Below are 219,924 nucleotides of genomic sequence, written 5' to 3' on the forward strand. Positions count from 1 at the left end.
ATGGTGTAAGCTTAGAAAGGCTGTCTAGACCTGCACCAGATTTATCACAGGGGCTCAGGCTGGATGATAAATATACAGTCGTGGCCAAAAGTTTTGAGAATGACACAAATATTAGTTTTCACAAAGTTTGCTGCTAAACTGCTTTTAGATCTTTGTTTCAGTTGTTTCTGTGATGTAGTGAAATATAATTACACGCACTTCATACGTTTCAAAGGCTTTTATCGACAATTACATGACATTTATGCAAAGAGTCAGTATTTGCAGTGTTGGCCCTTCTTTTTCAGGACCTCTGCAATTCGAGTGGGCATGCTCTCAATCAACTTCTGGGCCAATTCCTGACTGATAGCAACCCATTCTTTCATAATTACTTCTTGGAGTTTGTCAGAATTAGTGGGTTTTTGTTTGTCCACCCGCCTCTAGAGGATTGACCACAAGTTCTCAATGGGATTAAGATCTGGGGAGTTTCCAGGCCATGGACCCAAAATGTCAACGTTTTGGTCCCCGAGCCACTTAGTTATCACTTTTGCCTTATGGCACGGTGCTCCATCGTGCTGGAAAATGCATTGTTCTACACCAAACTGTTGTTGGATTGTTGGAAGAAGTTGCTGTTGGAGGGTGTTTTGGTACCATTCTTTATTCATGGCTGTGTTTTTGGGCAAAATTGTGAGTGAGCCCACTCCCTTGGATGAGAAGCAACCCCACACATGAATGGTCTCAGGATGCTTTACTGTTGGCATGACACAGGACTGATGGTAGCGCTCACCTTTTCTTCTCCGGACAAGCCTTTTTCCAGATGCCCCAAACAATCGGAAAGAGGCTTCATCGGAGAATATGACTTTGCCCCAGTCCTCAGCAGTCCATTCACCATACTTTCTGCAGAAGATCAATCTGTCCCTGATGGGTTTTTTTGTAGAGAAGTGGCTTCTTTGCTGCCCTTCTTGACACCAGGTGTCACTACCAGAGCTTTGGGACGTTCTCACAGCTCTGTTTCTCCACCCCTGTGATGATGTCACTACTAGAGCTGGGAGGAGTTTTCTGTTTCCTTCCTCCCAGCTGTTTCTCCTCCTTTTGATTTCCCTGCCTTTATATTCCCCCTCCTCCTATTGTAGGTGTGGATTATATTTCTCATTTGGGTTGTAGCTCTTGCTTGAGTATCTTCCCTTGTATGCTATCCTTTCACTGGACCTGTGTTCTGCTGCAGCAAGTACTCCGGATATTGCCAGCCTGTCTTTGGATCCGTCTTCACTGCGGCTGCAGCCCTTCAGCTAAGTGTGCAGACATTGCTGTGTATCTGTGTGTTTTCTGACTGGATCCGAGGCGACCACGGTTCCCTCCATATACTGAGCAGGGCACCGGTGGCCGTGCCCCTTCCACTATTGTAGGGGTTACAGTGGTCATCAGTCTTAGGTACGCGGGCATGCCTCCTTCCACCATTTGGATCCGGGCATGGGCTTAGCAGCATAGGGAGAGCTTTTGAGGGTCTGACAGGGGTCACCCTTTATCCTCCCTAGTTTGGGTCCGGTCAGTAGCTCTATTTTCTGTGCATGCTCTTGTTGCTCACATACAGCCGTGACACCAGGCCATCTTCCAAAAGTCTTCGCCTCACTGTGCGTGCAGATGTGCTCACACCTGCCTGCTGCCATTCCTGAGCAAGCTCTGCACTGGTGGCACTCCGATCCCACAGCTGAATCCTCTTTAGGAGATGATCCTGGCGCTTGCTGGACTTTCTTGGACGCCCTGAAGCCTTCTTAACAAGAATTGAACCTCTTTCCTTGAAGTTCTTGATGATCCTATAAATTGTTGATTGAGGTGCAATCTTAGTAGCCACAATATCCTTGCCTATGAAGCCATTTTTATGCAACGCAATGATGGCTGCACGCGTTTCTTTGCAGGTCACCATGGTTAACAATGGAAGAACAATGATTTCAAGCATCACCCTCCTTTTAACATGTCAAGTCTGCCATTTTAACCCAATCAGCCTGACATAATGATCTCCAGCCTTGTGCTCGTCAACATTCTCACCTGAGTTAACAAGACGATTACTGAAATGATCTCAGCAGGTCCTTTAATGACAGCAATGAAATGCAGTGGAAAGTTTTTTTTGGGATTAAGTTAATTTTCATGGCAAAGAAGGACTATGCAATTCATCTGATCACTCTTCATAACATTATGGAGTATATGCAAATTGCTATTATAAAAACTTAAGCAGCAACTTTTCCAATTTCCAATATTTATGTCATTCTCAAAACTTTTGGCCACGACTGTAGTGCATAGATAGGCACTTATGTCTAGCTCTATACAAACTATTATTTGGCTTACTTTGAGACAGAATTTTATGCCAGAATTGTGGTGCAAAATCGCAAATCTTATGCCCCACCCCCTTTCCCACTCAGCTCGCCTCTTCCTGCTAAGCCCCACTCCTTATCAACCATGTCAGAAATAGTGTAGAAACCCTAGTTTCACCAATGTGTGCCACTTTTTAGACAGAATCTAGGCAAAGACACACTGGTAAATCTGGCACATTGTTCTTGTGCCGTTAACACTCTCAGTACTACTTATGCTTATTATCATAAAGTTGGGTTCTCAGATCTCCAACCCTAGTATAATTCCAGCAGGTCACATGCTAACTAAAATACAAAGCGAATCTTTACTAATGTCTCCCGACATGTTTCACTGGCTAAACAGCATCATCAAGCAAACTGGGTAAATAATGTTAGCTACTGTACGTCACAGTGTTAAGAAACCACCATATCACACGACTTCTAGGTTATCTTTCCTGAAGAGTATACTTAAATGGACGGTTACGATCACCATTGGTGTAGATTTGGAATAGTTTGATGCATATGTTGGTGTAATTTATGGTATTAGAAAGGAAAAGTGGTTGACGAAGCACCCACCTGCCACAAGATTGACAGGGCCAAACATTCAGTCTAGCCCTAATAATTTCCTGTCTGCGCTGCTGCTCCGATTAGCAGAGCAAGGCCACAGGCTCCTCAGGGCAATGTGAGCACTATCAACAAATGTATTCGTATCCAAATTGAATATTACGACCAATTTAGTTAGAATCAGTTCGGATGTGGATTTCAATAAATTCACTGTCACGGCCACGGTTTTGGCCGTGACTCCTTGGGAGCCGCATACAGTTGCCCGCGGTTTGGGTTGTTGTTTCAACCACAGCTTGAGGCTTGATGTTGTTTGCCTCAAGTGCGGTTGCAGCGGACAACAGGTATGTGTGCGGTCCCTTTGGAGTTTGTGTGCGTGTATGTATGCACTGTCGTTTGTCTGTGTGCACTCTGTGTAGTGTGTGGCGTGCACGGACACCTTTCCTGCACTATGGTTGCCCGTGGCAACGTTTGTCGTTGTGTACATGTGGTGGCAGTGTCCCGGCCTTGGGGCTGACTCCCAGGACACGGTTGCCACCCATGTCGTTGCCTGCGGCAACAACCACAGTGTGTTTGTTGTGTTGGACACTTTCCCTTTAAGTTGGTGTTTTCCCTTTCTTGTGGTGCTGGAAGGGTTAACTCCCTTCCCAGTGTGTGTGATGTCACTGGGTGTGTCTGACCGTAGGGTGTGGCCTCTTAGGCCTATAAAGCCTCTCACTTTGGCATGGCTCAGTAGGTTGCTTCAGTCATGCTTTGCTGTTGCAGCCTCCCGTGATTTCCATCTTCTTGTAAGGGCCACCCTTCCGGTCATAAGTTCTAATACCGTGATGTGTTGTTGATGTCTTGTGCCTTTGGTTTTTGTGCAGCTATGGATGTCCTGGTCCCTGTGTGTCTTCATGTGTGTGCTGTTTACCTTTGTCTGTGTGGACAGCCTTTCCTTAGCACGGGTTCCAGTCAGCAAGGCTGAGACAGGTTTGTGTGGAACTGTTTGGTTCACCTGTCTTAGTCCTGTTTATGTACCCCCTTCTTCATGCTGCTTGGCCAGTGAGACTCCTGCTCCTCCGTGTCTAGGAGGAGTGGGTTGTCTTACCCTCCGACCGGTCCCTGGGCTAAGGAGCAGGGTAAGTCAGGGATCCGAGGTTCCTGCGCATGGGTCCTCCTACCATCAAGGTCGGCCCGTGCAGGTAGGAGACTGGGTCAGCGTTAGGGATGCAACAGGAGGTGACCTGCTCCCTGATTCTGTGTTCCTGGCGAGTAGCGACTGGACATCTTCCTTCACCGCACGGCTGAGGATTTCCCCCATCCTCAGCCGTGACATTCACTCATCTTTAGTAAGTATGTATCTTGTGGATGTTGTACTACAATAACTCAAATATCAAATATATAAATGAATATCCTGAACAATCAGTACAGTATTATAATTAAAAAAAATAGATTAAGCAAGGACATTGGTATCTAACTATCTTTCTACACTGTCAGATACACAGTATAAGGGGCATAGCTAAAGGCTCATGGCCCCTGGTGCAAGAGTTCAGCTTGGGCCTAACCCCCCCCCCCCCCCCCTTCACTCAGCGCTGGTGCGCCTAGCTTTTCCGCTGCCCAAGGCAAATATTGAAATGAGAGCTGCTTTCTCTGTTCTGTTCACCTGCTCGCCGTAGCATTTGCAGAGATGAGCAGATTAACAGAGCAGAGAAGGCAGCACTCATACAAAAAAAAAAAAAGTGGACAACCCCTTTAAAGACATGCTTGGAAAACATTACATACAGCGCTACAGAACATACAGGGTAATACAGCGCCACATATGTACCTCTTACATCCAGTGACTTCTCTTCTCTGATGTAGACATTCTCTTTCCTCTTCTTCTCCTGTCAGACCAGACCGTCATGGTGACTTCTTTCAGCCGCGCCTCGTCTCTGCAGAGTTTAACAAACAGACATCTTACTTTCCTACTTTTCCATCCTCCTCCTCACCCTCTCAACACCCCATACTGCCACCCCTAATACTGTGTCCACTGTGCTCCCCAATACTTTCCTGCAGAAACAGTCCCCCTGAAAATACTCGTACCACGCAATTGCGTCAGTACAAAAACACCCCTTTATATTGTGCGCTAGTACAAAAAAATCCCTCCTTCCTTTCAGATCAGACCCCCATATAAAACCCTAAATGACATCCCCCCATCTCAGACCAAACCCCCTTTAGACCTCTATGTCAGACCCCATATAAGACCCCAGTTTTAGACCTCAGATCAGACCCCCATTAGACCTCCATGTAAGACCCCGACCCAATATCAGACTTTAGATAAGACCCCCATTAGACCTCCAGACCCCCATATAAGACCCCATATCAGACCTCCAGACCCCCATATCAGACCTCTAGACCCCCATTAGACCTCCAGACTCCCACTAGACCTCCAAACCCACATATCTGACCCCCATTAGACTTCCAGACCCTCAATCAGACCTCTAGACCCCCAGTCAGACCCCCATTAGACCTCTAGACCCCCAGTCAGACCCCCAGTCAGACCCTTATTAGACCTCTAGACCCCCAATCAGACGCCCATTAGACCTCCAGACCCCCAATCAGACGCCCATTAGACCTCTAGACCCCCAATTTGACCTCTAGACCCCAATCAGACTTCTCCAGACCCCCTGTCAGACCTCCAGACCCCCCATTAGACCACTTCAGACCCACAGACAGACCTCCAGACCCCCAGTCAGACCTGCAGACCCCCCTATTAGACCACTTCAGACCCACCCAGTCAGACCTCCAGACCCACCCAGTCAGACCTCCAGACCCGCCATAGACCACTCCAGACCCCCATTAGACCTCTCCAGAGCCCCAGTGAGACTTCTCCAGACCCCCATTAGACCTCCATATCAGACCTCAGATCAGACTGTAAAATAATAAAGTAACTTGCCTCTTCTGCCGCCACTCTCCTTGTCCTGGCTGTCTTGTCAACTCAGGGCCCGCGCTGCAGTCACCTGACCTCCTGCAGCGTCAGGTCAGAGTGCACTCTGTACATCCTGACGCTGCAGGCAGCCAGGACACAGCAGAGCGGGCCCTGAGAAGAGCGAGCAGGAGAGGTAAGTACTGGACAGCGCTCACAGCGCTTCTCTCCCTCTCCTTCTGCAGACTAGTGAGCGCTTCCATTATGGAAGCGCTCGTTAGTATTCCCTTTATAAGATGCACTGCATCTTATAAACAGAAAAGTACAGAACCTCTGGGCCCCCCTGGCTTAGAGGCCTGGTCGCAAACCCCTATAGTTACACCAGTGAGTACTATTATTTAACTATAAGCTTTCCTTGTAATTGGAATAGATACATAGTTACACTGTTAATATGGTTGAAAAAAAACATATGATATGTCCAAGTTCAACCAAGTGATAGGTGGTGTAGGAAGGCGCAAGGGACCGTCGTTGATGGAGGGTATGTGTCACCGAGGTTCCTGGCCTCGGTGGAGTAAAAGCCAGTTTTCATGTGTCAGAAGTAGTTGCTGTTTGACACCTTGCTATTTAGTATAGCTGTAATAGCTGATCCGGGACGGCTCTTACTGGGAGTAGTCAAAGTGCTGGGTGGATGACTACTCCCCACGATCCAGGCCGGGTCTTGACTGGCCTATATAAAAAACCCAGCCAACAGTGTCAGCTGGTGGTAATTACCTCTCTCTCTGACAGAGGAGCTCTGGCAAGCGTTGGATTGGGATCTAAGCCGTGTGCTAGGCTGGAGGACTGAGTTTGAGAGGTTTGCTCTGTCCTGAGCAATGCCGATCGGGTGTGAACTAACACCTAGGATAACAGGTGACTGTTTTGCTGTATGAATTGTCTAGGTGTGAACGAACACCAAAATTGCAAATGTTTTGTTGCCATAAGTGTGAATAAAACACTGAAGTTTATGAGTTACAAACAGGTATTTGCCTCTATACTGCGTCCGCTTGTCCTGTCTACCAGAACGAATCCCCACAGTGGTGATAAATACTCATGATTCATCCAAAGTAATATAAAATGTACCAATATATGGGATTATGCCTTCATTATAATAAATATATAGCAAATAACAAGCTCTCTAGGAATAAAGCAATACAGTGGTCAATTATGTAATATAAAGGTTTTAATTATTTAGAAGAAAAAAATGTATATTTCATAATTGACCTCTGTTTTACTCTAATGCCTAGAGAGGCGGTTATTCGGTACAGTATATAGTGCTATAGCTCTCTTCATCATTATTTAGGGTTTTAGTAAGCCACTTAATTTAGCTTAATTTATTTTTTAAATTACAATACTGTATTGATTAGTAAAAATATACACTATGTGGTACTTGTTCAGGACACGCAAATCTATATTTGATATTTACATGAGAAGACACTATGATACTTGAGTTATTGAATTACAACATCTTCAAGATACACACTTACAACAGAGCAAGAAACAGCAAGTTTCTTGAAATTCACCTGCCAAGACAGCATTAGTAACAACCTGTTGAGTAACAGACTGCACTGTAAGATTTGTTATACAGATGCTTGCCGGTGGTGTTACATACATAGTAGTTTCGGAAGAAGTAATGTCTTGTTCTGAATCAGAAGTCCATAAATTATCCCTTACACACATATGGTAGTATAAGATACTTAAAAGTAATCTCTACAGCAACCCGCCCCTTCACAGGGACCTGCATAGTGGTTCACCACCTTAACAGTGACCTCTACAGCTCCTCGCCCTCTTAACATTGACCTCCATAGTACCCTGCCACCTTAATTGTGACCTCTACAGCACCCCACCCCCCTTAACATTGACCTCCACTGTACCCCACCCCCTTAACACTGACCTACATAGTGGCCCGCACCCTTTACAATGACCCTTCACAGCAGCCTGCACCCTTAACAATGACCTTCTACAGTGCACTGCACAGGGCTTCTCACTTTTAACAGTGACCCCCCCCCCCCACCACTCCCCCTTAATATAAGACCTTCACAGCATCCTGTCCCCTTAAAATGTGACATCCATAGCACCTCGCCTTTTAACAATGAATAAAAATTATAGAAAACTGGTATAACTGTGTACGTCAAAACTGAAGGATCTGCAAATTTTTATTGGATAATAAGGGTCATGTGACTGTGTAAATGGCAGTTAGACTGTGAGTGAAGCTGTGAGTTCCTATTGGCTAATATATTTTTGGGGAATATCTCATGAACGGTGTGTTCTAGAGAGCTGAGACCCAGTCTAAAACCTTCCCAGACACCTGATGTACCTATGTGCCAATTGTGGTGCAGATCGGTTACCTATGTGCCAATTGTGGTGCAGATCGGTCCAGTCATTTGGCCGTGCATAAAGAACAGACAACAGAAAGACAGAAATTAATTTTTATATATATATGAGATAAGAGATAACTAATGTTAAGCGAATCAAAACATCCGAAGTGAAATTCGATCTGAAGGTTAGGAAAAATTTGATTCGTAACTAATCCAAACTTCCTCACGCTTTGTGGTACCAAATCGTTTTTTTACTAAAATGGTAGCTACAAGTGTTACAAAGTGAAAGTAAGAAGCCCGGGAATGCGAGATCACCCATAATGGCGTTCAGACAGCCAATCAGCAGCTAGCCAGCCCCTGTGATGTCACAGCCCTTTAAAAGCCTCATCCTGCGCTGTCTCCACAATTTCACTGCGAGATGAGCTTAGGGAAAGATGTGGCAAATGCTAGGGGTAGTGTTGCTAAAAGCTTTTAATTGTGGAATATTGGATAGGGAGATTGCATGGACAGTGTAGGGAGATCATAGGGAGAATTTTTACACACTGTAGGGAGAGCATAGGGAGACTGCAGAGACAGTGCAAGGACTGTAATCTGAAGCTGAATGGATCCATAGGAGACAGCGCAGTTTGCATTAATCCATTGATTTTCAATCTGGGGTGAATAAGCTGTCTAGTTCTACTGTTATTGGGGTGTTCACCTTGTTTAATAGATAAGCAATTCAATTACGCCTTGATTATCAAACTGGGGTGAATAACCTGTCTTGTTTTACTGTTAGAGGTGTGTCCACCTTATTTATTACATAAGCAATTCTACTAGGCCTTGATTCTGAAACTGGGATGAATAAGCTGTCTTGTTCTACTGTTAGAGGGTTGTCTGCCTTGTTTATTACATAAGCAATTCTATTACGCCTTGATTCTCAAATTGGGGTGAATAACCTGTCTACTTCTACTGTTAGTGAGGTGTCCATATTATTTAATAGATAAGCAATTCTATTACGCCTTGATTCTCAAATTGGTGTGAATAACCTGTCTTGTTCTACTGTTATTGGGGTGTCCACAAGGGACCAGCCTGCTGGAAATGTTTGGATCCATAACTGTCTGAGGCTACCTGATTCCCGCTGGCTCCTTTAACTATAAGGGGGACCAGGGGAGATCTGTCCACAACCCGGCAAACATGCAGAGAATCTGCAAGATGAAAACCGATGTGTCAGATGGAATTCCAGCAGCGCCTGGCAATGATGGATCTGTCGAACGCAAATGTGAAAAAGGCATTATCTATACACAGAAGTGATATCATTACAGGCATGATTAGAATGAGTGAGGTTCATCTCTTCTTTCCTTGTACAATGACCTCTGTACAGGTCACAGAGCATGCCTAGGAAACTCTCCCATATAAGTCAATGACTATTGTGTCTATGGAGTATGAGGCTGCCGTAAATCAATTTTTTAATGCTTTGTAAATGCTGTTAACAACAGCTCAGGCAAGTGTCACGTGAAGTACGGGGAAGGAAAGACAACTAAAGGGAACCACAACTAAACAACAACAGACTAGACCCCAAACCTAGGGAACAAAGAGGTCACCTCCTAGCAATCCCTGATACTCTCCCTAAGCTGCTAACAACATGTGCAAATCTCAAAGGTAGAAATGCACATGCGCAGGAACCTGAGACTGCTGAAACACTGCACCAAACCCTCAGCTTAGGGAACAGGGAAAGAGGCAACCGACTCCTTCCAAACTGAAGGAGGTAGTGTCTCTCTGAGGCCTAGTCAGAACAGACACACCAAGAAAAGGGAAAAGGACTTAGCTTGAGATGTAACTGGAACAGGAGAACCACCACACAAGCAGAGCACTCCACAGAAGAACTATCAGCCGCAGGGAAACAAGTGAGAGGCGGAACATATAAAGAGCCACCTAACTGATAATGAGCAGCATCTGTGAAGGGGTGGAAACCTGTCAGCAACAATGAAAACAAGAGAGATCTGTCAGATGGACTCCTGAGTCTTCCGTCTATCTGAACTTCTAAGATCTCTCTCAGGGCTGGCGGTGACAGCAAGATGGCAGCCCCCATAATCATGTTCAGAAAATAAAAACCGATTAGAAAAGAAGGATGTGTAACTATCTGGCTTTACCTGGCAGAACATTTTGGTGACATATTTCCTTTAAGGTCAAACTGGTGTAAAGTAGAACTGGCTTAGTTGCCCATAGCAATCAATAAGATTCCACCTTTCATTTTCCGAAGGAGCTGTGAAAAATGAAAGGTGGAATCTGATTGGTTGCTATGGGCAACTAAGCCAGTTCTACTTTACACCAATTTGATAAATCTCCCCCAGTATGCCCAAATCCAAGGTCCTCAACATATCCCTTTCTTGAGAGGAAACACAGTCTCCTGTCTCCTCATTTGATTGGTCGAAACCGACACTAAAATATTTATGGTTTCATATAACTCTAGATGCTCTATTCTTTCAAGTACTCCTTCAACAGGGCCTCCTTCCAACTACGGACCAGGTGAAGGCGATTCTGAACACATTTTATCATGTATTGATCCATGCTCCAAAGGCCATATTAAAACATACTGACTATAACAAACCTCTTACCTGGTTCGAGACAATTATTCAGCTAGCCAGACACCTAAAAGCTTCTCTCTATAATATACCTGTATAATACACTCCTTTCCAATTCGCTTCCTTAATCCGAGGAATTATCCTATATTAACGCCTGGGAAATGGACCTTTAGACAACCTTTTCAACAGGGCAATTTAAATTATTTTTAATATACCAAAAGGAGAAAAACAGAACTGGATCGCAGATCCACATGCTATGCCTTGATCTATAACTGCTTCTCAGCAAAATTAACCTCGCTTCTCAGCGCAATATTAAGTGTACTGCCCCCCATGCTATACTAGAGGCATAGGTGTACATTTTGATCAAAAGACATAAGCCCACTCACCGCGTCAAGGTTGCCTCTTTGAGTGGGACCTACTCTAAATTTGGCACGGCAACTGCGCAGCGACCACCAACACAGTGGCGCCGACCCGGAAGGCGGACGGACTCAGTAGCCAAACAGTACCCCTGCTGCTTAACAATGCCTAACCGAGCACTCGGCCCCCCAACCCACCAGAACTTAAGAAATGAAGTGTCACCATAAAGATTAGTTTTACTGAATAACTCAGTAGTTATACAAATTGTTTATTTACATGCAATTACAAAAGTATTCAGATCCAGCTGCTGGTTTGAAAACTGTACAATATTTTTCGTGGGACAACGCCTTTCATGTAGATGGTCGTGAGTTTGAATCCCGGTAGAAACATTTCAAAAGTAGAGGCTAAATAAAACTTAAATACACAGGGTGTTCCCCACAGTAAAAATATTGATTTTATTGGAAAAAAAATGGAGCAAAATGTAGAATATGATCAAATAACACCTGTGTTAATCCACGCCAACCTTTTTAACTTGTGTAAACTTGGCCGGTATTTTTTGTTGGGAAAGGTGGCAACCCTAACTTTAATACAGGGAGTGCAGAATTATTAGGCAAGTTGTATTTTTGAGGATTATTTTATTATTGAACAACAACCATGTTCTCAATGAACCCAAAAAACTCATTAATATCAAAGCTGAATATTTTTGGAAGTAGTTTTTAGTTTGTTTTTAGTTTTAGCTATTTTAGGGGGATATCTGTGTGTGCAGGTGACTATTACTGTGCATAATTATTAGGCAACTTAACAAAAAACAAATATATACCCATTTCAATTATTTATTTTTACCAGTGAAACCAATATAACATCTCAACATTCACAAATATACATTTCTGACATTCAAAAACAAAACAAAAACAAATCAGTGTGCAATATAGCCACCTTTCTTTGCAAGGACACTCAAAAGCCTGCCATCCATGGATCCTGTCAGTGTTTTGATCTGTTCACCATCAACATTGCGTGCAGCAGCAACCCCAGCCTCCCAGACACTGTTCAGAGAGGTGTACTGTTTTCCCTCCTTGTAAATCTCACATTTGATGATGGACCACAGGTTCTCCAATGGGGTTCAGATCAGGTGAACAAGGAGGCCATGTCATTAGATTTTCTTCTTTTATACCCTTTCTTGCCAGCCACGCTGTGGAGTACTTGGACGCGTGTGATGGAGCATTGTCCTGCATGAAAATCATGTTTTTCTTGAAGGATGCAGACTTCTTCCTGTACCACTGCTTGAAGAAGGTGTCTTCCAGAAACTGGCAGTAGGACTGGGAGTTGAGCTTGACTCCATCCTCAACCCGAAAAGGCCCCACAAGCTCATCTTTGATGATACCAGCCCAAACCAGTACTCCACCTCCACCTTGCTGGCGTCTGAGTCGGACTGGAGCTCTCTGCCCTTTACCAATCCAGCCACGGGCCCATCCATCTGGCCCATCAAGACTCACTCTCATTTCATCAGTCCATAAAACCTTAGAAAAATCAGTCTTCAGATATTTCTTGGCCCAGTCTTGACGTTTCAGCTTGTGTGTCTTGTTCAGTGGTGGTCGTCTTTCAGACTTTCTTACCTTGGCCATGTCTCTGAGTATTGCACACCTTGTGATTTTGGGCACTCCAGTGATGTTGCAGCTCTGAAATATGGCCAAACTGGTGGCAAGTGGCATCTTGGCAGCTGCATGCTTGACTTTTCTCAGTTCATGGGCAGTTATTTTGCGCCTTGGTTTTTTCACACGCTTCTTGCGACCCTGTTGACTATTTTGAATGAAACGCTTGATTGTTCGATGATCACGCTTCAGAAGCTTTGCAATTTTAAGAGTGCTGCATCCCTCTGCAAGATATCTCACTATTTTTGACTTTTCTGAGCCTGTCAAGTCCTTCTTTTGACCCATTTTGCCAAAGGAAAGGAAGTTGCCTAATAATTATGCACACCTAATATAGGGTGTTGATGTCATTAGACCACACCCCTTCTCATTACAGAGATACACATCACCTAATATGCTTAATTGGTAGTAGGCTTTCGAGCCTATACAGCTTGGAGTAAGACAACATGCATAAAGAGGATGATGTGGTCAGAATACTCATTTGCCTAATAATTCTGCACTCCCTGTATTTGCTAAACTTTTTCTTTAACTTTTTCTTAGGTCTCCAAGTGAACCACAATTTTCAATCATCAGATCGCAACTTAGGCTACTTTCACACTAGCGTTTTTACTGGATCCGGCATGGTTCCCTAAAAACGCTTCCATTACTGATAATACAAACATCTGCATCTGTTATGACTGGATCCAGTTGTATTATCTTTAACATACCCAAGACGGATCCAGCATAAACTCCACTGAAAGTCAAATGAAGACGGATGCGTTTTCTATTGTGGCAGAGAAAACGTCTTACTCCGCATCACAGGACGGAAAGCAAACTACAACATGTTGCAGTTTGCCCTCCGGTCTGGGAACGCAACTAAACAGAACGGAATGCATTTTGGAGCATTCCGTTCTGTTCAGTTCAGTTTTGTCCCCATTGACAATGAATGGGGACAAAACTGAAGCTTTTTTTTCCGGTATTGAGCCCCTATGACGGTAGTGTGAAAGTAGCCTTATACAGAATAATGTAAATTGCTCCATTATTCTGTATAGAAATCACTGTATCACAGTTCAGTGCTGCCACCTAATGGCCTGAACTGGGATATACAAATAATGAGCCTGGAAGCCTAGTACAGGTTGTGGCTCATTATTAGAACAAGGCGCTTTCCCCATTCTCCACTCGGGGAAAGTGGGCCTGAACAGGAAGCCCACGCTTCTGGTTTTTAACATTCTCAGATGCTGTGGTGACATTTGACCACGGCTACTGAGTGGTTAAATGTCCAGGTCAGTATTATCGCAGATTGTAAACATTGGCTTTAAGTGCCTGCTGTATAAAACAGCAGGCACCTGGTTGCTATGGAACCCGCTCCAGAGCGGGCACCATCTTTAACTGCCTCAGGACCGCACGGATGCGTCCTGGCGGCAGTCGATTCATTCCTCCTGGACGCGAGATTTCCTGTGAACGCGCGCACACAGGCACGCGCGTTCATAGGATCGGAAGGTAAGCGAGTGGATCTGCAGCCTGCCAGCGGCGATCGTTCGCTGGCAGGCTGTAGATGCGATTTTTTTTAACCCCTAACAGGTATATCTGACGCTGTTTTGATAACAGCGTCTAATATACCTGCTACCTGGTCCTCTGGTGGTCCCTTTTGCTTGGATCGACCACCAGAGGACACAGGCAGCTCTGTAATAAGTAGCACCAAGCACCACACTACACTACCCCCCCGTCACTTATTATCCCCTTATGAACCCCTGATCACCCCATATAGACTCCCTGATCACCCCACTGTCATTGATCACCCCCCTGTAAGGCTCCATTCAGATGTCCATACAGTGAGGAACAGAAGTATTTGAACACCCTACTATTTTGCAAGTTCTCCCACTTAGAAATCAAGGAGGGGTCTGAAATTTAAATTGTAGGTGTGTTCCCACTCTGAGAGACAGAATAAAATAAAAAAAATCAGGAAATCACATTGTATGATTTTTAAAGAATTTATTTGTCTTGCACTGCTGAACATAAGTATTTAAACACCTGAGAAAATCAGTGTTAATATTTGGTACAGAAGCCTTTGTTTGCAATTACAGAGGTCAAACGTTTCCTGTAGTTCTTGACCAGGTTTGCACACACTGCAACAGGGATTTTGGCCCACTCCTCCACACAGATCTCCTCTAGATCTGTCAGGTTTCGGGGTTGTCGCTGAGCAACACAGAGTTTCTATTGAATTTAGGTCTGGAGACTGGCTAGGCCACTCCAGAACCTTGATATGCTTCCTATGGAGCCACATCTTGGTTATCCTGGCTGTGTGCTTCGGGTCGTTGTCATGTTGGAAGACCCAGCCACGACCCATCTTCAATGCTCTGACTGAGGAAAGGAGGTTGTTGCTCAAAATTTCCCAATAAATGGCCCCATTCATCCTCTCCTTAATACAGTGCAGTCGTCCTGTCCCCTTCGCAGAAAAGCACCCCCAAAGGATGATGTTATCACGTCCATGCTTCACAGTAGGGATGGTGTTCTTGGGATGCAACTCATCCTTCTTTTTCCTCCAAACACGACGAGTGAAGTTTAGACCAAAAAGTTCTACTTTGGTCTCATCTGACCACATGACTTTCTCCCATGCCTCCTCTGGATCATCCAGATGGTCACTGGCAAACTTCAGACGGGCCTGGACATGTGATGACTTGAGCAGGGAACCTTCCGTGCAATGCATGATTTGAAACCATGACGGCGTAGTGTTCTACCGACAGTAACCTTTGAAACTGTGGTCCCAGCTCTCTTCATGTCATTGACCAGCTCCTCCCTTGGAGTTCTGGGCTGATTCCTCACCTTTCTTTTCATCAGTGATACCCCACAAGGTGAGATCTTGCATGGAGCCCCAGTCCGAGGGAGACTGACAGTCGTCTTTAGCCTCTTCCATTTTCTAACAATTGCTCCAACAGTTGATCTATTTTCACCAAGCTGCTTTGGAATTGCACCGTAGCCCTTTCCAGCTTTGTGGAGGTCCACAATTTTGTCTCTGGTATCTTTTGACAGCTCTTTGGTCTTGCCCATGGTAGTAGTTGGCGTCTGACTGACTGTGGGGTGGACAGGTGTCTTTAAAGAGCTCAGACAGGTGCTACTAAGTTAGATTAATGAGTGGAGTAGAGGTGGACTTTTTAAAGGCACAGTAACAGGTCTTTGAGAGCCAGAATTCTTGCTGTTTCTCAGGTGTTCAAATACTTATGTTCAGCAGTGCAAGACAAATACATTCTTTAAAAATCATACAATGTGATTTCTAGATTTTTCTTTTTAAATCCTGTCTCTCAGAGTGGGAATGCACCTACAATGTGAATTTCAGACCCCTCCATGATTTCTAAGTGGGAGAACTTGCAAAATTGCAGGGTGTTCAAATACTTCTGTTCCTCACTGTATGTATTTTACGGATCCACGGATACATGGATCGGATCCGCAAACACATATGGACGTCTGAATGGAGCCTTACAGGGGGGTGATCAATGACAGGGGGGTGATCACCCCATATAGACTCCCTGATCACCCCCCTGTCATTGATAACCCCCCTGTCATTGATCACCCCCCTGTAAGGCTCCATTCAGACGTCCATATGTTTTTTACGGATCCACGGATACATGGATCGGATCCGCAAAACACATACGGAAGTCTGAATGGAGCCTTACAGGGGGGTGATCAATGACAGGGGGGTGATCAGGGAGTCTATATGGGGTGATCACCCCCCTGTAAGGCTCCATTCAGACGTCCGTATGTGTTTTACGGATCCACGCATCCATGGATCGGATCTGCATAACACATACGGACGTCTGAATGGAGCCTTACAGGGGGGTGATCAATGACAGGGGGGTGATCAACCCATATAGAACCCTGATCACCCCCTGTCATTGATCACCCCCCTGTCATTGATCACCCCCCCTGTAAGGCTCCATTCTGACGTCCGTATGTGTTTTGCGGATCCACGCATCCATGGATCGGATCCGCAAAACACATACGGACGTCTGAATGGAGCCTTACAGGGGGGTGATCAATGACAGGGTGGTGATCACCCCATATAGACTCCCTGATCCCCCCTTGTCATTGATCACCCCCTGTCATTGATCACCCCCCTGTAAGGCTCCATTCAGACGTCCGTATGTGTTTTGCGGATCCACGCATCCGTGGATCGGATCCGCAAAACACATACGGACGTCTGAATGGAGCCTTACAGGGGGGTGATCAATGACAGGGGGGTGATCACCCCATATAGACTCCCTGATCACCCCCTGTCATTGATCACCCCCCTGTCATTGATCACCCCCCTGTAAGGCTCCATTCAGACGTCCGTATGTGTTTTGCGGATCCACGCATCCATGGATCGGATCCGCAAAACACATACGGACGTCTGAATGGAGCCTTACAGGGGAGTGATCAATGACAGGGTAGTGATCACCCCATATAGACTCCCTGATCACCCCCCTGTCATTGATCACCCCCCTGTCATTGATCACCCACCTGTAAGGCTCTATTCAGACATTTTTTGGGCACAAGTTAGCGGAAATTTCTTTATTTTTTTATATATTTTTTTGTTTGTTTTTTCTTACAAAGTCTCATATTCCACTAACTTGTGTCAAAAAATAAAATCTCACATGAACTCACCATACCCCTCACGGAATCCAAATGCGTAAAAAAATGTTGACATTTATATTCCAGACTTCTTCTCACGCTTTAGGGCCCCTAAAATGCCAGGGCAGTATAAATACCCCACATGTGACCCCATTTTGGAAAGAAGACACCCCAAGGTATTCCATGAGGGGCATATTGAGTCCATGAAAGATTGAAATTTTTGTCCCCCGCTTACTTTGCCAAAAAAAATAAAAATTATATGACCTCGCCATGCCCCTCATTGAATACCTTGGGGTGTCTTCTTTCCAAAATGGGGACACATGTGGGGCATTTATACTGCCCTGGCATTTTAGGGGCCCTAAAGCGTGAGAAGAAGTCTGGGATCCAAATGTCTAAAAATGCCCTCCTAAAAGGAATTTAGGCCCCTTTGCGCATCTAGGCTGCAAATAAGTGTCACACATGTGGTATCGCCGTACTCAGGAGAAGTTGGGCAATGTGTTTTGGGGTGTCATTTTACATATACCCATGCTGGGTGGGATAAATATCTTGGTCAAATGCCAACTTTGTATAAAAAAAATGGGAAAAGTTGTCTTTTGCCGATATTTTTCTCTCACCCAGCATGGGTATATGTAAAATGACACCCCAAAACACATTGCCCAACTTCTCCTGAGTACGGCGATGCCACATGTGTGACACTTTTTTGCAGCCTAGGTGGGCAAAGGGGCCCACATTCCAAAGAGCACCTTTAGGGGCATTTTTTACAGATTTTGATTTCAAACTACTTCTCACGCATTAGGGCCCCTAAAATGCCAGGGCAGTATAACTACCCCACAAGTGACCCCATTTTAGAAAGAAGACACCCCAATTTATTCCGTAAGGGGCATGGCGAGTTCCTCGAATTTTTTATTTTTTGTCACAAGTTAGCGGAAAATGATGACTTCTTTTTTTTTTCTTTCAAAGTCTCATATTCCACTAACTTGTGACAAAAAATAAAAACTTCCATGAACTCACTATGCCCATCACGAAATACGTTGGGGTGTCTTCTTTCCAAAATGGGGTCACTTGTGGGGTAGTTATACTGCCCTGGCATTTTAGGGGCCCAAATGCGTGCAAAGTAGTTTGAAATCAAAATCTGTAAAAAATGGCCGGTGAAATCCGAAAGGTGCCCTTTGGAATGTGGGCTCCTTTGCCCACCTAGGCTGCAAAAAAGTGTTACAAATGTGGTATGGCCGTACTCGGGAGAAGTTGGGGAATGTGTTTTGGGGTGTCATTTTACATATACCCATGCTGGGTGAGAGAAATATCTTGGCAAAAGACATCTTTTCCCATTTTTTTTATACAAAGTTGGCATTTGACCAAGATATTTATCTCACCCAGCATGGGTATATGTAAAATGACACCCCAAAACACATTCCCCAACTTCTCCTGAGTACGGCGATACCACATGTGTGACACTTTTTTGCAGCCTAGGTGGGCAAAGGGGCCCACATTCCAAAGAGCACCTTTCGGATTTCACCGACTATTTTTTACAGATTTTGATTTCAAACTACTTTGCACGCATTTGGGCCCCTAAAATGCCAGGGCAGTATAACTACCCCACAAGTGACCCCATTTTGGAAAGAAGACACCCGAAGGTATTTCATGATGGGCATAGTGAGTTCATGGAAGTTTTTATTTTTTGGCACAAGTTAGTGGAATATGAGACTTTGTAAGGAAAAAATAAAAAAATAAATTCATCATTTTCCGCTAACTTGTGACAAAAAATAAAAAGTTCTATGAACTCACTATGCCCATCAGTGAATACCTTAGGGCAGGGGTCCTCAAACTTTTTAAACAGGGGGCCAGTTCACTGTCCCTCAGACCGTTGGAGGGCCGGACTATAGTTTAAAGGGGTATTCCCATCTTGGACAATGGGGGCATATAGTTAGGTGCGGGTCCCACCGCTGGGACCCGCACCTATATAGAGAACGGTGCCTCGAAAGTGAATGGGAGCGTACCACGCATGCACTGCCCATGCTCCCATTCATTTCCTCCTTCACTTTCGGGGCTCCGTTCTCTATATAGGTGCGGGTCCCAGCGGTGGGACCCGCACCTATAGGACAATGGGTGCATATCCTAGCGATATGCCCCCATTGTCCAAGATGGGAAAACCCCTTTAACTATGAACAAATTTCTATGCACACTGTACATATCTTATTTTGAAGTGAAAAAACATTTTTCCCTACCCCTGAACGTCTCCTTCTCCTTTCTTCTTCTCCGGACTTCCTGTGACGCAGCTGCACATGAGGTTCACAGGTCTGGAAGGAGGTGCGCCTGCGCGGCAAGACGAATAGAACCAGTGGCGGATCCAGAGCTCCCCAATACTATACTGCAGAAACAGATAATACCACTGATAATATTAGTGCCACACAGAGCCCCCCATATAAGATACCCCTTCTTTGTGCCCTCAGTAAATGTCCCCATAGTGCTCCCCAATAATGTGCCAGTAAGAGGTGCCCCCATAGATGCCCCCCAATCATGTGCTAGTGAAAAGTGCCTCTCCCCACCACTCATGTACCAGTAATTAGTGCTACTCTCCTCCCCCCCCACTCATGTGCCAGTCTCCTCTATGCTGCCACCCCCCCATGTGCCAGTAAAAAGTGCCAATTCTTCCCCCACCCATCATGTGCCAGTCTCCTCTCTGCTGCCACCCCCCATGTGCCAGTAATAAGTGCCAATTCTCCCCCTCATCATGTGCCATTCTCCGCTCTGCTGCCACCCCCCCCATGTGCCAGTAATAAGTGCCAATTCTCCCCCCCCCCATCATGTGCCAGTCTTCTCTCTGCTGCCACCCCCCATGTGCCAGTAATAAGTGCCAATTCCCCCCCAACATGTGCCAGTCTCCTCTCTGCTGCCACCCCCTCATGTGCCAGTAATAAGTGCCAATTCTTCCCCCATCATGTGCCAGTCTCCTCTCTGCTGCCATCCCCCCCATTTGCCAGTAATAAGTGCCAATTGCTGCCCCCCCAATGTGCCAGTAATAAGTGCCAATTGCTGCCCCCCCATGTGCCAGTAATAACTGCCAATTGCTGCCCCCCCCCATGTGCCAGTAATAAGTGCCAATTCCCCCCCCCCCCCCCCCCATCATGTGCCAGTCTCCTCTCTGCTGCCACCCCCACCATGTGCCAGTAATAAGTGCCAATTCTCCCCCCATCATGTGCCAGTCTCCTCTCTGCTGCCATCCCCCCCATTTGCCAGTAATAAGTGCCAATTGCTGCCCCCCATGTGCCAGTAATAAGTGCCAATTCTCCCCCCATCATGTGCCAGTCTCCTCTCTGCTGCCATCCCCCCCCATTTGCCAGTAATAAGTGCCAATTGCTGCCCCCCATGTGCCAGTAATAAGTGCCAATTGCTGCCCCCCCCCCCCCCATGTGCCAGTAATAGGTGCCAATTGCTGCCCCCCCTCCATGTGCCAGTAATAAGTGTGGCAGAAAAATTGGCCAATTTAATAAAATTAAAAAAACACTCATACTTACCATCTGCGATGCGATGCAGGCCTCTTCTGGCCTGTGTCCCGCTCTGTACTGCTCAAGCAGCGCGATGACGTCATCGCGCCGCCTGCACTGGCCTCTGATAGGCTGCGGGCCTTGTGCCGGCAGCCTATCAGAGGAAGGGAAAGGGACACGCCTCTCCCTCCCCTGCCACAGCACAGCGATCTGTATCGCTGTCTTGAGGACAGCGATGCAGATCACTATGGAGATGAGCGCAATGGAAGCGCAGCGCTCATCTCCTGCTGTGCCCTGCCAGAATTGCTGAAACGGCCAAAACACCCGGCGGGCCGGATCAGTGTCCTCGGAGGGCCGCATGTGGCCCGCGGGCCGTAGTTTGAGGACCCCTGCCTTAGGGTGTCTACTTTCCTAAATGGGGTCATTTGTGGGGTTTTTCTACTGTCTGGGCATTGTAGAACCTCAGGAAACATGACAGGTGCTCAGAAAGTCAGAGCTGCTTCAAAAAGCGGAAATTCACATTTTTGTACCATAGTTTGTAAACGCTATAGCTTTTACCCAAACCATTTTTTTTTATCAAAGACATGTAGAACAATAAATTTAGAGAAAAATTTATATATGGATGTCGTTTTTTTTAAAAAAAATTTACAACTGAAAGTGAAATTTTTTTTATTTATTTTTTTTAAATCTGTAGATTTCGATTAATAACAAAAAAAGTTAAAATGTCAGCAGCAATGAAATACCACCAAATGAAAGCTCTATTAGTGAGAAGAAAAGGAGGTAAAATTCATTTGGGTGGTAAGTTGCATGACCGAGCAATAATTGGTAAAAGTAGTGTAGTGCAGAAATGTAAAAAGTGGCCTGGTCATTAAGGGTGTTTAAGCTAGGGGGGCTGAAGTGGTTAAAGACCCGAGATGTGCCGTACATTTATTGAGGATGTCAGAAAGGGGTTAATGGTCACATGACAAAATGTGTATAAGGACAGAGCTTTCTCTCTGCACGGACACTGGAGCTCGTGGAGGTACTTTGGGAGAGAGGGGTAGTGTATGCCTGCAAGTGGCCATATGAGGGAGGGTCAGTGATGTTCAGTGCAGTCCTGGGGTACAGGCTGTATGACCACCCGCTCCATTGCTATTGCTTTTTGTGAGGGAGGGGAACTCATTCCTGTGAGGGGAGGGGACATGTGGCGTATTCTGGGGCCATGAGTGTGCAGATCTGTGTGTGTGTGGGGCTTTAGGGCGTGTAAATCTGTGAGCGAGGGGCCGGAATCGACAGAATGTAACTGTGTTGTTTGTACATTGTTACAAGATTTGGGGCCCCACTTTTGATTTTGCCGAGGGCCATATTTTGTCTTAATTATGAAGATTAGAGAGCTAAAGATAGACAGGAGAAAGACAAGCTGATAACTTGTATATTCTACAATATTATCATGATTTCCAAGACCCATGCACAGACAAGACGCCATATACATCAAATACTATAGGGGGCAGGATGGTGAGAACCATGCTAGAAAGAAGACAGAGGCAGGAAAGGCAAAGCGATACCACAAACATAGCAAAGTTCTAGCAGTTGTCACGAAAAGTGTCTGTCTCAAAGAGCTGGTCACACAATTCATGAAAAGAAGACTCCAACAATACCGCTATCTCTGAAAATCTTTACTTTTTACACACTATTAGGAAAGGGAGCCTTTGGTACAGTTCTGTTTGCAAGAACATGCTGCCACTGAAGTAGCCAACAAGGGGATACATGCGGAGTATGAGTACAGCCTTGCAAAGCAGAATTTACTCCATCTTTCTCATGAGAAACACTATTTAGTCCACGCTGTCTTCCAGATTAAGAGCTATGTCTATTATGTGATGGATCTGGTCACCTGGGAGAAACTTTTTTATTTTATTGAGAAAAACTTTTTCAATTTTCCCATATCAAGATTCATAACAACAAAAGTAATTTGCAGTCTGCAGTCTCTTCTTAAGAGAAGGCATTATACACTGCAACCTGGGGTCAAACAACATTCTATTGACCACAGAGGGCCAGAGAGTTGATTTTGGCATTCCTATAACAGATTTTTATGAGCACACTGATGCAGAAGAACACCAGGATTTGCTGCCCCAGAAATGGTCCTTGGAGTATGGAAGAGTGGTTGACTTTTTTGGTTCTGGGCATGAGTTTGTACCATATATCCACAAGACAGTACCCTTTAGTGGTACAACAATGGTACAGATTGAGATTGCTGACAACATTGACTCTTTAATAGCCAGACTTCTTAATCCAAAACCAGTGCAGCTTTTAATATGTTTTTTTTTTTGCATAAACCAGTATAGTCAGCTATGCTTCAACTGAAATATACATACCTTTTCTTAACTATAATGATGTGGAAAACAGGATACTGGGATACTAATATCAGGCTCTAAAGACCTAAATGTTACTTACACTTATGCCATATGGTATAAAGTCTAAACTTTGTACTGCATGGTCGGAAATGGATCATCCTACCAACATTGTGTAGTTCACAGACTGGTTAGCTAAACTGTTTTTAAAATGGTCACCCAGAAAGTAAAATCAGGACATACTGCTGGATAAGCCACACCAGCAAGTTCACAACATTTAAAGAAATATACTATATTTCTTTAGATGTTGTGAACTTGCTGGTGTGGCTTATCCAGCAGTATGTCCTGATTTTACTTTCTGGGAGACATTGTGCCTCTTTGTTGCCATCCTGTCCTTACTGCAGAAAAAAAACCTGATCCAACAGTTAGGTGTCAAACGACCATTAGAAACATCATGATAGCCCCTGATATTATAGCCATCCTGCCTAAGGATTTGTTTCTTTCTTGTTTTGTTATGGCATCCTGATCCTTCCACCTTCTCCATGATAGGCTATAAACTTCCGTATAGCTCTATACCATTCCTTTAACTTGCGGCCCTGTTCTGACTACCATCAATCGACTTAAAAAAAAAAAGTGTCAGATACCCTTAAGATAGGAGAGCAGGATATACCTTTGCTTAGATTCATTTATTACTGAATATACCATCCAGTGTGTTAATATGTAATATAGACTTAATATTTGTTCCTGGATGCATCTATTATCACCTGCTGTATCTGAATGGAGTCTTGAAGCACGGTGTACTTGGTGGTCATTTTTTAGTCCTCTAAACGGAAAGGATAGGCCAAGTTTAAAAGAACTAACAGATGGTAAGAATAAAATGATATACTGATATATAGAATAAAATAATATAATGATATACTGATACTTATCTATGACACAGTCAGCCTATTCTTTTATATATATATATATATATATATATATATATATATATATATATATATATATATCTATCACCCTTTATAGGCGTGAGCAAATCAATGAGTCCAACAATCAGACCTGTATCAGTAATATCTGAATGCACATCTTGAGCTGATAGAGGTCTGCATCTCCTTTCATTTGACAGCATTCTATTGATTCCCATCTTTCCTAAACACTAGACCACTTTTTATATAGGATTTTCTTTGTGTATTTTTCGGTCACCTCTCCTATGGGCATTTTGGAAACAAAATATTCTACAAAAAGACCACGAGGATCATCCAGAAGGTGCCACATAATTCTACCTAAGGACTCTCACAAGCGACTATCCATCACACTCTCCTGTTATAAGCTGACATGACTGCTAACTCTTGGATATGACTAGATCGAGCTGTACAGTACCATCTTCCTTTTATGGCTGTCTATCACCGCTATAAAATCTTATTTTTTTACAAGTTTACAATGACTGATATTTAGAGGTTTGGTCACCGATGTGAGAGCATTTATCCATTGTGAAAAAATACTGTATAAAGTCATAGGGGGTAATTTATTAAGACCGGCGTGCTGGTGGTGGCTGCGCCTAAGTTATGTAGAGGAGCCAGCCTCCACATAACTTCGGCGTATCCACTGCCTGTCTAAATGTAAGACAGCTCCCTTGCTAGCGTATATTTAGACAATTTTCTATGGCTAAAACAGGCGTAGAAAATGATAAATGAGGCGGGCCTGCTGGCCTACCCCCTGCAAGTTCTCTACACCCTTGTCTGGAGATAGTTGGAAAGTTGGGTATGGTAAAACAGGTTTCATGCCAGCAAGATTTACTACATTATATATTTGGAGTTGTCCTGGAGAGCCCTTTAAGCTTTGAAAAAAAAAAAATAATCACTGAAAATAATGCACTAACACAATAGATTATCTGGGGAGTAGCATTTTTGTGCACTTTTGCTCCACCTATCCTACAGGTGACCTTGATTAGGTGGTACATATAGCTGTGCGTGCTACACCTCTCATTGGTTGCTTGGTGCACACAGAGGTAATAAGAAGCAGCGCACTATATGTGCAGGGTCTGCTCTCCTAAATGTAGATGCCCAATGGCATAGGTAGGTTTGGAGTAGGACCTGCCTGACTGAGACCACCTTGGCACTGGTAGACAGGTACAGATTTGTTTTGATTAAAAAACATTGGCTGAGAGTCTTAGATTTGATCATATCAGAGTGAGAGCGTAGTCCAAATATGTTTGCATCTACACTGCGTGCAGAATTATTAGGCAAATAAGTATTTTGACCACATCATCCTCTTTATGCATGTTGTCTTACTCCAAGCTGTATAGGCTCGAAAGCCTACTACCAATTAAGCATATTAGGTGATGTGCATCTCTGTAATGAGAAGGGGTGTGGTCTAATGACATCAACACCCTATATTAGGTGTGCATAATTATTAGGCAACTTCCTTTCCTTTGGCAAAATGGGTCAAAAGAAGGACTTGACAGGCTCAGAAAAGTCAAAAATAGTGAGATATCTTGCAGAGGGATGCAGCACTCTTAAAATTGCAAAGCTTCTGAAGCGTGATCATCGAACAATCAAGCGTTTCATTCAAAATAGTCAACAGGGTCGCAAGAAGCGTGTGGAAAAACCAAGGCGCAAAATAACTGCCCATGAACTGAGAAAAGTCAAGCATGCAGCTGCCAAGATGCCACTTGCCACCAGTTTGGCCATATTTCAGATCTGCAACATCACTGGAGTGCCCAAAATCACAAGGTGTGCAATACTCAGAGACATGGCCAAGGTAAGAAAGGCTGAAAGACGACCACCACTGAACAAGACACACAAGCTGAAACGTCAAGACTGGGCCAAGAAATATCTCAAGACTGATTTTTCTAAGGTTTTATGGACTGATGAAATGAGAGTGAGTCTTGATGGGCCAGATGGATGGGCCTGTGGCTGGATTGGTAAAGGGCAGAGAGCTCCAGTCCGACTCAGACGCCAGCAAGGTGGAGGTGGAGTACTGGTTTGGGCTGGTATCATCAAAGATGAGCTTGTGGGGCCTTTTCGGGTTGAGGATGGAGTCAAGCTCAACTCCCAGTCCTACTGCCAGTTTCTGGAAGACACCTTCTTCAAGCAGTGGTACAGGAAGAAGTCTGCATCCTTCAAGAAAAACATGATTTTCATGCAGGACAATGCTCCATCACACGTGTCCAAGTACTCCACAGCGTGGCTGGCAAGAAAGGGTATAAAAGAAGAAAATCTAATGACATGGCCTCCTTGTTCACCTGATCTGAACCCCATTGAGAACCTGTGGTCCATCATCAAATGTGAGATTTACAAGGAGGGAAAACAGTACACCTCTCTGAACAGTGTCTGGGAGGCTGTGGTTGCTGCTGCACGCAATGTTGATGGTGAACAGATCAAAACACTGACAGAATCCATGGATGGCAGGCTTTTGAGTGTCCTTGCAAAGAAAGGTGGCTATATTGGTCACTGATTTGTTTTTGTTTTGTTTTTGAATGTCAGAAATGTATATTTGTGAATGTTGAGATGTTATATTGGTTTCACTGGTAAAAATAAATAATTTAAATGGGTATATATTTGTTTTTTGTTAAGTTGCCTAATAATTATGCACAGTAATAGTCACCTGCACACACAGATATCCCCCTAAAATAGCTAAAACTAAAAACAAACTAAAAACTACTTCCAAAAATATTCAGCTTTGATATTAATGAGTTTTTTGGGTTCATTGAGAACATGGTTGTTGTTCAATAATAAAATTAATCCTCAAAAATACAACTTGCCTAATAATTCTGCACTCCCTGTATGTGTTAGTGCATTATTTTCTGTGATTTTTCCTTTATAAATGTAGCCATACATATCTGCAAACATATTTATCACATCATGCAGGATGTTTTGTATCTTTTTATGTGATTTTTAATTAGTTTGTAGTTTACTTTTGAAGGAGTGGCACCTTCATGTGTGAATGCGCTTTTATTTTATCTTGGCAGTAGCATTTTTGTGCACTTTTGACCAGTTTATCCCACTAGCGACCTTGATTAGGTGGAACATATAGGTGTGGTCTTCCTATTTATCACGTCTGATATGGCAGGTAAAAGACGTGCGGCGCAGAGGGGAGGGAAGAGGAGTACCCTTCCACTAGGAAGAGGGAGAAGTGGTGACCCCTAGCTAACCTGGCACTGGCACCTGGCTGCCCTGACATCCCTAGACGGGATGCTAACCTGTAGGCCGATCACGTGCCTCGTCCCTGGCTTTCCCTGAAATAAGCCCTAGGTAGTGAATAGGGCGGTGGGAGCACTAGTCCTCACGACTGACACTTAGGGCAGTGCTTCTCAATTATTTTCTGTCATGCCCCCCCTAGGAAGAAGAGAACATTTCGCGCCCCCCGCGCGACTGTAAATAGTATCATTTGTCTATAAAATTGTTATAAGTACTGCTACTGGGGCTCCCTCTCTCCAGCCGTAGAGTTGCTAGGCAACCGACGCCGTGTGGGACGCCGCTTGTGGATGACGGACACTTATGGGGGGATCTGTGGATGACGGACACTTATGGGGGGATCTGTGGATAACGGACACTTATGGGGGGATCTGTGGATGACGGACACTTATGGGGGGATCTGTGGATGACGGACACTTATGGGGGGGATCTGTGGATGACGGACACTTATGGGGGATCTGTGGATGACGGACACACACTTATGCGGGGATCTGTGGATGACGGACACTTATGGGGGGATCTGTGGATGACGGACACTTATGGGGGGATCTGTGGATGACGGACACTTATGGTGGGATCTGTGGATGACGGACACTTATGGGGGGATCTGTGGCTGGCACTGTTACAGGGGGATCTGTGGCTGGCACTGTTATATATGTACCATCCACAGACCCCCCACCCCATAACAGTGCCATCCACAGTGCCCCCCCCAGCCCATAACAGTGCCATCCACAGACCCCCACCCCTTAACTGTGCCATCCACAGATTCCGTGTGCCCGCTGCCACCGTTTAAAGTTATTAAACATGCCCCCCTCACTCCTAATAGTACCGTATATCCGAATTTCTTCTGTATAATGCCGGCAGGCGGGCCGGGCGGCCGGCGCGTCCCTCAGTGACATCACTTGTCTGCGCCGCCTGCTTCATTCATAAAGCAGGCGGCACAGGCACGTGACATCACTGAGGGACGCGCCGGCCGCCTGGCCCGCCTGCCGGCATTATACAGAAGAAATTCGGATATACGGTACTATTAGGAGTGAGGGGGGCATGTTTAATAACTTTTAATTCAATAATACATTTTATATTAGTATACCGGAGGGAGCGGTGGGGCGGGGCTATAGTACAGTGACCGCACCGCCCCACCGCTATTGCCGGCCCCCAGCTCCTCTTCCCAGTCCCTCCCCCGGCCCCCGCTCCGTACATCGCGTCCAGCGCCTGCGCCGGCCTCTGATCAGAGGAAGGGCTCATCTCCCTGCCGCATATTACACTGCGAGCTGTCGGCCGCCCGGCGCCCCTGTTGCTATGACGCCCTGTGCGGCCGCACAGCCCGCACACCCCAAAGGCCGGCCCTGAACGAGCCCCCCTTTACGGAGCCTGGCGCCCCCCCCTGGGGGGCGCGCCCCACTATTTGAGAAGCACTGACTTAGGGTAACAACAGGGAAAGGACAAACAACACAAATACAATAAACAATCCCCGAAGGGAGACAACAGCAACAGGAGAGAACCAGAGATCCGACAGCACCAGTTCCAAAAGCTCCACAGCTTGTCCCAACTCCACCTTAGGTCAGAATATAAGATCTGGAAAGAGGGTCTATATCTGTCACCAAGGAAAGCAGAAAGGGAGAATATATAGTAGCTAGGAGTGGCTGACAGAGAACACCTGAAAGGAAAAGCTACAGATTCCTAAATGGGACAAAAAGGATCACAAACCTAAGCAGGAAAACTTGGACCAGAATCTATTCTCACCACTAGGTCATGGAGCAATCTCTTGAGAAAAGGAGCACGTAGCCACCCACTGCGACCTTCTGACTCCAGGCACAACAGGGTCAGCGATAGGTCGTGACATTGGATGCTTGGTGCACACAGAGGTGACAAGAAGCAGCACACTATATGTGCAGGATCTGCTCTCCTGAATGTAGATGCCCAACACATAGATAAGTTTACAGTAGGACCTACCTGACTGAGACCACCTTGGCACTGGTAGGCGGGCACAGATGTGTTTTGATTAAAATATATTGTCTGACAGTCTCAGATTTTATCATAACAGAATGAGGGCTTAGTGTAAATATAATGTTTGCATCTATTGTGCATTTTCTGTGATTTTTTTTCTTCATAAATGTAGCAATGCACATCCACATATCCAATTATCATATCATGCAGAGTGTTTTTATCTTTATCTTTTACTGTGATTTTTGTTTAGTTTGTAGTATTCACTTGAAGGAGTGGCACCTTCAAGTGTAAATGCGCTTCTATTTTATCTTGCATTTTTGTGCATTTTGCCCCGCCTATCCCACAGACGACCTTGATTAGGTGGTACATATAGCTGTGCAAGCTCTTCCTCTCATTGGTTGCTTGACTATACACAGAGGTAACAAGAAGCAGCACCCTATATGTGCAGGGTCTGCTATATGTACCACCTAATCAAGGTCGCCTGTGGGATAGGCAAAAGTGCCAAAAAAAAAGTGCCCAAAAAAATGCTATTCCCAAGATAAAATAGAAGTGCATTCACGCTTGAAGGTGCCACTCCTTCAAGTGTTTACTACAAACTAAACAAAAATCACAGAAAAAGATAAAAAAAAACATCCTGGCACAGATTGCTATTGGTGTACTGTCTTGTCCAGCCTCCAGTGCACTGTCAGAGAGGGTATTCAGAGAAGCAGGTGATGTTATCACACCCAAGCGGACGAAATTGTCCTGCACAAGTATCCAAAAGATTACCTTTGTCAAAATGAATTAAAGGGAATCTGTCACCTGGTATGTTGAATAAATTATATGACGTAGCAGAGGGGGCGGCGCTATTCAGCTCGGCTGTGGGAGGAAATTTATTTATGAAATTTATTTATGAGGAGGTGTGCTGGACTTGAAATTAAGGCGGGCTGGGTACTGCAGGGGGGCGTTAGTGGGCTCTAGAGGAGGGTTCATTAGCAAAACCAAAAAATTGCTTTTTTATCTAAATGGCAACATGAAAAAAAAGAAAGAAGACCCTTGCTGGAAAGAAGGTAGTTTATTGAACATTGCAATGGTAACAGCTTAATATGCTCAAACCAGGTGACAGATTCCCTTTAAGCTTATAGAACCATGATGATCACACATCTCCGGCTACTTAGCACTGGACCAATAATGCAACTACTGCTGTCTGCCTGTTTATCATGCTCCTTACTGTTCTACAGCTGCTGCTGCAGCTGCTACTCCTCCTGGTGCAACTACCACTACCCCTAAACTGCTGCACATCTCTAGCTTGTCCATGAGGTTCTGCACTGCACTGCTGTGACTGCTCCCAAAAAAGGGAGAATTTTTGGGCTCTTGTTCAAAAAAAGCACTGCCTTTTCCAATAATACCATGTGTGTATAAACACTGACATGCATCTGCCTCCAATAATGGACAATTTTTGTAATGGTTTTTAATTTTATAAAAGCATAACATATCTGATGGCGCAGTCTGTTTTTAAACAGGCTGGTAATACCGTTAAGCATGCATTTACCCATAGCTATATATGTCACTGTGACACTATTTACTATTTCTTTTAATACATTTTTAAAAGTTTTTAAGGTTTTAAAAGGGGGGGGGAATAAAATAAATAAATAGACAAATATAAGAAAAGATATGAGTCCTAGGGGACCTCACAGTGTCATACACCAATTTTCAGGCCTATTGGAGCACTTTTTTGGGTACAATTGATTCAGATAAATTCCTTAGAATCGGAGTAGAAACAAATTTTTAAAAAATTCGCTCATCTCTACTTCTGACATATCTGTTATAGTAATTGTCACTTCAAAAAAACTTTTGATATGTCAAAGAGACATCTCATGATTTTTGATAGCTGGGGTCCAGGTGCTAAGGACAATGTCTATAATGCAGAAGGAGGACACTCAGCTGAGCGTTGTCTCTCATTACTAGCTGAAGACAGCTTTTTATTGAGCTTTATCTTGCAAGGAGAGAGACACTGCTTGGCTGAGCACTTATTTCTCCTTCTTTTAGCGATCAACCACTTACATGTCATTACATTTCAAAAGCTTTTTGAAATGACAGTTAAACTTTAAGGGTATGTTCACATGGCGGATTTTGACATACGGTAGTTAAAATCTTCCACATATTCCGCAGTAGAAACAACCATAGTTGTTCACTGTGTATGGCGTTCGTGGCTTAGTTCAACTGAATGGAGCTAAACCACAAGCAGATGCCTGCCTCTGCTTCAAGTAGCATCCGTCCAGGACATGTTTTCACTTTAAGGCCTTGTCCACATCTCCGTGTCAGTGACACGTCCGTGAAAAAAAGGGTATGTGTTTCATCCTTGAAGATGCCCGTGTATGATCCGTGGTTTGTCCGTGTGTCCGTTTTTGCCATCCGTGTGTCATCCGTAATTTACTGACGCTGCTCAGCTAAAAATGAATTTCCAAAGAATCTCCTATCTGTCTTCAGTGAAAAACGGACGCACCACGGATGCCATGGACCACGGATGTCCATGATTTTCATGGACCTATAGACGTCTATTGATATGCTTGGTCCGCATCACGGATCAATGTAGTGCATGTCTCCGTTATTTTTTTTTACTGACCTATTTAAATCAATGGGTACGTGTGCTGTCCATGAAAATTGCGGACAGCACACGTCAGTGAAAACGGAAATGTGGACGAAGGCCTAACCGCTGGCTGTGCAAACTGCGGTGCTGCCTCCCACTGAAAACAATAGCAGGCAGACACCATACGGCAGCCATCAGATGAAGGACTGTTCAGTCACTAAACTATACCTTTCGATGATGTGATAATGAACATTCACATGTATGCACAGAAAACTAACCGATTTAGTGGAGAGGAAAACCGCCTCTTTTATTACATCTGTTACTCCTATTCATTGTTGTTCTTTTGCGACACTCAATGATAGAGATCAGTTACGAATAGCTTAAAGGGCTTTTGCCATCACAGATAATGGGGGCATATTCTAGTGATTGTCTGATAGGTGTGCAGCCGCCCTCCATTCATTTCTATGGGGCCGCCGAAAAATATTTCCGTCGGCCCCATAAAAATGATTGGGAGCGGGGGCCGCGCATGCACGGTGCGCTCCCATTCGCTTGTATAGGAACAGCGGGCAGCAGCGCTTGGTGGTAGCTGGACCCATAGTCAATGGAGAACATAGTCAATGGGTGGTAGTCAATGGAGAACATTCAAAACAAGGTCATGTTACCAGTGGGGTTCCACAGGGATCTGTACTGGGACCGATTTTGTTTAATATCTTCATAAGTGATATTGCAAAAGGCCTCGCTGGTAAGGTTTGTCTTTTTGCTGATGACACAAAGATAGGTAACAGGGTTGATGTTCCTGGAGGGAAACGCCAAATGGAAAAGGATTTAGGAAAACTAGAAGAATGGTCAGAACTCTGGCAACTGAAATTTAATGTGGATAAGTGCAAAATAATGCACCTGGGGCGTAAAAACCCAAGGGCAGAATATAGAATATTTGACACAGTCCTGACCTCAGTATCTGAGGAAAGGGATTTAGGAGTAATTATTTCAGAAGACTTAAAGGTGGGAAGACAATGTAATAGAGCAGCACGAAATGCCAGCAGAATGCTTGGATGTATAGGGAGAGGTATAAGCAGTAGAAAGAGTAAAGTGCTTATGCCGCTGTACAGAACACTGGTGAGACCTCACTTGGAGTATTGTGCGCAGTACTGGAGGCCATATCTCCAGAAGGATATAGATACTCTAGAGAGAGTTCAGAGAAGAGCTACTAAACTAGTACATGGATTGCAGGATAAAACTTACCAGGAAAGGTTAAAGGACCTTAATATGTATAGCTTGGAAGAAAGAAGAGACAGAGGGGATATGATAGAAACTTTTAAATACATAAAGGGAATCAACTCGGTAAAGGAAGAGAGCATATTTAAAAGAAGAAAAACTACCACAAGAGGACACAGTTTTAAATTAGAGGGGCAAAGGTTTAAAAGTAATATAAAGGAAGTATTACTTTACTGAGAGAGTAGTGGATGCATGGAATAGCCTTCCTGCAGAAGTGGTATCTGCAAATACAGTGAAGGGGTTTAAGCATGCATGGGATAGGCATAAGGCCATCCTTCATATAAGATAGGGCCGGGGGCTATCCATAGTATTCAGTATATTGGGCAGACTAGATGGGCCAAATGGTTCTTATCTGCCGACACATTCTATGTTTCTATGTTTCTATGACCCCGGGAAACCCGGGGTCCTCCAGGCATTACTCTCCCCGCTCCGTTTTCCTAGCGATATGCTCCCATTGTCTGTGATGGCAATACCCCTTTAAGAGTAGGAGAGAGACAAAAACCAAACAGGGCCTATAGGGAGATAAGTTAACACAAGAATCAATATTTTAGGTATGTTCAATGGAAAGAAATGACAATCCTTAATATGACAAGTCCTCAGGAATGTCCTTCATTCACAATACCTAATTGTCTAGCATGTCAAGCATAGCAAGCCAGAGCCTGCTAGGAATGTGACAGCCTATGGGAGGGATAATCCAAAGGAAGATCACTGCTAGCACAGAATATGCATTCTAATTCTATATACTTTACAACATCATACGTGTTTCAAACAGAAATATAGAAATAAATGTGGGAATGGATAATAATGTGTAGAGGCTTTGGCAATTTTCAGATTATATAGCATAGTAAGGACTTTTTGCTATACAATATTAATATGAGACAGTTAAGATAAAATCTTGACTTGATTTATCCTTGTCTGGGAGGGGGGTTTCCACATTGCGGCTGCAAGGTTTTACGGAAAACACAACACTTAAAATTCATGTGCTTCACCTTTACCTGCTGAGAAAATGCTGCAATACTCAGTAAACCGGAGTGCTTTTGCCACTCAACCATGCGGCACACTACGTGGCGATCCATCCTAACAGAGACATGGGCGGACATTTATCAAAACTGGTGTAAAGGAAAACTGGCTAAGTTGCCCATAGCAACCAATCAGATTCTACCTTTCATTTTACAGCGCTTCACCACTTTTGATAAATCTCTCCCATAATTTTATATTAAGGAATTTACAAAAGAAAAGAAAATGCATGTGACAAATAGCAGTAGTGTGGACTACTCATTAGCAGTTTACAAAATTCCAGAATATTTGGGAAATATTAAAAAAAATTTGACAAATACCACCACTCAAGGTAGGAATGGAGATTTAGACTGTTGCATACATAATTGTATCCAATTATATTTTATTTCTGAACACCAGTGGTTTCCCACCCAGAGGCTAAGGGGGTCACATTTGGCTCAGAACTGCTCAGATCGTGCAGAGCATAGTCTGTGCAGTGGTGACCATCTTAGCTGTGCGATATCCTGGCCGCAAACATTCAGTAGGCGAAACAGCTGCTGGAAGGCCCTGGCACCTTAATTCCCCATCCAGACCCAGGTGAACAGAGCCGGGGGTTAAGGGCAAAGTTGGGGTGAACGCTTCCTTATTGTGCTTCTTCATTACGCTACCCCACCATTGTTAAAGCAGGCGACGAATGGGACATTAGTAGGGAGGATGTATAGAAGGTGACAGTGCTGTCCAGATATCAGAGATCACTTGAGATCAATGGACGCAAGGAAACTACTGGGTTGAAAAGCTTAGAGGATCAGTCCTTAACATGCACTCATGTAATTGCCTAGTGCAGTGGTTCTTAACCTTGTTGGAGGTACTGAACCCCACCAGTTTCATATGCGCATTCACCGAACCCTTCTTAATTGGAAAAATTAAATATGATTTTTTCAAATTCAAAACATAGGTATATATTTATACATAGGTGCACAAAGTGAATAAAACCATTAAAGAACAAAACCATTAAGAACAAAGAACAAAACCATTAAAACATGATTTTCACACAAAAATAAAAACATAATAATGAATAATTACTGCAAATCAGTGTGACTTCTGCTGTTGTCTTTCAGACACCAGGTCAGAAATGCGCGGCTTTACCTTTGCAAGTGCCATTCTCATGTCATTTTCGCAACAAAGTCTGTTCCTTTTATTCGTTTTTATGTCCAGCATCCTTGAAAAGGATTGCTCGCAAAGATATGTTGTAACAAACGGTATGAAAAACTCCAGAGCTTTCTTAGCAATAACAGGGTACGTTACCATTTGTTGACACCAAAACGTTGAGAGCGTTGTTGTTCTGAAGAGTTGCTGTTGAACCTGGCTCTGCTGAAGTTCATCGAGGTATTCATCATTGACATCTGTTGTCTCAACACTAAATGTGAACGGCTGTCTCACCCATGCTGGATATGACTCTCTTGTAGGGAAGTATCCATCAAGAGACGTTGCAAGCTCATCTAAGTGCGTGGCAATTGCTTGCTTCAGTTCCGTGGGTACAGAAATGTCTCCGATTCCAGATACATCTTCGATCTTACACAGTCGTCTAGCAGGGGAAAGTTTGCGAAGTTATCGTTCTCTATTCGTCGTTTCCATAACGGTAGCTTTTTTTGAAAAGCCTTCAGGTTTTCTTCCGCTTCGATGATGTTGACTCCACCGCCCTGCATCTGTTGATTGAGATGATTTAGAGCTGCAAAGATATCAGTCATGTACGCTAAAATGAGAATGAACTCAGAATCTTTGAAGCAATCTGCATGACAATGTTGGTGCTCTTGCAAAAACGGGGCAAATTCCACACGCACGGCAAAAACACGATTCAACACCTGTCCCCGGGATAACCACCGAACGTTGGAATGGTACAGAAGTACCTCAAATTCAGATCCCATTTCTTTACACAGCTCCCTGAAGATGCGGTGCCTCAGAGCACTATTTCGCACATAGTTCACACATTCCACTACAATTTTTAATACTTCTGCCAGTTTTGGAGGCAAGGTTTTTGTTGCCAATGCATGCCTATGCAGAATACAATGCGTAACAATGATGTGTGGTGCATCGGCTTTCACTAGTGCTCCAAAACCAGACTTTCTTCCCAGCATGGCTGGAGCTCCATCCGAACAAACTGCAGAAACCATATCCCACGAAAGATTGTTGTCTTTGAAGAAGTCATCCACAAGTTTCTTCACATCGGCTGCCTTAGTTGTTGTTGTAAGAGGCTTACAAAATAAAAACTCTTCCTTTATCACGTCGTCTTTCACATAGCGCACGAATACTGCAAGCTGGTTTAGATTGGAGACGTCTGTGGTCTCGTCGAGTTGAAGGCTGAATTTTGCCGTGCTTGAAATCAGATCTGCAACTATTTGAGCCAAGATGTCTTTGCTCATGTCCTCTATTCTGTCGCTGATGGTGTCATTTGAAAGAGGAATTTGGGATAACTTAACCACTTGCCGCAACTGTAACGCCGAAAGGCGTCATCGCGGCGGCTCCCCCAGGCTACGCTAACGCCGATTGGCGTCATCTCGCGTGAGCCGAGATTTCCTGTGAACGCGCGCACACAGGCGCGCGCGCTCACAGGAACGGAAGGTAAGAGAGTGGATCTCCAGCCTGCCAGCGGCGATCGTTCGCTGGCAGGCTGGAGATGTGTTTTTTTTAACCCCTAACAGGTATATTAGATGCTGTTTTGATAACAGCGTCTAATATACCTGCTACCTGGTCCTCTGGTGGTCCCCTTTGTTTGGATCGACCACCAGAGGACACAGGTAGCTCAGTAATATGTTGCACCAAGCACCACTACACTACACCCCCCCCCCTGTCACTTATTAACCCCTAATTCACCCTTGATCACCCCTGATCACCCCATATAGACTCCCTGATCACCCCCCTGTCATTGATTACCCCCCTGTCATTGATCACCCCCCTGTAAAGCTCCATTCAGATGTCCGCATGATTTTTACGGATCCACTGATAGATGGATCGGATCCGCAAAACGCATACGGACGTCTGAATGGAGCCTTACAGGGGCATGATCAATGACTGTGGTGATCACCCCATATAGACTCCCTGATCACCCCCCTGTCATTGATCACCCCCCTGTAAAGCTCCATTCAGATGTCCGCATGATTTTTACGGATCCACTGATAGATGGATCGGATCCGCAAAACGCATACGGACGTCTGAATGGAGCCTTACAGGGGCGTGATCAATGACTGTGGTGATCACCCCATATAGACTCCCTGATCACCCCCCTGTCATTGATTACCCCCCTGTCATTGATCACCCCCCTGTAAAGCTCCATTCAGACGTCTGCTTGATTTTTACGGATCCACTGATAGATGGATCGGATCCGCAAAACACATACAGGCGTCTCCCTGGAGCCTTCCAGGGGGGGTGATCACCCCATATAGACTCCCTGATCACCCCCCTGTCATTGATCACCCCCCCTGTCATTGATCACCCCCCCTGTCAGGCTGCATTCAGATGTCCGTATGATTTTTACGGATCCACGGATACATGGATCGGATCCGCAAAACACATACGGACATCTGAATGGAGCCTTATAGGGGGGGTGATCAATGACAGGGGGGTGATCACCCCATATAGACTCCCTGATCACCCCCCTGTCATTGATCACCCCCCTGTCATTGATCACCCCTCTGTCCTTACATTTTCACCCCTCTGTCCATACAGACATTTTTTTGGCCCAAGTTAGCGGAAATTATTATTTTTTTCTTACAAAGTCTCATATTCCACTAACTTGTGTCAAAAAACTAAATCTCACATGAACTCACCATACCCCTCACGGAATCCAAATGCGTAAAAATTTTTAGACATTTATATTCCAGACTTCTTCTCATGCTTTAGGGCCCCTAGAATGCCAGGGCAGTATAAATACCCCACATGTGACCCCATTTCGGAAAGAAGACACCCCCAGGTATTCCGTGAGGGGCATATTGAGTCCATGAAAGATTGAAATTTTTGTCCCAAGTTAGCGGAAAGGGAGACTTTGTGAGAAAAAAATAAATAAAATCAATTTCCGCTAACTTGTGCCAAAAAGAAAAATTTCTATGAACTCGCCATGCCCCTCATTGAATACCTTGGGGTGTCTTCTTTCCAAAATGGGGTCACATGTGGGGTATTTATACTGCCCTGGCATTTTAGGGGCCCTAAAGCGTGAGAAGAAGTCTGGGATCCAAATGTCTAAAAATGCCCTCATAAAAGGAATGTGGGCCCCTTTGCGCATCTAGGCTGCAAAAAAGTGTCACACATCTGGTATCGCCGTACTCAGGAGAAGTTGGCCAATGTGTTTTGGGGTGTCTTTTTACACATGCCCATGCTGGGTAAGATAAATATCTCTGTCAAATGACAACTTTGTATAAAAAAATGGGAAAAGTTGTCTTTTAGAGAGATATTTCTCTCACCCAGCATGGGTATATGTAAAATTACACCCCAAAACACATTGCCCAACTTCTTCTGAGTACGGCGATACCACATGTGTGACACTTTTTTGCAGCCTAGGTGGGCAAAGGGGCCCACATTCCAAAGAGCACCTTTAGGATTTCACAGGGCATTTTTTACACATTTTGATTTCAAACTACTTCTCACGCATTAGGGCCCCTAAAATGCGAGGGCAGTATAAATACCCCACAAGTGACCCCATTTTGGAAAGAAGACACCCCAAGGTATTTCGTGATGGGCATAGAGAGTTCATGGAAGTTTTTATTTTATGTCACAAGTTAGTGGAATATGAGACTTTGTAAGAAAAAAAAAATAATAAAAATCATCATTTTCCGCTAACTTGTGACAAAAAATAAAAAATTCTAGGAACTCGCCATGCCCCTCACGGAATACCACGGGGTGTCTTCTTTCCAAAATGGGGTCACTTGTGGGGTATTTATACTGCCCTGGCATTCTAGGGGCCCAAATGTGTGGTAAGAAGTTTGAAATCAAAATGTGTAAAAAATGACCAGTGAAATCCGAAAGGTGCTCTTTGGAATATGGGCCCCTTTGCCCACCTAGGCTGCAAAAAAGTGTCACACATGTGGTATTGCCGTACTCAGGAGAAGTTGGGCAATGTGTTTAGGGGTGTCTTTTTACACATACCCATGCTGGGTAAGAGAAATATCTTGGCAAAAGACAACTTTTCCCATTTTTTTATACAAAGTTGGCATTTGACCAAGATATTTCTCTCACCCAGCATGGGTATATATAAAATGACACCCCAAAACACATTCCCCAACTTCTCCTGAGTACGGCGATACCACATGTGTGTCACTTTTTTGCAGCCTAGGTGGGCAAAGGGGCCCACATTCCAAAGAGCACCTTTCGGATTTCACCGGTCATTTTTTACACATTTTGATTTCAAACTACTTACCACACATTTGGGCCCCTAGAATGCCAGGGCAGTATAACTACCCCACAAGTGACCCCATTTTGGAAAGAAGACACCCCAAGGTATTCGCTGATGGGCATAGTGAGTTCATAGAAGTTTTTATTTTTTGTCACAAGTTAGTGGAATATGAGACTTTGTAAGAAAAAAATAAAATAAAATAAAAAATCATCATTTTCCACTAACTTGTGACAAAAAATAAAAAGTTCTATGAACTCACTATGCCCATCAGCAAATACCTTAGGGTGTCTACTTTCCGAAATGGGGTCATTTGTGGGGTGTTTGTACTGTCTGGGCATTGTAGGACCTCAGGAAACATGACAGGTGCTCAGAAAGTCAGAGCTGCTTCAAAAAGCGGAAATTCACATTTTTGTACCATAGTTTGTAAATGCTATAACTTTTACCCAAACCATTTTTTTTTTACCCAAACATTTTTTTTTTATCAAAGACATGTAGAACAATTAATTTAGAGAAAAATTTATATATGGATGTCGTTTTTTTTGCAAAATTTTGCAACTGAAAGTGAAAAATGTCATTTTTTTACAAAAAAATCGTTAAATTTCGAATAAATAACAAAAAAAGTAAAAATGTCAGCAGCAATGAAATACCACCAAATGAAAGCTCTATTAGTGAGAAGAAAAGGAGGTAAAATTCATTTGGGTGGTAAGTTGCATGACCGAGCAATAAACCGCTAAAGTTGTGGAGTGCCGATTTGTAAAAAAGGGCCTGGTCTTTAGGGGGGTATAAACCTGTGGTCCTTAAGTGGTTAACTTCAGCCGCTTTTCCCAGCATGATATTCGCCATCTTCAACACAGCTGGTTTTATGAGTGTTTCACCAATGGTGTGGGGTTCGTCCTGCTTTGCGATCAGGTAAGCAACTTCGTACGATGCTATGAGGATCGGTTTGTTGATGGGTACAAAGCCGAGAACAGGCAGACTAGCCTTTTATTCGAATCTGGCTCTCCTCACCTTGAATTCAGCGAGCGTTGTGTTCTTGTATTTTCCATCTCCATGCAGCTTAAGGAAGTGTTTTCTTAGTTTTGCCGGTGCTAGACTAGAATTGCTCAACTTGGCATTGCAAATCATACAGTTAGGACGCTGACTCCCACCACGTTCCGTTATACATGTGAATCCATATTGTACATATTCGTCCGACCACTTTCTTTTTTTGCTCGACATAGTTAGTATGAAGGGATAGGCCAAGCGATGTTGCGTGATCACCTGCAGCCAATGATGGACAAGCGGGGCGAGTCGGGTGTGTGTCTTGACCTCCAGGGCCGGACTGGGGATACAAAGCAGCCCTGGAAAAAAAATCTATGTCAGCCCCATAAGTCACTGCGCCTAATATACTACTGCCCCCCCCCCCCCTCTCCACTATCTAATACACTGCTGCCCCCTCCCCACCACCCCCAATACACTGCTGAACACCCTCCCACCCCCCTAATACACTGCTTATCCCCTCCCACCCCCTAATAAACTGCTGACCCCCCTCCCAACCTCCTAATACACTACTGACCCCCAGCCTCCCAGCCACCCCAATACACTGCTGACCCCCAGTCCCTCAATACACTGCTGACCCCCTCCCAAAACAATCCCAGCCCCCCTAATACAATGATGACCCCCTTCCCAGCCCCCCTAATTCACTGCTGACCCCCCTCCTAGCCACCCCAATACACTGCTGACCCCCATCCTTGCCACCCCAATACACTGCTGACCCCCACCCTCCCAGCCCCCCCAATACACTGCTGGCCCCTCCAATACAATGCTGACCCCTTAAATACAATACACAATAGGTCCTCCAAGCCCCTTTACTCTTACCTGTAGTACAACAGGTCAGCTTAGCTCAGTGATGCCGGTGTCTGTGTGCAGGAGGGACAGGATGCCGCCGCCGCCACCATGCTGTGCAGTCACTAGATCCGCCGCCACGCAGCCGCCGGATATGACGTCATGTCGTCATATGCCGCTCACATCCGGCGGCTGGCGGAAGCAAAATCATTGCGCTCGCTCGGCTCTTCTGATCATGAGCCGCAGCGGGCGCAAAAGGAGTCTGAGTAACAGGAAATAAATATTTTCCTGTCTTGTGGCAGCCACCTATCAAAGCGACCGAACCCGCGAGACTGACTCACCGAACCCCTGGGGTTCGATCGAACCCAGGTTAAGAACCACTGGCCTAGTGTATATTGCTTATTCTTAAAACAGAACGGCAGAGACCTGTGCTGCATGACCATATTAGCTCCTCTGCTTCAATACTGATCATTATTATGTACAGTAACTTCACCCTGGTCCATGGACTGCAATTTGCTGCTCAGCACCCAGAAATCACATAATCCTAACAAGGTTTCAGACCAAGGAGACACTGCTCAGACATCTCCCCACAAGATGGTGGCTACACACAACACTTCAGCATCTACAGATCTTGATCCCCGGGAGAGGCATGAATATAACAACTTAAAGGTGATCTAAAGCCAGAATCCAAACCAACAAAATGTAACATGATCTCCTTGTATCTTTGTTATTTTTTCTAGTTTTGTCAGATATCACAATTGCAGACGATGAAAAATAAACTAGAAAAGCAGTGCATTGTTCTCTCAGACTGCAGCCATGTCTACTACCCCCTCCTTCTCCTCTTATGCTAGTAAATGTATGGCAGAAAGTGTAGGAGAAGCAGGCTGGGTTTAGTGTGGATAACTTTTGTCTACATAACGAGTGTAGCTATTTTGTTGCCAGGAATCTCCTATTTAGTAATACTACAAATAGATTTGGTTGCAATGTGGAACTGTAATAGATTGCAGAATACTAAATCTACCAAGATAAATACCTCCCCATTCCTAAATAGTGCCATAGCAAGGCATAGCAAAGCTGTAATAGACTGCAGAATACTAATGCTTGTTTCGCACTGACAGCAGGCTGTTCTGGCATAGAATGCCAGGAATGGACAGGACAAAAACCACTGTGTGCAGTGGTATTTGTCCGGCGAATTCTCTGCATATTTGCCGGATTGCATCCAGATCACCGTCGGACCCCATTATAGTTAATGGGGCCAGACAGCATTCCGGTAATGTCACATCTGGCAAGTTGCTCCTAGCTGTAACCGCCTGCCGGATTGGCAAACTCAAATATGAAACAAGCTAAAATCTACCAAGATAAATCCACTATTCCTAAATAGGTCCATAGCAAGCCAGATTTGCCTTTTAGGATCCAGAAAAAAATGGGTTACCACCATGAAGAACTGTAATAGGCAGCAGAAAATTAAATCTACTGTACCAATAAAAATCCCCTCTCCACTCAAATATATACAAATACAATGATTTGTAGCAACAATGCATGTTCTGATGAAAACCGTCCCCAAAAATCTATGAGATCTTTCTCTCTAGCGATAGTTGTTATTACTCAAGAGTGTAATGCTGTGTTCAAATAACATTCTTGTCCTATGTTTAACATATACACATGATAGATAAATTAAACGGCTGCTTAAGACTGATATCATACAGTGCCATCCGCTGATGCTAGAAAAATGTACTGTTGTCAGGCAATGCTGGAGATAAGGAGTCTGGATGATTGAGCTTTTTTTAAAAGAAGGACAGAACTGCAACTCCTAGCTGTCCAGACTGTTATTATGGGGTCGACAAGCCCTCCTCCAAGTACATAGTGATCTCATACTCTCAGCATTAATTAATCCTAGGTGCATTAGGTATTAATGCTGGACTGTGGTATTTGGTTCTGTTGGGGCGGTATTTTGTGCTGCACTACAGTATTGCTAGCCCCTCCTACTTATGTTGGCCCAGCCTTCTGTCAATATGGCTCCGTCTACAGCATGGGGCCACTTTTATTTATTTTTTCTTTTTTTCAGGGTCACTTTAAGTTCCCAGTCCGCCTCCTATTAGAGGACATTACTGGGGGTCAGTATAAGGAATAGAACTACAACTCCAAGTATTTGACAACTTATAGAGGGAAACACTAACCTCTCATAGACATACAGCACAGGAGTTCGGCCCACATGGTGACATCACTCAGGTCCTTACAAGTTCTTCACCTGTTGTCTGCACTGCTGAGCAATTATCCCCATCATTCTGCACTGAATACCCCATAATGACAGCGTGAAAACAGAATGTTCAAAATCTTTACTCAGTACTTAGCTGAAGCACCTTTGGCAGCGATTAAAGCTAGTGTTCAGTGAAGAGAACCATTTGAAGCAGAATTCGGTACAAAGGTTATGAAAACTTAAATTCGCAACAAATCCGAATTTCCTCGTGCTTCATGGTAATGAATCAGTTTTTCCTAAAATAATGGCTACACGTGTTACAAAGTGAAAGTAAGATCACCCATAATGCCATGCAGCCAGCCAATCCGCAGATTGCCATCCCCTGTGATGTCACAGCCCCATAAAACCCTTATCCCGTGCAGTCTCCGCCATTGTCCTGTGAGCTGAGACGTGAGACATGGCAAGAGCTCATGCGCTAGTGACAGTGTTGCTGAAAACAATTAATAGAAGAATACTGGAGAGGGAGAGTGCAGGGAGACTTATTCTGCATCAGTTTTATTTATTTATGCCTACACTTACTTATTCCTACATCCGCCATAAATGTAATCGAATACCAATAAAATGGAAGCCTTTATTATTCCAGTGCCAGTGTGCCAACCAATACCATCCAGTCTGCACACCTTAGGGGGGCCATGTCTTAATGATCGTCTTTTACTGGCTTTACTTCTTTCAAATCATCCTTCAAAGTCTCCATGTCCTAGAAAAGTCAGCAATATGCAGAGAGAGGAGGAGCTGGATATTCCTGATGACATATTCTCATCGATATTAGATGATATAGAAAAGGAGGATAAACATATGGCAGAAGGGCTACCGCCACTAGAGCAGGAGAGCGCTGGGGTTGGAGAAGTGGATATGCCAGAGCTGATTAATATTCAGTGTTTAGTGTCAAATAACCTGCAGGAGGCTGCAGGCAAGAACATCAATAATATGCATATTGTCCCCCTAGCCAAACCCCATGCCAGCAACAGCCCCTGTTTAAAGGTGCTGCGCGACTATTAACAATGAAGATCGACTATACCAGTGGTGGGCAAACTTTTTTGTCAACTGAGCCAAATATCACCAAAACCACGATTGAAATTTCTTTCGAGAGCCACATTTTTAAAACCTAAAATATTGCGTCAACAGTACCAGTGAGGACTATTAGGGCTCATGCACACAACCGTGTGCCCGCCGTTGCCATATTGCAGGCCGCATACGGCGGGTCCGCAATACACGGGCACTGGCCGTGTGCAGTCCGCATCAAGGACCCATTCACTTCAATGGGTCCAGGATCCGGGATATGAGTGCTACAGAGTGCTTCCGTGGTGCTTCTGGCTGTGCCTTCGCACCGCAAAAAAGTAGCGCATGCACTACTTTTTTGCGGTGCGGAGGCACAGCCAGAAGCACCACGGAAGCACACTGTAGCACTCATATCCCGGATCCTGGACCCATTGAAGTGAATGGGTCCATGATGCGGGCTGCACACGGTCGTGTGCAGCCCGCATCATTGACCCATTCACTTCAGCATGCGCTACTTTTTTGCTGTGCGGGCAGTCGGATGCGGATCGCGAACCCCATTCAAGTGAATGGGTCCGCGATCCTCATGCAGCTGCCCCATGGTCTGTGTCCGTGCATTGCGGACCGCTATTTGCGGTCCGCAGCACAGGCACGGCGCCCTAACATTCGTGGGCATGAGCCCAGAGTGTGTTTTTACATACTTTTATATGTACTTTCTTTTATTTGGATCTTGATTATTATTTCATTTTATTTTTATAATTTTTTACTTTTATTAAACTTGTCTGCAGATGTGGATGTAATGTGGATGACGCACTTATGGGGGATATCTGTGGATGACGCACTTATGGGGGATATCTGTGGATGACGCACTTATGGGGGATATCTGTGGAGGGCACTTATGGGGGATATCTGTGGAGGGCACTTATGGGGGATATCTGTGGTAACACGTGTTACAAAGTGAAAGTAAGATCACCCATAATGCCATGCAGCCAGCCAATCCGCAGATTGCCATCCCCTATGATGTCACAGCCCCATAAAACCCTTATCCCGTGCAGTCTCCGCCATTGTCCTGTGAGCTGAGACGTGAGACATGGCAAGAGCTCATGCGCTAGTGACAGTGTTGCTGAAAACAATTAATAGAAGAATACTGGAGAGGGAGAGTGCAGGGAGACTTATTCTGCATCAGTTTTATTTATTTATGCCTACACTTACTTATTCCACATCAGCCATAAATGTAATCGAATACCAATAAAATGGAAGCCTTTATTATTCCAGTGCCAGTGTGCCAACTGATCCTCATGCAGCTGCCCCATGGTCTGTGTCCGTGCATTGCGGACCGCTATGGTTTCATCAGACCAGAGAATCTTGTTTCTTACAGTCAGAGAGTTCTTTAGCTACTTTTTGTTGCAAACTCCAGACAGGCTTTTATGTGTATTTTTCATTAAGGAGAGGCTTCTTCCTGGCAACTATGCCAAAATGCATAGATTGGGGAAGCTCTGTAGTGATATTTGACCTTTTCTGGAAGTTTTTCCCATCTACACAAAGGATGTTTGGAGCCAGAATACACAAAGGATCATTCGGCTAGAATGACCATTGGGTTCTTGGTCACCTTTCTTACCAAGGCTCTTCTTCCCCAATTACTTAGTTTGGTAAGGTGGACAGCTCTTTTGAAGAGTCATGGTTGTTCCAAACTGTTACTATTTAAGAAGCATAAAGGCCACTGCCTTAAATGGAAACTCCAGATTTGTCCCTCCACACAATCATGTCTCTGGGCTTTTTTTTTCTGCTCTGAAATGCATTGTCCAATCAACTGATTTTACCACAGGTAGACTCCAATCAAGATGTAGAAACATCTCAAAGATGATCAAGAGAAATGGGGGGTCCCAAGAGCTAAATTTCAAGGGCCATAGCAAAGAGTCTGAATACTTATACAGGGAGTGCAGAATTATTAGGCAAGTTGTATTTTTGAGGATTAATTTTATTATTGAACAACAACCATGTTCTCAATGAACCCAAAAAACTCATTAATATCAAAGCTGAATATTTTTGGAAGTAGTTTTTAGTTTGTTTTTTGTTTTAGCTATTTTAGAGGGATATCTGTGTGTGCAGGTGACTATTACTGTGCATAATTATTAGGCAACTTAACAAAAAACAAATATATACCCATTTCAATTATTTATTTTTACCAGTGAAACCAATATAACATCTCAACATTCACAAATATACATTTCTGACATTCAAAAACAAAACAAAAACAAATCAGTGACCAATATAGCCACCTTTCTTTGCAAGGACACTCAAAAGCCTGCCATCCATGGATTCTGTCAGTGTTTTGATCTGTTCACCATCAACATTGCGTGCAGCAGCAACCACAGCCTCCCAGACACTGTTCAGAGAGGTGTACTGTTTTCCCTCCTTGTAAATCTCACATTTGATGATGGACCACAGGTTCTCAATGGGGTTCAGATCAGGTGAACAAGGAGGCCATGTCATTAGATTTTCTTCTTTTATACCCTTTCTTGCCAGCCACGCTGTGGAGTACTTGGACGCGTGTGATGGAGCATTGTCCTGCATGAAAATCATGTTTTTCTTGAAGGATGCAGACTTCTTTCTGTACCACTGCTTGAAGAAGGTGTCTTCCAGAAACTGGCAGTAGGACTGGGAGTTGAGCTTGACTCCATCCTCAACCCGAAAAGGCCCCACAAGCTCATCTTTGATGATACCAGCCCAAACCAGTACTCCACCTCCACCTTGCTGGCGTCTGAGTCGGACTGGAGCTCTCTGCCCTTTACCAATCCAGCCACGGGCCCATCCATCTGGCCCATCAAGACTCACTCTCATTTCATCAGTCCATAAAACCTTAGAAAAATCAGTCTTGAGATATTTCTTGGCCCAGTCTTGACGTTTCAGCTTGTGTGTCTTGTTCAGTGGTGGTCGTCTTTCAGCCTTTCTTACCTTGGCCATGTCTCTGAGTATTGCACACCTTGTGCTTTTGGGCACTCCAGTGATGTTGCAGCTCTGAAATATGCCCAAACTGGTGGCAAGTGGCATCTTGGCAGCTGCACGCTTGACTTTTCTCAGTTCATGGGCAGTTATTTTGCGCCTTGGTTTTTCCACACGCTTCTTGCGACCCTGTTGACTATTTTGAATGAAACGCTTGATTGTTCGATGATCACGCTTCAGAAGCTTTGCAATTTTAAGAGTGCTGCATCCCTCTGCAAGATATCTCACTATTTTTGACTTTTCTGAGCCTGTCAAGTCCTTCTTTTGACCCATTTTGCCAAAGGAAAGGAAGTTGCCTAATAATTATGCACACCTGATATAGGGTGTTGATGTCATTAGACCACACCCCTTCTCATTACAGAGATGCACATCACCTAATATGCTTAATTGGTAGTAGGCTTTCGAGCCTATACAGCTTGGAGTAAGACAACATGCATAAAGAGGATGATGTGGTCAAAATACTCATTTGCCTAATAATTCTGCACGCAGTGTACTCATGCAAAATTTGAGTTTTTACTTTTTAATACATTTGCAAAAACTTCTAAAATTCTGTTTTCACTTTCTCATTGTGGGGTTTTGAGTGCAAATTGATGCAGACTTTTTTGTTTTTGTTTTAGCACAATATAACAAAATGTAAAAAAAGAGTGAAGACTTTCTGAATGCACTGTAAAATGTGGTACCCCACGTATCCCCTACAACTGCTAGCTCTGCACACCCTAAAGCTATGCACTGACTAGTTAAAATATAACATACACATTGACACATTCAAAGATTCAGTGCTAATTTGGATGGCATAATCCCTATTTTATTTGGTGTATAATTTAGACACCCCCATGACCAGCCTTGCATGAAAGTTTGATGATCTCTGCCTTTATACTGTTATGAAGAGATGCATGATTTCTGCTTTATACCTACTGTCTTGCATGCGCTCCGTGCTCTTCAATGTTTACCTGAATGCTGTCTGCCAATGGCATGCAGGTAAGGGTACTTTCACACTAGCATTATTCTTTTCCGGCATTAAGATCCGTCCTAGGAGCTCAATACCAGAAAAGAACTGATCAGTTTTATCCTAATGCATTCTGAATGGAGAGCAATCCGTTCAGGATGCATCAGGATGTCTTCAGTTGAGTCTTTTTGCCTTTGCAGCCCCTTCAAATAGCTGATTGGCAGGGGTCAGACCCACACCAATCTGATACTGATGATATATGTCTGGTGGAAATTAGACTACTCCTTTAACCACCTCCGGACCGCCTAACGCACGGATGCGTCCGGAAGGTGGTTGATTCATTCCTCCTGGACGCATCCGTGCGTCATCTCGCGAGACGCGAGATTTCGGTCAGAGCCGGCCCGCGCATGCGCATCGCGGGCCGGCAAAAGTTAAAGTACAAGTTCGTCACCAGCCTGCCAGCAACGATCATTGGCTGGCAGGCTGGCGATTTTCAAAAAAACGAATCACAAGCCGTATAACAGATCATATTAGTAAATATGATCTGTTATATGGCTTGTCTGCTCCTCTGCTGGTCCTTTTCGTCGGTTGGATCCAGCAGAGGAGCAGAGATCACAGTGAGTAGCACCAACAGTACACTTTAGCCCCAGATCACCCCCCTGCACCCCAATTAACCCTTTGATCACCCCTTTGATCGCCCCTGTCAATCACTAGTGAAAGGAAAAAAGTGATCAGTGTAAACTGTCACTTTTTTTTTCCACTGGTATTGACTGTTAGGTTTTAGGGATAGTTTAGGCCCCTTGGTTAGGTAGTTTAGGGATCAGTTAGCGCCCAGCCCACCGCACCGCAGTCACTTATTCGCTGTTTAGCGTATCGCTAATCAGCATTTGTACTTTTATAGTATCTGTAAGTGAGCAAAACTGATCACGGTCAGATCTATAATTGTATTAGTGTCACCTTAGCTCGCCCTCTACCCAAAACGCAGTGTTTGCCCGATCAGGCCTGATCGGTCGCCCACACGTGCGTTCACCCACGCCCGCCCCGCCGCAGTGACAAAAAATATATATTTTTTGATCACTGCACATTCACTTTACACGCGCTGCGGCGATAAAAAAATCAGTTTTGATATTTTTTATCAACCGCAGCGGCCTCCGGTACTTCGCTAGCCTCCCCTTTGTAAGACAGGCTTGCTTTTTTTCTTGGGTAGTCTCAGGGAATACCCTTAAATTTAGTAGTCCAAATGTCAAACAGGGGGTATTCTTCTGAAGAGGCCTACAGGATTCTGACCCAGTCGGATGAGGAGTGGGAACCCTCATCTGACGAATCTAGCGGGTCAGAATATGAACCTGTAGAAAGCAGTGGCTCTCTGACTCAAAGTTCGGACGAGGAGGTGGAGGTCCCTGATAGAACCAGGCGTACCCGGCCCCGTGTCGCTAGACCACAGGTTGCGCAGGATCCGCTTCAAGAGCAGCAGAGTGGGGCTGGCGCTGCCGGATCACGTGGTGAGGCATACACCAGCAGCGCAGCCCTTCCTGGACCTAGTACCAGCACTGCCGTACAACATGGTGAAGTAGCGAGCACCAGAAGGGCAGTTGAAGATGGTACGGTGGAACGTGCAGTAGTTACCCCGTCGCAGCCACCGCACAGACAGGCCCGTAGAGCCCCTAGAATCCCTGAGGTGCTGGCAAATCCTGATTGGCAGTCACCAACTTCAGCCGCACCAGTAGTTCCCCCTTTCACCGCCCAGTCTGGAGTTCGGGTTGAGACGGCTCAGATCGGTTCGGCCCTGGGATTTTTTGAGCTGTTCTTGACTGCGGAGCTCTTAGACTTAGTTGTGGCAGAAACAAATCGGTATGCCACACAATTTATAACCGCCAACCCGGGAAGCTTTTATGCCCAGCCTTTCCGGTGGAAACCAGTCCAAGTTTCCGACCTTAATTTTTTCTGGGGCTTCTCCTCAACATGGGTCTAACTAAAAAGCATGAATTGCGGTCATATTGGTCCACGAACCCGATTCATCACATGCCCATGTTCTCTGCTGCTATGTCCAGGACACGATTTGAGACCATCCTGCGCTTCCTGCATTTTAGCGACAACACCACCTCCCGTCCCAGAGGCCACCCAGCTTTTGACCGGCTCCACAAAATTCGGCCCCTCATAGACCATTTCAACCAGAAATTTGCAGATTTGTATACCCCAGAGCAAAACATCTGCATAGACGAGTCCCTAATACATTTTACCGGGCGCCTTGGCTTCAAACAATACATCCCAAGCAAGCGTGCCCGGTATGGGGTCAAATTGTATAAGCTCTGTGAAAGGGCCACAGGCTATACCCACAAATTTCGTGTCTATGAGGGAAAAGATCAGACCCTGGAGCCGGTCGGTTGCCCTGACTACCTGGGGAGCAGTGGGAAGACAGTCTGGGACTTGGTGTCACCCTTATTCGGCAAGGGGTAACATCTTTATGTGGACAATTTCTACACAAGTGTGGCCCTCTTTAGGCATTTGTTTCTAGAACAGATTTGCGCCTGTGGCACCGTGCGACCTAGTCGCCGGGGCTTCCCCCAACGGCTCGTTACCACCCGTCTTGCAAGGGGGGAGAGGGCTGCCTTGTGAAACGAAGAACTGCTCGCGGTGAAATGGAGAGACAAGCGTGACGTTTACATGCTCTCCTCCATTCACGCAGACACGTCAATCCAAATTGAGCGAGCAACCCGTGTCATTGAAAAGCCCCTCTCAGTCCACGACTATAATGCGCTCATGGGAGGGGTGGACTTCAATGACCAGATGTTGTCTCCGTATTTAGTTTCCCGCAGAACCAGACGCTGGTATAAGAAGGTGTCTGTATATTTGATTCAATTGGCTCTGTACAGTAAGGCTGGGAGTACACGATCCTTCCTCAAATTTCAGGAAGAGATCATCGAGAACCTCCTGTATCCAGAAGGTTCCGTGGCCCCCAGGGGAGCACCCAGGAATTTTCTTTAGGGGGGGTCCGAAAGGCAAAAAAATGCGGCATGTGTAGTGCGCTATGCTAATTGAATTTTTCAAAGCCCCCTTTATATTTAAAAATGCAGGGAAAGGGTGTAGTGTGTTGTGCTGATTCTTTTACTTGGCGATTCTAAAAGGCCTGCAGGAAAACAACAATGCCCTGCCCATTATTAAAAGCCCCTCCTACATATAATAGGCCACTCCCAACAAACACTGTACAGCTGACATTCTATAGTTGCGGCCTGTCTCTACACATCATACGGAGAGGGGAGGGTCTGTCCTGGCTGCACTGCCTGCTTATATAATAAGCTACAGCCAGGAAGCTCCTCCGCTCTCCTCCCTCCCCTGATCCTGCTCAAGGCCTGTGGTTCCCCCCACCATCTGCCACCCGCCCGTGGCCTGCTGCCCCCCTTGACCGTCCTCACCCAGCTCTGAATCCTCCTTCTGCAAATGGCAGGGGGAGGAGCCGGAACATCTCCTCTCCTACATAGCACCACATACCTCTTACATCCAGTGATGTCACCTTTGTTGTAGACGTTCTCTTTCCTCATCTTCTCCATTCAGACCAGACCGCCATGATGATTTTTCAGCCATCTCCCATCTCTGCAGAGATTAACAAACAGACATTAGTTTCCCACATTTCCATCATCTTCACATCTTCTGAACACCCTTTCCTGCCACCCCCAATACTGTGCCCGCTGTGCCCCCAATACTATACTACAGAAACCTGGAAACCTGGAAATACTAATACCACACAGATAGTGCCCCCCTCAACAATTATTGGCACACAGTGCTCTAAAAAAATAACTGCGCCCAGACACTAATAGTATAAAGATAATGTCCCCCAAAAATTATTGTGCTAAGCTGATACTGTGGCAGGGTGCCCCCCAAAGTAACAGGGCTCCCCAAAATAGAAATAATTCTCTGCCAGAGCACACTTAGTAGTAATAATGCCCCTATAGTGCCCATACTAGTAATCATGTTCCGCATAGCCCCCCAGTATTAGCAAAGCTCCGCATAATACCTCCTAGTACTAATAATTCTCCCTACAATATGACAGTACATGAAATACCCCCGCTTAGTGCCCGCTGTTGAGCTAATGTCCCCATAATGTATGCCAGTATAAAATACCCCTATATAGTGCCCCAGTAAATTCCCTCATAGTGCTCCTCTCCCTTCCCCATAGTGTCCCCCATAATATGCCAGTAAAAAATGCCCCTTCTAAGTGCCACCATATGCCCCAATAGTGCTCCACTCCCCCATAGTGCCGCTCTCCCCTATAGTGCCTACCATAATGTGCCAGTAAAAAAATGCCCCCTTAGTGACACCAGATGCCATAATGCCCCCATAATGTGCCAATAAGAATAAAGGCCCCTTTAGAGCCCCCACTTCCCCTTAGTGCCCCCAAATAATGCCCCTATAGTGCAACCAGATGCCCCATAGTGCCATTCTCCCCTATAGTGCCCCCATAATATGTCAATTTAAAAAAAGCCCCTTTAGACCCCCCAGATGCCCCCATAGTGCTCCTCTCCCCCATGGTGCCGCCCCATAAAGTTCCACCATATGCCCCAATAGTGCTCCACTCCTCCATAGTGCCGCCCTCCCCTATAGTGCCTCCCATAATGTGCCAGTGAAAAATGCCCCCTTAGTGCCACCAGATGCCATAATGCCCCCATGTGCCAATAAAAAAAGGCCCCTTTAGTACCCCCACTTCCCCATAGTGCCCCCAAATAATGCCCCTATAGTGCCACCAGATGCCCCATAGTGCCGTTCTCCCCTGTAGTGCCCCCCATAATGTGTAAAAAAAAAAAGCCCCTTTAGAGCCCCCATAGTGCTCCTCTCCCGCATGGTGCCCCCCAAATAATGCCCCTATAGTGCCACCAGATGCCCCCTTGTGCCGTTCTCCCCATAATGTGTAAAAAAAAAGCCCCTTTAGAGCCCCCATAGTGCTCCTCTCCCCCATGGTCCCCCCCCCCCCCCATAATGTGCCAGTAAGAAGTGCCACTTAAAAAAAAAAAAGAGTACCACCAGATGCCCCGTAGTGCCGTTCTCCCCTTTAGTGCCCCCATAGTGCCAGCTCCCCCCCTCCAAAAAAAACAAAACAACAAAAATAAAATAAAAAATACACTGATACTTACCTCCATCAGCAGCGATGCGATGCAGGCTCTTCCGGCCTGTGTCCCTGCTGTGTGCTGCCCGGCTCAGGCGCGTGATGATGACGTCATCTCGCCTGAGCCGGCCTCTGATAGGCTGCAGGCATTAGTGCCTGCGGCCTATCAGAAGAACAGGGGAGGGACACGCCTCTCCCTCCCCTGCCGCAGCACAGCACAGGCATCTGTATCGCTGTCCTAAGGACGGCGATACAGATGGATTAGATATGGAGATGAGCGCTTCCACAATGGAAGCGCTCATCTCCTAGTACTCCCACTGCCCCCCCACCACCGCCGCGGCCGCAATTACATCCAGGGCCGCGCCGCCTGTGGTGATCGGCGGTGCGGCCCTGAAGGATTAAAAAAAAAAAAATTCGGTTGGTTGTTCTAGGGGGGGTCCAGACCCGCTGGACCCCCCCTGTAGGTGCGCCACTGGTGGCCCCATCCACCAGTGTAGTTAGCCGTCTACACGAGCGACATTTCCCCAATGTCGTTGCCAGTACCTCAACCCAACCGTCACCCCGAAAAAGATGTTGTGTCTGTAGCAGGAGTGGAATAAGGCGTGACACCCGCTATTTCTGTCCTGACTGTCCTGACCACCCTGCCCTATGCTTAGGAGAGTGTTTCCGGAAGTACCACACACAGGTACACCTAGCATAGGGATCACATCTCACCAGGACAGGCACACAGGGCTATTAGGGCCCATTCACTCACAGCTGCTGCAAACGTCTCCTTTCACATGGGACAAAGTGCATAACGCACTTCTCCACATCTTTGGGCGATTTGCGCTTTGCACATTGACCCATGGGGAAGGAGAGGTTTGTTCTATAAAGGTAAAAAAAAACAAAAAAAAAACACCAGTAAGCAAAAAGGTTAATGTTCAGTTCAAAAAGTTAAAGTTTATATGTTCTCTTCCAAAGTTAATAAAATTATTGTGTTGCGGCCTGTTTTTTTTTTTTTTTTACCTTCCAGGTGGACCAACCGATCGACTAGCTGCAGCACTGATGTGCATTCGGACAGAAGCATTGCGCTGCTGTCAGATTACACACAAGTCGGTGTATGCGGCGCTGCAAGACGAGATTTCTCCTCTGCAGTAAAAGATACGCTTGCCGAGGCATATGAGCTGAGGAGGTGGCGGTGTTCCTATGCTTTGGCAAACACTTTGTATATAAAAATAAATAAATAAATACCGGCAATGATTTATTCATCCACATCGATTGATGTGAATGGAGAAATCGGGTTTGCCAGGGCATACGAGCTAAGTGGGTATGGATGTTGGGCGGAGCTCCTATGTCCTGGCAGACGCCTTTCCCCTCCTTTTTTTTTTTGGCAGAGATTTTTTCATCCACATTGATCGATGCGAATGAAGAAATCTGTGCCGTTCATTTTTTTCTTTCAGCCCAGAGGCTGAACGGAAAAAAAAAATCTCATTACCTGTATGCTCAATATAAGGAGAATAGCAGAAACTCCTAATGCTGGCCATACATGTAATGATTGCGGAGACCCTCAAATGCCAGGGCAGTACAAACACCCCACAACTGACCCCATTTTGGAAAGAAGACACCCCAAGGTATTCGCTGAGGGGCATATTGAGTCCATGAAAGATTTAAATTTTTGTCCCAAGTTAGCGGAAAGTGAGACTTAAAAAAAAAATAAAAATCAATTTCCGCTAACTTATGCCAAAAAAAATTTTTCTATGAACTCGCCAGGCCCCTCATTGAATACCTTGGGGTGTCTTCTTTCCAAAATGGGGTCACATGTGGGGTATTTATACTGCCCTAGCTCTTTAGGGGCCCTAAAGCGTGAGAAGAAGTCTGGGATCCAAATGTCTAAAAATACCCTCCTAAAAGGAATTTGGGCACCTTTGCGCATCTAGGCTGCAAAAAAGTGTCACACATGTGGTATCTCCGTACTCAGGAGAAGTTGGAGAATGTGTTTTGGGGTGTCATTTTACATATACCCATGCTGGGTGAGATAAATATCTTGGTCAAATGCCAACTTTGTATAAAAAAAATGGGAAAAGTTGTCTTTTGCCAAGATATTTCTCTCACCCAGCATGGGTATATGTAAAATGACACCCCAAAACATTGCCCAACTTCTGCTGAATACGGAGATACCACATGTGTGACACTTTTTTGCAGCCTAGGTGGGCAAAGGGGCCCACATTCCAAAGAGCACTACACATATTAGGTATCGCCGCGTCCGTAACGACCTGATCTAAAAAACGGTCATGTTACTTTCCCCGCACGGTGAACGCCATAAAAATAAAAAAATAAAAACTATGAGAAAATTAAAATTTTGCCCACCTTACTTCCCAAAAAAGGTAATAAAAGTGATCAAAAAAGTCGCATGTACGCCAAAATAGTACCAATCAAACCGTCATCTCATCCCGCAAAAATCATACCCTACCCAAGATAATCGCCCAAAAACTGAAAAAACTATGGCTCTTAGACTATGGAAACATTAAAACATGATTTTTTTTGTTTCAATAATGAAATCATTGTGTAAAACTTAAATAAATTTAAAAAAAGTATACATATTAGGTATCGACGCGTCTGTATCGACCGGCTCTATAAAAATATCACATGACCTAACCCCTCAGATGACCACCGTAAAAAAATAAAAATAAAAACAATGTAAAAAAAGCCATTTTTTGTCATCTTATGTCACAAAAAGTGTAATAGCAAGCAATCAAAAAGTCATATGCACCCCAAAATAGTGCCAATCAAACCGTCATCTCATCCCACAAAAAATGAGACCCTACTTAAGATAATCGCCCAAAAACTGAAAAAACTATGGCTCTTAGACTATAGAGACACTAAAACATTTTATTTGTTTTAAAAATGAAATCATTGTGTAAAACTTACATAAATAAAAAAAATTGTATACATATTAGGTATCGCCACGTCCGTGACAACCTGCTCTATAAAATTACCACATGATCTAACCTGTCAGATGAATGTTGTAAATAACAAAAAATAAAAACGTGCCAAAAAATCTATTTCTTGTTACCTTGCCGCACAAAAAAGTGTAATATAGAGCAACCAAAAATCATATGTACCCTAAACTAGTACCAACAAAACTGCCACCCTATCCCGTAGTTTCTAAAATGGGGTCACTTTTATGGAGTTTCTACTCTAGGGTTGCATCAGGGGGGCTTCAAATGGGACATGGTGTCAAAAAAACCAGTCCAGCAAAATCTGCCTTCCAAAAACCGTATGGCATTCCTTTCCTTCTGCACCCTGCCGCGTGCCCGTACAGCGGTTTACGACCACATATGGGGTGTTTCTGTAAACTACAGAATCAGGGCCATAAATAATGAGTTTTGTTTGGCTGTTAACCCTTGCTTTGTAACTGTAAAAAAAATATTAAAATGGAAAATCTGCCAAAAAAGTGAAATTTTGAAATTGTATCTCTATTTTCCATAAAATCTTGTGCAACACCTAAAGGGTTAACAAAGTTTGTAAAATCAGTTTTGAATACCTTGAGGGGTGTAGTTTCTTAGATGGGGTCACTTTTATGGAGTTTCTACTCTAGGGGTGCATCAGGGGGGCTTCAAATGGGACATGGTGTAAAAAAACCAGTCCAGCAAAATCTGGCTTCCAAAAACCATACGGCGCACCTTTCCCTCTACGCCCTACTGTGTGCTCGTACAGTAGTTTACGGCCACATATGGGGTGTTTCTGTAAACGGCAGAGTCAGGGCAATAAAGATACAGTCTTGTTTGGCTGTTAACCCTTGCTTTGTTAGTGGAAAAAATGGGTTAAAATGGAAAATTAGGCAAAAAAATGAAATTTTCTAATTTTATCCCCATTTGCCAATAACTCTTGTGCAACACCTAAAGGGTTAACGAAGTTTGTAAAATCTGTTTTGAATACCTTAAGGGGTGTAGTTTATAGAATGGGGTCATTTTTGGGCGGTTTCTATTATGTAAGCCTCACAAAGTGACTTCAGACCTGTAGTGGACCCTAAAAATTGGGTTTTTGTAAATTTCAGAAAAATTTCAAGAATTGCTTCTAAACTTCTAAGCCTTGCAACATCCCCAAAAAATAATATATCATTCCCAAAATGCTACAAACATGAAGTAGACATATGGGGAATGTAAAGTCATCACAATTTTTGGGGGTATTACTATGTATTACAGAAGTAGAGAAACTGAAACTTTGAAATTTGCTAATTTTTCAAAAATTTTGGTAAATATGGTATTTTTTTATGCAAAAAAATTAACTTTTTTGACCCAATTTTAGCAGTGTCATGAAGTACAATATGTGACGAAAAAACAATCTCAGAACGGCCTGGATAAGTCAAAGGGTTTTAAAGTTATCAGCACTTAAAGTGACACTGGTCAGATTTGCAAAAAATGGCCAAGTCCTTAAGGTGAAATAGGGCTGAGTCCTTAAGGGGTTAAAGAGGACCTTTCACCGATCCTGACATTGTGAACTAAGTATCATGACATATACAGCGGCGCCCAGGGATCTCACTGCACTTACTATTATCCCTGGGCGCCGCTCCGTTCTCCCGTTATGTCCTCCGGTATGTTCGGGGACTTGGTTATAGTAGGCGGAGTCTGCCCTTGCTCTGCTGGGCGTCTCCTTCTCCTGGCCAATCGCATCGCAGAGCTAACAGCCTGGGAGAAAAAAACTCCCAGGCTGTGAGCTCTGCGTTGCGATTGGCCAGCGCTACAGCCTAGGAGAAGGAGACGCCCAGAAGAACAAGGGCAGACTCCGCCTACTATAACCAAGTCCCCGAACATACCGGAGGACATAACGGGAGAACGGAGCGGCGCCCAGGGATAATAGTAAGTGCAGTGAGATCCCTGGGCGCCGCTGTATATGTCATGATACTTAGTTCACAATGTCAGGATCGGTGAAAGGTCCTCTTTAAGGTCCCAAACAAGGCCATCCAAATTATATAGCTTGTATTGTTTTATGTGTGAATTCTTTTTATATATTTGCTCATTTTTATTTACACGCTTTTATTTTTTTTCTTCTGATAGATTTCTGGCAACAGGAGAAAGTTTGATGTCCCTCCATTATCAGTTTCGTCTCAGAATATTCACAGTTTCCTTGATTGTTAAGGATACGTGCCGTGCTTTGTGGGAGCAGTTGCATGCGGAATGTATTCCATATCCAAGTAGGCAACAGTGGATCAAAATTTCAGAAAATTTTTGGGAGGTGTGCCAGTTTCTTGGGGCAGTAGACGGGAAACATATACGTATTATCAAGCTCCAAGGCACTGGTTCTGAGTACTTTAACTACAAAAAATATTTATCAATTATATTGATGGTCATCGCTGATGCCCAGTACCGTTTTGTGGCCATCGATGTTGGGGTTATGGCCGAACCAATGATTCCATAGTCTTGGGGCGAAAGCTATACAATAGACAATTTGATTTTCCACCACCTCAACCTCTACCAGGTACTGATGGTCCCCCCATGCCCTTTGTGTTGGTTGGTGATGAGGCGTTTCAGATGTGTGGCAATCTAATTAAACCTTATTCCAGCGGCGGATTAAACCGGAGCAAACGCGTATTTAACTACCGCCTGACTAGGGCTCAAAGAATGGGGGAATGCACATTCGGTATTCTGGTGGCTAAATGGCGGATATTCACCAAACCCATTTGACTGAAAATAGAAACTGTCGATGATGTAGTAAAGGCATGTGTGGTGTTACACAAGTACCTCCTCATAAAAGAACTGCTACATGTCGAGCAGATCCCTGAAGACAGCGAGTTGGCCAGTATTGAAAGTTTTGGACCGCGAACCACTGTAGCAGTTTCCAGGATGAGAGACTGCTTTCCTGAATATTTCTGCTCCGATGCAGGAAGAGTGGACTGGCAGGACCAAATGTTTTAAATTATTTGTGTTATTTTGTCATGAAAAATGAATGTAATTTAAATATATTCTTTAAGCAGTTTGGCTGAGTGGTTATGTGGGTAGGTGATTATAGTAGTGTGTATTGATTTTTAAAACCTGTTTGTAAAATTAGTTTGTTTCTTAAACTTTTTTTTAAAACCATACATTGAGTCTTGTTGCATATATTGATCTCCCAAAACTGGAGGAGCGACAAATACTTGTGTCGCTCTGCCAGCACTGGGAGATTATGTCAGGCCTCTCTTCTACACACTGCTGCTTGTCAATATACTCTCGCCACGCTGAAAGAGCGACAAGTACTTGTGTCGCTCTGCCAGCGCTGGGAGATTATGTCAGGCCTCTCTTTGACACACTACTCCTTGTCAACATAATCTCCCCACGCTGAAGGAGCGACAAATACTTGTGTCGCTCTACCAGCGCTGGGAGATTAAATCAGGCCTCTCTTCTACACACTGCTCCTTGTCAACATACTCTCCCGATGCTGGAAGAGCGACAAATACTTGTGTCGCTCTGCCAGCGCTGAGAGATTATGTCTGGCCTCTCTTCTACACACTACTCTTTGTCAATATAATCTCCCAACGCTGGAGGAGCGATAAATACTTGTGTCTCTCTGCCAGCGCTGGGAGATTATGTCAGGCCTCTCTTCTACACACTACTCCTTGTCAACATAATCTCCCCACGCTGGAAGAGTGGCAAATACTTGTGTCGCTCCGCAAACGTAGGCAGAATATGTGAGCACTAGAGCCCTCCATCTCCCTAAGCTGGTGGAGCGACAAATACTTGTTTCACTGCATTTTGGATCCACAACTTTAAAAACCCATTGCAAAAACAAAACAAAAACAAATACATTTTCAAAAACTAATAAAATTTATTAAGAATAAATACAAATACAAAACGTATTTAAAGTTCCCTATAAACAGGCCTTGGAACTAGAAGAGTGGGGGGTGGAGGGCAGTGCACGGTTTAGGACCCCTCTGTCCTGTTGGTCTTCTGCGACTGTGGACAAAGAAGTGCATGTTGTGGGAAGTAAAACAGAGGGAGTATTTAAGGTAGAGGATTGGGCAGGAGATGGAGTTTCCCAAGCTAGGGTAGAGGGAGTGGTGAAAGACGTTGGAGGATAGTAATGAGGAGGAGAGGGAGAAAAATGGTGAGAAAATAGCTCAGGGGTTTGGGACTGGAATGGGGTATGGGAAATGGGATGGGGCGGCTGGGAAGGGGGATGGGGAGGTTGGGAAGGGGCGGCTGGAAAGGGAGATAGGTGTGGGGTGGGGGATAGGGCTGGGGCGGGGAAGGGATGTGGGGCGGTGTTGCACTTGCCACAAGACGCACTCCACTTCTCTGTTGGCCTCAAACAATTGGTCGGGCGTGAACTGTTCCATCATTGGGAGTAACAATATCAAATTGTGATGCACCGGACTCATTTGCGACGTCAACACCACCCCCCTCCTGAAGACGCCGCAAATTATCCTCCAAAGTGGCAACTCTATTTGTGAATCCCATCAAGGACTGGTAAAAGAGTCTTATTAGATCCTCGTAGTTCGTCTGACGGCTCCTACCTGTCCTCTGGCGACACATGACCAGTTGCTTGAGCTGGACAAGAGGGACCTGCAGTGGCCGGCTCATCAGGGACCGCCTCCTGGGGAACTTCGGGCGCCTGAATACTGCTTGATGTTCTGTAAAGCAAAGAAAAAAAACACAATTAGCAATTGTATTTCAGTGGAGAACCTCTGGATAGAGGTGAGCAAAGCGACTTCTGATGCTACATAGGAAGTTGCATTTCCAAAAAAATTTCATACAAATTGTGTACATAGATAGAGCCCATAAATTCTATTAGTGTACAGAGAATTCTTTTTGTGAAAGCAACTTCAGATGTATAATCTGAATCACACTTCGCTCATCTCTACTCCACAAAATACTATGGGGGTGTCCAAGACAGAGTGCCAAATGACAGTCTGCCTGGGCCATACACATAGATTGAATAACATAATTTAGAATCTCTATAAACATAATATCTTACCTTAGCAACTCTAGCGTTCTTCGTAGGAACCACAAGGCGGCATTATAGCGATATGCCCGCCTTGAGGTTCCTCCCGAACCACTCAGGCACCGGAGTTCCTCGTTATAGTCTTTCTTGTAATGGTCCCTGATGGACCGCCACCAAACCATGATTGTTGACCCTAGAACAAAAACAAAACAAAATAAAGGTTAGTCTTTAACCCCTTCCCGACATGTGACGTACTATTACGTCATGGAAGTTGGTGACTTCCCGCATTTTGACGTAATAGTACGTCATGGTGATCGGGCGGGCATCAGAGCAGTGCGCCCGATCACTGCAGGGGTCCGGCAATCCCTGATAGCTGGGCCCCTGCTGTATTCGCCGACATCATGGATGCTGGCAACCTGCAAATCTTAAAATCTTAAAAGAAAATTTCCAAAACCCAATTTTTAAGGACCAGTTCAGGTCTGAAGTCACTTTGTGGGGCTTACATAATAGAAACCACCCAAAAATGACCCCATTTTAGAAACTACACCCCTTAAGGTTTTCAAAACTGATTTTACAAACCTTTTTTAACCCTTTAGGTGTTCCACAAGAATTAAAGGAAAATGGAGAGGAAATTTCTAAATTTTACTTTTTTGGCAGATTTTCCATTTTAATCCATTTTTTCTTTAACACATCGAGGGTTAACAGCCAAACAAATACTCAATATATACTCAATATATATTAACCTGATTCTGCGGTTTACGTAAACACCCCATATGTGGTCGTAAACTGATGTAAGGGCACTCAGCAGGGCGCATTTTTGAAAAACAAATTGTTTTTGTGTCTCCATTTTCTAAACGCCATATTATTTTATTTTTCTGCCGATCGTCTTGAGCAGGGGCTAATTTTTTTTCAGGAACAGTTGATGTTTTTATTGGTACCATTTTTGGGTACATATGATTTTTTGATCATTCATTATTACACTTTATGGGGAAAGGTGACCAAAAAATTTACTGTTTTAGCACAGTTTTTATTTATTTTTACAGCGTTCGCCTGTAAAAATAGAGCAGGTCATTATGGACGTGGCAATACCTAATATGTATACTTTTTCTTATTTATTTAAGTTTTTCACAATAATAGCATTTTTTAAATAAAAAAATTATGTTTTAGTGTCTCCATAGTCTAAGAGCCATAAGTTTTTAATTTTTTGACCGATTGTCTTAGGTAGGGTCTCATTTTTTGCAGGATGAGGTGACAGTTTCATAGGTACTATTTTGGGGGGGCCTTTTTGATCACTTGGTGTTGCAATTTTTGTGATGTAAGGTGACAAAAAATAGCTTTTTTTTTGCACTGTTTTTATTTTTATTTTTTTACGGTGTTCATCTGAGGGGTTAGGTCATGTGATATTTTAATAGCGCAGGTTCTTACGGACGCGACGATACCTAATATGTATACTTTTTTTATTTATTTAAGTTTTACACAATTATAAAAACAAACAAACATGTTTTAGTGTCTCCATAGTCTGAGAGCCATATTTTTTGGGCGATTGTCTCATGTAGGGGCTCATTTTTTGCGGGATGAGGTGACAGTTTGACTGGTATCATTTTGTGGAACATAAGATCTTTGATGACTTTTAATACCATTTTTTGGGAAGTGAGGTGGGCAAAATTTAAATTTCATCATAGTTTTTCTTTTTCTTTTTTTTATGGCGTTCACCATGCGGGAAAAGTAACATGACCCTTTCATAGATCAGGTCATTACGGACGTGGTGATATCAAGCATGTGTAGTGTATTTTATTTTTGGAATTTTTAATCAGTGATAAATGTGCGGCTATAAGAAGAAATTAATTTTTTTTTTTTATTTTTTTTTTTTGACCCAGACCCACTTGGTTCTTGAAGATCCAGTGGGTCTGAAGCCTCTATAATACACTGCAGTACACTATATCGCGCTCGCTCCTGTACAGACTAGCCAATCAGAACGATCGCTGGACGGGACCGCCCTCACTGGTCCCGGGCTGATTAGCTGAGATCTCTGGCTGTGTGCAACAGCCGGGGTCTCAGCGCTGTCACCATGTCTGCAGACATGGTGACAGTTTATTGCCATGACGTGTATACTCGTCTTGGAGCGCCAAATAGCAGTGCTCCATGACGAGTATACACGTCAAATAGCACTAAGGGGTTAATTGATCTAGCCACAACAACAATGAAAGTAAACCACTTCTGAGCAATAAAACATACGTGTATGCTATCTATAATTGAAATACTGTCTACTTACGGCACTGATCCCGTTGCCTGTCTCTGAGGTCCTCCCAATTAGGCACAATTGCCTCACATATTTCATGCCAGAGGAGCCGGGTTGCTTGGTGGTCTGCGTGACGGCGGTCCGTGTGGTCCCACAACGGTGAACGCTCCTGCACCATCTGGATGAGGAGGTCATTGTCGATAAAAAAAAATGCTGACTTCCTCCTCATCCCTTCTGGTGGAAATTCAGGAACCCTAAAAAAAAAAATCTAAATTTTTTTTATATAATGTTTGAAACCTTTTAAATTTAAAAGACTTTGATTCAAAATACTCACACGACCCCGACCGCCACGTGCCTCCCGACTTCCTCTGGCAGAGGCTCGACGACCTCTCTGAGAGGCAATAGGACGAGATGGCTGTAAAATACAAAAAAAAAAATTATAATTTAAGAACATACAATAACATGTATTTTTGAGAAAAAAAATTATTAAACACGTTTGCTGTCCTCCATCCCCAATTTCCTCCTCTGTAGACCTTTCTTGGCCGGGAGGCATCTCCACCACAGACGATGACTGAGAAAAAATAAAATAAATAATTAGAATAATGACACAATATTACAGTTGGGAATGCTATCCAACTTGACATACCGTATCATGTCGGTGACGTTGGCGAGGAGGAGAGCTCCCGTCCTCACTTGAAGTAGATATGCCTATAAAAAAAATTATATTTGAACTTTACACAAGACAATAGACTCGCGTAAATATTAATTACTTTCCATTTAAGAAAATTCAATGAAGGTGGGCTGTCTGCAAGGCGGGAGGGCTGTCTGCCAGGTGGGCGGGCTGTCAGCCAGGTGTTTTTTTTTATTTATTTATTTATAAAAGGCGTGGTAGTCATATTCTTGTACGCATGACTACTACTCCTGGCATCCCCTATGTACTTATACTACCTGCAGTCCCTATGCAAAAGTACATAGGGACTGCAGGTAGTATAAGTAAATAGGCGATGCTAGTAATACTAGTAGTAGTACCTAGTGAAGGGGTATAAGTAACTCCATTTTGTCTGTTTTAAGAATGTGTATTACGATTACATCTAGTTTATGTACAGTTTCAAGTTCCCCCTTTTGTGGAATTTGAGGATATTCCTGTCCTTGGACAGTTTCTAGGAGATCCTTACATTCCTTAGTTTAAATAGTCACATTTTTTAAGGTCATCCTGGTTCAATACATACTAGCCCATATGTGTCTATACCTGATTGGTTAAATGCTGTTACTATGAGTCATCTATTATGTTACTGCAGAGCTCATGTGTATTCATGCTATAGGTTAAAACAAATGCTAACATATGATTGGATGTAAAGGAAGTTCAACCTCCCCTTTATTAAGCATTTACATGCTGTTAATAAACAGAGTAATTTTTGTCCTCCATCTGATCCGAGGGCACTGGCCACGTCTCGACCCAAGTAAGTTGAACCATCTATTTATGATTTCGGTAGGTTGCTGTGTCAGGGACACAGGCAAAAGCTCAGGGAGCTAAAGATGATTATAAGAGACTCTGGGAGTCCATATCACTAGAGATAAATATAGTGCACTATAAAGAAATCCTGTTCAGGGAACAGAAGGTTACAAGCTTGGATTAACTCTTTTTATATATATATATATATATATATATATATATAGTATAAGTATCTTAGAAGTGATAAGATTATCTGTTTGTGTGAGATGTTGACCGGGTGGTAAGTGTACGGTCACATCCCACTGTAAAATCATTCTGTTTCCATCACTGCCAACATGTAAACTTTATGTTGCACGGTCTAGTCCCAAAAATTGCTTCCTAGTTAACCCATGGGTAGACAATTTGGCAGGATGTGATATTAATGGAGAATTGACAGTTAAAATGTGAAAGTGTGGCCCCGGACAGCAGGTTGCCCGGCTGGCAACAGGGGTAAAAAATCTGGTGAGTGAGAAAACAGAGCAGTGTCAGGAAGTTAATTGATGGCACTAGCAAGAAAAAAAAGTGCCCCTGTCTCTGCAATCAGAAAGGGCTTGTGTTAAATGTTCAGAAATGAACTGGTTAAGTTTTGTTACCCTAATGATATGTGTGTGTTTAAATAGGGACGATCCATAGCCCTAGCATTAGAAATTAGAGCAGTAAAAGATGGTCAGTTAATGGATAAGTATTGTTTGGTGCAGTATCTGTAAAAGTTTGAGGAATATTGTAAGTTGAACGTTCTGTGATGGACGGATTCACTTCCCCTGCTTTAAACAAAGAAACATTCTTGAGATAATAGACACAAGGCAAAGGAAATGGGGGAAGCGAATTATATAGAGTAAGTGACGATGTGTGCAACACTAACCTAAGACCACATGGCATATAAGATGATTTGGGTTTAACAAAATTACTGTATGATTATAACATGTATATTGTCTTCTTATAAGAGTTGATTAATCACAGAGTGAAGACCAGAAGACATTGGAAAACACAGTACAACAGTGACAGACCATTAGCAATTCTCGGTGTGGTGTGGCTATCTGTTTCCCGGAAAGCTGTGTTTGTCTGTGCTGCAGGTTTTGGAATGCAACAAAGAAAGCTGTGTGACTGGGTTGGAAGATACATGATTCAGTGGAATGTGAATGGGTGTGGCTTTGAGTTGTAGTGGAGTTGAAAATGTGTGAAGACTGAGGGATGTTTTTAGCAGAGCTGTGTGTGCAATTCAGTTTTTATGTATGAGGGCGTGGTTATGAGCTGTTTGTGAAAATGAGTACATGAAAATGTGAATGCATATGGAGTACAGTATTTGTTTTCATATAATATGCGCATTGAGAATTTTATTTTATTTTTATTGGAAGTTTTTGGTTTTTATTGGTGCCAACAGCATTGATCAAGCTGTAAAAAAATTTTTTAAATTGAAGTCAATGAAAAGTTTTTATGGGCCCTTTGTGTGTTCATGTCTGTATTGTCAGATCTGTTTGTTTCAATGCTTGAAGTTATGTGTTACATGTTAAGTGTTGTGCTTAACATCAGACCTCTGTCCTTATGGGCAGCTGGGACACTAATGACGGGCAGAAGGAGGACCACAGAGTCCGACTAAAAGGGGTGGACTTAGATGACAGAGTGGGAGGAAGGAGAATCTGAGCCTTCTATGTGAATTAATGGGGTTTTGACAAAACCGTTCAAAACTGTCTCACTACCACTCGAGACCATGGACAGGGAATACATCACAGATCATGTATTTAGCATTATACTAGATTGCCCAGTCAGCTTGTTAGGGAGAGATTTGTTCATTAAGCTTGATTTGCAAGTATCAGCAAAGAATCAGGGCATAAGAGTACACTCAGATCTCATTCCAATCTCTACACCAGTGCCACTGATTCTTGCAAACATACAGGACCACCCAGAACTTAACAACATTAACCCTGCATTATGGTCTTCAAATGAATATGACACAGGATTCATAGATTGCACACCTTACAAAGCTACTGTGAAACCAGGTGTCATCTCAGTATATCAGAAACAATACCCGCTGTCAAAAGAGAAACTTGATGGACTTAGACCAATGATAGAAGAATTCCTACAAAAGGGAATCCTGGAAGAGGTGATTTCACCCTACAGCACGCCCGTGAATCCAGTGACGAAGGCAGATGGTACTACCCGCTTTGTACAGGATTTAAGGGCCATCAACAACATCATTGTGCCTATAGCCCCTGTTGTACCTGATGTCACTTAATTATTATCTGCCATTCCAGCAGACGCTGTTTGGTTCAGTGTGATAGATCTGAAAAATGCATTCCTTTCTATCCCAGTTGATAAGATAACTAGACTACTTTTTGCTTTTTCCTTTGAGGGACGTTAACTGACCTGGTGCAGAATGCCCCAGGGATATGCTGATTCACCTGTAGTGTACAACATAGTCCTCCAAGCCACGTTAAAACCATGGTCCCCCCCCCAAGGTTCTGTGCTGTTGCAATATGTCGATGATTTGTTACTGTGTAGCATGTCAGCGGAGGCCAGCATTCAGGATGGTTTATCGCTGTTATAATGATTGTCAGGATGTGGTCACAAAGTGGCACTTAAGAAAATGCAATGGTGTGAAATGTAGGTTGAATACTTGGGCTTTGTCCTCACAAAAGGTGAAAGGAGAATCAGCATAGAAATAGTCCAGTCTATTGCGGGTCTGGTCACCCTGCACACCAAGAAAGAAATGTTATCTTTCCTTGGTATGATAAACTACTGTAGACAATGAATTCCTGATTGCTCCTCTTATGACAATGTTTTGAGGCAAGCCACTCTGGACGAAAATACAGATTTGATTAAATGGTCTTCTGAAATGTACAATGCATTTGATTATCTGAAATGTTCACTCATGTCGAGTCCAGGGTTGGGCCTCCCTGACTATAATATGCCCTTCCACATGTTTGCATGCCAAAATTGTAAAACCATGGCAGGTGTACTGACACAAGAAAACGGAGGCAAGTTGCGTCCTTGTGTATTTTTCTCAAAGGTAAAGCCCATCCCTGTTCAAGGGATGCCGGCATGTCTGTGTTCTCTTGCAGCCTGTGCTATGATGGTCGAGTTGGCAACTCCTTTCACAATGTGACATTACACCATTTTGCACACTACTCATGATCTTGTAGGCCTACTCAAGGGCATCCACACTCAACACAGCAGGCAGCTGAGTTCATTGCACTCACTAAAGCATGTATTCTACATGCTAACAGACCTGTCACCATCTATACTGAGAGTAGGTACGCACATGGGGTAGTGTGGGACCATGGTATGATTTGGCAGAGGAGAGGATTCACGGCAGCAGATGGTAAGGATCATGTCTCACAGGGCAATGCGCTGGCAGATAAGGTGGCGAAACGAGTGGCCAAATGCAACCCCACAGGTCCGTGTAACCATTGGTAGATGCCATGTCTGGCACCTCCAACCCCTGAGATGTCGCAAATGCTTACTGATGTTCAAAGGTATGCCACTGAACAGGAACAGCAAGACTGGTGTTATCCAATATTGCAGAAAAATCCTTAGTCTGCAAAGAGGGGCAGCCATGCATTCCCCAACACAGTGCTTCCATCTTAATAGCACATTTCCACGGAGTAGGACATAACAGCATTGGGATACTCATGGGAGGCCTTTCCCCACCCCCTGGGCCCAATGATAGTGCAGGGAGGAGACCTTGATTTAATAAGGGAAGACTATGTCACCAAATTGATACAGGTACTTAACAAAACTGAGGAAAACGTTGCTTGTAAGTCTCCCTCTTTTCCACAGGAACCCACCCACCCATACAGGGTGGGGGATGAGGTGGTGGTCGAAACACTGAAGAAAGGAAGAGCTCAAGGTGATTTCGTATATGGCCCACCTACTACCGTGTTTGCAGTAACCAGAACAGAGTAGACAGCCTTGGCCTTGAAGAAGGATAAGAGGTACTAACGGGGGCAGACAGCCTTGACCTCCAACGAGGCCCAGAGGTACTAACGGAGGCAGACAGCCTTGACCTCGAAGAAGATACAGAAGGGGTACTAACGGAGGCAGACAGCCTTGACCCCCAGTCGGGAAATTCCTCGAGATGGCTAAGATGCAGTGCCTTGATAATTGCAATTTTGTGTCTCCTACTCACTGTCCCACAGCTGTGGAACAGACAGACATACCTGAGAACGGAATGCAGGGGGGAAGACGAAGGAGAACTTATGGCTGAACCTGGCCAAAACTCTGAACTTAACTAATTTCTGTCTCCGAACCACTTTATCCGCAGCTAACATTTTGGAGACATGTCTGGTAGCAGTCCCCACCCCAGTAGATGTATGGACGGGGCTCCTACGTTCCCAATGGAATGACACTGATTTGCAGGATCATGATGTTAAATATGGACATGTAAATCCTTATCATGCTTGTTATAACTGTTCTACATATGAGACTCTGCTCATAATATGATAGAAATACTTACAGGTCTTGTTACAGCAGCAGAAATATGTTATAAGTTCACCTGTGCTTAGGAACTATTGCCCCCCCCCCTGCATACAAGCAAAAATGCAGAACAAGACTAAGCCAAATATTTGCGACAGAAATCTAAGCAGCTGTTAAAAGATAGTATCAGGAAAGAATATGCAATGTAACATTACAAAAACAGTACCATCCCTAGACAAACATGTACCTCTACCAACAGGATGGGTATTGGCCTGTGGAAATACTAGTTACACATACATACCAGCCAATATTACAGAGGGACCCTGTACAATAGCTAGGTTGACATTAGCAATGATACCACTATTCCCAGCAATGCAGACACGACACACGAGAGACACTTCCCTACAGCTACCAGAAAATTGTGACTATAATGTGAATCTCCTCTCTAGATTAGAATACATGAGTTTAGGGATGTCTTTGATAGAGGTACCAGGGTTGGCCATATATAACCACAGGACAATATCAAAACTTGCCTGTTTTATGGTAAAACAGATAAATGTCACTAGTGCAATTCTGCAAGATATGCTGCTGGATATACAATCATATAAAAAAGCTATCTTGCAGAATAGGGCAACTATTGACTATTTATTGCTTCAACATGGTATAGGATGCTCAGCGTTCGCAGGGATGTGTTGTTTCAATTTATCAGATCACTCCCGTGGAATAAAAGATAAAATAGGCCAACTAGAAGAGATGATAAAACATATAAAACAAAATGTTGACCAAGGATGGTGGGACTGGCTTTTTGGCTGGATACCTGACTATGGTCAAATAAGGTATGTCTTAGGAGTGGCACTCGCCGTGGTCGCTGCAATAGTGTGTCTCTGCTGTTGTCTACAGTGTGTGGCCTCCCTTCTTGCCATATGTCAAAAAATGGCCGAAAGAGGGGTACACTCAACATTCCTCTATACTCCGGTAGAGGTAGAAGAGGTAAACACAACCTCAACAAAGCCTGAGGATTATACTCCTGAAGGGTATATGGAATATCTAAAGGCTTACAAGCAAACTAAGGGAGAACAGAGAAAGAACCATATAGTATAAGATATATAAGGTTCTAAGAGGGGATTGAAGGGGTATAAGTAACTCCATTTTGTCTGTTTTAAGAATGTGTATTACGATTACATCTAGTTTATGTACAGTTTCAAGTTCCCCCTTTTGTGGAATTTGAGGAATTTCCTGTCCTTGGACAGTTTCTAGGAGATCCTTACATTCCTTAGTTTAAATAGTCACACCTTATAAGGTCATCCTGGTTCAATACATACTAGCCCATATGTGTCTATACCTGATTGGTTAAATGCTGTTACTATGAGTCATCTATTATGTTAATGCAGAGCTCATGTGTATTCATGCTATAGGTTAAAACAAATGCTAACATATGATTGGATGTAAAGGAAGTTCAACCCCCCTTTTATTAAGCATTTACATGCTGTTAATAAACAGAGTGAATTGGAACAAGACACGTGTTTGGTGTTAAATCTGATTCATCCTCCTGGCGTCAGAAAATACTTAATTCAAGCTTACCACCGAAAGTCTGGTGTCAGGGACACCATAGGCAAAGAGTCCAAATTGCCTAACACCTAGGACTACTACTCCTAGCATCCAATATGTACTTATACTACCTGCAGTCCCCATGCCAAAGTACATAGGGACTGCAGGTGGTATAAGTACATATTGGATGCTAGGAGTAGTAGTCCTAGGTAATACTACTAGCATCCAATATGTACCTATACTACCTGCAGTCCATATGCAAAAGTACATAGGGACTGCAGGTAGTATAAGTAAATAGGCGATGCTAGTAGTAGTAGTAGTAGTAGTACCTAGGACTATTACTCCTAGCATCCACTATGTACTTATACTACCTGCAGTCCCTATGCAAAAATACATAGGGACTGCAGGTAATATAAGTACATAGGGGATGCTAGGAGTAGTAGTCCGGAATTTTGGCAGGAGAAAAAAAACGCAGCATGCTACGATATTTTCTCCGGCCAAATGCCGTAAAGGGACGGAATGGAAGACATCCTGATACATACTGAACGGATTGCTTTCCATTCAGAATGCATTAGGGCAAACTGATGCGTTTTTGTTCCAGTATTGAGACCCTCTGATGGAACTCAATACCGGAAAACGTTAATGCTAGTGTGAAAGTACGCTAGAGGAATCCACATGTTTGTAGGAGAAAAAAGTGTTGGTGAAACGCGTTGGATAAGTGGGGGAGCCCCATGCAGACATCGGGTGTTTTATTTTTGTTTTTCCAACATTCACTACCTTGTGACTTGTGGTACTGGATTTTATGTGCAGCTTATTGGGAGGTCGCTGTACATTTGATGTGTTTTGATGGTTAGATTACTCCACTTGGATGTGATACTACTGTATTACAATATTTTTTTTCCCCCAGTATCTACATATATAAACTTGCCCTAGTCTGCATCTGAGTTAGTCCCCTACTATTGTGGTTGTTTTTACCTATTTTTCCTTCTAAAATCATGTGGCTTCCTCTAATTTTAATGTGTTGACGTTTTAATTTAATTCAATAAAGGAAATATATTTTTATTTCTTTGGTGTACTAATTTTGACAGCTATACATGTAATTCCTCATATGTTCTCATATTTACCACAGTGTGAGTAAAAATAGAAAATCTTTTGGTCACGTTTCATCTAAGTTACTAATTTGCATGGCAAAAAGCTAATGGTGAAATACTGTAGTAACAGAGAAGATAAATGATTTTACCAGGGTAACGCTGCCCTCAGCTGTCTTTTAGGGGATTGCACACAGGCAGGTTCCCATATACTGTACAGAAACTTATCAGTGTTTTTTCTTTTCTTTTTTTTTACAGCATTTGTTTTATCATGGGGGCATAAGCTCCACTTTTATTAATATGACCTTATTAATTGTAACGGTTATTATTATAACTATTATTAATATAACTGATATTTTTACAATACAAAATTAATAATAAATAAGAAAATAACAACAGTTATAAAATAGCAAACTACAGTGAAACATCAAACAGCTTTCACTGCAGGGCTTTCACTGACCATATGCATACCGCACACACTGTGAAACTACAAGGATAGAGCACTCCACTAGCCTTATATAATAAAAATAAAAAAATCTTTGGAGAACAAATAGGGTTTATTTATTTTACATTTTTAAACAATATAAATACAAGTTATATTTCAATACAGTGTGATTTAAGCACACTGGCTCTGGTCAAAAGTCTATAGTTTTATATGATACTTTACATCCCCAACACACTATAGGGCAGTGGTGGCGAACCTATGGCATGGGTGCCAGAAGTGGCACTCAGAGCCCTCTCTGTGGGCACCCATACCCTGGAAAAAGTCTATGGTGTACCAATATGTCTTAGACTTCTCCTGACATTCATCAGCGCAGGGAGCGCTATGAACAGCACAGGCAGCGCACTGAATGTAGGGAGCTATTATAGCTAAATTATAAAGTACATAGAAAATATACTACACTGGTATTCAGGTTAAATTGCTGTGTTGGCGCTTTGCAATAAATAAGTTGGTTTTGCGTTGACGTATGGAAGCAGTAGGTTTAAAGAGCACACCAAATGCTTCAAATAACTTCTTTATCAACTTCAACTTTTCTTCATATATAATACCGCTGCCTCCGCAGCAGATAGTCCATGTACATAACACGTGTTGAAAAGATATCACAAAATGGCGGTATGATTAAGATGGCGGTTCAACTGTTCAATCTTGTCATTCAACATAAAATGGTGGATATATTTCTCTCTTGAGTATCTGTACTCTCACTTTAAGTTATTTAAGAACTTTATGATGTATCTGAGAGGTATATCTGAGGTCTAACTAATAGTTCTGCTTGCTCAACTTGGTTTGCAGTTTGCAATATGCAACTGCTTATGATCTGGTATAAGCAGTTCGTATGCAATTTGGATGGAATCTGGTTTGTATGCTTGCAATTTGTAGCTTGCAATTTGTATTTGCAATTGGTGGAACTGTAAGTAAACACATACACTCACCTAAAGAATTATTAGGAACACCATACTAATACGGTGTTGGACCCCCTTTTGCCTTCAGAACTGCCTTAATTCTACGTGGCATTGATTCAACAAGGTGCTGATAGCATTCTTTAGAAATGTTGGCCCATATTGATAGGATAGCATCTTGCAGTTGATGGAGATTTGAGGGATGCACATCCAGGGCACAAAGCTCCCGTTCCACCACATCCCAAAGATGCTCTATTGGGTTGAGATCTGGTGACTGTGGGGGCCATTTTAGTACAGTGAACTCATTGTCATGTTCAAGAAACCAATTTGAAATGATTCGAGCTTTGTGACATGGTGCATTATCCTGCTGGAAGTAGCCATCAGAGGATGAATACATGTACTCATTCTGTTTACGCCAAATTCGGACTCTACCATTTGAATGTCTCAACAGAAATCAAGACTCATCAGACCAGGCAACATTTTTCCAGTCTTCAACAGTCCAATTTTGGTGAGCTCGTGCAAATTGTAGCCTCTTTTTCCTATTTGTAGTGGAGATGAGTGGTACCCGGTGGGGTCTTCTGCTGTTGTAGCCCATCCGCCTCAAGGTTGTGCGTGTTGTGGCTTCACAAATGCTTTGCTGCATACCTCGGTTGTAACGAGTGGGTATTTCAGTCAACGTTGCTCTTCTATCAGCTTGAATCAGTTGGCCCATTCTCCTCTGACCTCTAGCATCCACAAAGCATTTTTGCCCACAGGACTGCCGCATACTGGATGTTTTTCCCTTTTCACACCATTCTTTGTAAACCCTAGAAATCCCAGTAACTGAGCAGATTGTGAAATACTCAGACCGGCCCGTCTGGCACCAACAACCATGCCACACTCAAAATTGCTTAAATCACCTTTCTTTCCCATTCTGACATTCAGTTTGGAGTTCAGGAGATTGTCTTGACCAGGACCACACCCCTAGATGCATTGAAGCAACTGCCATGTGATTGGTTGACTAGATAATTGCATTAATGAGAAATAGAACAGGTGTTCCTAATAATTCTTTAGGTGAGTGTATATTGAAGAGAATAGGGCCCAATACTGACCCCTGAGGTACCCCACTAGTGACAGTGACCCAATCTGAGTGTGTACCGTTAATAACCACCCTCTGTTTTCTATCATTGAGCCAGTTACTTACCCACATACAGACGTTTTCTCCCAGTCCGAGCATTCTCATTTTATATACTAACCTTTTATGTGGTACAGTGTCAAATGCTTTGGAGAAGTCCAGATATACGACATCCATTGATTCAACCGCTGTCAAGTATAGAACTTACCTCCTCATAGAAACTGATTGAATTAGTTTGGCATGACCGATCCCTCACGAAGCCATGCTAATATGGCGTTATTTGCTTATTTCCGTTGAGATGCTCTAAGATACAGTAGCATCTCTCAGAAAACCTTCAAACAGTTTACCCACAACAGATGTTAAACTTACCGGCCTATAGTTTCCAGCAGGCCTGTGGAGTTGGGGTCGAGGAGTCGGAGGCAACTTTGGGTACCTGGAGTCGGAGTCGGCAAAAAATGAACCGACTCCGACTCCTACTAGATTTAAATTGGAATAAAAAAATAAAAAAAGGAAGTTTAAATGTCCCAATTCACAAAAAGTTATAATTAATTACCGTATTTTTCGCCCTATAAGACGCACCTGCCGATAAGACGCACCTAGGTTTTTGAGGAGGAAAATAAGAAAAAAAATATTTTTAACCAAAATGTGTGCTTTTGGTGGGTTTTGAACTAATGGTGGTCTGTGGATGATACTATTATTGGGGAATCTGTGGATGGCACTGTTATGGGGGCATCTGTGGATGGCACTGTTATGGGGGCATCTGTGGATGGCACTGTTATGGGGGCATCTGTGGATGGCACTGTTATGGGGGCATCTGTGGATGGCACTGTTATGGGGGCATCTGTGGATGGTACTATTATGGGGGCATCTTTGGATGGCACTGTTATGGGGGCATCTGTGGATGGCACTGTTATGGGGGCATCTGTGGATGGTACTGTTATGGGGGCATCTGTGGATGCCACTGTTATGGGGGCATATGTGGATGGCACTGTTATGGGTGATAATTGTGGGGGCATCTGTGGATTGCACTGGTATGGGGGCATCTGTGGATGACACATATATAGCATCTTATCTTATGTGTCATCCACAGATCCCCCCCATAACAGTGTCCCTGTGTAGTGAATGGGGGCCGGCATCTGTTTCTGTAATGGCAGCGGGGCCCAATGCCTGCTTCATTCATAAAGTGGGCGGAGCAGGCGCGTGACGTAGTGAGCTACGCTACGAGCGCCCACCCGGCCTCCTGACTGCCAAGAAGTTAGTAGTAAGTAGTACAGCGCTAGATTTAAGATGATTGGAATACTTTAACAATACCCACAAGTTAGATATGATTACCGTATACTACAGTGAGCAGGGCTCGGTGTAGTAGAATACAGTGACTACACTGGGCCCCGCTGCCATTACAGAAACAGATGCCAGCCCCCAGCCCCTCCTCCGTCTCGGCCTATTCACCGGACGGTCGCAGCATTCGCCACATAAGACGCACTGCTATTTTTCCCCCACTTTTGCGAAAAATACCGTACTTCTTTACTGTAAGAATAAAGGCCAATGCATGCAGTGCGTCACGTTACCGCGAAACGAACACGTTAAGTGACCAATAGTGACAAATACTTATACTTTCCATTGTGTTGTGTTCCGCTGTTACAGGGAACGCAACGCCCATGGTTAACCTAGCCTCTTACTGATAACTGATTAAGTAAATATGTTTTTTGCAGGACTAGAGACACTTGTATAAGTGACGGAAATGGATAGTCAGTAGTTCAAGACTGAAGCTGTAAACCATTTGAAAAACTGCTGTCATTCAACTAAGGCTATAAAAACTTGTAAACTCAGATTGTTAGCTTAAACTTTAAACATGACTATGGGATTCTACTAGGGAAATCATGTTTTAAAATAAATCCCCCTTCCTGGATCCTCCCACTGCCCTATCTTCAGCAGAAGATCAGCACACAAAGGAGAAGGCAGCAGCTTCCTAGCCAGTAGTTCTGTGGTAATGACATGTATGTTGCCTTTCTTTCCTTCAAGGACTGTATAAAATACATTTGCATATTAAATACAGAGGAGTCGGAGTCGGGGAGTCGGAAGTACCAAAAACGGAGGAGTCAGAGTTGCAGTCGGAGCATTTATCTACCGATTCCACAGCCCTGGTTTCCAGGCTCTGTTTTTGGACCCTTTTTGAATATTGGCCCCACATTTGCCATGCGCCAATCCTGTGGGACATTCCCTGTCAGTATAGAGTCCGCAAATATCAGAAATAATGGTCTGGCTATGACATTACTTAATTCCCTTAGGATACGGGGGTGTATGCCATCCGGTCCTGGCGATTTGTCTATTTTAATCTTTTTAAGTCGCTGATGTACTTCTTCCTGGGTCAGACAGGACACTTTTAATGGGGAATTTATTTTTACATTCTGCATGTCATCTAACAGTTTATTTTCCTCAGTGAATACATTGGAGAAAAAAATATTTAACAGCTTTGCTTTCTCCTCGTCGCTCTCTGCGACTTCACCCTCATTACTCTTTAAAGGACCGACACCTTCAGATTTATACTTTTTAACATTTATATAATTGAAGAACATTTTAGGGCAATTAATCTCTCGGTCTCTAGTTTGGTTGCTTTTATTCGTTTTTTACATGTTCTATTTTTTTCCTTATAGTTTTTCAGTGCTTCCGTGCCACCCTCCTGTTTTAGTGACTTATATGCTTTCTTTTTGTCATTTATTGCCTTCTTTATAGTTCTATTTATCCCCATTGGTTTCTTTTTGTTCCTTAACCTTTTATTCCCATACGCTATGTACCTCTCACAATGAGATTTTAGGATGCTTTTAAAGATATCAGATTTTGTGGCTGTATTTTGAAGTTTGGTATTGTGACGGTATCATCTGTGTCACCGTCTAGTATTCCCTTCTTCCCATGAAATAGCACAGCCAAATAATCCACAGAGCAATAAATCGCTATTATCGCTAGTATCGCCAGTATCACTGGTATCGCCAGTATCGCTGGTATCGCCAAATAAGTCCATACATGAGCCAAAGCTGAATGCTGGAACAAGACTTTACTGGAAGCAACTCCAGGCATTCAAAACTACACTTTCTTGAATGCCCTGCTCCCATGCAAGGGAGACACCCACAACAAATATACATTAACCAATAACACAAAGGTTACAACCCACATAAAATCCTCCCCTCTGCCTGTGATATAATTATGGTACACAATGGTTAACATAATTATCACAGGCAGGAAAAATACAGTTTTTACCCACATGTTGTAACTTTAAAAATATACATCCAATCTTTATACAAATACATATTCACAATCAATCCATTCAGGGGAACAACATATTAAAAAATGGCACGAATCAGACCAGGGGTTCAAAAGTTAGTAAAAGTCTCTTTGGCCTGGCTGTACTCATGGCTTTTCTGCCTAAAACCGGTTCTACACAGTCTTTTGTCCTGGAGACAATTGAGAAGTGATCCACTTATCTCCCAAGAACAGAGGCAAGACTTCATAAGCCACATGGTATCAAAAGACAGCAAAATACATGAAACTATATAACTATGCAGCTATTGCATAAAACAGGTACATTCAACATGGGACCATAATCACATGGTAAGAGGCTGGCAAGTAGTCCTCTCCAAGTACTCGTGGCAAACTCAAAAGAGGGGAGTTTGTCACAGGTATTTTTGTTCCTCCCTGTAGAAACGCTCTTTTGAATGATAATTGGAAGGTTATTACTTTATGGTCACTATTTCACAGGTGTCCCCCAACCTGCACATCTGTTGTTCTGTCAGGCCTATTGTCACCGCCAGCTCTCTGAGAAGGTCTGGCAGACGTTCCTCTGTACCTCTTGCATGATGTTTTTTGCTTGTAGTTTCCGTTTTGTCCTACCTGCCAGGGTGGCGCTAGATAGCAAGAACATTGTTTGTGAGATTTTTGTAGATAGTGGAGCAGTTGTCAATCTCATTGATCAATTTGCTATAACACATGGTTTCCAGGTATGGTTTCCAGGATATACCTGTTTTTGCTATTGATTCCGCTCCACTTTCTAGAAAATCATTAAAGGGCATAGTTCACAATATCCGTTTGACTGTGGGTGATGCTCATGTTGAGGATATGTCATGTTTCATCCTAAGCGGATTACCTACTCCTCTAGTGTTGGGGCTACCCTGGCTCACTAAACATAACCCCACCATTGATTGGCAAGCAAGGCAAATAAATGGTTGGAGTGACTTTTGCAGAGAGTATTGCCTCACGGCGTCTCTTTCAGAGGTTTCTACAAAGACTGTACCATCTTTTCTCTCTGAATTTTCAGACTGTTTTCCGAGAGTGGTGTCCAGGAGCTGCCCCCTCACCGGGAGTACGATTGCCCTATTAATCTCATCCCAGGCGCCAAGCTGCCAAAATCACGTTTATACAATCTCTCCCAACCTGAAAGAGTCGCTATGCGTACTTATATCTCTGAGAGCCTGAGAAAGGGACACATCCGACCCTCAAAGTCACCTGTTGCCGCTGGTTTTTTTTTTGTTAAGAAAAAAGATGGTTCTTTAAGACCTTGTCTGGATTTCAGGGAGCTGAACTGTATCACAATTTGTGACCCATATCCACTTCCTCTGATCCCGGACCTGTTTAACCAGATTGTTGGGGCTAAAGTTTTTTCTAAGTTGGACTTAAGAGGGGCATACAACCTAGTCAGGGTCAGGGAAGGCGACGAATGGCCTTCAATACCCCTGAGGGTCATTTCGAGAATTTGGTTATGCCCTTTGGTTTGATGAATGCTCCGGCCGTCTTCCAACATTTTGTGAATAGCATTTTTATCATTTAATGGGGAAATTTGTACTGGTGTATCTAGATGACATTTAGATTTTTTCTCCTGATTTCAAAACTCATAGGGACCATCTACGCCAGGTCTTGCTCATTCTGCGGGAGAATAAATTGTACGCTAAACTGGAAAAATGTGTGTTTGGTTATGCCCTTTGGTTTGATGAATGCTCCGGCCGTCTTCCAACATTTTGGGAATAGCATTTTTTATCATTTAATGGGGAAATTTGTACTGGTGTATCTAGATGACATTTTGATTTTTTCTTCTGATTTCAAAACTCATAGGGACAACCTACGCCAGGACTTGCTCATTCTACGGGAGAATAAATTGTACGCTAAACTGGAAAAATGTGTGTTTGCGGTTCCGGAGATTCAATTTCTTGGTTTTCTTCTCTCTGCTTCTGGTTTTCGCATGGACCATGAGAAGGTCAGCGCTGTGCTTGATTGGGAGCTTCCTGAGATTCAGAAGGCGCTGATGCGGTTTTTGGGTTTTGCCAATTATTACAGAAAGTTCATTTTGAATTATTCCTCTGTTGTTAAGCCACTCACTGATATGACAAAAAAGGGGGTAGATTTTTCCTCCTGGTCGGTAGATGCGTCTAGGGCCTTTTCTAGTATCAAAGAGAGTTTTGCTTTCGCTCCCATTTTGGTACAACCTGATGTCTCTCTACCTTTTATTGTTGAAGTGGACGCTTCAGAGGTGGGTGTGGGTGCGGTCTTATCTCAGGGTCCCTCTCCTGCCAAATGGCGACCGTGTGCCTTTTTCTCAAGGAAACTCTCCTCCACAGAGAGAAATTATGATGTGGGAGATAGGGAGTTGTTGGCCATCAAATTAGCTTTTGAGGAATGGCGCCATTGGCTAGAGGGAGCCAGACACTCTATTACCGTGTTTACCGACCATAAGAATCTGGCCTACTTGGAATCAGCCAAGATTCTGAACCCGAGACAGGCTAGATGGTCTTTATTCTTTTCTAGGTTTAATTTTGTTGTCACGTTCCGCCCTGAGGTTAAAAATGTGAAGGCGGATGCACTGTCACGTCGTTTTCCGGGAGGGGGGAACTTTGAAGACCCGGGTCCCATTTTGGCTGAAGGGGTGGTCGTCTCTGCTCTTTATCCTGATTTGGAGGCAGAGGTTCAGGCAGCCCAGGCAGAGGCTCCTGATCTTTGTCTTCCTGGGAAGTAGTTTGTGCCTCTCGCTTTACGACACAAGGTTTTTAAGGAGAACCACGATACTGTCCTTGCTGGGCACCCGGGGAGTAGAGCCACAGTGGATCTCATTGCTCGGAGATTTTGGTGGCCGGCTCTTCGCAAGACGGTTGAGGGTTTTGTGGCAGCCTGTGAGACCTGCGCTCGTGCCAAGGTCCCTCATTCACGACCATCGGGTTCTCTCCTCCCGTTACCCATTCCTTCCCGTACTTGGACGCATCTGTCCATGGACTTCATTACGGACCTGCCTCGTTCCTCGGGGAAGACTGTGATTCTGGTGGTGGTGGACCGTTTTAGCAAAATGGCGCATTTCATTCCCTTTCCTGGGTTACCCAATGCTAAGACGCTGGCACAAGCATTTGTTGATCACCTTGTCAAATTGCATGGCATTCCTTCAGACATCGTTTCTGATAGGGGCACGCAATTTGTTTCCAGATTCTGGAAGGCCTTCTGTTCTCGCTTGGGGGTTCGGTTGTCGTTCTCTTCTGCTTTTCACCCGCAGTCGAATGGTCAGACCGAACGCGTCAATCAGAATATGGAGACATATCTGCGCTGTTTTGTGGCAGAGAAACAGGAGGATTGGTGTTCTTTTTTGTCCCTTGCTGAGTTTGCTTTAAATAACCGTCACCAGGAGTCCTCTGATAAGTCACCATTTTTTGGTGCATATGGGTTTCATCCGCAGTTTGGGACATTCTCTGGAGAGGGGTCTTCTGGTTTACCTGATGAGGAGAGACACGGACGTCTGAATGGAGCCTTACAGGGGGGGTGATCACCCCATATAGACTCCCTGATCACCCCCCTGTAAGGCTCCATTCAGACGTCCGTATGTGTTTTGCGGATCCGATCCGTGGATCCGCAAAACACATACGGACCTCTGAATGGAGCCTTACAGGGGGTGATCAATGACAGGGGGGTGATCAGGGAGTCTATATGGGGTGATCACCACCCTGTCATTGATCACCCCCCTGTAAGGTTCCATTCAGACGTCCGTATGTGTTTTGCGGATCCGCGGTGTCCATGTTTTGCAGATCCACAAAACACATACGGACGTCTGAATAGAGCCTTACAGGCGGGTGATCAATGACAGGGGGGTGATCACCCCATATAGACTCCCTGATCACCCCCCTGTCATTGATCACCCCCTGTAAGGCTCCATTCAGAGGTCCGTATGTGTTTTGCGGATCCACGGATCGGATCCGCAAAACACATACGGACGTCTGAATGGAGCCTTACAGGGGGGTGATCAGGGAGTCTATATGGGGTGATCACCCCCCCTGTAAGGCTCCATTCAGACGTCCGTGTGTGTTTTGCGGATCCGATCCGTAAAACACATACGGACGTCTGAATGGAGCCTTACAGGGGGGTGATCAATGACAGGGGGGTGATCAGGGAGTCTATATGGGGTGATCACCCCCCTGTAAGGCTTCATTCAGATGTCCGTATGTGTTTTGCGGATCCGATCCATAAAACACATACGGACGTCTGAATGGAGCCTTACAGGGGGGTGATCAATGACAGGGGGGTGATCAGGGAGTCTATATGGGGTGATCACCCCCCTGTCATTGAACACCCCCCTGTAAGGCTCCATTCAGACGTCCGTATGTATTTTGCGTTTCCGATCCATAAAACACATACGAACGTCTGAATGGAGCCTTACAGAAAAAGGCACACGGTCGCCATTTGGCAGGAGAGGGACCCTGAGATAAGACCGCACCCACACCCACCTCTGAAGCGTCCACTTCAACAATAAAAGGTAGAGAGACATCAGGTTGTACCAAAATGGGAGCGAAAGCAAAACTCTCTTTGATACTAGAAAAGGCCCTAGACGCATCTACCGACCAGGAGGAAAAATCTACCCCCTTTTTTGTCATATCAGTGAGTGGCTTAACAACAGAGGAATAATTCAAAATGAACTTTCTGTAATAATTGGCAAAACCCAAAAACCGATCCGTGGACCATGACCGCTGGATCTTCTCCAGCCCCTCCCAGTAATCTGTCAACCCGATCCGCAATGTGTCGGCAGCACACTGTTCGGCGATCACGGTCTTTGTGACAGATTGCCCTATCTGTTCCCCTAATAATGGAGTCTCCCACTACCAGCACCTGTCTGGCCTGCCCTGCTCTCCTGGTTTCCTGCTTACTGGAGCTGACATTTCACTGACTGGCAGAGGAAGTGTCCGGCTACAGCAGTGCTGTCCCTGGACTGACATCCCCCTCATCTGTCAAACGTGCAAACTTGTTAGGGTGTGTCAGATCAGGGCTAACCTCCTGGCACTCTTCCCTCTACCACTCTTTCTGTTACCCAGCTAGCTACCTCACTTTCCTCAGTCTTCTCTCTGTCACCCTCCCCCTCATCTACCCCAAAGAGTGCTTGCTCGGCGAGAAGCAAACTCTTTTGCAAATTGTCAATGCCTCTCAGTGTTGCAACTTGCCCGTTTAGAGACTCGATTTGCGATTCCAAACGGTAATTTTCTCACATCTTGAACAAAGATATACACCCTCGAACGGCTGTTCCAGGACTGCATACATCATGCAAGATGTGCAATGGACTGCGTTGTCAATTGTGCAACACATACTAAATAGGGATTACAACAGTAAAAAAGTAAAATAGTAAATATGATTTAGAATCAGACCCTGTCTGCTGTAGTTGAAGGACTACCTAGAATTAAGCCAACAACAGACAAGGAAATTATATCCAACCTTAGTTTCCTGCTCCTTGTCTTAAAGGGATTCTGTCACCAAGTTTTGGGCTATAGAGCCGCGGACATGCACGGCTAGATCGCCGTTAGCATGTCTGCATACCTGTCCTATAGGGCTGTGTGCTTTTATTTGCTTTAATAAAGGATTTTAGAGATATGTAAATTAGTCTTGTAGGTGCCCAAGGGGCTATACGAACCTTCCTGGTGCCCAGCCACGCCCGCCTGTGAAGGAGCCCAGCACCGCCTATGTCCTCCGAATTTCCTCCTTTCATCGATAGATTGCCGTAATCTCGCGCATGCGCAGTGCTGGTATAGTGTTCCTTCCCTGTGCTGGCATCAGCCTCAGTGAAAGAAAAAATAAATAAAAGCACACAGCCCTATTGGACAGGTATATTGCGAACATGCTAGCGGCGATCTAGCCGTGCATGTCCGCAGCTCTATAGCCCAAAACTTGGTGACAGAATCCCTTTAAACTCCTTTTCTTTAACTCCACTTAATAAGAAGCCCACTCAGTAGAGCAAGCCTCAGGAAGAGCAAGCTCTGCAGAGTTCAATTTATAGCACCTGGTTGCCCAGGGCACTCCCCTTAATCAAGCAGAAAAAAAAAAAATGGGTTTAAATGGCAATACACAGCAGAGAAAAAAAGAAGTTTTAAATGGCAGTACTAAAATGCAAAAACTTAACTTTCAAGGATCTCTGCTTCAAACCACACTCAGCCACCTGCGATCACTCCCACAAAATCACACTCAGCACCAGAACTCCTTTTCTTTAACTCCACTTAATAAGAAGCCCACTAAGTAGAGCAAGCCTCAGGATAAAACTGATCAGTTTTTTCCGGTATTGAGCCCCTAGGATGGAAAAGAATAACGCTAGTGTGAAAGTACCCCTAGCCAAGTCACCGTGCAATTACACACAGTGACCGGTTTTCTTTGCACCATACATGTACAGCGTGATTTGGAGACTCACTTTCCTCTGATCTGTACAGGTATGGCACGTGTTGGGAAGGGGTTAAAATAGTTTGGGCTCTGGCTATGCTGGGTGTTTTTCTTAGTCTCTTTTTGCACTGCATCTTTAGTGTCTGTCAGGGTCCTCATAAATAAGGCTTTAGCAGATGCCACTGAAAGGCATTTGTCACCCATGTTAAAAATATACACTGTGTGATATGTATTTTTAGCTAGATGCCTCAATATAAAATAGCGCGGTCTCATACAGTATTAAAAAACAAAACATAACAAAAAAAAAAACGTATCCCTGACAGACACTGGCAAAGTACACACTGAATGGGGTCATATGGGTAAGGGAAAGGTCCCGGAGCATATACGGTAGTAAATGTGCACTTCAGATGCAGGGTGAAAAGACCCTTACGCCATCTTTGTAAAGTTCGGTGGCAGTCTTCACTGCCATGACCCGTCACTGTCCGTGGCCCTCCACAGGCTTTGTGAATAACCAATTTTCAGAAAACAAGAGCCCAGGCACTAAAAGTCTCTTTTAGGATTCTTGCACACGACCGTATGGCTTTATCAGTATTTTGCGGTCTGCAAAAAATACGAATGACGTCCGTGTGCATTCCGTATTTTGCGGAACGAAACAGCTGGCCCCTGATAGAACAGTACTATACTTGTCCGTTATGTGGACAATAATACGACATGTTCTATCTTTGAACGGAATGGAAATGGAAGGCATACGGAGTACCTTCTCTTTTTTTTGCGGATCCATTGAAATGAATGGTTCCGTATATGGAACGCAAAAAATGGAACAAAAAAAAAAAACGTTTGTGTGCAAGAGGCCTTAGGCTACATTCACATGAACGTTGTGTTTTACAGATCCGCAAAACACGGATACAATAGCCGCCGCTATCATAGAAAATGCCTATTCTTGTCCGCAATTGCGGACAATAATAGGACATGTTCTATTCTTTGGGGGCGGGGCCTCGGCACGGAACAGTGGATGCAGACAGCACACAGTGTAGTGTAGAAATGAATGGGTCTGCATCCATTCCGCATAGTTGCAGAATGGATGCGGACTCATTCATATGGTCGTGTGAATGTAGCCTAAGGCCTCATGCACACGACCGTTGTTGTGTTCTGTTCCGCAAAATGGGGTTCCGTTGTTCCGTGTGTCTTCCTTTATTTTAGGAGGATCACCAGAGATGAAGGAAAGTAAAATAAAATCTAAGGGCTCTTTCACACTTGCGTTCTTTTCTTCCGGCATAGAGTTCCGTCGTCGGGGCTCTATGCCGGAAGAATCCTGATCAGGATTATCCCAATGCATTCTGAATGGAGAGAAATCCGTTCAGGATGCATCAGGATGCCTTCAGTTCCGTAACGGAACGTTTTTTGGCCGGAGAAAATACCGCAGCATGCTGCGCTTTTTGCTCCGGCCAAAAATCCTGAACACTTGCCGCAAGGCCGGATCCGGAATTAATGCCCATTGAAAGGCATTAATCCGGATCCGGCCTTAAGCTAAACGTCGTTTCGGCGCATTACCAGATCCGACGTTTAGCTTTTTCTCAATGGTTACCATGGCTTCCAGGACGCTAAAGTCCTGGTTGCCATGGTAAAGTGTAGTGGGGAGCAGTATACTTACCGTCCGTGCGGCTCCCGGGGCGCTTCAGAGTGACGTCAGGGCGCCCCACGCTCATGGATGATGTGTCGCATGGATCACGTCATCCATGCGCATGGGGCGCTCTGACGTCATTCTGGAGCACCCCGGAAGCCGCACGGACGGTAAGTATACTGCTCCCCCCTACTACTATGGCAACCAGGACTTTAATAGCGTCCTGGGTGCCATAGTAACACTGAACGCATTTTGAAGACGGATCCGTCTTCAAATGCTTTCAGTTCACTTGCGGTGTTACGGATCCGGCGGGCACTTCCGACAAATGGAGTGCACGACGGATCCGGACAACGCAAGTGTGAAAGAGCACTAAGACAGGTTTGCCATGCAAATGATAGGAAAAAAACAGACGCGGATGACAATCTTGTGTGCCTCCGTGTTTTTTAGCGGTCCCATTGACTTGAGTGTGTGAGTTTTTAGCGGTCCCATTGACTTGACGGTCGTGTGCATGAGGCCTTAGGGTAGGTTCACACACAATTATCTCTACACGGATTTTGTCGTGGACGCCACGACTGCTCCGAAAATGCTTACAAATCCACACAGCGCATTATTTTTTCCCACTTGTGGTTTTATAAACTGTGCCACAGAAAAAAAGACGTCACATCCATTCTTGATGCGGAGTCTGTATCCAGAGTTCCCATTGAAATGGACAGGATAAAAAAAAAAAAAAAGAATCCTAAAAAAAACACATCTGGCCAATTCACACCTAGTTTTGGTTCGTTTCTGCCTCAAAACAGCCTCCAATTCAAGGGAAGAAAAGCAGCAGCATGCCTGATCTTGGAGCAGAGTGTGCGCTGAATCTCCCATAATGGGAAGCGTCAAAAACCGCTCCGTACGTGCCTTTTTTTTGGAGTGGCTCTGTACCAAAAACCACTAGCTGAAAAAGCAATTTTAGATTGAAAACAAAAAACGTACTGTGAAAAAACACCCGCTCAATTATATAGGTGGATTTTCAAAAACAAGCCCTATCCGCATCAGGTTTTTTCAGTTCGAAAAAAAAATTCGAGGGAACATACACCCTTGATGGCCCTCATTTTGGGGTATGTGTATGGTTTTGAGGGGGCATCACTGTTTTAGCGGACCCTTTAGTACACTGAATCTCCCTGTGACAATATGGCAGGTACACCGTTTATCGGGGGCGGGACACACAAGAGGTCTGTCTCCAGGCTTGTGAGGTAGCGAGCGCTGAGAAACACTGCTGTCTACACCCTCTCCCGCCCGCGTACGGCCATCGCTATTGGCTGCTGGTTGCTGCCCAGTGTCCCCGCCCCCGCACTGAGGGAAGTGTGTATGCGCGGCTGCTATTGGCTGCGCCCGCTGTCACTGATAGCTTAGAGTGGGCGGTGCTTGTGTGGGAGTCGTTTCCTAAACTTCCATGTTATTATGTGACAGAGGAGCGGAGGAGGTCCGTGTGCACGGGGACAGGTAAGCCGCAGCGACCACCGCAACACACACTGCTGTCCGCTGCGGTTTTCGCATTGCCGCCCCACTGGCATGATATCCAGCCGTGACTCGCCCAGTGACTGGCACTGACAAGCCAGCAATGGCTGATTATTTGGGCAGGGAGCTGTGCCAGGGCTGGTCGTCGTTTCTCTCACAGTCTAGTGTATTTGAGTGGGGCTAACACTGCTCAGGCCTGCTCACTGGCCATTGAGTGCAGCTTCTCCACGGCTGTGAGAAGGGATTGTGTGTGGTAATCTGTGATCAGGGCTGGAGTTCCTATAAATCTGCTCCTTGGCAGGGGTCGGGGTGACAGAGTTCACATTTGTGTCTGGATCTCAAGCCATGATCAGAAGTCCTGATATGTTGGAAAAGAGCACACAAAGAAATGATTCCCCCCTCCCCCTACATATCAAAATGTTGTCCCCATAATTCAGTAACCACAAAGATGCATTTTCAACACCGCCGTGCTACTTGTTACCCGACAACTAAAGGTTACTGGTGGTCTAGGGATTAATAGGTTTGCTGAAGGTGAAGATAAGCCTGGTGGTCTAGGGTAGCGAAGGAGCGTCTCTAGTTTGGCGTAAAAGCTTCGGGTTATCTAAGAATTCCGTTATGGATTCTGCTACCACGGACCATAAGTTATGGTCCGTAGTAGCAGAATCCATAACTGTTTTCTTAGATAACCTGAACCTTGTATGGGTACTTTCACACTCGCGGCAGAGGATTCCGGCAGGCAGTTCCGTCGCCAGAACTGCCTTCCCGGATCCGGCAATCCAGACACAAGCGAATCCAGTATTTCTTTTTTTCACAGACTTAAAGGTCTGCGCATGCGCGGACCAGAAGAACGGATCCGTCAATGCGGCAATTTTAATGCCGGATGCGGCACTATTACATTTCAATGGAAATGAATGCCGAATCCGGCATTCCAGCAAGTGTTCAGGTATTTTGGACGGAGACAAAACTGCAGCATGCTGCGGTACTTTCTCCGTCCAAAAAACGTACAGTGACTGAACTGAAGACATCCTGATGCATCTTGACCGGATTGCTCTCCAATCAGAATGCATTAGGATAAAACTGATCAGTTCTTTTCCGGTATTGAGCCCCTGTGACGGAACTCAATACCGGAAGACAAAAACGCTAGTGTGAAAGTACCCTATGCTGAACTTAAACAGAAGTTCGCTCAGTACTAGTCGTCTCATCCATGTCTATATGCCTCATCAGGGTTGAGCTAGGGATGTCATGGAGTGGGTTCCCTTCTCTATTGATCAGAGCGGAGACCTTCTAAGAACGAATGGCTGCCACTGACAGACTCTGTCATGCCATGTATTACATTGTTGTACCCTTCACCAGTGTCCCATCCAAATCAATAAGTGCCAATACTTTATTTCTTTATTCCCCCCCCTTGGTAATGTCGGCTGATGGCAGGGGGTTTCAAGAGTTGGACCTGACCTGTTAAGCTTATTGTCAGGAACTCCCAATAGAAGTGAATGGAGGTCCACTCTCGTTCACTTTGGAGGCACTGGTTTAGAGGTAGGTGTTGGTCGCACCTCTGGAATCTATCAGACATTGTTGGCGTGGCACATCCTAGAAATATGGCACCAATGTGTGAGGTGACACAACCCTTTTAAGTAATCTCTGGGCGATCCTTCAGCTCTGACTCCTTATTACTTACTAGATAGCAAAGTACAAAGTTGCCCCTGATTGGCGGGGGTCCGACACCCGGGACCCCCGCCGATCAGCTGTTTGAGAAGGCAGCGGCACTCCAGCAGCGCCGCGGCCTTCTCACTGTTTTACCTAGGCCCAGTGACGTCACGACTAGTATCAACTAGCGTGGGCGGGGCTAAGCTCCATTCAAGTGAAAAGAGCTTAGCCCTGCCCATGCTAGTTGGTACTAGTCATGACGTCACTGGGCCAGCGGTAAACAGTGAGAAGGCCGCGGCCCTCCTGGAGCGCCGCTGCCTTTTCAAACAGCTGATCGGCGGGGGTCCCGGTTGTTGGATCCCCGCCGATCAGATGCTGATGATCTATCCAGAGGATAGATCATCAGTTAAAACAAAGTGCAGAACCCCTTTAAGATTTCTCCTCACTGGAACTAAGGGGCCATGGCCAACCCCTGAAAACCAACCCCATAGCATTACCCCTCCTCTACCAAACGTTACAGCTGGCACAACTCAGTCAGGCAGGTAACGTTCTCCTGGAATTCGCCAAACTTCATAGAGAAGTGTTATTCGGAATTCCACGGAACACGTTTCCACTTCTCCAGATTCCAGTGGTGGCGTGCTTTACACCACTCTATTCAGTGCTTGGCATTGTGCTTGCGTTAAGACTTGCATGATGATTCTCAGCCCTGGAAATCCATGCCATGAAGCTCCCGACTCAGTTATCTACTGATATTAAACAAAATCCTTCACCAGTTTTATACTGCCCTAATAGCTCCAGCATATGCCGATGAGGAGTTATTGGCTTATGCTGGAGCTGTTCAGTAGAACATTCTAGCAATATGGCTGTGTCAGTCAAAGAAAGTGACCCAGCGTTCTGCTAATAGGATCTGTCACTAGTTTATTCTGCCCTTTGTTATGACACCATAAAAATGGTGACAAATCCCCTTTAACGCCGGAGAAGGTTTGGACTTTGAGTCAGCAGAGTGTTGGTGACTTATGTGCCATGCATCTCAGCACTCCGTGACCCCGTTCTGTAACTTTACATGGTCTCCACTTTGTGGCTGAGTTGCTGTGGTTCCTAAACTCTTCCACTTTGTAATAACAGCTTTGACAGTTGATCATGTTTTATCTTGGAGGGAAAAAATTTTATGAGATGACTTGTGGCATCCTGTTACAGTACCATGCTTCAATTTAATAAGCTCTTTCTTGTTTGTAAAGGCAGACTGCATGGCTAAGCGAGTGCTGGATTTTATACACCTGTGGCAATTGGACTGAATGAAACACATTCACTGATTAAGAGGTGTGTCCCAATACTTTTCTATATAAATTGTGTGTGTGATATATGTATTTTTCGCCAAAGTGGAGAAGGAAATGTCAGTGCATCTTATGGGTTGCACACTAATGAACGCTTCCATTATGCAAGCGCTCATTAAAGGGACCCTGTCATCACCTTTATGCTGTCCATACTAACGGCAGAATAAAGTAGAGACAGGTGAGTTGATTTCAGCGGTCTGTCATTTATAAGTTAAAAGTAAGTGGTTGCCGAGAACCAACATCACAATCATTGCAGACTGGGCCTGGAGAAGAGTCACGGCCACCTGAGAAGAGTCATGGTGGTTATTCATGAATTCCTGCCCACCTGCTGATGACTGACAGTCTTCTACCTAGTTGTCTCTCTATATCTCTAGGAGAGAACTGCCAATCATCAGCAGATGGATGAGAGAGCAGGAGATTAGGAATAACCATGACTCTTCTCAGGTAGATTTGACTCTTTTCAAGGCCTGGGCTGTAATGATTATGATGCTGGTTCTCAGCAACCACTTACTTTTAGCTCATTAGTAGAGATGAGCGAACTTCTGTTTTAAGTTCGGCGTCTAAAGTTCGGCTTCCGGTTAGCGGAGGATCCCGATATGGATTCCGAATTCCGTTGTGGTCTGTGGTAGCGGAATCAATAATGGTCATTATTGATTCCGCTACCACGGACCACAACGGAATTCGGAATCCATATCGGGATCCTCCGCTAACCGGAAGCCGAACTTTAGACGCCGAACTTAAAACAGAAGTTCGCTCATCTCTACTCATTAGTTACACACCACTGAAATCAGCATTTCTGTCACTATTCTATGCTGCCCTCAGTGAGGTCATATTAAAGTTGATGACAGGTTCCCTTTAATACAGTTTTATAAAGGAAAAACAGTCTATTAATTCATTTTTTTTCTTATTAGATTACTATTGATTATTTTTTACGATTAATCGAGAATACTCGATTTCTAAAATAATCGTTTACTGCAGCCCTAGGTCTGAGCTGAGGTCTGATTAGCATGGGGGTCTGATTGGCGGTCTCATTAACATTGGGGTCTGAGCTGAGGTCTGATTGGGGGTCTTGTTAACATTGAAGGGGGGGGTCTGATCTGAGGTCTGATTAACATTGGGGGTTTGATTGGGGCTCTAGGCTGAGGTCTAATAAAAAATATTTTTTTATTTCCTCTTCTAAAACTATTTTTAATTTACTGGTGTGCATGTAGTTATATCCAAGTGTAGGTGCTAGATTTTATACACCTGTGGCAATTGGACTGAATGACCCACCTGCATTCAATGATTAGGAGGTGTGTCTCAATACTTCTATCCCTATAAGCGCACATTTATTAAGACCAGTGTATTAGACGCCGGTCTTAATAAAGCCCTATCGCTGGCGGTGGATCGCCGAAGCTCTGGCCTCTTCATAACTTCGGCGTATCCAGCACCGCTTCTAAATATTAGACAGATTCCGAGCTGTCTTACATTTAGACCTTTTTCTACGCCTGAAACAGGCGTAGAAAATGGTAAATGAGAGAGGCCTGCCAGCCCTTCCCCGCCCACCCCATGCCCACTTTTAAATAGACCTGGGGTCAGCGGGGAGAAGTCACAGATTGCGCTGCAGCGGTTAGTTAAGCCACAATCTGCGCCTGAAATACACCTAATTTAGGTCTATTTCAGCCGGATAAATGACCGTGACCAAGAACCCAATGGTTACTCTGGCTAGAGGAAATCAGGTGCTGCCCTGTACCATCCCTACAGTGAAGCATGGTGGTGGCAGCATTATGCTGTGGGAGTGTTTTTCAGCAGCCGGGACGGGGAGGTTGGTCAAGGTAAAGGGCTCATGTACACGACAGTATTTTGCGTTCAGTATACTGGCCGTTTTTTTAGTTCAGTATGCGGTACATATACGGAACCATTCAGTTCAATGGTTCAGCAAAAAAAACTGAAGTGTCTCTGTGTGCATTCCGTTTCAGTATTTCCGTACCGTGAAAAGATAGAACATGTCCTATTCTTGTCCGCAAATCATGGTGCTTGGCTCCATTCAAGTCAATAGGTCCGCAAAAAAAACTGAAAACATATGGAAATGCATCCGTATGTCTTCCGTATCCATTCAGTTTTTGCTAAACCATCTATTGAAAATGTTATGCCCAGCCCAATTTTTTCTATGTAATTACTGTATACTGTATGTGGCATATGGAAAAACAGAAAGAAAACGTAAACACAACAGAAACAAAAAACGGAACAACGGATCCGCAAAACACTGAAAAAGCCATACGGTCGTGTGCATGAGCCCTAAGGGAAAGCTGAACGGAGAAAAATACAGATATAAAATGAAAACCTGATCCAGAGTGCTTTGGACCTCACATTGGTCTGAAGGTTTACCTTCCAACAAGACAATAACCCTAACCACACGGCCAAGACAACACAGGAGTGTCTTAGGGACAACTCAGCAAATGTCCTTGAGTGGCCACCTAGAGTCCTGATTTGAACCCAATAAAACCTCTCTGAAAAGACCTGAAAATGACTGTCCACCAACGGTCCCTATCCAACCTGACAGAGCTTGAGAGGATCTACAGAGAATGGCAGAAACTCCCCAAATCTTGGTGTGCATTCTTTGGCATCATACCAATGAAGACTGGAGGCTGTAATTGCTGCCAAAGGTGCTTCAACTAAATACCGATATTATCGGCCGATATTCAGGATTTTGACAGTTATCGGTATCGGCATCTATTTTGCCGATATACCGATAACATATGGGGAACACAGAACACGCTGCTGTCAGCGCTCTCCGTGTTCCCTCAGCAGCACAGGGGAGAAGGAAGCAGTGTCTCCCTCCCCCTGTGCTGCTGCTGCCGCCAATGAGAAGAGAGAAGACGAGGGGAGGGGCTGTGGCCACTGCGCCACCAATGATGATAAGTCTTTCATTAATTCATATACAGGAGGCGGGAGCTGACTGCAGAATCACATAGCCGGCTCCCGACCTCTATGAGCGGTAGCTGCGATCTGCGGTAGTTAACCCCTTAGGTGCCGCGGATCGCGGGTACCGCTCATAGAGGTCGGGAGCCGGCTATGTGATTCTGCAGCCAGCTCCCGCCTCCTGTATATGAATTGAGAGATTTCTCTTCATTGGTGGCGCATTGCGCCCCCCAGTATTAATCATTGGTGGCGCAGTGCGCCCCCCACCCCAGTATTAAAAACGTTGGTGGCAGTGGCCACAGGATCCCCTCTCCCCTGCTCCTCCGATCGGAGCCCCAGCTGTGTAATCCTGGGGCTCTGATCGGTTACCATGGCAGCCAGGACGCTACTGAAGCCCTGGCTGCCATGGTAAGCTCCATGCTGCTGTGTGCACAAAGCACAGTGCAGCAGGGACAGTGTGAGCTCCTATTCACCCTGATAGAGCTCTATCAGGGTGAATAGGACAAAGGCTCTAGTCCCTAAGGGGGCTAAAAGTTAGTAAAAAAAAACCCCACAAAAATATTAAGTATAAATGAAAAAGAAAGATTTACAAAAAAAATTAAATACACGTTAACAATAAACATATTAATTTTCAGCAGATTTGTGTAGGAAATTTTTATTTTTTTTTCAAAAATGAAAATTCCCAGAATATCGGTATAAATTATCGGCTATCGGCCTGAAAGTTCACAAATTATCGGTATCGGCCCTAAAAAATCAATATCGGTCGATCCCTACTTAGGTTAATACAAGATTTTAGTTTTTCCTTTTTTAATAAATTAGCAACAATTTCAAACATTCTGATTTCACTTTCTCATTATGGAGTATTGAGGGCAGATTGATGGGGGAAAACTAGAATTTTATCATCATTTTAGCCAGGGTGGATTTGATTTAAATCACTAGTCAGTAAGGCTTCATTTAAATCATAGTTTTCTACATAAAGACTAATTCTTGCTGGTATAACTTATAATATGCAAGTAGATGAAGATTTTTAGAATAACAGCTTTTCATATTAGTTTGATTAGGTTGATTCTGTATTCATAGGTTTGTAGAAGTTAGGATTAAGGTCTTTTTCTCAACTCTGTTCATGTTATAACATTTTTAACATATACAGCCTTATTCTACATAATTAAAAAAACGAATCTTTATTTCATGATGAACCTTTGTATGGTAATATATTTTCCTCAAAAAGCATTTTTTATAAAAATAAATCCATTTTTTTTTTGTTTTGTTTTTTAATAAAAAAAAAAAAAACATTGATTTTAGCTATACATTGTATGTCCGATGTGTATTTAAATGGGCCCAATACGGTATAAAATTAGGTGTGCACTGGAAATACTAGTCTGATATTATAGTAATGCACACTGCATAGGGATACCGCCTGGGAAACAGGGAAAAGAGGGTTGTCCCCAGGATAGAGGATAAGTGTCTGATCATCAGAACGGGGGCTCGTATTCCCCTGTTTGAATGGAATGGCTGACATGTATGTGTGCTGCCGCTTTATTCAACTTTATGGGGCCACCAGAGATAGCCAAACACTTGTACTTGGCTATCTCCAGCAGCCCCATAGTTTTGAATGGAATGGCAGCATGCATATGTGTCTACTGTTCCATTCAAACTGGTGAATACAGCACTCTGTTCTAGTGATCCGGGGGTCCCAGAGGGCAGACCTCCGTTGATAATACTTTTTATTTTATTTTTTTCCTAGCCTGTGAATAGGTCATCAATATTTAATTCCTGGGATACTCTTTTAAATCTATATCTATCCAGGACAGTAACTAGAGATCCATTATCTATCCAAGGACATAAAAACAGAGCAGTAACCGGAAATAAGCTTTGTATTGTGTAATGTAAAAGCTAAACTGAAAATGCTTCATGGCTAGATTACAGCCCGTAGGTAATTTTTCTTCTTGCGCCTCTTCTGGGGATTTCCATGTAGAAGAGCAGACTCAGGGGTGTAAAGTCGGTAAGCCAAAGCTCTGACTCCGACTCCTGCATTTTACCACACTCTGGCTCCTTCATAAATGGCCAATAATTTAGTAATACATTTCCTGTAGTAAGATGGTAATATCAGGCTTTTTCTTACTATCATGTAAGTAAACAGGCTACTTAGATGGAACTTAAAGGGGTTGTCCAAGTTATATTTATTGATGACCTATCCTCAGGATTAGGTCATCAATATCAGATCGGCTGGGGTCTGACACCCGGCTCGCGCCGTGCCAGCGCCTCCTCCTGTTCATTGTTTACCTGCTCGCCGTTGCATCTGCAGCAGTAAGCAGGTATAATTACACCCAAGCCGTCCTATTCATTTCAATGGGACGGATCGCTTCTATACACTTGTATGCAACGGCGCGCAGGTAAACAATGAACAGGAGGCGCGCGCCTTCTCTTCAAACAGTTGATCGGCGGGGGTGCCGGGTGATCTGATATTGATGACCTATCCTGAGGATAGGTCATCAATAAATATAACTTGGACAACCTCTTTAAACCATATTTATTGGAATAAAATGTCACCTATTCCTGACCTATTGTAAATATGTAATGCATTATGCATGTAATAACTGGAACACTGATGCCCTTAATTGTTATAACAAATCTATGTGTATTGGCTACCATGTGTCCAATTTCCGGTCCACATCTTGTTTACTTCCTCCCTGGAATGGGCATGTTCACCTGATCCGCTGTAGTCAATGACTGGCTTCAACGGTGATGTGTCATTTTTATGTAAAAAGTAAAAAAAATATATATATATTTAAAAATATAAAAAAATTTAAATTGCCCACTTTCCCAAATTTACATATAAAAATAAACAAACATAACCGGTATCGCCACATCCAAAAATGTCTGAACATTCTAAATATTATCCTGTGTGGTAAACACGGTAAAATGCAGGCATTCACCACAGAAGCACACAATTCACCAATACACAATTTATTGGTCACTTTCCCGACAAAAATTTGATCACAGTGATCAAAAAATCATATCATACATACCCCAAAAATGTTACCGATTTAAAAACTAAAGTTTATTTTGCAAACAAAATCCGTCATACAGCTCTATAGACTGAAATTGAAAGAGAGTTCTGTCAGAAAATGACGATGCAAAGAAAATTTTTATTTTTTCAAAGGTTCTTATTTTTTTAAAGTAGTAAAACGAAATAAAAAATTTGCAATATTGGTATCGTTGTAGTTGTATTGACCCACAGAATAAGGATGTCATGTCATTTTTAGCGCACAGTGAAGACCAAAATATTAAAACCCAAAAAACATTGGTGAAATTTTTTAATATTTTTTTCAATCTCACCCTACGAAGAATTATTTTTCCAATACAAGACATTAGGAATGTCCCGATACCAGTATCGGTATTGGGGCCGATACCGGACATTTGCACGAGTACTTGTACTGATGCAAATGTCGCCGATACCTCATGGCCCAGATCTGCGGTGGCGTGACCTTATCTTCTCTTCGGGTGGTGGCGCTGCTCCCAGCCGATCAGCGTGGGGACGGCAGTGTGTCCCAGCTGATCGGCTTGGAGGCGGGACTTCTGTGCGGCAGTGTTTCTAGTCCCATGCTGTTGCCTAGCACTGGGAGGAAGTTAAAGGGAGTCTTTCACCGAATATGACCTTTACAGACCACTCAGATCAGGTTCTCCATTACTTTCCCCAGATTACTATGGTACCTTTCATATTGCAGTCCATCGCCGATTTGCTCCAAAAAACACTTTTATACCATATGGTAATTAGGTTCTGAAAGTGCCCATGGGCGGTGTTCATGCGGCCGGTGCCCAGGCCCCTCCGCGCTTTGCTTATCAAACCCCTCCTCTTTCACCCCTCTGGTCCGCCCTTGTTTAATCTGATTACCTCCTCCTCTCCGTCTGAAATCCCGTGCCTCCGCCGGCTGGATCGGGTTGCGCAGGCTGGCGCATGCGCATTGAAAGTCCCTGTTCCTCTGCCCATAATGGGCAATGCAGTGCGCACGTGCCGGGAATGTGTGGAGCGGCTAGGACGCTGGATTTCAGACAGAGAGGAGGAGGTAATCAGATTAAACAAGGGCGGGCCAGAGGGGTGAAAGAGGAGGGGTTTGGTAAGCAAAGCGCCCCTGGGCACCTTCAGAACCTAATTACCATATGGTATAAAAGTATTTTTTGGAGCAAATCGGCGATGGACTGCAATATGAAAGGTACCATAGTAATCTGGGGGAAAGTAATGGAGAACCTGATCTAAGTGGTCTGTAATGGTCATATTCGGTGAAAGACTCCCTTTAAAGCCACTTCCTCCCAGTACTCTGGAGCATCTGCATGGGAAGGATTGCAGGAGGCCAGGTGGGTATGGTGGTGCATGAAATGGAGGAGAAATTCAGTTAATTTCCCTCCATTTCATTTTAAAACAGACATAAAGTGAATAATAATAAAAAGGTGTGTGGGGGAAAATAGGCATATAATAGTGATCCCAAACCAGTGTGCCTCCAGCTGTTGAAAAACGACACCTCCCAGCATGCCCGCACAGCCAAAGGCAGTTATTTGATTTATGCCTTTGTAGAACTATTGTGAGTTCAGTATTAAAGAAGCACTCTCGCAACTTTTTTTTATTCTCATACCTATTAGCAAGATGCATAATGTAAATTACAGTGAAAGTGATATATTAACTAGTGACTGTATTTGTGAGTTATCCCCTCCCTTCTGGTCCTCAGCTGTGTCATGTGACCAACACTCTGAGACAGCATTTTATATGTGCACAGGAAGTCAGTTTCTCTATTCATTGCTATGCGAGTCTTATATGACACAGCTAAAGACCGGAAGGGAGGGGTTAACTCATTGCCTTCATTATAATTTACATAATCTACCTTTCTAATGGGCAAGAGAATAAAAATTTTAGTAGGAGTGTTTCTTTAATATTACAACTAACAAATATTATGTTTATACATGGAGAGAGAGAGAGCATTCTGCCATTTATATGATGTGAATAGCCAACTTTAAGGCTCCATTCACACGTCCGCAAATGGGTCCGCATCCGTTCCGCAATTTTGCGGAACGGGTGCGGACCCATTCATTTTCTATGGGGACGGAATGGATGCGGACAGCACACAGTGTGCTGTCAGCATCCGCATTTGCGGAGCGCGGCCCCGATCTTCAGGTCCGCAGCTCCGCAAAAGATAGAACATGTCCTATTCTTGTCCGCAGCTTGTGGACAAGAATAGGCATTTCTATAGGGGTGCCGGGCGGGTGTGTTGCGGATCCGCAATTTACGGGTCCGCAACACACCACTGACGTGTGAATGGGGCCTAAAGGGGTTATATTTGGAATGGAATGGTCCTAAGGGGATTTGGAAGTTAAGATGTAAGAGAATTGGAGAATTTTTGTCCATATTAAAGCCTTTCACCCTACCATATGGCTATTTCAGTGTTTTGCGGTCCGTTTTTCACGGATCCATTGTTCAGTTTTTTGGGTTTCCGTTGAGTTTCCGTTTTTCCGTTCCATTTTTCCATATGGCATATACAGTATACAGTAATTACATTTCAATAGATGGTTCCGAAAAAACGGAACGGATACGGAAGACATACGGATGCATTTCCGTATGTGTTCAGTTTTTTTTTTGCGGACCCATTGACTTGAATGGAGCCACGGAACGTGATTTGCGGGCAATAATAGGACATGTTCTATCTTTCAACGGAACGGAAATACAGAAACGGAATGCATACGGAGTACATTCAGTTTTTTTTTTTAAGAAATGTTGAAATGAATGGTTCCGTATACGGAACGCAAAAAACGGCCCGCAAAACGGGAAAAAAAAATGGTAGTATGAAAGAGGCCTAAGGGAGATGACCACACGGAGAGGGGGAGTTGGGGGGGACTGGGAGATTTAATAAAGGTTTATTTGATGCAGTGTTATTGACGTGCTGATTTGGATAAAGTATGATTGATTTAAATGTATTGATATCCTATTGTCATATAATGTATGGTTAATATGAATAATTGGCTGTATGTATAACCTTTAATAAAAATGATCTGATTCAAAAAAACTTGGCCACCCTAAGTATCAAAAATCCAGAGTGCCCTAGACAATAGCCAAAACCATGAAGTATTTCTATTAGGCTCCATTCACACATCCGCAATTCCATTCCGCATTTTGCGGAACGGAATTGCGGACCCATACATTTCTATGGGGCCGCACGACGTGGGGCCCCGATCCGGAATTGCGGACCCGCACTTCCGGGTCCGCAATTCCGATCCTGAAAAAAAAATAGAACATGTCCTATTCTTGTCCGCAATAGCGGACAAGAATAGGCATATTCTCTTAGTGCCGGCAATGTGCGGTCCGCAAATTGCGGAACGCACATTGCTGCTGTCCGTGTTTTGTGGATCCGCAAAACACACATGGATGTGTGAATAGACCCTTCGGCTGGGTTCACACGGGCATTGCGGGAAAAAGTGCGGGTGCGTTGCGGGAACATGCACGATTTTTCTGCGCGAGTGCAAAACATTGTAATGCGTTTTGCACGCGCGTGAGAAAAATCAGCATGTTTGGTACCCGAACTTCTTCACAGAAGTTCGGGTTTGGGATCGGGGTTGTGTAGATTGTATTATTTTCCCTTATAACATGGTTATAAGGGAAAATAATAGCATTCTTAATACAGAATGCATAGTACAATAGCACTGGAGGGGTTAAAAATAAAATAAAAAATAATTTAACTCCCCTTAATCCACTTGCTCGCGCAGCCGGCATCTCTTCTGTCTTCTTCTTTGCTGTGTACAGGAAAAGGACCTGTGGTGACGTCACTCCGGTCATCACATGGTCCATCACATGATCTTTTACCATGGTGATGGATCATGTGATGGACCATGTGATGACCGGAGTGACGTCACCACAGGTCCTTTTCCTGTACACAGCAAAGAAGAAGACAGAAGAGTTGCCGGCTGCGCGAGCAAGTGGATTAAGGTGAGTTAAATTATTTTTTATTTTATTTTTTTAACCCTTCCAGCGCTATTGTACTATGCATTCTGTATTAAGAATGCTATTATTTTCCCTTATAACCATGTGAACCGTGTGAACTCAGCCTTAGGGATCGACCGATATTGATTTCTTTTTTTAGAGCCGATACCGATATTCTGTGAACTTTCAGGCCGATAGTCGATAATTTATATCGATATTCTGTGAATTTTCATTTTTGAAAAAATAAATAATCCTACACAAATCTTCTGAAAATGAATGTTTATTGTTAACGTCTTATTTTTTTTTTTTGTAAATCTTTCTTTTTTATTTATACTTAATATATATTTTTTTTGTTTATTTTTTTTTTACTAACTTTTAGCCCCCTTAGGGACTAGAACCCTTGTCCTATTCACCCTGATAGATCTCTTTCAGGGTGAATAGGACTTCACACTCTCCCTTCTGCCCTGTGCATAGTGTACACATCAGCAAGGGAGCTGGCTGTCATGGTAACCGATCTGAGCCCCAGGCTTACACTGCTGGGGCTCCGACCGGAACTGCCACTGATTAGGAGGGGAGAGGGGACCCTGTGGCCACTACCACCAATGATTAATATTGGGGGGGCTTGGGTGGGGGGGGCGCACTGCGCCACCAATGTCTTTAATACTGGGGTTGGGGGGAGAGGGGGCGCACTGCGCCACCAATGAAGATAACTCTCTCATTAATTCATATACAGGAGGCGGGAGCTGGCTGCAGAATTACATAGCCCGCTCCCTACCTCTATGAGCGGTAGCTGCGATCTGCGGCAGTTAACCCCTCAGGTGCAGCACCTGAGGGGTTAACTACCGCAGATCGCAGCTACTTTTCATAGAGGTCGGGAGCCGGCTATGTGATTCTGCAGCCAGCTCCCGCTTCCTGTATAGGAATTAATGAGAGAGTTATCTTCATTGGTGACGCAGTGGCCACAGCCCCTCCCCTTCTCTTGTCCTCCCTCCTCTCATTGGTGGCAGCGACAGCAGCAGCACAGGGGGAGGGAGATGCTGCTTCCTTCTCCCCTGTGCTGCGGAGGGAACGCGGAGAGCGCTGTCAGCAGCGTGATCCTTGTTCCCCATACGTTATCGGTATATCGGCAAAATAGATGCCGATAACGTTCAAAATCCTGAATATCTGCCAATAATATCGGTAAAACCGATAATCGGTCGATCCCTAATTTCTATCATGTGACATGCACTGGCTATCTATCATTTTTCTAACCTGTTCACCATGATGCACCTCCCTGGAAGAGCTCCTCTGACCAGCTGTGTGGGAGGAGCAGCTGTAAAGTGAAAGTAAAAATCCCAGCATGCATTGCAGCAAGCATGTTCAGAGGAGCAGTCACATGACATCCCTGCCCACCTGTGTTGACATAGAGACAAGAGCCCCTCAGCTAATATCAATAACTTAATCATCAGTGAATAACTGCTGTACAGACATAGCAATAGGAAGCAGGGCTGGCCTTAGGTGTTCAGGAGGGAGGGTGCCCTATTCATAAACTTGCTGTACGGCCTAGTCATTTCTAGTTGCACCATTGGATTTAAGCCATGAATATAGGGGGAGATTTATCATTTCCCCTGTTTCTGAAAAGTGGTATTAAAAAGTTGCAAACTATGTGTTTGCAAATTTTCAACTGTGCCTTTAAAATAAAAAAAAGGGGTCGTGACCAGTCGCCCCAACAAATTAATGTTTATTTTCGCCAGTTTTCTGACTCAAATTAAGCCAGAAAGCCACGGCAGCTCTGAGCTGTGATAGATTTCTGTTTAGGTGCATGGACTGCCAGAGGAGGGGGGCTGTTGAGCGGGGGGGGACAGATCCTTGTTCTGATGAATAAATTTGTACAAATCGATCTGCTCACATAGAGAGGAGCCCCCTGTCTAGCGTTAGCAAGGTCTGGCAGGCTGTTCCCCTGCGGAATCCGTGCTAACGCTAGCCCGCAAGTGCCACCGTAAGTCCGCTATGGCCACATTCACTGATGCCCAGCACGCTGCGTTTTTTGTCCGACCCCCCCCCCTCGGCATGTTTGCCATGCTGTGGCCGCATCTCCGACCTGTCCCCATTAAAGTGAATGGGGCCAGAGCGGACTTCCGACGGCACTTGTGGGCTACTGTTAGCACGGATCATTGTGTACAGGGGGTCATGGATCTCTATATGCAGTGGTGGGGGTCACATATCACCATATACAGAGTGCAGGAAGGAGAGAGCACACATTTATAGATGGTGAGACCAGTGACTGCTGCTGATATCACTGACCTCAGCCATACTGACAGCTCACAAGGGGTTAAAGCTCCTGAACTACTGTTCTGGCTGTAATATCATGTCTGTGATAAGAACACAGAGCAGAGGGGCCATAAACAGGACAGACACTGGGACTGCCCACAGTTTGTGGTCCACAGCACTTCCCTGGCTCTGCTTATATCCTCACTACCCAGATATAGACTGGGAATCTGAAACTTGTATATCTCATAAAGGAAACAGATTCTTGAAAATAACCAAAGACAATTACCTCTCCCAACTGGTTCAGGACCCGACTAGAGGGACGGCCATACTGGACTTAGTATTAACCAATAGGCCTGACAGAACAACAGACATGCAGGTTGGGGGACACCTGGGAAATAGTGACCATAAAGTAATAACCTTCCAATTATCATTCAAAAGAGTGTTTCTACAGGGAGGAACAAAAATACCAAACTTCAAAAAAGCTAAATTTAGCCAACTAAGAGAGGCCATAGTCCTAACTAACTGGGACAAAGTCCTCAAAAAAAAAAATACAGCCACAAAATGGGATATCTTTAAAAGCATCCTAAAATCTCATTGTGAGAGGTACATACCGTATGGGAGTAAAAGGTTAAGGAACAAAAAGAAACCAATGTGGATAAACAGAACTGTAAAGAAAGCAATAAATGACAAAAAGAAAGCATACAAATCACTAAAACAGGAGGGTAGCACTGAAAAACTATAAGGAAAAAAATAGAACATGTAAAAAAACAAATAAAAGCGGCCAAACTAGAGACCGAGAGATTAATTGCCAAAGAGAGTAAAACTAACCCTAAAATGTTCTTCAATTATATAAATGTTAAAAAGTATAAATCTGAAGGTGTCTGCCCTTTAAAGAGTAATGAGGGGGGAGTCGCAGAGAGCGACGAGGAGAAAGCAAAGCTGTTAAATATTTTTTTTTCCAATGTATTCACTGAGGAAAATAAACTGTCAGATGACATGCACAATGTAAAAATAAATTCCCCATTAAAAGTGTCCTGTCTGACCCAGGAAGAAGTACAACAGCGACTTAAAAAGATTAAAATAGACAAATCGCCAGGACCGGATGGCATACACCCCCGTATCCTAAGGGAATTAAGTAATGTCATAGCCAGACCCTTATTTCTCATATTTGCGGACTCTATACTGACAGGGAATGTCCCACAGGATTGGCGCATGGCAAATGTGGTGCCAATATTCAAAAAGGGTCCAAAAACAGAGCCTGGAAACTATAGGCCGGTAAGTTTAACATCTGCTGTGGGTAAACTGTTTGAAGGTTTTCTAAGAGATGCTATCTTAGAGCATCTCAACGGAAATAAGCAAATAATGCCATATCAGCATGGCTTCGTGAGGGATAGGTCATGGCAAACTAATTTAATCAGTTTCTATGAGGAGGTAAGTTCTAGACTTGACAGCGGCGAATCAATGGATGTCGTATATCTGGACTTCTCCAAAGCATTTGACACTGTACCACATAAAAGGTTAGTATATAAAATGAGAATGCTCGGACTGGGAGAAAACGTCTGTATGTGGGTAAGTAACTGGCTCAATGATAGAAAACAGAGGGTGGTTATTAACGGTACACACTCAGATTGGGTCACTGTCACTAGTGGAGTACCTCAGGGGTCAGTATTGGGCCCTATTCTCTTCAATATATTTATTAATGATCTTGTAGAAGGCTTGCATAGTAAAGTATCAATTTTCGCAGATGACACTAAACTGTGTAAAGTAATTTACACTGATGAGGACAGTATACTACTACAGAGGGATCTGGATAGATTGCAGGCTTGGGCAGATAAGTGGCAGATGAGGTTTAACACTGACAAATGTAAAGTTCTGCACATGGGAAGGAATAATGCAAGTCACCCGTACATACTAAATGGTAAAACACTCGGTAACACTGACATGGAAAAGGATCTAGGAATTTTAATAAACATCAAACTAAGCTGCAAAAACCAGTGTTAGGCAGCTGCTGCCAAGGCCAATAAGATAATGGGTTGCATCATAAGGGGCATAGATGCCTGTTGTAAGAACATAGTCCTACCACTTTTCAAATCGCTAGTTAGACCACACATGGAGTACTGTGTACAGTTCTGGGCTCCTGTAAAGAAGGCAGACATAGCAGAGCTGGAGAGGGTCCAGAGGAGGGCAACTAAAGTAATAACTGGAATGGGGCAACTACAGTACCCTGAAAGATTATCAAAATTAGGGTTATTCACTTTAGAAAAAAGACGACTGAGGGGAGATCTAATGACTATGTATAAATATATCAGGGATCAGTACAGAGATCTCTCCCATCATCTATTTATCCCCAGGACTGTGACTGTGACGAGGGGACATCCTCTGCGTCTGGAGGAAAGAAGGGTTGTACACAAACATAGAAAAGGATTCTTTACAGTAAGAGCAGTGAGACTATGGAACTCTCTGCCTGAGGAGGTGGCGATGGTGAGTACAATAAAGGAATTCAAGAGGTGCCTGGATGTATTTCTGGAGCATAATAATATTACAGGCTATAGCTACTAGAGAGGGGTCGTTGATCCAGGGAGTTATTCTGATTGCCTGATTGGAGTCGGGAAGGAATTTTCTATTCCCCTAAAGTGAGGAAAATTGGCTTCTACCTCACAGTTTTTTTTTGCCTTCCTCTGGATCAACTTGTAGGATAACAGGCCGAACTGGATGGACAAATGTCTTTTTTTCGGCCCTTATGTGCTATGTTACATGTTGGCAGGATCAAGGGCTGCAGTAAATTATTATTTTAGAAATCGAGTATTCTAATGATTTAATTTTTACGATTAAGCGAGTAACCTTATAAGAAAAAATGAATTAATAGACTGTTTACCTTTATAAAAACTCATCAGATTCCCTGCCATCAGTCCCCAACACCCTTTGTTCCCCCCTGTGCGATCAGCCCTAGTGCATCAGTTCCCCCCCCCCCCGTTCCATCAGCTCCACTATCCTCCTGTGCCATCAGCTCCGTTCCCCCCCAGTGTCACGGCCTTTGGTGTGCGCCGTGACACGGTTGCCGTGCATGCTGTAGCCAGTGGCAACGTATTGTGGTTGCAGCATGTACGTGCCTCCTCCTTTCTCCTGGGGCCTTCCCTGTCTGGTGCCGGAGGGGTTAATTATCTAGCTGGTGGGGATTTAGATGTGTCCTGGGTGTGGCCACGAGTTTTATATTGCCTGTCGCCTGTTGGCTGGGGTCAGTTTTCCTCCAGCCTTGCTTTGTGATGGAGCTGTGCTCCTGCCCGGCCTCTACCATCTGCCCAGGGCTTGAAGGCCACCTTGTGGAGCATCAAGGTCACCATGATGTCTCCCCTCTGTTCGCGTTGTTCGCCTTCCCTTCACTACCCTTGCATATGTTTGGTGGTGTTTATGTATAGGTGGTTGTTGTCTTGTCTAGTGGTTGTTATACAGTCAGGTCCATAAATATTGGGACATCGACACAATTCTAACATTTTTGGCTCTATACACCACCACAATGGATTTGAAATGAAACGAACAAGATGTGCTTTAGGCCTCATGCACACGACCGTTGTGTGCACCCGTGGCCGTTGTGCCGTTTTCCGTTTTTTTTCGCGGACCCATTGACTTTCAATGGGTCCGTGGAAAAATCGGAAAATGCACCGTTTTGCAGCCGCATCCGTGATCCGTGTTTCCTGGCCGTGAAAAAAATATGACCTGTCCTATTTTTTTCACGGCCAACGGTTCACGGACCCATTCAAGTCAATGGGTCCGTGAAAGAACACGGATGCACACAAGATTGGCATCCGTGTCCGTGATCCGTGGCCGTAGGTTAGTTTTTATACAGACGGATCCGAAGATCCGTCTGCATAAAAGCTTTTTCAAAGCTGAGTTTTCACTTCGTGAAAACTCAGAACCGACAGTATATTCTAACACAGAAGCGTTCCCATGGTGATGGGGACGCTTCTAGTTAGAATACACTACAAACTGTGTACAAGACTGCCCCCTGCTGCCTGGCAGCACCCGATCTCTTACAGGGGGCCGTGATCAGCACAATTAACCCCTTCAGGTGCGGCACCTGAAGGGGTTAATTGTGCTGATCACGGCCCCCTGTAAGAGATCAGGGCTGCCAGGCAGCAGGGGACAGACCCTCCCCCCCTCCCCAGTTTGAATATCATTGGTGGCCAGTGCGGGCCCCCCCCCCCCCCCCTCTATTGTAATAATAGGTTGGTGGCCAACAGTGTGCGCCCCCCCCCCCCTCCCTCCCTCTATTGTAATAATTCGTTGGTGGCACAGTGTGCGCCCCCCATCGGCCCCCCCTCCCTCTATAGCATTAACAACATTGGTGGCCAGTGTGCGGCCTCCCATCTCCCCCCCCCCCCTTCCCCCATCATTGGTGGCAGCGGAGTTCCGATCGGAGTCCCAATTTAATCGCTGGGGCTCCGATCGGTAACCATGGCAACCAGGACGCTACTACAGTCCTGGTTGCCATGGTTACTTAGCAATAGTACAATAGTAGAAGATTCATACTTACCTGCTGCTGCGATGTTCGTGTCCGGCCGGGAGCTCCACCTACTGGTAAGTGACAGGTCTGTGCGGCGCATTGCTAAATGAACCGTCACTTACCAGTAGGAGGAGCTCCCGGCCTGACACGAACATCGCAGCTCCCAGGTAAGTATGAATCTTTTACTATTGTACTATTGCTAGTAACCCACTGCCACCAATGATCGGGGGGGAGATGGGAGGCCGCACACTGGCCACCAATGTTGTTAATGCTATAGAGGGGGGGGGGGGCGCACACTGTGCCACCAACGATTTATTACAATAGAGGGAGGAAGGGGGGGGCGCACACTGTGCCACCAACGAATTATTACAATGGAAGGGGGGGGGGGCGCCGCACTGGCCACCAATGATATTCAAACTGGGGAGGGGTGGGGGGGGGTCTGCCCCCTGCTGCCTGGCAGCCCTGATCTCTTACAGGGGGATATGATAGTACAATTAACCCCTTCAGGTGCGGCACCTGAGGGGTTAATTGTGCTGATCACGGCCCCCTGTAAGAGATCGGATGCTGCTAGGCAGCAGGGGGCGCCTCTGTGTTAGAGTATACTGTCGGAAATGAGGTTTCACGATCTAACTCATATCGGACAGTATATTCTAACATAGAGGTGTTCCCATGGTGATGGGGACGCTTCAAGTTAAAATATACCATCGGATTGGAGAAAACTCCGATCCGATGGTATAAAAGGGACTCCAGACTTTACATTGAAAGTCAATGGGGACGGATCCGTTTGAAATGGCACTATATTGTGTCAACGTCAAACGGATCCGTCCCCATTGACTTGCATTGTAATTCAGGACGGATCCGTTTGGCTCCGCACGGCCAGGCGGACACCAAAACGACTTTTTTTTTCCATGTCCGTGGATCCTCCAAAAATCAAGGAAGACCCACGGACGAAAAAACGGTCACGGATCACGGGAAAACGGAACCCCGTTTTGCGGACCGCAAAAAAATATGGTCGTGTGCATGAGGCCTTAACTGCAGACTGTCAGCTTTAATTTGAGGGTATTTACATCCAAATCAGGTGAACGGTGTAGGAATTACAACAGTTTGCATATGTGTCTCATTTATCATGCAGCCTGAGCCATTTGATAAGTCTGGTGCAAGTCTGGTGCAGGTCTAAACAGTTGGTGTGTATGGTGAAACATGGTGTGTATGTGAGAGAGCTGTCGGCCAAGCAAGCTTCATAAATGGGGAGAGTCCATGTATTTGTGGAAAGGTGGGTGATACAGACTGGCTGCCGGTGTGGTGGGTCGGAACGGTGTATAGCGTGAGATACTATTGGATTGGGTCATAAGACCTGTGGTTGGCCAAGACATGTGAAGTTTGTCAAAACCAATTTTAATCACTGGTATCCACAACTGTTCCTCTTCCTTATGGCAACAACACAAGCTGCGTCTCCAGATATGGTGAAGCATAACTAACACATTCTTTGTTGGGATTTCCCTCTCAGCCACCAATCGCCTCACATGGCACGTAGTTGGCTGGCCAACTTAATTAAACTTTGGCAAGGGAAATGTGTAAGCCAGCCATTAGGTTATCTCTGTTCTGTTAATATAGGTTGCTCCATATTCTGACTAATACAAGGGAGTAGCTGCATATATATGTATCCTGTACCAGTGCATAGGGCCCCGCACTACTGGATTGCGCTAATGTTAGCTGTAGAGAAATGCTTTGTGATGAACTCTCAGCAAATTAAAGAGAGAGAGGGGCCAACACACTGGTTAAGGCCTCTTTCACACTACCGTTTTCTTTTTCCGTTTTGCGGGGCGTTTTTTGTTTTCCGTATACGGAACCATTAATTTCAATGGTTTCGCAAAAAAAATGGAATGTACTCCGTATGCATTCCGTTTCCGTATTTCCTTTTTTCATTCCATTGAAAGATAGAACATGTCCTATTATTGCCAGCAAATAACGTTCCGTGGCTCCACTCAAGTCAATGGGTTCCTAAAAAAAAAAACTGAACACATACGGAAATGCATCCGTATGTCTTTTGTATCTATTCCGTTTTTGCGGAACCATCTATTGAAAATGTTATGCCCAGCCCAATTTTTTCTATGTAATTACTGTAAACTGTATATGCCATACGGAAGAACGGAAACACAACGGAAACAAAAAAACGGAACAACGGATCAGTGAAAAACGGACCACAAAACACTGAAATAGCCATACGGTAGTGTGAAAGAGGCCTAACGAGCACTCTTCTGCCAAGGTCCACCCCAACCTGACTGTATCATCTCACATTTATTAGACCGATATTCATACTTAGACCTTTTAACACGGTCTAAAGATGGAGAAAGGACAATGCTCATTCCCGATAGTCCCATGTACAGCTTCTCTGCTGAATTGGCACTTGTCACTGGGCAGATCTGTCCATGTAAAGGTCCTAAGAAAGAGTAGCATTGCTTCCTGTGGGCCTGATCTGTCCTATGAATTGGGTCCTTCATCTGAATTACTGGCTTGTGCTATTACATTTCCGTATGGTGAGCAGAAGTGTCCCCGGCAGTAGCAGTTGAACCCTGGGGATTCCAGAGAAGTAGGAGTTGTCTTCTTGGGACAACTCTGTTAAATCCAAGCACTGAATGGGAACTTCACCTACAGTAATAAGTGTGCACTCGCTCTTCTCCGCCACTGTAGCCATACCACAAACTACAGTTTACAAGAAAAGCAAAGCGGTTGTGTGATATTTTTTTTTCCTCCTTAATATATCCAGCCTACAGATATAATAGCTGCAAGTACTGGTCAATAAAAAAGGTTTTGGACCATGGGGCCTAGAAGTGAGACGGAGGAACGGAATTATCCGAAAAGGACATTGAGTAAAGTGATCAGGATATCTGACAAGCTGCTTCTGAAATTCAGAATGAAAAGCCTAGTAATCGGCCATTAATTTCAGTGAGCACAATGGAATAGACTTTCTCAGCTTGGCCACCAACATCTTTGATAACAGCTATTCTATTTGCTGAGGTTTCCAGGAAGTTTTCCCTGGTCTTCTAAGGCCTCATGCACACAACTGTACAGGGTGGGCCATTTATATGGATACACCTTAATAAAATGGGAATGGTTGGTGATATTAACTTCCTGTTTGTGGCACATTAGTATATGTGAGGGGGGAAACTTTTCAAGATGGGTGGTGACCATGGCGGCCATTTTGAAGTCGGCCATTTTGAATCCAACTTTTGTTTTTTCAATAGGAAAAGGGTCATGTGACACATCAAACTTAATGGGAATTTCACACGAAAAACAATGGTGTGTTTGGTTTTAACGTAACTTTATTCTTTCATGAGTTATTTACAAGTTTCTCTTTGTTTACAGCCATTGACATGTCGCCGAGGTTAACACGTGAGGAGCTGATAGAAATTGTGTTGATGTCTGGTGAACGCAGTAACCGGGTCATTGCAGCAGATTTCAATGCAAGACACCCTACGAGACCACCCATCTCCCATGCTACAGTTAGCAAACTGCTTGCTAAGTTTCGTGAAACTGGTTCAGTGTTGGATTTGCCAAAATGTGGATGCATGAAATCTGTCTCTAATGAAGAAACATCAGTGGCTGTCCTAGCTTCATTCAGCAAGAGCCCACAGCGTAGCACTCGCCGCATGTCACTGGAGAGTGGCATTAGTCGAACATCCCTTCGGCGGATATTAGCTACTCACAAATGGCACCCTTACAAACTCCAGCTACTGCAGCATCTCAACGAGGATGACCCAGATCGGCGCACTGAATTTGCAGAATGGGCAAAACAAAAATTGGAACAGGACCCTCAGTTTACGCAGAAGATTTTGTTCAGTGATGAGGCAAACTTTTATGTGAATGGTGAAGTTAACAAACAAAACCACCACTATTGGTCTGACACTAACCCACATTGGATAGATCCCTCCAAGACTGTTGGAACAAAAAAATTGATGGTATGGTGTGGTATATGGGGTACAAAGATAGTGGGGCCATTCTTCATCAATGGAAACCTCAAGGCCACTGGATATGCGAAATTGCTACATGATGATGTGTTTCCCTCTTTATGCACTGAAGCTGGCACGTTCCCTGAGTTTTTCCAGCAAGATGGTGCACCACCACATTATGGGTGTCAGGTCCGAGCATTCCTAGATGAACAGTTTCCTGGAAAGTGGATTGGTCGTCGTGGGTCAGTTGAATGGCCCCCAAGGTCTCCCGATCTGACCCCCTTAGACTTTTATCTTTGGGGTCATCTGAAGGCAATTGTCTATGCTGTGAAGATACGAGATGTGCAGCACCTGAAACTACGGATACTAGAAGCCTGTGCTAGCATTTCTCCTGCGGTGTTGCTATCAGTGTGTGAAGAGTGGGAGAAGAGGGTTGCATTGACAATCCAACACAATGGGCAGCACATTGAACACATTTTATAAGTGGTCAGAAACTTGTAAATAAGTCATGAAAGAATAAAGTTACGTTAAAACCAAGCACACCATTGTTTTTCTTGTGAAATTCCCAATAGGTTTGATGTGTCACATGACCCTCTTCCTATTGAAAAAACAAAAGTTGGATTCAAAATGGCCGCCATGGTCACCACCCATCTTGAAAAGTTTCCCCCCTCATATATACTAATTTGCCACAAACAGGAAGTTAATATCACCAACCATTCCCATTTTATTAAGGTGTATCCATATAAATGGCCCACCCTGTATTTTTAGTCCGTGTCGATCCAAATTTTTTGCGGTTCACACACGGACCTATTCATTTCTATATGTCCGCAAAAGAAAACAACACATTCATGTGGATGGGCCACATGGTGGTGCTACTGCCATATGGGGCATCCGTTAGCTCAGCAGACCCCCCCCCCTACCCCTAGCAGTGAGAGCCTGGTCTCGGGAGGGGCACTTCCAGATTATTTTCTGTCCGCCGCCACAAAACAATGGTGCTTAAAGAACAGACTACACAGTGTAGAGGTATACTGTATATTGTGGGGCACAGTGTATGCTATATGTGTATAACATAAACATATTTTATATGAAAACTTACAATTACTTGGCTTGGTCCTTGGAGATCTCGGACACCACTTCACCACTTTGGCTGGGGGGCTCGGCGGAGCTGATGTGTTTTATCCTAATGAGAAAGATTTCATAATAAGGGTTTGGAGAAAGGGCAGAGGGATAGCAGAGCAGGGAGAGGCTGGTGCTGCTACTAGGGGGTCATACCATGGGGGAGTAATAAAGCCCACCATAATGCCCCCCCAGTAGAAATAATTCTCCTTATAATGTGACAGTGCAAAAAATACCCCCTTGTAATGCCCCCAGTTGAGCTAATGTCCCCATAATGCCCCCATAATGTCCCACTATAAAATACCCCTATATAGTGCCCCCAGTAAATTCCCCCATAGTGCTCCTCTCCCCCCTTCCTGCTAGTGCCCCCCATAATGTACCAGTATAAAATGCCCCATATATAGTGCCCCAGTAGATTCCCTCAGTGTCCGGCCTCTGATAGGCTGCCGGCCTAGTGTCCCCCATAATGTGCCAGTAAGTGTCCCCCATAATGCCCCTCAATAATGTGCCAGTAAGTGTCCCCATAGATGCCCCCCCATGTGCCAGTATCAAGTGCCTCTCTCCTCCCCCCCCACATGTCCCAGTATCATAGTGCCATCTCCCCTCCCAAAAAGTCCCAGTATCAAGTGCCTCTCCCCCCCATGTGCCAGTATCATAGTGCCAAACCCACCAATGTGCCAGTATCAAGTGCCAACCCCCCCAAGTGCCAGTATCAAGTGCCTCTCTCCTTCCCACCCCCCATGTGCCAGTATCATAGTGTCAAAACCCCCCATGTGCCAGTATCAAGTGCCTCTCCCCCCCCCCCCATGTCCCAGTATCATAGTGCCATCTCCCCCCCAAAAAAAGTGGCAGTATCAAGTGCCTCTCCCCCCCCATGTGCCAGTATCATAGTGCCAACCCCCCCAAGTGCCAGTATCAAGTGCCTCCCCCCCCCCCATGTCCCAGTATCATAGTGCCATCTTCCCCCCCCCCCCAATGTGCCAGTATCATAGTATCAAACCCCCCCATGTGCCAGTATCAGGTGCCAACCCCCCTCCCCCCCCCCCCCACATGTGCCAGTATCAGGTGCCTCCCCATGTGCCAGTATCATAGTGCCAACCCCCCTCCCCCCATGTGCCAGTATCAAGTGCCTCCCGCTCCCCCCATGGCAGTAACAGTCGGGTATTATTTAAAAAAAACAAAACATTTATACTTACCTCCATATCAGCGATGCGATGCAGCCTCTTCCTGTGTCCCGCCCTGTATGTCCATATATGGAGTCAGTGCTTGTGTATTCTAATTTAGCCTGTATTTCAGAAAAGTTTCTGCTGGGATTTGAACCCACGACCTTCTGTATCAGAGGCAAAGCACTTACCCACACAGCCATAAGAGCTGCATTGCCACTGACTGAAAAAATATGAGACTTCTACTGTTATAGATGGCTAAGTGTACATCTATACACTTGACAGCTGCCCTAACACACCCAGCACTGCTATATCTCTATATGACAGCTGTCCCAGCACACTCAGCTCTGCTATATCTCTAGATATGATAGCAGCCCCAGCACACCCAGCTCTGCTACATCTAATACACATGACAGCTGCACCAGCACACTCAGCTCTACTATATCTCTATATATGACAACTGCCCCAGCACACCCAGCTCTGCTACATCTATACATCTCTAAGTATTGCTATACAGTAGATAGATATATAGAGATATAGAGCTGAGTGTGCTGGGGCAGCTGTCATGTGTATAGATGTAGCAGAGCTGGGTTTGCTGGGGCAGTTGTCATATATAGAGATATAGTAGAGCTGAGTGTGCTGATGCAGCTGTCGTGTATTAGATGTAGCAGTGCTGGGTGTGCTGGGGCAGCTATCCTATATAGAGATATAGCAGAGCTGAGTGTGCTGGGACAGCTGTCATATAGAGATATAGCAGTGCTGGGTGTGTTGGGGCAGCTGTCATGTGTATAGATGTACACTTAGCCAGCTATAACAGTAGAAGTCTCATATTTTTTCAGTCAGTGGCAATGCAGCTCTTATGGCTGTGTGGGTAAATGCTTTGCCTCCGATACAGAAGGTTGTGGGGTTTTTTTTGTTTTGTTTTTTACAGTGGGTCCTGTGAAAGTTGTAGGATGCACATGGATCGCATCCTTATTTTGCAGACTGTGCAGGAGGCCTAAAGAGAGTTTGTCTGGTGGGACAAGTGACTGGTCCAGTCATAATACGTAATAGAAGATCATTCCTGGTAAATGGAGTTTGCCAGATGTGTTGAGCTGGATTTTGTCAATGATCACATCTAAGTTACATTGCTTCATGCAGGAGCGATCAGCGACAACATTGTGTGAGCTAGGAGGTAAGTATATCTTGGGAGGCCTTAATCTCATTACTGACATGGCGCATACTTAACAACAGTCCCGATTTTGCTTGGATAGTCCCATCCAAAGGTGTTTTTTTGGGAAGTATGTTTTCAGCTGCTTGAAGAACCTGATTTTGACTTTAATATTGGTAAGCGTTGATGTAGGGGCAACTTTTGCTGGTTTATGAGAGTGGAGGGATTTGGGTGAGACTTCTGAAGTGAGGTGAGGGTGTTTCTGTGGTCACTGTGTGAGGGGTCTTTCCTGACTAATATTTGATGAGGGATCCTGTTTTGACTGGTAAGAGCTGGTGATTTGAGGTGAAACCTTGCTCTGACTAAAGCCTGCCACTCACGCGAGAGAATGATTGATTGACTCCATTTCGGCCGATCAGTCGTTTGTGGGAACGTTCAAAGGAACAGTCCCACCAGCAACATGCCAGAGTGACCAGCCTGGCCAACCAGGGAATCAGTACGGTACTTGGTAAGTTTACGTGAGGGCTGCAGTACTACCTGTGCTTTTACAACCGGGCATATGGGTGGGAGAGTGGGTACACAATGTTTAGGGTACAATAAACTGCTGCATGCCCCACTGGGACCATGAGTGATGACAATGTCTGGAATGTGCTGTGGAATATGTTGGCACTATATACACTAGAAATAAGTAAAGAATATATTTTAAAAACGAGGATTAGAACTGGAATGCCTTTTGTAACAATTGTGGTAGATGTGTAGCAAAAAATTGCATGTGATGTGTAAGGCCAAGTTCACACATTCCTGGCTACTCTATGTACCTGATCCTACAGTGTGTCGTTGCTAGCTCTAAGATCTGGCTTGCTCACACCCACATGTTAAGCAGGCAAGTGAAGGGTCCCAATGCTGTATGCTTCTGGTTAGCAGGATGACTGTGGCCCTCCTTATGGTCACACCTTCATGTGTCATTTTATTGCTTATAATAAAGCGGCTGTTTCATGGTTACTTTATTATACCAGGCCACACAAGGTGCAGAGCAAACAAGGGAGTGTAATGCAAAACCTTATATCAAAAGTTTCTTGAACGCGGATACCCAAAGAAAGTTTTACATAAGGCCTATAGGAAAGCAAAGGAAATAGATAGAAACAACCTTCTAATGGACCGTAAAACAACAAGCACAGGAAAAACTGTGCGTTGCATAGGCACATATGATATAAAACATCAAGAGGTAAGTAAAATCCTCAGTAAATAGTGGAACATCCTAAGATTGGATCAGGACATTGAAAGTGTAATAACAAAATATCCTTCAATAACATATCGAAGAGGACAAAATCTCAGAGAACAACTAGTTCATAGCCACTATCAGGGGAATTCTTCAGCAGAAGGCAAAACCACATGGCTAACTACCAAAGGGTCCTACCCCTGTGGCAATTGCCAATTCTGCAGCAAAATGCAAGCCTGTAAAGAATTCGTCAATCCGGTAGATCATAAAAAATACAAAATTGACCACTACATCAATTGTAAAACAACAGGGGTTGTGTATGCGATCCAATGCAGCTGCCCCAAAATTTATGTAGGAAAAACAGTACAAGAGCTCCGGAGACGAATATCAAAACATTTTAGCGATATCAATTTAAAAACAGATACCACTCTATCAAGACATGTAACAGCAGAACACTATGGAAAAAGTGACAGTCTAAAAATATGGGGGATAACTAAAATTAAATCTGGCCCCAGACAAGGGGATATAGACAGAAAACTACAGCAGGAAGAAACCCGCTGGATATATAGGCTCAAAAGCCTTTCACCTTTAGGCCTGAATGAAGGTTTCACCTATGCGTCATTCCTGTAATAATCCAACAGCCAAGATATTACGATAAATAAAACTAAAAAATACACTATTGTCCCAAAAGACCTTCTAGAAGTTTTTAAAAACAGAGAAACGGCAAAACACTAGAGAGAAAACAAAACAAAAATAAAACTATTAAATTATGAGAAATATATATATATTATATTACCTCTCAATGATCCAGCAATGTCAATCCATCTATAAGAAAAAACATGAAAAGAAATACAAATAAGCTTACATGGACAATAAGATGAGTCAGTATAAGTAAACTTCAAAAATCCGATAATATGATATAATAAGAAAAGTGATACAAAAATCTTTTCTAAAAATTCAAAAAATAAAATACAAAATAAATAGTAGTGCAGTACAACATAGGTGCAGAATCTACCATAAAGATATGCTAACATTTAGAACAGCAAGTGCCGGCCAGTAAATCAATCATCTGAAAATAAGCTATTGACACTATAGAATATATGTAAGACACCTAAAAGATCGTATCTGACAAAAAATCCTAAGTGCAGAGACATGCGCAGGAGAAGAAAACATCATGAGAACTCCACAGGTCAGATACCGGAAGAGTGGTCAGCCAAAAAGTTCTAAGTGTCAAGACATGCGCGAGATTATGGGAACATCGCGCGACCTATGACGCTACTGCAAACTAAACAACAACCAATGGAATTAAGCGTCACAATTATACATCAAAAAAGAGACAAATCCGTTGGCTTCCGAGTTACTGACGTCACCAAACCGGAGGTAATAAATATAACTAATTTTGCCGAACTCAGTGCAGACTGCCCGATCCCCTGAAGACGCCATGTATATGGCGAAACATGTCGGGAGGCAGTAACCAGATTTTAGATCACAGTCGACCCTAATATAGCGTGCTTGCTACTGAGTAGCTGTGAGGCAGGACAAAGAATAAACGCGCCGACAGCACTGACAAAATAGACAAGGTGAATAGGGCTATGAAGGCAAATAGACCTCAGCCAGTGTAGCGCATTTACAGCCGGCAGCCACAAAGTAGCACAAATGTAGCAATATCAGCTAGTGAGCTGAGAAGAAAATAGCAGGCAGCGAAATTGCCTATGAGCTAATACCTGACTCCACGAGTTTGCTACTGAGTAGCTGCAAGATAGGATAACAAATACATGCGCCACTAGCAGCGATCGGAGAGATAAGGCGATTGAGGCTATGAACATAAATAGACCTCAGCCAGCGTAGCGCACTCACGGCCGTTAGCTACAAAGTAGCAGTAAATCTAGTAACAACAGCTATTAAGCTGAGAAGAAACTAGCAGGCAGCGAAGCTACCAATGTGCTATTATTAAAACTCCAAGAGTTTATATACAGAGACAGTAAGGCATCCATAGAAGACTGCCACTCAAATACAAATAGAGAATATCAAACGAACAAACATAAGTAAAGCACACTACTGGTCGACTGATGAAAGTTTTAAAACATAGTAGGTTAGGACTAAAAATTTATTCACTAGTTCTTTTGTGTTTTTTTAAAAAAGATCACTAATAAAAGTTAAATTTTAATTAAGCAAGCCGAGAATGCACTTGTCAAGAGCAGGCAACCAATAGTCATCTGACTAAATGTAAATAATGCACATGGTGCTCCCAGTATGGACATGGCACACTTGAATTGAAAGAATAATGCGGAACTGTGCTTCTCTGCTTCCAGACCTCGACCAATCTAATAGACATTCCCTATCCATTTGTTCTAAAAGATAAACCCCTTTAAAGGGCTTCTGTCACCCCACTAAACCGTTTTTTTTTTTTGTTTAATAATAATCCCTACACTGCGATCTCTGCATACATAAGTAAAATAATAATTTTCGTTCAGTAGAATTTGATAAAACGCTATTTTTAAAATATATGTAAATTACCTTGCTACCAGCAAGTAGGGCGGCTACTTGCTGGTAGCAGCTGCATCCTCCGATCCTAATGACGCCTCCTCCGCATTGTGATTGACAGGGCAAGGGAACGGAATCGTTCTCTGCTGGCCCTGCCTGTTTTCATTCAATATCTGGCGCCTGAGCCGCGGCCGTACCTATCTTCAATCTGCGCAGACGCACTGAGAGGCGGCCACTCACTCGGCAGCTCCATCCTCAATGCGCCTGCGCCGATGACGTCACATCTACACCCGGCGCAGGCGCATTGAGGAGGATGGCGTCATTAGGATCGGAGGATGCGGCTGCTACCAGCAATTAGCCGCCCTATTATGAAAATAGCGTTTTATCAAATTCTACTGAACGAAAATTATTATTTTACTTATGTATGCAGAGATCGCAGTGTAGGGATTATTATTAAACAAAAAAAAAAAACGGTTTAGTGGGCTGACAGAAGCCCTTTAAGAGTAGAAGGGCTCACCATGAAGCTTTTATGATTTGCCAGTCGTGGTTTGAGGTCCAGCCAGTGAAGCCTCCAGTAATGAGGGGGATCTTGTTCCTCGTTACTATATTACTGCTATAGCCCTATCTAAGGGTGAAAGAAGGCACACAGATGTTGCCTGTTTCAGATTCTGTACTTTTATGATTTATGTATTTTCTGTATGATAATGGTCAGTCTGTAAGGATCATATCTGTTCTTATATCCTGTAAATGTGACAGAGAGGTTGACGCTGGAGGCCTAGCAGGGATGTCACCTCCCTATCATGTGCTCCTGTAGTAGATGTCCTCTTTCCCAGTAACACATTTTGTTTTATGTTTTCAGGTACCCGCAGCTTTGACTAGCCATGTTGTGTTGGGGGCACTCTATTTTTGGACAACTTGGATTTTATCATGATTTTTTAACTATAACCCCCGAACCCAAAAGATCTCCCTTCCCCCTGTCTAATTTCATCAAGCAAGTGGCCTGTGGAGAGAATCATTCTGTGTTCCTACTAGAAGATGGGCGAGTGTATAGCTGTGGATGCAATAGCGCAGGGCAGCTTGGTCATGATCACGACGATTACACACCAGGTATTAGTAGTTTGTAGTTTTATTCTCTTATGGGACACCATAAGGACACTGTTACTGGATACACAGAGGCAGGGAAAACTTTGAGTTCTGAAGGTTTTCTCTCCTACGTTATTACATGTATTATCAGATATTGTGTTTGTATCTTTTCTCAGGATATGTGAGCGCTTTGGCAGACGAGCATATAATTCATGTAGCATGTGGACAGGCACATAGTGTTGCAATCAGTAGCGAAGGTCATCTCTTCTCATGGGGTGCTGGGACTGAAGGACAACTCGGTCATTCCACAACAGGGGACCTTTATGTTCCATTTCCAAGGTATGAAGCGTCCGATACATATCCCATCTCACACTAATTGGGCTTGTGCTTCCAGTCCAATACCATAGGCAGAAAGGCCATCATGCCACCAAGGACAGCATCTCCTTTCCCTTGTGCCATTAACATGAAGGCTTTCAAAGCATTTCCTATATGTTTTCTCCTCTGCATTGTTTAAGTGTAACAGTATATTTTTTTTTGTAGTTGAAAGTGACAAGGAAATTTTTATTTTTATTTTTCTAATAATTTAGGTTGCATTCATATAACTGTATGCATTTTGCAGTCTGTAAAACTCATATCTGCAAAAAATACGGATGACGTCCGTGTTACATCTGTTATTTTTTTTATTTTATTTTTTCGGACAATGTATTGTAACATTTTAACTGCCTATTCTTGTGTGCAAAACGACCAACGACCCTTTCACTTTTCACATTTTGGTATGTTGCGGCCTTTTGCTAAAATAAAAAAGTTTTTTCCCCATCGTTCTGCACTCAGTACTGCATAATGAAAAAGTGTATGCGTATTTCAGGCGCAGATTGCGGTGCAACAGTTAATCTGCGACTTCTCCCTGCTCATGCCAGGTCTAAAAAAAAAAAGTGGGTGTGGAGTGGGAAGGGAACGGGCTGGCAGGTCCGTCTCATTTACAGTTTTCTACGCCTTTTTCAGGCATAGAAAAAGGTCTAAATCTAAGGCTGAGTTCACATCAGCGTTCAGCCTTTCCGTTCTCCTACTCAGTTATAGGAGCAGGAAAACAGAAAGAACGAATTCGGCACATAACTGAGCCGAACGGAGCTTTCCGTTTGTGAGATCCGTCATGGGCTCTCACAAGCGGTCCAAAACGGATCAGTTTTGCCCAAATTCATTCTGAATGGATAAGGATCCGCTCAGAATGCATCAGTTTGCCTCCGATCAGTCTCCATTCTGCCTGCATTTTGGTGTCCGCCTGACGATGTGGAGGAAAACTGATCCGTCCTGGCACACAAGGTAAGTCAATGGGGATGGATCTGTTTTCTCTGACACAATCTGGCACAATAGAAAACGGATCTGTCTCCCATGGACTTTCAATGGAGTTCATGACTGATCCGTCTTGGCTATGTTACAGATAATACAAACAGATCCGTTCATGACGGATGCATGCGGTTGTATTATTGTAACGGATCAGTTTTTGCAGATCCATGACTGATCCACCCAAAACACGAGTGTGAAAGTAGCCCTAGACAGCTCGGAAGCTGTCTTAAATTTAGAAGCAACGGTGGATCTGCCCATTTCTCTTGATCATCTTTCAGATGATTTCACACCTTGATTGGAGTCTTCCAGTGGTAAATTCAGTTGATTGAACATGACTTGGAAAGATACGCCCCTGTCTATATAAGGTCTCACAGCTGACCATACATAACAGAGCGAAAACAAAGCCGTGAGGAAGAAAGGACTACCTGTAGAGCCCAGAGACATGATTGTGTGGGGGTACAGATCTGGAGAAGGGTATAAAAAAAGTTTGTTGCCCTGAAAGTTCCCAAGAGCACAGTGGCCTCCATAATTCTTAAAAAAAGAAGTTTGGACAAACAAGACTCTTCCTAGAGCTGGCTGCCCCAAAAGGCTAAATAATCAGGGAAGAAGGGCCTTGGTAAGAGGTTACCAAGAACCCAATGGATTTCTGTCTGAGCTCCAAAGATTGTGGGGGGCATTTATCATATAAGGTTGTTTTTAAGTCAGTTTTAAGTCTGGCTTTATGTGTCTGCACCAAATTTATGAACTAGTGCACCTTAATAATATACAGTATGTGACTTGAGTGTAATGTGGCTTACACCTTTTGGTGTAAAAGTAGAACAGTGGGATGTGACTTTTGCACATAATAAATGAGCCATAATCCAGGTCTTATCTCACTTTTAGCATAGACCACTGTGAATAGTGGTGAGCATTACAAAAATGGAAATGTTGCAGTTACCATGATTCACAACTTTTTAAAAGACCCCCTGTGTGTACAGATGGGAGAAGCATCACTGCACAATTCCACCAATCTTCTTCCAGGTCTTTATGGCAGAGGGACCTGGAAGAAGCCTCTCCTCAGTAAAAGACACATGAAAGTTTGCAAAAAAAAAAAAACGCCTAATGGACTTTCAGAGAAACAAGATTCTCTGCTCTGAAGCTAAGATTAAACTTTTTGGCCTCAATTCTAAGCGTCCTGTCTGGAGGAAACCAGGCACTGCCCCAACAGTAAACGCTTGGGGTGTTTTTCAGTGTCTGGGACAAGGAGACTGGTCAGAGTTGAGGGGAAAGATGAATGGAGCAAAGCACAGAGATACAATGCTGTAAATTATTGCTTGTGCTAATAAATAGTATTTGTTTTCTGTTGTTTAAAGGGTTATGCCTATCTTATAAAGTGATGGCTTATCGCTAGGATATGCCATCACTTTCTAATCAGTGGAAACATAGAATGTGTCGGCAGATAAGAACCATTTGGCCCATCTAGTCTGCCCAATATACTGAATACTATGATAGGGCCTTATGCCTATCCCATGCATGCTTAAACTCCTTCACTGTATTTGCAGCTACCACTTCTGCAGGAAGGCTATTCCATGCATCCACTACTCTCTCAGTAAAGTAATACTTCCTGATATTACTTTTAAACCTTTGCCCCTCTAATTTAAAACTATGTCCTCTTGTAGCAGTTTTTCTTCTTTTAAATATTCTCTCCTCTTTTACCTTGTTGATTCCCTCTATGTATTTAAAAGTTTCTATCATATCCCCTCTGTCTCGTCTTTCTTTCAAGCTATACATGTTAAGGTCCTTTAACCCCTTAAGGACTCAGCCCTATTTCACCTTAAGGACTTGGCCATTTTTTGCAAATCTGACCAGTATCACTTTAAGTGCTGATAACTTTAAAACGCTTTGACTTACCCAGGCCGTTCTGAGACTGTCACATATTGTACTTCATGACACTGGTAAAATTGGGTCAAAAAAATTATTTTTTATTTATAAAAAAAAATACCAAATTTACCAAAGATTTGTAAAAAATTGCAAATTTCCAAGTTTCAATTTCTCTACTTTTATAATACATAGTAATACCTCAAAAAATAGTTATTACTTTACATTCCCCATATGTCTACCTCATGTTTGGATCATTTTGGGAATGATATAAAAAATTTTGGGGATGTTACAAGAAGTTTAAGAGCAAATCTTGAAATTTTTCAGAAATTTTCAAAAACCCAATTTTTAGGGACCAGTTCAGGTCTGAAGTCACTTTGCGAGGCTTACATAATAGAAACCACCCAAAAACAACCCCATTCTAGAAACTACACCCCTCAAGGTATTCAAAACTTATTTTACAAACGTCGTTAACCCTTTAGGTGTTCCACAAGAATAGAGAAAATAGAGATACAATTTCAAAATTTCACTTTTTTGGCAGATTTTCCATTTTAATATTTTTTTTCCAGTTACAAAGCAAGGGTTAACAGCCAAACCAAACTCAATATTTATGGCCCTGATTCTGTAGTTTACAGAAACACCCCATATGTGGTCGTAAACTACTGTACGGGCACACGGCAGGGCGCAGAAGGAAAGGAATGCCATACGGTTTTTGGAAGGCAGATTTTGCTGGACTGTTTTTTTTGACACCATGTCCCATTTGAATCCCGTCTGATGCACCCCTAGAGTAGAAACTCCAAAAAAGTGGCCCAATTTTAGAAACTACGGGATAGGGTGGCAGTATTGTTGGTACTAGTTTAGGTACATATGATTTTTGATTGCTCTATATTACACTTTTTGTGAGGCAAGATAACAAGAAATAGCTGTTTTGGCACCGTTTTTATTTTTTGTTATTTACAACATTCATCTCACAGGTTAGATCATGTGATATTTTTATAGACCAGGTTGTCACGGATGCGGCGATACCTAACGTATACTTTTTTTTTATTTATGTAAGTTTTACACAATAATATCATTTTTGAAACAAAAAAAATAATGATGTTTTAGTGTCTCCATATTCTGAGAGCCATAGTTTTTTCAGTTTTTGGGCGATTATCTTAGGTAGGGTCTCATTTTTTGCGGGATGAGACGACAGTTTGAATGGTACTATTTTGGCGTACATACGACACTTTTGATCACTTTTATTACTTTTTATTTTTTGGAAGTAAGGTGAGCAAAATTTCAATTTCATCATAGTTTTTATTTTTTATGGCGTTCACCGTGCGGGAAATGTAACATGACCCGATCTATATAATGGTCGTTACGGACGCGGTGATATATAACATGTGTAGGGAATTTTATTTTTTTAATCAGGGATAAAAAAAAAAAAATTTATTTTTTACTTTTTTTAACTTTTTTTTTTACCCAGACCCACTTGGTTCTTGAAGATCCAGTGGGTCTGATGTCTGTACAGTACAGTACACTATATAGTGTACTGCACTGTATTTCACTCACACTTTGTCTGTACAGATCTCTGCCTTTAGCACAGATCTGTTCAGCACCATGGACAGCAGGATGCCTGAGAAGTTGTGGCCACAATTGAGCGGAAGGGGATAGAGGGGGGCTCCCTCCCTCTGTCACCCCATCCTGTCCGGGGGCTGCAGAGGCACAGCAGCCCCCCGATGGGAGAGGGAGGGAGCTCCCTCCCTCTTCACCTCTTCCATACAGCGGTCCCTACGGACCGCGGCATGGAAGGGGTTAAAACGGCAGACATCTGCACAGATATCTGCTGTTTGAATCGGAGTGTCAGCAATGAGCTGACACTCTGATTCAACCGCTCGGCCATCCTCAAAATAAACGGGGGGCGGGCGGAAGATCGCGCACCCGCCCACCACACTGCCGCCGGCCTCCCGGCGGCAGTGTGGTGGGCGGGTGCGCGATCTTCCGCCCGCCCCCCGTTTATTTTGAGGATGGCCGATCAGAAACTTGCATAAGCGCTAAAAACTGAAGGTCTGAATTGACCTGCGGTTTGTGGCGATCGGCAATGCGGGGGGGGGGGGGGGGGGGGGGCAGTGATCAAAACTACACAGGACGTACCGGTACGCCCTGGGTCCTTAAGGACTCGGGAAACAGGGCGTACCGGTACGCCCTAAGTCCTTAAGGGGTTAATCTTTCCTGGTAAGTTTTATCCTGCAATCCATATACTAGTTTAGTAGCTCTTCTCTGAACACTCTCCAAAGTATCAATATCCTTCTGGAGATATGGTCTCCAGTGCTGAGCACAATACTCCAAATGAGGTCTCACTAGTGCTCTGTAGAGCGGCATGAGCACCTCCCTCTTTCTACTGGTAATGCCTCTCCCTATACACCCAAGCATTCTGCTAGCATTTCCTGCTGCTCTATGATATTGTCCGTCTACCTTTAAGTCTTCTGAAATAATGACCCCTAAATCCCTTTCCTCAGATACTGAGGTTAGGACTGTATCACTGATTTTATATTCTGCTCTTGGGTTTTTACGCCCCAGGTGCATTATCTTGCACTTACCAACATTAAATTTTAGTTGCCAGATTTTTGACCATTCCTCTAGTTTTCCTAAATCCTTTTCCATTTGGCGTTTCCCTCCTGGAACATCAACCCTGTTACAAATCTTTGTGTCATCAGCAAAAAGACACACCTTACCATCGAGGCCTTCTGCAATTTCGCTGATAAAGATATTAAACAATATGGGTCCCAGAACAGATCCCTGAGGTACCCCACTGGTAACAAGTAGGGATCTGACCCTGGGACTCCCACCAATGTCGCATGCGGCCGCTGACGAGAACGTGACATGCGCTGGGTAGTGCATATGGCATGTTCTCTAATGGGAACTTTAACAAAGCTGCTCAATAGCACAGCTTAGTATTAAAATATGCCAATCTTGTTATTGATCCAAATCGGACATAAAATTATCGAAAAAGTACTGATACTTTGATACCCCGTGCATCCCTCATGGGACCCTGCACAGTGTACGCCCAGCCTTTTGCTTGCTGTGGGAACTGCAGTACTGGTTCATTCTTTTGGAAGGTGTTCTGCATTTCTCTTCACAAAAGGGCAGCCAGGAACACTGCCATTAGGGAGAAGACTATAAAGAAAGCCTTTATTCTCAGGACCCAAAGCTTGGGCTCCCATGATCATAAGTATAAATAAAACGGGAATACACTTTAAAAGTGGATCTGTTGCTGTAATAGTCTACCCTATTTAATGGCAGCTTATTAGAGGAACAGGTACTGTACTAAACAGTATAACAGCACAAAATGCTAGCACCAGCTTAGCATATAACATGGAATACAGCAGCTGCAAAAGCCATTGTTTTTTTTTTTGTTTTGCTTTTTGGCTTTTTTTATCTTTGTAAAATTTGTCAGTTAAAATCTAATCCTATTCATTGTGCGCTTTCCAAAACTGACTTGAGGAAACAGTAGCCATCAGGGCTGGACTGGCAACTTAAAGTGGCCCTGGAAAAAACTAAAAGTGGCCCAATTTTGCAGTTAGGTCAAATTTACAGAAGGCAGGGCCAACACAAGAAGCGGGGCCAGCAATACTATATTGCAGCACATTATACCACCCCAGCAGAACCAAATACCACAGTGTATTGGAAAATACTGCCCCAGCAGCACAAAATACCTCCCCAAAAACTGCCCCTCTGTGGTGGTCAGCCTAGCTGCCATGTTCTGGCCTCCCACTCCAGTTGCCTCAGGATGGCAATACAGTTGAATTCTGGAGCCAGAAAGGGAGCATCTGATCATTACTTGGTTAATTGGCGGTCATGAGGAGGTCTCAGATGGCCCCTTGGACACCGGCCCACCAGGAAGTTTCCCTGTAGGGTCTATGGCAGGCATGGCCAACCTGTGGCTCTCCAGCTGTTGTAAAACTACAACTCCCACCATGCCCTGCTGTAGGCTGATAGCTGAAGACTGTCCGGGCATGATGGGAGTTGTAGTTTTGCAACAGCTGGAGAGCCTCAGGTTGGCCATCCCTGGCCATTGCATCTTATTTTATCATTTTATTAATCTAGGTCAGTGGTGGCGAACCTAAACTCAGAGCCCTCTCTATGGGCACCCGCTTTACTGGAAAAAGTCTATGGTGTACAAGTATGCCATAGACTTTTCCTGCCATTCATCAGCGCAGGACGCACTATGAACGGCATAGGCAGTGCACTGAATGTAGCAGGCTATTATAGCTAAATGATAAAGTACATGGAACATACACTATATTGGTATTCAGGTTAAATTGATGTGTTGGTACTTTCTGATATAGAAGTGGGTTTGGGGTTGAAGTTTGGGCACTTGATCTCTAAAAGGTTCACCATCACTGATCTAGGTAAATCTGGCAAGTAATGCAGCACTGATTTTCAGGGTTCTTCTGGCACCTCTGCTGGGGAAAACTCCTTTGCATCTATGTTAAAGGGGTTGTTCAGGCTACAGATATTGATGACCTATCCTGAGGATAGGTTATCAATATCCGATTAGTGAGGGTCCAACACTCGGCACCCCACCAATTACCTGTTTCGGGCAGCTGCCACGATGGATGCAGAAGTCTGCGTACACTATGTAGTGTCCAGCTTTCACCTGGCATCCCCACCAATCAGCAGCTCCGGACAGCCACGGCAGTGTACATAGTGGAAGAAGATGGCTCCATACACTATGTAGTGTCCAGCTTACACCTGGCATCCCCACCAATCAGCAGCTCCGGACAGCCACGGCAGTGTACATAGTGGAAGAAGATGGCTCCGTACACTGTGTAGTGTCCAGCTTACACCTGGCATCCCCACCAATCGGCAGCTTCGGACAGCCACGGCAGTGTACATAGTGGAAGAAGATGGCTCCGTACACTGTGTAGTGTCCAGCTTACACCTGGCATCCCCACCAATCGGCAGCTTCGGACAGCCACGGCAGTGTACATAGTGGAAGAAGACTGCTCCATACACTGTAGTTTCCACCATGCTGCAGCTCAGTTCCTATTCACTTGAATGGGAACTGAGCTACAGTACCATGGAACAGCCACTACACAGGGAGCTGTCTGCATTCGCTCTATACACTGTATAGTTTCAGGGCCACGGCTGCCCAAGACAGCTGATTGTGGGGCTTCTGGGTGTCGGACTCCCACTGATCTGATAGTATTGACCTATCCTGACGATAGATCATCAATATCTGTAGCCCGGACAACGCCTTTAAGTTTGTTCCTAATAGTGAAGGCAGCTGTATACAGTGGCTTTCTACTCTAGCTCATGGAGGGTAGATGTATGTATACTAGGTTTGTACATGTAATAATCTATACACATCGGTGGACTCGATCTTACCTGATCTGGGTTTTGTGTAACTTCTGTTTTCCGGGCATCGGAAGCCTGTCTACATTACGTTACTACATTGTGGCAATCAGTAGAATTTGGAATTTGACACTAAACAAGGAGTTACAGAGCGGGTGCCAGATGAATCATAGTTGTAAAATGTGAACAGACAGTACAGAACACCTGATGGCTAGCAGACCGTGTCTCTATAGCACTATAATTGGAGAACCCATCCCAGCTCAGTGTCACTGCTTTATATAAAAAGTAATGCATTCTCATCTTCCTTATCACATCAAGCTGGAGTGAGCTGAATGTCTGTTCCCGATCATTGCCCCGTGTAAACAATCCTGCATCTTTTATGGGGGCCCAAAAATGCTCACTGCTTGGCAAGAACGTCAGATAGGGAATGTGCAGTTGACGAATACTGAATGAACAGTTCAACATGCCTATTTTCTTGGAACTGTTAGCCACACGTACTAATGTTATTGTGCCTAGAAATTGGCATGAAAGGCCCCAAAAATTGGTGAGGTTCTCGCAGTAATGTCACATCAAGTTTCAGACCTATTCATGAAGCCACTGCACCACTTTGAGTGTTCCAGTTCAAAATGAAGGTGTGTCTTAAGATGCTACAACAGCTAAAATTTTGACAAAAAGTGAGCCACCCAATAGTTGATATTAACTTAGTCAACAGAGTTCTTTTCTTATCTGTATTGAGCCGTTCCTCTGTTACAGGGTTATGCATACATAGACTATTGTGTAATACCTTGTCAATGGTGGGTGTCTCTACACCGTTTTACAGTGTCCAATCACAATTTCCAGCATCAGACTGTGCAGTGACACACCCCATTGTTAAGAGAAGTGGGAACACCCAGTTGTCATTTTACTTATGCATTTTAAGGGAGAGTAACAGAGGAACTGTTCAATGTAGACCTCTACACCAAGTTGTTCTAGTATCTGGCATACAAGTATTTTCTGAAATAGGCAGTTACTACTTAAAGGGGTTGTCTCACTTCAGCAAGTGGCATTTATCATGTAGAGAAACTTAATATAAGACACTTACTAATATATTGTGATTGTCCATATTGCTTCCTTTTCTGTCTGGATTCATTTTTCCATCACATTATATACTGCTAGTTTCCATGGTTACGACCACTCTGTAATCCAGCAGCGGTGGACGTGCTTGCACACTATGGCTGGGTTCAGACCTGAGCGTCTTTGATATGCGCGTTTAACGCGCGTTTTTTATGCGCGTTTTTTGCAATAGTAAACACGCGTTTGTGTGATTGACTGCAATGTCCTATGGCCACAAACGCGCTGTAAAACGCCCCAAAGAAGCTCAAGAACTTGTTTGAGCGTAGGGCGTTTTTCAGCGCGTTTGAACGCGCTGTAAAACGCTCAAGTGTGAACCCAGCCTATAGGAAAATGCATCAGCCTCTCTGGTGGCCAGTACCTTAGGAGTGCACATAAGCTAGTGCTTTTTTCCTATAGTGTGCAAGCACGGCCACTGCTGATGGATTGCAGGGTGGTCGTATCCATGGAAACGAGTAGTGTATGATGTGATGGAAAATTGAATCAAGCCAGAAAAGGAAGCAATATGGATAATAACAATACATTAATAAGTGCCTTGTATATGGTAAATGCTATTTGCTGACGTGAGACAACCCCTTTAATTTAGAATGCTATAGATCTCTATACTTCTATTCCTAAATACTATTTTGTGTATTTTTTTTTGTTAGGCTTATCAAGAAATTAAGTCAGCAGAGGATTCTGCAGGTATCATGTGGAAACCAGCACTGTTTGGCGCTTTCAGATGGTAGGCATAGTTTACCAACTTCAATATTCAGTTTCTTGTGGGTACTATATTTTTGGAATTTTCTTATTTGTATGTGGTGGTGATAGGATATTCTGGCCCAGACTTCTGGTCCACTGATCTCAATGACCCGCCATAAGTTGTTGTAAAATTAGAGATACCCTTTAACTGTCTTAGCGCATAAAACGTGCACACGTGTCACTATGCACAAATATTGGCACTTCTGTAGGATAATGAGACGTTTAGGAGCAGAGAGAGAAATCTCGGACTGTACAGTACTTATGTATAGCTGCCAGGGTAGAGCTCTGAATATACATTTCTGTCCCAAGTTGTAGAGAGGCAGTTTCCCCTTCTACTCTGACTGGTCCTCCAAATATTTTAACATGGTGTGTATTGAAAAATATGAGCCCTATAGGGGACAATTATAAAATTTGTTACTCCAGTTTTTTTGTCGCTGTTGGTGCATGTTGTTAGTTGAGCGAAATTTTACAACTTTTGGCCTCCTGCACCATTTTAAAAAGTGGAGCGGGATTTAGTCCATGTTTGTTTCATAGATCACTTTAATATTTCATTTATCTCTTGTGACCTTTTAAAAAGTCGCAACTCCATGCCAGGCACCGCCCAGGCGAACTTTTTACTGATATAGGTGTAAATCTCATCGTACTTGCACCAACGTACATTTTGTTACTAATGTGCATCAATTTTATAAATTTGGCTCTCTAAACTAAAATCTGACCTCAAATACACCTACCATGAGAATGTCCCCCCTTTGTGTTTACACCATTGAACAAAGTTTTATATTTGTTTAATACGACTTTAAAGCGTCACTAACCCATCAACATACTTTGCATTAATCAGTAGTACAGTGTGTGTAAATGAGGAATAACAGTAATTCTGTCCACTGTATCACTTGTATCTTAAATTTTTAGCAGTTTTCCCTCCTGTGCATAGTGAATACTTTGCAGTTCTCTCAGACATGGTGGGTAGACGCTAGTTTCCATCCACTACACACACACAGGAAGTAGAGGAGAATCTCCTTCCTGACTTTTTCAGTCGCTCAGTCACTGTTTCACAGCCCCAGAATCATGGAGGACGCTACAGAGAAGTACTGACTTGTGTGTTTGTGTATTTAGCAATTGTGTAACTGTTTAGTCCTTGTCTCCTCTGTCTCACTTATGCTGCTGCTCACTCCTCCCCCTCCCCTCTCCATAGACTTGTATTGCCGTGTAATATGATCTTAATGAATCTCGAGATGGAATCAAAGCATTTTTCAAAGTGAAAAGCAGTCAACAAGGGGGAGTAAACAGCTGATAACATGAGAACTAGACATTTTATCACTGATTGAAACATATTACAAAGTTTCCTGTCGTCACTTCTACTATTGATTTTATGCAAAGTTGTGTGAAAAGTTACCGACCATTTAAGGCATCATGCACACAATGTATTTTGTGGATCAAATGCGAAAAAAATATGGTGTTATATATGTGGCCTAAATTTGTGGAGCTCTGAATAAGGCTAAATATACACCATCACAACCAGTCTAACTTAGCCAAACCATCACAACCATCTGCAAACAGGTGACAGACACTGGTGCAATGGTTCCCCATCATAAGCTGACCATAAATATCAGATACATTTTGGCAGTTACAGCCAACCATGTAATGTGTATGGGGGCTTCCCGACCTCTCCCCTAGGGTGTACAAAGATTGGGCAGTTGGGTTTCAATTACCCTATCCTTTGTTTTCTGGAGATAAGCCACTACCAGGCTGTCTTCACTTTATTTTCCGGTCCCTTCATGTAAACTTCCTTCATGGATGGGGTCATGTGCACCAATGCAGCCAGTAACTGGCCTCAGCAGTGATGGGTCCCCAAGCGACACATTACTGCTGGGTCAAGTGCCGCTTGAGTTCATGTCACCGCTGAGGCCAGTCATTGGCTGCTGCGGTGCACCTGACCCTGTCTGTGAGGAAGTTTACATCCAGGGACCCGAAGTGACGTGAAGACAGCCTGGCAGCCATGGAGCCAGTGTCAGGTGGCAAACAATTATGTTTCCCTTCTCAGATCCCAGGGGTGAGGGGGATTTAAAAAAATGAGAAAGACATGGACATCTACTTTAAGGCTGCTTGTGTTGGCACAAAGTATGCATAGGAGTGGCTTGTTTGTCAGCCATGTAAGGTGTCATGTATCTGTAAGCTAAGGCACCTAACACACCTAATGCTGGAGAAGTGTGCTCATTTCCATGTATATTGTACTCACTTTGACAATGTCATCAAAATAAATTCTCGTTTTACTATTCCAGATGGACAGTTATTGTCCTGGGGACAGAATGACCATGGACAACTAGGTATTGGCCATCGATGTAGTCAGCAGTCCAGTCCGCAGCGTGTGAAATCCTTGGAGGGGATACCACTAGGTCAGGTCACAGCAGGGGGTGATCACAGTTTTGCCTTGTCCCTGTCGGGGGCTGTGTTTGGCTGGGGAAAGAACAGTTCGGGTCAACTCGGCTTGAATGATGAGCAAGGTATAGTATAAAAACGTAATCTAAAGCCTCACTGAGAAATGACGCATTTTAATAACTTTGACAATTTTTAAACATGGTCTATTTCTGCCAGTCCGCAAGTGTCCTTCACTCATATAATTTTTATTGGAAACAAAAAAAACACGTTTTTGGTGCAATTTTTTTTTACCCATGCCAGAAGTGGATTCAAATGGAATGAGAAATATAAAGGAAGAAGGAGAAGTTTAAGTCCCTCCTTTATTTTTCTCATTCCTTTTGAATCTACTTTTGGCTTTGGCTAAAAATTTTAAACCAGTGTGTAAACCTATCTTAACATACAATTGCACCTGTACTTGCACTCCTCATAACCTAATTATCTTTTGAAATTTTTTTGCAGTCCGATTATCGCCATGTCATGTAAAACCATTGCGCTCCCAGAAAGTTGTGTATATCAGTTGTGGGGAAGAGCACACGGCAGTCCTAACAAAGGTAATGGAAACCAAATATTAAAGGGATTGGCCACTTTTTGGTTACTGTTGACCAATGTGTTTGTGAGATGATTACATGCCACTTAGGCTACTTTCACACTTGCGCTTGATCGGATCCGTTCTGAACGGATCCGATCATATTAATGCAGACGGAGGCTCCGTTCAGTACGGATCCGTCTGCATTAATAACTTAGAAAAATTTCTAAGTGCGAAATTAGCCTGAGCGGATCCGTTCAGACTTTCAATGTAAAGTCAATGGGGGACGGATCCGCTTGAAGATTGAGCCATATGGTGTCATCTTCAAGCGGATCCGTTCCCATTGACTTACATTGTAAGTCTGGACGGATCCGCACGCCTCCGCACGGCCAGGCGGACACCCGAACGCTGCAAGCAGCGTTCAGCTGTCCGCCTGGCCGTGCGGAGGCGAGCGGAGCGGAGGCTGAACGCCGCCAGACTGATGCAGTCTGAGCGGATCCGCATCCATTCAGACTGCATCAGGGCTGGACGGAAGCGTTCTGCTCCGCTCGTGAGCCCCTTCAAACGGAGCTCACGAGCGGACAGCAGAACGCTAGTGTGAAAGTAGCCTTACTGATGGTCTTTCTCGAAATTCTGCACCGTTTACTATATTTGATAAGGTATACCCCCTTGTTTGCAAAGTCTTTTCTGCTGTCCACACAGATATCTTGTTCAAAAAATGGCTGCTGATGGAGGGTCATGTGACCAGACAAATCACCTCCTCCATTCAAACACACTGCACACGCCATCTGTTGGAAGTTTAGTGCATGTGCAGTGTGTTTGAAAGGAGGAGGTATCGCATGGAGTTGATTTGCCTTGTCGCATGATCCTCCATCACCAGCCATTTTATGGACAAGACCTCTGTGCGAACAGCACAAAAACAAGAGAGTATACCTCATGAAATGGTTTGGTTCAGATTTTCAACAAGGACTATATTAGTAAGTTGCATGGAATCATCTCACAAACACATTGGTCAACAGTAACCAGAATGTGGCCCTTTAAAGGGGTATTCCGGTAGTAGGGGATAACTATCAGATCGGTGGGGGTCCTACTGCTGGATCCCCCACCAATTATGAGAACAGGAGTCCCACCATTAGAGTATCTATCTATCTCCGGAACTCCCATACAAATTAATAGAGCGGCTACTTTCATATGCGACTGGCTGCTTCGGTCATTTCAGGGAAGCTGCAGAGAGTACGGCGCCCCCGTTCTCATGATCGTTGGGGGTCCCAGCAGTAGGGCCCCCACTGATCTAGTAGTTATCACTTATACTATGGATGGGGGATAACTTTTACCCACCAGAATACCCCTTTAATGGAAAAGGCTACTGTTTTCGGCGGTGGTTGATATCCCTGCTTCTTGTTCTAGACTGGTGGAATCTTTACATTTGGAGCCGGGGTCCATGGGCAGCTGGGACATGATTCCTTTCACAATGAGATCAATCCAAGGCGTGTACTAGAACTAATGGGCAGCGAGGTTTCCCAGATCGCATGTGGAAAGTGAGTTTACTGAAAGAGGGACTGTAAATCTGGTGTAAACTTGATAATAAATGGCTACCATTGTTTTAGAAAATCTGTCTTAAAGGGGTTGTGCATGTTTGCCAAAATTCCCCTCCTGGGCAGACCCTTGAAGAGAAACATACTTGCCTGCTTCCCGAAGCTGGCTCCCAGCTCCTGTGCTCTCCTGCCATCGCTGATCCTCTTGGGTCCCTGGATGTAAACGTTTTGTTTAACTGGTCAGGTGGTCACATGATGCAAGGGCAGCAGGTGGCTAGCGATTGGCTGCAGCGGTAACAAAGTGGAAGTTTACATTCAGGGACCCGTGCTGCGCAACAAAGGGCCGGAGCATGATGGACCTGAGTCTGCATCGGGAAGCAGGTAAGTATGCTTCCCTTCGCAGGTCTGCCCAGGAGGGAGGAGGTGTGGTTTGACAATCCAAATTGCACAACACCTTAAAATTGTACTATGTACCTGTAATAGTGATGTAGATTACATTGGCTCTTTATAAATACATAAGTGGATGCCAATACAGCCACAGAGGTAAACCACACAGCACAACCTGAACCATAGTTATCACCCAGGATTTAAGACTTGGAGGTTTTTTTCCAGCTATGCTGGATGGTGTTTTTCTACTAAGGTCTCTAAGGTCAAATTAAAAAGTACAGTTTAATCTTAAAATGCGTCTTAATCCATAATCTGATTTTAACCCAAGCTTTAATTTTTAATCTAACCCAAGAGCAGTCAGTTGCTAATCTTCTACAGACAGCACATTCCCTCCCAGTCCATTCCACGAACTCCTCAGTGTTCCCCTCGCACAGGGCACATTGTAGCCAGGCCTCAGTATTTTCACTTTTGCAGTAGTAACTCATGGTGTAACATGCAGATTGTGTTCTGGAACGGTGTGGTAAGGAAGTGAATGCAGATCCAGGAGCGGAGAGGGACCGATATTTCAATCCCAGACACTGCGATAGTTTTGTAAAGCACTGCAGTCCAGAAAAGAAAAAGTAATATTTTGGGCTCTGTTCACATCTGTGTTGGAGCCTCTGGAAGGGACCGCTGTTGCAGATTCTGTCAGAAATGCTGAGCAGAATGCCACAGCTTGCTGCACTACTTTGTCTGGTAAAATGATGGACACCATGACAGCCTATGGGTCCAGTAAGTGATCCTCAGAATGGAACTAAAATGACGCTGTGGCCCCTTCACAGATTTTTATTTTTATTTTTTTATTTTCCCCCCCCTGCACAGTAGGTGGCTGGGATAACCTGTCTCCCTTTGTAGTCTGGTTTGGCAGGGTCTCCCAATGATCATTTCTCTCCACAGTGCTGCACCACCCTATATCTCTTCCCTTACTTATGTATACTACCCTTCCTGTGACCTCCGTTCTGCCAGTGATCTAAGACTAACATCCTTCATAATTCATATCTCACTTTCCCGCCGCCAAGATTTTTCTAGTGCTACCCCAGACAATCAGGTCAATTCCAAATATCCACAGTTATGAGCATGCCCTAAAAACTCATATTTTTAGGTTGGTCTACCTGACTCTACTCCTATTGTTTGAGTGGTTGATTAGTTTCTTAAGGACCTATTAGATGGAGCGATTATTGCTTGAATCTTTGTATAACTGTTGTAATTTCAGAAATTGTGGTCACATGTAAGGCCTCATGCACACGGCCGTTGTTTTGGTCCGCATCTGAGCCGCCGTTTTGTCGGCTCGGAGTGGACCCATTCAATTCAATGGGGCAGCAAAAGATGCGGACAGCACTCAGTGTGCTGTCCGCATCCGTTGCTCCGTTCCGTGGCCCCGCTAAAAGAATATAACCTGTCCTATTCTTGTCCGCTTTTTGCGGACAAGAATAGGCATTTATATTAAAGGCTGTCTGTGCCGTTCCGCAAATTGCGGAACACGCACGGACGCCATCCGTGTTTTGCGGATCCGCTATTTGCGGACCGCAAAACACACCACGGTCGTGTGCATGAGGCCTTATCGTGTGAAGCAGTTAATCTTTCATTTATCGGACAAATCGGCCTGCCTGAAAGATTATCGTTAGTCGCCACCACATCCCCTCGTGTAATCAGAAATCTGCCAGTTGTTAGCAGTGTAAAAGCTCTAGGAGGCGAAATAGCATTGATCGCAATAACGAGCAAACAAGGAAAAATCATTTATGGATTGTTGTATCAGTGAACATCTGTTGATCACAAACAACTCCCTAAATCGATGATCGCTACATATTAATGAAATATATCTTTGTGTCTAATAATTCCTTTGTACATGTGCCCTTTGATTTGTAACTTGCTGTGGAATACGTTGGCGCTATATAACAATTATCATCAGAATGTTTTTGCATATACTAGACAAGTGCCACCACTTTTAAGATAGAAATGTAACTGCTAACTTTTAGACTGAACAGATCTGTGTTTCATGTGCTTGAATGATGGAGCAGCCTAGAAATCTTGCCATTCTCAAGGTTGAACATTAAGACCATAACATTTTGTACATTTTTGATTCTGAACAGTTCAGCTTGGTTGATGGAATATTTTTCTGATTTTTAACTTCATAACCACCAAGCTCCATACATGCAGATCCGGAGCACTACTGTACATTAGTGCACTTTCACTGACAGCCAGGAACCACTAGGAGAAGACAAGAGTTTTTTGGTGCTGATTTTGGAGCGTTTCTTCCTCCAAAATCTGCTCCAAAAATCTCCTCAAAACAGCCTCTCATTCATTTCAATGGGAGGTAGCACTTGCTTGTTTTACCCTTGGAAAAAAGAAGCAGCATGCCCTATCTTGGGGCAGAATCGAAATTTCCCATTGAAATGAGTAGGAAGCCGGAAAAAAACGCCCCAAGTAAGTCCATGCGTTTTTGGTGCAGATCTGCTTCAAAAACCTAAAGCTGAAAATTCAGCTTTGTATTGAACCTATTGTTTAAAAAAAAAGACACATCAAAAACTGCATAAATGGAGGAAGTGACTAACTTCCAAGTTTTTCTGGTTTAGCAGAGCTGCTGGGTCTTGGTAGACCCAGAACAGTTGTGCATGCGTATCATGCTCCCACAGGAGGCTGTTTTCCCCTATAAGTAGGACTACTTTATATACCTAGGTTAGAGTGGCAAAAAGAAAAAAGGTGTAAATGTGTGTAAAGGGAACATGTCGCCTCTCCTGACATGTCTGTTTTAGTAACGAATTGCTTCCCCATGTAATGGCAATTGTTTAGCATGTTTTATTATACATGTATGGTGTGCCATTCTTCTGTTATTCCTGCTAGAAGTTTATGAATAAAGGTACAATTGAGTGTTACCAATTGGGGCAGCTTCCCTGTAAAGTCTCACACTGGCAGCCCTGATTGGATAGTGTCAGACAAGTTTATTCATAAACCTGAGGCAGGAGTAATAGAGGAAAATCACTACATAGTCCTAAGAACAGACTTTACAGAATTTACATTTTGTATGGAATAAAATTATTAAACCTTCTTTGGGCAGACCTGGGAAGGGAAACATACTTACCTGCTTCCTAAAGCTGGCTCCCTGTTCCTTCTATCCCCAGACTTGTGTACCCCAGTGCTCTTCCAGTTTTTAAGTGGCTTAAGCAAATCGCTGGCCGCAGTGGTGAGCTGCTCCCCTTGCGTCATGTCAAATCGTCATATGATGCAAGGATAGCAGGTCACTGCTGCAGCCGCGTCAAACGAAAGTTTACATCCTGGGAGTGCAGTGCAGCAGCCAGGTCCAGGGAAAGAAGGAACCTGCGTCGAGAAGCAATTATGCTTCCCTTTGCAAGTCTGCCTAAGAGGTGCGGTTTGGGAAAAAAAATCCCAGTTTTCCAAGAGCAAGGTCAGGGCTTATCAAGCAGTTTACAATGTCAGGCCTGGGAGCCATCAGTTCCACAGTATATGGAGCGGGCTCTGTGTCATATAGCACAAAGTTAGACAACGCCTCCCCTCCCTTGACATGTTGGTATTAGAAACTACTTGCATTCCCCATGTAATAACCATTCTGGAGCATCTATTCTTATGACTCTGTGTTGTGCCATTCCTTTTATTATTTGTACTAGAAGTTTATAAATGAATTTATGGCAGTCGGCAGTAAGGGTACAGATGGGTGTTACCAGTTGGGGGCATGTCCCTGCACAGTCTGACACTGGCAGCACTGATTAGATACTGTCCTGGACAACGATCCTGACATGTAAGGTACCTGGAAGAAAGGTCCGGGCGCTTCTGTGTGCAGGGGAGAGTCCGGCCAGTAGCACTCCTTCCCATTTGCTTAGAATATGGGCAGTGCGCTGAATCAGGGAGACGATAGACGGGAGCAGGCTTTCCTTTCATACTTGCCTACTACGCCATCCCATGTGACTGGTCCATTGTATGTGCAGCCCTGTACAGTAGAAGGCCAGTCCACAGTTTGTCAGTGCTGTTCAGTGCTGTAGTCTGCAGTATCCACAGTGCTGTTTAGGCTACTTTCACACTGGCGTTTCTGGGTCCGCTTGTGAGATCCGTTTCAGATCAGTTTAGCCCCAATGCATTCTGAATGGATAAGGATCCATTCAGAATGCATCAGTTTGCCTCCGTTCAGCCTCCATTCCGCTCTGGAGGCGGACACCAAAACGCTTTTTGATGTCCGTCTGATGAAACTGAGCCAAACAGATCCGTCCTGTCTTACAATGTAAGTCAATGGGGACGGATCCGTTTTCACTGACACAATATGGTGCAATTGAAAATGGATCCGCCTCCCATTGACTTTCAGTGTAAGTCAAAACGGATCCGTTTGCATTATCATGAACAAAAAAAAAAATATATATATATAACGGATACAAGCGTTTGCATTATAGTTGCGGATCCGTCTGTGCAGATACCAGACGGATCCGCACCTAACGCAGGTGTGAAAGTAGCCTAACACTGCACAGTCACAAGAGGCTTTCCTGTGAAACATGTACCAGTAGTGTTATTAAAGTGCCCCCCCCCATAAGTGTGTCACTGAACACCCCCCCCATAAGTCTCAGCCACCCCATAAGTGTGTCACGGCAGATCCCCATAACACTGTTAGCAGCAGATCCCCCAAAATATGTCCGCAGCAGATTCCCCTCCCCCTCCCATAACATTGTCAGCAGCAGATCCCCCCCCCCCCCCCATAAATTTTAACACGCCTTTAGTTAAAAGAAATATATATCTATTCTTATTTTCCTACTCTAAATCCTAGGTGCGTCTTATGGGTAGGTGCGTCTTATAGGGTGAAAAATACGGTATAAATGAAAATCTAAAGAACAATGTGAGCCCTATTTGTCATGTAGTAAAGTTGCAAAAATTATTTGGGTAGCCTAACAAATAAGTTACAGCCTTTAAACCACTACATGTTCTAAATCGCAGAAGAATGACAGGTCGTTAGCAGGAACCCTTCATTATGAAAATGCAGTGCAATCTGACAGCACCATGCTATAGAGCAGGAGAAGCTGAGAAGATTGTTTCTATAGTTCTATGGGAAAAATGGGAGTTTCTACTTGGTGATTGACGGATTCCCTTTGTGAGTGTGCATACACAGATAGCGGTCAGTCACTGATTAGGCCCATCCACATGACTCCTTACCTCAGAATGAGCAGAGATTTAGATCAATAAATTACAAGTTATACAGAATTTTTCATCTTAAAACTACATTTCAATCTGCTCAGCTCCTCCTGCTCTATATCATGCTGCCTGCAGATTGCACTGCATTTCATGATGACTGGTTCCCTTTAAGGGCTGATCATTAAAGGGATTCTGCAGTTCTTTTAAACTGATGACTTATCCTGTGGATAGATCATCAGCATCTGATCGGCGGGGGTCCGACACCCGGGACCCCCGCCGATCAGCTGTTTGAAAAGGCAGCGGCGGTGGCAGTAGCACTATGACCTTCTCGTTGTTTACCGCAGGCCCAGTGACGTCACGACTAGTATGCATGGCCTGGGCGGGGCTAAGCTCCATTCAAGTGAACAGAGCTTAGCCGCGCCCAGGCCAGTGATACTAGTTGTGATGTCACTGGGTGTCGGACCCCCGCTGATGAAATGCTGATGATCTAACCAGAGGATAGATTATCAGTTTAAAAGAACTGCAGAACCCCTTTAGTTAAAAGGGTTGTGCAGCGAGTGTACTGTATATTGAGGACCTCGGGATAGCTAGCAATATCTGATTGGTCGGGGTCTGATTCCCGGCACCCCCACCGATCAGCTGTCTGAAGAGGAGGTGGCGCTTGTGCAAGCGCTGCCTCTGCTTCCAGATTACACTGCACATCATCTAGCTTGCAGCGGCGCAGTATAATTACAAGTGCTCGTCCCATTTAGGGGAATGGCACAAGCACTTGTAACTAGGGGTGGGCGATATAGGCGATATGCGATATAAATTTGTGCCACGATATGGATTTTGAGCATATCGCCTATATCGCCGGACCGCGATATGATCGCGCTCTCTGCGCGCACCATCTTCTCCTGAGCTGGCACACTGGGCACAGTGGAGAAGGAGAGAGTCCCTTCCTCCCCACTGTGCGCGGCTGCCGCTGACCACCAATGACAAAAGAGGAGGAGGGGAGGGACTGACAGTAAATCATTGAGTTTTCACGATCTCAGTGAGCGCGTGAAAACTAAAATCCGATGGTATATTCTAACCCCCAGGCGTTCCCATGGTGACAGGGACGCTTGCCTGGGGTTAGAATATACAGGGCCACGCCGCTGACAGTAGAACATTTAAAAACTAATAAACTTTAACTTTATTAATTGGTGATCTCTTTACTGTATACCTTACTAGGTCTTAGCTCTGGTAACAGCAGGCAGTGCGGGCGGGCGGCGCTCATTCACTGACGTCACGCGCCTGCTCCTCCCACTAGGCGGCGCAGGCGCGTGACGTTGGTGAGTGAGCGCCGCCCCCCGCACTGCCTGCTGTTATCGGAGCTAAGACCTAGTAAGGTATACAGTAAAGAGATCACCAATGAATAAAGTTACTGATTAGTTTTTAAATGTATTCCTGTAAGCGGGGGGGGGGGGGGATCTGTGGATGGCACCGTTTAGGGGAGGGGGGGGGGGATCTGTGGATGGCACCGTTTAGGGGAGGGGGGGATCTGTTGATGGCACCGTTGAGGGGAGGGGGGGGATCTGTGGATGGCACCGTTTAGGGGAGGGGGGGATCTGCGGATTGCACCGTTTAGGGGAGGGGGGGATCTGAGGATGGCACCGTTTAGGGGAGGGGGGGGATCTGTGGATGGCACCGTTGAGGGGAGGGGGGGGGGATCTGTTGATGGCACCGTTGAGGGGAGGGGGGGATCTGTTGATGGCACCGTTGAGGGGAGGGGGGGGGGGGGATCTGTGGATGGCACCGTTGAGGGGAGGGGGGGGGAATCTGTGGATGGCACCGTTGAGGGGAGGGGGGGGGATCTGTGGATGGCACAGTTGAGGGGAGGGGGGGATCTGTGGATGGCACCGTTGAGGGGAGGGGGGGGATCTGTGGATGGCACCATTTAGGGGAGGGGGATCAGCTCCCTGCTGCTGTGTGCACAAAGCACAGGGCAGCAGGGAGAGTGTAAAGTCCTATTCACCCTAATAGAGCTCTATTAGGGTGAATATGACAAGGGTTCTCTACGTTCTAGCCCTTAAGGAGACTAATAGTTATTAAATAAAAAGTAAAAAAAAAAGTTTAAACACCCCCCCCCCCCCCCAAAATATATTTGGGGGGCGTGTTTAAACTTTTTTTTACTTTTTATTTATATCGCGATATATATCGCATATCGCACATGCTTAAAATTATATCGCAATATAGATTTTAGGCCATATCGCCCACCCCTACTTGTAACTACACTAAACTTCCGAGATGATTTGCAGTGTTATTTTGAAGAGTAAGTGGTGCTCGCATGAGCGCCACCTCCTCTTCAAATAGCTGATTGGCGGGGGTGCTGGCAGTGGGAGCCCCAACAATCAGATATTGATGACCTAGGTCATTAATGCATATACTGGCTGCACAACCCCTTTTAATGTTGATTTCCACAAAAGATTTGCAGTTATTCATCATAATCTAGTATTGACAGTTGGTGAATATTTTGGTGATGCACATCTGCAACATGGTTTCTGTTCATAACCAAAACCACAACACTGCTCGTAATCCATGACCTGTTGAATACCAACAGAAGTCGATGGACCACTTATGATGTGATGACCACTTATAACTAAAAATGGAGTCCATCAAGTTCTATTGAGGTTTCCTTTGTTTTGACAGGAAGAGTATCCAAATCTGTGTAATTTGTAAAGTCAGTAATATAAAAAAAAATGATAACTTTTTAAAGGAGTTCTAGAATCTAGGATTTGCATATTGATGACCTTTTCTCAGGATAGGTCATCAGTGTGAGATTGGCGAGGGTCAAACTCCTGGCACCCCTGCCAGTCAGCTGTTTGAGGAGGATGCACCACTCCGGTGAGCACCTTGGCCTCACAGCTTACCAAGCACAGTGCCATACATTGTATAGTGGCTGTGCTTGGTATTGCTGCTCCGCCCCATTCACTTGAATGCAATGCTGTTCTCATATTGATGACCTATAGGGATAGGCCATCAATATGTAAATCCTGAAAAAAAATCTTTAAAATTAAAAAGTAAATGAAATGAAATGTTTTTGCATTGAGACAAACATGTTCCTTTTTTTTCTTCTGTAAGAGAATATACTTTTCAGCATATTAACGTTTTTGTTTTTTTGCCTCCAGACAGCACACTATTGCCTTTGTGCCTTCTTCGGGTGTACTCTATGCATTTGGATGTGGAGAACAGGGCCAGCTTGGTACTGGATCCACGAGTAAGGTTATTTGTCCTATACCTGTAAAAGGCAGGTGGTGGCCTCACAATGTACAGATCCCATCTTCAGTTGGTTAGTATATTTTGTGAACTTTTCTCTCGCAATAAGATATGCTAATGCATCGATTTAGGTGTGTTCGGGGGTCCCTATTATCATGATTGGTGGAGGTCCCAGCGGTTGTACCCCAACTGATCTAATGGTTAGCCACTATCCTTGTTACAACCAGAATACAGTTGTGATCAGAGACCTCCATGGAATGAAGGTGTTTTTCAGTATATCCTGTAGATACTCAGTTGGATTGAGGTTTGAGGAATTTTTAGGCCAAACAAACAATTTTTGCTGTGTGGCAGGACTATCCTGTTGAAATAGGCCACTGTCCTTAGGGAATACCATTGTCATGAAGGGTTGTACTTGGCTTCTAACAATGTTTAGATAGGTGGTACATGTCAAACGAAAATTCACATGTGTTCTTGGAACAAAGATTTCCCAGAGCATCACACTGCCTCCACCGGCTTGCCTTCTTCCCACAGCTTATATTGGTGCCATCTCTTTTCTAGGTAAGATGCTTACTCGCCTACCCATCTACAGGTGAAACTTGAAAAACTAGAATATTGTGCAAAAGTTCATTTATTTCAGTAATGCAACTTAAAAGGTAAAACTAACATATGAGATAGACTCATTACATGCAAAGCGAGATATTTCAAGCCTTTATTTGTTATAATTTGGATGATTATGGCTTATAGCTTAGGCTACTTTCACACCTGCATTTAGGTGCGGATCCGTCTGGTATCTGCACAGACGGATCCGCACCTATAATGCAAACGCTGGTATCCGTTCAGAACTGATCCGTCTGCATTACTCTGTCAAAAAAAGGTCTAAGTCTCAGTGTAAGTCAAATGGATCCGTCCTGACTTACATTGAAAGTCAATGGGGGACGGATCCGTTTACAATTGCACCATATTGTGTCAATGTAAACAGATCCGTCCCCATTGACTTACATTGTAAGTCAGGTCGGATCCGTTTAGCTCCGCATCGTCAGGTGGACACCAAAACGCTGCAAGCAGCGTTTTGGTGTCCGCCTCCAGAGCGGAATGGAGGCGGAACAGAGCCAAACTGATGCATTCTGAACAGATCCTTATCCATTCAGAATGCATTGGGGCTAAACTGATCCGTTTTGGGCCGCTTGTGAGAGCCTTGAAACGGATCTCGCAGTCGGACCCAGAAACGGCAGTGTGAAAGTAGCCTTATGAAAACCCCAAATTCACAATCTCAGAAAATTTGAATATTGTAAAAAGGTTCAATATTCTAGGCTCAAAGTGTCACACTCTAGTCAGCTATTAATCCATAACACCTGCAAAGGGTTCCTGAGCCTTTAACCCCTTCCCGACCTTTGACGTACTGTTACTTCATGGGAACCACTGAGTTCCCGCAATTTGCCGAAATAGTACGTCATAGCGGTGCGGTGCGCGCGCACGCGATCACTGCAGGGACCCGGCAGTCTGTGGTAGCCGGGCCCCTGCTGTATCCACCGGCATCGCTGTAAAAGCCGATGCCGACAGATTAACCCCTTCTATGCCACGGTCCGCGCTGACCGCGACATAGAAGAGGTTTGTGTCAGGTGAACGATCGCATCGAGTCTCCGCACTGCTGTGGCGGGGACCCGATGCGACACAAGGCAGCCCTGTGCCGTGCAGAGGCTGCCCAATGCCTCGCACGGCATCGGGAACTGTCTTCTACGGGTGCCGAGGAGATCCAGCCTCAAGCTGGGTCTCCTAAGCAACCTGTTAGTGTATGAGTCAGTGTCATACACTAACATGCAATGCATTACAATACAGATGTATTGTAATGCATTGCAGAGGGGATCAGACCCCCAAAAGTGAATGTCATAAATAAAGTAAAGTAAAAAAGAAAAAAAAACGCCCCTTTCCCCTTATTTTGGAAACTACACCTTGAGGGGTGTAGTTTCTAGAATGGGGTCATTTTTGGGTGGTTTCTATTATGTAAGCCTCAGACCTGAACTGGTCCTTGAAAAGTGGGTTTTTGAAAATTTCTGAAAAATTGCAAGATTTGCTTCTAAACTTCTAAGCCTTGTAACATCCCCAAAAAATAAAATGTCATTCCCAAAATGATCCAAACATGAAGTAGACATATGGGAAATGTAAAGTAATAACTATTTTTGTAGGTATTACTATGTACACTGCTCAAAAAAATAAAGGGAACACTTAACCAACACAATGTAACTCCAAGTCAATCACACTTCTGTGACAATCAATTTCACATGCTGTTGTGCAAATGGGATAGACAACAGGTGGAAATTATAGGCAATTAGCAAGACACCCCCAATAAAGGAGTGCTTCTGCAGGTGGTGACCACAGACCACTTATCAGTTCCTATGCTTCCTGGCTGATGTTTTGGTCACTTTTGAATGCTGGCGGTGCTTTCACTCTAGTGGTAGCATGAGACGGAGTCTACAACCCACACAAGTGGCTCAGGTAGTGCAGCTTATCCAGGATGGCACATCAATGCGAGCTGTGGGAAGAAGGTTTGCTGTGTCTGTCAGCGTAGTGTCCAGAGCATGGAGGCGCTACCAGGAGACAGGCCAGTACATCAGGAGACGTGGAGGAGGCCGTAGGAGGGCAACAACCCAGCAGCAGGACCGCTACCTCCGCCTTTGTGCAAGGAGGAACAGGAGGAGCACTGCCAGAGCCCTGCAAAATGACCCCCAGCAGGCCACAAATGTGCATGTGTCTGCTCAAACGGTCAGAAACAGACTCCATGAGGGTGATATGAGGGCCCGACGTCCACAGGTGGGGGTTGTGCTTACAGCCCAACACCGTGCAGGACGTTTGGCATTTGCCAGAGAACACCAAGATTGGCAAATTCGCCACTGGCGCCCTGTGCTCTTCACAGATGAAAGCAGGTTCACACTGAGCACATGTGACAGACGTGACAGAGTCTGGAGACGCCGTGGAGAACGTTCTGCTGCCTGCAACATCCTCCAGCATGACTGGTTTGGCATTGGGTCAGTAATGGTGTGGAGTGGCATTTCTTTGGAGGGCCGCACAGCCCTCCATGTGCTCGCCAGAGGTAGCCTGACTGCCATTAGGTACCGAGATGAGATCCTCAGACCCCTTGTGAGACCATATGCTGGTGCGGTTGGCCCTGGGTTCCTCCTAATGCAAGACAATGCTAGACCTCATGTGGCTGGAGTGTGTCAGCAGTTCCTGCAAGACGAAGGCATTGATGCTATGGACTGGCCCGCCCGTTCCCCAGACCTGAATCCAATTGTGCACATCTGGGACATCATGTCTCGCTCTATCCACCAACGTCACGTTGCACCACAGACTGTCCAGGAGTTGGCAGATGCTTTAGTCCAGGTCTGGGAGGAGATCCCTCAGGAGACCGTCCGCCACCTCATCAGGAGCATGCACAGGCGTTTTAGGGAGGTCATACAGGCACGTGGAGGCCACACACACTACTGAGCCTCATTTTGAATTGTTTTAAGGACATTACATCAAAGTTGGATCAGCCTGTAGTGTGTTTTTCCACTTTAATTTTGAGTGTGACTCCAAATCCAGACCTCCATGGGTTAAAAAATTTGATTTCCATTTTTTTATTTTTGTGTAATTTTGTTGTTGGCACATTCAACTATGTAAAGAACAAAGTATTTTAGAAGAATATTTAATTAATTCAGATCTAGGATGTGTTATTTTTGTGTTCCCTTTTATTTTTTTGAGCAGTGTATTATAGAAGTAGAGAAATTGAAACTTGGAAATTTACAAATTTTTGGCAAATTTGGTATTTTTCTATAAATAAAAATGAATTTTTTTGATTCAATTTTACCAGTGTCATAAAGTACAATATGTGACGAAAAAACAATCTTCGAATGGCCTGGATAAGTCAAAGCGTTTTAAAGTTATCACCACTTAAAGTGACACTGGTCAGATTTGCAAAAATGGCCTGGGCAGGAAGGTGAAAACAGGCCCGGGGTTGAAGGGGTTAAATTGTCTCAGTCTGGTTCAGTAGGAATTACAATCATGGGAAATACTGCTGGCCTGACAGTTGTGCAGAAAACCATCATTGACACCCTCCATAAGGAGTGAAAGCCTCAAAAGGTAATTGCAGTTGGATGCTCCCAAAGTTCTGTATCAAAGCACATTAATAGATAGTTATGTGGAAGAAAAAGATGTACAAGCAGCAGGGGTGACCGTAGCCTGGAGAGGATAGTCAGGTAAGGGCCATTCAATAGTGCTGGAGACTTTCACAAGGAGTGGACTGAGGTTGGAGTTAGTGCATCAAGAGCCACCACACACAGACGGATCCTGGACATGGGCTTCAACTGTCGTATTCCTCTTGTCAAGCCTCTCCTAAACAACAAACAACGTCAGAAGCGTCTTACCCGGGCTAAAGAGAAAAAGAACTGGTCTTGCTCAGTGGTCCAAAGATCTCTTTCCTGATGAGAGCAACTTTTGCATCTCATTTGGAAACCAAGGACCCAGAGTCTGGAGGGAGAATGGAGTGGCACACAATGCAAGATGCTTGAAGTCCAGTGTGAAGTTTCCACAGTCTGTGTTGATTTGGGGAGCCATGTCATCTGCTAGTGTTGGTCCGCTGTGTTTCATTAAGTCTAGAGTCAACACAGCCATCTACCAGGAGATTTTGGAGCACTTCATGCTTCCTTCCACAGACTAGCTTTTTGGAGATGGTGGCTTCATTTTCTAGCAGGACTTGGCACCTGCCCACTCTGCTAAAAGTACCAAAACCAGGTTCAATGACCATGGGATTACTGTGCTTGATTGGCCAGCAAACTCGCCTGACCTGAACCCTATAGAGAATCTATGGGGCATTGCCAAGAGAAAGAGGAGAGACATGAGACCGAACAATGAAGAAGAGCTGAAGGCTGCTATTGAAGCATCCTGGTCTTCCATAACCCCTCCGCAGTGCTATAGGCTGTTAGCATCCATGCCACATTGAGGGGCCCAAACCAAGTACTGAGTACATATGCACGATTATACTTTTCAGGGGTCCTACATTTTTCTATTTAACATCCTTTTTTTATTGATTTCATTTAATATTCTAATTTTCTGAGATTGTGAATTTTGGGGTTTCATAAGCTATAAGCCATAATCATCCAAATTATACCAAATAAAGGCTTGAAATATCTCCCTTTGCACGTAATGAGTCTATCTCATATATTAGTTTCACCTTTCAAGTTGCATTACTGAAATAAATGAACTTTCTCGCCCATATTCCTTGGGGGACACAGGAAACCATGGGTATAGCTCTGCTCCCTAGGAGGCGTGACACTAAGTGAAAGCTGTAAGCCCCTCCTCCATCAGCTATACCCTTCAGCCTGGAGAGAGAGACTGCCAGTTTTTGCTTAGTGTCCAAGGAGGCAAGACACTCCCTGCTTAGGCAGGGTTGCTTTCCTATAATTTTATTTATTTTATTTTTTTTTGCGTTATTTGTTGTTTTTAATTCGGTTTTTTTCTACTTGCAGGGACAACAGAGGCGCACTAGACCCCTCTGTTTCTCCCGGGGTTGAGTTGCGCCAGTGCCGGTAATTCCGCACTGCCGCCTCCCCCACAGAAGACAAGGTGGACCAGGGCAGCCTCGCTCCCCTGCGTCCCGCCAGCTCAAGGGTCGCCCGCACGCCAAGTCCCTCCCCCGGCTTCCTGCCACTGCGGTGCCAGTAGCTGAAGGGGCGACCCTGCTGGATGGATTGAGGGCGAAGACAGCGTATGGTGAGAGTGGCTGCTCCAGCCTCCCCTTCCCTCTTTCCCACCGCTGCTACATCTACGCTTGAAGGCAAGCGTTTTTTCCATCACGACCTCCCCCCCCCCCACATGGGCATATCGGGGCCGGCAACTTTACCGGGGGGACTTCGTCTTCTTTAGCGGCACAGGGGGACGGCTGTAGGCAGGAGGCCGTCTGCCACATCCAGGCGCGGCGGGGGCCGCTTACTTGTCGCGAACGGCGCCATTTCATCTTGGCCGGCACTTCATCTTCCTCGGGGGTTAAATCATTTTGCCGCGCGCGCGGCTCTGCCTTCTCCTTCAGCGCGGCAGGGGGGGGGGGCGGAGCTTCCTACATGCGCTCCGCTACTTCCTGTTTCGTCGGGCTCCACATCTCTAGTGCTGCGTGGAATCCTCTCTGCCGTCCGATCCTGAAGCTATTCATCTCCGTGCCTGCTGCCTCTCCTCCACAGCCTCCTTCAGTCTGCTGCCCTTGCTGCTGCCGTTTGCACTGCCGCGGGTCTGGTAGGACTGTTAACCCCCTCCGTGCCACCAGTACTGTTGCTTGGGTGTAATCCCCGTTCCGTTTTTTCCCTGGGGTCTCCCACTTTAAGTGCAACATTTTTTTTCCACCATGTCAGACCCTTCTGCAGCCGCCAAGCCTTGGTACCATGCCTGTACCGCTTGTAGGGAACCCTTTCCCCGGGGGCAGTCTGATCCGCACTGTCCTGCATGCCGAGCTCCACCGCAGCCTCAGTCGCCCGCTGTGTCGCTCCCTGCTTCCTCTGACCCGCCTGACTGGGCTAGATCCCTGTCCCAGGCCGTGGAAAGCCTCACCCATGTCGTGGGCCGCCTAATAGACAGGCCGCCTACCCCGCAGGACGCCACTCTTACTGTCGCGCCCTCCGGGTCCACCGCTTCTGCCGCTGCAGCGGGTTCACCCTCTCTTAGTGACCCCTCCCGAGCTAGGCACTCTCAGAAGCGTTTTAGAGTAGAGCGAGCCTCCTCTTCGGATGCCTCCCTCTCCCCGCCACGCGTGCGCACTCAGACGGGCCTCTCCTCTCCAAAGGATTCGCCCTCTGAAGGTGAATTGGCGGTTTCAGATTTGGAAATGGACTCGGCCCTGCCGTCCAAGCTAGCCTCAGCGATGGGTCAACTCATCTCTGATATTCGTGACACCTTTAAGGTGCAAGATGACCCCCCCCTAGCTCTGACGCAGCTAGCGTCTCCTTTATCAGACCCAGGCAGGCCTCAAAGGTCTTTCCAATCCACTCTGATTTCTCCTCCGTGGTGTCTAAGGCTTGGGCTCGCCCGGACGCCCGTTTTGTCAACCCCAAGAAGCTGGATATTTGCTATCCTTTTCCAGCCGATGTCGTGGCCACCTGGTCGTCCCCACCCAAGGTGGACCCCCCTGTGGCCCGTCTGTCAAAGAACACGGCCATCCCTGTTCCCGACGGGTCCTCTCTTCAGTCAGCGGAGGACCGTCGCATGGAGACCCTTTCCAAGGGCATTTTTGCTGCCTCCGGTTCTGCCCTCAGACCGGTTTTTGCCTCTGCCTGGGCAGGTAAAGCAATCTCTGCTTGGGGTGCGCAGCTGGAACAGGAGTTGGACTCGGACGTCCCCATACAGGACCTACGTTCCTTGGCCCAGCTTATTATTCGGGCCGGGAATTTTGTTTGTGAGGCCTCCCTTGATGCGGGAGCCCTTATAGCACGCTCCTCCGCCCTGGCAGTTTCCGTCAGGAGGGAACTCTGGCTGAAGGTTTGGAAAGCGGACGCTGCCTCCAAACGTTCCTTGGCGGGGCTACCGTTTGCGGGTTCCCGCCTTTTCGGGGTCCGCCTAGACGAGCTTATTTCGGAGGCCACGGGTGGTAAAAGCACCCATCTTCCTCAACCCCAAGCCAGGGGCGCCCCCCGCGGACGCCCTGGTGCGTCTCGTTTTCGGTCCTCCCGCAGGACCTCTGGGGCTCCCCCCACAGCTGCCGCTTCGGCCCCTCCCCAGGATAAGCGTAGGAGGCCGTTTTTTCGGGCGCAGCCCTCCTGGCGCAGGCCGCAGGCTGCCCGCACACCCGCAGCAAAGCAGTCCCCTGCCTGAAGGCGCGCCCCCACCCACCCGGGTGGGGGGCCGGCTCCTCCTTTTCAGGGACGTCTGGATGGCTCACGTCTCCGACGCCTGGGCTCTCGAAATTGTGTCCTCCGGATACAAAATCGAATTCGCGTCCTTCCCTCCAGATCGGTTCTTTCGCTCCCGCCCGCCGCGGGACCCGAAAAGCGCGGCTGCGTTCTCCGCGGCTGTTCAAGCCTTACTGGACAGGGGGGTGATTACCCCCGTTCCTCTAGAGGAAAGGTTCCAAGGGTTCTATTCGAACCTCTTTGTAGTTCCCAAGAAGGGAGGTTCGGTGCGGCCCATTTTGGACCTCAAAAGGCTCAACCGTTTTCTCCTCCTTCGACGGTTTCGGATGGAGTCCCTCCGTTCCGCGGTGGCTTCCCTGGAGCGGGGAGATTTCATGTCTTCCATCGATATACAGGATGCATACCTCCATGTTCCGGTAGCCCGGTGTCACCATCGCTTCCTCCGATTCGCCGTGGGGGACCTCCACTTCCAATTTGTCGCCCTTCCCTTTGGGCTGGCAACAGCCCCCCGGGTGTTCACCAAGGTCCTGGCCCCGGTTTTGGCCTTACTCCGTTCCAGGGGTATTTTTCTGCTACCGTACTTGGACGATATCCTCATCAAGGCTCCGTCCCTTTCTCAAGCGGTTGCCAGCGTGGATCTCACTCTAGAGACTCTGGCGAGATTCGGTTGGGTCATCAACTTCCCCAAGTCCTCCCTTCCCCCCTCCAGACAACTGGTCTTCCTGGGAATGCTTTTAGACACAGGAGCGGCGGAGGTACGTCTTCCCTCGGAAAAACGACTGACCCTCCGTCGGGCGATTCGGGGTCTCCTTCTCCACCGTCGACCGTCCTTCCGCTTCTGCATGCGGGTCTTGGGGCAGATGGTTGCCTGCTTCGAGGCGATCCCATTTGCGCAGTTTCACTCCCGCCCTCTCCAACGGGCGATCCTCTCCTCCTGGGACAAATCGCCGGAGTCTCTGGATCATCCCTTCCATCTATCGCCTCCGGTGCGGTCATCTCTCCGCTGGTGGTTACAGTCCCCTCTTCTGGGCAGGTCCTTTCTGCCGCTCAACTGGTTGGTGGTTACAACCGATGCCAGTCTCTTGGGCTGGGGAGGCGTGTTTCCTCCCCGATCCGTCCAGGGCATTTGGTCTCCATCGGAGTCCAAACTCTCGATCAATGTCCTGGAGCTGAGAGCGGCCCTTCTGTCTCTGCGACACTGGACTCATCTGCTGAAGGGTCATCCAGTTCGTGTGCAATCGGACAACGCCATGGCCGTGGCGTACATAAACCACCAGGGGGGCACTCGCAGCGCTGCAGCAATGCGGGAGGTCACCAGCATTCTCCGTTGGGCGGAAGCCCACGTCCCGGCTCTATCTGCAATTTTTATTCCAGGGGTGGACAATTGGGCGGCGGACTTCCTCAGTCGCACCACCGTCGACCCCGGCGAGTGGTCTCTTCACCCGGAGGTGTTCGAGGCCATTTGCCTTCGTTGGGGCATACCGGACGTGGACCTCATGGCCTCCAAATTCAATCACAAGGTCCCCGCCTATCTGTCCAGGGCCAGGGATCCGGGAGCTTGCGGAGCCGACGCCCTCGTTCTTCCTTGGCGGGGCTTCGCGCGTCCATACATATTCCCTCCCATCCCACTCCTGCCCAAGGTCCTTCGGAAGATCGCGGCGGAAGGCGTCTCGGTGATTCTGGTCGCTCCGGACTGGCCCCGCCGGTCTTGGTATGCCGACCTCATGCTACTCCTGGCAGACGCGCCCTGGCCGCTGCCCGCCAGGGAAGATCTTCTCTCTCAGGGACCGATCTTCCACCCGCGTTTAAGGTCCCTACGTTTGACGGCGTGGTTGTTGAGACCACCGTCCTGACACGTAGGGGTTTTTCTGCGGACGTCGTCCGCACCATGATCCGCGCCCGTAAGCCGTCCTCTTCTAGGATCTATTATAGGACCTGGAGGACCTATTTGGGGTTCTGTGCCGATCTGGGGATTCCTCCGCTCCGCTTTTCTCTCCCCACCGTTTTGTCCTTCCTGCAGAGCGGACTTGCCCAAGGTCTGGGTCTTAGTTCTTTGAAGGGGCAGGTGTCTGCGCTGTCCATTTTGTTTCAGCGCCCACTGGCCCCCCTTGGTCCTGTCAAGACCTTCCTTCAGGGCGTGGCTCACGCGGTTCCCCCGTACCGCCCTCCGGTACCGCCCTGGGACCTGAACCTGGTTCTCTCAGCGCTCCAGGCTTCTCCCTTCGAGCCTCTGCGGACTGTTTCCTTGCGGCTTCTGTCCTGCAAGGTTATTTTCCTTGTAGTCGTCACCTCTCTTCGGAGGGTGTCCGAATTGGCTGCACTCTCCTATCTGGAACCTTTCCTAGTGTTCCACCAGGACAAGGTGGTTCTTCGTCCGGTCCCTTCCTTCCTTCCTAAGGTGGTCTCCGCCTTTCATCTGAACGAGGACATCGTTCTCCCCTCTTTGTGTCCTTCCCCTTCCCACCCCCGGGAGAGGAAGCTTCATCGCCTGGACGTTGTCAGGGCGCTCAAGGTTTACCTGGAGGTAACCAGCTCTTTCAGGCGTACTGACTCGCTCTTTGTGGTTCCGGAGGGGTCGCGCAGAGGGATGGCGGCGTCCAAAGTTGCTATCGCCCGTTTTGTCAAGATGGCTGTTACTGAGGCTTATCTCGCCAAGGGCAAGGTTCCGCCCCTTGGTGTTACCGCTCACTCCACTAGAGCGGTCGGGGCTTCCTGGGCTCAGAGGAATCGGGCTTCTTACGGAGCAGATTTGCAAGGCGGCCACTTGGTCCTCCTTGCACACCTTCACCAAGTTCTACAGGGTGCATACTCATGCGTCGGCTGACGCTGCTTTAGGCCGTCTGGTGTTGCAGGCGGCAGTTGATTGATGCCTCTAGTGTTGGTCTAGTTTGTTCTGGTCCCTCCCTTCTGGGACTGCTCTGGAACGTCCCATGGTTTCCTGTGTCCCCCAAGGAATATGGGCGAGAAAAGGAGACTTTTGTATTACTTACCAGTAAAGCCTCTTTCTCGCTCTTCCTTGGGGGACACAGCACCCGCCCTTCATTTGGGTTTACAGTTGTGGTTCCGGCTTGGTTGCCCCCGTTGGGGCTCGACAGTTCCTTTTTCCGGTTGGTGGTTATCTTTCACTACTTGGACACGCAACTGGCAGTCTCTCTCTCCAGGCTGAAGGGTATAGCTGATGGAGGAGGGGCTTACAGCTTTCACTTAGTGTCACGCCTCCTAGGGAGCAGAGCTATACCCATGGTTTCCTGTGTCCCCCAAGGAAGAGCGAGAAAGAGACTTTACTGGTAAGTAATACAAAAGTCTCCTTTTTTCACAATATTCTAATTTTTAGAGTTTCATCTGTACATGCTGTAAAAGAAAAGGATTCATGAAACCAGGCCACCTTCTTCATTTGATCCATGGTCCAGTTCTGATGCTTATGTACCCATTGTGGGCACTTTCAGCAATGGACAGGGTCACCACTGTGGTCGACAACTGTGCAGCTCCATACAGTGCTGCAAGCTGTGATGCCTTGTATGTCCTGACACCTTTCTATCATATCCATCTTGAAATTTTTCTGCAATTATATTACAGTAACTCTTCTGTGAGATCTGACCAGACAGGTCAGTTGTCACTTTCTATACCCATTGGTGATCCTTTTAGAGCTAAAAATGCTGACCCCAATTCCTTTCTTGTCCTTCCTTTGAACTAGTTTTGGTAGGTACTAACCCATGCGAAACGGCAACACCCCACAACATTTGCTATCCAACAACTTCAAGCTTGAACAGTACGCCTGCTTCCTAATATATCCCCCCCCCTTGACAGTGTGCCATAATCAATGACATTGACTGTCAGTATTTTAAGGGTGCCTTCACACATGGTGAAAAAATACACAGTGCTTATTTTTAGGTTCATGCAATTTTTGGTGCATTTTTTTTTACTAATTTTATTGTGGATTCTGATGCAGATTTTATTACTGATTATGATTTCCCATTGAAATCTGCATTCTGTTCTGCAGAAAAACACACACATATTTTTTTTGTGTAGACCAAGTTAAACTTTCACACTCTCGTTTTGTGCGGATACGTCATGGACAGATCCATTCAGATAATACAACCGCCCGCATCCGTTCAGAATGGATCAGTTTGTATTATCTTTAACATAACCATGACGGATCCATCTTGAACACTATTGAAAGTCATTGGAGGAAGGATCCGTTTTCTATTGTGCCAGTGAAAACGGATCCGTCCCCATTGACTTACATTGTGTGCCAGGACGGATCCGTTTGGCTCAGTTTCATCAGACGGACACCAAAACGCTGCAGGCAGCGTTTTGGTGTCCACCTCCAAAGCGGAAGGGAGACGGAACGGAGTCAAACTGATGCATTCTGAGCGGATCCTTTTCCATTCAGAATGCATTAGGGCAAAACTGATCCGTTTTGGACCGCTTGTGAGAGCCCTGAACGGATCTCGCAAACGGAAAGCCAATACGCCAGTGTGAAAGTAGACTTATGAATCCATGGGGAACTATTTATGTTGTGGATTTTTACCACATGTGAAGGCACCCTTAAAGGGGTTGTGCAACTGTTGGGCACACCTGCAAAGTGAAGCCTACTTACCTGCTTCCTTGGGCTTGCTCCGTGCTCCCTTTCTCTCAGGCCTCGGCTGCTTCTCTGTGCTCTTGGGATATCAACTTCTTTTTTGATGCCACTGAAGCCAATCACTGGCCACATCACTGACCTGCTCACCTTATGCCATTTCAAATGGTGACATGACACAAGAGGAGTGGATCACCACTGCAGCCAGCGATTGGCTGTAGCTGCGTCAAAACAGAAGTTGACATCCAGTTAGCGTGGCGGAGCAGATGAGGCTAGGGAGAGAAGGAGCGGTAAGCAGTAGTCCCTTCACAGGTCTGCCCAACAGGGAGGTTTGCCAACGCACTAATTCCCCCCCCCCCCCCCCCCAAAAAAAATAATAATAATAATAGTGCACAACCACTTTTAATTTTATGACTAAACAACATATATGTATTTTTCTCTTAATGGCTTCTAACTGGGTTGTACATCTTAAATTTTCTGATGTGCTCAGTAGCTTGAAGCTCTTATGTTACCAGTAACTTCAGGCTTTGTTAGATCCATCTTTGCTGTTTCCACTGTAACAGTTAACCCTCCAGTAACCTAATAGTTGTTCTCCCTAAACAGATCCATCATCGTTCAGTATCATCAAACGCATCTTCTCTGGATGGAATAAAACATTTGTGATTTGCTCAAAGCCAGAGGTGAGTTCCAGTTCTCAGCTGTTGTGTAGTACATCAAGTACAGAATATATGTGTATAATTTATTATACAGATTAAGAATAGTCCTCTTTTACCAGTGTTGTGATTAGGGTTGTTTCCATACCAAAATTTTGATTCGGTTTTGATACCATAAAAAAGTATTGCGATACTCGATAACATTCGATACCACGCGAAAAAAATAAAACTGCAAAAAAAGCAGTGTGCATGCTGCATTTTATGGAACGTCCGGCCCATAATCGAACAGTCCTATCCTATTTTTGGGGAGACAAGGTGACAAAAAAAAATGCCGAATCACGCGGTTTTTCTTTTACAGCGTTCACCGCATAGGAGATTTTTTAAAATATTTTAAGAGTTTGGACTTTTCGGACATGGCGATATGTAATATGTTTATTTATTGTTTATATATTTTATATGTAAAATTGGGAAAGGGGGTGATTTATACTTAATCATTTTTTTTTTTTACTGTTTCATTTAATAACTATTTCCCCCCTTAGGGCTAGAACCTGGGATCTTTTCATCCCTTGTCCTATTCACTCTAATAGAGCTCTCTTAGGATGAATAGGACTTCACACTCTCCCTGCTGCCCTGTGCTTTGTGCTCACTGCAGCAGGGAGATTACTATGGCAGCCAGGGCTTCAGTAGCGTCCTGGCTGCCATGGTAACCGATCGGAGCCCCAGGATTACACTGCTGGGGCTCCGATCAGAAGCTGACACTGCCGCCAAGGAGAGGAGGTGAGGGGACTCTGTGGCCACTGCCACCAATGATTTTAATACTGGGGGGTGGGGGGGATGGGGTTAATTGCCGTGGATCGCAGCGCCCTGTCAGAGGTCGGGTGTCGGCAATGTCTTTCTGCCGTCTGTATTTGTAATGTATTAAACGTTAGTTATCATTGGTGGCGCAGTGCGCCCTCCCCTCCTCCTCCCCTCTCTCCTCTCATTGGTGGCAGCAGCAGCACAGGGGGGAGGGAGAGACTGCTTCCTTCTCCGCGTGCTGCTGAGGGAACATGGCCACGCTGAGAGCAGTGCGATCCATGTTCTCTGATATTGGGCTGTCCCGTAGCGCAGCCTAGTATCGATTAAAAGGCAAATCTAGGTATCGTATCGATTGGGTATCGGAAATTTAATACCCGAAACAACCATAGTTGTGATCACGTCCTCTTATACCTGTAGATCTAGTGGTGAACTTGGGAGAGGTGCTCTGCAGACCATTACGGATCATGAAGTTATGGCATATCAAAATCTTTAGAAAACCCCTTTATATGTGGTCAGATGAGAGATTTTTTTTTTAATGGAACCTGTAGAGAAAGCAGTATGCAGTAGTGACTGGCACATTGTCTTGAACAGAGTGTTATTTGTGATTATGGTGTCACTTGGTCACATCCTTGAAGCACACACCCAGCCCTGTGAAGTTTGGTGTACTCATCAATCCCATTCACTGCCATTATTGAAATAGTCAGACCCACTTTTTATGTTGATGTAGTGTAACCTATGAATGGTAACCTGCACTAGTCAATGTAATCTTGACTAGTAGTTTGGTCACCCATGTATACTGGCCTCCAGCGATGACGTGTCATCATGGACATTTGACCGCAGCAGCCAGCCACTGGGGCTGTAGGTGTGACATGTCAGCACTACTGAGGACATATGTGTCTAAGCGTCAATGCTGCAGTAAAAATTGATGTTCTGATTGCGTATTGAGCTGGGAGGACTGATTCAGTGATCAAGACTTCTACCATATGACAAGAGCATATATAGTCCTTGTTTTAGATACTAGTTCCTGCACATATACAGTTGCAAGGAAAAGTAAGTGAACCCTTTGAAATTACTTAGATTCCGGACCTTAACCTTATCAAGATGTGTAGGGGGGTGACTTGTATTGATGGCCTGAGAAATAGATTTTCAAGATGGAATGGTCCAAAATTCCTCCTCAACATTTTGAAAATCTATTTTGCAGCTATGAGAAATATTTGGGGAAGTGATTGCAGCCTAAAGGATCTACAGGTTAGTATGAGACTGACCATAAAGAAATCCTACATGCAGCATTCTCAGTTCACGTACCCTGTATAACATTACATCAGTATTATCGGAAGTCATCCTTTCAGTCTTATTACCCTAATCATATGAGATGCAGCAGGCAGATTTTTGCTTCCTGTAAATTGTTTCATAGTCTCATGATGTCATTATCTTCTTCCAGAGCCCTGAACCTTCCGATGATTTCCGCTCCTGTAAAACCGTGAATTCCACCAGTCAGATAAACGATGAGACCATTGATTTGTGGAGGCAGAAAGTAATTGATCATAGTCATTCCAACACCATCAAGTATGTGTTTTAAAAACCGTATTCTGTATTATCATCCATTAATGATATCCTAAAATATTATTTCAGCGCAGAAGTAATCCGATATCTGTTCAATCAAATTCATATTTAACCTGTCAGTTCTTCGGACATGGCTCTTTTATGAAATACTTGCTTTCCCCATAAAATAACCTTGCTGGAGAACATTTCCTCTGTTATTACTATCCCCCTTGTCAAAGAAACAGTATTGAGAAGAGGATTGGTAAAGCCCATTTGTTAATTAATTCATAAAGGAATAACAGAGGAACAGCACAAGGCAGAATTGTAAGAAAAGATGTTAGAGCATTGTCATTTTATCTGGTGAAACAGATCAGGAGCACCGAGCTCACATATGGAAAAGAAGAAATGTCATTTGGTGATGTCATTGTTTCCAGTGATCTTCAGGGAGTGGCTGCTTGCCGTCTGTCTCCACGATATGCTGCCCTCGATGAGGACAGTATACGGCAGCTGACAGGTTCTCTTTAACTTCGTTTCTATCTGGAATTTTGGCACGGTAGATGGGTCTCACTTAACTGGAATGTGCCTTCAGAAAATGGGGTAAATTAAAGTTTTTAAAGAATTTTTGGTGATCAGAAAATAAAAACACATTAGAAATAAACAGATTTGTGTCCTTATCTAGTTTTAACTGGCATTTAAAAATAAATAAATTTGGTTTTACATTCCTTTTTAGGGAGAAAAATCTTTTCCCCGGGCTGCAAATGGTGAAAAAAAATAAGCTGAGCAACCTTCACAGATATCTCCTGCTGTGTGGAAAGCATCGGGGACTATGACTTTACATTTTTTTTTGTTTTTGTTTTACCATGTGCAGCCCAAGGAAAATACCCTGGAATACCCCTTTAAGGCTGGGGTTCACATCATGTATTTTCCCATCTGTTTAACATATACAAAAGACGGATGTCTAAGACCGATGCCATACAGTGGTATCCGTTCACCGTAGAGTTTAATAAAATAAAAAAAATGCCCTTTTGTTTACCGGACTGTGCAGGATACTAGAATGTGGTGTGCTGTGTTTCTATCCTTTTTTTTTTTTTTTTTTTTTCTAATGTATGTCGAACAGACTCGTAAAACGTGATATGAACCCACCCTAACACTCTGTAAGTCACTCCAGCCAGGACCACACCTATGCTATGCTATGCCAGCCGTGTGGCTGGTCTGGGCTTCTCACATTACACTTAACTATGATCCCCTATGTATTTTGTTCTTCCCACACTCTGAAACCCCAGCCCTCCCTTTAACTTTACAAAGGACTGTATAGAGTAGGTCGCACTGTAATCAGAGTGTGTTCAAATCTTTAATATAATTCAAAAATCAGCGGAGGAATGACTCCCAAAGGAAGCACAAGTTTTTCTATGAATATTGAGTTAAAAATGTAAGTACACTAGCACTGGGGAGACAGTTCTAATTTCCAGCAGGTTAGGCTCATGCTGTATTATTGTATGGAAAGGTACTATGACTACAGACTGCTGACTAACCTGTGCTTCCCCATACATGTCACAGCAGCATCGTTCAGACATTGTCCTCTTCAGCTTGCTGGAATGGGAGTTTTCTGGAGAAAAAGTAAGCACTGATTCACCTGTCACTTCCTTGTGATCTTTCCAGATATGAAAGGAATCTGTCTCCTTATACAATGCTGTTTCATAATCCTCCAGAAGATTAAAGGGGTTATCCATTGTAAGAACTTAGCGGAGTACAAGCACTTGGCTATCTCTGCAGACCTATATTGATGAATGGAGTGGTGGACACGCATGCGTGTCTGCTGCTCCGTGCATTCAGGTTTACATGGGCCTTCGTTCCTGTAATCAGCAGGGGTCCGAGCAGTCAGATCCCTGCCGATCCTGCAGATGGTGACGGGAATGAAAAACTCCTTTAATCCGACATCAATGGGGCAGAGCTGGTAAAGGAATATCAGATGTTCTGGATTATCAAAATGTTACCTGTCCGTGTCATTTTGGAAGAAATCTCATACCTAGATGTCTCTGCTCAGTCTCTTGCCTCTGCGCTTGTGATAGTCCAGATTAGTTTGTTTTGTCCTGTACAATTCCGTAACATCCGTAACATCAGGCCTGTCAGATGCTGGATTAAAGGCATGGTACTGTATAATGCTGTGGAACAGTTTAAAGGGGCTGTCTGGGATAATTTATACTCCGGGGGCTCTCCTTTCAAAATGTCCTCCAGTGCCACAGAAGTAGAAGGCACCTGTTTTTGGCCACAAGACTGCTGCAGTCAATAGAGGAGATATACTTATACTGGCATTACAGACGCCCATCTTAGTATAAAGTCCGTCTGCAACAGAATACGTGAAATTTATTAAGAGACACAGGCAACTTTTTTACACCACAATAGTGAATACCCCTCAATCAGTTATCCCGGATGTCGCATTACTTATCTATGTATATTTGATCTTAAAGCTCTAGATCCCTTCCATTTATAACACAGTTTGTACAACGAGCACTGTACTAATCCACTAATATCTATGTAGACATTAGTAAATTGTATACATTTATCTAAGGACTGTCTCCGTTTCTGCTTTGTGAAGCAACGTGTGCTGTTCAATACTTACAGAAATGATGAGCATTTTAAGACCAGCCCCAAGATCCCAGGACTTGACATGCAATCTATTAAAGTACTGTTTGAGAAGCTGATGAATACCCACCATTCCAGGTTACTAGAGCAGGTAAAATCTCATTATTCAGGTATGCAGTTAACCATTTCCGCCACTTGTACAGCAGGGGTGTTTTTGCATACTTTTGAATGGTTGTAATTTATCTTCCAACACTTGGGGTGGTTGCACACGTAGGTTTGTTTTCAAAAAATGTCACCTTTTTGGCTTTTTTTTTTTTAACCACTTTGGCCAATAAAAATCACTGCAATTTTAGTGGTGTTTTAAGACAATTTTCTGGTTTATAGGACTGCTCTATAGGAAAATAAATATAAAGTGAAGCATTATGTGGCTAAAATATGCCACCCCGAAAACACTTGTAAAAGATGCATGGCATGTGGAAGCATCCCTGAATTGAGGTCCCAGTTGTCAGGATAAAGGGGCCTGCATTACCATGGGCATTTTTTTCTGCAGTTGGGTAGGGCCCCAGCTAATGGATTCCTACAGTTCTATTTTCATGTGCATCAATGTCATCAGATGCTAGAATTTGTATATATATATTTTTTTACTCGTTTTATTGAACGAATCATCAGAGAAGTTCAGAGAACATCAGTATACATGAAGGTCAATGAGACATTCAAATACATAAACAGTACCATATACATACCAATATCAATAAAGGTGAGATGACAATTCACGTATGTAAAACATGTACAGAGCAATCATGTTTGACAGAGCACATACTTGTAGTGAGTACAAAACCATCTTATCCTAATATTGCGTTAAGATTATCCGAAAATCTATGAGCTGAATACATAGTTTGCATAGATGAACACCAGGGTCCCCATACTTTGCTGAATTTCTGAGGACAACCCCGATTCTTGAATACAATATTCTCATAGGATACCACATTATTCACAAGTACTTTCCATTGGTTAAGAGAAGGTCGTCTATCGCCCTTCCAACGAATCGCAATAGCTTTCCATGCGAGAAACAATGTCTCCCTCAAGAGTATTCTAACATGGTGAGGATATACCTCTTCATCAAGTATACCAAACAGGCATACTTGTGGGGTTAGTGCTATCGGGAGGTGTGTAAGCGTAGAAAGAAAGCTTGTGATGTCAGACCAAAAGGTTTGTATATACAGGCAATCCCATGCCAGAAAAATGCCCCTTCCGAGTCGCATCTATGACACCTAGAATGTGACAATTTGCCTATTTTTTTGTAACCGGACGGGCGATAGGTAACTTTGGTGAATAATACATAGCTGTATAAATTTATTATTTATGGATGGGGAAACCAATACAGGAGATTCTAATAGGTCACTAATATCTTGTAAAATTATTTTTATTAACATTTTTTATATAAACAAACAAAACAGAATATAATGGAATGAATCTATGATAGGCATATATGTAATGAGGCAAATAAAAAGCAGATATGGTATCACATAAATTGGTTCAACTAAACATATATGCAGTATGTATAGATAAACTCAAAGCAATAACAAACCTGAAAAGAAGTAAATAAAAAAACATCATAACAGTATAAAACACAAATAAAACAAAATAACATAGTACAGGATTTCCCTTTACATTTGAGAGCGGTGATATATACTCTCCAACCATTTGTCCCATCTGTAGTGAAATGTAGAGGACCTATTTTGAATGCGAGCAATGGTTTCCTCGAACATACATGTATTGCTGACAGTTTGCCAAACCTCCTTCACATGTGGTGTATCTGTCGATTTCCAATGCCTAGTTATAACCAGTTTTGTAGCCATAACTAGGTGTGCTATAATTGACCTAAAATTGTCTGGCAGATCATCTAATCCCAGTAATAAGAGTGCTAAGTGTGGAGAAAGTGTAAGGTTGAGTTTTGTAATTAACCTAATGACATTTTCAATTGCTTTCCAAAGTGGTTGGATAGTCCCACATTCCCATAGGGTGTGTAGTAGTGTCCCCTTCCTCCCACACTGTCTCCAGCAAAGATCCGAGGTATCTGGGAAGATTAGGTGTAATTTACTCGGTGTGTGGTACCATCTAAGATGGGTTTTAAGGATCACCTCCTTGTGAGCAGTACTTTGAAAAAATTTATGAGTGTAAGATAATGATGAATGCCAGTCTTTCAAATCTATCGACATTTGTAGCTCTTTTTCCCATTTCCCCATTTGCTTGGTAGGCGCATTGTTAAAGGGTTCTGTTAATTGGGCATAAAAGATAGATATCCCTCTCTTTTTCTTGAACAAATTAACTGGTAGAGCCATATGTGGTAGTTGTCTCTTTTCTAATATCTTGTGTTTGTTAACAAATTCCCTCACATTTAGAAATCTGTAGAAATCGTCTCGCTCTAATCCAAATCGAGTTTTGAGTTTGGAAAATGAGGTAAACGCCTCCCCTTCATAAAAGTCTTGCAGGGATTCAATGCCAAGATGCTTCCAATGTAAAATAGGGATTAGATCTACCGAATCAGAGAGGGCATCTAAAGTAACATCTGTCAAGGGAAAGTGTAATTTCCCCTTTCTCAGTTTAAGGAATTTCTTCCAGATATCGTCCGAGGTACTGACAACCTTGATAGGTGGATTAGGTAAGGAGAAACCCCAGATTTGTGCTAGAAGTCTGGATTTTAACGATGTTACGCCACATATATTTTTCTCTATTTGGACCCATAATTTGTCCATATTATCATTCCACCAGTGAGATAATTGGTCTAGGATGGCTGCATAATAATAGTACTGAATATGTGGTACTCCTAGCCCTCCTTTTTTATGGTGTCCAATTATAGTTCTAAAAGCAACCCTTGGTTTTTTGCGATCCCAGATGAATAACTTGAGTTTGGAATTAAGTGTTGTGAAATACAAATCAGGAATAGAAATCGGCAGTGACCTGAAGAGATACAAGAGCTTTGGCAGGAGCAGCATTTTGAATGCCGCAATCCTGCCCAGCCAAGAAATGGTGTTTTTAGTAAATTCCGCCATATCTTTATTGATTTCAGAGGCAATTCTTGGAAAGTTGGCACTATAAAGTCTCGATGAGGGGTGTGACACCTGTATGCCCAAGTATGTAACTTCAGATTTTTGCCAATCTAGAGGATAACGTCTTTTTAGATCTAATAGTAACTCAGTATTCAGATTAATTGGTAGAGCTTGAGATTTATCAGTGTTGATTTTATAGTAAGATAATTCACCAAAGGTCTGAGTGGTTTTAAAGAAGGCTGATAAAGATGATTGGGGATTGGTGAGTGTTAATATGACATCGTCTGCAAAAAGTGCTAATTTATAATTCTCTTGGCCCACATCTATGCCAAATATGTCCGGGTCAGATCTTATGGCTGCTGCCAATGGCTCCATCGACATGACAAAGAGTAGAGGGGAAAAAGGGCAGCCCTGCCGAGTACCGTTGGTAATTTTGAAGGAATTTGACAGGGAGCTATTCACATAAACATTTGCCGAGGGATTGCTGTAAAGTGCTTTGATGCCTGTATGAATATCTCCCAATATCCCGAACTTCTCCAAAACTTGAAATGCATACGACCAGTTTATACGGTCAAAGGCTTTTTCAGCGTCAACAGTTAAAAAGATGGCAGGATTGTTCCGCTTTTCACAAAGTTGGAGAAGAGAGATTACACGCCTAGTATTATCTGGGCCTTGTCTACCCTTTAAAAATCCTACCTGGTCTTTATGAATTAATTTTGGGAGAATATTTTGGAACCTATCTGCCAGGATTTTTGCGTAGATCTTTACATCCACGTTCAGCAGAGAAATTAGTCTATAGTTTTTTACTTCACTATCATCCTTGCCTGGCTTGGGTATGGTAACTATAGTGGCCCGTAGCATATCTTCAGGAAGAGTACCTGAATGAAACGCCTGGTTGTATACCTTATGAAGATGTGGAATTAAGATACTAGCAAACCTTTTATAATATTCGGATGTAAACCCGTCTGGGCCTGGAGATTTTTGATTAGGGGAAGTTTTAATAGCATTTGATATCTCTAATAATGAAATTGGCAGATTCAGTTGGTGGGATTGGTCTGGAGTTAATTTTGGTAAATCTAGTTTACTTAAAAAGTCTTTGATTTTTGATTCTCTGACTGGTGTTGGGAGATCTGAAGCCAAATTATATAATTCCTCATAGTAGTCTTTGAAAGCATTAGCAATATCACGGGGAGCTAGTTTAATTTGATCAGTCTTGGGATGTCTAATTTTCCTAATTATGGACTTCTGTATTTTGGCTTTTAGCTTCCTAGCAAGTAATGCCCCGGTTTTATTGTCATGTGAATAGAATTTTATCTTAGATTGCCGTAAGATCTTCTCATATTTGAGTAGGAGTAAGTTATACATTTTCAACCTGGCTTTCTGTAATTCAGTTGTGGTAGTATAAGAAGGATTTAATTTGTTTTTGGATTCTAATTCTTTTAATAGTTTCAGGGCTTCAGTCATATCCTTCTCTCTTTGTTTTTTAACAAAGGAACCTAGGGACATAAATGTCCCTCTGATTTTGGCCTTGTGGGCGTTCCATAGAGTGTATGAGTCTATGTCCGGGGTATTATTTAGTATGAAATATTCTTCTAACTCAGATTCGATAGAAGCTGCAAATTTAGAATTATTAAGGATATAGGGATTAGCTTTCCATCTGTAGTCATTGGTTTGCTTTTGATTAGGCGAGAAAGATAAACTGATCGGGGCGTGGTCTGACCAGACCATGTTGCCGATTTCTGTTTTAGTTATTGAGTCAAGAAATGATCTTTCAACCAAGAAGTAGTCTATCCTTGAATATGAGGTATATTTGTTTGACAGATGTGTATAATCCCTCTCTGAGGCGTGTTGCAATCTCCAAATATCATAGAGATTGTTTTGATTAATTAATTTTTGGAACGCTGAGTCCCAGTGTCTTCCACTATGGGTGGAGTCCATAGAGGGATTGAGAATAGCATTGAAGTCGCCTCCTAATAATAGGTGGCCTTTTTTCATGATATTAATTTTCTTCAATACTTTCCTCATAAATTTTGTCTGACCAGAGTTAGGAGCATAGATATTAACTAATGTAACCAGGGTGTTATTAATCAAAGCCACTAGTATGATATACCTCCCGTTAGGGTCTATAAATTGATCTCTGACATCCACTGCAATCGAGTCCCTAAAAGCAATCAGGACTCCCCTTTTTTTCTTTGTATAAGTGGAGTAAACAATTTTTGGAAATTTCCTATGTTTAATCTGTGGAGTGCTATTAGTGGCTATGTGGGTTTCCTGGGCATACAGAATGTCACAATTTTTGTTTAAAGCCTCATTCCAGAGTTGATTCCTTCTGAAAGGGGAGTTTAGGCCCCTCACATTAATTGATACTACATTAACAGCCATTTCTTAAGCATGAGCAGAGATATGTACTTTGTATTCCTCAGGTCACTACCCGACTTGCAAGTAATAAACATTGTAACTGAAAAATCTATAGCATAAACATAGTTAGGCAGGGAGAAATGATTGGTTAACTCAGAATGTTGGGGTCCTCCTGTACTAAAAACATCAAATAAACAGTTATTAAATACAGCATCAACTACAACTACATTGGAAAACAAAAAAGCAAAAAGCCCGGTAACAAATCGGGCAAAGAAAGTCAGATGATCCCAAGTCATCTACAGGAACTATAGGGCGGGTGTATTACAGGCAAACAGGAGGTTTCCTTCCCCCACACTTGGATACGCTCCTTGTGGCAGCCTCAAGTACTGTTCCTTTGTCTCCTATCCTTTGTTTGAGACATGCGGTCGTGGAAATTTCCTGGGTGTCGGCCATCTTGGGCCTTTCTAGTGGCTTTGTCTTGAAAAGGCTGAATCCTTTCAATTTGCAAATTCCACTCCTTCAGGGTTTTCAAAGCAGAGTCTGGTGATAGCATTGTATGTAGGACTCCATCTTTGTATACCAGCAACTTTACTGGGAACCCCCATCTATAGTTAATATCGTTCGCTATTAAAGTTTTAGTGACTCTAGCAAATTCTTTTCTCGCTTTAATCGTGGCTGCAGATAGATCCGTGAAAAGTTGTAGGCCAGTAAATTTTCTTGATAAGACAGGACCTTTCCTCATTTCTCTTAGGATTTGCTCTTTGGTATGGAAGAAGGTGAATCTGGCTAAAACGTCTCTAGGGACATCTTTGTGAAGGAAAGAGGGCTTGGGTAGCCTATGTGCTCTATCGACGCACAACTCATAATCTTTAGCATGTGGTATGAGCTCTTTGGCCAGTTCAACGATGTATGGGGTCAGATCATTGTTCATAACATTCTCAGGGACACCTCTGAATTTTATATTATTTCTTCTACTCCTGTCCTCTAAGTCAATCACTTTTGTCTGCAAGAATTCGACCTGATCTTCTAGATCGTTATGTCTGTCGATAACCTCATTTTGAGAAGCTGCAAATTCTTCCATTTTGACTTCTACATGGGAGACTCTTTCTCCTAGTTCTTCTACTGCTTGCTGGACAGGAGTTATCGATTTTTTAAAATCAGCATTAATCGATGATCTAAGAGCTAGGAGCATATCTTTGAGTAATGTGGCCGAAAGTTCTTTGTCTGCGGCGTGAAACTCAGCAAAATGGTCGGGTACAGACTCATGAGATACATGAATACTCACTGTGTCTTTGCTTAGCTTTGTCTCGTCATCGATTATTTTAGATCGAGGGCTCTCAGTTATGGTATCTTCTCCTTTGTCTGTCTGTGCAGAAATAATCCCCTCTCGATCGTTTTCTTTCTCATCCAGCGAATCGGACACATGGGGGGTCGACTTCCCTGTTGGCGCTATAGCGCTTTCTTCTAGTCTCGAGGTATTATAATCGAGCGCGTCCTGGTTCGAAGATTTTGTATGATCTGATCGCTTCTGTGTATAATCCTTAGATTTCCCCCTTTTAATCGGGGTATTCGGAGGTAAAAATGGCACTTTCCGATTTAGCTTCTTCGGTGTGCTGTGCATCGATCTCTTTCCAGAGGTGGCAGCCTGCCTGCAGCTGGAGCCCGACGATGCATCCGAGGGAGTGTCAGCTTCATCCCGGTCATCTCTTTCATTCGTCGAAAAAGACTGATTCCTTCGAGCTGCTCGGTCAGAATTCTTTCTTCTGATAGCTCTCGATCTTCTATATCGAGTGGATCCGAAATATGAATCCATATTGAGGATTTTCAATGATTTTTGCCGCTTATGGAGCTAAGGTGTGGAGGAGCTCTCACCTCATGCGGCCATCTCCTTCAGCAGCCAAGCCACGCCTCAGGTCACTAATATCTTCATTTGTGATACCCGGTATTAGAGTTTCCCATTTGGATAATACCAAGAGGGGGGCCTTATGCATTTTGGTACTCAGCAAGTGAGTGTAAAGAGCAGAGATAAATCCCTTGGGGCCTTGGGAGCGTATGACACCGATCAGTGGGTAGTCAGAGATTGCTATTGTGATATCCCTAAAGTGGGTGTTCATAGCATGTCGTATTTGAAGGTATTTAAAAAATGTGGTTCTAGGTAGATTATGGCGTTCTTTCAGTTGTTCAAAGGTGTTAATCACATTATTGAATATAGGTCACCCAGGACGGTAATCCCCTGATCCTTCCAGAACTGCTTATCCATCCCAGTATGAAGAGAGGGAAACATAGGGTTTTCCCACAAGGGTATATTGGGGTCCAGTCCTATATAAGAATGCTACTTCTTACCAGCATCCCACACCTGAATGGCTAATTTGTGTACGGGCAAGAGTGTTCGGCTAAAGAGTTTTGGCTGTTCCAACACTGGCCACAACGAGGAGATATCCAAAAATGCAGCCAATTGCCTTTCTGCCCTAATCAGAACACTGTCCGAGGAGATCCATGACCTTAGCTGTCTCAATTGTCCCGCCAGGTAATATAAATATAAGTCAGGCAAGGACATACCTCCATTTCCTCTAGGGTGACATAATACGTCAATGGATAACTTAGGTCTATCATTACCCCAAATAAATGGAGACATTAGTGACTTATAACGCTGGAATATCTTTTTGGGAACAATGAAAGGTGCATGCTCTAACACACATATAACCACTTAGGTAGTATGATTAATTTAATCAGGTTTATTTGACCCGGGACGGATAGTGGGAGACCACCCCATACCCTAAATTTGTCTGCACTATAGTTCAGGAGAGGCTGTATGTTGAGAGTATGGAAAGAGGCCGCGTCTTTGGTGATATGGATCCCTAGATACTTAAATTCAGATACTATAGGTAGTTCGGTATTAAGAGAGGATGAGGGTAGGGAGTATAGCGGAAGTATAACAGATTTAGACCAATTTATCCTAAAAAATTGACCAAATGTTTCAATAATATCAGTAGCATGGGGTAGCGTAGACTCCACATCTGACATAAACAGTACCATGTCGTCCGCGTATAGTCCCACTCTGTCCTCTTGGTCACCTATAGTTATCCCCTTAAATTAAGCATCAGATCTAATACGGATAGCTAAAGGTTCGATCGCTAAAGCAAATAGTAGTGGCGACAACAGGCATCCTTGCCTGGTCCCACGACCCAGATTAAAGTTCGCTGAGCACATACCATTCACCAGAATACCAGCCGAAGGTTGTTTATACAATATTGATATCCATCTAATAAATGCGGGACCTATTCCAAAGCATTCCAGGGCGGCCAGTAGGTATGGCCATTCTACGGAGTCAAAGGCCTTGGCTGTGTCCAGAGATGCCAGGGCCCACTGACTCCCCCATTGAAGGCCTATTTGGGTGACAACCTGCACTCTACGGATTATCCGTTGTGGACCTACCAGGCAAGAATCCAGACTGATCCGGGTGAATAAGGTTTAAAATAACCCCATTCAACCGCTGTGCCAAAATCTTAGCCAATATTTTGTAGTCTAGATTTAATAGCGATATGGGCCTATATGATCCACAATCAACTGGATCCTTGCCTGGCTTGAGGAGTATCACAATGGTAGCTTCGTATAGTGAAGGCGGCAGGGTACCTTTTGAAAAGGAGTCATGATACATTTGCAATAAAGGAGTAACTAATTGGTCAATATATCTAGAGTACACTTCTAGGGGTAGCCCATCCGGGCCAGGGGATTTCCCATTCGCCAGAGACTTAATGGCTTCTAATATCTCCCGATCCGATATTGGGCCCTCCAGAGATTGAGCCATCTCCTGCGAGAGCTTGGGGTATTCTAACTCCTGCAGGTAGGTATTAACTGTCTCCTTGGTGTAATCTACTCGGGCCTCATACAGGTCTTGATAAAACTCCCGGAAACGGTGAGCTATGGCCTCTGCTTCCACTACTATAATGCCCTCTCCATCTCTAATACACAGGATAGCAGGAGATGCCTGATTCTGGTGAACGATATGTGCCAGCAACTTACTAGACTGATTGCCTAGTTCAAAATAAGATTGCTTAGTAAAGAACATTTTGCGCTGAGCCTTTTCCTGTAATAAAGTAAGGTAACGTCTTCCAATTTGTAACCACCTCTCCCTATTCTGGGGCGTTGGGTCCGCAACATACAGCCTCTCCATCTCAGCACACTCCTCAGCTAGGTCTTTTTCTTGTTTAGCAGAGTTACGTTTGATAAAGGAGATAGAGGATCTCAAGCACCGTCTCAAGTATGCCTTCAGCGTCTCCCACACCATTGACCTATCATAAGAAGCGTGGTCGGACAAAAACACTGACAGTTGGTCCGGAATACGGTCCGAAGGTGGGAACAATGTAAGCCAAAAGGGGTGCACCCTCATGGAGCACCCCATACCCCTCACATTCATAAACAGAGATAGTAGGATAGGGTTATGGTCCGAAACCCCTCTGGCACCATACTCCACCCGATAAGGGAGTGAACACACTGTGGAGCCACCAAAGACATAGTCAATGCGGGACTAGGAGTTATGGCTAGCTGACTGACATGAGTAAGTACGATCATCAGGGTGCTTAAGGCGCCATAAGTCCACCCACCCCACCTCCGTCATCAATATGGACAATGGTGATTCGGATTGAGCACTCCCTCGTGGCTGCTCCTCACCATGAAACCTGTCCAGTAGTGGGTGTAGGGTCATGTTAATTCCATACATATCATCTGTGCTGAGGGAAAAGTGGCCGCAAAACATATCGCCTGGTGTATTACTTGGAGGGAGGAAGGAGGAGGGACATAGATCCCCAGTATAACATATAGTATGCAATTAATATATGCTGCCACAAAAATATACCTTCCCGCATTGTCCATCTGTAGCTTCTCCACCTCCCATCTTAGGGATTTATGAACCATAAGAGAAACTCCCCTAGCCAGGTTAGAGTAGCATGAGTGGCGAGACCATTGGACCCAAGATTTACATAATCTCCTAGTCTTGTCAGGGAGTAAGTGGGTCTCTTGTAGGCACAAGATATGAGGGTTGAACTGACCGATCACTGAGAACACCATGGTACGCTTCCTAACACTCCCAAGGCCCCTGACATTCCAAGACATTAACCTTAGGTCTGCCATTGTAACATCATGGAATATGCTTATCGCTCCCTACACTCTATTACATACGGCCACCTCCGGTCATACATCTTTATACCTTTCACATGATATGATAGTACATAGGTAAGTATGCAATGGTAGTTAAGAACTAAAAAAAATCCAAACATTTAACAATGGTTCATTAAAGGCCATCTAAAAGGCAGATCTAGCACCAGGTATCCGGGGCATCACACACATGCAACGGGATACTCGGTGGTAGGTCCTGTGTGGCACAACAGTATACGGGGTGTGCTATTGGTTAGTTTAACCCTTCGCACTGTAACTAACTTAAGTACCACGCAGAGAACTGGTGCCCCAACTTTGTAGTATGTAAATACACCTATCTAAGGGCAGAGCCCTTCATCCCTATACCTACAATCATATTTCTGCCTTTCTATAGCAGTAAGTCTGCAGAGTATCACAGGTTATGCTTATCATAGATGCTGCTTTACACCAGCTAATGCAGAACAACAACATTGTGCAACAATGCAATCCTAGAAAATGCATGCTATGCAATGAGCAATAAAGATCAGATGTTAGGGGGACAAAACAGGAGTGGTATCAAACTATAAAGTGTGTAAGGCACACACTTGGCATAACATGCCTTCAGTAACCCCCCTGCAAACAACGGAGAAAACCTTGACAGGTAATAACATCTAAAGGTTGCAGTGTTCATCTCGGGGATCTTGCTGGATGCGGCTTGCCCTCCAGCCAGGCCGCAGCTTCTGCAGGAGTGTTACTGTTGTTCACTGATTCCACACGGTGGATAATGTAAAGAAAGGAAAATACAACGTATTGTTTTATGTTTTACTATGTTTTTATTGTTCAATAAAAACGATTTGATTTTAAAAAAAAAAGAACTTAATGGACTCTCCGTCTACTACCCGTAGCCTGGCTGGGTAGGCCGTTGAGTATGGGAGGTTTAAGTCCCGAAGACGTCTCTTTATCACTGTGAATGTCGCTCTGCGCTTCTGAAGCTCTGAAAATCCGGGAAGAGCATGATATTTGCATTTTCAAAGCAAAGCTCTTGCTTGCGACGGGTCAGCTGTAGAATGAGGTCTCGATCTGCAGACGTCAGTAGTCTCGCCAATAATGGCCGCGGTGGTGCTCCAGGAGGCATCGGCTTGGCCGGTACCCGGTGCGCGCTCTCGACAATAAAGGCAGAAGAGAAGGTGGCATCAGGGAAAGTGGCTCGCAGCCATGTTGACACGAAATCACACGGGTTATTACCCTCTGCACGCTCAGAAAGTCCCAATATACGTAGGTTGTTGCGACGCATGCGATTTTCGTAGTCGATAGGGGGGGAGATTTTAATTAGGAGGGGGGGGCCCACTGGCCACCAATGAATCTACAGTACTACAGGGCAGGGAGGGGGGGCCGGCCGCACTGGCCACCAATGTGTTAAATACAAGGGAGGGAGGGGGGGCCCACTGGCCACCAATGAATCTACAGTACTACAGGGCAGGGAGGGGGGGCCGGCCGCACTGGCCACCAATGTGTTAAATACAAGGGAGGGAGGGGGGGCCCACTGGCCACCAATGAATCTACAGTACTACAGGGCAGGGAGGGGGGGCCGGCCGCACTGGCCACCAATGTGTTAAATACAAGGGAGGGAGGGGGGGCCCACTGGCCACCAATGAATCTACAGTACTACAGGGCAGGGAGGGGGGGCCGGCCGCACTGGCCACCAATGTGTTAAATACAAGGGAGGGAGGGGGGGCCGCACTGGCCACCAATGAGTTAAATACAAGGGAGGGGGGGCCGCACTGGCCACCAATGAGTTAAATACAGGGGGGGGGGTCTGCTGCCTGGCAGCACCTGCCAGGCAGCAGGGGGCAGTCATGTACACAGTTCGTTTAGTATATTCTAACCTGAAGCGTCCCCATCACCATGGGAACGCCTCTGTGTTAGAATATACTGTCGGATCTGAGTTTCACGATCTAACTCAAATCCGATGGTATATTCTAACATAGAGGCGTTCCCATGGTGATGGGGACACTTCAAGTTAAAATATACCATCGGATTGGAGAAAACTCAGATCCGATGGTATAAAAGGGACTCCTGACTTTACATTGAAAGTCAATGGAGGACGGATCCATTTGCAATTGCACCGTATTGTGTCACCGTCAAACGGATCCGTCCCCATTGACTTGCATTGTAATTCAGGACGGATCCGTTTGGCTCCGCACGGCCAGGCAGACACCAAAACAACAAGACCCACGGAAGAAAAAACGGTCACGGACCTACGGACCCCGTTTTTGCGGACCTTAAAAAAAAAACGGTCATGTGCATGAGGCCTAAGGCTGAGGTTTCCTCAGTTCTGTGTCAGCTCTCCTAGTGTGTGTTGTCTTGTCCTGCTCCTTGTTTGTACTCACTCTCCCATGCTGCTGACCCATGGGATCCGTGTCAGTCTGTGCTCTGTGGGTTTCCTACTTGTTCATTGACGTCGTCTTTCCTGTGTTTCTGTTATCTGTTCTGCCAGTTATGTTTGTTATGTTATATGTCTCTGTTCAGCAAGCCCTTGCTGCAGGGTGCCTTGCTGCAGAGTGCTATGGGCAAGGCCACGCAGTATACCACTGGTGGAGCTAGTCCTTCTCTGCTCATTGCCACTTCTGTTCCCTTGCGTGAACTCCTGCTTGTATTTTTAGTTCCCCGTTTGTTATGTTTGCCTATGTACCGTCGGTACCTTCTGGTACCTGTTGTCCATTTGCTCCTGTTGTCACTGTCTAGTTCACGCTCCAGAGTGGACCCTGGCAACTCCCTGCAGCAAAGCCTAACCCTACCATCTGGGGCCCTAGTGAATACCAGGAGTTGCTTAGTCACGCCCCTCTGGAGTATTACTAGACAGTGGCGCAGTGGGGGTTTTCCTCCCACTGTGCGGACGGTACATAGAGCTCTCAATTTCCCTGTGTTTCCCTCCTTGGATTCTGTTTGTGCAATAAACTCTTGTGTATCTGTACCTGATTTCCATTTGTTTTTGCTTGACGACGCGGAGGTCTCTCCTGGGACCTCCAACTCGTGACACCTTAGGCCCCTTGCGGGAAAAGGTGTGGTGTGCGTCGCGGAAACATGCGCGATTTTTCCGGGCGAGTGCAAAACATTGTAATGCGTTTTGCACGTGCGTGAGAAAAATCGGCATGTTTGGTACCCAAACCCGAACTTCTTCACAGAAGTTCGGGCTTCGGATCAGTGTTCTGTAGATTGTATTATTTTCCCTTATAACATGGTTATAAGGGAAAATAATAGCATTCTGAATACAGAATGCATAGTACAATAGCGCTGGAGGGGTTAAAAAAAAAATAAAAAAATTTTTACTCGCCTTAATCCACTTGATCGCGCAGCCCGGCTTCTCTTCTTTCTTCTTCTTTGCTGTGTACAGGAAAAGGACCTGTGGTGACGTCACTCCAGTCATTACATGGTCCATCACATGATCTTTTACCATGATGATGGATCATGTGATGACCGGAGTGACGTCACCGCAGGTCCTTTTCCTGCACACAGCAAAGAAGACAGAAGAGAAGCCGGGCTGCGCGATCAAGTGGATTAAGGTGAGTTACATTTTTTATTTTTTTTTTAACCCCTCCAGCGCTATTGTACTATGCATTCTGTATTCAGAATGCTATTATTTTCCCTTATAACCATGTTATAAGGGGAAATAATAATGATCGGGTCCCCATCCCGATCATCGCCTAGCAACCGTGCGTGAAAATCGCACCGCATCCGCACTTGCTTGCGGATGCTTGCGATTTTCACGCAACCCCATTCATTTCTATGGGGCCTGCGTTACGTGAAAAACGCACAAAGAGGAGCATGCTGCGATTTTCACGCAACGCACAAGTGATGCGTGAAAATCACCGCTCGTGTGCACAGCCCCATAGAAATGAATGGGTCAGGATTCAGTGCGGGTGCAATGCGTTCATCTCACGCATCGCATCTGCGCGGAATACTCGCCCGTGTGAAAGGGGCCTTAGGGTGTGTTCACGATTCAGTGTTTGGTTAGTTTGGCTAAAACAAGGTACAGGTCAAAAACACAGAACAAGTCTTTTTGCAAATCTTTCCATTATCAAAGCTCACAGAAGGCTGATTGTGCCCAAGATTGGTTTACGTCACCTATGAATTTTATATTTTTACTTCAAACTGGGACGCTAAAAACAAAAAAAGTCTTTATTAATTAGATATAAATTTAAAATAAAGGAGGGAATATACGGATTGGTTCTCAAATATTAATCAATGGTGCAGAACTGGAATACAAATAAGGAGTCAAAGTAGAACAACTCCCTTAGGGTGCATTCACACGACCGTATAAATGGATCCGCATCGCGGAACTGGTGCGGACCCATTCATTTCAATGGAGCTGCAAAAGATGCAAACAGCACACCGCGTGCTGTCCCTTTATCCATTGTTCCGTTCCGTGGCCCCGCAAAAAAGATAGAGCATGTCCTATTCTTGTCCGCAACCGCAGACAAGCTTAGGCATTCTCTATATAGCGCTGGCCATGTGCGGTCCGCAAATTAAGGAACGCACACGGCAGGTATCCGTATTTTGCGGATCTGCCATTTGCGGACCAAAAAACACCTTACGGTCGTGTGAATGCACCCTAAAATCTGATTCAATACCCCCCACTTGAGGTCTATTCTGATCTGCACCATTTATCATTCGCCATAGTGTTGCCTCTGCTTAGTAAATAGCCAACAGGCAAATACTGCAGGCACAGTATCCTGACTGAGTACAATGTTTCACAAAAATGCCAAGACACTTGATTGTGTATCAGAATGAACGGCTAAATCCACCACTCGCGCTGCACACGCAGCTGGCGTCAGCCCAAACATCATTTGTGCGCAGTCAGGAATACCATAAAATGTACTGCCGCTAACTGCTCCTATAAGCCATAACTAAACTATGCTAATTGTTTCCTCGGCTCGACACGTTTCCTATAACCATCCTCAGGAGCCCTGCACTTAGAAGCATAGCGTCTCATACTAATTTTTTGAGCAAATCGCGCTGCCCTCCAGTATACAGAGGCAGCACTCCGGCATTGGTGCGGCCGCCGCAAACGCACATATTTAAACCTATAACCCCTTCCATAATTATTAAAGTCCACACCCACCCCAGCGTCATGTGATCGGAGCATATTGCTCCTACTCGGGTAAGCCGGCTCAAGCAGTGGGGGGGCTAAGATTCAGGGACAAATCCACCATATTAACTAGGGATCATATGGGCGATTTCAAACCCAGCATGGAGGCTCATACCATAGAGACAATATGATAAGAATATGTGCCATTTTTTTCAAAAAATAAATGATCAGTAGTGACACAAAAATTGTGATATCCTACAATTATCATTGTGAGTATGATATTGCAGTCAACACATAATCTAATATTAGCTCATATTGTTATATAAAAACAGCAGATATGGAATATGTGGTATAAAATGAAGTGTCAATCTAACAGTGTCTCAACCAAAACATAAAGATGAATAAAACAACATATGGTGTAATAGACCATGCATTTTTCTATAACCACAACCTCAGATGGATTTTTGATCAGTATATCGTATATCCCCATCTTTTCATGAGGAAACCCCTCTCTCTCACATTGCAAATATGTGGATGGCATTCAACCTGTTTACAAAAAACATGCAAAGGATATATGTTCGTTTAGACCACTAGGACGCACCGTTTTTAAACGAAAGATCCCTTGTGCTTCCTTTCTAAGGGGAAGGTCTTAAGACCTCAATGCCCTGAAATGTAAACACCCCCAGATCACCCTGGTGGCTCTCCACCACATGACAGGCTAGAGACGTATCTGCTTCATTCTGGATGTCATTGAGGTGCTCCCTGATTCTTCTCCTAAACTCCCTACGAGTCTTTCCCACGTACTGTATACCACATAAACACATGGCCAAATACTCCAAACCTGTTAAACCAGTACGTGTACACTGAAAGGTACTACCTTTTTTGATTGCAGTACATGCTATGCAGCCACTGCATCTGTAAGTACTCCACATAGAACTTCTCAGCCTATCAGACTTACAGTATGAGGGGGCGGTTCATAGAAGCTATGGACCAAACGATCCTTGATATTTCTCCCTCGTCGATATGTGATTGATGGGGTATCTCCCACGAAGTGCCTAATGTCCGGGTCAGCTTGTAGGATTCCCTACTTCACTTGGTTGTGAGCATCATCGAATTCTCCAATGATGCGGATCTGTTCCGATTCTCCAGACCTATCGCGAGGGTTCAAAAGAGATTCCCTATCACAGCTCAGGGCATGTTGATATGCCAGTCGTAATACTGAAGAGGGATAACCACGGTGTAAAAACTGCTGTCTAAGGTCCTCTGCGGCAACTTGAAAATCACACATATTGGCACAATTACGGCAAAGCCGCAGTTATTGCCCTTTAGGAATACCACGTTTAAGGGCCAAAGGGTGACAGCTGTGCCAATCTAACAGACTGTTAGTTGCTTTCTTTTTGTGAAAAGAGCCGAGTACCAATGTGCCCACTAGAATCTTTATACACAATGAGGTCTAGGAACGTGATGGGGTAGTCCCGGATCTCTGACGTAAAGTAGAGACCACAATCGTTGTTGAGGTGCCGGACAAATCGATCAAACTTATTTTTGTCCCCTTTCCATAGAATCAGTACATCACCAATGTACCTAACCCATAGCATAATTGATGACACAAATTCAACTGCATCCTCCCCAAACACCATATCACGTTCCCAAGCCCCCAAGTAAAGATTTGCTCAATATCGCCACGCCCTTCACTTGGTGGTAGATCTTCTTGGTAAACATGAAGTTGTTATGATGCAGAATAAACTTCATTAACTGCAAAACAAATTCATTGTGGGGCCACAGGTGGAATCCCCCTTTGCTGTAAAAAGGAGGCTACAATAGCACATCCTTTGTCATGTGGAATTGAGTATGAGAGTATGAGACGCTATGCTTTTAAGTGCAGGGCTCCTGAGGATGGTTATAGAAAACATGTCGAGCCGAGGAAACAATTAGCATAGTTTAGTTATGGCTTATAGGAGCAGTTAGCGGCAGTACATTTTATGGTATTCCTGACTGCGCACAAATGATGTTTGGGCTGACGCCAGCTGCGTGTGCAGTGCGAGTGGTGGATTTAGCCGTTCATTCTGATACACAATCAAGTGCCTTTGTGAAACATTGTACTCAGTCAGGATACTGTGCCTGCAGTATTTGCCCCTTGGCTACTTACTAAGCAAAGGCAACACTCTGGCGAATGATAAATGGTGCAGATCAGATTAGCCCTCAAAGGCGGGGGTTATAGAATCATATTAAGGCCTCATGCACACGAACGTGGTGTGTTTTGCGGTCCGCAAATCGCGGATCCGCAAAACACGGATGGCGTCCGTGAGCGTTACGCAATTTGCGGAACGGCACGGATAGCCTTTAATATAAATGCAAAGCGCGGACAAGAATAGGACATGTTATATTTTTTTTAGCGGGGCCATGGAACGGAGCAACGGATGTGGACTGCACATCGGGTGCGGTCCGCATCTTTTGCGGCTCCATTGAAGTGAATGGGTCCGCATCCGAGCCGCCAAAACGCCGGCTTGGATGCGGACCAAAACAACGCCGTGTGCATGAGGCCTAAGGCTGGGTTCACACTTGAGCGTTTTACAGCGCGTTCAAACGCGCTGTAAAACGCTCAACACATGAAAACCAATGCTTCCCTATGGCCCTGGTTCTCACTTGAGCGTTTTACAGCGCTGAAAAACGCGCTGTAAAACGCCCTACGCTCAAACAAGTACTTGAGCTTCTTTGGGGCGTTTTGACGCGCGTTTGTGGCCATAGGACATTGCAGTCAATCACACAAACGCGCGTCAAACGCGCGTTTACTATTGCAAAAAACGCTTGTCAAAAACGCTCGTCAAAAACGCGCGTTAAACGCGCATATCAAAGACGCTCAGGTCTGAACCCAGCCTAAGGGATTTGTTCTACTTTGGCTCCTTATTTGTATTCCAGTTCTGCACCATTGATTAAGGCCTCTTTCACACTACCGTTTTTTTCTTCCGTTTTGCGGTCCGTTTTTTGCGGTCCGTATACGGTCCGTATACGGAACCATTCATTTCAATGGGTCCGCAAAAAAACGGAATGTGTTCCGTATGCATTCCGTTTCCGTATTTCCATTTTTCCGTGCCGTGGAAAGATAGAACATGTCCTATGTTTGTCCGCAAATCACGGTCCGTGGCTCCATTAAAGTCTATGGGTCCGCAAAAAAACGGAACACATACGGAAGTGCATCCGTATGTCTTCCGTATCCGTTCCGTTTTTTGCGGATCCATCTATTGAAAATGTTATGCCCAGCCCAATTTTTTCTATGAAATTACTGTATACTGTATTTGCCATACGGAAAAACGGAAACGGACAAACGGAACGGAAACGGAACCACAACGGAACCAAAAAACGGAACAACGGATCCGTTTAAAACGGACCGCAAAACACTGGAAAAGACATACTGTAGTGTGAAAGAGGCCTAATATTTGAGAACCAATCAGTATATTCCCTCCTTATTTTAAATTTATACCTAATTAATAAAGACGTTTTTGATTATAGTGTCCCAGTTTCAAGTAAAAATATAAAGTCTTTCCATTATACCTTATTTCTGTGTAGCAATCACTTCTGGCTTATAATCACGGATGTAAATCACTGACATGTGAACTAGACCTTATGCACAGTTAGGGCTCATGTACACGACAGTATTTTGCGTTCAGTATACTGGACGTTTTTTTAGTTCAGTATGCGGTACATATACTGAACCATTCATTTCAATGGTTCAGCAAAAAATACTGAAGTGTCTCCGTGTGCATTCTGTTTCAGTATTTCCGTACCGTGAAAAGATAGAACATGTCCTATTCTTGTCCGCAAATCACGGTGCTTGGCTCCATTCAATTCAATGGGTCCGCAAAAAAAAACGGAACACATACGGAAATGCATCCGTATGTCTTCCGTATCCGTTCCGTTTTTGCTGAACCATCTATTGAAAATGTTATGCCCAGCCCAATTTTTTCTATGTAATTACTGTATACTGTACATGGCATACGGAAAAACGGAAAGGAAACGGAAACAAAACACAGAACCGTAAAAAACGGACCGCAAAACACTGAAAAAGCCATACGGTCGTGTGCATGAGGCCTTACTGTTTCGCATCAGTGGTTGTTGGCCAAAACCAGGAGTGGAACCTACACCGTATAATGAGAAGATTTCCACCTGTTCTGTGTTTTTGACCCGCACCTGGTTTTGGCTCACAATCCGTAATGGAAATCAGTGACTTGTGAAAGATGCCTTAGGCTCGATTCACATTAGCATCATGGCTCCAGTTTGTGTATCAGATCTATTTATAAATTGATACCAGTGAAACACAAAATACTCTATTGACTTTCTTCCAAGTTCCAGTATTTTTTACAGTAAATTTAGCAGACCGTACCCACTCATTTCTGTGAGACCAGCTGATATTGTGGCAGCTAAAATGTATTGAAAAAGAAGGATTAGGCAGTTGAATTTCAACATGCCCAACTTTTTCCTCTTAGGAGATGTGCCTCTACCAGAATTATTTCCCTCTCCCTGAACATATGCAGGCTTGGTTGATCCAAGCATGCATGTGTATGGGGGAGTTGGAAGGAATAGCTGTTGGTCAAACTAATGTTCTGCTCATAGTTACAGCCAGGTACATGACCAGCTTAAAGGGGTTGTCCAGGCTTTTTCTGTTGACCTATCCTCAGGATAGCAAAATAATAGGAGCAGTACATCAGTACCTCAATCTGGATTTTCAGAGTTGCAACAGCCAATCAAAGACTCCTGATCCATAGGAGTCCACAAAAAAAGCGATGGCAACATCTCCAATCCAACAGGCTTTATTCACACGTGGTGCATAGAACATTACAAAAGGTCCACAAACAGCAACGTTTCGCTACGTAGTAGCCTTTTTCAAGCTATTTTTGAAGTGTTAGGCAGGAGTATATAAAGCACACTCAGACCCACCTTCCATATCAATAACACGATTTTTTGCAACATATTATCACCTGTGTTAATAAAACCACCAATGGGCATTATACATATAGACGTCATCACCTTTCACCAATCGGTGATATACCCATTACCTCTGTAAGGATGGCTCTAACTGGGCACCCCACCATGCGAGCTCCCATGTCATCCTGGCGTTCCCCTGATTGTAATGCGCACGCTTCGAAAGAGCTACAAGCATTCCGCCTTCAAAATAGGTCATGTGATCGCATCGCTCCGGCCCATGAGACCCGCAGTGTCATACCAACTACGTCATGTGCTCAGCAGACCCACATGACCTGCAGGGCCATCGCTTTTTTTGTGGACTCTATCTTCAGGATAGGTCATCAATATCAGATCGGTAGGGGTCCGACACCCGCCATCCCTGCCGAACAGCTGTTTGAGGAGACTTTGCGCACCTGCCTACTCCCTTCCTGTCCGCTACTGCTGTCCCATAGACATACAGCAGAAAGGGAGACTGCATGTGCTCACTGCGCAGGCTTTCTCCTCAAACAGCTGATCGGCGGGGGTGCCGGGTGTCTGACCCCGTCGATATGATATTGATGACCTGTCCTGAGGATAAGTCATCAATATTAAAAGCCCAGACAACCTCTTTAACTGCTTACAAACCACATATTATGGAACTTAAAACACTTGGCGGCTCCACATGTAACTCTGCAAGCACGTTTCTGAACGGAGATCATATAGCTCCTGGAGAGGGGGGCTAGTTGTTAGTGACCGCATTGCTCTCCATGCACATGAACGGTTATGCACATGAATTGCGGTCCCCAATGCACAGGCACCAATGGGTCCATGATCCGTCTGGACTGCTAAAAACATAGAACAAGTTCTATTTGTTTTTGTGCTGCTGAGGCTCAGACAGAAAACCCACGGAAGCACTCTGGGGCACCTTCTGGATTGAGGACCAATTCAAGTGAATTGGTCCGCATCCGTGATGTGGTGCACAAACTGCTGGTGCCCATATATTGTGGACCCGCTGTATGTGGGCTGCAATACGGGCATCTGCCAACAACGGTTGTGTGCATTAACCCTCAAAAAGTGATGGTTTAATACTGCCCCTGCCTTTCCAGTTGTATTCGTGGCTGTCTATGAATGACATGTATAAAATTCAGGAAGTGGCCATGATGCCTCCTGCACCAGTCCCAACGATCACATGATCACCAGCTGTCAGGTGACTGCAAGATCTACTGGGACTTAGTAGACCCAGATCAGCTCCACAGTGAGTCCCCAGAGGCTGTATTCCCCTTGTCACTGGGGTTAACATGTTGGCAATAGAAAAAAAAAAATACTAATGTTATGTTTCCCCCCAAGCTTGTATGACCTTACTGGGAGCACAATGTGTGAAATAAAAAAAATAAATGAGACTAAAGAGTGCCACCACTAGTCCACACCACAGCTTCTAGCCCAGCCTCCAGTGACCATAAGCTGTACATCCCCTATGTAAAACGCCTGTGACATATTTTACTTGCAATATGTAGTATTAAAAATATGAAAATAGACTTTTTCCCTTTTTTTGTTTTTCAATTTTCTCTGGTATAAAAAAAAAAAAAATCATGCATCACAGAAAATTATTCAAAGCCACATGTACTAATAAAAAATAAAAAAAAGTGTCTGGTCATGAGTGGGGGAAAATGACCAGGTCTTGACCTGGTTAATAATAATGCTGCGGACTGCACTATTGCCATTGCAAACACTGAAATAGGCAACTGAATCCCCACTGGAGGCTCTAAATGCACATATGAACAGCGCCTTACATCTTCTTTATTCTGTATGAATTCTTCCTTTCTAATGTATTTTGATTTCTTGCCAGATCCTTAAGGGCTTTGAAAGTTTTCTGATACCACAGTTGCCCAGCTCTCCGCCAGACGTAGAAGCAATGCGAATTTACCTCATTCTCCCCGAATTCCCTCTGCTGCAGGACTCCAAATACTACATAACTCTGACTCTCCCATTAGCTATGGCTATTTTACGGCTAGACACTAATCCGAGCAAAGTGCTAGGTAAATGTACTTTGTCTCACGTTACTGTATCTTGCTATACATGTTGTCTAGGTTTTCTCACTTAGTGTATTATTTTCCTACATATCCATTATAAAAGAAATGGGGGGTATTTACACTAGTCCTGTATCAATGTTGTATTTTTTTTCTTCTTTAGACAATTGGTGGTCTCGGGTCTGCCCAAACTACTTCTTCAGATTGGTTGACCTGTATAAAGGAGCAGTGGTCTATTTGCTGAACGGGCGCAAGACTTTGCTGATCCCTGTACTGTTTGCCAGCTACATCACTGCTGCTCTCAGACTCCTGGAAAAACTGCACAAGGTGATTATAAAACCTGATGGAGTACAGCACTTTATCTAGGAGACCTTGCCTAGTAGGTGTGTACATGACCTTAATGGAAATCATGCCTGTGGACTGGTCATACCTGAGAGTAGTGTAAGAGTCTGGCCTATTAGACAGGCAGGTCATGATTATTACATTGACGGGGGTCCAAGTCCAGGCACCCCCCCCCCGATCGGCTGTTTCGGGAAGTTGCTGCACTCGCCGAGGCTCTGGTGAGCGCATCTGCCTCCCAGGAGCTTACCAAGCACAGCGCTGTACATATAGCTGCTGTGCTTGGTATTGCCGCTCAGCCCCATTGACTTGAATGGGGCTGAACTACAACTAAGCCACGTGACCAATGTACAGTGATGTCACATGGCCTAGGACGAGGCAGCGGCGCTCACGGAGCCTCTTCTATTAGCCGATCGGTGGGGTTCAAAGGGCATTCAGTTACATGGTATTGCTATCACTACTTGTTCGGTCCTAGAGCATTTACACTGTTAACGCCTGGCATGTTTCTGATTAGAAGAGGGGTTTTGGCATTGTCTAATAATCCTCCAGTCAGGCAGATTTATCCCATCCATGGAAAAGGACTGATTTATTGCTCATCTTTTGATCACGGCACGCTATTACATGTAATTAATACGATGAATCCAGCTCTCTGTTATTTAGGTTTTCTGCTGTGATGGAATGAAAAATAACAGAAATGTTGGCAAAAGTGTGAACAGATCACAATCACAAGATTTCCTATGACCAAGAACTTGAGATAGATAACTACTGGCTACTTGTCTTCAGTATGATTGTGCTATATTTTATTTTTTATATATAACTGTAGGTGAACGTGAAGGCCCAGCACGTGGAGCATGATCAATTCTACATTCCTGAGATATCCAGCTTGGTGGACATACAAGAAGATTACCTGATGTGGTTTCTAAACCAGGCAGGGCTGGTATGTATGACCATTGTTGCCCTGTTTGTTTCTGCAAATAAAATTGTTATACAATTTTCTAATATGGTGTCTGTATCAAGTTCTCACAGCTTTCAAGATGTTTGCTTACAGAACCGTTGTTGCTTACTTCCAGTGGATAAAAATGCGTTCTGCTCATGTGATGATAGGTACATCTGTGCAGCACTGTACGCCCATGAGTTCCCAACTACACGACTACAAGCAGAGATCTCGAAAAAGTTGTATAACATTTCATTATATAAAGATTCACATTTATTTACTAAAACCAATAAACCCTTTTTACCAGCATGCACACACAAAAGTTTCATATACCTAAATAGGAACGATCAATGAATCGGTTATTATTTTTTATTAATGTGTCAAATTCCAAGTGTACCCAAAAGGTGTAAAGAGCTCTTTAAAAGGGCAGACATAGCAAGCAATTATCAAGAATGAGCCTGCTTGCTTGTCAGAGGGGGTGAGAGCGCCATTTACATGCAGCAATCATCTCCTTTTGTATGAGGATGAGCAATACCTGCTGTGAATGCTTATCCCCACAGAAAATCTGGCCACATTCATCATACAGAGTCGCAAACGTCATTACTCTGCTGGCCTCACCACTTTCCCGAAAAGGGTGTGTGGCGAGGGCAAGATGGGCCCTGACACATATTTCATCTTCTATGCCAGTTTTCTGGCGTGAAAGAGACACAAATCTATGCAGGATGCTGCACTTAATTTATGACTAGGCGTATGCCACCAGGTATTGATAAATCTGTTTCTGGGCAGCAGATCCCTATTTAGGTAGAAATGCCCAGAAACAGTGATTTAGGGGACTTTATCAGCGACACTTTCACCTGATGATTGGACGTTTGCACATTGATTGGGTGATTGATGCTCAGTTATTGGAAATGAGCATTTCTAGGAATGCTCCTTCATTGCCCCAATCATTGGCACCATGTAAAGAGGCCTTTGCAGTGACTGTTGGTAGTCAATGAATGAGTTGTGCAGACTATGTATACACCATATTGGAACAGACAGGCCATCTAGTAGACAACATTAATACTACCATGGGCCAGCATGTAGCTGACAGTCATTGTTCTCTGCCCTGTAGACAGCAATGCTCTTGCACTCTGATTCCTTCCACACTAATGGTGGGTTTATTTAGGCGAGGAGCAACTGATTATTAGGGAAGGGGGCGTTCCATCCCGACAACTGGCTGCTTCAGTGGGGAATAAGTGTGTAGAAAACGGGATTGCTAATGACCCCAACAGTTTGTTGATGAAAGCAAGGGGTGAGGGTTAGTGGAGGGGCGCCAAGGTGCGATCAAGCTTAATTAATGTGGTCGTAGATTCCACACTAGTTGGTAGGAGTAATTGTCATTGCTGTCATACAGTTCAAATTAAGGTTGAATGCAGGAGACAAAAGAAATAATAATAACAAATTAAAATCCAATTAAAAGTTGGAAAATGAGTCTCAGTTAGAAACTTACTTCACTAGGGAGGGAGGTATAGGATAAGCACATAACACCTATACCTTCTCCTCCCCCGCCGAGGTCGCTTATCAGGTGGTCAGACTTAGTAACCAGGGTTTCTGGTTATAACCTGCTTCTCCGGTCAGCAATCTGCCCAAGGGGCGGCGTTTCATGTGAAAATGCGCCCAGCCAGCCTTCCCAACTGCCGTTTGAAGCCCCGCCCAGCTCAGCAATATTCACTTCGCTGGGCGGCGGCTAGAACTCTCCCCAGTCCCGATCCTGCGCCTGCGCAATTCAATCCTCCGGGCATCGTTCATGCCCAATCTTCTGCGCCTGCGCCCCGCCGTGCCGTTAGATCGCGCCTGCGTACACACACCAGCCTGCGTCTTCGCTGCAGCTGCCTCGAAGACGCAGTCTGGTGTGTGTACGCAGGCGCGATCTAACGGCGGGGCGCAGGCGCAGAAGATTGGGCATGAACGATGCCCGGAGGATTGAATTGCGCAGGCGCAGGATCGGGACTGGGGAGAGTTCTAGCCGCCGCCCAGTGAAGTGAATATTGATGAGCTGGGCGGGGCTTCAAACGGCAGTTGGGAAGGCTGGCTGGGCGCATTTTCACATGAAACGCCGCCCCTTGGGCAGATTGCTGACCGGAGAAGCAGGTTATAAAACTTTATATTTCGCTCTTTATAAGGTGGACAGGGGGGATACTTATATGCTTTTAAAAGACTGTATAAGACCTGTAATGTGATATATCTAACTATATATGCTGTTTTGGCCTGTCAGTGTCCCTTTAATCTAAAAAGCTCAACGCGTTTCGGGGTAGAGTCCCCTTTATCAAGAGCAAAGTAGAGTATAGTTACATACCAAAAATACACACACATATATATATATATATATATATATATATATATATACCGCTTGGTGCAATTCCATTACATGTGGTTTTTGGCGCCAAAAGTATGGGGATGAGGGATCGCTACTGCCATTGTTCATCCCCATACAGCTGCATTGTTTCTGGGCAGCAGAACACTGTTTAGACAGCACGATCTGCTGCTCAGAAACAGTAATTTAATTGCCTGCATGAACGACCGTTTCACCCGATGTGTGTTTCGTAGGAATGAATGTTCTTGGGAACATTAGTCTCTGATAATCTGCCCAACCATTTGGCCATATAAACTTGGCATTACAATCTAAAGTGTCAGTGCATATCATGACCACAATGACACTGACTAAACTCTGTGTGTCGATTTCCCCTTCTGAGATCCAAATTACTTCCTTCCCTTATATACAGAACAAAGTTAGAAAAATAAATAAAATTTTCTGCCTTTTTTTTTTTTTCTAGAAAGTTCATCCATCAATTATGCAGGTAACTTTTTAGCCTTTTTATACTTTGACTTAATTTTTGTGTCTTTTTTGTTCTTTTTCTTGGTTTTATTTATGAAAAATATGAGAAACTTTGGTGTAAATAAAATCTAGAGGACAGAAATTGATGGGATCCTACTATTAAAGGAGTTATTCCACAAAATGTATTTATCACCTATGGATGGGGATAGATGGTAAATATAGCATCTCTGGGGGTCTGACCACTGGGACCCTCCCATTGATTCCCAGAACAGAGGGTCCCGAGTCTTTTCTCTCATTGTAGCGATAATGTTAATGTTGTTCAACCGCTTCGTTCACTTCTGTGTAACGGACTATGGAGCACTGTCTACATCAGCCCCATACATGCACATTACCACTCCATTCAGAGAAGAGACTTAGCGACCCTCAGTTCTCGGATCCATGATGAAAATTATATCCTTTACGATCTGTTTGTTGGATCCTTCATCATGCATTAGACTGTATTGGGTAAAGTCAGTTTTTCTTTTTTTCTTTTAACTGTATAGATTATGCTGCACTATTCTGACCATCAAAAGCAATATAAACCTGACACATAAGCCAGTAATATTCAGTGTACTATGCTGGAGCTAGGCATCCTTATTTTGCTGAGTATTTTCTCAGAATCTTCCTGTTTTCCGTTGTTATAAATATAAATCAGTGATTGGGGGTTTGCTCATTCCTCTTTATTCTGTCTGTCAGGATTCAGTGACGCTCTGCTCTTACCCGTTTGTGTTTGATGCTCAAGCCAAGACCAAAATGTTACAGACAGATGCTGAGCTACAGATGCAGGTATATAATAAGGCCATATATTGCACACTGTAAGTTCCATGCTTACTAGTGCAACACTGTGATTTTGCCATGTTTGTGAAAGGAGTTGTCTCGTGTCGCCATTACTAAGGCAAGATGACACTACGCCCCATCACCAGTTGCAATGGTGCAGTGGAAGCTATGGAAACAGCGAGCGCTGGCCCACTCTGCTGTTTCCTAGCCGCATGGTGGCCGGGGCTTAGTCTCATCTCGCCTTAGTAACAGCAAGATGAGACAACCCCTTTAAATTTGGCCACATGTCAATAGTCATCCTGACAATAGTGAAATTACATGATACGTGTGATGTACCTGATAGATTGAATAAGAAATCATTCCAACACCTAAAACTACACGCTTTCATGGAAAAACATTGCTAATCCTTAGCAGCCAATGGGATTCAAGCACTTGAAGGCACAAAAGTAAGCATTTTCCCGATTGGTTGCCATCAACAGCTCTTCTACGTTTCCCTTGCGGCAAGTTTTCATAAATCCTTCCCAGTGTACCTGAGTGTGTCTTTATGTGTGCTTATAGGTAGCGATAAATGGAGCTAACCTGCAAAATGTCTTCATGCTGCTGTCCTTGGATCCCATGCTGGCCAAAAATCCCTACCTGGTCCTGCATGTGAGGAGAACAAGCCTGGTGTCTGATGCTTTGAGAGAGCTCAGTATTCACTCTGATATAGACTTGAAAAAGCCTCTTAAGGTATGGAAAGCTGGAAGTAAGAATTGTGGAATATCTTTGTAGTGTAGCATTTGATTCAGCTTTATCAGATTCTTGCTCTTAGAAATATGTACACATATTAAAGGGGTTTCCTAGTCATGGCAACTGCTCTGTCATTGCATTAGGAAAGTCCATCACTTGCTGATAGATTGAGGGCTGACATCTGGACTCGGGCCTGCTGCCCTCTGCAAAGCACAGCACCTCCTTCTGAAATAAAAAAAAAAGTTAAAATTTTTTACACATGCTGTAATTTTATGCCACAAAATCCACGTCTTACATGGGTTTTTATGCTGATTTCACACCCAGCATAAAATTACGCCAAGTGTGAAGGCACTTCAATGTGGTTCTCCTCACGAAACGTGGACAGAAATGGTGCTTTGCAGAGAAAATGCAGAAGAAGCCCCAGTATAAGATTGGAATATCCATTTAATAATTGGCAATAGTTTATGCTTGAATGTATTATTATATATCCATTCTAAATTTTTTAACCCTTTTAATGGAAATTCAACCCAAAATGTTTGTTTTGATATGATACATCATAGAAATGCCTTCAGACATGTCTCATCATGGAGTATGAGCATTTACCTCTGTAAACCATGTTGGCCCCACTCCACCAATGCTTCCATATCTATCTTATTCCAAAGGTTTACGTTTTATTCACAGACGTATCGATGTGGTTGAGGTCTTGATATATTCCTGTACATGCTTTTCTGTGGTTGTACCGAGTGAAAGCTCTTCTTCAATCATTATTATTTCTGAAATTACATTGCAAATTATGAATCCATTTTTAAAGGTGAAATTTGACGGGGAAGAGGCCGAGGATGACGGTGGAGTCACTAAAGAATTCTTTCTCTTGCTTCTCAAAGAACTTTTGAACCCCATCTATGGCATGTTCACTGTCTACCCCGATTCTGACCTGATCTGGTTCTCAGACATAGTAAGTGATGTCATGGTAAAAAAAATGTTGTATGATCCCTAAACAAGGGATGCCTGCAATGCTCCAAATCTTAAAATTTTGTCTAAGGGCAAAAGAATGAGAAGACAAGACTCATGGTGGTATTTGAGTCTTCCTCTTTCACATAGCAGAAGACCCCCTTTATTAGCAAAACCCTGGGTGTTTCCCTTACAACCTAAAAATACAAATAAGCCAATCACATAATGGCAACTGTTGTAACAAGAACCCTTGTCTACATCGGATGACCTATAGAGGCAAAGTAGCTAATAGGCGGAAAAGCAAAGAAATTATTTTATCTAGATACATGAGGAGTTTACATCCAGCTTATACCAGATATTTCAGACTATCTGATTACAAATTCAGAAGTTTAAAGAACAGCACTGTTTATTGAGAACCGATAACCCAGATTTAAAGGCTATGTACAGCTTTGGGGGCAATTTTTTATTATTGCATTGTACTCAATTTGAGCTAAAAAAAATAAATTTTAATTGCTGTTTATTACAAATAATGGAACCCTTTTTCTGTACAGAGCTGAGATTCTATAATAGAGGGATCTGAATTTTCTCACTGGTTTGTCAGTAGAGTTGAGCGAACACCTAGATGTTCGGGGAGTTCGGCCGAACTTTAAAAAAAAGTTCGGGTTCGGGATCCGAACTTGGACAATGGGGACCCGAACGGAAAATAATAGTATTAGCTTTTTCAGATCTGAGTTCCCCCCTTAATTAAAATTATTGGTTAACAACCCCCCTTCCCCCCCATCTTTGGAGGCATCGTAGCGGCAGTTCCGATCAGAGTCCCAGTTTAATCTCTGGGGCTCCGATCGGTTACCATGGCAGCCAGGACGCTACTGCAGTCCTGGTTGCCATGGTTACTTAGCACTTTTAGCAGCATTATACTTACGTGCGCTGTCTGTGGCCGGCCGGGGGGCTCTCCTCCTACTGGTAAGTGACAGGTCTGTGCTATAAGCAATGCGCCGCACAGACCTTTCACTTACCAGTAGGAGGAGCGCCGGCCACAGACAGCGCATGTAAGTATAATGCTGCTAAAAGTGCTAAGTAACCATGGCAGCCAGGACTGCAGTAGCGTCCTGGCTGCCATGGTAACCGATCGGAGCCCCAGCGATTAAACTGGGACTCCGATCGGAACTGCCGCTCCGCTGCCACCAATGAGGGGGGTTGTTAACCAATGATTTTAATTAGGAGGGGGGGAGGCCGCACTGGACACCAATGATTTTAATACTGGGGAGGGAGGGGGGGGCCGCACTGGCCACCAATGATTTTAATACTGAGGAGGGAGGGGGGTCTGGCCCTCTGCTGCCTGGCAGCACCTGATCTCTTACAGGGGGCTGTGATCCGCACAATTAACCCCTCAGTTGCGGCACCTGAGGGGTTAATTGTGCGGATCACAGCCCCCTGTAAGAGATCAGGTGCTGCCAGGCAGCAGGGGGCTGTTATGTCCACAGTCCTCAGTATATTCTAACTTGAAGCGTCCCCATCACTATGGGAACGCCTGTGTGTTAGAATATACTGTCGGATCTGAGTTTTCACGATCTAACTCAAATCCGATGCTATATTCTAACATAGAGGCGTTCCCATGGTGATGGGGACACTTCAAGTTAAAATATACCATCGGATTGGAGAAAACTCTGAACCCAAACTTTTACTGAAATGTTCGGGTGCCGAACACCGTAAAGTTCGGTACGAATCCGAACTTTACAGTTCGGGTTCGCTCAACCCTATTTGTCAGCCAGCTAATCTGATGGCTCCTTATCTCTGCTCTCTGACCTTATAAACACTCATTATAGCCCAGTTCTTATCTAACTGATAAGAATGTGGCTTCAATAAGTGTTTAGGACCTTTTTAGTAAAATAGAGATAAGTGAACGTAAAAAGTACAATTCACACAGCTAGACAGTTAACTCTTTGTGACAGAATGTCTCAATATTTTTAACGAGTAATGCAATCATAAAAAAAACTTGCCTCCAAAGGTGTGCAAAGTCTTTAATTATGTTTATGGTAATTAATCCTACTATCTCAGTGACAAACAAGTACATGGTGTTACTTAAAAATCTTATGTAATGCCCTGCCTAAATGGAAGTTTTAGGCCCCTTTCACACGAGCGTGACGGATTAGGTCCGGATGCGTTCAAGGTGTGTTCAGTGACACTCGCACTATTTTGCAAGCAAGTTCAGTCAGTTTTGTCTGCGATTGCGTTCAGTTGTTCAGTTTTTTCCGCGCAGGTGCAATGCGTTTTGATGCGTTTTTCACGCGCGTGATAAAAAAACGGAAGGTTTACGCAACGCAGAACTGATGCGTGAAAAACAACGCTCATGTACACAGACCTATTGAAATGAATGGGTCAGAATTCAGCGCGGGTGCTATGTGTTCACGTCACGCATTGCACCCGCGCAGAAAACTCGCTCGTGTGAAAGGGGCCTTAAAGAGGAACTGTCAGCACATATTGCAATGCAATCTGAATGTACCATGTTATTGAACAGGAAAAGCGGGGAAGGTCATCATTATTACATCACTGCGGGTCCAAGTCCTGGCACCCCTGCCAATCAGCGGTTACAGGGAGCCACTGCGCTCACCGGAGCTGTGGTTAGAGATGCAGGCTCCTGGCAGCTTTCCAAAGACGGCGCCTAGTGGCAGTGCTTGGAATTGCAGCTCAGCCCCTTTGACTTGAATGGGGTTGAGCTGCAACTAGGCCATGTTGGCCTAGTTGCAGTTTCAGGGAGTAAATAAAAAGTAGTAAATGACCATTATGAATCCAGATTTGTATCTTTATTGGTACTTATATTTGTGTCCTGGTTAGTGTTTTGTAGAGCACAATTGGTTCCATCTGATTGGCATTATGTGTGGTTTGGCCATCTATAACTTCACGGTGGTTGACCTCTATTTTCCTTTGGTGCTATATAAGAAGCTTCTGAATGTGCCAGCCACTTTAGAAGATCTCAAGGAGCTGTCCCCTACAGAAGGAAGGTGTGTGCATCAAATCTTTACACATTGATCACTATCTACTGTACTATTGGCATGTTCTCTATTAAATAGGTTTTGCCAAGATATGAACTTCTCAATTATACAGAAGATAGGTCATAAGTATCTGATCGGTAGGGGGTCCAATCACTGGACCCCCACTAATCCCGAGAACAGGGGTCCCATGAGAGTGGAGCGGCAGTTTGCGCTTGTGCACTGCCGCTCTGTTCATTCTCTATGGGACTGCCGAGAGCTGTCCTCCACTATCTCTGACAGTCCAACAGAGAATGAACGGAGCAGCAGAGCACATGCTCAACCTGCTGCTCCGTATATACTGAATAAAGGACTTCTGTTCTGATGATTAGAGGGGGGCCCAGTGGTCAGCCCCCCACCAGTCAGATACTTGTTCCCTATGTTGTGCATAGAGGATAAGTTGATTTCTTGGCACAACCGCTCACAAAATTACAGTGGGGCTTATGGATTCAGTTGCCTTTGTTTTGTAGCACAGGGATCTGACATAAAAAAAATAAAATCCTGATACATTGATTGGATTCTATGAGATTGGCCAGGAAATTAGATTGTAGACCGCATTGCGGAAACCTGCATTGCAGAATATGCTGGCGCTATATAAGCGATATCAAATATAAGGGAAAAATAAACTGGAGGCTCTGCTTTTCCTAAGCTGCACTGTTATGCCAGAGGGTTGTATAATGAGCAGCTTCCTAATTTATCTGTTCCCCAGAGCACTACCCTTGTGGGCAGAACTGGTTGTTTGATGAGATGACCTGAGGGAATATCTCTGCTGTCAGCCGAATATAGGCCTGCTGTTTACACCGCTTCTAGTCCGCCATGGTACAGTGTGCTGACAGCTTCACTATTGCCCCTCACTTCTGTCTGTTCATGGACTGCAGAAATCCTCATCTGTGTAAGGTGGAAAATCCATGTTTAGTCCGTTGCCATAGAGAGTTAGATGGTCCTGGTCCCTGCCCCTGTATTTGTACAGGACTATATCTCTGTTAGCCATTTTCCCTACCTAGTATGTCCACTTTCAAAATGAAGACAATATTTCATGTGTGGACTTCATCCGGAATTGCACTTAACATTCATTACCTTTTGATCTTCTCATTTTAATCTCCTTTCTCCCTACAGTCTCCATAGTGCACATGTTGCTTGTGTTTTCTGTTTTATTTTCTATATATTTTTTTTTATATATATATAACTGCAACACTGCCCTCTAGTGGACACTTTTATATGTCAATTTGAAGGGCAGGCTTTGACTAGCTACTTGCAGGCAGTGAATCCTCCCATGGTTTTTCAGTTTTAAAATCGAAATTCATTTATACTGTACCTTTATTTTTTCAGTTTTTAACACAATACAGATCTACGGTTTTGCTGTAGTTTTAGCGTTTGACAAACAGATATGTGGAATATTTTGACTCATGTACTAGTAAAAAAGACTGATCGGAGACTGAAAAGCAGCCCTGGCACACAGACCCCACCAGCCCACATACAATATGGCAGACAAATAGTGGTGCACAATGTCTCGCAGTGAAACTAAATCACACCATCACATTTTGGCTACTGCTTTCACTTCCGATTTACTAATAGTCATTCATTTTTAAATCTTGTGTGGACATCATCAAAGTTCACTCCCTTCCAGAGATGTGTTCCGTTTTTACAGGCTCCGTAAGCGACACAATAGATCTGTATTATCTCTTTTTAGAACAGATTTTTTTCTTTTCCTATGACACTATTTTACCTGCCCAATCTTATGGAAACCTGAGAAAACATAACTATGATGCCAGTGTGAACAGAGCCTCAGATAAAGAAGGTCTTAATTAAAGGGACACTAAGCCTAAAAATAAATGATGATGACAGAGAGTCTTGTAGAAATCCTGCATGGGACACAGGTTCATTTCCTGCTGCACTCTTCCATTTTTGGCTGATAAAAGGTTGGGGGAAGGGGGGTGGGGGGTCACCCAGCCCAAGGGGGGTGAAGATTGGGGACCTGGCTGAGCACACATTGAGAAGATTTCTTTATACATTTCTCTACTTACTTTATCGGGGTTGGCCATGTTAAAGCAAGTATAAGCTAAATGGATACACAGTCCCTGCTGTTCTATATTTTAGCTTACCTGATATGCCCATCCACAGGGTATGTGCCCACCACTACGTCCATGGGAACCAAAATGACAGTGGTCACTTGGTTTAACCAGCTGACTGCTTTCTTTCCCATCCATTGCGACATCCTCTTCTGCAACGACATTGGACCAGTTCATCTAGTGTCCTGCAGCTGCACAGAGGAGGAGGAAAGCAGTTACATGATTAAACCACATGACCACCTCATGAAGACAGTAACTGCAGTGGTGGGCTGTTTACATAGTCCATAGGTGGGCAGCTCGGCACCTTCTGACAAGTACGGTAACTATGCCTTTATTGTGGCCAAGCATGGACTGCTTGTCCATTTAGCATATATTCTTTCAAAGTGGCCAACCCCTTTAAAGAGGACCTTTCACCAGGATACATGTATTGAAATAGTTATATTACCTTACAGTGCGGCCCCCAGTGATGACTTTCCTCTTTTGTTTTTCTTCCAAAGGACCCCCCCCCCCCCCCCCCCTTTCGTCTGCTGTGGTCCCCGTTTGTTTTGGCACCTCATATGCTAATGAGGCGATTCGGTTCAACTAGGCAGGGGCTTGAATTTGTCCTGGGCGCAGTTATCTACTCCCTGGCTGCGAGCGCATCCAATCAGAGCACACCACTCTTAGCCAGGGAGAAGGAGCTCAAGTTGTCGCCAGATTTGCGAGAACTTGAGCTTTCACTGATTGAGATATAATTGGATTACATTCACCTCAAAACACTTATCACTGAACAATAGAACGTTTGTATGTGTATATATTTAAAATGTAAAACTTTATTAATACACCTTAAAAAATTGGAACGAGAGTGAATTCCTATGCAAAATAATGTTCACAATAAGGCAGGGCTGTGGAGTCGGTAGATAAATACTCCGACTCCTCAGTTTTTGGTACTTCCGACTCCGACTCCTCTGTATTTAATATGCAAATGTATTTTATACATTCCTCGAAGGAAAGAAAGGCAACATACATGTCATTACCACAGAACTACTGGCTAGGAAGCTGCTGCCTTCTCCTTTGTGTGCTGATCTTCTGCTGAAGATAGGGCAGTGGGAGGATCCAGGAAGGGGCATTTATTGTAAAACCTGATTTCCCTAGTAGAATCCCATAGTCATGTTTAAAGTTTAAGCTAACAATCTGAGTTTACAAGTTTTTATAGCCCTAGCTGAATGACAGCAGTTTCTCAAATGGTTTATAGCTTCAGTCTTGAACTATTGACTATCCATTCCCTTCAGTTATACAAGTGTCTCTAGTCCTGCAAAAAACATATTTACTTAATCAGTTATCAGTGAGAGGCTAGGTTAACCATGGGCCTGTAACAGCGGAACACAACACAATGGAAAGTATAAGTATTGCCGCTCCTTAACTGTGCTTTGCGTGCCCTATAGTGAAGCACATGAAAAGCATGCTTCTTCATGGTCACGTAACGTGTTCCTTTTGCGGTAACGTGATGCACTGCATGCATTGGCCTTTATTCTTACAGTAGAGAAGTACCGTATTTTTCGCAAAAGTGTGGGGAAAATAGCAGTGCGTCTTATGGGGGGCGAATGCTGCGACCGTCCGGTGAATAGGCTGAGAGGGAGGAGGGGCTGGGGGCCGACATCTGTTTCTGTAATGGCAGCGGGGCCCGGTGCAGTCACTGTATTCTACTACACCGGGCCCCGCTCACTGTAGTATACGGTAATCATATCTAATTTGTTGGTATTGTTAAAGTATTCCAATCATCTTAAATCTAGCGCTGTACTACCTACAACTAACTTCTTGGCAGTCACAAGGCCGGGTGGGCGCTCGTAGCGTAGCCCACTACGTCACGCGCATGCTCCGCCCACTTTATGAATGAAGCAGGCATCGGGCCCCGCTGCCATTACAGAAACAGATGCCGGCTCCCATTCACTACACAGGGACACTGTTATGGGGGGGGGGGATCTGTGGATGTCACATAAGATAAGATGCTATATATGTGTCATCCACAGATGCTCCCACAATGATCCCCCATAACAGTGCCACCCACAGATGCCCCCATAACAGTGCCACCCTCTGACATCTTCCCACTGCCGTTCGGCTTGTGGGTGTAGTGGTGTCAGTATGGTATTAATGGACCTGCAGATACAAATGGGTTCAGAATATGACATCATGTACTTCATTTATATTCACTTGTAGTGAATTTATAGTCAATATCTGGTGCCTACCTGCTGCGTTACAAACCGCCGATTTATTCCTGTTTAATTTCAGTGTTTTGACACTAGCTATGATTCGTCCCTGGAATGGGCGGCTGACATAGGGGCGGTGGTTTACTATGGTAACCGCATGTCTAGCTCCTTTATTGGCCTTCTGGGCGATAAGCTCCGTCTTTGATAGGAGTGGCCTAGGTGACTTAATCAGCTGTTCTCGGCGCCCGCGTCACGGCCATCCTAGCGCCGACGTTGCCGCCTCCACATGTGAGAGGGGCAGCGCTGTTTGTTTGTTTGTTTGTCAGTGTTGTCTGTCTAAGCCCTTAGCTCCTGATGATTTACCCTAAAGCAGTGCTTCTCAAATAGTGGGGCGCGCCCCCCAGGGGGGGCGCCAGGCTCCGTATAGGGGGGCTCGTTCAGGGCCGGCCTTTGGGGTGTGCGAATTTCTTCTGTATAATGCCGGCAGGTGGGCTGGCGCGTCCCTCAGTGATGTCACGTGCCTGCGCCGCCTGCTTTATGAATGAAGCAGGCGGCGCAGACAAGTGACGTCACTGAGGGACGCGCCGGCCCGCCTGCCGGCATTATACAGAAGAAATTCGGATATACGGTACTATTAGGAGTGAGGGGGGCATGTTTAATAACTTTAAACGGCGGCGGCGGGCACACGGAATCTGTGGATGGCACAGTTAAGGGGTGGGGGTCTGTGGATGGCACTGTTATGGGCTGGGGGGGCACTGTGGATGGCACTGTTATGGGGTGGGGGGTCTGTGGATGGCACATATATAACAGTGCCAGCCACAGATCCCCCCCTTAAGTGTCTGTTATCCACAGATCCCACCATAAGTGTCCGTCATCCACAGATCCCACCATAAGTGTCCGTCATCCACAGATCCCCCCATAAGTGTCCGTCATCCACAGATCCCCCCATAAGTGTTCGTCATCCACAGATCCCCCCATAAGTGTCCGTCATCCACAGATCCCCCCATAAGTGTCCGTCATCCACAGATCCCCCCATAAGTGCCAGTCATCCACAGATCCCCCCATAAGTGTCCGTCATCCACAGATCCCCCCATAAGTGTGTGTCCGATCCACATTTCTTTCTTTTTTTATTCTCTTATACGTTAATAAGGATACAGTGTTATGCAGAGGTGTACTTATAACAATTTTATAGACAAATGATACTATTTACAGTCGCGCGGGGGGCGCGAAATGTTTTCTTCTTCCTAGGGGGGGGGGGGGGGGGGGGGGGGGTATGACAGAAAATAATTGAGAAGCACTGCCCTAAACAAACGCGTTGAGCATATAATGGGCGATACATAGGCATATACAGACTGAGGCTGCTAGGTGTAGGGCGCTGTGCCGTTCCGGGCACTGTATCATCTGTGTTGAGGGCGACATTACTAGGGGAGTTAACAGGGGTATTTGGGGGTGAATTTAGAGGCTACACAGTGTGAGCGTGCACCAACGCTTTTATTGAACACTGTATAAAGCATTTCTGCCCACTCCTTTCCCTGGAAGTAGTTTTGTCCGCCCTGTGCTCGGTCCTTCTTTCTTTATTTCTGGATGCATCACATCATAAAATTGGTGGATGCTCTACAATTGATAGGGGTTTATCACCTTGCAAGCTAAATTTTGGCAGAGATACCTCCTCCATGTACCCCGCATAAAGTGATAGGGGTGGGAGTACATTCTGACCAGAATTAGTGCCAATTGTTGCTATACAAGGGATAACCCTTATTGTGAACATTATTTTGCATAGGAATTCACTCTCGTTCCAATTTTTTAAGATGTATTAATAAAGTTTAACATTTAAAATATATACACATACAAACGTTCTATTCAGTGATAATTGATTTTTTCATACTTACCCACAGTATGCTGCTGCTGCTGGTGCCGCCGCTGCAGTTCTCTCCACCGGGGACTCCAAGATGGCGCACGGCTCGGGATGTGTAAAAGCTTAAGTTCTCGCGAGAACCTGAGCTCCTTCTCCCTGGCTAAGAGTGGGGCGCTATGATTGGATGCGCTCGCAGCCAGGGAGAAGATAACCGCGCCCAGGACAAATTCAAGTCCCCGTCTAGTTGAACCGAATCACCTCATTAGCATATGAGGCGCCAAAACAAACGGGGACCACAGAGGACGAAAGGGGGGATCCTTTGAAAAAAAAAAAAAAGCGGAAAGACATCACTGGGGGCCGCACGGTAAGGTAATATAACTATTTCAATACATGTATCCTGGTGAAAGGTCCTCTTTAAGGAGTCACCAGGTAAAACCATTTTTGCACCTAGCAACCAAAATTCAATTTCTATACATAGTTTGTGAGATTTACGATTGCTCTGTTGTTTTTTTTTACCTTTACCTTTAGGAGTCTTCAAGAACTTTTGGACTACCCTGGAGAAGATGTTGAGGAGACATTCTGCCTTAATTTCACGGTTAGTGGCCACCAGATTGTACAGCACGATATCATTGAGCCTTTTATGTTGTTTTTTTGTATTTGATAGGCTGGATGTTCTAAATACTAGATTCTGATACTAATGTAATTTACCCTTGTGATACTTTTATGTCTACATACCTGATTGTTTTTTGTTTTTTACTGATTTCTATCTTTCTGTTAGGCTGTCTATATTTTGACAGAACTCAATATACATTACATGGCTAAAAGCATATAAACAGCCCTTCTAAAAAGGCGTTTTAATTCAGCATAAAATACAAGCATATAGTGCAAACCTTATTGAGAAACCTCCACATTGTGATGAGGTGTACTGACAAGCTCATTGATTGTTAAAGTAACACTGCAATGGATTGTATTTGACAGTCCGACGGCACACACATGCTAGAGATTGGCATATACACTGCACAGTGCCTGTTGAAAGGATATAGCCCATATGCCATTCAGCTCTGTGTGAATGAGTTCTCAGGAGTGGTAGCCTTTGCCTAATGACTTGATTGTCTGACAGCTGCAGAAGGAGCTTCCCCATTAAAGGGGTATTTCACAGGATTGGGGATAACGCTAAGACACCCACTAATCTTGAGAATGGAGGCCCCGTACCCTTTGGAGCCCTCCTGAAATGGATTGGGTGGCTGGTCGAAAATGTGTGCACTTGCTAAAAACTATTCTATGGTAGGGGGCGTGGCTTTCCAGGCATGTGAGCGGACGTGATCTCCGGACCTCCTGCACTGCCTCGGTCAATTATCTGCTAAAACCAGCCTGAACTACCGCACATTTCGGACTGACCAGCACCAGGCGGTCCAGAGACCTCTTCGTCTCCCGCAGGCACTTACAACCTGTTGCCATGTCCAAGCGGAGAGACGGAAAGGAGCCGGCAAGTCTCTGCAAGATGGCGCCGGGGCCGCCACGCCGAAGCGCCGAGACCGTGTGAGTGACCTACAGCAGGATGTAGCTGAGAGGCTGAGTCAATTCGCACACACTCCGGAGCTCCTCACTGAGAGATGTGCCTCCGGCAATAACAGTGAGTCCTCCCTGACTGGAGTGGGAAGGGATTCAGATGGGGAAGGGCACAGAGAGGTGATGGGCCTGAAGCAACACCCTAATAGATTTGCCGCCATTCAGGAGCAAGATGGGGCTGGGGACCCAGATGTCCCAGACTCAGACATGTAAGAGCCGACTATAAAAGACGTTCTCCAAGCCATTTCTAAGTGGGGCAAGTCGCTTAATATTCTGACTATGCAGATGGGAGCCATTAAGGAAGATATCTCTATTGTCAGGCATGATCTGAGAAAACTTGCGGACTGTACTACGTCTCTAGAGGATCGTATGGGGGACATAGAGGATGTGGTACACCATCTCAAGAGAGACGCTGCAGATCACTCCCGCAGGCTTGATGCAATCTCTGCTAAACAGGACGATCTCGAAAACCAACTGAGACGAAACAATGTGAGGCTAGTTTGAGTGCCTGAGAAAGTGAAAGGCTCTAACCCCACTGAGTTTTTTGAAAATTGGCTCAAAAAACTGTTTGGAGGGGGCGTCTTGACTCCTTTATTTGCCATCGAGCGTGCGCACAGAGTTCCCAGGGGCGCCACAGAGACCGGTCCTTATGAAAGTGCTCCACTATAGGGATCTGGATTCTATTTTGCGCTAGGCAAGAGATATGCCTGATCTTTCTATTGACGGACACAGGGTGTCATTTTTCCCTGACTTCTCCATGGAAGTCCAGAAGAGGCGAGCTAGATTCCTGGAGGTAAAACGACGTCTGAGGGAACTCGGAGCATCGTACTCTATGCTATATCCGGCCAGGCTCAGAATAGCGGCTCTTGGATCCACAAGCTTCTTTGAGGACACGAAGGAGACATCCAAATGGCTGGACTGACATGAAAGGCAACTTCGTGCGGAAAGGAACCAGGGCGAATAAGAGGTCAACTCTGCAAAATGACATTGTATATTATGAGTGGTAAACACTGATTATGTGGCAATGCACAGATGGTTGTAGCCGTATATAGGTAACCTCCTGCCCGCTTTGTGTGGCTGTCAGGAGCTAAGATACCTGTGTAATGCATAGGGTTGTCACATGTAGCTATTATTGTCTATATTACTCATAACTGAGGTTAGTGCAGGATGTTATCCATTTTATATCTTTTTGCTGTTTATCAGTTTGCACCTGAATTTGGCGAAATACGGAAGCGTTCAATTCCGCCTGGCCAGATATTATGGGTTTAGGCAGCTCGCTCTGCTGATAGATATTTTAACTGCCCACAGGCCTTAATATCAAGGTGTATTGGTGGGATCTGTCAGGAAGAGTGACTTTAAGTGTTACTTAGATAATGGCGAGGGTGTTTTCCAGGTTAGCGAAGGGGGGGAGGAAGTTGGGGAAATATGGTCCCAGGTCCGCGGTCATGTCCCAAGGGATAATATTGCCTATACAATGTAAGTTAAAGTATCCGTTTAAGATGAGGTTCCTTATATTTAAGTATGGCTAACCCAGTGAAATTTCTGAGCTGGGACGTTAGAGGGGTTAAAGATGCCATTAAAAGAAAGGCTTTGATGGAGAGTGTTAAAGTGTACCACCCTGCGGTTTGCTATCTACAGGAGACGCACCTCCCTACGGAACAATCCCATTTGCTTACCCCTAGGTACGTGAGTCATTGTTATCATTCTACTTACTCCTCATATGCAAGGGGAGTAAGTATACTGATTCACAGACAGCTGGATTTTAGCTGCATAGATAAGAGGATTGATACGAACGGATGCTATGTCTTCCTTTATGGCAAACTTTTTAATGTTTTATGTATTATATGTGGGATATACATACCACCGCCATATTCCCCGCTTGTAATTAAGAAGTTGATGGCTTTTCTGTCAGACTATCCAGATACCCCAGCAATGATACTGGGGGACTTCAATAATGTAATATGCCCGGAATGGGATAGAATGTCTGCTCCCGGGACACATTTGGAGAGGCTGCTTACGCCGTTTGGGAGACTTCTAGAGGAAGCGTCATTAATGGATTTTTGGAGGCTGCGTAATCCACATGGACGTCAGTATTGTTGCTGTTCTAGCACGGATCAAACATTGTCTAGAATAGATTTAGCTCTTGGGAATGAAGCGATGAGCTGCCGTATCTGCGATATCAAATATTTAACCAGGCAACTTTCAGATCATTCTCCTATATTAGTATCTGCCAACTTCCTACCCTCTGTGACCGGCTGTAGGCCATTATGGAAATTCAATCCATTTTGGCTGTCTGTTTTACCCACAGTCCCAAACATTGGAGATATGCTGAAAGAGTTTTTTGCCTTTAATCTTCCAGGTGCTTCTTCGCTGATAGTTTGGGATACCATGAAAGCCTTTTTGCGGGGAGTACTTATTGCTGAGGTTAATAAAAAGCTAAATGAGTCCCGAGCAACGGTAAGAACATTGGAACGCCAAACGGTTGAGCAGAAACTCAATATGTCATGCAGCCCACGGAAGTGCATAGGGCTCAATGGCAGGAAGCACAACATTAAACTGAATGATAAACTTCTTCTTAGAGCAAAAAAAAAATGCTTTTTCCAAAAACAATCATTTTTTGAAGAGGGGGAGAGGACAGGTAGACTGTTGGCATTGCTCTCCAAAGCGCAACAGCCCTCTGCATATGTCGCTACTCTTCGTGACGCCGAGGGGGTTGTATGTACGGCTCAGGACAAAGTTTTAGATATTATGCATGTATTTTACTCATCCCTTTACGAGTCCAAAATCACTGCAGGGGATCCAGAGATTACAAATTTTCTAGATGGGCTCCAGCTTCCTAAACTGAGTATTGATCAGGTAACGATTTTAGATGGTCCCATAACAATCACAGAATTGGAAATGGCCCTGAGTGATCTGTCTATTGCTAAGGCCCCTGGGAGTGACGGACTGCCTGCCGAAGTGTACAAACTATTCGCCCCTATCTTGCTTCCTCAGTTGTTGGAGGTGCTTAAAGGGTTTCTATCACTTCGTATGACATAATTAGCTGTCAGACACTAGCGATCTGCTAGTGTCTGCTCTGGCCAACCATCCTACTATAATCACTTGTGGGGCAGCGGTTTTGCTAAAAAACTAACTTTTATAAATATGCTAATGAGCCTCTAGGTGCTATGTGGGCGTCATTAGCACCTAGAGGCTCCGTCTACCTTCATACACAGCCACCGCCCAGCGCGTCCCTCCAGCCCGCCCATGTCCTCCTCCGTGTGACGCAGCGGCCGAATTCTCGCGCATGCGCCGTGCGCGGCTGTATTCGGCGCATTTGAGATGTCTGAGCTCGGAGCGGTCAGACATTCAATGCGCATGCGCCGAATACATCCGCGCATGCGCATTGAATGTCTGACCGCTCCGAGCTCAGACATCTCAAATGCGCCGAATACAGCCGCGCACGGCGCATGCGCGAGAATTCGGCCGCTGCGTCACACGGAGGAGGACATGGGCGGGCTGGAGGGACGCGCTGGGCGGCGACTGTTTATGAAGGTAGACGGAGCCTCTAGGTGCTAATGACGCCCACATAGCACCTAGAGGCTCATTAGCATATTTATAAAAGTTAGTTTTTTAGCAAAACCGCTGCCCCACAAGTGATTATAGTGGGATGGTTGGCCAGAGCAGACACTAGCAGATCGCTAGTGTCTGACAGCTAATTATGTCATACGAAGTGATAGAAACCCTTTAAGGAGGCACAACTTTGTCATGGATTGCCACTCAGTATGAATGAGGCGATCATAGTCGTCATTCCCAAACAGGGCAAAGACCCTCTGATGACAGAATCATATCGGCCTATCTCTCTGCTTCCAGTTGATGTGAAGCTGCTAGCGAAAGTGTTAGCGAATAGACTTAATACAGTGATAACGACGCTTGTACACTCAGATCAGGCAGGGTTCATGCCTAACATGTCGACAGCGGTCAATATCAGGCGTCTTTTCCTAAACATACAGGCAGGTCGGTTCCACGGATTGAATGCGGCGGTCGCGTCTCTTGACGCGGCCAAATCGTTCGATAGTGTGGAATGGAGATACTTGTGGGGTATGCTCAAAAGAATGTGCTTTGGGACAACCTTTATCCAGTGGATCCAACTCTTATATAACTCCCCAACAGCTAAGATTAGGGTGAATGGAGCTCTCTCCCGATCTTTCCATTTGCATAGAGGGACTAGACAGGGGTGCCCCCTGTCACCCTTACTCTTTGCGATAGCAATTGAGGCCCTGGCAGCGGCGCTAGGGGAAGCGCGGGAAGTCCAGGGCTTTTGATATAACGGGCTTATCGAAAAAGTAGCTCTTTACGCCGATGACATGCTTCTATTCCTAGATGATGGGAGCTCTTCTCTTCCGGCAGCCATGAGAATTCAGCTGCCTGTCAGGACTGAACATTAATTGGTCCAAGTCTGTGTTGATGCTGCTTTCTGCTGACAACGGGAATGATTACCGCTCAACAGAAGGCTTGCAACTTGTCAAGTCTTTTAAATATTTAGGTGTCCAGGTCACCATTGATGTCAGAGACTATGAAAGACTGAATTTAACTCCGTTGATGCAGAGATTTCGACAGAAGGTACAGACTTGGACCAAATTGCCACTCTCAGTAATAGGAAGGGTCAACCTTCTGAAAATGATCCTAATACCACAACTCCTATACTTGCTGCATAATGCGCCTATATGGGTCCCCAACCGATTCTTTGTCACGGTTAATGGGTTAATGCCATATTTAGGGACTTAATCTTGAAGAGAGGGGTTCCGCGCATAAAATTGGCTACGCATTGCCGACCAAAAACAGATGGGGGACTTGGGGGTCCAGACCCTTGGATTTATTATTTGGCTGCCCAACTTTAACATCTCGTCCATCAGGGTTGGGGGATGGACGAGGACATTAATAAGGTGGGGCGAATCACGCGAGTTCTAGTAGGGGGTAAAAACCTAATAACAGCATTAGAGGATGGATCGCTGGATAAAGCAGGGAATGATATTCCGATACTTCGAGTAATTCATAAAGTTTGGTGGAAAGCGAGGAAAGTAGCAGGGATACAAGGTTACACTAAGTTTACCATAATTTGGCCCAATCTCATGTATGCAGAGTTGCATAAAGTATCCAATGTTCAGACTTGGAGACGATATGGACTTACGCACATACATCAGCTCTACGATGGGGATACTCTGAAAGAATATGCCCAATTACAAAGTGAGTTTCAGCTTTCACACTCCCAATTTTACCTATATTTGCAGCTTCGGCATGCTATCAATTCCCAAGGAAAAGTATAGGGGATTAAACCGGCCTCCAAACATACGATTGTAGATCTGGCTAGTTCAGGGGGATCCACTGGCGGGGTCATATAGCTGCACTACAGTAGTCTTATGGAAACGCAATTTAAAAAACAGCCTCTCCGATTGTATCATAAATGGCGGAAAGATATAACCAACTTGACGGAAGACCAGTGGCACACAGTGCTAGAAGGTTTTACTGATATAGCGGTGGGTGAAGTACACAGACTGTCACAGTTGCTATTGTTGCATAGAGTTTATCGGACACCTGCCCTCCTAAGGAAAATGGGATACAGATTAGACGACTTGTGTCCAAGGTGTGGGACACCCAATACAACACTTTTCAGCTCTAAGTCCTGGTGCATCATCCATTTGCGCAGGTTTCTTCTCTCCCACACACCTCTTTTTTGGTCCTAAGTCCGTGCGCATCCACGTATAGCGCAGCCCCACAGAATCAGCAGATGTATTCCAAGTGTACGCGCAGGTACTTTGGGTGCAGTGCGTCCTTGATGACGTGTCTAGTCGGTGACGGGCGCATGCGCGGTACTGTAGGTTCAGCGGACATAGTCCAAGTGTTCGCGCAGCTACTCTGGGCGCAGCGCGTCACTGATGACGTGCACAGTGGTCGACGGAGTTTGATATTCCAATCGGATTGTTATGGGGGAGTGTCTATGGCTCTGATTGGTTGGTCATACCTTGTGCGCTGTGGATGATAGGATGGCTAACCGGTCAATCAGTTCGCACACTATTTAAACCTCTAGGTGGCCGGGGTTACTCATGGCTGCCCATTCACCCCTGAAGAAGCCAGAATACTGGCGAAACATGTCGGGGGGCAGTGTTAGTTTTTAATTGCTCTGCACCACTCCACTGTGTAGTGGCATCTAGCGGTAATCAGGCCGATGGTGCTTGGTTCAGTCCAATCATTAAGCTATCTTGGGCATTCACTGCTGGGCACTGAGTCCTTGGTGCGGTCCCAATCGCTACAAATCCCAGTCTGAGACTATTTGAGACTCGTAATGCGCCATGTGTATAGTGGGTTGATACTGACTGTCTCCCACCACTTTATAAGGTTTCCATGACAACTACTCTCAGCTGGTAGGGATACCGCGGACGCTGCTACGGTATTGATTGTCCTTCACAGTGATATCAGTAGGCGCAAGCCTACAGGCACATAGGGTGAGAGATAGTGCACATCTCTCTTCCCTTCTAATTGTCCAGTTAATATTTTCATCAGTGTAGTGGTGCACTGTGCTTTTAACACTTCTCATTTTTTGGTTTTGTCTAAGTTCAATTAAAGAGTGCACGTTGCACACACGTAGTACATTACATTATATTTTATATCTATCTCAATAAAAGTGAAGTATTAATTTATACCTGGGTCAAGACAGGTTCTATTGCCTGGTTAGGCATCTGTAAATAAAGGACACCCAATGCTATGCTGATACACCTTATGTGGAACTGCCCTAGGCTGAGGAGGTACTGTGGGGGGGAGTGACAGATGTACTACAAAAGGTGTTTGAGACACACATTGTAATCACCGCCAAGTTGTGTGTACTTGGATGTGTTGAAACTTTATCATTACCTGCTGAACATAAATTAGCGATTATTCGCATATAGTATCAGGCAAGGAAGGTGATAGCGTATCATTGGGTGGATCCTGATCGTCCTAAGGTTAGGGAACTAGTAAATAAGGTTCACACCCTGTTGCAAATGGAGAGATTTGTATACCAAAAGAGGAACAACCTCAAAAAGTTTGAGAAGATTTGGGGCAGATAGATCATGCAACACTATAATATTGTAGATTAAAATGGAGATTGTAGGGTGATCTGAGTGAGAGGTGGTGACTGAACTGCCCCGGTCTTACAAGAGCGTTTGGGTGTTATCCCTCTGGATTCCTGATGCCTGGTGCTCCTAGGGAGCAGGTGGGATGTGGTGGCTATGGGTGGGATAAGGTTCTAGCTTTTATGGGGCTGATGTGCTACATGTGATTTATTACTTTACCGTGTAATATGCTATCATATGAGTCAAACGGAAGATTTGATATATGTACTACACTAATGTGAACTGTCTATCTGGGTAATAGCGGATTGGAGTTACTACTGCTTTTCATGTTCAGATTTTTCTTTTCAGAGACTTTTGGAGATCTTCTCCTCCGATGTAGGACATTTGGGAACAGGGGTGGACGGGGGGAGGGGTGGAGAGAATGTTTGCTCTCTTTATTTCTTTAAAATTGCTCAATAAAAACAATCTGATTTAAAAAAAACAACAACTATTCTATGGGAGCATCAGAGATAGCTGTGTACATTGATACCACTGATATCCCCACCAATTTATTAGTAAACCCCTATCCCATGGATAGGGGATAAGTTTCTCTACCTGGAATACCCCTTTAAATGTCTTGAACATTGGTCTACATTTATTTTTCACGATGTGACCTGGAATGGTAGTGAAGAGAAATCTTTATCTTGCAGCATAGGATTACATAGTAGAGAATTGTCTGTTTTCTAGGGTGGAGAAGCTTTCTTCGCAATACTAAGCAACTAGTTTACCAAAGTATGATCCAATGTCAAGGCTGTGTGTTGGCTACTCGATCTACCACCTTGGATGAATTGGCAAGCTGCTCAGCATGGGCATTGACCTCACTAATGCTCTTGCTGCTAAACGGTCATCATTTTCCAAAATGCATTAGAAAGAGTGGTGAGAGCATCTCCATGTTATGGCCGTGATTTTTAGATGTGGTTTTTGGGTGCTGGGTGCTAATGCACTTTTGGACATGTAGTGTATATCACATTGGTAGCCGCTAAAAGCAGTGTCCATAAAAAGGTTTGATATTCTGCTTTGTGGAAAATAGTTCCGTATTTATTACAACATTATCTTAAAGTGGTTATCTGGGTAGTACTATTGATAACCTATCCACTGGTTGTCTTTCATGATCAGCTGTCGGGCACTCCGTGAACACCACAGCCTCTTCCTAGGCCATGTGATGTCACCATACATTGGTCACATTGCCTAGTTGCTGCTCAGCCCCATTTAAGTTAATGGGACTGAGCTGCAATACCAAGCAGGTACTGGACTGGGTGAGCGCAGCAGCTCCCTGAAACAGCTGATTGGCAGGGGTGCTGGGACTCGGACCCTACCGATGTGATAATGATGATCTTTATACATTAGTGCATTGTTGGCTGAACCTGCTGAAAACATTGTGTTCAGTTGCCAGTTTTGCATGGGGAGCTTGCCCGCAGCCTTTCTATCTAAACAGAAGATTCATACTTACCTGCTTCGGTCATCCGAGCTGCCTCCTCCATCTTCATTTTTCAGTCCCTGCAGTGGTTACATCTGGCGTAGTATGCGCATTGTTACATGCTCTGCTGCAGCCAATAACTGGCTTCATCAGTGATGTGGCCACAAACAGCATGTCACAGCTGAAGCCTGTCATTGGCTGAAACGGATCATGTGACCATGCTGCACCGGATGTCAACACTGCGGGGACCGAAACATGGACACGGCGAAGGCGGCACATTGGCGGGGATCAGGTAAGTATGAATCTTCTCTTTAGAGGGGCAGGCTGCAGGCACTTGCTAAAACTGGTTATTTCCAGAGAACCTCTTTAAGTAAAATATATGTCTCTGTTTACAGATCTGTAGGGAAAGTTATGGACTGGCGGAAATGAAACCCTTGGTGCCTGGAGGAGACCAGATAACTGTGAATAAAGAAAATAGGTGTGTCATCTGTCCTTTGTATGATTTTGCCATACTTTAGAAGCATTAGCCCCAAAAAAGCACAATTACTTATTGCAATCCATTCAGAATTAGGCAAACTATTATCAGATGTGTGTGGAAATCAATTTAAAAAGTATCTTCTCTTAAACCGTTTTCAGGGGCTTTTTTCAGACATATACAGTGGGGGAAATAATTATTTGACCCCTCACTGATTTTGTAAGTTTGTCCAATGACAAAGAAATGAAAAGTCTCAGAACAGTATCATTTCAATGGTAGGTTTATTGTAACAGTGGCAGATAGCACATCAAAAGGAAAATCGAAAAAATAACTTTAAATAAAAGATAGCAACTGATTTGCATTTCATTGAGTGAAATAAGTATTTGAACCCTCTAACAAAAAAAGACTTAATACTTGGTGGAAAAACCCTTGTTTGCAAGCACAGAGGTCAAACGTTTCTTGTAATTGATGACCAAGTTTGCGCACATTTTAGGAGGAATGTTGGTCCACTCCTCTTTGCAGATCATCTCTAAATCCCTAAGGTTTCGAGGCTGTCTCTGTGCAACTCTGAGCTTGAGCTCCCTCCATAGGTTTTCGATTGGATTAAGGTCCGGAGACTGACTAGGCCACTCCATGACCTTAATGTGCTTCTTCTTGAGCCACTCCTTTGTTGCCTTTGCTGTATGTTTTGGGTCATTGTCGTGCTGGAACACCCATCCACGACCCATTTTCAGTTTCCTGGCAGAGGGAAGGAGGTTGTCGCTCAGGATTTCACGATACATGGCTCCGTCCATTTTCCCGTTTATGCGAATAAGTTGTCCTGTGCCCTAAGCAGAAAAACACCCCCAAAGCAAAATGTTTCCACCCCCAAAGCAAAATGTTTCCACCCCCATGCTTGACGGTGGGGACGGTGTTTTGGGGGTCATAGGCAGCATTTTTCTTCCTCCAAACACAGCGAGTTGAGTTAATGCCAAAGAGCTCTATTTTGGTCTCATCAGACCACAGCACCTTCTCCCAGTCACTCTCTGAATCATTCAGGTGTTCATTGGCAAACTTCAGACGGGCCTGCACATGTGCCTTCCTGAGCAGGGGGACCTTGCGAGCCCTGCAGGATTTTAATCCATTGCGGTGTAATGTGTTTCCAATGGTTTTCTTGGTGACTGTGGTCCCTGCTAATTTGAGGTCATTAACTAACTCCTCCCGTGTAGTTCTAGGATGCTTTTTCACCTTTCTCAGAACCATTGACACCCCACGAGGTGAGATCTTGCGCGGAGCCCCAGAGCGAGGTCGATTGATGGTCATTTTGTGCTCCTTCCATTTTCGAACAATCGCACCAACAGTTGTCACCTTCTCTCCCAGCTTCTTGCTAATGGTTTTGTAGCCCATTCCAGCCTTGTGCAGGTCTACAATTTTGTCTCTGACATCCTTGGACAGCTCTTTGGTCTTTCCCATGTTGGAGAGTTTGGAGTCTGCTTGATTGATTGATTCTGTGGACAGGTGTCTTTTATACAGGTGACTAGTTAAGACAGGTGTCCTTAATGAGGGTGACTAATTGAGTAGAAGTGTCTAACCACTCTGTGGGAGCCAGAACTCTTAATGGTTGGTAGGGGTTCAAATACTTATTTCACTCAATGAAATGCAAATCAGTTGCTATCTTTTATTTAAAGTTTTTTTTTCGATTTTCCTTTTGATGTGCTATCTGCCACTGTTACAATAAACCTACCATTGAAATGATACTGTTCTGAGACTTTTCATTTCTTTGTCATTGGACAAACTTACAAAATCAGTGAGGGGTCAAATAATTATTTCCCCCACTGTATCTTGGAAATCTTTCCGAGGGGAGGATTCATTTCAGTGCAGCTAACTTTCAAAATCCCAACTGTGCTTAGTCGACCTCACCTACATGCCTTGTATGTGGTCTCAGATGGTCACCTACAGACACTCTATAGATCCTTAGATAACGTAGAAAACTTTTAGTTCCATGGTCATTAAATCCTAAAGGAACCACCACATTTGACTGCATCTTATTACCTTGACATTCTTCCTTTATGGCTCCTGTAAGGTCACACAATCTGTATTTTCCACAATTGTATATCTCTGATTTATATAATTTCCTTTTTTTGTTTTTTTTGTTTTTTTTTTTGTTTTGGGTCTCGTTCCATTTTGTAGGAAAGAATTTGTAGATTCTTATGTTGACTATGTCTTCAACCAGTCAGTACAAGAATGGTATGAAGCATTCTCCACAGGATTTCTAAAAGTTTGTGGTGGGAAAGTGTTGGAGCTCTTTCAGCCATCTGAACTCAGAGCCATGGTTGTTGGCAGTAGTAACTATAACTGGCAGGAGCTGGAAGAGGTGAGGACTAGAATGATGATGTAGGATGACCACATGTCCACATTTGAAAAGTAGGTTAAAATATGTGTAAAGGTGCCATAGGCATTACAAGGAGTCTATCAGGTTCCCCAAGCACTAGTGGTACTACATGCATAGTACTGGCGCATTGACTCCTGATCGCTAATATGGATGTTCATGCTCAACCCTACACACTCTGCGCCCTCAAACTAGCCCTGGAATACATTAACCCCCTTACCGACATCCACCATGTATGTATGGCAGATGTAGGCTCTTTAAATATCCAGAAATAGAAAGGTTTCTTCCAGGACCATAAAAACATCAGAGGTTCAGCATGGATGCTCACTCATTTTGAACAATGACATCCTTGTTCCTAATCATAGGAATATGGATTTTATTTGAAGCGCCAAAGGCTTGGCTCCATAGTGACATAGTGAATGTCCCATAGACTGCAATGGTATTTCATTGCAGTCCATGGGAGAAGCAATCAGATGATTGCATGAATAAAAAATAGTTAAAAAGTCATACACAAAATGATATCAATAAAAACTACAGATCACCTCAGAAAAAATGAGTCTTGCACAACTGTGTTGAGGTAAATTTTACAAAGTTCATAATATGGGGGTGCAAAGAAAATACATTTTTTCCAAAGTTTTTTAAAGTATCAAAATACAAGAAAAAAATGTGGTATTGCTGTAATCATAGTGATCCAAAGAATGACGCGAACAGGTCAGTTTTACCATATAGGGAACGCCATAAAAACAATACCCATTAGACTATGGCAGAATTGCATTTTTTTCCAATTCCACCACATTTGGAATCTTTTTCCTGCTTTCCACTACATTCATTGTATGCAATATTAAACTTAAGCTTATTCTGTGGAAGAAAGAAAAAACCCTCATACGGCTATGTGAATGGGGGGGGGAAAGTTGTGGAATGGAAGGTAAGGATTGAAAAACCAAAACAAAAAAATGGAAAATTGCTCCATCAGGAAGGGATTAAGAGGGGGATTAAGAGGACTCATTCTGGAGTTCTCTCCATTATGTGTTCACGCAGGCACACAGTATGAAAACATACAAATTAGTGACCTGAGGCCAGCAGCAGTACTATTCATGTTAGCAATGTAGTTGGTCGGGCTTGTGGTACCTGACAGATTCCCGTTAAATATTTGCCAAATGCTTGTTCTTTCCAATCCCCCATAAAGCTGCATGCTCAGCCAAGGGTGCATGTTTATTTGTTCAGGTTAATATATATGGGCAACTTTAGTGCTGTCGGAAGATGACCTAGGTTTTTAGGAGGCAACACATCACAATTTTTATCTAAAACCCTATACTTTTCTAGGACAATTGCATTCTACATTAATTTACATGTTCTATAATAAATGTCCAACAACTAGTGAAATGCCCATTAATGGTAGCTTCTCATGAATCTGCAGCGAACATGCCTCATTAACAAGACCTTACTTGGATCTTTCATAGAGTGCTGTGTACAAAGGTGAATACTCGGCTGTGCACCCTACTGTTAGGATGTTCTGGGAGACATTCCATGAATTCCCGCTGGAGAAGAAAAAGAAGTTTTTATGTAAGTTCTTGTAGAGAATGTACATGTTTTGTAGGTTCAGTTAAAAGATCAGGAGGTAGTGAAAGCCAGAAGAGTAGGAAAACCGCCTTATGGGTTATTGGTACAGCAAACGTACTTGACTTCACCTTGAGAGTGTCTTGATACCACTTCCCTGACAATTTCATTATACAAAAGTAGTAAGGTCTAAGTCCACACATCTGCATTAATATAGCCTCTCCTGATGATGCTTCTTAACCACCCAACCTTCTTCTCTAGCCCCTATTACTCGGGGGCCTCTAAACCTTTTGGGGATCATTGCTAAAATCATTTTATTGGTACTCACAGATATTAACCACTCTGTAGCACACATCACCTGAAAATATATTTATCACCTATTCCCTGTCATCACTCCTGTATTATGACCGACTATTTGCTGTGCATTTATCTTTCACATTGAAAAATAAAAGGTGTAATCTGATTGGTGGCTATAGGCAACTAAGCCAATTTTCCTTCATATAAGTTTTGATGAATCTCCCTCAGTGCTTCTCAATTATTTTCTGTCAGGCCCCCCCTAGGAAGAAGAAAACATTTCGTGCCCCCCGCGCGACTGTAAATAGTATCATTTGTCTATAAAATTGTTAGAAGTACACCTCTGCATAACACTGTATCCTTATTAACATATAAGAGAATAAAAAAAGAAAGAAATGTGGATGACGGACACTCACTTATGGGGGGATCTGTGGATGACGGACACTTATGGGGGGATCTGTGGATGACGGACACTTATGGGGGGATCTGTGGATGACGGACACTTATGGGGGGATCTGTGGATGACGGACACTTATGGGGGGGATCTGTGGATGACGGACACTTATGGGGGGGATCTGTGGCTGGCACTGTTATATATGTGCCATCCACAGACCCCCCACCCCATAACAGTGCCATCCACAGTGCCCCCCCAGCCCATAACAGTACCATCCACAGACCCCCACCCCTTAACTGTGCCATCCACAGATTCCGTGTGCCCGCCGCCGCCGTTTAAAGTTATTAAACATGCCCCCCTCACTCCTAATAGTACCGTATATCCGAATTTCTTCTGTATAATGCCGGTAGGCGGTCCGGGCGGCCGGCGCGTCCCTCAGTGACGTCACTTGTCTGCGCCGCCTGCTTCATTCATAAAGCAGGCAGCGCAGGCACGTGACATCACTGAGCGACGCGCCGGCCGCCCGGCCTGCCTGCATTATACAGAAGAAATTCGCACATCCCAAAGGCCGGCCCTGAACGAGCCCCCCTGTACGGAGCCTGGCGCCCCCCCTGGGGGGCGCGCCCCACTATTTGAGAAGCACTGCCCTAAAGTTTCCATGCCCGTATTTAATATATACACAATTCCCTGCATCCTTTCACCTAATAAAACACTTTCTTCTGTGGGCAACTTTAATCGTTATGGAAATAGAAAATCCTAATCCCTGACCAAAATGAAAATCTTCAGAATGATTATTAAAAATTTATATTATTCTGTCGGTATTAGACACTACTGTACTGAATGGTATGAACTGCTGTCATTTCAGTGTTTCTCACCGGCAGTGACCGTATTCCTATCTACGGCATGTCCAGCTTGCACATAATCATCCAGTCTATATCCAGTGGGGAGGACTACCTGCCTGTAGCTCACACTTGCTACAACATATTGGACTTGCCCAAATACAGCAGCAAAGAAATCCTCAGGAAAAGACTCACCGAAGCCATAGATCATTACGAGGGCTTCAGCTTGGTGTGAGATGTGCTGAGTTTCCATGCTTCCCTCTGTCTATTTGCACTTTATCTCTCATGGGCTTATTTAATATTAATGTAAAATACACTCAATATTGTATACATTAAAAATACTTCAGTTTCTATTTTTGTAAAGGAGCCAAATTTAAAAAAAATGTTATGGTGAAATCCTAAGTGGATTTCATAACATTGATTGCTTTGACTTTCTGATGTCTTGTTTTATTCATAGTTTTTATTCTTTCATTTATAATTCTCACCATGTGGATTGTGTTATATCTAGTAGTAAGTAGTAAACTTACGATAATTTCCCAGACTGATGATCAGTTTGTCATCTGACAGAATCCTTCCATAGCTATTGAAGGCCTCAGGTATATGATGTGTCGCTGATCTGATGCTTGTCAAGTTCTGTTCATGAACCTTGGGCCCCTGTATATAGGTTATATACATATAGGTCCCTTAATTCCAGCTGTGTGAAATCACAGGCAATGATTCTATTTGAATGGAAAAATCATTTTTTATCCTGTAATTACATTGATTACAGAAACATAATCATATTATGCAAAGTGAGAAGAACAGACATTGCTATGCTACCACCTATAACCTGGGCCTACGCTGAAACTCATTTAGGGCCCAACTCATATCAGTGAGCCTCTTTCTCTGTAATAACCATGTAGAGACTCTCTACTCCTTGAATATCTGGAAAACTACATATCTGCAATAATGCATTTTGGGTTATATTTTCAATTTTTCTCTATAATAATCTTGTACAGATTCTCTACTCCTAGCATATCTGGAAAAATACATATCCGCAATTATGCTTTTTATCTTCAATTTTCCAACCTGGTCCAAGTGATTCACGAAGATCTCGAGAAGCTGAATAAAACAAAATGCAATGGAAAAAAACTTTGTATAGTTCTTCTAATTAATAAAAAAATCTTTTTTAAAGTTGTGGTATATGTCTGATTTTTACAGTTCGTACAGTGACAATACAACTTCAATGTGCAAGCATGAAAAGTCAGGTTTGCTTAGTTCCCTTTGTCTAGGAAGCTTTGGTGTGGGATGCTACTCTTTAAGATGTAATTGCCATTTCACTACCAAAAATTAAATTCCTAACCTATGTGATGCTGAAGGGAAAAGATATTCATGAAGCTTTATTTTTCAGTTAATTTTACCTTTCTGATGTCTGTATTCAGCCCTTAGCAACCCTGTTTCTCTGTGCCTCTATTTCAGCATCTTCCTAAGATGGCCTCTGCTGCACTTCCTGTGATGTTTGCCATGTCCTTGAGGCCACCCTGTATTTCCCTCACTTCCCATAACCCCTTGCTCTCCTCACATGAACTAGCAGGACCAATCAGAATGCAGATGACCTCCCCCACTACTCCAGAGCAGTGTATCCTCTCACATACAGCTAACCACAAACAGACGAGACCAATCAGAATGCAGATAACCTCCCCCACTACCGCAGAGCAGTGTATCCTCTCACATACAGCTAACCAGGGATGGACAAGACCATTCAGAATGAAGATATCCTCCCCCACTACCCCAGAGCAGTGTGTGTCCTCTCACATACAGCTAACCAGAGACAGACAAGACCAATCAGAATGCAGATAACTTCCCCCACTATCCCAGAGCAGTGTGTATCCTCTCACATACAGCTAACCAGAGACTAGCCCTGCAATTACATTAAATCAGTAAGCATTTGTTTTAGCCTCTTAATCGTCACATTATAATTTTTTTTTTTTTTTTTAGGTGTATTAAATAATGTTTATTATTTTATTTTTAGGGGGAAACATAAAAAAAAATGAATTTTTTACATTTTGTGTTTTTTTTTTTTTTTGTTTTTTTTTACAGTGTTCACTTTGTGATAAAAAATAACATAATTTTATTATATGGGTCACTACACTGATGATGATGTCACATTTCTATATATTTTTCTCCTGTCGGCTCTGCAGCTGCTTCCTCGTTCTCCTCCACACTGCCGGGGGGGGGGGGGGGGGGGGGGGGACTGCTGCTTAGCTGCTCATATCTCTTGTTGGGTAGCAGCTAAAGATATTGGCTTTGTATTGTTTGAAAGACAATGACGGCAATAAGTAGGAAGGGGAAGATATCACTGATAGAAATCGGGATGCAGGGAATGCAACTGAAAGTACCCACAATTATTCCCGACTCAAACTTTAGCTGTCATTCTGGTCTTGTATGAAAGCCTGGACAAGACCAGTTGCATGTTTCTAGCTGCTACCATTCAGGAGAACTCTGCATCTAAAGCAGCTCTCCCCCCTCCACTTTCTGCCCGAGCCCAGGCACTCAGGGCTGTGCTCCTCCGCCCAGTGCTCTCCCTGTCTCTTGTTTATATCAGAGAGGAGACGGCCTGCACATGACGACGCTGTGAGAAGAGGCTGCTCAATGTGAAAGTAACGCGCATTTCTGGGTGTTATGAGGTGAAAGTGAAAAAGATAAAATTATAAAGTACAAAAGCATTTATACAGCAGGGTGTACTATACCATTAGGTTATAAAAATGAGACAGCAGTTACACTAACATCCTTACAATGGAGTGACTATGATATGGAAGGACAGTTTTAAAATCTTAAAGGGGTTATCTAATGCACCAAATAGGGCATCTCAAATGAAGTGGTATTGCAATAAAATTATGACCTTTTTATGTACATTATATTTTCCATTTCACCACCATGATGGCCTATATATGGGGATGGACCCCTGGCCTCTGTAGGGGCAGAAACAGAAGTTACATTGCTCCCTTCCACCACCATTGCTCAGTGCTTCCTGCTGCTACAGTGGACAGGGCAGAGAAAGAACTAAAGGCCTCTCTGCTTTTCAGGAACGTGAAGACTGGTTTTATAAAAAATATATATATATATAAATAATATTTCCCCAGTCGTCTCCATGACAGCACAAACGGAGAGATTGCCTTCCTCTGATAGGACAGGAAAAAGCACACACAGAGGTTAAAAACCCCACCCCCACCCCTCATCGCCAGTGTTTTTTCCTGTCCTTTCAAGGAAGGAATGCCAGAGAGGTGCTGGGAGCTCTTCTGGGTTCTCTAGTCCTTTTTTTTTTTTTTCCTATGTTGCCCTGCTGCGGCGGGGCGTCACCTGATAGACCGGAGGTCGGTTCCAGGGTCTGGCTCTTCCCTCCTCCGGGCGCGGTCTATGCCCGGGTCTACCTTATTCATGATGACCCCAGCGAACTTCCCTCTGCGGCGGCCCAGGTGGGCTTGATGCAGCGTGGTACGGGCGGCTGGAGCGACGCTATGACGCGCTTCCCTCTAGTCGCCGGTTGATGACGTTGTCACTGAGGCCGCAGCCGGCGCCAAATTCAAAAGGACGCCGATTCTGACCGCTCCGAGGCCTGCACATTTCACCCTGCCTGCTGGCAGCAACACAAGTGGACGGGAGCTGAGAGGATGAGCGCCTCTACCACCACTGCCTCGGGTCCTGAGCCCCCTACCACTCTGGGAGGTGTGAGTAGCCTGCTGGCACCTGGTCATATTAGGTATTTGCCGTGCTGTGGTTTACCCTTTCCTCCCTTGTGTTTTACAGGGAGAAAAGGAGTCTACCTCCTCTGTTAAATCCAGACCCAGGAAATGCGGCGTCTGCTCTAAGCGCCTTCCCTCCTCAGGATCCAAGCTGCTGTGTAAGGACTGCACCTCTACCGTGGTGAAGGAGTCCTCTAGTTTTATGGAGGAGATTAAGACTCTGGTCAGAACGGAGGTCCAATCCCCGTTGGCCGCTAGGGACCCCCCTGCCTCCCCTATACCCCAGCCTTGCCAGGGCCACAGACCACACTCCTCCAGAGGCTTTGACTACTCTGGGAGTGACCTGGACTCGGCCGACTGAATTATCAGATGTGGAAACTACTGCTAGATCTCTGGAATTGGAGGAACGTAGTGAGTACAGGAGATTCCTCTTTAACCCAGAGGATATCGACGAATTGATCCGAACCATCAGGGCCACTATTGGGATGGAGATCCCTAAGAGGTCCAAGTCAGTCCAGGAGGAGATTTTAGGGGAGAGACACAAGTCTGTGTTCCCGGTCCCGGACAATGTCCAGAAGATGATAGGGGCAGAATGGGAGAAGCCAGAGAAGGGTTCCTTTATCCCATGGGGTCTTAAGAGGCGATACCCCTTCGATGAAGCAGACTGTGCCGATTGGGAAGCCATTCCCAGGTTTGACTCTCCCATTGCCAAGGTAGCAAAACGGACGGTCCTACCATTTGAGGACGCGGCGCGGCTCAAGGACCCTCTAGATAGGAAAGCAGAGAGCCTGCTCAAGAAGACATGGGAGGCTACAGCAGCTCTCCTAAAACCAGGGGTAGCAGCAACGTGCGTTGCTCGTACACT

General features: G+C 44.5%; 1 protein-coding gene across 6 annotated transcripts; it reads left to right on the forward strand.

Annotated features, from left to right (window-relative positions):
• The first annotated feature begins 87,435 nt into the window (after nucleotides 1-87,435).
• Nucleotides 87,436-216,510, forward strand: HERC3 (HECT and RLD domain containing E3 ubiquitin protein ligase 3). 6 transcript variants are annotated; one of them, XM_040418141.1, is made up of 25 exons: nucleotides 87,436-87,521; nucleotides 119,072-119,319; nucleotides 119,472-119,634; nucleotides 129,594-129,670; nucleotides 131,967-132,188; nucleotides 132,562-132,653; nucleotides 134,036-134,166; nucleotides 142,866-143,026; nucleotides 156,004-156,080; nucleotides 158,293-158,417; nucleotides 159,951-160,010; nucleotides 161,016-161,127; nucleotides 183,394-183,583; nucleotides 183,738-183,901; nucleotides 184,737-184,850; nucleotides 187,661-187,684; nucleotides 188,398-188,487; nucleotides 189,037-189,207; nucleotides 190,019-190,162; nucleotides 192,994-193,160; nucleotides 199,826-199,892; nucleotides 209,806-209,888; nucleotides 212,055-212,238; nucleotides 213,714-213,816; nucleotides 215,364-216,510. In XM_040418141.1, exons 2-25 carry the CDS (start codon nucleotides 119,094-119,096, stop codon nucleotides 215,570-215,572), a joined length of 3,156 nt encoding a protein of 1,051 aa, XP_040274075.1. In that variant the 5' UTR covers nucleotides 87,436-87,521; nucleotides 119,072-119,093; the 3' UTR covers nucleotides 215,573-216,510. The 6 variants fall into 6 exon arrangements, with proteins under 6 accessions (XP_040274075.1, XP_040274077.1, XP_040274078.1 ...); XM_040418143.1 differs by having other exon boundaries at nucleotides 159,954-160,010; XM_040418142.1 differs by lacking the exon at nucleotides 87,436-87,521 and adding an exon at nucleotides 90,419-90,500.
• The last annotated feature ends 3,414 nt before the right edge of the window (nucleotides 216,511-219,924 follow it).

Source organism: Bufo bufo, chromosome 2 (genome assembly GCF_905171765.1).
Source record: "Bufo bufo chromosome 2, aBufBuf1.1, whole genome shotgun sequence".
Classification (NCBI taxonomy): domain Eukaryota; kingdom Metazoa; phylum Chordata; class Amphibia; order Anura; family Bufonidae; genus Bufo; species Bufo bufo.

Excerpts from the sequence above, each read along its gene's own strand:
- HERC3 (XM_040418141.1), top strand. The coding sequence starts at position 119,094 with ATGTTGTGTTGGGGGCACTCTATTTTTGGACAACTTGGATTTTATCAT. Across the intron at positions 160,011-161,015 it reads GGGAGTTTTCTGGAGAAAAA|AAATGATGAGCATTTTAAGA; the intron begins GTAAGCACTGAT and ends CAATACTTACAG. Across the intron at positions 184,851-187,660 it reads TTCTAAACCAGGCAGGGCTG|AAAGTTCATCCATCAATTAT; the intron begins GTATGTATGACC and ends TTTTTTTTCTAG.